We start from the raw sequence: 288358 nt of genomic DNA, 5'->3' as shown, positions 1-288358 counted from the left end.
ACATACCCCCACTGTGAAGGTGTTGCATGTCCTCATGCAACCAAAACTTTGTCATTGTTTTTCAATCCATGTGCTCAGATGCTTCTGCCAAAACATCCAACCTTCTTCTCTTTCTCCTTGATGCCAAAATGGTCCTCGGTTTCTTGACTAAACACCTGAATTTCAAATTGATCAGTGCCCTGCTCAGCTTCTTACACTTTTTGTTCAACTTTCTATTCTTCTTCTGCCATAGTCCTAAGTGAAGCATGGTATTGTCATGGACAATCTTGTCCACCTTGCTTTGTTCTTTCAATGCTTCGTTTTCTTGTTTAATATGCCGGTTCAGGACTTCTAGCTCAAACACCTCCTGTTTTAAAGATTAGACCTGTTCCTCAAGAGGTAATATAGTGCTTGGACCTGCAACTGATTGCTCCAAGGTCTCCAAATAATTGTATGCCTCCTGCTGGTCAGGGTCAGTTTCAGGTGTTCTTCTCGGCCTGAACTCGAATTCTTGAGGACTGTTTTCTCTTTCTTGCTGAAAGGGACTTTCCTCTCGTGGAGGACTTGGCTCAATAACTAGCTGAATTGGAGTCTTTTTAGGTGTGCCTTCTCCCAAATCAATGAAATGTGATTGTTTTTCTTTAGTCACACTCATTTTTTCTTTAAGTCTACCGCTTCTTCTCACTTGTACACTAGTGCTCTTTTGCTGACTACTCTGTTTTTCTTTTTGTTTCTTCTTTGAGAGGGGAGTAGCTTCGAGTTGTACTAGTCTATTAGCCAAGGTTTGATAGTCTTCTTCTACTGAAGGTTCAGGTGATGGATATGATTCTTGAACAATTGTTTTCCCTTTATCCTTTTTCTGTTTCTTAGTTTTATCTCCCTTTTCCTCTTCTTCTTGAGCAGTTTCCTCAGTTTCTTCTGTAGGAGGATCTTGGGCTGCAACACCTCTTTCTCTTCTCCTACTTCTTTTTGGGACTCTAGGGGAACTGCTAGAGGCTTCAGTTACCTCTTGGAAATGGTTTCTGGTTAGAAACTTTTCCCATGTATCCTTGTTACTCTTTAACTGCTCTTCTATGAGAATTTTAATGAACCCGTGATCATACAAGTGAGATTCAATATGGCCTACATGCTTTTGGACAGTGAAACTCATTTTCTTTAGGCTTGCTAACAGAAAATAGGGTAAATTGAGGGCATGGCCATCCATGAAATTCATCATAATTCTTGCATGGTACATATACATAGTGCCAAAGCGGCCCTCACATGTGATAAACTTTTGAACAAGTAACAACAATGCAGTCCATTCTTCCTTAATTACATCTACAGGAATCCCCTTAGTGAATATTGAAGTGTCCATACCTGGGTTCTTAAGCATGTCTTTCCATCCTTGGTCTTCCACCGTTCTGTTCTTAAACCATCTTTCTCCTTTTTGAGGTAGACTGGTTGCTGTGGCTATGGTGTTCTCTGTTACTGTGAACTTCAGGTCCCCCACTTCCACGGTATTTCCATTAAATGATCAAGAAAATGCCTTCGTTACCCCCTTATTATACCCTCTGAATTTCTGGATAAACTTTAGCCATTGTGCTTTCTTTAATGCTTCCTTTGTCTGTGGATACCCTTCTAAATACTTCGGCCCCTCAGGTTCAGCTCTAAGCAGCTTCCCCATCTTTGGCTTTTCAACTTCGGCTGAAGCTTTGACTGCATGTGAATGGTCAAGGAGGATGCTCACAGGAAAAACAGGTGGATTACGGCTGTAAGTGGAGTAGCCGTAACGTAATGCAAGGTGTATTGCAGAACAGTAATCGGGGTTTGAAACAGAGAACAGAGCTGTGGAGTTTGCAGCGTAAATGAGATTGGAAGTGGTGTGAGTACGAGAGAGTAGAAGACAAACACGAGAAATGAGTTTGATGCATGCAGAGATGGAGTGATAAGTGAATGGAATAACGGTCGAATCCTTTAGAGTCGGGTGGCTTACGCACACGTCTCAGCATTGGCTTCGGGAATGATGGTAAGGAGAGCCGTGGTACATTGGGTTACGTCACATAGGTACGGCCAGTAATGGAGGAGCAACCCCATCTTGAGTTTTGAATTAATGATGATGAGGGAACCGTTAGAAAGGTATGAGGTGGACGAGGCATGATCATGGAGAAGGAGTGGGATGATCTTGCCGAATCATTGCATTTAGTGGCTCTTTCCACGATTTAATAACTATGCGTAAAATGACATTAAATTGTTGTTTGGAAAAGATTTTGATCATACCTTCATAGATTTGCCATTTGTTGATTAAGGTTGCTGACCCCTTATTGCTTTCTTATCTTGCAGGTGCCTCCTATCCTTGCTTCCCTTGGTGATGTTGATACCTCTGATTTTGATTTTTGAAAACAGAGTACTGCTGCTGTAGAGACAGAGTGTGCTGGCTGCGGAAACTGGTGCGAGCTGCAGAAACTGGTGCTAGCTGCGGAAACAGTTCCCAGCTGCGGAAACTGAAACAACACCCTTCTGTCTGTACAAAAAGTAGTGTTATGCTCTTAACCTGCAAAGCAATACCCAAGCGAAGAAAAGATACCGAGAACACAGAATATGTGAAGAAAATATACCCAGAACACAGAATAGCAATGATTTTATTATTCAGAGAGAAATGTTCACAGGCCTCTTCGAGGGGGCAACCTCCAATAGAGCAGAGCTCAATTAAAAAACAAGACACAATGCTCCTAGCAGGGAGTCTCTATCCTTTATATATGACTCATACATGCAATACCACGAGCCAATATCGTGGGTTTTATTAATACCATCTATCTAATACTACCGCCTATTTACCATCTATCTAATACTTCCGCCCATTTGCAACTAACTGTGGTCCCGTCATTAATTGCGGGTTAACCACTTACAAATATTAATATGGGCTTTATTGACTCTTGACTATGACGTGATCCCAAGACATAAATAAGGGGGTTAGGGTGGGACCCTAACATGCCCTCCCCCTTAAGACTAGCCTTGTCCTCAAGGCTGAAGCTGCGGAAACTGCTGAAGAATAGTGGCTGGTTCCCAAGTTGCATCTTCCGGAGAGGTGTCTTTCCATTTGACAAGGACCTCCTTAATCATGCGGCCGTGCAGGTGCTTGTCTCGTGTGTCTAGAACCTGTTCAGGTTGAAGCCAGATTGACCCTTCTTCGTCCAATTCAGGTAGACTGGTTTGAACTCGGCAATTGTTCCCAATCACTTTCTTGAGGCACGATACATGGAAAACTGGGTGGATTTTTGCTGTAGGTGGCAAAGCCAACTTGTAAGCCACTTCTCCAATGCGCTGAAGTACTTGGTATGGTCCATTAAATTTTGGGGAGAGCTTTTGACAACCCTTGTCTTTGAGTGATGTTTGCTTATATGGTTGCAGCCTCAAAAAGACCTGATCCCCTTCTTGAAATTGGCACTCTGAGCGATGTTGGTCAGCCTGTTGCTTCATACGGTTCTGAGCTTGATGAAGATTCTCGCGCAGATGGGCAAGCATGGTTGCGCGGTGTTGTAGGAGTTGATCCACGGCTTGTACTTTGGAGCACCCCGTGAGATAAGAAGTAGGGGAAGGCGGAAGTTGTCCATAGACTGCTTCATAGGGAGTCATTTTGGTGGTGGCATGATAGTTGGTGTTATACCACCACTCCGCCAGAGGTAACCACTGTACCCAAAGGTGTTGCTTTTCTGAAGTGAAACACCTAAGGTAGGTTTCTAGACATTTGTTGACGGCTTCGGTTTGACCATCTGTTTGCGAATGATATGAAGTACTGAGTTTGAGTTGAGTGCCTTGTATTCTGAAGAGCTCCTGCCAAAAATTACTAGTGAAGATTGGGTCACGGTCGGATACAATAGAAGTGGGCATGCCATGCAATTTGAAGATCTGATCCATGAAAGTTTGAGCAACCAAGGTTGGTGTAAATGGGTGGGGTAGGGCACAGAAATGAGCATACTTCGATAGTCATTCAGCACCTAGGACAATGTCGCATCCCCCCATGTGTATGGCAAACATGTGGGTTTTCAACTGATAATCCCCCATTTGAAGTTTGAGATTTTCACAGCGGCCTTCACATTTCATTGTGCCCCCATCTGCAATTTGGACCTGGAAGTTAGAGACTGCCCGTACATAACAATGCGCTGCTTCGGCGATTTTTTGATGGATGAAATTATGGGTACTTCCACTATCAATCAAGACTATTACTGGGCGATGTTTAAGAAAACCCCTGATTTTGAGAGTTTGAGGTGAAGAGATTCCTGCCAACGCATTGAGCGAAATAACTGGGTCATCAGATACAATCTCCTTTTGGTTGTCTTCTTCGATCGCCTCCGGTTCCTCAAGAGGTGGATCTTCCTCGGTGGAGCTGTAGTCAGTGGCATCTATTTGAAAAAACTTGGGCTCCTTGCATTTATGCCCAAGGGAATATTTTTCATCACAGTAGTAACATAGTCCTTGCTTCCTTCTCTCGGCCATTTCCTGAGGTGACACCTTTTGGACCTTAAGTGTCTGAGTCATGGTATGAGCTTGTGGGGGACGACCTTTAGTGGGGAAATTGGGGCAGCTGTATTGGGCTGTTATGGCACGCTCCACCTTATAGGCTACCTGGCAAGCCTCCGTCCATGTGGGAGGGTGGTGGAGTAGAACTTGAGCTTTGATGGCTTCTTTAAGACCACTGATAAAACATTCCGTGTAGAACTCATCTGAGAGATGCTGAGTGCGGAAGACCAAGGCTTCAAAAGCGGTGATATATTCATCCACTGTACCCGTTTGTCGGAGCTTAGTGAGACGGCCCAAAAAGGAGTTTCCTTGTTCAAAGCGATCTCGAAGAGCTTTGGCAAATTGGGCCCAACTCGAAAAAGGTGCATTGCGACGTTGATGCCATTCCGCCCATTGCCATCGTTCATTGTCCAAGTACATGGTCCCCACTCCAATCTTAGTCCAATCATCTTGGAGACGATTCAATTTGAAATACTGTTCCATTTGTGCTAGCCATGCGGACGGGTTAGAACCGTCAAATTTCTGCATATCCAACTTGGGAGGTCGCTGACTGAGTGGGAGATCTCTGTTGGGTGGTGGATGGGTGTGCCAGACGTGAGGAGAGTGGCTAGACTCACCCTCATGGTGTACATGGTCATTATAGTGTTCCTCGAGAGCTGGCTCCTTGCCCTTATCGAGTGCTTGCCGTACCATGCTAGATAGTCCGTCAAGCGTATTTTTGAGCTCGTTCATATCTGTTTCAAGTTTGTCTAGTCTTTCATTGGCCATTGCTTGAGCTCTAGTTTCTACCATACACCAACTTGATGAAAAATTGGGACCGCAATTTTTTTTTTTTCGAAGAAATTGAATGGTACCACCGTGCTCAGCTCGTTGTCCTGATGCTGATGGGCTAGATCACAAATAAGCGCTTCGGAAGATCTCAAACTTTTTTTTTTTTGGAAAACTCCTAACGGAGTTTTACTCCTTCCTGATCAATATTGCAGTCGCCAAATCCTCAAAATGTCAATGCCGCCAAAAGTCCTGTGAAAATTATATCCAGGTACAGGAACCCTTCACAACTACTCCGATCTGGTGGATCTGAGATATCTGAATGGTGGAACAACTGCTGCTGCTGATCTGGAATATCCGATCTGGTGGATCTGAGAGATCTGAATGGTGGAACAACTGCTGCTGCTGATCTGGAATAGCTGATGTGTGATCCCCCGATAGAAAGGGAACTATGGTCTTGGGGAGTGTCAGGTGCTACAGATCGCAATATACATAAGGGTCTGACAGTAGTACTCGGCCCAATGTTTCAGGGCTCTAACTAAGGAGGATCGACCGTACCCTTAGCCGTACAACCCGACTACCCTATTGTACCGGCGAGTAATCTCTCTGAGTGCTGTTCTCGGTGTACTGTAGCCACAAGACGGCCGAAGGTTTATCTATGGCGAGGTTTCAAGGGAGCTAGGGGGCTTCCTATATACCTAGAGGGTACGTGGAAGACAGTCTGTGCGCGGTTCTGTCTAATGCGCTACTACTCGAAGGGGTGCCCACAGGGGTTACAAGGGAGTCCAACAGACGTGACCACCTCTTGTATTTCCTACGTGCATGCCTCCCCAAATCCGCAGGTTTATGTGCTTAACGACAGATCCCGTGGTTTAAAGACGCCGGAACACGTCTCTAGCCAAAAAAAAATTTGCTAAAATTTGGAGATCCCACCGAGCCCTGGAAAGTGCTCTGATACCACTTGTTATGCTCTTAACCTGCAAAGCAATACCCAAGCGAAGAAAAGATACCGAGAACACAGAATATGCGAAGAAAATATACCCAGAACACAGAATAGCAATGATTTTATTATTCAGAGAGAAATGTTCACAGGCCTCTTTGAGGGGGCAACCTCCAATAGAGCAGAGCTCAATTACAAAACAAGACACAATGCTCCTCGCAGGGAGTCTCTATCCTTTATATATGACTCATACATGCAATACCACGAGCCAATATCGTGGGTTTTATTAATACCATCTATCTAATACTACTGCCTATTTACCATCTATCTAATACTTCCGCCCATTTGCAACTAACTGTGGTCCCGTCATTAATTGCGGGTTAACCACTTACAAATATTAATATGGGCTTTATTGACTCTTGACTATGACGTGATCCCAAGACATAAATAAGGGGGTTAGGGTGGGACCCTAACAAGTAGTTAGAGAAGACTTAACTAAATGAAATAGTCCTGAGAGGGACTTCACTTATGAAAATGAAATGAGATGAATGAAATGGAATGAAAATGAAGTGGAATGGAGATGGAGATGGAAGTGAAGTGGATGAATTGAAATGGCGAATGAGATGGAAAGAGAGAGAGATTTTTTTTTTTGGAAAATATAAAGTGTCAGGTGCCCCTGATTTTCACCTTATATTTTCTGTATAAGACTGCCAATTCAAGATTGGTTTTCAGGCTTATACAAAAGATTTTTTTTTTTTTTTATTTTTTTTTAACTGTAAGAAACAAAGATTAGGCTGATGGAGGAGAAGGACTCTTCTCCACCAGCCTCATTGCAGAATTTTCTTGAAATACTTTGACAAAGTCCTCTTTTGAGAGTGGCTTATGATAAATTTTCAATCGGTGGCCATTCACAATGAGAGGAGTTTGAAGCTCATCAATAGTCTTGACTCGAACTGCTCCATTGCTAAAGACTTCATCAATCTCATATGGTCCAAGCCAATGAGTCTGAAATTTTCCTTTGAAGTCTTTAAACTTGGAATCAAACAGTAACGCCCAATCTCCCTTTTGAAACTTTTTCTCTTTGATATATCTATCATGCCATTTAGCTCTTTGGTGCTGAACTAGATCGGTCCTTAAAATTGCATCTTGTCTTATTTCATCTAGCTCATTCAGCTGCCCCATTCTGTGCTTTTGGGCTTCTGATAGATTCATCCCCAACTGAACTGCTATCTTGAAGGTCTTGACTTGAAACTCAATGGGGAGCAGGACTTCTTTCCCATAAACAAGTTCATAGGGAGAATGTCCTGTTGTGTTCCTCCATGTAGTTATATAGGCCCATAAGGCTTCAGGAAGCCTTTCTGCCCAATCTCTTCTGTGGAGATGAACAATTTTGGTGATGATGCTCTCAAGAACTTTGTTTGTAGATTCCACTTGACCATTTGCTTGAGGATGGTATGGAGTAGATGTTCTGTGCTTGATTTTGTATTCTTCCATCAGCTTCTCCATCAAGTTAGATGTAAATTGACTTCCCTGATCTGTCACAATTTCTCTTGGGACACCAAAACGAGTAAAAATATCCTCAAAAAGAAATTGAACAACTGAATTTTCAGTGGCAGAAGGCAATGCCTTTGCTTCTACCCATTTAGTAACATAATCAGTACAAACCAATATATACTTCTTTTGCTTAGATGGTGGATTAATGGGTCCAATGAAATCTAAAGCCCATTTTTCAAAGGGTTCGATGCATACCTGTGGCTGTAATGGCATTTCATTTGAAGGAGTTGGTCTCCCAACTCTTTGGCAGCTGTCACACCTTTTGACATATTGTTTTGCATCTTTGAAGAGAGAAGGCCAATAATATCCTAAAGAAAGGATTTTATAGGCCGTCCTCTTGTCAACAAAGTGTCCGCCGCACGGTTCATCATGACATGCCTTAAGGATGTCAGGCATTTCATCTTCCCGAACACATCTTCTGATCACACAATCTAGCCCTGTTTTAAACAATTCATTATAAGTCCATGAATAATGTGAACTCTCCTGAATAATTTTTCTTTTCTCATTAGGAAATAAGTGTGGAGGTAGCTTCCCTGTAACCAAATAGTTAGCAATATCTGCAAACCAAGGAGTTTTAGTAGTTACTGCAAACAAGTATTCATCTGGAAACTTATCCTCTACAGGAGAATCTTCGTTAGTGTTTTGGATTCTAGACAAGAAATCAGCTACTGTATTTTGTTTCCCTGGTCTATCTAACACAGTAATATTGAATTCTTGTAAAAGTAAAAGCCATCTTGTAACTCTTCCATTAGTAACAGGTTTGTTCATAAGATATCTAATTGTAGAATGATCAGTATGGAAAAAAGTTTCATAGCCAGTTATATAGTGTCTAAACTTGTTGATTGCATGAACAATGACTAAGAACTCTTTTTCAGTTACAGTATAATTTAACTCAGTAGGAGTCAAATTTTTACTGGTGTAGTAAATGGCATAAGGAACTAAATCCTTTTGACCCAACACAGCTCCTAGAGCTGTATCTGAAGCATCTGTAGAAATATGGAAAGGAAGTTTCCAATTTGGCCCCCTCAAAATGGGTGCTTCAGATATCCTTGTTTTCAAAGTTTCAAATGCAGATTGACAGTCAGGATCCCAATTGAATTCACAGTCTTTTGTAAGTAATTTGAAGAGCGGAGATGCTATCTTAGTGAAGTTTTCAATAAATCTTCTATAATATCTAGTAAATCCAAGAAAACGTCTAACATCTTTTTGACAATTTGGAATAGGTAACTTGGAGATGACTTCAACTTTTGATCTATCAACTTTAATTCCATCTCCTGAAATATGATGTCCTAAAACAATCCCTTCAGTAAACATCATAAAACATTTTTCATGACTTAATGAAAGATTTGTTTCTTTACATCTTATAAGGACTTTTTCCAAATTTTCTAATGCCTCTTCAAATGAATTACCATAAACTGTAAAATCATCCATATAGACCTCTACACAATCATGAATTAGATCAGAAAAGATTCGTAGTACTGCCCTTTGAAATGTTGCGGGTGCATTACATAATCCAAAAGGGAGTACTCGGTAAGCAAAAGTTCCCCATGGACAGGTAAATGTGGTCTTGTCCTGATCTTCAGGTGCTACCTGAATTTGATTGTAACCACTAAAACCATCCAAAAATGAGAAATACTTTTTGCCTGCTAAAGTATCTAATACTTGATCAATAAAGGGCAAAGGAAAGTGATCCTTCAAGGTTGCTTTGTTCAATTCCCTGTAATCAATGCAAACCCTCCATTTACCGTTCTTTTTAGGTACTATAACCAAAGGAGAAACCCATCAGCTATCTGAAATGGGGTAAATGAAGTTTACATTGAGTAACTTTTGGAGTTCTTATTTCACTATCTCCCTAAGGTTTGGATTCATCCTTCTTTGAGGTTGTCTGATTGGTCTACTATTTTCCTCAATGTAGATGTGATGAATGCAAGTCTTAGGGTCAATACCTTTCATATCAGTGTACTCCCATGCAAATGCAGTAGAATGTTTTTGCAAGATTTTGGTTAGTTCCTCCTGTTGTGATTTTTCCAAGTTTCTGTTGATATTCAATGTTTTTCCTGGAAAGATCTCAATGGCAGAACTACCAAATTCTTCCATAGAGAAAAGAGACATTTGTCTAGATGATAGACACTCAATGTCAGAATCCAACTGAAATTGTGTGTGGTCATATTCTGAAGATGGTTCAAAGTTTTCTAATGTGTTCAGAATTTGACTATCTTCACTAATCTCAGAAATGGTAAAGACAGGTTGTATAGTATCTTCATCATCAACCCACTCATTATCTCCTATTTATGTAATTGCTTTTGCTGGAGGATACAGATTGAACTTCTTTGTCGAATTACCATCAGAAATATACATATCCCCAGACCTACAACTTATGAAAGCATCAGTTGTGGCTAGCCAAGGTCTTCCTAAAATAAGAGGATGTCCTCCTAGATTACTCTTGGGAGTTAAAATCATGAAATCCACTGGATATTCCCAAGAGTCTAAGGAGACTGGAATGTCTTCTAATACACCATCTGGTTTAATAATGGATCGATCTGCAAGTTGCAACAAGGTGGGTGTAAAAAGAAGATTAGGAAGTTTTAGCTGTTCCATAGTCTGTCTACTCATAATGTTGATAGCAGCCCCTAAATCAATCGAAGTATTTGGTATTTCTACCCCATTGATATGTGTTTTCACAATTGGACTACCGGGATCTACATATTTCTGCATAGTAATTTTACCCATCATGATATCTGCAATTTTCCCTACCAGGTGGATCCTTCTGGTATCTCTTGGTTTGCTTCCTGGTCTTTTAAGACTCAACTCCTTTATTGTTTTTGCTAGAATAGGAATCTCTTTAATGTCTTGTAACAAGGGAATCTTGATACAGACATTCTTCAATTCATCTAGAAAATTATAGTCAGGCAACCAAATTTGTTTTTCCACTCCTTTGTCAATTTGTAATCTTTCAGGAAAAGGAGGTGTGGATAAAGATGTAGGTTGCTCAACTATGGGAGTTGTGGGGGTTGATTCTTTTTCTTTTTCTTTTTGAGTGCTTGGGTTTTGAAGAGATGCTTCAGAACCCTTATTGGCTTCAAGAGACTCTTCCTCAAAAATGCTTTGCTGTTGAGCATTTATAGAAGGTTTATCTAGAATTCTACCTGATCTGAGTTGTACTTCATTGAGAGGAACAATCATATAGGTAGGGAATGGTTGACCTTCCATCATGTAAGCATTTTGAGGGTTTTTATTATTGGGGTTTGGCAATGGCTGAGAAGGAAGTTGATTTGACTTCTGTTGGAATGGAAGCAAGAGTTGAGAATTTTGATTCTGTTGAGAAGGTTGTTGTTGTTGTGGAAATGGCAATGATAGTTGTGGACTTTGATTTGGAAGTTGTGGAGCTTGTTGGTTTTGAAAAGATGGAGGATATTGGTAGAATTGAGCAAATCTCCCATAAGGATTTTGCATACCTTGTATCCATGATTGAAAAGGATTTTGAGGTTGGGACCAAGGTTGTTGCCAAGGATTCCAGTTTGGTGGGGGTTGAAAATTCATAGAGTTGTTAAACCCTTGATTTTGTTGCCCTTGCCAAGGTCTCCTTACAACAAAACAGAGAGATTCGAGTGTATTTGGATCTTCTTGAAATACAGCTTTGAGCCCAGGAATTGAAGGACAGTCCTTGGTCTCATGGTTCTCTGAACAAATTACACATGTCTCTACAACTTTTGCATCCAAGGGACATTCCCTTAGAGCATGTTTCTTCCTACATTTTGGGAAAAAGATGGCCAAAGCCTCAGCTTTTGCTTTCTGTTTATTGTGAATCTTAAGGGTGTCTAATTGTTCACTAAGACTCCCTAAGATATCAGTTTTGAATTCATCAAACATATTGCCGATCTCAGCCCTACTTACTGATCCAGTTGCAGATTTATTCGCTCTGATGAGAGAAGGATCTCTAGGCCCTTTTTGAGTTTTTGATTTCCCCCTTGAGAGATGGACACATAGCTCTGCTATATCATTGAGTGAAAGTTGAGATATATCTCCTTTCCCCATCATGTTCAGAATATCTATCCATTCATCTCTAATGGCTTTTAATAGGAGGGCTTTCAAGGTCTCCTCATCTAAGTTACTCATTTTTGCTCTTTTCAGGTTGTATTGAAATCTTTCAAGTAAATCCTCCAAGTTTTCATCTTCTCTTTGCACCATTTTGAATACCTCATCCTTGTGATTGGTGGGCATACAATAGTCCAGGTACCTATCCAAAAATGTTTGTTTCATATCATTCCAAGACCTAATGGATTGAGTGAGTAATCCCATGAACCATTTCAAAGCTTGTCCTTTCAATGTTGAAGGAAACAATTTGAGTTTTTGAGAGTCATCCAGATAATCATAAGTTCGACATACGACTTCAAAATCAAATAGAAATGTTTCAGGGTCCTCATTCCTTAACCCATGGAAGTTTGGGAGGACAGATGGTGAGATGTTTTTCATGGTGGCTCAGGAGTCCTCATCGACTATAGGAAATCCAAATGAGTTATCTCCATTCCTATTTCCTCCAATGTTACCTCTACCTCCTCCATTGTTTCCTCCTCCTCCTCCTCTACCTCTACCTCTACCAGCTCCTTCCTCCGTCATAGTAGTTTCCCTAGAGACTTCAGAGTCTTCTGGTTCTTCTACAAAGGGTGAATGAGAAGGAATTTCTCCCTCTTCTTCAGATGATTCTACTTCTTCAATTACAATTTGTCCTTCTGTAGAAGGAAGGAAAGGATCTCTTTCTGATTCAAATTCAATAGAAGGTGTGGGAGAGTCAACTCTTGCCTCTTGAATTCCAGGAATCCTAGGGCTAGGAGTGTCAGTTGGAGATGAGGGAGGTGTCTCTTGTCTATTCCTTGAAGTAGATGGACTTGTAAAAATCGAACTCTTAGCTCTAGCTAAAAACCTTCCCCTAGAATCTCTTGCTCTATGCATGTCATTTTTTTATTTTTTCTTCAAGTCAGTCTAATAATTCTCTTTCTGATCTTCCAGGTCACTCTAGGTGCAAGAAGAGAGCATACTCAAGAAACTATTAAACCAATAACTTTCTCTTTTCTGATCCTCCAGATCACTCTAGGTGCAAGAGGAGAGCATACTTTGAGAGGTTATCAATTTCCCTTTCTTGAAATTTTCTTAATTTTTTTTTTAGAAATTGGCTACCTAATTTCACTTCCCCGGCAATGGCACCAAAATGTTTGGTCAATTTAGTGTTGTCTAAATTGCTACTTTTAATTTTCAACCCGGGGCTCGTAAGCTGATGAAGTGAGGTGTACTATATGTACTTAGATAACCTTTTCTAAGTCTTTTGTCGTTTTTATCTTTTTAGTTTGTTTTTGAATGTATTTTTTCTAATGTAATGTGATGGAGATGTAATGAAGTGAGTGAATGTGTGTGATTGTGATGATTTCTAAGTAATTTCTTGAAACTTAAAGAGTATTCTAAAAGAAATCTTGAACAATAACTGAAATAAAATCAAAGCTCAAAATCAATTAAAGGACTAATGGCATCGGCCCAGTATCTCTGCTGTTGATGAAAATGAAAATGAAGTCTATATTAACTCAATTAAAACAAGAACAACTACCTTACATTACTTTACAAAATCTAATCAATGTAAAATCTAAGTGAGACAAATCACACTATTTAACCTCTTCTTAATGATGTGAGAATAGTTATGAACAGGTCAGCAATGTGAGTCTTAAAGCAAAATGAACCAAGCTGCACTAAGTGATATTTTGGCTCCAATAGAGTTGGTTGATTATAGAAAAAGAACCATCAATGGATGAACAACTTGATAACTACTGAGCAGAAAGTAAAGTGCAAGTTAAAGAAATAAAACTAATGAGAATCAAACTGCAGAAAAGTAAAGATCAGCAGCCTAGACAAGATGATCACACATGCCACTAGTTGTAAAAAGAAAAGCAAGAAAACTATCCCGGGCTCGCCTAAGAAACCTGCATAACACACTGATCAGTCATGGACAAAAGTGCAGAAATGTAAATCAGCAGAATTCAAAGTTTATGTACAGCTATTATACATGCTTGAAAAGAAATAACATTGCAGCAAATAAAAAGACATATATACAGCTATTATACATGAAATCAGAAAACGAAATGCAGGGAATTAAACTACTGTACAGTGGCTGTAGTAAACAGGGGCCCTCTGCCCACTTCAGCCAATCCAAAGAACAGTTACCCGCTTAGAAACAGAACAGTCTTCTCATGTATTGATTTTCAAGTTTAAAAATACAGTGGGGAGCTCAAAACGATTACAAAAACAACTAACTATCCAGCGTTCAAAGACGCTTTATTTATACAGAGGAAATCAAACTACTTTAACGAAACTTCAGCTATTCAAGCAGCTGTGTCAAAACACGTAATCTGGCTGCGTCCTCGGATTTAGGCAACGGTCGTTGTGGGCATTCAATCCGCTGTTGGATTCATGTCTCCCACTGTCTTCGTGGCTGAAGAAGGTGCCACCTGTTCTTCACGTGCTCCAAAATAGAACACGCAGAGCCGTGTCACCGCCAATGACCTCTGTTTGACCGGATTTGCCTCTGTGTTGACTACAGGTTTTTATGACCAGTTTGGGTGAGCTGGAGGGACACACACCATGTCCTTGGTTCCAAGAACTTGCCCATGTGGCTCTTCTTCCCGGAGGACACCTGGAACATACCGTTTAAGAAAACAGCTGCGGAATCTAGGGTTGGCTGTGGAAACCCTGTGTGAGCTGCGGAAACCCTGTGTGAGCTGCGGAAACGCAGCACTTTGAACCAAAATTCTAAACCAACAACAGTCATTAGCATAATTAGAAAACCATGTAAAAAGTCCTAAAATACAATGATTTGAGCAATTTGATGGAGGGAATGAGTGACAAAAGAAGGAAATGAATAGGAAAAGGAGGCTGAGAGGATGTGTAAATAAGTGCAGGTCTGAGGCTCAACAGGTGCCACATTACAACCGCGCACCTATCACGATTGTAGTGAGAAAGCATCTGATGTACTTGGTGCATGATGGATGTTTGTGGCTGGAGGAGCCAATACCCATCACTGACATGTTGATCCATAGGATCACGCGACTGTCGTACACAGGAGAAAATCTAGCCATGGAGTTTGGTGGAAAGGCTGGCAAGCATGTGCTTATTGAGGCGATGAAGGAAAAATTCAAGCTCATAAAGAAGTCACACGACTACGCCATTTCAAGTATCTCTAGCCTCGCGGTCAAGGTGGCGACGTAAATCTTGGTAGGGAAGGTCATGTGAAAGTGTTGCAGATGAAGTGCCGGCACCAGTAATAGCTTTGGCAACCCAGTGTGTGGAGGAAGTTTAATTTAACTAGGCAAGCTATCTCTGTGGTGAGTTCCTCACAAACCGCTACAAGGCACAAGATCACAGTAAGACTTTCCACTATGCATGGCTATTGCTGTCCATAGCGCTGGTTGCATGGGAGCTACCTGAAGATAGCCAGTTTCCTCCTATCGCACCGGACCTACCGGAGGCAGTGAAGTTTGCTTCGTTGTGGGCGATGAAGGATCCTCATTGGATAAAGGACAGCAAGATCTTCTGGATCTTGATGGAGATGAGCGTCCATATGGCCATAAACCACAAGCTGCAACTGACACCTACAAATTTTGACAAGTTACAGGAGTATGTGGAATTCAAGGCTGACTTCCACCATGTCTCAATACAGGCACGGAAGGAACCTGAACAAAAGTGGCATGACCTGCCATACTTGGTCACAGATGATGCAATTGCAGCAGTCCTCGACCACTAGCTGGCAGAATGGCATAATTCCGAGCTAAGGATGGAATAGTTGGCCGCGAAGAGGAGAAAGGAGGTCAACGACAAGGCCAAGGTAGAGCATGCTGCCGTAAAGCAGACAGGTGGGCAAGCAGAGGAAGATGCGCGTGACTCTGACAGGAGTCAAAAGTTGCCTTCCCCAGAGAACGAGGAGGAAGATAATTAGACGGAGTAGGGAGGAGCGGACTCGAAGATGACTCCGTTTTGCATCAAGCACACAAGAGACCCAGAGAAATTAGGGTCGCGGAAGAAGTCCAAGGCTAGCGAGATGTCTCTGGACCCGATCACCCTAACATAGAGGTACCTAAATGACATAGGTGATACGGTGCGGGATGCCACTACGGAACTGCTACAACACTTCAAGTAGCAACAGAAACAACCATTGGGTGTTATACAAATGGGTCTGCGTGAGACGCAGATCCATGCATCATAGATACAAACTAGTGTGACGTCAACCAGTTTGGTGCCTAGCACCTCAGAAGTTGCAGGGATGTTGTGCGCAAGGGGACCCTAAGAAATAGTGTTGTCGGATGGAGAACTAACAACAAAGACTGAAGTTGATAGACTCACTATCAGTGCCCTCAAGAGAGTTAGACTCAACCTGGCCATACTTTCCAATGAGGTGCTTCACCTTTTGCAGGATGATGTGATCGCGGAACTTCAGGCCTGTGAATAGTGCGTGTTGCAGGTGATCAGCGAACAGAAGGTCAATAATTCCTATATAACTGTGCACAGAGACTCCGCCCTTGACCTTGTAAAAGACATTATAGACAAGAACCAACACATTGCCACAATCATGTTTGAGGCATGTAGGACTGTCCCGGAGCTGGGCATTCTAGAGGCCGAGCTGGTAGATGTGACAGTGCGGAAGCTCGCTACTGGAGTGCGCGCCAGATGAACTAAATTAGCAAAGGTTCAGCTGGAGCCTAACCTCAAAATTGCAGAGTTGTAGTTGAAGGCCCAACCTTCGACTCCACGAGAGATCAGAGAGTAGCGCGAGGCAACTATGAAAGATGTGATAGCAGAAGTAGAGAGCGTAGTGAAGGACTATACCACGCTCTTCAAGCAGTCTCTAGAGGTAGTCACCTGCGTGCAAGAAGATCCTACTGTAAAGTGGTTGGAAACAGAAGCGTGGGAGCTTCAACAGCGCTATGATGAAGTCAAAGTGATAGCGCACACTGTCCCCATCACGCAGAGGTTAGCTAAGCTGCAGCAGGCCAAGGCGTTGAAAGAGCAAGTAGATGCAGCTCAACACAAGGAATCCCTGCTAAAGGCTTGATTGAAGCCTTAGTTGGATGAGGCCTACTTGATCATGGCTACTATTGAAGGCAAGCTGGCTAGTCTGTAGGAGACTCAATAGAAGATTCAATCAGATAGCGCAGGGCTAGCGATAAAGCAGTTGGTCGAGGAGCACCGCCGAGGTAGTAGTTGTCCAAGTTGAGCTAGCAGGTCTTCACAATAAGATCTTTGTGCCATCTGAGTGACTCGAGGGCAAGTCACCATGTTTGCATTGGGGGCCTGTTGGGAACGGGTCCCCTGGGGGTCAATTTTGGGGTTAAAAACCCAAGTTTTGGGGCAGAAGGCCCGAAGTTTGTATAAAGAAATGTAAAGTCTCCGCATTTTTTTGTCGTAGAGCGCGAAGATATCAAGAGTCAAAAAGGGCTTTCCGCCCTTATTCTAGATAGATTGTGTTGGTTGTAGAAGATCTATTCATGGTTCGTGGACCATGGGATTGTATAAAAAGAAGTGTTAGAAGAGCCTTGTAGTAGTTGGAAGTAAGTTGGAGTCATTGAGGAATCTGTGAGATGCTAAGAGCGAGAGTCTTAGAGTAGGAAGAGGCTCTGCAGCTGAGTGCATAGAGGCCTAGGGTATAAGTCTGCAGTTGAGTGCGCGAAACCTTGCAGCTATGTGCGCAGGGCATATAGAGTCTATATTGGAAATCTGAATCATCAATAAAGAGAAGTATTATGAAATTACTGTGTATTTTTCCTCCATGGATTTCATGTGATTATGTTATGTTAAGTTCTGGGTTTATGTTATAAGGCTAATTTGATGCGCAAATGTATATGTTTCTATCTGTTATATGAACGCAAATAACGATATATGTTTACGCGAAGACAATCTTAATCACATGGTAAAATTGGCGAACACTTTAGATATTTCAGGGAATCATACAATAAAGGTGCGTAAGTACCTGAGCCACTGGTTAGGGTTGCATGAAGGATAGTTGGGTATCTTCGCAAAGGCCCTGAAAGACAGGAGATAAATTACATCGATAAGCCCTAACAACTTATCGATCTACGCAAAGTAAGGGCATAAGATATAAAGTCGACATCAAAACCATCTTAGGGTGCAAAAACTTGGTTCCTGCATCCCCCCATACTGCTTCGGGTGAGACTTCGGTCCGCACTCTGTGGATTGATGCCGAAAGGGCCAGTAGTATAGGGATTTTCTTGGCTAACTAATGCTGAATCTGGGTCAGGACCCATCAAGCCAACACATTTTAGACATTCTTTCACTATAATTTGAGAGATATGATATGGGGAATTTAGTGTTCTTTAATTCTCATGAAACATACTTCAAATAGGTCAGATTGACAATTTTGTTATAAACTTATTTATAATGCGTTTTAGATTGTGAATTTTGGAGGAGATAGATAAAAAATATCTAGGTAATTGGAGTAGTAATTTCATAACCAAATTTACAAAATTGGATATGTGGCATGTTTTTTAAGTTCATTCTTGAGAAGAAGCCAAAAGAAAGATGTTTTGGGAAAAGTAGCCCCGACGAAGGAAGAAGCGACAAGTAGACTGGGTGAAGGTAGAAAAAACTAACAAACTTGGTGAGGGAAGAAACATAAAGTAGAGATGTTGAAAGTAGAAGAAACTAAAAAATATTGTGAAGAAGCAAGTAAATTTAGTGAAATAGTTTGGGCTATGAATTTTTGTAGTTGTGGGGATTGGTATCTCTTGTAGGTTAGTGCTTACAAATCGTATAATAGAAGGGATTGGTGTCTAGTGTAGTTTGGTGTCTATAAAGTAGATGCGGGGATTGGCGTTCCCTATAGGTTTGTCGCTACAAATTAGTTGAGGCCAATAGTGTCTCCTGTAGGTTGATGTCTACAAAGAAACACATGGGATTGGTGTCTCTTATAGGTTAGTGGCTATAAAGCAACAAAGGGGATTGATGTCTCCTCTAAGTTGGTGCTTCCAAAATAACAAAGGGGATTGGTGTGTCTTGTAAGTTGGTGTGTGAAAATTGATGTAATAATTAGTTGGTGCATACAAGATCTTTCATATAAAGAATTTTTGTGATTTTCTCCTCTGAGAGTTTCCACATATATCTTATGTTACTTGTTCAATTTAGGAGATTGTTGTTTTATGATGTTCAAATGTTTAAAGAAGTAGAAAATTGTCATTATATTGATCCTCCACCCTCTTAATATAATTGTGAATCTAGTAGAAGATCCATCTAAAATTTATGTTGAGACTATGTTTGATTTGAGCTTACAAAGATGCAGGGATTGAAAATTTTAGAAAAATAATTTTAGCAAAAAATGAAGAAACCAAAATTTCGAAGGGAGAGTTAGCAAATAAGAATGCAACCATAAACACTAATTTATAATATTAGTTTCTAGCCTAAGAAATTATTTCTCATAAATATCTAAGTTTTCAAAATCACATTTTATTAAACCATACTAATTCTCAACCTAATTAATTTCAAATATAAGCTATTTAACTAAAATCACACTAATCACCTATAAAGCTTTTAAAAACAATCATATTAATAAAATGTAACTTTTATATATATTTAAACATATTTCTTCATATTTTAAATCTATAAGAAAAATCGATATTTTAAATCGAAAAAAATTAAAAAAAATATTTTTAAAAAATTCAATATTTACTCTTCCTTAAAAATATGTCCTCTCGCATTTAGTTTGTAAGATACGTAATAGAAATCATAGCTCTCTTTGTTTTGAATAGCCAAAATGTTGCTAATATTCGAAAAAATAGAGCACAATATTTTCTAGTTACAAAGATGCGTCCTCTCTTATTTATTTAGTAAGATAACTAAGAGAAATCTTAGCTCTTTTTGTTTTGAGTGTTGGGAATATTTGGAAAAAAATAACACAATATTTTATAGTCACAAAGATTTATTCTATTATCAATATTTATTTGTTTTAAATATTTTATTATCAATATTTATTAATTTTAAAGATTTGTGTTCGAGAAAGCATTTTTCTTTATTTTAAATAATTGAAATATTTTTATTTTACTATTTTAATAATTTAAAATGATACTCTTTAATTAAGAGGTGAAATTATGTTTTTCATTAAACTTTAAAGTTGCAATTTTAAAAAGATTAAGATTTTTATAATTCAAATATATTTTTAACGAGTATATAGATTCGACTTTTGGAAAATCCATAAAACTTTACTAATTAAACAATTTAAATTAGAATTCTAAAAAATATTGGTCTGAATTAAACGATTTAAATAAAATATTTCCTAAATTTTAGTTAAAATTATTAAAAAAATTCAAAAAAACTTTTTCATAAATGTTTTACAAGTTAAGTAAATTTGGTGCGGGCTTGACATCTTTATCTCGATTATTGATTCACAAAATATTCAACAATCAGACAAACATGGGCGAGTCCATGTCCATGTGATTGCCAATATCGAGATAAGCTCAGGGTATTGGGAGACACATTAGCTTGGCCATAAAGGTTAAGACCATTTTTTTAAAGGCGTTAGACAAGTCAACAAAAGTTACATGGGTAATTTATTGGTTTGAAACAAATTCCAAAAACGTTTGAAAAGGGAGTTGTTTTTAGTGCGACTTTTTAGACTTTTCGATTCCGGAATTCCACGGAAAAATTTGAGGTGAAATCTTGATTTGTGTTATTTAAACTAGTTTTTTAACTGCATATTTGGATTCAGCACCCTGAAAACCCCTAGGACACTTTGATTGTGCAGGGATTACCCATAAAGCTTGTGATTTCAATAAATTTCCACTGGATTTTAGAAAAATTTAACCGAAAAACCCACCAAAAAAACTTCCAAAAAATCGTGCTAAAGACAACTCTTTTGAAAAATCCACACCCTTCCATGTAATAACAGATTATATTTTTTAAAAGAGATGACTTAAAAGCGGCTTTAAAAAGCAAGCTGCTTGGACATTAACATTAAAGGGTTTATATGAAGGGGTTTATTAAAAGGCTGAAAAGTTGAAGGCTTATTAAAGGATTTTGAAAGAAATTTTTTTAAATTAAAGGTAAGAGTGTTATGAGAAAACTTTTTCGGCGTAAGAGTTTGTTGAGAGATATATTCGAAAGGGTTTTTAACTGAAAGGGTTTTTAATTAAAGGTTTAAAGGGGTTTTATCACAAAGGTTTATAAAGAAGTTTATAAAAGGTGTTTTTATTAGAAAGGCTCGTAAATAAGGTTTTAAGAAAAATGTTTTATTAGAAAGTTTAAGGGTTTTGAAAAAGTGAGTTGTTTCCTAAAATTTTTGTTTGGTAAATCATGATATTGTTTTGGGTTATGAAAAATCGCTTTATCACATAAAGTACATGAATTCAATGAAGATTGTATTTTATGAGGTGCATATTAAAATCTATATTTTTTTCGAGGTGATATAGAAAGAAGCATCATGTAATAAGGAGAGTAGATATAAGATAAAAGAAAAAAAATAGCCATCCATCACAAAGCGAGACTGAAGCAACACAAAATAATTTGAAATGAATAACTTGAATATTTTGAAGAGCCTATAGAGGTTTTCATCGCAACTGAGGATTCTACAAGACGAGCATATAAAGTAGATCAAGTCAAAGATGCATGAATCAGGATGGATCTAGTAACACTGACACAATTTACTAGAAAAAAAAAATTGATTTTTGGGTCGTCAAAATGCAAACTTTTCTTTGATATAAAGAGTTAATTGAGTAATGGTCTAATAACTCATATAATGAAGTATGTGATTCTTTAGTATTGAATTTTATACAACATGCATTGGATGATAAGTTTTTGTGCAAGGTAGCGAAAGCTACATCTTCCCAGGAAGCTTGGAAGATCCTGGAAGCAAAATTTGGTACAAAGGAAAGCAACATGCAACAAAAATTCGTGTCACAATATGTTGAAGCATCAATAGAGAATTCAACTATATATCTGAGAGTACATGGGAAAGACTCTGGCATGATAATAGAGCTTGGAAAATATCAATCAAAGGTGTATTGTTGTTGTGAAGACTGTGAAACTAAAACCCATTATGCATACATGCATATGGATGAAGAAGTTGCAACAAAGATTGCATAGACCTAGACAAAGTTAAGACAACACAATACCATTTCGAGTCTTTGCTTTACAAAACCCTTATGCTAAATTATGGTCATGCCAGCTGGATGTGTAACAATAATTAAGGGAGGAACAACAACTGCATTATATGAACAAGAACTGGACTAGATGAATAGGAATTGTACTAGGTGAACAAGAAACCTCCACCTGTCACAGGAACTGACCCTCCAATCGACCATTATTAATAACAATCTTACATAACTCTTAAACCATTGAAAAACAAAGGAATATATATAGTAATGTAAATTACCTTGTCATGCCCATGTTTAAGATAATAGCAAAAAATGTACAAGGTGATGGAAATAATCTTAGAAACTATGTAGGAACATAAGTAATTCGGGGAAAAAAAGGTGTGTGAAAATGTATCAAAAGTAAGGTTCAACAAAATCCTAGCTATGCAATGGTTTTGAATATCAACAATAAGATCATTATTGATTATATAAAGACAAGGACAAGAGTATAGGGGACTATGATCCCACAAGAGATGGGGAATTCTAGGGAGGTTAGACAATTTCATTTATATTTTATCAAATTCATTTTTGGGAAATTAAGGGAAAATATGGTTATGTGAGCCTCTTAGGTGAGGCCATGTGGTAATTGGAAAAAATGGATATTTAATCATACCTTTTTGGTTGTTAGGGCTTCATATGTTCATTCTTCACTTTCACTATGATGTACTTTCGTCTTAGAGAGAAGAAGAGTTTTATGGAAAAGGGCTAATTTTTTTACTATACGTTAATCCTATTATGATATATATATAAGAAATAGTATAGTGTTTGAATGTACTAGTGCTATTAGTGAATTTGTCCATAGGCCATGAGTCTCTAGTGATTCCATCCTTGATATTTCTCGGCCATTATAATTATAGCCCTAGAGGGAAATGAAATAGCTTAATGGGATGCATTATAGAGAAAGTGATTCATTTCCTTAGGTTGTGTAGGTTGAAGGGGGGAGAGAGCTAGAAGTTGAGATTTCCTTGGGACTAGTTAAGTATTTAGTAGTTGTGACTACTGTGTAAATTTTGTGAACTAAGAAATCTTGAGATATAACTATCCATGACTTATAGAGTTGGCATAGGCACTTATCCTTATGTTATGATAGCCTTAGCTTAGGGTTGGCCTATTGTAGAGAGTGATTGTACAATGGGTCCTATGGTTTGGTAGAGTGTTTGATGTTTGCAATTAGTTAGTTAATCTTTTATTTAAAGATAACCTCTTTATGTGCTTGTAATATTTTATATTTATACTATGTAAATTAATGTCTATTATACTTTCAATGTTGAGTATGCTTATAATAAATTGCATTGTATAAATTTACATTTCTTAGCATTTGCATGACTTTTGCGATAACTTGCATGGTTTCTTAATTTTCTTTCATAACAAAGAATCATATCACAACATAAATTGTAGTAATGTGCTTTAGGAAGGTACTTGGGGGTGCTACATGTAGGTTTGTGATGGTCATCTAGGATGTTATAAGAGTCTATACAAATTATTTTCATACAACGGGAGAAAAAAAATACAAAAATAAAGAATTGTGAACATTCACATCAACTAACATAATGGATAATTTACCCTAGAAACCCATGAATGGAAATCAACATTAAAGAGGTTGTTTTCTCAACTCTAAATAATATTATCAAATTATTAGAGTATGAACCAAAATAAACTAGAATATTGTTACTCCTATGCTAAGGAAACAAGAATATAATAAATGATAACACCCTTATTCTAGTCTTGATATAGATAAGTAGGAAAAGTTAAGAAAACTACAATGATTATTATTTTCATTGGATTATGACAAAACATTCAATAATGAATTCCTCTTATTTATAAGAAAAAATCACAATCCAAATTGTAGGTGATCTCTTAATGTAAAGCCCCCAAAAAAATATATCCTTCTTCTACTTTATAATCCAAACTCTATCAATAAATTCAAATCCATTCAACCTTATTCATTTATTATGTTTATAGATGGATTTCCTTCCCTCCAAGAAGGGTGTTTTCTCATATCCCAAATGTAATAATTTATAACTTCTAGCTCAGCACCCTATGCTCTAAATCATAATGAGGATTTCAACAATTGAACCTTGCAACAATTTGACTCTAGATCACTATTTTTTAGTTAATGAGTCCCTCTCACTTTATATGAGACTCCAAATATATGGAAATATTAGTGTTATTTTAATGGAAACAATGGTTTTAAAACACAATGCTAAAACATTTCTCCTATGAAAATTCCATTTATGTTCTTGAAAACTAGATCAATTCATCAACCAAAAAGTTGTGTTTGATGTCCAATTTGTTCACCATGCCAAATCAATTCAATTTCAAGGTTGTTTTCTTCAATGACATCACATTTTTATTCAGGGTCTATGCTCAAATTTACTACTTCCAAATTAATTTAAATGAAATATCAATACATAAAAAAATACAAATTCAATGCCAAATCTACTGGATCAATCCCATGTTCATTTGATCTACACCAAAAAATTCTCTAGTTGATGTCTAATGGATGATGGGGAAAATAATATGTTTAATCCTTTCTATTAGTGAAAGTCCGAGCTCCCTTTAATATCCCTCAATCTTATTTTATTTTTTTCCCATTGGAATCCAATTCTATTCCCCTTCAATATCTAGCCAGTGACCTCTTCATTTATTTTATTCCATATTGTGATGCCTTCTCTACATAATTACAACCACCTTGTGCCAAGTGATGGCCATTTCATTTATTAGTTGTATGAAAAGTAAAAGGTTGAGAGAGAGGTCACATGGAGCATGGGTTCATGTGGAGATGTGTCAATGCAACTTAATCATTACACAATGTGATACTATTAAAGGAAAAAAACTACAACAATTCAGTAGAAGTCACAACAACACAACTTAGAATAAATTGAAAGAAAATTGTACAACAACCAACAATCAAGGATTAAGTCCAAAAATAATTGAGGCTATATGTACGCATATTTATCACTAGTAGCAATAAAGTGGGAATAGAAGGAAATCCTATTAGTTTATTTCATCATATGTAACTCTCTTAACTATACAACTTTAAGGAACAATCTTCTGGAAGGAGGTTAATACAATATGACTCCACGGGGGCATATATGGGGTTCCATGTATATATAATGGGGTAATTTTATGTGTAATATGGGTATTCCTATGAAAAGACTCATGCGCAATGAGTGAAGAGGCATATATAGGTTATGCAATCATATCTATAGGAACCTATGGAAATATGTGATCTATGTGTATGAACATATTAGGGTATTGGGAGGATATATTCCTATTATTTAAAGAGTTGTCATACAACACATATATCTAATCTATTTTTGATTTGTGCTTTATGCTCACATATTATGTATTTCTGTTTATTATTCCAATTTAAAGTTTAAGACATGAAATCTAGTACATATAGTTGAGTGGATCACTTCCAAGCAAGGATAAATTGTACGATAGGGAGAATGGGTAGGAAAATTTTCCTCGCTTCCTTTAGTATAAGAAAATGGAAAAAAATCCCCCTAAAATGGGGAGGTATGGTTTGAAATGGATCATTATAAAATTTATTATCTATTTTGTTGCTTTCTAGGTAGAAAAGTTGGAGCTATTGGCTTGTAAGGCCCATTTTAAAGGTAGACACCACTTGGATGATTTGGGGTTTGAAAAAATTCAAAGCATATTTGAGGCCTTAAAGAACCATTTTTGGGGTCAAAATTTTGTTAAAAAGGTTGTGGCCACTTGATGTTGATCTACAAATTGAGATGTTGTGGCCACTTGATGTTGATCTACAAATTGAGATATTCCATATAACAAAGAAAGTGGACATTACATTGGATCACACTACTCACACATTGTGAATCTATTCATGTGTTGACTATCAAGAATATTATATGGGGTTAAAAAACTTAACCCTAATTTAGAGTTGTGGCATGTAGATTCCCTAACTCCAACAATGATTATCATGATATTCTAGAATATTGATCTCTAATGATAGAAAAGGGTTCCATTTGTATTGCATTTAGCATTCTTTCATAGTAGGGTGTAGCATTGAGAATATGATATAGAAGAAGAAAAAAGGAAGTGGAAGGTTCCATATGAATAAACATGCCATAGTGTCCTAGGAAATTTCATAACGAGTGCATTTTCTTTCATTTCCCTTTAACAACTTAGAAGAAAAGAGAAAGACATAGGTTTGAGTGTCTAGCTATTTTTTTCTTGGGTAAGGTTTTACCAAGGCACATCTTGTATTATTTTGTGTGGAGGGCATGCTATTTTCTTATCCTATTCCATTTCAATTTTATAATATTTTGATATTTTGTAAGTTAAGCTAGTAATAATAAATTTAAATCTAAAGTAAAGCACTATATAGTGAGATATTTAAAAAAATTGTAAGATATATTGTGATGGATTATTCTAGTGGAATATGCACAACAATTCTTAAATAGATAAGCCTTATTAAGCTCAAGAAACATGCTTATGGGAGGAAAAAACTTGGATATTAAGCCCTAAATGTAGTTTCTCAAGCTTGATCACCATTAGAAACACCTTCAAACCATAAAGTTAGCATTCTTTATGGGGTATTTGGAATTAGAGCTAGATATGGGCAGAATTAGGAGGTTATTTGCACCAATAATGGTTCATGGAACCTTAACCATGGTCGAGGAAAAAAAATCCCTCAATATATTATTGAATCTTCTTGGGATCAAGAGCTTTGAAAATTTGCTTGAACCAACACACAAGTTCTTTATAAGGTCTATTTATGTAGAAATTATGGTGTAGATTTGCAACCGCTCATGAATTTTTAATCCAAATCACAAGACACAAACCTACTTTACTACTTTGTGGAAAGTAATTCACAATCTAGAACAAAAATTTCATACATGCAATAAGAAATCACACACATGAAAATAGTATTTTTCCCGGGCAAAGAAAATTGCTAAAAATCCCAATGTCTACTTGCATTAATATGATGAATAGTGATGTATTACAATTTATTTTCTCAACTAAGCACAACCTACAAGTGCATAACCTCTCTCTCTGCTCACTGAGAAACTCTGACCCAGAATTAGTCAATTTTTTCCTCTGCTTGAGACCCTATTCCTTGCACAATTCCTTAAGAAATTAGCCCCCTATTATTTAGGAATTTCTCTAAAATGTATTGCACAATTCCCAAGGTTGATCATCAGGTTGCATGCAACACTTGTGCACTTTGGAATAGCCTACAAATAATGTTACACTGCTATGAAATCTCCACCTCAACTACATAACTCGAATTGTCTACATCCACTAGATATTTTGAATTGATTGATTAGTTAACTGGATGATCACTAAGTTTGACTGAAGTTCCACTACACAACTAACCATCCACTAGTTCCTCCAATAGTTGGAACTAGTTTAACTGAAAAATACTTGAGATAACTAACATTGATTTCTACAATTTAGCAATCACACATGCCTAACTAAAATCTAACTCCTACAACTTGAATTTATTGAGTAAACTATGTGACACAAGCCATACCACATAAGTTGACATTATCCAAGTTGTTTGTTGATGTGGAAATTCAAATTTTCTCAATTTAATCAAGGCAAAATCAAATTTAGAATTTCTTGCTTCATTTTTCAATACTCCCTCTCAACAAGAAAGGGATTATCAACCACCCCTATCCTGCACCTATGAAACTTGAAATTCCCTCTTGACAAGGCCTTTGTCAAAATGTCAACATATTTTTCCTCTGTCGGAATGTATTTAGCAACATTATCTACCTCTGCACACATTCTCGTAAATCATGATACCAGATATCTATATTCTTGGATCGATTATGAAAAATAGAATTCTGAGAGAGATTTATGCAACTCTGATTATCACAGTAGATCACATTTGGATCCATCATTTGACCAAATAGTCCAACAAGTATCTTTCTCATCTAGATCACCTCACATGTTTCTTGACTTGTAGCCATGTATTTTTCTTATACCAAGCTAAGTGCCACAAAACTTCGCTTCATAATGTACTAAGAAACTATTGTGAACCCAACACTAAAAATTCCACCTGATGTACTCTTTTGTTCTGATGGATTTCCCACCCAATCTGCATATGTTAATCCACATAGCTTCACTCCCTTTGTCCGTTTGTACCATAGTCCAAATTGGGTAGTGCCTCTGAGGTACCATAAAACATACTTGGCTTCCTTCCAAAATAATTTGGTTGGCCTAACCATAGCTTGGCTCAATTGGCTGATTACATAGCACATATCTGGTCGAGTGTTCACAAGGTACATCAATGAACACACTAGCTATCGATAAATGATAGTATCCACTTCTTCACATGAAGTGGCATCCTCCTTCCTCTGCTTGCTCTCTAGAGGTGTCTCCATGGTTTGCACCTATCCATGCGGAACCTTTGTAGTATCTCATTTGCATACTTGTCTTGAGAGACAAACAATTCCCCATTGCCTTTCCATACTTCCTATCCGAGAAAGTAGTGCATGAGACCCATGTCCTTCATTTTAAATTTTTTTGCAAGGTCCTCCTTGCAAAATCTGATCAACTTCTCATCACCAGTTAAAATCAAATCATAAACATATAAGACAATAATAAGTAATTTACCTTCTCTTAGAGTCCTATGCTATGCTAATCAAAGTTAGGCTTAGTCTTTTCATCATTCTATTCAATTTGTAAAAGTTTTGCTATGATCTCTTAGAGATTAAGTTATTAGTCTTTGTGAAGAATGTGATATTATATCATTGGTGTAATTATGTTAGAATTGTGTGAGTGATAATGTAAAGGCAACCATCGATTCCCTAAAATATTAGGTTAAGTGAGTCTAGGGTTAATGTGTCATCAAAATCATGAGTGAGATCATAGTGATTCCTAGTTTTCCATCATTAGGACAATTTAGTGGTGTCATTTTGGTCTGTTTTGATCTCAAATCAAGCTTCTTCTATGACATCACCCTTCAATACAATGGGTATGATATTTGTTCTACATCTTCCTTTGCTACGCTTTCATGATTCGAGCTTCAAATTAGAATGATTGTTCCTGAAGGTGAGTTTTAGTCATTTTGGGAGTTCAAAAATTTGTTTTGGCATCTAAGAAACATATGATATACTCTTTGTTCTACCGAAAGCATTATGTACATCAGTTGGAGTTTGTTGTGCTAATTCTGCAAAGGAGTTACTACGCTCAGGGATAGTCCCTGTACTTCTGCAAGTCAAGAGTTTGTTACCACCTCTAGGTTTCAAATTCTCATTTTCTTTAATTATTTATCTCATATGTTGTTTAATTCACCTTTACCTATCGAGGAAAGCACCTAGATGACCTCTCAAAATGTGGATTCTTAGCTCACTACGTTTTCCTTGTTGCGCCTGGAGAATTCCCTACGCTTTCACACAATCACTACATTTTGTGTTTTATCTATGTTAAACCCTCAAGTTTCACTTGAAAAATATATCCTAGAGCCTAATAATTCAATGTATTTTATTTGGAGTCTCAGAACCTTGTTTCTACTTCCCTAGAATATTAAGAAACCTATTAACCTAATTTCTTGCATTTCTCTGTTGCGCTTGGGTAAAAGGAACCAACTGCATTCCAAAATATCATTGTAAGATACCCTTTGCATTTATCTTGTCCGAGACCATATTTCTTGAAGATTTAGCTTTCTCTCATGAGTGTTTTCCACTTGAAATTTTGTCCAAGAGGATCACATGAATGATTGTGAACCATCACTACTTAGAGCCAAACATTTGCTAAAGAAGAATTTCCCCTGCACAGAAAACTTAAGAATGTTTATAGGCATCATATCATCTTAAAAAATAAGTTGAGGGCTACAAAGAAATAAATGTAGGAGGAATTGCAAAAAATACAAGAGAAAGAAAGAGGAAAGCTTGACCTATTGGCTGAGACAGCTAAAGTCTAAATCTTGATAGGTAAACAAAAAGTTTTGTTTTTTGTCCTTTTCTCGAGTACACCAGTTGAAAGATGATGGATAAGCAATTTGAAATGTTTATATTCTATATGGAGTCCTTTTGAGATCATAATCAATCATATCTCTTAGACTTATGAGGCTTTTTGCAAAGGAAGCAGTTTACACAGTAACACAATAAACTCGCTGCATTACTGTTAAAACATTAAAATTTGATAGAGGATCAGGATTTTTGTGCTATTTATTATTTATGGAAGCTCAAGGAGGTTTTTAATACTATCAACATCATCAAAAAATTATTTTCCTCATCCAGAGACCCCATCACTTATTCAAACATATGCAAGTGGAAATTCGTTACGCTGAGGCATTGCACTTCTATTGTAGATGATGTTTTTCAAGGATGTGAGTTTACAGTATGAAGATATGTTATGCAATAGGTATATGATGATTTTCAAGTCGTTTTTCACATGTGCAATAAATTTACAAGCCTAGGAGGTGATCAGAAGCATGCAAACCATGAATTCATTGCGCTTTGAAGTAGCACAACGAATGCACTGCGCTTCCACACAGTCAACGATTTGACCTTGAAATTTGGATCCAAGCCTCATGAAATTGATTCTCATGGTTATGAAAAGTTTCCTTAAGTTTCTTCAAATTAAACATTCAAGCGTTCATTATATAGTATGAAAAATAAGCTCAATAAATTTTGGTTGCAGGGAATTTGCTGCATTTTTTACCGTGATAGTAGTTAACTTCAAGATTAATTTATGACCAAATGGGGATGAATTTTAAAAACGTAAAAGAGGTGTTTTTCAAAAAAGAGATAAACAAAAAAATTTCCTTCAGTTTCTTCAAAAGTGTCATAGATTGGAAAAGTCGAATGAATCTTTATAGCCTATTTTTCAAATTCTGTTATTTCCTGTTTTAGCCATGATCCTTGGGTGCTGAATCTGAGGATATGGAGAATAATTTTTGAAAAAGGAGAGGTTTCTCTCAAGAAAAATTCATATACAAAAACGTCCTTCCATTTTGTAACAAATGTCATGATTCGAGTGATATGATATAACCATTCACCCATATTTTCCAGAAAATCGATCATTATTTCCTAGTAGATAGTTTCTAAATCTAATGTAACTGACTCTATGTTTGGGGAAATGGTTGTGGTCGAGCCCGTAAGTCCAAGGATGAGACAATTTAATATATTTTGTGAATTTTAGTGTGTAAAAGGTTAGATTGGTTAGGGTTTGATAGAGAAGATATTGTGAATTTTACATCTTCATTAAGTTTTAGTGAATGATAAAGGCTGAAGTCTACTTTTATAGGGATTCATGTGTCTATTTCTTATGGTGATGTTTTCTCCTGTGTATGTGAGTTTATCTCTTATTATAACCATGCTTAAATGTCATGTCTCAAATGTTTAGTTAAGAAAAAATTGTTTCAGAATTCACTATTAAGTGCTATGTTATGGCTCACTGAACATTTTAGTGTTTTTCTTCCATTGTAATATCTAAAATTCATCCTCAGTTATATGCTTTAGATGTTATCAATTCCACTATTCCTCTTCTTATTTCTCTACAACAAATTTTGACAAAGACACCATAAGGATTGCCTACCTTGCCCCTATCTAAGGATTCCTCATTTTCCCATCATATCACTGGAAATAATTAGCTCAATATGACTCCATGCCCAATGGATTTTCCCTCTTCCCTGCCATCAAACTGTTAAAACCTATTGCTCTTTCATTTCAATACCTAGCCTAAAAGCTAAGAAAACCAGTCACCTAAGTGACTGAAGATTCATATAGAGAGATCCCTCTCTGAAGTTGGAAGGGCTAGATTCCAGTTTTAAAGTGGTTTTTGGTTACCTTCAGGTTCCTCTCCTTAACCTATAGGAATTATAGGGTTCTAGCATAGTGGCGTCTTTTTCGGGGAAAAAAAGGTTCCATGTTCCTCGGGAAAGAATCCTAAATATCAGATATGACTTCTGATGGTGAAAATAAGCCAAACACATGAAGGTTGTACCATTCACTTGGAGATTCCAATCAATGTTACATTCAAATTCAAATATTCCACTGGAGGATGAACCTTAATTGACAAAGAAATGGAGGGAAATTTAAGAAAAACCAGGTATAAAAGCTTCAATTTTTTGCAATAAATCATATTATTTTTCATCATATGCCTCTTGCCCTTTCTTGAATATGTTAAAATAATTTTCCTTTACTTGTCATATTCTAATGATGACCATAAATTTGCACTTGATTCTCCCTCTTTTAAAATTGTAAAGACATCTCCTTTTCCTTGCCATTTTTATCTTGAAAAAAATCCTAATGATGACTATGATCAATTTTATGAGCCTCACGTGACCCAATTTATTGTCATACCTTCTATACCAAATCCTATATCTTCTATGTTTCAAGAGAGATATAAACCCCTCAAATTACCTCATGTTCTTCATGACTTTCCTCTAAAGAATTTCAAGTAGCTTCCTAAGTTTGATGGAGAGCTTGAGAACATCGCAACTGAAAATCACATCCATGCTTTTGAGTATTTTATAGATGTGTTGTAAATTGAACAAGATGATGTATGTATGAGAGATTTTTCTCAATCATTGCAAGGAGAAGTTAAGAAATGGTTTAAAAGTCTTCCAGCTGGAAGCATTGCCAATTTCCAACAGTTTGAGCACAAGTTCCTTACGATATGGAAAGCAAAGAAGAACCCTCTACAAATATTGGCTGAATATGACAACCTAAAGAGAGGTCTAGGCAAATTATTTTAGGAGTTCAACCATATTTAGTAAGGTATACAATTAATACCTGATGAGATAAAATCACCCCCCCCCCCCCCCCCCTTTGCTTCATTACCTTGATGGTTTCGATGTTGACCTTGCTTATTAGCTTAAAGAAAGGAATTTAGCCACATTGGAGGATGCAAAAAAATGTGTTTGGAGTTGAAAAAAATTTGCTAACCAAAAAGGCTAAGATGAAAGATGAAATAATGGGAGTGGTTAAGGAGGAGCCTCCTTCATCTTCATATTCTAAGTTGGATGTTGTGATAAAAACAATGGAAAAGTTGATGGAAATATTGACTTTGGAAAACAAAGTTGTTGTAAAAGAACAACAAGAACCGCCTAAAATAAGAAATACTGATTTATCAAGACCTCAAGTTTAAATAGGGAAAAGAGACCAAACAAATCAAGGAGATCAACAACAAATAAGATCTATTTTCTATGAAAATTTTGAACGAGATGAAGATTTAGATGGTGAAGTGTATGAACATGAGGCCAAACATGAACAAAAAACAATTGATCTAAATTTTGAGTGGAAGGTTAATAATATTATGCATGTTATTGAAACTTTTAATATTGATGATGTTACAGAAGAAGAAGAAGTTGCTGGCCCAAATTGTTTTGTTGTGGATTCATGTCACCATGAGCTAGAAGTTGATTATTTTATGTATTCACTTGAAGATGGCCATGGAACTGAATTGTAGATCAACTTGCAGAAGATTAAGTTGTTGCTCCAATTTTCATGTTTGATGACATTACATATGTGTTTGATGTGCCGAAGTATGATGAACATGATGATGATTTTGACCTTGGTTTTCTAGAGCTTCCCACTGTGTGTTCTCCATTATGAAATGGTGATTCTCAAAAGTCTCAAGAAAGAAGTCAACCTACACGTTTCAGTTGTGACAACAATAAAGAACATGAAAAAAGTACTGAATCAGGTGAAGAAAATACTCTACCCTTGTGTTTTTCTTCATTCCAATTGCTGAAAAAGAATTTTCATAGTGTTATAAATCGACAGTATTACAATTTTCATATTGAACATGAGGAAAATATTGAGTTTTCTGATGAAAATTCTCTTTCTTTAAGATTCGCTTCATTTAAATTATTGAAAGAAAATTTTGAGATCATTAATGAAGTTGAGGTGTGTGGGTTTAGGCAAAGGCATCTAGAGTCAATGGGGCAAATTAATAGTGAATTGCAGCAATCTCCTCTTGTTTTTCATGACCCAATAGCTGATTATATAAAGAATTTAAATAGTCAAAATTTGCAGCTATTGGTCAACTATTAGTCTGGAAATCAAGATGATGATCAGCCAATGTCAGAGTTAGACATGTATTTCTTGCGAGTAGTAGTTTCATTACAATAATTTAGTGTGAATTTTCAACTTCCTTGTGACACCTTTCAGCTGAATTTGAATGAAAATAGGAATACAGTTGAAAGGTTGATACAATATGATTGTCTTCTGAATTCATTTGAGGATCCTTTTGAAATGTCTTTGGAGTCAATAAGTAGCTCAATTTTTCAAGCTTTTCTCATGCTAAGTTTATTTCCAAGCTTTTCAATGATTTTCCCTTGAGAAAGTCATTAATTTTGTCTCTGATGAAACACATGCAAGGAGGTGGAATAATGAATGAAGTACTTGAATGGTTGCATTAGTTTTTGACTTCATCTGATCTAGTAATGGCTTTAATATTCTAGAGTAGGTAGGAGTGTGAATAAGCTTAGTACTTTGAGCATCTTTTTCAGCAGTGAATTTGCAACAATTGTAACTTGATTTTTAGTTTCAACTTCAATCGTGTTCAATAGTTTCAATTTGGATTTCAGTTTTCTCAGTTTTTTGATATAAGATGATTTCAGTGGAGAGAAGGTCAACCACATGTTGCATGTATGGTTTGGGATCAACCTAATGGATTAGGCTACTAGTCTACCATGTTTTTTAGCACCTCATAGGGAGGATTCCATCCCCATTGGAGCTAATGTTAGAGTCCTATGCTATAGTAATCAAAGTTAGGATTAATCTTTTCATCATTCTAGTCAATTTGTAAAAGTTTTACTATGATCTCTTAGAGATTAAGTTATTAGTATTATTGAAAAGTGTGAGATTCTATAATTGGTGTAATTATGTTAGAATTTTGTGAGTGATAATGTAAAGACAACCATATATTCCCTAAAATATTAGGTTAAGTGAGTCTAGGGTTAATGTGTCATCAAAATCATGAGTGAGGTCATAGTGAGTCCTAGTTTTCCATCATTGGGAAGAGTTAGTGGTGTCATTTCAGTCCATTTTGTTGCCAAATAAAGCTTGTGATATGACCTCTGTTATCAAACCAACTCACAAAAAGATAGAAAAGAAATATAAATGCCTTAGAATTCAGCCTCTTCGAGGGGGCAACCTCCTTTACATTACGCAAATGAATAATTCTTGGATGATACAAATGACAAGACCTCCTTTCTATATATAGGAGCCTAAGGGGTCATAATATAATCAGAGCCAACATAACAATAATAATGTAATGGCACAATAATAACAATAGTGGGCTTCTATGGCACACAATAATAAAAATATGGGGATTACATGGGCACAACAATATAATAAGGGGGTTGTACTAAAAACAATAAGGGGTTACACTAGTAGTATAGGGACCTAACATGCCCCTCTCCTTCAAAAAGTGTTATCCTCAATGCTTGAGTAGTTCTTGATGCTTCTATGTAAAATTATTGTCTTCCCATGAGGAATCTTCAATGGGTAAGTTCTTCCACTTGATGAGATACTCTAAAATTGAATGATTTCATAACTGTCATGTTCTTTTCTCTGCGAGTTCTCCAGGTTCCAATATGCTTTTTCCTTCCTCGTCAATTTCTGGCAATATTGTTTGAACTGGGATCTTCTGTAACTTTTGAATGAGTGGCCACACTTCTTGACCCTTCTTCAATTCATCCCTTACTTTGTTTATCCAATCTAGTTGGATAATATAAATAGCACAAAACAATGCTTCCACATCCTCATCCTTTCTTGACAGTGCATCCACAACAAAATTTTTGCTTCCCTTTTTTGTAGATGATTTCAAGGTCATGACCCAACATATTTGTGACCCATTTTTTCTGTTCTTTTGAAGATAATATTTGTTCTAAAAAGTATTTAAGACTATAATGATTGGTTTTTACCTTGAAGTGTCTTCCCATTAGATAAGGTCATCAGTTCTTAAGTGCATGTAGTATTTCCAACATTTCCTTCTCATAAATAGCTTGCTTGAGGGACATTTTTTTGTATGGATGTAGCCATAAAAGTACCCAATTGCCTACATCAAAAATTCTTTCACTGTGATGTTGATCTGCATGTTTTTTCATTCGATTTTGCACCAAAGTGGCATTAACCTTTAAAAGTTGGAGAACTTATTGTTGATGCTCGATGTGATCTTTCACTGCTTGAAACTTTTTCTTCTTGATATGTCCTTCTATTTTGAGAGTTTGAGGAATGGTAATTTCTGCTAATGCATTACAAGCTATGATCAAATTCATTTCTTGATACTCGATGTGATCTTTCACTTTTTGAACATTTTTCTTCTTGATATGTCCTTCTATCTTGAGAGTTTGAGGAGTGGTAATTCTTGCCAATGCTTTACAAGATATGGTCTGATTCATTTCTTCTTTCTCTGGGGTTAGTTATTGGTGTATATACTCTTATTTTGATGTTTCTTGATCCTTTTCTTCCTCCTCTTCACAATCAATGTAAAATAATTTCTTCTCAACACACTTATGACCTTTAATGTATTTGTTATCACAATTGTAACAAAGCCCTTTTGCTCTTTTTTCTTCCAATTGTTGTGGTGTCAACCTTGTAGGTTGTGGAAGGCTAGGAGAAAAAACACTTCCATCTTTATAGTTGTGAGGGGTAGACTTCCTTGTTTCCATAATTTTTCTTTCCACTTTTCTTTCCAACTTGAATGCCCTCTCCAATGAATCAGGTTCCCAAAGATGAACCTCATGTTGAATGTTATCCGTTAAAGTCCTTATGGAGAGATCAATCCTCTTCTTCTCTGGAACATCATTTTCCCTTGTGTTCAAATTTTGAAAGTCATCAATGGGTTCTTCCATTGAACACTTCTATTTTATATTTATTAATTGTCTAAAGAAGGTGTTGCTCTTTGTATCCAAGTAACAAGTGGTTTATGAAAACAAAGCCATTTATACCATAAAAATTGATCTGGTTCTAAATATAAAGATGCAACACATACCTTTTGTAATAGTTTCACCTCATGTAGATCAAAATTTTGCTCCATCTGTAGTATCCAATTCACGAGATCCTTGCCATCAAATTTCCTCATATCACCTTTTATTGATTTGAGGAGCTTGATCTTGAAACAACTGTAACTCTGTACTTTTAGATCTCCAAGCTTTGAAATTGCATCTTGTGGGAGCCCTCTAAGTCCTATTTATAACCCCACAAGTCTGATCAATATTAGATCATGCAAGGAAGAGTTATATCAAATCTCCCACGATGACCTGATTATAGAATAGTTTAGTAGAGAAAACTTGTATGAAGTGCCATGTGTCACTGTTTCAACCTTAGGTTTTGAAATTGATACCCAACAAACTACAGTCCGTTTTCTTTCTGTCACATTTTACAAAATTGGAATCCGATGCTTCGAGAGAGAGTTATGAGGATTTTCCCAAGGTCACCTGTTTGGAATGTAATTCGGGGCTTGCAAAAACTGTAAATGTCTTGGACTGTATATCCTAAAATATAGCAACACAAGCTTTGAAATGTGGGCACAAGCTTTACCACATTCTCAGATCAAATGGGTTTTAAATTCAGAGTCTGAAACTTTGTAGAAAAACAATTATAGCGAAAATTCCACGATGACCTGTTTGAGATGGAATTCTGGAGTTTACGAAAACCCTAACTTCCTCAGATCATATCTCAGAAAATATAGTGAGACGTGATCTGAAATTTAGACCCGAGGTTCAGCGAGATTTCATATCAAATGGGTTTTTTATTTTATCTTCTAAAGCGTCGCAAAAAAAAAGTTATAGTGAAAATTCCACAATGACCTTTTTGGAGTTGCAAAACCCTAGAATCCAAAACTATGATACCAAATGTTATGAAACTAGCTCACAAAAAGATAGAAAAGAAATATAAACGCCTTAGAATTCATCCTCTTCAAGGGTGAAACCTCCTTTACATTACATAAATGAACAATTCTAGGATGATACAAATGACAAGACCTCCTTTTTATATAGAGTCTAAGGGGTCATAATACAATCAGAGCCGACATAACAATAATAATTTAAGGGCACAATAATAACAATAGTGGGATTCTATGGGGAACAATAATAACAATATGGGGACTATATGGGCACAACAATATAATAAGGGGGTTGTACTAATAACAATAAGGGGTTACACTAGTAGTATAGGGACCTGACAACCTCAACCTTTAGTACAACGAGTATGAGATTTGTTGCGCATCTTCATTTGTTTTTCTTACATGATTCTAGCTTCAAATTGAAATGTTTGTTCCTGAAGACAAGTTTTAGTCATTTTGGGAGTTCAAAAATTTGTTTTGGTATCCAAGAAACTAGTTATCTAATCTTTGTTCTACCGAAATCATTTTGGACATTAGTTGGAGTTTGTGGTGCTAATTATGCAGGGGAGTTGTTGCGTTCAGGGAAAACGCTGCACTTTTGCATGTCAAGAGTTTATCACCACCTCCAGGTTTCAAATTCTCATTTTATTGAATGATTCATCTCATATGTTGTTTAATTCACATTTACCTATCAAGGAAAGCACCCAGGTGACCGCACAAACCTTAGATTCTTAGCTTGTTGTGTTTTCCTTGTTGCTCCTGGATAATTTTCCGTGCTTTCACACAATCACTATGTATTGTGTTTTACATGTGTTAAACACTCAAGTTTCCCTTGCAACCTATATCCTAGAGCCTAATAATTTAATATATTTGATCTGGATTCTAAAAACCTTGTTTCTGCTGCCCTAGAATATCAAGAAACATATTCCCCTAATTTGTTGTGTTTCCTTACTGCGCTAGGGTACAAGGCACCAACCGCGTTCCAAAATATCATTGTAAACTACCCTTTTAATTTCTCATGTTTGAGACCATATTGCCTGAATATTTTTATTTCTCTCGTAAGTGTTTTCAACTTGAAAATATGTCCAAGAAGATCACTTGAATGATTGTGAACCATCACTACTTAAAGTCAAGCATATAATGAAGAAGACTTTGCCCCTAGATGAACCTCGTAATAATTTTTATAGGAAACATCTCATATTAAAAAGGAAGTTGAGGGATACAAAGAAAGAAATGCATGAGGAATTTCAGAAAATATAAGAGAAAGAAAGAGGAAAGCTTAACCTATTGGATGAGGCAGCTAAAGTATGAATCTTGATAGGTAATGAAAACAATTTTGTTTTTTGTCCTTTTGCTCGAGTACACCAGTTGAAAGAAGATGGATAAGGAGTTTGAGATGGTTTATATTTTGTATGGAGTCATTTTGAGATCATAATAAATCATATCTCTTAAGATTATGAAACATTTTGCGAAGGAAGCAATTTAAACAGTTATGCAAGAAATTTTTTGCGTTATTGTCAAAACATTAAAATTTGATAGAGGATTAGGGTTTTTGTGATATTTCTTATGTATGGAGGCTCAAGGATGTTTTTAAGACATTCACTATCATTAGAAAAATATTTTCCTCAGCGACAGACCCCAACACTTAGTAAAACATATGTAGGTGGAAATTTGTTGTGCTTAGGCACTTTGCTTCTGTTGTAGGATGTTTCTTAAGGATGGGAATTTACAGTATGAAGAGATGTTATCCAATAGTTATCTGATGATTTTCAGGTCATTTTTCACATGCTTGATACATTCAGAAGCCTAGGAGGACATCAAAGGCATGCAAATCATGAATTCATTGTGCTTTGAAGTAGCACAGTGAATGCATTGCACTTCCACACAGTCAACAATTTGATCTTGAAATTCGAATCCAAGCCTTATTAAATTTATTATCATGGTTATGACAAGTTTCCTTAAGTGTCTTGTAGATTTGACATTCAAGAATTTATTATAAAGTATGAAAAGGAAGCTCATTGCGTTTTTCTATAAGGGATTTGTTGCGTTTCTTACTGTTTTAGTAGTTAACTTCAAGATTAAGTTTTGATAAAATGGATATGAATTTTGAAAACTTAAATTTTTTTTTTGTCAAAAACTATATAAATAAAAAAAACTCCTTCAGTTGCTTCAAGGTGTCATATATTGGAATATTCAAATGAATCTTTACAGCCTATTTTTTAGATTTTGTTATTTCATGTTTTAGCGATGATCCTTGGGTGCAGATTCTGAGTATCTAGAGAATAATTTTTGAAAACAGAGAGAAGTTTATCTCATGAACAAGTGAATATACAAAACCTCCTTTGGTTTGTAACAGATATCATTATTCGAGAGATATGATCTAATCTTTGACCCCTATTTTCCAAAAATTCGGTCTCTATTTCCTAGTAGGCAATTTCTAAATCTAATGTATCTAACTTTATATTTGGGGAAATGGTCGAGATCGACCCCTTAAGTCCAGGGATGAGACAGTTGTATATATTTCATTAATTTTAGTGTGAAAAAGGTTGGATTGATCAAGGTTTGATAGAGAAGGCACTGTGCATTGTATATTTTCATTAAGTTTCAGTAAATGATGAAGGTTAAAGTCTACTTTTACAGGGATTCATGTGTCAATTTATTATGGTGATGTTTTCTCTTGTGTATGTGAGTTTTTCTCTTGTTATAACCATGTTTAAAAGTCATGTCTTCAGTGTTTAGTTAAGCAAAATTTGTTTTAGAATTCACTATTAAATGTTATGTTATGGTTCACTGAATAATTTAGTGTTTTTCTTCCATTGTAATATCTAAAATTTATCCTTTACTAGATGCTTTAGATGTTATCAATTCAACTATTCCTCTACTCACCTCTGTACAATGAATTTTGATAAAGACACCATAAGGATTTCCTACCTTTCCCCTGTATAAGGATTCCTCATTTTCCCATCGTATCACTGAAAATCATTAGCTCAATATGACTCCATGCCAAATGAATTTTCCCTCTTCCCTACCATTAAGCCATTAAAATCTATTCCTGTATAATTTCAATACCTAGCCTAAAATATAAGACAATCACTCACATAAGTGACTGAAGATTCACATAGAGAGAGCCCTCTCTAAAGCTGGAAGGGCTAGATTCTAGATTTAAAATGGTTTGTGGTTACCTTTGGGTTCCTCTCCTAAAATTGGAGGAATTACAAAGTGATAATACTTTCTACCAAGATATGATAGAGGTTGGCATCCGCTTCACTTTTATTGAAGCCCAAACCAGTGAGATAGCTATTGATCTTGGTGTACCAGGCATGATGTGCTTGTTTGAGACCATACAATGCTCGCTTGAGTCTTCACATATGAAACTCTCGATCAAATGTCTTAAAAACTTCTGGTTGCTTGATGTAAACCTCCTCCTTAATAACTTTGTTGAAAATTTTGTTTTTACATCCATTTGGTGGATCTTCCACCCCATCTACGTAGCCAGAGCAATAATTGATTTAATGGATGAGTACCTTGTTGTAGGACAAAAGGTATCCTCATAGTTAATTCCCTCAACTTGAGAGTACCCCTCAGCAAAAAATATGTCCCTATACTTCTCTATTCTATCGTCTACTACCTGCTTCACCTTGAAGATCCATCTCGAACCCACAACGAATTTATCTGCTAGTCTTGGGACCACTTCCCAAACATTGCTCTTTGCAATGGATTCATATTCCTCCACCATTGCATCAACCCATACAGGTTTATTTATTTCTTCCTCGAAAGAGGATGGCTCAATCTCTACAAGCTCAGTCATTAAAGCCATCTAGCTAGTGTACCGATCATGTGACCTTCTCTACTTGCGTTGATTTGAAGGAGCACCCACATTCTCCCTCGCATCCTGCACAAGTCTCTCAGCTTCCCTCGTTCTTTTTCTTCCTTCTCTGGATGGTTCTTGAGAGGCTATCTCCACTCTCTACTCCCCATTTTTTTGTTGCTCCACAACTTCTTGAGGTTCCTCCTTTAGAGCTAAAATCTCCTCTTCTGGTGGGATTTGAAGTTCCCTCTCAAGAGAGCATCGCATCACTTTCCCCTCATCAAATTTTACATCCTTAACCACAACTATCACTCTGATGGATGGAAAGTATGCACGGTAATTGTTTGGAATTTATGTGTAACCCACAAATACCCCAAATTTTGTTGTAGACGCTAACTTCTTACTTGATTATTTGGAGACATGGCAGTGCATAGACCCTCCAAAAATTCTAAAATGCAACACATCTAAATTTCTCCCCAAGAAAGCCTCCTTCAGTTTAATCATGCCTAAAATATGTTGAGGACTCTAGTTTCTACAAATATTTTGTTATGTTGCATGCCTTAGCCCACAAATGCATAGGTAGGCCTTGGTCATGCAACATTACCCTCGTTGCTCTCGCATTGCTACGGTTCTTTCTCTTAGCCACCCCACTCTGTTGTGGGTTGTGGGGTACTATCAACTCTTATGGAATGCTTTCTTTTACACAAATTTTTAAATTAATTCGACACGTACTCACCTCCACTATCACTCCTGAAAGCCTTCACCTTCTTGTTAGTTTCTTTCTCAACCCGTGCCTTGAATTCTATGAACTTTGAGAACATCTCATCTTTCTTCTGCATGGAGAAGATCCAACACTTCTGTGAGAAATCATTAATAAAAGATAAAATATTTGTGTATGGCTGTGGAGGCTCTCGAGAAAGGTCCATAGACATTATAGTGGATCCTTTCTAGGACTGCATGTGCTTTGATGTCCCAATCATGGAATGTGTATATTTTGTAGTTCCCCAAAGTACAAACATTGCATACATCTTGTTGCTCAAGTGTTCCTTTGAGGAGGCTTGTTTTTCTCTGCCACATAATCTTTAAGGCACCATGATGCAAATGGCCAAGTCTTTTGTGCCAAATTTCACCGACATCACGTCTCTGCACCATCTCTTCCTTTGTGCTTAATGCAACACACTCTTCCACATCTAACTTATATAGGTTCTTGACATGAACCCTGATATGATTCATCTGTTCCATGGCTATATGTCTCAGGAATTCCTTTTCTTTGTTGAATATCACATCATAACCATGGTCTTCAAAAAATGCAACAAAGATGGGATTTTTCTTTAGGCTCGGAATGAACATGACATCCTTGAGCCTGAGGGGGGAGCCTGACTCCCTCTGAAAGGTGATTGTACCAACCTTTATCACATTATACCTTCCGCCATCCCCCATCCCCATGTGCATCTGCAAATATTTTTCTTCTACGCCACTAATTTTTTTTTTACACCGTGTCATGTGGAACGATGCACCTGAATCCAAGTACCACACGCTCCCCATCACTGTGCTGGCCATGGATGCAATAAGGGTAGATTCAACCTCGAACTATGAAGCCAAGGCTTCACCTGTTGCTCCCCCTGAGGTCTTCTTACTTGTCTTTTTGTGTGGACACTTCATGGCATAATACCTTAATTCATGACAATGGAAGCATTTTATTTTGGAAATTTTTTTGTTCTTTTCCCCTTGACTGAATTCTGGTTTGGATTGATATTTCTTTCCTTTTCCTTCCTTTGCCTTTCGAGCCATTGCAAATTTTTTTTCGTCGTCACCCTTAGATGAAGTCCCTTTTCTGGTATTCCGTCTTAGTTCCTCCTAAACCAAATTAGATCATAAGCGCTCCCAATTTAGTAGTTTCTCCCTCCCATTCACCAAATCTTGATATCTATGCCATCTCTTGGGAAGGCTCAAAAGACACTCAAAAGGGTTAGACATACCAAGTCTTTTTCAAGAACATGAAGATTGACCTCGTCAAGTTCATTACGACATTGTGTGAACTTTCTTGGACACTGCAGAATAATGTCATTCTTCTTTACTTTGATACTTCGAAGTTTATCTTTAAGTGTCAGCTTCCTATGGTCACTATTATTCTCAAACAATTTTGTCACTGCTTTCCACATAGCGAATGTAGTTTCTTTTCTGTCGATATTTGAGAAAACGTGATCCAATACTCGCTCCAAGATTATTCTCCTCGCCTTGGCTACATATTTCTTCCCCTAACCAAGGTTGTGAGCATCAAAACCCAATGATTTTGCAACATCTGTCTTGGTGTATTTTAGCAATCCATTTTCATCCAATACTGCCTCCATGTAATCCTTCCATGCAACAAAATCATAGGTTCCTCCCAAGGCATACTCTAGCTTTAGTTCAATAAAGTCCATCCTACAATGAGCTCTAAATTCAAGCTTCATGAGAAACAACTTCGAAATTTCTACATTAATGTGAATCCTATTTTGATATCATATAAAATTTACAATATATTTGCCACTGCTCTTGAAATTTTAATCAAAATCACAAAACACAAACCTACTCTATCACTATATAGTTTGCAAAAAACTTGCAAACATAAAATGAGATTTTTACCATTTTCCTATGTACGAGTGTGCGTCACGATCAAGCCCAAGCACGGCGTGCCCATCAGTTTTGAACGATTGTAATAGATACAATACTGGAAGAGTTAGGTTAAAAAGGCCAAAACGTAAAACAGTTACACTGCACACTATGCCACTAGCATTAGAATAGTGACTATACAGATAGAGCTAGGTTTTAAAAGTCAAAACGTAAAACGGTTATACTGCACACTTAAGAAAGACATGAAGTAATATGTCTGCCAGCCGCGCGCATCTTTATCCCGATTGCTAATAAGACGGATATGGGGGCTGTGTTCATATTTGTCTTATTGCTGAATATTCGGGAATTGGTAATCTAGATAAGTTCCGGAGTCATGAACATTATAACAATGGCATGGAGTAATAGAGTAATATCCATCCATATCCGTTCTATTGCCAGATATTCCAAGAATCAGCAATGGAAATAAGCTCATAGCCATGCGTATTACATAGCCATGGGTATTATAATGATGATTGGGAATAATGTAATGACATAAAATAATGGAATAATATAAATTTGATCTATTTTAGTTTTTCCCAATCATAACTTCTCGTTAATATTAAAATGTTATGGAATCACAATTTGGAGACGTAATCTGTACACTCTAATCTAATGCTAAATTTTCTTCCAATACATTGGAAAACCAAAACCTAATTAAAATATAACATGAAATATGTTTCGTTCATAGAATAGCTGTGTTGGAATATACCAGCGTTTAAGTGACGCTTAATTCTATTCAAATGATAAACAAACCATTTACAGGGCAATCCCGGACATGATTGCAGATGCAGAGTGATTACACGACCGACACGGTAGTCTGCAAGCCCCTAGCTTGCCAAGAAACAAACTCTTGCTACCCAAACCTACTACACTGCCAAAGTGTTTTCTGAACGAGATAGCTAGATTGCCGACGTATATTAATAACGGTGCGATTCTATGTTAAAAGCAACGTTACTGCCTATACGGAAGAAATTATAATAGAAAATGCCATTCAGCTTTAAGAAACATGTACAATATGAGTAGCTCTGGATTAAAAATCTATGCTGACCATTAAGAACTCTTGAAACAAAGTGAATGGCAATCATCATTAAAAGGCCAAGGGAATTATTCATAACACTGTTTGATCTGCGATTGAGAGATCAAACACTTATGAAATATTTAACCAGTAGAGGAGATATCAAACATTGATGAAATATTTAACTAGCATAGATTTATTTTTAAGCACTGATTTAATATGAGTTGTGAGGGATCTAATTTTTTCCTGTACAAATTTATTTTAGAGTGAAAAAAAAAATGTGTAATTTTTCATTGTTTAAATTGTATTCATAAATCATATATATTTTTAAGTATACTTAAATATCGATTCACAGTTTGACTTGCTTAGTTAAAACCTCAAAATTTTACACACACTAAAACAAAATAAAAACATAGTAGTTTAAATTATAATTTCAAAAACACAGGAAAATGCATTCGCTATATTTTAGATTATAATTTAAAAAACACGAGAAAATGTATTCATATGAGAAATGGAGGCTACATCTCCTTCATCAAGTAAAACTATGAATTCTTACTTAGATTTACACTTCACCTAGTGTTGGTGAGTAATTGTAAAACCGGTAACTAAATTATATTTAGGCCCCACTCCAAATTGCTCTATGATTTTCTCTCTTTTTTCAAACTTGCCACAACAACTTAGCAACATACTTGTTTGTTCAAAATGTATATTTTTAATATTTTAATACATGACAAGAAAAAACATTTAAAACCTAGGATGGGCATTTGTACTAAAACATAACTTGTACATGTTGCTAGTTATCTCTTTTCTCAAACTTGCGAGAACAACTTAGCAACATACATTTACATACTTGTTTGTTCAAAATGTATTAAAAAACATTTAAAACCTAGGATAGGGGTTTGTACTAAAACATAACTTGCAGATGTTGTAAGTTATAAATTTATAAATGTCTAGCCATAAGTTTTACCAACCCTGCATTAAATGCACATTTGTTCTTAATTATCTAATGTGTTGTGGAATGGGAACTATGTACTCCCACTTAGAATTTTATTTCGGCCTACAAACAAAATCCCCAACCTGCAATAAAAGTCTACTTGCTTGATTTATTTGTGTATCACAAGGATGGTTTCTCTCACTTTATTTAACGTGGTGGCTGAGATTAATTTTCCAACACTCACCCTTAATCAAAACTACCGAGATTCACTATACCTAATCACTCTCTTACATGTACAAAATTTCATGTGCCAATTGCTATGTGAAGATATGAACGAATTTATCTTGCGACCTATAGTGCTGCAACACAATTTCACCATTGGTAATCAATTCTCTAATAAAATGATATTTAGTGTTAATGTTCTTGCTTCTTTTGTGAAAAAAAGAATTATTTGATAGTGAAATTGCGGAATTGTTGTCACAGAAAATAATTGTTGTTCCCTCTTGTTCATGACATAAATCCCTCAACATTTTTCTCATCCAAACTGCTTGACACACTTCTACTATTGTGGCGACATATTCAACTTCTATAGTTAACAATGACACTATCGGATGCTTCTTGGAGGCCCATGAAATGGATCCCGAACACAAAATGAAAAACAAATCCTAAAGTGTTCTTTCTATCATCAACACTTCCTTCCCAATCACTGTTAGTGTAACCAGCCAACCTAAAATTATTTGTTGTGGTCTACAAAATACCATACTCCTTTTCGCCATTAACATACCTTAAAATCCTTTTAGCTACTTGCCAATTTGTATCCTTGGGTGTCTCTAAGAACCTTGACACCACACTCACTGCATATGTTATGTCAGGCCTAGATGATGGAAAATACATCAAGTTGCCAACCATAATTTTGTAGAGTGTCAGATTGACATAGTTGTTGCAATCTTCCTTTCTTAATTTCAACCCCATGACAGTTGGAGTTGGTGGAGACTTGTTGTTCTGCATATTAAACATCTCCAAAATGTCTATTACATACTTTGTTTGAGAAATAAAAATACCATTTTCTATTTTCTTCACTTTATACCCAAAAAATAGCTTAACAACCCCAAGTTTCAGATCTTAGACTTTTGCGTTTGGTATCTTGTTGTATTGTATTTTCCTGATATATCCCATCCATGTTGACTTGAAGATTGAAGTTTTGAACCTGCACCTAAGGTTCATGATCAGGATAAAAATGTGCGAGTGAAACTGATCTTCCGACGGATAATATTAAATTAAAAATATTGAAAATAAGATTATAAATTAAAAGTGTTGAAAATGAAGACATTAAATGTGCTTGAAATTAAATAAACTAATTATTTGATATTGTTTCATATTATTAAAAATATACACCCTAAAAAATTCTTGAAAATTAAAAATTAGTACATTAAATTAAATAAACTAATTATTTGACATTATTTGATATTATTGAAAAATTCTTGAACTTTAAAAATAACCTAATTATTTAACATTATATCATATCATATTAATCCATATTCATGTATCTTTATTAAAAAACTTTAAACTAATTTATTACATTTTGTAATAATAATTATAAACATTCTCTCTGTCGGCTGTTTTCTCAACATTCTCTTTGTAATCATAATAAATCATATCTCTTAAGCTTATGAGACATTTTGCAAAGGAAGCCATTTAAACAATAACACATGAATTTTTTTGTGTTAATGTCAAAACATTAAAATTTGATAGAGGATTAGGGTTTGTGTGATATTTCTTATGTATGGAGGCTCAAGGATGTTTTTAAGACATTCAATATCATCAGAAAAATATTTTCCTTAGCCAGAGATCCCAGCACTTAGTCAAACATATGTAGGTGGAAATTCGTTGTGCTTAGGCACTTTGCTTCTACTGTAGCTGATGTTTTTCAAGGATGAGACTTTACAGTATGAAGAGATGTTATCCAATAGTTATTTGATGATTTTCAGGTCATTTTTCACATGCTTGATACATTCAGAAGCCTAGGAGGACATCAAAGGCATGCAAATCATAAATTCATTGTGCTTTGAAGTAGCACAGTGAATGCATTGCACTTCCACACAGTCAACAATTTGATCTTGAAATTCGAATCCAAGCCTTATTAAATTTATTATCATGGTTATGACAAGTTTCCTTAAGTGTCTTGTAGATTCGAGATTCAAGAATTTATTATAAAGTATGAAAAGGAAGCTTGCTGTGTTTTTTCTATAGGGGATTTGTTGTGTTTCTTACTATTTTAGTAGTTAACTTCAAGATTTAGTTTTGATAAAATGGATATGAATTTTGAAAACTTAAAATTGTTTTTTTCTCAAAAACTATATAAATAAAAAAAACTCATATTGGAATATTCGAATGAATCTTTACAACCTATTTTTTAGATTTCGTTATTTCTTGTTTTAGTGATGATCATTGGGTGTAGATTCTAAGTATCTAGAGAATAATTTTTGAAAACGGAGAGAGTTTTATCTCACGAACAAGTGAATATGCAAAACCTCCTTCAGTTTTGTAACATATATCATTATTCGAGATACATGATCTAATCTTTGACCCCTATTTTCCAGAAATTTGGTCCCTATTTCCAAGCAGGTAGTTAATAAATATAATGTATCTAACTTTATCTTTGGGGAAATGGCTGAACCCGATCCCCTAAGTCCAGGGATGAGACAATTTTATATAGTTCATTAATTTTAGTGTGCAAAAGGTTGGATTGGTCAGGGTTTGATAGAGAAGACACTGTGCATTTTACATTTTCATTAAGTTTTAGTGAATGATGAAGGTTAAAGTCTACTTTTACAGGGATTCATGTGTCAATTTATTATGGTGACGTTTTCTCCTGTATATGTGAGTTTTTCTCTTGTTATAACAATGCTTAAAAGTCATGTCTTTAGTGTTTAGTTAAGAATTTTTTTTTTAGAATTCACTATTAAATGTTATGTTATGGCTCATTGAATAATTTAGTGTTTTTCTTCCATTGTAATATCTAAAATTATCCTTTTATAGATGCTTTAGATGTTATTAATTCAACTATTCCTCTACTCACCTCTCTACAACAAATTTTGATAAAGACACCATAAGGATTTCCTACCTTTCCCCTGTCTAAGGATTCCTCATTTTCCCATCATATTATTGAAAATCATTAGCTCAATATGACTCCATGCCAAATGAATTTTCCATCTTCCCTACCATTAAACCATTAAAACCTATTCCTCTATAATTTCAATACCTACCCTAAAAGCTAAGGCAACCACTCACATAAGTGACTGAAGATTCATACAGAGAGAGCCCTCTCTGAAGCTGGAAGGGTTAGATTCTAGGTTTAAAATGGTTTGTGGTTACCTTCAGGTTCGTCTCCTAAAATTGGAGGAATTATGAAGTGATAACACTTTCTACCAAGATATGATAGAGGTTGGCATCTGCTTCACTTTTGTTGAAGCCCAAACTGGTGAGATAGCTATTGATCTTGGTGTACAGGGCACGATGTGCTTGTTTGAGACCATACAATGCTCGCTTGAGTCTTCACACATGAGACTCTCAATCAAATGTATTAAGAACTCCTGGTTGCTCAATGTACACCTCCTTAATAACTTCGTTGATAAATTTTGTTTTTACATCCATCTGGTGGATCTTCCACCCCATCTTTGTAGCTAGAGCAATAATTGATCTAATGGATGAGTACCTTGTTGTAGGACAAAAGGTATCCTCATAGTCAATTCCCTCAACTTGAGAGTACCCCTTAGTGACAAATATGTCCTTATAATTCTCTATGCTCCTGTCTACTACCTGCTTCACCTTGAAGATCCATCTCGAACCCAAAACAAATTTATCTGCTAGTCTTGGGGCCACTTCCCAGACATTGCTCTTTACAATGGATTCATATTCCTCCACCATTGCATCAACCCATATAGGTTTCTTTATTTCTTCCTTGAAAGAGGATGGCTCAGTCTCTACAAGCTCAGTCATTAGAGCCATATAGCTAGTGTACCGATCATGTGACCTTCTCTACTTGCGCTGATTTGAAGGAGCACCCACATTCTCCCTTGCATCCTGCACAAGTGTCTTAGCTTCCCTGGTTCTTTTTCTTCCTTCTCTGGATGGTTCTTCTTAATAGGTTATCTCCACTCTCTACAACTCAATTTTTTGTTGCTTCACAACTTCCTGAGGTTCCTCCTTTGGAGCTAAAATCTCCTCTTCTAGTGGGATTTGAAGCTCCCTCTCAAGAGAGCACCGCATCAATTTCCCCTCATCAAAATTTACATTCTTAACCACAACTATCCCTCTGAGGGATGGAAAGTACACACGATAATTTTTGGGAGTTTATGTGTAACCCACAAATATCCCCAATTTTGTTGTCGAATCTAGCTTCTTACTTGATTATTTGGAGACATGGCAGTACATAGAGGCTCCAAAAATTTTGAAATGCAACACATCTGAATTTCTCCCCAAGAAAGCCTCCTCTGGTTTAATCATGCCTAAAATATGTTGAGGACTCTAGTTCTACAAATATGTTGTTATGTTGCATGCCTTGGCCCACAAATGCATAGGTATGCCTTGGTCATGCAACATCACTATCGTTGCTCCCGCAATGCTACGGTTCTTTCTCTTAGCCACCCCATTCTGTTGTGGGTTGTGGGGTGCTATCAACTCTCATGGAATGCTTTCTTTTACAATTTTTTTTTTAAATTCATTCGACACGTACTTAAATCCATTATCACTCCTAAAATCCTTCACCTTCTTGTCAGTTTCTTTCTCAACCAGTGCCTTGAATTCTATGAACTTCAAGAACATCTCATCTTTCTTCCACATGGAGAAGATCCAACACTTTTGTGAGAAATCATCAAAAAAATGAAAAAAAAAATTGTATGGTAGTGGAGGCTCTCGAGAGAAGTCCATAAACATCATAGTGGATCCTTTCTAGGACTCCATGTGCTTTGATGTCCCAATCATGGAATGTGTATTTTTTGTAGTTCCCCAAAGTACAGACATTGCATACATCCTGTTGCTCAAGTGCTCCTTTGGGGAGGCTTGTTTTTCTTTGCCACATAATCTTTAAGGCACCATGATGCAAATGGCCAAGTCTTTTGTGCCAAATTTCATCGACATCACGTCTCTGCACCGTCTCTTCCTTTGTGCTTAATTCAACACATTCTTCCACATCTAACTTACATAGGTCCTTGACATGAACCCTGATATGATTCATCTGTTCCTTGCCTATATGTCTCAAGAATTCCTTTTCTTTGTTGAAGATCACATCATAACCATGGTCTTCAAAAAATGCAACAAAGATGGGATTTTTCTTTAAGCCCGGAATAAACATGACATCCTTAAGCCTGAGGGGGGAGCCCGACTCCCTTTGAAAGGTGATTGTACCAACCTCTATCAAATTATACCTTCTGCCATCCCCCAACCCCATTTGCATCTGCAAATATTTTTCTTCTACGTCACTAAAAAAATATTTACACCCTGTCATGTGGAACGATGCACCTGAGTCCAAGTACCACATGCTCTCCATCGTTGTACTAGCCATGGATGCAATATCGGTAAATTCAACCTTGAACTGTGAAGCCAAGACTTCACCTGCTGCTCCCCCTGAGGTCTTCTTACTTTCCTTTTAGTGTGGACACTTCATGGCATAATGCTTGAATTCATGACAATGGAAGCATTTTATTTTGGAATTTTTTTTATTCTTTGCCCCTTGATTGAATTCTGGTTTGGATTGATATTTCTTCCCTTTTCCTTTCTTTTCCTTTCGATCCATTGTAATTTTTTCTTCATCCTCACGCTTAGATGAAGTCCCATTTCTGGTATTCCATCTTATTTCCTTCTAAACCAAATTAGATCATAAGCGCTCCAAATTTGGTAGTTTCTCCCTCCCATTCATCAAATCTTCATATCTATGCCATCTCTTGGGAAGGCTCCAAAGTGCTAAGCTTACCAAGTCTTTTTCAAGAACATTAACACTGACCTCGTCAAGTTCACTACGACATTGTGTGAAATTTCTTGGATACTGCGAAATAATGTCATTCTTCTTCATCTTGATACTTCAAAGTTATCCTTAAGTGATAGCTCCCTGTGGTCACTATTATTCTCAAACAATTTTTTCACTGCTTTCTACATAGCGAATGTAGTTTCTTTTCTATGGATATTTGAGAAAACGTGATCCCATACCCCCTCCAAGATTATTCTCCTCGCCTTGGCTACATATTTCTTCCCCTGACCAAGGTTGTGGGCATCAAAATCCAATGATTTTGCAACATCTATCTTGTTGTATTTTAGCAATCCATTTTCATCCAATATTGCCTCCATGTAATCCTCCCATGCAACAAAATTATAGGTTCCTTCCAAGGCATACTCTAGCCTTAGCCCATTAAAGTCCGTCTTCTCAAATTCTAAAGAAATTCTACTGCAATGAGCTCCAAATTCCAGCCTCCTGAGAAACAAGTTTTAAGTTTCTACACTATTGTGAATCCTACCTTGATACCATGTAGAAATTATGGTGTATATTTGCAACCGCTCATGAAATTTTAATCAAAATCACAAGACACAAACCTACTCTACTGGTCTATGGAAAGTAATTCACAATCTAGAACAAAAACTTCATGCATGCAATAAGAAATCACACACATGAAAATAATATTTTTCCACGGGAAAGCAAATCACTGAAAAACACAATTCTTTCTTGCATTAATCTGATGAATAGAGATGTATTACAATTTTTTTTCTCAATTGAGCACAACCTACAAGTGCATAACCTATCTCTCTGCTCACTGAGAAGCTTTGACCTAGATTTAGTCATTTTCTGCCTCTTCTTGTGCCCCTATTTCCTTTTGCAATTCCTTGAGAAATTAGGCCCCTATTATTTAGGAATTTATCCAAAATGGATTGGGAAACTCCCAAGATTGATCACCAGGTTGCATGCGACACTTGTACACTTCGAAATAGTCTACAAATGATCTTACACTACCTTGGAATCTCCACCTCAACTAGGTAACTCAAATTCTCTGCATGCACTAGCTATTTTGGGCTGATTGATCAGTTAAACGGATGATCACTAAGCTTGACTGAAGTCCCAGTGCACAACTGACCTTCCACTAGTTCCTCCAATAGTTGGGACTAGTTTAAGTGAAAGCAACTTTAGATAAATGAGTTTGATTGCTAAAAATTAGCATCACACATGCTTAACTGAACTCTAACTCCTCCAACTCAAATTTATTGAGCAAAGTAGGTGATACAAGCTATGCCACACAAGTTAACTGCATCCAAGTTATCTGTTGAGGTGGAAATTCAATTTTTTTCAATTTAATCAAGGCAAAATCAAATTGAGAATTTCTTGCTGCATTTTCATTAATTTACAAGCCTCTAAGTGGGAAATTAGAAGCATCAGAATTATTTTGTAGAGGAAATGAATCTTGAGGCATAAACATTATAAAGGGGGGAAACAAGGTTCATATACTGCAATTGAAAATTCTTAAGATTAAGCACCCTAAACAACACATACAATTTTTAAGAAATGCCTTCATTAGGAAGTGTCTAGCATGGATGTCGGATATGGTTGTCATTAAGATGTTCTATGTACCATGGATGGGTCTTGAGGCCTTGGCTAAGGTCATGGCGAGGGAAAGGTAGCTGCAGGTCGTTGACAATGGTTGAGAGAGAGAGATAACAACCTATGGCCCTAAACATAGTTTCTTAAGCTTAAGAACTATGAAAACCTCCTAGAACCACCGCCCAAACCCATATAGGACATCGTTATCCTATTATAGGGATATTTGTGCCATGGATATATCTTGAGAACTAGGAATGGTTCTTAAGATTAACTAATGACAAGGGAAAGAAACAAGGCCCTTAGGTCAATAAGAAAACTTCTTAGAAATAGGAACCATGAAAAATAAGATGAAGCCACACTTCTATATAGGGTCTTTAGCATTTGAGATGGATACAAATGTCATTGGTAGGAATTTCTACACCATGGAGGGATAATAGTTCCTTGACCATGATGAAAGAATGAAAACATGTTCCTCAGGCTCTTGTTAAAGCTTCTTTATCTCAAAAAGTTTGAACAACTCATTGAACCATCAGAAAATAACTTACAGTAAAGGGTGTTTGACCTTTATTTAGAACATAGGCACCTTGAGTAGGTTTCGTGCAATAGAAATGAGTGTTGAGTTATAAACATGGTTAAAACGGAATCAACACTAGATTATATCATGGTTGAACCTTCTCAAGCTTAAGCACCATGAGAAACACTTATAAATGATGACATGATCCCTCTTTATGGGGTCTTTAGCATCCAAGTTAGATATAGTTGCCATTATGACATCTTGGGCATCATGGATGGGTTTGAGGTTGTTTGACATAATTATGCAAGGAAAACAAAAACCCTTTGGTTGTAAAACTTACCTATCATGCTTAAGTTCCATGAATGACTCCTCAAACCATCACATATGACTACTATAAGATATCATCACCTCCAAGTGGGATATGAGCACGAAGACTAGGTTAATTTCTAACTAGGAATGGGTGTTGCGGTTTAACAAAATTAATATAAGAATAGAAAGGGACGTGTATTCTGAATGATGCTTCTTGGGTTAATTTCGATGAAAAACATCTACAACCAATAAAACATCCCCCTCTTTAGGGATTTTTTACTATGACCATGGGGTTACCAAGGGACATTATGTCATTTTGAATAAGTCCAATGAATTTTTGGATCTTGATAATGGTTAAGGAAGGACGTAAAGGGCCTTAATTATTTAACAAAACCTTTTAGGCTCAAAAATCCTAAAACGTGCGTCCAAACACCACATAGGGTATTATTATCATATCTCTAGATTCTAGGTGGGATATAACCACCATTAATTGGTTTTAGGGATCTATTATCAATCTAGGGGGATAGACCATGTCCAAAAATAAAAACAAGGGCCTTACATAGGAAATGAACATTCTAGGGCTAATGTCTACTAAACAAGGCCTCCAACCATGACATATGCCTTGCATATGCGATCTTTCACCTCGAATTGATATTTGAAGTTCTATTAGATGGATATACATGAGGGAAATAGGTCTTGGGGTCTTTATTATGACCAAGAAAAAAAAACAGTCCCTATACCCTTAAGGGAAGGTTGTGGTGCTAAACATTTTTCTATAAAACATGTTGGGATTACATAAGTTTATATCGTTATTATTTTATATAAAAATAATGTCTATGCATCAATAATGCATGCATGGTTTTATATATCACATTCTCATAAACAACACATGTATAGTTCTATAACATGTGTTTTCTTTTGAAGGTATGAATACTTTTATTTATAATAGACTTCTTGTTATTTTTGTTATCTTTTCTTTAAAGAAAAATGTTTTTAAATATGGTCCACTTATTCATTCATAGCTAATGAAATGTACAATTCTATAAATTGATATAGATTATCCTAATTTTTTTAGGAAAAATGTTGTTTTTTTAATTTTGTATTCAATTTTTCCATAGATAGATCATAATTTTATTCAATTGAGTCTAGCTTAAATAACTTTTGGATAGAAGCTAGGAAGAAAAGAATCCTAATTCTAAATTTTTATTCGTGCTTAACCTTTTATTACATTGTCCAAATCACCTTGGCAATCTACAACTTAATATGAGATCATAATTATCACAAATACATATCAAACCCTGCATCCTTAAAAGGCCATTAATTATGTTATGACCTTCAAACTTAGTATAAATATTTGTTAAAAATAGTAACATACAAGATTTATAAAATTATAATATTTTGAGCAATTTTGTAACTTAAATATGCTAAAAATTTCATATGAATGTATTCATTATATTTTGGAAAAAATATACAATAAAATTTTTAGATTCATTTATAATTTAAAATTTAAATTAAATATAAAGTAAATGAGAAATACATTATAACTAAACTCACCCCTATGATAATTAAACTTACTATAAATATAAATGGGACATGATAAAATGCATAAGGACAAAAGAAATTAAAAAATAAGGAGACATGTAAATGAGACATATTAGAAATGCCAACACGGACAAAGAAACTTATCAATGACGAGACATGAGTTTCAATTTCCATAAATTATTACACCAAAATATCATATTATAGTGTATTTACATGCTAGTATCGTATATTGACAAAAGCATTATGGGTGCCAGGTATCATATAAATTAAGTATCATCTACATAAATCACTTGTACCTTTTTCAATTTAAATTTTAAATTTTGGGGGTAATAATGGTTTTATAGTAGAATATAAAGAGACTTAAATTTCTCTTTTGGTATCGTGAGTTGTCCCAATAGTTTAAATAATCATGCGAACCTTAAAAGTGGTGAGCAACCTTTCCACTGTTGAAATTTTTATGTTTAAATTATGCATCTACTTTAGGCATAATGCCTATTTAAATTACGTATAAACTATTAATGGAATGTGTGCCCCGAGGAAATGTGACGAATTTTGGCAACGGTATGTGTATGTCTAATGTCCACAGGATAGAAAAGGGAAGAAACACTTAAATTATTTACAAATGCCAATCCATAGAAAGCAGCATAAGTGTTTGGTCCAATACGTTTATGATAAACACATTGAATGTTTGAATAATGAATGCCCAAATATCCGATGCGACATAAAATAGAGAGGCAAGTTGAGTGCGGCTTGTCAAACCTCCCTTAAATATCTGAAATGCCAATCCATAGAGGGCAGGATAAGTGTTTGGTCAAATCCATCTGCCATAAACACATTGAATGTTTGACTAATGAATGCCAAAATATACGGTGCGAGATAAAATAGAGAGGCAAGTTGAGTGGCGCTCAGTAAACCTCCCTTAAATATCTCACAGCAAATCCTCTTCGATTATCATGCGCACCCACAAACACAAATTTCGATATGGGTTCCCATTGTTGGCCAAATCTGCCACCCAAATGCTCAATAATTGTACCAACGTAGAAAAACAATACGTCGGCTGCATTAGGTTTTCCAGTGACAGCACTATCACGGCGTCCAAAACCTAACATTTTCCAAAATGCCTTTGACAGATCTCAGAGCCTCCTGTACGATCGGGCGATGTGTGGACTTGGATAAGCCACACCTGCATCAATACCACTATATATCTTTTTCTTTTTCGCGGGTTTCGCAACATGCTTCAGCTCTAACTAACACCATCAAACAAAACCTCATAGATCAGAGGGGAATCCATTAAAATAAAGATATTGTAATTAAAACAAGTGATATTCCCCAAAGAGGTTCAGAGTTAAACAAAGCAAACCTAACCCTAGAGGCTAGAAGCATTCTGATTTGGGCCTTGGTTGTGAAGCCACGTTCGCCGGTCCCTGGCTGCGCTTACAATTATGAGAGCACGATTTTCCAATTTGTTATTTTAATGTTGTTCATAAAGTTAAACTCAATTATTAAAAAACAAATTGGCGAATGGCAAGCCAAATATTGAGAGGCAATTTGCATATCCGACAGAATGCGACGGTAGGAGACGTCACATTATGTTTCCTGCTGCAGAGAGGAAGGACTGTTTGGTCACCAGTTCGAGACTAGGGCTCACCATTCGACCCATGGCACAATCAACAGCAACGCCAGCAGTACGCAAACATTTTACAGATGCACCGGACCGCCAGCAGTGGAATCCAGCAAGCGCCGAGAAATCCTCTCCGAAAAGGACGTGGTTTCAGACTGAAAAAATCGCTTTGCTTGTCTCCTCCATTTCTGGAAAGTTAGCCGGCGGATAAACCCTCGAGCGTCTGGTGGCCGAGAAATCGATTGTGAAACAATGGTAATTACGGTGAGGCAAGGAGCGCAGGCCGGCAGAGGGTGGATATCCGGATGCATGTGCACACAAAAGGAGAAAGCGCATTGAGTTTGCTGCTGCTCTCGCGGAACAATAAATACCGTTCTGGGGCATTGGTTAGTGTCAGTGACAAACTCACTCTCCGCCATTTGCTGCTCACGTATATGCCGCCGACACCACTGGCCCCGCCATTTTATCCGCTTTGAAAAAGCGATGGCATAATTTGATACCAAGAAAACGCGGAGTCTAAACAGCAAACAATTTCTCCGGCAAAACAATAGAAATGTCGACATTATTTTGAGAAAAAATCTAGCAGAACGTTTTGAAAATCTGAATTATAAGTTTAAAGCTTCAGCATATTTGGGGTATCTTAATATTGCTAAATTTATTTAGATTATCTAAAAAAAATTTAAACACTCCACACTCAGATTTATCGGAAACAAAATTCGCTGAATTCTAATAAAAAATTAACCATCCTGATAAAATTGTGGTCTCGTTAAATAACACTTACAAAAAAATAATATAAATTGCAACTAATTAATCATTCTGACAAAATTGTGGCCTCGTCACACAACACCTGAAAGAAAGCAATGCAAATTGCAACTAATTTAATCTAGATTCAGGGTCACTCGATAGACATAAAATCAAAGGAAAGAACTAGAAGCCAACATGTTCTATAAATTATGATCCTTGAGGTTGAGGTCAGTCTATTTATTGAGTTTGTTAGAAATGAAATGATATTTTAAGGTTTACTAGATTAAAAATAATATATGAAATTATTAGTTTCTTGTTTTTCACTTTTTGCAATTCAATATTTTTCCATGATAAGCTGGCCTAACTTTCCAACAATCCCCTCCCTAAATAGACAATGCCAAAAAACTAATGCTAACATGTTCTCATAACTTTCTATGATGTCTTTGAATGCATCACATTCCAAATTCAAATGTTTTTCGGATTCCATAGCCCCATATGTGCAAAATGTACACACCCGTTTTTCCCAAGCTTATTTCACACCAAAGTTGATGTGAGTTAGTCCTTAATTGAACAATAAAAACCTTTAACCTTTAAAAAATATTAACTTCAATAAATTCTTTTTATTATAAATCACACTTAAAATTGATTTCCGATATAATGTTTCTTCTTTCTACCAACTTTTTCCCCATACTTTTTACTAAACTTCTCTCTAACTAATTTTGAATAGCTGCCGGCTAGGATTAGAATTCTGCATTCGAAATTGGGATTCATACCCTCCGGCAAAAGTTATCATTATCACGCCCCTAGCCATATAGGTCCAGGAGGCCCTAAGTGTCTGCCGCTCGGCGTGGGACAGTTTATTTTGATAACTATATTCTATTCTATTGTCATAGATTGTATCGATGAGGTCATGAATGAAATCATCCGGCTCTACGTGGCTGATAGTGCTCCTCTAAATTATGTTTTATTTTCACGTTTGCAAAAAGGCGAGTTTACCTGGACAATTGCGTATACATTGGGGACAGCGACAATACTATGCGTATAACCACAGAGTTTCCTCTCTCCTTCGTTTCCGACTCATTATAAATATGCTTGTGATGCTCTGGTTTACGAACTGAAACACTAGCTTTATGTATGCTTGTGATAGCAACTGGTGCCACTTCTGGTAGACCAACTTTCCAGTTGAGTTTTGTCCCTAGGTTTGAATCTGGTTTGCAATGGAATCCACTGTGCCGGGACCGGATTACACCAGATGGGTTTTTATTATCATTGAAACGTTAGTTTTGGTAGTGTTTTTTATCATTGTTGGGGCGGTATCAGAGTTTTTCAAAGTTCATATCTGGGAGCCCCGTAGGATTAGAAGATTTATGGAAAGCCAAGGATTGAAGGGTCCTCAGCCTAGTTTTCTGGTTGGCAACCTTATGGATATTGCCAATCTTCGTGAAAAGGAGACTGCAAATGATATGGAATGCTTGAGCCACGACATTGTCGACAGGGTTCTACCGCATTATGTTAAGTATTCCAAAATATATGGTAAGTTAAGTCTATCGTAGCTAGTATGTTCATCTTCGTATGTTTTTTTTATAATTAATTTTTGGTAATTATTCGTGGATGAGTAAAATTAATGAAATTATAGATTTTGAAAATATTTTGGAATTTGATAAATAATATTAAATTAATTAAATAAGTTTTTTAAGTTTTATTCTAAAATATTCTTAAAATCCGAAAAATCTGAAGTCTAGTTAGAATATCCCTGCCTATACTTAAATTAAATTAAATTAAATTAATAGTGTATTAGTGCTGTAATTTTCTTCTTACAACGTTATAATAAGCTGCCTGGATCTTAGGTTAGTATCGTCAACGGGTAGTTCGTCAGAATTTCGAGCTAGGGTTTTAGGTTAGTATCGTCATAGGGTAGTTTGTCAGAATTTCTGCTCGGGAAGTTGATTTTGCTCTCTTTGTTCAATCGATGTTCTGTTTAATTTTAATCAATGTATCAAGCCTACAACCTTCATTTTCTTACTCACGTAAATTAGTTGTGAATTATCTATGTTATGAATCTTGTAAGATACATAAATAATTGAAATAACAAAACGAAACTATCTATTCAGATCGTCTGGTTATTCCTTGTATTCATCCACATGATATAAAATGTGCATGAAACGAAACGATTTAATCAGCTCATGTGGCTACTTATGGAATTCATTTGCATGATACAATGTGCAGGGAGGCGATTTGTACTATGGTGGGGTGTCGAGCCACGGTTGGCGGTATTCCAACCAGAACTGATAAAGGAAATATTATCGTCCAAGCATAGATACACCTATGGAAAGTCTCAGTTACAGCAAAATGGAAGCAAGGATTTCATTGGCAAAGGACTGTTAATGGCCAACGGAGAGGCATGGGCTCACCAGCGCCGCGTTGTTACCCCAGCTTTCCACGCCGACAAACTGAAGGTGATACAAAAGCCTTCTGACACATGTCATTATATTGTCATTAAAAAATTAATGCTGTTGAATTAATGCTCTATCCTTTTATTTTAAGTAGTAAATTTCTTATTACAGTCAGTTAATCTGTGAACAATGCAGGGGCATGTGGAATATATGGTGGATTGCGCTGGACAAGTGCTCAACCATTTTGAAGAACTTCTCAGCAGAAGTAACGGATCTTCAGAAATCGAAGTAACCGTACCTTTAAGCAGGCTTGCGGCCGATATCATCGCTCGCACAGAATTTGGTAGCAGTTATGAAAAGGGAGAACGAATTTTTGAAGAGCTTAACTTGTTGCAGAAGCTTTCATCACAGTCGGGAAAATATTTATGGCTTCCGGGCAACCGGTTTGTTTTTTAACCTTCTCTTATTACCATGAATTTCACTTTCGTCTCTTATTTTGTCCTCACACTAAATCGGCGCCCGTATCTTGATAGTTAGTCTTTGATGCTGCCATGGGTGGTATAGAAATCCTGACGACCTTTATAGCAGCTACTGATGGGCTCTATGCCACATACAGCATCACATAACAGTCTGGATATTAGTAACTAAATGTATATAGTTTGGGGGTATAATGGTTAAGTATGTAGGTTGGTAGATTAGAATATGTATGCTTTAGTAAATTAGAGTAGGTATGTTTTGTAGGGTAGAGTGGGTAGAGTAAGGATGAGTGGTTTTATACATCAAATTGGTGTCTGGCTTGTAGTATTATTATTGATTTAACATAAATCAATCACAAACTATTTTTAATTTTAAGAGGAAGAGCAAATTAATTAGGCTCTTATACACCAATTTGATTTCTCACTTGACTGTATCATTAAAATTCAACTAGCCTAGATCCATCTAACTCTGGATCTATTATAGGCCTAGAGAGATGAAATCCTTGGATGTGCAAAATATTCCTCAAATTCTACACTCCAACAAGAAAGTTTGCACCTTGAAGGATTTGATCCCTCTTTGCCCATACTAAACCCAGAGTTAAATAGATCTAGACTGATTTTAAAATTTTTTATTTTGACAGAAATTAGTAAGAATTTCAATTTTTTAAATAGACAGACAAACTTACACATCTTCTCCTTACTAAAACTATAAAATAAGTCTCTTAACCCAATTATTATTATTATTGATTTTACCATGATAAAATTCCCGTTTCGGATCAGCCCCTATAAAAATATCGAAGGAATGGGTTGCATTAAATGCAAGTAGAGAAGGTCAAAGAACTCGAGCCTTCCTGACGCCATCCACGCTTTTCTAGCTAAAATCCGCTCTTGCCAATCAATCAAATCATTCAGAGTTATCAATTAACATCATGCTATCAAACAATCCAATGCTATTGAAATTTTACTTTATTAATGTTGACAGTCCAGAGGTCATTGATCACTTCTCCTCACAACAGCCTTAGGAACTCAGCTCAATTCCAAGTTCCAACCTAAAAACATATCGAAATCCTTGGTCGGTGATGTTTCTCGTTTCACATCGCCCATTAGGGTTCCATGGGAGTGGCATCTGAAAAAAATTGTCTGTTTTTATGCATTTCAAGTTTATCATGTTTTGCGTCGAGTGGGTCAAATGTCGTCACTCGAGGTTTGGAGCCCTATCTAGCAGCACTGGCCTACGAAACAAAACTACAGATCTAATAGGACAATGACAGGCATATATAGATCGGAGGCAGTTGGAGATAGCTGAACTTGGAGTTTTAACACTTTTGGCGTTTGTTCAATGCAGGTTTCTTCCTACGAGATTTAACAGAGAGATAAAGGAGAGAAAGAAACAAGTAGAGAATGTGCTGCAGGAAATCATTCAAGCGAGGCGAGACTCGGTCGATCATGGTGGCAGCGTCTCGTACGGAAACGACCTGCTGGGGCTCATGCTCACCATAACGGAACAGACGACATCCTCGTCCTCGTCCATGAAGTTAACCAACCAACAATTAATGGACGAGTGCAAGACATTTTTCTTCACGGGCCACGAAACCACCGCCCTTCTCATGACATGGACGATGATGTTGCTAGCCTCCAGTCCCGAATGGCAACAAAAAGCCCGAGATGAAGCTCTGCAAGTTTGCCACGGAAATCCCCCAACCGCCGCTGATCTCCCAAAACTCAAAATTGTAAGATTAGCATCCCAGCTCAAATTCTTCCAAACCACATTATAATCAAATCCACCATAGATTTATATTCACTGTGCCTGGATCTTTTATGAGCAGAAACGGTTTCAAGACCCTTGTGCTACTAATTCCAATTTGGAATCAGAATTGGGATTGGCTTGATATTGTAACACTATAATGATTATGTTACTGTAATTTTTGCTGAGAAAATGTGTAGTAATCTAAATAAGTTTGGATTATTGATTGCACGCAGTTAGGAATGATACTGAACGAATCACTGAGACTGTACACGCCAGCGTCGCTGCTGCCAAGACAGGCGTTCGAGAACGTGAAGGTGGGCGACATGGAGTTGCCGAAAGGCATGTCCGTGTGGATTCCCGTACTCGCCATTCATCACAGCAAAGAATTATGGGGAGAAGATGCAAATGAGTTCAATCCACAGCGGTTTGCAGAGGGCGTACAGAAGGCGTGCAAGCATAAGATGGGATTTCTACCATTTTCCTCTGGACCCCGAGTCTGCGTGGGACAGAACTTTGCTATAATGGAAGCGAAGGTTGTGGTGGCCATGATCCTCTCCCGCTTCAAATTCTCCCTCTCCCCTAACTATCGGCATGCTCCCATTTGTGTCCTCACGCTCAAGCCCAAGCACGGCGTGCCGATCAATTTTGAACGATTGTAATGGATAAAATAATGGAAGAATTAGGTTAAAAAAGGTTAAAACGTAAAACAGTTACATTGTGTTGTAAGTACTACACAACTACATGTGGACTCTTAGTTAGAGCATGAGATTACATACAAGATTCCTTCTGCATGATTTACTTTTTGATTTGCACCTTCTCTGCCATTGGTTAGTTCTTTTGCATGATTTACTCCCTGATTTGCTCATTCTTTCACTCCGCAACTGGCTAGTTGTCTCCGGAACTTGGTGTAGAGTTTTCTCATTGATCACCCCTATGGTGCATTACCTTGGGATCTTCACCCGTAATGCTATATCATGAGCATTGTAACCTATTTTCTAATGAATTATTTTTTTGTTCTTTCGATTTTCTTTTAGTGTTTTTGCTCTGCAAAGCTGTGTGTTCAACCTTTACTAGCTAGATTCATCTGTGCAGATTTTCTAACACATCTATATGGTATTAGAGCTCACAGGTTGCTAGATAAAAGGCGCACCAATACTTTATTTTGCAGGTATTACAGCTTGGAGATCGAAAATCAATAGAAAAATGGAGTTTCCCAAAGCATCGATCCTAACACCGTACAACTATCACGAATGGAAAGACCAAATGGCTCGATACCTTCGTCAAAAAGGGTTAACAGGATTACCATGGCTGCAGAAGTGGAACCCACTTCAGCGATAGAGAAATCCAAGTACCTCAACTGTATGGATGAGGCCCACGGATCCATATGCATGTGCATCTCTCCAGAGTTGCAGTTTCATCTATCTGCCTGCAATACTTCCAATGAGATTTGGAAAAAGGTCGAAGAACTCTACGGGAAACAGGATGAGATGAAAGGACATCTGCTTGAAGTGGAGCTGCTGTCATTGGATCCATGGAACTATGACAGAATTCAAGACTTCTTCACCAAAAATAATGATCTATTGCTGCAACTCAAGTGTAAGGACCTGCTGTCCTAGGCACGACCACCCGAAGTGCGACTGTGGATGAGCGCGTTGTTGGAAGTGCGAAGCTGCGGTTCGACGAAGTTATGCGAGCTCTCTTGAAGTGCGACGGTATAATGCGACGATATGGAGGAGAGTTGGCATGTTTATATGCATGGAGCGTGGAACGAAATGTTATTGAGGTCGAACTATATCGCATAGGAGCCGATGGTGTGTTTAGGCAAATTTGCGATGGCATTGGGGCGTTGGGCAAGTCGGCTGGGCAGCCAGACTTAGCCCCACACTTGTGTATATATTACAAGTGCGATGGAGGCATTTGTCATCAAACAACTCGCTCATACATCTTCGCTCTAAGGAAGAAGTGCGCAGTTCTAGTGCGCAAAATCTAAGGAAAGGCGCAGGTTTAGTATGCGCCCATTCTTGGGCAAGCGTGCATGGTGAAGCGCGGTTGTGGGTGAAGGTGCGGGCAAGAGCGCCCGACAGTTGGGTGAGGGCGTGCACGGGTGTGTGGCACCCAACGAACAGTTGAGGCGTGCATGGATGTGGCGCCCAGTTTGTGCAAAGGTGCCCGACGGTGAAACGGAGGAGCGCCCGTTTTGTGCAACGACTTGGCACGGGTTCTTGGGTGGCTCGGGTGAGCGCCCGCCCGTCGTGCAAGTGTGCACGGTGAGACTTTGGTGAAAGTTGAACATTGTAAAATTGGCTAAGTATGAAACTTGGAGTTTCCAAGTATACTTGTAAAGCGTTGTAAACTGTTATAATATATTGTTCGGGCAGACTCATTGTTCAGGGAGTTGCCCCTCCCTTTATACTGTGCAATTGTGTTCTCTTTTATAATTGCTGTTGATAATGAATGTGTATGGGTGTTCATTGGTATAAAGGATAAACATAATTATACTTGGTTGCGAAACACAAACTAAGTAGGGAAAAGTGAATTAGGCGTAGTCCACGAACATAAGTATTGGTGAAAAGAAAGTGTTCGGTGGTGCCGCACCTCGCCAAGAGCGGTTGAAAGACTACCGCCAGGTTGGGGGCGTGACAGTTGGTATCAGAGCTGATATCCTGGTTGAAGCTGCTACACAACTTCACCGAAGTGAAGTTGGTATCAGAGCTCGGTTGGAGCTGGTGTTAGAGCAGGGTTGCTCGTGACGAAGTGCAGGTGTGGATACACTTGGAAGCTTGACAGGTGGTATTCAGGGTTGAAGAAGCTTGGAAGCTGGTGACAGTGAAGCAGGTACTTGCAGGTGAAAGAGGTTGGTGAAACACTTCCTGATAAGTGTTGCATCAAGGACTTGGGTTGCAGGCACCTTGGTGAAGTTGTTGGATGGTCGAAACTAGATTGCAAAAGAGAAGGAAGCTGTTAGCAATGGCAGTTGAATCTCAGGCTGGGTCTAGTCACGGTGTGAAGGATGCTACTTTAGCACTTATGGAAAAAGTGTTGGAAAGAATGGAGGACATGGAGAACTTCTGGACTAAGAAGATGGACTTGTTCAATAAAGAGCAAGAGGCCAATTCGAAGATGCGGGATGAGCTCGATGAACTCCGGACTCAACACGAGTACATTGATCTTATGTGTACACAACTTGAAGTAAAGGTCAAGGAGATTGAAGAGGAAAGGGACCGAGGTCTTGCAGAGATCATGGGCTTGCATAAATCTCTTGATGAAGCCAGAGATGAGATCACGGTGTTGAAGAAGGCCGTGAGGCATAACTCAGGTGGAGGAGTGCCTCATGTGAAAGTCAAGGAACCAGAATCTTACGATGGTACAAGGAGTGCAAAGACTCTTGGCAACTTTCTATGGGACATGGAGCAATACCTGGAACGCTTGGATCTATCTGATGATGAGACAAAGGTGAAAGTGGCTGCTCAGTTCTTGACAAAGGATGCTAAGATGTGGTGGCGAAGGAGGATGGATCTTATTGTCAATGGCAGTGCTGGTGACATTACTTCGTGGGATGACATGAAGAAAGCTTCGCAGACTCATTTCAGTCCTCAGGATGAAATGTGGGAAGCAAGGATGAAAATTAAGTTCATAAAGCAGATAGGGAACCTACAGACATATCAGCGGGAGTTTGCAAGTGTGGTTCTGGAACTTCCTGACATGGCAGAGAGGGACAAGGTGTTCAATTTCATTATTGGGTTGAAGCCTTGGGCACACAATGAAGTGAAGAGGCAAAGGATTAGAACACTTGAGGAAGCTTTTGCTACTATTGACAGGTTGGTGTAGCATTATGATGAGACTTTTGATGATAGGAAGAAGAAGTCCGATAAGCCGAAAGAAAAGAAGAAGGATGATGCTTCAAAATCGAATGATGATTCGAAGATGAAGAAAGTCTTGAAGTCGGATATGTGCTAGACCACAAACGGTGAAGAATTGCCCTTCTAAACCGAAAGTCGCTGCTATTGCACAATCTAATACGAAAGAAGCATCTGTGGGGACGATGCAAATTCTTGTAGCTGCTGCTGCTACGTAGGTGGTCTCTCAGAGGGATCCTGAGAGGAATAGTTTGGAGTATGTTCGGATGAAGGTTGGAGGTGCTTACTTACTCACTATGGTGGATAGTGGGGCCTCTCACAACTTCATGGGAGAAGATATTGCGAGAAGAATTGGGCTGAAATTTGTACCGGTGAAGGCACACATGAAGACACTGAATTCTCCCCCGGCTGAAGTTCTTGGTGTAGTTGAAAAAGTGGACACAACACTAGGTGAGTGGACAGGGAAGGTCAACTTCACTATAGTGCGGATTGATGACTATGAGGCTGTGCTGGGGATGGAATTCATGAAACAATTTGATGCTATGATTGTTCCACATTTGAAGAAGCTGTACATTTACGATGGAAGGGAAGATGTACCCATTGGTGTTCCAACCATTGGTGTGACCATACCTGATTGTAAGTTAGCAGTGATGCAAATGGAGGATGAGAAGTGAATGGAAGACATGAGTAAGCGGTTGTCTGCTGTTGAGGCAAAGCTTACCGAGCAGTCATTGGTCATCAGGACACTTTCAGATAGTATCTTGGATTTATCAAGAAGGCTAGAAGTGGTTGAGGATGATGATGATGATGAGGAGGCATATGTGAGGCCGAATGTCCGAGAGGAGGATCGGGTCACTTATCTATAGAGGATGGAGATAGAAGATCCTGACAGATGGATTGAGTTGATTAGTGAGGGTGAGCCTTCAGGCTCTACTCCCTCCACATCTTCTTAGATGACATAGAAGATGGGGCTCATTGTTAGCTGCTCATGGCAGTGAGTCCTTAAAACATGTTGAGCAGGTATGACAGATGGTGCAGGGATGGCTTGGTATCAAGCATCTTGACATGTTGCAGATGGATGGAGTTTCCATGGACCTGAGCATGGTGGAGAGATTCTTGGTGAGTCCGAGATGTGGCAGAATTCGAGATAGATTGGTGGAAGGAATAAGGAGGGACATTCTTATGATTTGAGCGTGACAATTGGACTGATTACCCAACTAGTTCAAGTCATGGGGGCTAGCAGTGTACCAAAGAGATGTTGACATCAGGCAGAGAAAAGGATGACAGTTCACAGGATGAGGACGACACATGGTGGAGATGAAGTTCTACATATGTTGCAGGGATGTTTGTAGTATGTGGAGGAGTTGACATCATGGACCAAGGATGAGACAGACATTGATGATGATCTTGGTGGGTGGCTACCAGGATAGTATGTTGTCGAGGAAGACAACGACTTCAGGTGGAGGAGGATGTAAGGACTTGCTGTCCTAGGCACGACCACCCGAAGTGTGACCATGGATGAGCGCGCGGTTGGAAGTGCGAAGATGCGGTCTGATGAAGTTATGCGAGCTCTCTTGAAGTGCGACAGTATAATGTGACGATATGGAGGAGAGTTGGCATGTTTATATGCATGGAGCATGGAACGAAATGTTATGGGGGTCGAACTATATCGCATAGGAGCCGACGGTGTGTTTAGGCAAATTTGCGATAGCGTTGGGGTGTTGGGAAAGTCGGCTGGGCAGCCAGACTTAGCCCCACACTTGTGTATATATTGCAAATGTGATGGAGGCATTTGTCATCAACCAACTCGCTCATACATCTTCGCTCTAAGGAAGAAGTGCGCAGTTCTAGGGCGCAGAAGCTAAGGAAGGGTGCAGGTTTAGTATGCGCCCATCCTTGGGCAAGCGTGCACGGCGAAGCGTGGTTGTGGGTGAAGGTGCAGGCAAGAGCGCTCGACGGTTGGGTGAGGGCGTGCACGGCTGTGTGGCGCCTGACGTACGATTGAGGCATGCACGGGTGTGGCGCCCGGTTTGTGCAAAGGTGCCCGACAGTGAAACGAAGGAGCGCCCGTTTTATGCAACGACTTGACACGGCTTCTTGGGTGGCTTGGGTGAGCGCTCGCCCGTCGTGCAAGTGTGCACGGTGACACTTTGGTGAAAGTTGAACATTGTAAAATTGGCTAAGTATGAAACTTGGTGTTTCCAGGTATACTTGTAAAGCTTTGTAAACTGTTATAATATATTGTTTGGGCAGACTCATTGTTCAGGGAGTTGCCCCTCCTTTTATACTGTGCAATTGTGTTATCTTTTATAATTTCTATTGATAATGAATGTGTATGGGTGTTCATTGGTATAAAGGATAAACATAATTATACTTGGTTGCGAAACACAAACTAAGTAGGGAAAAGTGAATTAGGCGTAGTCCATGAACATAAGTATTGGTGAAAAGAAAGTATTCGGTGGTGCCGCACCTCGCAAAGAGTGGTTGAAAGACTACTGCCAGGTTGGGGGCATGACATCAAGGGTTGTGGAATTGACAAATCCAAGGAGGAGAGTCGCTAAGTTCTCTCTATTATATCAAAGCTCAGACTGGAATACTTCGTCTTTGTATCTACATTTAATTCAGTAAGGCTCGCAACAGGTAAATCTTACACTATGCCTTCTCTCAAAGAGTTCATGGAGTCCTTTACTTTTGAGCAAGATAAACTCATTGGCATGGGGAAAATCAAACCTCCAAAAGTGCATGCACTTGCTGTGCATGATGACAGCCACAATAAAAATAACACATTTGATTCAAATCAGAAAAATCAGCAGCAAAAAGACAAGGGAAAAGTGCATTCCCATCCAAAGAATGAAGGGTACACCAAGCTCTTCAATGACTCCTCCGGCTCGAGAAATGAGAAAGGGAAGAAAGGAAACAGATGCACCTACTGTCAAAGAGGATTCCATCCAGAATACTCTTGGATGAAGAAACAAATTGACCAAATGGCATAAATCCTTTAGAAGCACAAGCTTGGGGACCACATCCCTCAGGGCACCAAGAAGAAAACTGAAGATTCGCCACACGGGAAAGGTAACAATTTTCATGCTTTAGTTGCAATTAATTCTTCCCTTGATGCATGGATTATAGATTTGGTGCACCACATCATATGGCTGCTGTAAAGGAAGTCTATTCCTCTTTGGATGCATGCAAAGGACCTCCCATCCTCATGGGAGATGACTCACCTATTGAGGTCATCGGAAAAGGTAGAGTGGAACTTTTACACATAAGCTTTGAAGATGTGCTTCATGTTCCAAAACTTTCAGTAAACCTGCTTTTAGTTTATCAGATCACTCATTCCGGCACCACAAAGAGAGTGGAATTCACTCCAAATGTAGTGAACATATATGACCTACATAACATCTCCAAAATTGCAACCAGTGAGGTAAACAATGGCACCAGACTGTATACATTTTCTGAATTTATTGAATTTGAATCCTCCTTATTGCTTACAAATGTTGATGATAATAGTAGGCTTTGGCATGAGAGGTTTGGTCACTTAAATTATAGGTATATGCAGCAGCTAAGCAAGCATGAGATGGTGGAAGGCTTGCCAAACATCAGTTTCTCCAAAGGAGTTTGTGAAGAGTGTGTCCTTGGCAAACATCCTAGAGAAAAGTTTGACACTGGCAAGACTCACAGAGTATCCTTTCCTCTAGATCTAATCCATAGTGATCTCATGGGACCTTTTCCTCATCCTTCCATCAACAAAGCAAGGTATGTGCTTACATTTATTGATGATTTCTCACGGTATACTTGGGTGTATCTTCTCAGGGACAAATTTGAAGTTTTTGCGCACTTTGAAGACTTCAAAGCACTAGTTGAGACAGAGTCATAGAGAAAGATCAAAACCCTCCGTATAGACAATGGGGGGGAATATGTTAACATAGCACTTCAAAACCTTTTCCTTTAGTTCGACATACAGTTGCAGTACACAGTTCCATACACTCCGCAGCAGAATGGAGTTGCTGAGAGAAAGAACCGATCTCTCAAAGACATGGCTTCCTGCATGTTGCATGCTAAGTCACTGCCTCATAAGCTATGGGCTGAAGCACTTAATTGTGCTAACTACATCTATAACAGATCTCCTCATAAGTCTGTCAAGGATTAGACCGCCTTTGAGGCTTGGAGTGGCACTAAACCAGAGGTCACCCACTTCTGTGTTTTTGGCTCTCGAGCATGGGCCAGGATCCCCTCTGAAAAGAGGAAAGCTCTTGATCCATAGAGCATTGAGTGCATCTTTGTTGGATACCCTGATGGTGTGAAGGGATACCGACTCTTGATTTCCTCTATGGACAAGCTCATCATTGAGCGAAGTGTCAAATTTGAGGAAAGTCTCTCGCATGCACCTCAATTGCCGCATGTAGACACCTTTTATATACCTCGTGTCCAAGATGTTGACTCAGTACACTCAGATGCAGATACAGAGCATGCAGATGCAGAGACAAAGTCTTCAGATACAAATCCAGTGCATGCATATGATGATCCACATCCAAGCCCATATCGGGCTTCCAGCAGTGAATCAAATTCCCCAATCATAAATCAGAGAACAAGGAGCTTACGTGAGATATATGCACAAGACCACCCAGCTGCTATAAATGGTCTTGTGGGGGATAATTCTGATCTGTAGAGGACTAGCTCAGAGTTTATTGAGTCTCCTCTTGCCCTCATTGCCAGTGAACCATCGCCATCCTGGCATTGTCATTTGGTTCAGTCTTCTGATCCATAGTCTTATGCTGAGGCTGCTGGGCATCCATCTTGGGAGTTCGCCATGGAGGAGGAGTATAACTCCCTCCTCAAGAACCAGACCTGGGATCTGGTCCCCCTTCCTTTAGGAAGGAAACTTGTCCGATGCAAATGGGTCTACAGGACCAAGAGTGCTGCAGATGGGCAAATCACCAGACGGAAAGCAAGGCTAGTAGCCAAAGGCTTCCAACAAGTGCATGGCATTGATTATGACGAGACCTTTGCTCCAGTAGCAAAGATGGATTCCATACGCCTTACACTTGCCATTGCGGCTGCCCAGGGATGGGAAGTACATCAGATGGATGTGAAGAATGCCTTTCTTCACGGAGACCTATCAGAGGAGATTTACATGGAGCAGCCACATGGTTTCATTCAGGATTCATCTTTGGTCTGCAGATTGAAGAAATCTCTCTATGGCCTTAAGCAGGCCTCGAGAGCTTGGTATGCAAATATGGATTCTTTTCTCTTATCACAAAACTTTGAAAGATGTAAGTTAGGTCCGAATGTTTACATGCTTCAGACACATGATTCTCTTCTTATCTTAGTTTTGTATGTGGATGATCTCCTGATCACCGGTAGCTCGATTTCAGCCATTGCTGCAGTCAAGACGGCCTTGCATGATAGGTTCTTGATGATGGACATGGGTCCATTACACTTCTTTCTTGGTCTTGAGATCAGCCAGGATGCCACAGGCATCAAACTCTCTAAGGCTAAGTATGCATGCGATCTCCTTGAGAGATTTCACATGACTGACTGCAAGCCAGCATCGACTCCTTTTCTATCTGGGGTCCGCCTTGAGGATGGAGGTTACACTCCATTAGTTGACAGCACTCTCTATCGACAGCTAGTGGGGAGCTTATTGTACCTCACCCACTCTAGACCAAATCTCTCATATGTAGTAGGGGTAGTTTCCATAAACATGTAGGAGCCGCATGAGCTACACTGGAATGCTACCAAGTGCATCCTCCGATATGTGCAGGGCACCATCACCTTCGGGATTCACAATGCAGCAGGCATTGCTTGAATCTTCTTGGCTTCACTGATTCTGATTGGGCGGCGACAATATTGATTGGAAGTCCACTTTCGGATATTCACTCAGTCTAGGGTCTGGCCCTATCTGTTGGTTGAGCAAGAAGCAGGCTGCTATTGATATCTATTCAGCTAAGGCCGATTATAGAAGAGTAGTCAACATCACCATTCAGGCTTTGTGGCTACAACACTTCCTCACTGAGTTGGGCGTCCAGTTCCACCAGCCCATTGTCATCTGGTGTGACAACCAGAGCAATCTCAAATTTTGCAGGGATCTAGTACAACGACAGCAGACGAAGCACATAGAGATCCATATGCACTACATTAGAGACTTAGTACATGATCGGGTCATTGATTTGTAGTTATGTCCTTCTGCAGAACAGACTGCAGACATCTTCACCAAGACATTCACTGAGCAGAAGTTTCACTCTCTACGCGATTGTCTTAAAGTGAAGGACACAGTTGCTTAGCAACTGTCTTTTCTTTCTTTTTTCTTTTGATTACATTCTATTTTGAGGGGGGGTTTTTCCCATGAGGTTTTCCCTCTTTCCTCAATTTTAGTACAAGTTGCACTGTATTTTGAGTGACCTTTGGCCTTAGTTGCCAGGGCCCATTTTCTATTTTTCTCCATAGTGGTGTTTAGGGGGGGTGTTGGAAGTACTACACACCTACATGTGGACTCTTAGTTAGAGCATGGGACTACATGAAAGATTCCTTCTGTATGATTTACTCCTTGATTTGCTCCTTTAACTCTGCAACTGGTTAGTTATTCTGCATGATTTACTCCCTGATTTTCTCAATCTTTCACTCCACAACTGGCTAGTTCTCTCTGGAACTTGTTGTAGGTGTTGAGTTTTCTTATTGATCACCACTATGGTGCATTACCTTGGGATCTTCACCCAGAAATGCTATATCAAGAGCATTGTAACCTATTTTCTAATGAATTATTCTTTTGTTCTTTTGATTTTCTTTTAGTGTTTTTGCTCTGCAAAGCTGTGTGTTCAACCTTTACTAGCTAGATTTATCTGTGCAAGTTTTCTAACACATTTACACATTGCTCACTATGCCACTGACATTAGAATAGTGACTATACAGATAGAGTTAGGTTTTAAAAAGTCAAAATGTAAATCGGTTACCCTGCACACTCAGCCATTGGCATTATAAGAATGACATGGAGTAATATGTCTACCATCAGTGGGCATCTGGCAATAGGACGGATATGGGCACTGCGTTTATGTACGTCAAATTGTCGAATTTTTGGGAGAATCCGCAATTGAGACAAGCTGAGAACCATGGACATCATACAAATGACATGGAGTAATATCTCCACGATAAGCTCAAGAACCAGGAGCATTATAACAATGACATAGAGCAATGGAGTAATGGCCGCCCATGTCAGTCCTATTACCAAATAGGCCATGGACATTATAACAATGACATGGAGTAATGGAATAATATCTCATTATGTTATTGCTATTATTGCTATTAGTATAAGTTTGATCTATTTTAGTTTTTTCCAATCATATCTTCTCGTTAATGTTAAAATTCTATTCTCGTTAACATTAAAATGCTATGGAATCAAGACGTAATCTGTACACTCTAATCTAATGCTAAATTTTTTTCCAATACATTGCAAAATCAAAACCTAATTAAATTATAACATGAAAGTTCATAGAATAGCTGTGTTGGAATATACCAGCGTCTAATTGACGCTTAATTCTATTCAAATGATAAAATCCCTGACATGATTGCAGATGCAGAGTGATTACACGACCTACACGGTAGTCTGCAAGCCCCTAGCTTGCCAAGAAACTCACTCTTGCTATCCAAAGCTACTACATTGCCCAATTGTATTCTGAACGAGATAGCTAGACTGCCGACGTATATTAATAACGGTGCGATTCTATGTTAAAAGCAACGTTACTGCCTATTACGAAGAAACTATAATTGAAAATGCCATTCAGCTTTAAGAAACCTGTACAATATGAGTAGCCCTGGATTGAAAATCTATGTTGACCATTAAGAACACTTGAAACAAAGTGTAGGGCAATCATCATTAAAAGGTCAAGGGAATTATTCATAACACTGTTTGTTGACATCTGTGAAAGAGAGATCAAACACTGATGAAATATTTAACCAGCAAAAGAGATCAAATAGATCAAATATGGATGAAATATTTAACTAGCATAGATTTATTTTTTAAGTACTGATTTAATATGAGGTGAGAAGGATCAAATTTCTTAGAGTGCAAACTTATTTTAGAGTGAAAAAAAAATGTGTAATTTTGCATTCTTTAAATTGTATTCTTGAATCATATATATTTTTAAATATAAATAAATATTGATTCACAATTTGACTTGCTTAGTTAAAAGCTCAAAATTTTACACACATTAGAACAAAATAAAAAAAGAGTAGTTTAAATTATAACTTAAAAAAAAACAAAAAAAATACATTGACATGAAAAATGGAGGCCACAGCCCCTTCACCAAGTAAAACTATGAGTTCTTACTTAGATTCACACTTCACCAAGTGTTAGTGATCTGTAAAATTGGTAGCTAAATTATTTTTAGGTTCCCACTACAAATTGCTCCATGATTGTCTCTTTTTTCAAATTTGCTAGAACAACTTAGCAACATACATCTATTATTTTTAGGTTCCCACTACAAATTGCTCCATGATTGTCTCTTTTTTCAAATTTGCTAGAACAACTTAGCAACATACATCTACATACTTGTTTGTTCAAAAAACATATTTTTAATATTTTAATACATGACAAGACAAAACATTTAAAACCTAGGATGGGAGTTTGTACTAAAACATAACTTGGAGATGTTGCAAGTTATAAATGTTTAGACGATAAGTTTTACCAACTCTGCATTAAATGCACATTTGTTTTTAATTATGTGATGTGTTGTGGAATGGGAAGTTTGTACTCCCACTTAGAATTTTATTTCGGCCTACAAACAAAGTCCCTAACCTGCAGTAAAAGTCTACTTATGAGAGATTTTTCGGCGAAAATCACATGGAATACCATTTGTCGACGCGTTTCGAACCAACTAGTGTGGTTCATTGTCAGGACAAGTTGAAGAAACAGATCCAACTTAGCATGGTAAATAGTCTCAGCAGAGTCTCCAACGACTAAATTGACTAACGACTAATTTTGACCTTAGGACCCAGGTCAAATCCTTATTTATTAATTTAATATTATTATTATAATTATTATTATTATTATATTTCTTATGGAAATAAGTTAAATTAGGAAAATAGTTGGTTTTAAAATGAGAATTTATTTATTTATTTAAATTAAAACTATCATATATATATATATATATATATATATATATATATATAAGGTTATTAAGGTAGGATTAATAATTTTAATGGTTGGTTTATTTGTGTACCACAAGGATGGTTGCTGTGAGTTTATTTAACGCGGTGGTTGAGATTAATTTTCCAACACTGCCCCTTAATGACAACTATCGAGATTCACTATGCCTAAACGCTTTCTTACATGGACAAAATTTCACGTGCCAATGGCTTTGTGAAGATATGAAAAAATTTATCTTGTGACCTGTAGTGCTACAACACAATTTCACCATTGTTAATCAATTCTCCAATAAAATGATATTTAGTGTCAATGTGCTTGCTTCTTTTGTGAAAAAAAGAATTCTTTGATAGTGAAATTACGGAACTATTGTTGCAAAAAATAGTTGTTGTTCTCTCTTGTTCATGGCATAAATCCCTCAACGTTCTTCTCATCCAAATGCTTGACACACTCGTGCTGCTGTGGTGACATGTTCAACTTCTGTTGTTGACAATGACACTATTGGGTGCTTCTTGGAGGCCCATGAAATGGCTCCTGAACACAAAATGAAAAACATATCCTAAAGTGCTCTTTCTATCATCAACACTTCCTTCTGAGTCATTGTCAGTGTAACCAACCAACCTATAATTATTTGTTGCGGTCTACAAAATACCATACTCCTTTGCCCCATTGACATACCTTAAAATCCTTTTAGTTGCTTGCCAATGTGTCTCCTTGGGTGTCTCCAAGAACCTTAACACCACACTCACCGCATACGTTATATTAGGCCTAGATGATGGCAAATACATCAATCTTCCAACCATATTTTTGTATAATGTCGGATTGACATTGTTGTTGCAATCTTCCTTGCTTAATTTCAACCCCATGGCAGCTGGAGTTGGCAGAGACTTGCTGTTATGCATATTAAACCTCTCCAAGATGTCTATTACATAATTTGTTTGAGAAATAAAAATACCATTTTCTATTTTCTTCACTTCTATACCCAAAAAATACCTTAATAACCCCAAGGCTCAGATTTTAGATTTCTGGGTTTGGTAGCTTGTTGTACTGTGTTTTCTGAATATATCCCATCCATGTTGACTTGAAGATGGATGTTTCGAACCTGCACCTAAGGTTCATTATTAGGATAAAAATGTGTGAGTGAAACTGATCTTCCAAGGGATAATATTAAATTAAAAATATTGAAAATAAGATTATAAATTAAAAATATTGAAAATAAGGACATTAAAAGTGCTTGAAATTAAATAAGCTAATTATTTGATATTGTCTCATATTATAAAAAATAGACACGATAAAAATTTCTTGAAAATTAAAAATTAGTACATTAAATTAAATAAACTAATTATTTGACATTATTTGTTATTATTAAAAAGTTCTTGAAATTTAAAAATACCCTAATTATTTAACATTATATCATATCATATTAATCCATATTCATGTATCTTTATAAAAAAACTTTAAATTAATTTATTACATTTTGTAATAATAATTATAAACATTTTCTGTGTCGGTTAAATTCTCAACATTCTCTTTGTCGGCTTTTTTACCCTAACACCATTTCTCTATTTATCCTCAGGTGGATAATTTTTCCTAACACATTTTTATCTTGATGATGAACCTTAGTTGCAGATTCGAAACATCGATCTTCAAGTCGACATGGAGTGATATATTTGGAAAATACACTACAACAAACACCAAGTCTGTCATTTCAAACTCACTTTTCATGGCTTCTTTGAAATCAACAATGAGGAGATCATCACTCCGTGTAAAAAATAAATCAGCTAACTAGAAAACAAAATAAGAAGTTTACGCCACTTTATTTGATGTAGAGAGTAAGCTGTAACAACCCTGGTGACCACTGATGAATGACACGCTTATTCGAAGTTGAATGTTGGGCAAGATATCCTAGGGGTCTTCATTTGGTTGTTTATGGCTAAAGAAATTGGTAAAGGAAATGGTTAAATATTTGGAAAGAAAAAATGGCATTTTTGGCACAATTGTTTATTAAAATAATGGAAATTAGGAGAAAAAGGAAGTGAAAGGTCACTTCTTGCATGCGAGGAGGAAAATGAAGGAAAATAGTGGAAAATGAAGAAAATAGAGGGCTCAGCCCTAAAAATGTTTTTAAGGATCGGTTGGTAACCTTTTGTTAGTTTAGCTTTGGATCTCTTTAATTACTCTCTCTCTCTCTCTCTCTCATACTCTTAGACATAGAGTTTTCTTGGAGCAATTTGACACTGGAGCAAGAAAGGAAAAGAAGGCAAGAGGAAGCAAAGATCAAGTAGGGGAAGGAAAGATCAAGTAGATATAATAGGCTTCATTGCAGGTATCGACTTGCATGTGTATTTTCCTTGCTAGATTTTGCATGCATGGGATTACATGTGTTTCTTTTCTACCATGGCATGGAGTTTGCGAGGTGTGACAATATTTCTAGTCTAGCCTTGCCATTTCCTGATAACTTTGATGAGATGGGTTCTCTCATTTGCTTTATATGGGATGGCTAGATTATATTCGTACTTGAGTGGGGTGGATTTTTGAATTGACAAACAAATGGTGTAGTGATCCCTAAAACAAACTTAGGATGCTTGAAGCCACTGGCCTAGTAACTCCTGAACTAGACTGTGCATTGCGGTAAAGCCAAATTGTGTTCCTCGATGGGCCTAGTGATTCCTAGATGGAATACATGGTAAATCCTAGAGAGTATGTCTTGGTGTAGGGCTTAGTGAACCCTTGATCAGACTATGGATGCATAGTAAAGCCTGAAAGACTAGGAGACACTCAAATTCCTCACAGTGTAGGCAGAAAACTCCTATGGCATCCATATCGATTGGTGTTTTTGTTGTGTTCTATGAGTCCCACATTCATGCTTGGAATATGGCATGGGGGTGATTGGCTAAAAGGAGACTGGGTTTAGCCAATCTATGTTTGGGTGGAACATGGTAGTCCCATCTCCTATTGGTTCATTGTATTCATTAATCAGAAATTCATTTCCTTGATTTTCATGCATAAATGTACTGGTGTATATATGGATTTTGATGGCTGATATATTTATTGTATTTCTCTTCCTATTATGTTGGTTAGATGTATATTTTGTGACAACAACTATGTATGGCTCTCAGCATGTTTTTACTTGTATTTGAATGGATATCGTATCTATTACTTAATAAGTGATAAGGAAGAAAATGACATGAGGACACAATGGTTCATGGAGATTCTCAGATAAGTATGAGATCCCTACACTTAATTATGTTGTTTACACCTCTTGGATACACGTTGAAAATATGTTTGATGAAATGCCTATCATGGCTAGTAAGGGTTTGGTTAAGGTCTTGATCAGCTACTTACTTTTTCATCATTGTTTCCCTGTACCTTACTTGATTTTGAGCTTTCATTCCATTTGGGTAGTGGTCTGGGCTCTCGGACTGAAAATGTGGCTTAAATCCTAAGGTCGCTCGCATAGAGCTGACAAGTTTGGTCCACAGTCACTGAAATAGAACTGACAATTTTAGTCCACAGTCCCTAGCATGGAGACCTATGTTATGAAACCAGCTCAAGAAAAGATAGATCAACGCCTTAGAATTCAGCCTCTTCGAGGGGGCAACCTCCTTTACATTACATAAATGAACAATTCTTGGATGATTCAAATGACAAAAACTCCTTTCTATATATAGGAGTCTAAGGAGTCACAATATAATCCAGCCGACCTAACAATAATAATATAAAGCCACAAAAATAACAATAGAGGGATTCTATGGGGCACAACAATAACAATATGGGGGTAATAGGGGCACAACAATATAAATAAGGGGTATAACTACAATAGTAATGGGGTAATCACTAGTATTATAGGGACCCAACATGCCCCTCTCCTTCAAAAAAGTGTTGTCCTCAACGCTTGAGTAGTTCTGGATACTTCTGCATAAAATTCTCATCCTCCCATGTGGAATCTTCAGCGGATAAGTTCTTCCACTTGATAAGATACTCTGAAATTGATCGATTTCGTAGCTGTCGAGTTCTTGTTTCTGTGACTGCTTCCGGTTCCAATATAATTTTTCCTTCCTCGTCAAGTTCTGGCAATATTGTTTGAACTGGGAGCTTGTCGCCTATAACCTTCTTTAAACATGAAACATGGAAAACTGGGTGCAATCGAGAAGCTGCAGGAAGCTCCAATTTGTATGCCATAGTACCAATCTTTTGCAACACCTTGTACGGACCATAATACTTTGGTGATAATTTATTATCCTTCTTAGCTTGCTTTAGGGACATTTGCTTATATGGTTGTAGCCGTAGGAATACCCAATCACCTACATCAAAACTTCTTTCACTGCGATGTTGATCTGCCTGTTGTTTCATTCTATTTTGTGCCAACACGAGGTTATCCTTTAAGAGTTGGAGGACTTGTTGTTGATGTTCGATGTGATGTTCCACTGCCTGAACCTTAGAATTTTCTCTTAAATATGATGTGATGGATGGTGGTTGATACCCATAAAGTGCCATAAATGGGGTCATTTTTGTTGCTGTATGGAAGGAAGTGTTATACCACCATTCAGCCAGAGGCAACCATTTGACCCATTGTGTCTGTTTATCAGATACAAAGCAACGAAGATATCCTTCCAAACATTTGTTTACTATCTCAGTTTGCCCATCAGATTGAGGATGATAAGATGAGCTATGAGCTAACTGAGTACCAAGACAAGAAAATAATTCTGTCCAAAAATTTCCAGTGAAAATGGGATCTCTGTCACTTACAATAATCTTTGGGTTTCCATGTAGCTTTTGAATTGTTTCCATAAATGCAGTAGAAACTGTACTGGCTTTAAATGGATGTGATAATGCACAAAAGTGTGCATACTTGGTAAGTCTGTCAACTACCACCATGATGACACTCTTTCCCTCAGACTTGGGTAAACCTGTGATAAAATCCATTGAAACCTCCTCCCAACGTTGGCTTGGAATGGATAAAGGTTGTAATAGACCCGGTGTCTTAATTGTTTCAACTTTATTTTGTTGGCAAACCAAACATTCCGCCACAAACTTTTGAATATCTGATTTAAGGCCATCCCAAAAAAATTCCTTCTTAACCCTGTGGTAAGTTTTTAAAAATCCTGAGTGCCCTCCTAAGGGAGAAGTGTGCAATTCCATAAGAATCTTTTGTTTTAGCTGGGAATTCTTACAGAGGTATAAGCGATCTTTGTACCATAACGAATCATTTTGCCAGCTAAATGTATCAGACGTACTGGAATCTTGTTGTAGCTTTCGAATAAGTGCCCACACTTCTTCGTCATTCTTCCATTCCTCCCTTGCTTCATTTATCCAATCTGGTTGGATAATAGAAATGGCGCACAACAATGCTTCCACATCCTCATCCTTTCTTGAGAGTGCATCTGCCACCACATTTTGCTTCCCTTTTTTGTAGATGATTTCAAAGTCATAACCCAACATCTTTGTGACCCACTTTTGTTGCTCTTCAGAGGATAATCTTTGTTCTAAAAAGTATTTAAGGCTATCATGATCCGTTTTTACCTTGAAGTGTCTTCCCATTAGGTAGGGTCGCCATTTCTTAAGTGCATGGAGTATTGCCAACATTTCCTTCTCATAAATAGCTTTGCTTAAAAACTTTCCCTTGATTGGACGACTTTCAAAAGCAATGGGTCTTTCATCTTGCATTAGAACAGCACCAATTCCATTTCCTGAAGCATCACATTCCACAATAAAGGTTTTTGTGAAGTCCGGTGTAGCTAAGACCGGTGCTTGGCACATTGCCTCTTTAAGATGTTCAAAGGCCTTTGTTGCTTCCGGAGTCCATGAAAATGCATCTTTCTTCAATAATGTTGTTAGAGGTGCTGCTATTCTCCCATAATTCTTAACAAACTTGCGATAATACCCTGTCAACCCAAGAAATCCTCGCAGATGCTTTATGGATGTGGGGATTTTCCATTCCTTAATGGCTTTAATTTTGCTAGGGTCTACCTTAACTCCTTCATGAGATACAATATGACCCAAATATTCCACCTCCTGGACTCCAAAGAAACATTTGGATCTTTTTGCATATAATTGTTTCTCCTCCAATAGTTGTAGCACCCTGTCAACATGTTCAACATGATCCTTCCAAGACTTGCTGTAGATTAGTATATCATCAAAAAATACTAACACAAATTTTCTAAGGAATGGTTTGAAAATTGAATTCATCAAACCTTGAAATGTTGAAGGTGCATTGGTAAGGCCAAAAGGCATGACCAAAAATTCATAATGACCCTCATGAGTTCTAAATGTTGTTTTCGGAATGTCTTCAATCTTCATTCTGATTTGATGATATCCCGAACGAAGATCCAACTTGGTGAAGTAAATTGATCCATGCAATTCATCCAGTAATTCATCAATGACAGGAATGGGGAACTTATCTTTAATAGTGAGCTTGTTGAGCTCCCTATAATCGGACACATGCGCCATGATCCATCCTTCTTGTGCACCAATACTACTGGAGCAGAGAAAGAACTTTGACTCGGTTGAATTATACCAGCCTCTAGCATTTCTGCAACCATACGTTCAATTTCACTTTTTGGGACATAGGGATATCTGTACGGCCTGATGTTTGGAGGAACACTTCCTGGAATCAGATGAATAGCATGATCATGATCACGCATAGGTGGGAGACCTTTGGGAGTCTCAAATACCTTGGAATGATTGTCCAGGACTTTTTGGAGATCTGGAGAAATAGATGATTCCAATGTGGAAACATCTAGCGAACATAATTGTGCAATTACACCTCTTTGCTCCTTTTTAGAAGCTTTGTCATACCATTAGAGCTGATTATCTTTCCTGGTTTCCCTGCAATACCCCTTAATTCAACTTCCTTTCCTTCCGTAGAAAATTTGATGAAAAGTTCTTGAAAATTAAAAGCTATTGTACCCAAGGATTGTAGCCATTGGACTCCTAGTACAACATCAGCACCTCCCATTGGAATGGAAAGCATTGGGCTAGTCAATACATATTCTCCCATGGATAGCTTGATATTATGGCACTTTCCAGAGCAATTTATTGTTCCTCCATTTGCAATCATCACTTGACACTCTGGTGCTGGATATAGGAAGCAATTCAATTCTTTTGCTACCCTACAATGAATAAAATTGTGGGTGCTTCCTGAATCAATCAACACTATTACCTTTTTCTTCTTGATTTGTCCTTCTATCTTGATGGTTTGAGGAGTGGTAATTCCCGCCAATGCATTACAAGATATGGTCGGATTTATTTGTTCTTCATCTAGGCTTTGTTCCTGGAGTATATCCTCTTCTTTTGACCTTTCTTGCTCCTTTTCTTCTTCCTCTTCACAATCTATGTAGAATAATTTCTTCTCAGCACACTTATGACCTTTAGTGTATTTGCTATCACAACTGTAACAAAGCCCTTTTGCTCTTTTTTCTTCCAATTGTTGTGGTGTCAACCTTATAGGTTGTGGAAGACTAGGGGCAACAACACTTCCGTCTTTATAGTTGTGAGTGGTATGCTTCCTGGTTGCCATAATTTTGCTTTCCATTTTTCTTGCTAACCTGAATGCCTTCTCTAATGAATCAGGTTCCCAAAGGCGAACATCATGTTGGATATTATCCTTTAAAGACCCTATGAACACATCAATCCTATGCTCCTCTGGAATATCTTTTACCCTTATGTTCAATTTTTGGAACTCCTCAATGTGCTCCATTACTGAACCCTTTTGTTTGAGACTTATCAATTGGCTAAAAAAAGTGTTGCTTTTTGTATCCTCATAATGTGCTATCAATTCTTCCGTAAAAATTTCCCAAGTGATAAATTGTTTACGAGAGCAAAGCCATTGATACCATACAAACTGATTTGGTTCCAAATATACAGTTTCCATACGTACCTTTTGTGTGTTTTGCACATTATTGAGATCGAAGAATTGCTCCATCTGTAATATCCATGTGGCAGGATCCTTGCCATCAAACTTCCTCATATCGATTTTTGGAATATGGTGAGTCTTCGATCCAACATTAGCATCTATGGAATCATGATTAACATTTCTTTTATTCTCATCATGAGTTTCCTTTAGTACCCTTTCATCCTTAGTGCCCATTTCTTGTAGCAACTTATTCATATTTATCTTCAATTCGTCCATGTCTGTCTTCAAATTTTCCATGTCTCTCTTCAAATCTGTGTTCGAATCATCCATCTTAGCTTCCATGCCCTTTATCTTAGATTCCACGCCATTTATCTTAGCTTCTGTTAGCTTTTGTGAGCGTGACATTTGTTGCACTTGTTCTTGTAATTTTGATATATCATGTAGCATTTCTTCCTCTTCTTCATGAGTCATGCTAGAGCTTTCAGGTTCCTTACTAGGTGTTTGCATTTTCTTTCCTCGGGGCATCAGTTACCGATAATAATGCTTTACTATGCCCTTTGAATTCCTTCAAACCAAGCTTATGCAAAAATTTAAAAAAAAAACTACACACCTTTTTTCACTTTGTAGAAGCCTGATATTGAATCTGATGTATCTCTGTAATTTCGGATCATTCAGTTCTGAAATTTTGACCTGTAGTAGCCTTCTGAGTCCTCTTTCCAATGCCACAAGTTTGACCCAAATTGGTTTCTCCAAGGAAGAGTTATGCGAAATCTCCCACAGTGACTTGCTTATAGACTAGTTCAGTAGAGCAAACTTGTACGACGTGCCACGAGTCATTATTTCAACCTATGGATCTAAAAAATGCATACAAGAAACTACAGTCCGTCCTCTTTCTGTACCTTCTTACAAAATTTCAATCTGATCCTCAGAGAGAAAGTTATGATGATTTTCCCCAGGTCACCTGTTTTGAATGTAATTCAGGAGTCTGCAAAAAGACCAACTTCCTCAGATCATATCTTTGAAAATATTGCGTGAAAAGCTCTGAAATGTAGACCCAAGGTTCAACGTGATTTCTTCTCAAATGGGTTTTTTTTGAGACTTCTGAAACTTCACAGAAAAAAGTTATAGCGAAAATGCCACGATGACCTGTTTGGAGCAGCGAAACCCTAGAATCCAAAGCTCTGATACCAAATGTTATGAAACCAACTCAAGAAAAGATAAAAAAGATAGATCAACGCCTTAGAATTCAGCCTCTTCGAGGGGGAAACCTCCTTTACATTACATAAATGAACAATTATTGGATGATTTAAATGACAAAACCTCCTTTCTATATATAGGAGTCTAAGGAGTCACAATATAATCCAGCCGACATAACAATAATAATATAAAGCCACAAAAATAACAATAGAGGGATTCTATGGGGAACATAAATAACAATATGGGGGTAATAGGGGCACAACAATATAAATAAGGGGTATAACTACAATAGTAATGGGCTAATCACTAGTATTATAGGGACCCAACAGCCTATGAGAGATACTTTAGGTCTGTGGTTTCTCCCTTTCCCATAACATGAGAGAGACTATGGCCTCAGAGGTCCAGAACAACAGTGGGACCTAAGGACATGTTTTCTGAGTGGTTGACTTGTCTCATGAGGGTTCTGATGATGATGTTGGATCATTGTGTATGATGTTCCATCGATTCCACTTCGTTAAGGTTACATAGGAGGTCAAATCTAATCATAGTATCCTCTCGTCTCATGTTTATCCTGGTTAGCATGGTTGCATGGGTGGATGTGGGAGGTGGGTCTTACATAGGCTCTCCATCACATTTATCAATGCCAATCTCCATCAAGTAAGAATATATTATTCTATACCATTCATGCGGTGCTTTCTTGATCCCATAAAGATCTTTCTTCAACCTATACACCTTCTCTTCTTGACCTTCTACCTCATAACCAAGTGGTTGTGCAACATATACTTCTTTTTTCAGCACTCCATTCAAGAATGATGAATTCACATTCATTTGATACACTTTCCATTTATGTTTCACAAAAGTTGTCAACACTGTCTCCATCCTTGCAACTGGTGAAAATTTCTCCGCATAATCTCTTCCATGCTATTCCTTGTATCCTTTGACAACTAACCTTGCTTTATTCCTTTTAATCTTCCCCTCAGCATTGCTTTTGGTCATATACACCCAATTCACTCCAATGACTTCTTTTCCTTATAGAAGGTTCATCAACTCTCATGTGTCATTATTTTCTATTGTTCCTATCTCTTCATCCATTTCCCCCACCCATTTTTCTTCTTCGATTGCATACTCAAAATAGGCTGGTTCATCTACATGAAAAATAATGAAAATAAGAAATTTAGAGCTGCACTACTATCAACTTCACTTTTCTTGTAAATTTCACTTAAATTTCTAAATTTTTGTCTTCTTATGATTGTGGAAGATGGACTTTACATGTCACTTGATGATTTATTTGAATTAGACGACGCTGCAGGTATTTGCAGTGTGCTTGGAGTAGTATTTTCTTGACTACACACCATTGTCCTATTATTTATTGATAGTGTTACTTGATGACCGCTTTACTGAGCTTGAATAGGTGTAGGAGGAATCACCATTGAGGAATTACTTGTTGTGGTAAATTTTTCTTTGTCTTCTTGTGGTATACATCTTTTCACATTGACTGTCTTCTCCAAACTTCCATCCCATGCTTCCTCTTCTTGTTGGAAATAATACTGAGAGGGGGGGTGAATCAGTATTATCAGATCAATAAAACCTTTTCAATTTCATACTCAGAAACATATACGTGACTTCAGTTAAGTGAACCCGCGTGTACACGCGACTGTGTCTAAAGCAACTAGCGTATATGCAGATATCTTATGATTCAGTTAATCTTATCTTCAGTAAATGCATCAGAACATTATTAAGCAATTTAGCAGTAAACAGGTGCAGTATAACAGAACAGAACATCACACAAGAGCCACACACATGAACACCATGATATAAGGTGGAAACCCAATGTGGGTGAAAACCACCTGCTGCAATTCGTCTCTTTCTTCTTTAATGAGAAACTTCTTTTACAATATACTGGTGCAGTCCTTTACCAGTATGCAGGCTACAACCTGCAGAGGGCTACAACCTGCAGAGGGCTACAACCCTCTCTCTCGTTTTCCAACTACTTTTGGAAGGGAGCTACAACCCCCTCAGCTCTTGTACTAGCTGATCCATTTACTAGTACGTAGGTGCTGACCCTACAACCTTCAGGGACCACGTTTCATCAATTTTTAGACTGGATCCAAGAGTACAAAGCAAACATTACCGCAATACAATCATCAACTTATACTTGCATCATAATTCATTAAACAACCTAATACCGAATCACTGAAACCCTGTCATCAAGAACACAGAACCCAAACCAGAATCTAGAACTCTGCAACAACCACCAGAATCAGCAACAACCTGAAATATCAACCCTTATCATGCATACGCTACTTCACTGTACCAAAACCGCGTGTATACGCGCTTTCTCCAAAGGCAACCCGCGTGCAGATCTAGAAATGATTACTTCTGCCTTTGCTGTCAGATCCGACCCTTACCAAGCGTCCCGAACAGATAACCAGCAATACCAGATCCTCTCACTGCGTCAGCCACTCACAATCCATATCTTTGCCTAGTGATCTTCTCCTTATATAGCCTTAGGCCTTGTTCAATACCAAGAGCCAAAACCATAGAAACACAATACCATCAGCCTCGAAACTAGGGATCAACACGTCCGTCGAGACATTATGGTCCAAAAACCATAGGCACAACTTCCAAGGTCTAACTACCACGGACCAAAGGTACTTTTCACATGTACGCGCTTTTACTGAAGCCAACCTGCGTGTACACGCGGATTCGCCTTGCTGAACCTGCGTATATCTCTTTCTTGTCCTGCTGTACTGAGATCTGTCCTCTGATCAAATTGCCATCACCTGTACCAACCTCTGAGCACCTGTACCAACCTCTGAGTGAGTTGCCATCAAGGACAACACTTGAAACATAATGCCAACAATCTCCCCCTTTGGACTTGATGGCAACCACCACACCAAGTCACTCTCCCCCTTTGACATCAAGGGCAAAGGGCGTACCAAGATATGCTCTTCTTTGGTATACCTTCTACTGTCCATACTGCTGTCCATACTCCCCGTGAGTACATGCTGAAGTTTCTGATTTGGCTCCCCCTTTGTATATGCCAAAGTGTACCAATCTATCCACGCTCCCCTTGAGCAGATGCAAGTTCTAAGACCAGCCATTCAGATCTGTATCATAAGCATCAGCCTGCAATATCATTCCTTTGATCAAACAACAAGATGTATCATCAACTTCTAACCATAGTGCCAACAATGAATTATTTGAAGAATATTCTCCCCCTGAGTGTGAGCCAACCATGTCTGAACCATTTCCTGAGTCTGTTCTGCTCCCCCTGAGCCTGAGCCAACCATGACTGAACCTGGGTCTGTTCTGCTGCCCTTTCTTCATATACGCGACTTTGCAGCCTGTAACTCGCGTATATACGCGACTTGTATTCATTATATCAGCGTATGCAGGATGGAATACTGAATTTCATCACTTTCAGATTCCCCTGTGTCTGTTATGTCAGCTGACTGAGTTATCCCACACCTTTCTGTCTCTGTCTTCTTCAATTCCTGCAACTGTGATGATGTATGGTCCCTTTGTCTTGAATTTTGAAATCTGCTTCTGCATTCCCTTGCTTTATGCCCATAGTTGTTGCATGTATAACACCTTATATTTTTCATGTTCCTTCTATCACAATCAATTGCTTTGTGTCCATATGCATTACAGGCAAAGCAATACCCTCTGAAATACCTGGGATGAGATGATCTTTCTTGAACCATTCTACTTCTGCATCTGGCTGCAACATGTCCAAGATTATGACATACATAACATTCAACTTTATTCAGCGGAGGAAATAATCGTCTATCACGTCCATAGTTAGGAGTAAAGGATCTTCCTTGAGGAATTTCTTTTCTTGGTTGTTCCTTGAGCATTTCAGATTTCTCATTAGAGTTTCTTGTCTCACCTTGTGAACTAGATTCACCTTCAACATATTCATGAAAACCAAGACCAGTCTTGATAGCAGGAGATCTTTGACTATTAAGAATATCATCCAAGACTTTAGAACTATCTTGAAATCGTAAACGCTTATCCTTTTCTTCTAGTTTACCTTTCAAGATATTTACCTCAACTTGATTTTGTTCTTCCTTTTTCAGATACTGCTTCCTTAGGTCTTCTTCAACTTTTCTCCCTTCTTCTACTTGTCGCTTTAGTTTGATCACTTCATGTTCTTGATCTTCAAGATCTTCTTTTAGAGAGAGGATCTTTGATTCAAGTCTCTGAATAGTTGTGCTCTGATCTTTTGCTATATCCTGCAATTTCTCCCTTACCCTGGTTTCTGTTTCCAATAGTTCTTTTAATTTGGCAGCTTCTTCAGTTTCTGCATTCTTCTCTTCATGTGCCATGAGACTTTTAATATCCTCGCTATCATTGGATGAAGCATTCTTCTTCTTGTGCGCCATGAGACTTCTAATATCTTCACTATCATTAAATGAACTTTTAATATGGGAATAATAGCTTCTACCATCTTCTTCATATATCCTTTCTTTGTTATGAGGACATCTAGCAGCATAGTGACCAACTCTACCACATAGAAAACATTTGAAAGGCAGCTTATCTTTGAACCGTCCAGTTCCCCGTTCAAGATTCTTGACAAAATTTACCTCATCTTCTTCCTCTGACACTTCGAATGCGGCCTCTGGTGGTACCTCTAGTCGCATTTCAAAAGCAGTTAAGATCCCGTGAAGCTGTGACATGGTAATTTTTCGCACATTCTCCTTTTCTTCTATGGCAGATACTTTAGAATCAAATTTAGTAGACAGAGATCTCAAAACCTTTTGAACTAAGACAACTTCCTCAAATTCTTCACCCAGATCCCTCATACAATTCACAATCTCATCCATACGCAGGAAATAATTAGCTATGCTTTCATTACTTCGCATCTTAAGAGTTTCATACCGGATTCTGAGAGTTTGAAGCTTCGCTATTTTTACCTGATCATCTCCTTCGTAGCTTGTAACGATTTTGTCCCATATTTCCTTAGCTGATTTGAGATGCATGATCTTCATAAATTCTGATTGAGTCAAAGTACTCAATAGGACATTAACTACTTTGGCATTGAGCTCATATTTCTTTTTCTCTGCTGGATCTGTAGGAGTTGCTGATGGGAATTTGTATCCTCCTTCTATGAGTCCCCAAACTTCTGCTCCAAGAGACTGTAGATATGCAGTGGTTCTTATCTTCCAGTGAGTAAAATTGTTCCCGTCAAAGACTGGTGGCCTGATGTGTGCCTCTCTTTCTGGATTAGCCATTTTGATGGATCTTTTCCTTCAAGCGATCAAGCTTCCTCTGAAGGACCTGCTCTGATACCAATTGTTGGAAATAATACTGAGAGGGGGGGTGAATCAGTATTATCAGATCAATAAAACCTTTTCAATTTCATACTCAGAAACATATACGCGACTTCAGTTAAGTGAACCCGCGTGTACACGCGACTATGTCTAAAGCAACTAGCGTATATGAAGATATCTTATGATTCAGTTAATCTTATCTTCAGTAAATGCATCAGAACATTATTAAGCAATTTAGCAGTAAACAGGTGCAGTATAACAGAACAGAACATCACACAAGAGCCACACACATGAACACCATGATATAAGGTGGAAACCCAATGTGGGTGAAAACCACCTGCTGCAATTCGTCTCTTTCTTCTTTAATGAGAAACTTCTTTTACAATATACTGGTGCAGTCCTTTACCAGTATGCAGGCTACAACCTGCAGAGGGCTACAACCCTCTCTCTCGTTTTCCAACTACTTTTGGAAGGGAGCTACAACCCCCTCAGCTCTTGTACTAGCTGATCCATTTACTAGTACGTAGGTGCTGACCCTACAACCTTCAGGGACCACGTTTCATCAATTTTCAGACTGGATCCAAGAGTACAAAGCAAACATTACCGCAATACAATCATCAACTTATACTTGCATCATAATTCATTAAACAACCTAATACCGAATCACTGAAACCCTGTCATCAAGAACACAGAACCCAAACCAGAATCTAGAACTCTGCAACAACCACCAGAATCAGCAACAACCTGAAATATCAACCCTTATCATGCATACGCTACTTCACTGTACCAAAACCGCGTGTATACGCGCTTTCTCCAAAGGCAACCCGCGTGCAGATCTAGAAATGATTACTTCTGCCTTTGCTGTCAGATCCGACCCTTACCAAGCGTCCCGAACAGATAACCAGCAATACCAGATCCTCTCACTGCGTCAGCCACTCACAATCCATATCTTTGCCTAGTGATCTTCTCCTTATATAGCCTTAGGCCTTGTTCAATACCAAGAGCCAAAACCATAGAAACACAATACCATCAGCCTCGAAACTAGGGATCAACACGTCCGTCGAGACATTATGGTCCAAAAACCATAGGCACAACTTCCAAGGTCTAACTACCACGGACCAAAGGTACTTTTCACATGTACGCGCTTTTACTGAAGCCAACCTGCGTGTACACGCGGATTCGCCTTGCTGAACCTGCGTATATCTCTTTCTTGTCCTGCTGTACTGAGATCTGTCCTCTGATCAAATTGCCATCACCTGTACCAACCTCTGAGCACCTGTACCAACCTCTGAGTGAGTTGCCATCAAGGACAACACTTGAAACATAATGCCAACACTTCTATGAACTACACATCTATGTTGATTATGACCTTCTTGGTTAATGGATTGTAGATGTTGTATGACTGGGATTCATTAGTATATCCAAAAAATATGCATTTATCCCCCTTTCCATCCAAATTCTTCCTTAATTCATCTAGGACATGTGCATAAGCCACACATCGAAACACTCTCATGTAAGTGACACTATACGTTTTTCCACTCCATGCCTATTGAAGAATCATATTCTTGAAACTTTTGGTTGGACACCTATTAATACCTATTAATGATATATGTTGCGCAAGAAACAACTTCATCCCAATAGTCATTTGAAAAATGCTTTACTTTCAACATACTCCTTTCAATTTCCATAATGGTCCTTTTTTTTTTAATACATGGCATCATTTTGCTTAGGTGTATACCTTGTTATAAATTGCTTGTGAATTCCATGCTCCTTGAAAAAAAGAAGGAAGTCATTTGAGATGTATTCTTTGCCATTTTTAGTCCTCAAAACTTTGATGTAATGTCCACCTTGCTTCTCAATAAGAGCTTTGTATTGGTGGAAGCGCTCAAAAACTTCACTTTTCTGTTTTAGGAAGTAGACCTGTATTCCATTTGTAGTCATCTATGAAAGTCAAGAAATAATGGATGCCACCAATTTATGTTGTCTTCATTGGTCCACATAAATCTAAATGGACAATCTCCAAAGGTGCCTTTGTCCTTTTTGACTTTCTTGCTAGAAATGTCTCTCTATGTTGTTTGCCCAAGATGCATCCTTTACATAGGATTTCCTTTTTTTCTATGAGTGGAAATCCCTTCACCATGCCTTTCTTATGCAGAAAATTCAAACCTCCAAAATTAAAATGACCAAATATAAAATGCCATAAACAATTTGCATCTTTGACCTCTACTTGAAATTTTATTTGTGTGACAACTGCAACTTTTCTTTCATCCACTTGTCAATTCATTGACAGATGTGCTTGCACACCTCCTTCCTTCAAATCCATTTTTATATTTAGGGGAAAAATTCTATTGCTTGCCATCTGAACTTTTCCAATCAACTATTTTCTTGGAGACTTATCCAAAATTGTGCACTCTCCATTCTTGAAAAATATATTGTAGCCCTTTTTCATGAGTTATCTAATGCTTATGAGGTTGTGATTTAAACCAGGGACAAAATAAACGTTTGGAATGTACTTATTCTCCCCCTTCTTTGTTAGAATGTTGACTCTCCCTTTATCCATAACAAATACTTTGTTTTTAGTCCCTAATGTCACTTCAAATTTCACACTTTCATCTAAATTGGAAAACATTTCTATGTTCACTATCATGTGATTGATGGACCCTAAATCTAGAAACCAGACATCCTTTTGTTTTTCTTGTGCTACATTACAAGCTAAAAACATGATATTTTGGTTCTAATTTTCCTTTGTGAAATTTTCACTTGGTTTTTTACTTATATCATGTTGCTTCTTTCTACATTCATTTTCATAATGACCATACTTCTGAAAATAATAACATTGAAGTTGAAATTTATCATACCTATGACCTTGTGCTTGATTTTATCTTTGGCCTTGACTTGGATTTTGATTGTTGCCCCTTCCACTTGAGCTTGAAGGGTTGCCTCTTCCACCTCTATGTGGGCTTCTACCTCTTCCTTTGGAATTTGATCTTCCTCTGCCTCTACCTAAACCAAATGAAACTTGTGTCTTGAAGACATGATCCAATTAGGAGTTTGTTTATATATTTAATCTATGTTCATGAGACATCAATGATGCATGAAGATCATCTATTGAAAATTGTGAGAGATCCTTTGTCTCTTCTATGGACTTAACAATTGCATCAAATCTCGCTGGCAGACTTCTCAAAATTTTCTCAACTATTCTCCTTTCCTCAATCGTCTCACCATGAGACCTGATTTAAGTAACCAATCTAATTACTCTTGGCTTGTTGGGGCTTGACCCAGGTTCGAAGTTAATTAAGAAAACAAATCCTTGTACTACTGGCCCTTTCGGCAACAGTAAGCGGAGCGCAGACTAAGGTCTCACCCAAAGCAGTATGGCGAGATGCTGGAACTAGGTTTCTGCACCCTTGAGATGTCTGAGGGGTTGATTTAGTCCAACTGTGAATACTTTCGCGTAGATTACTTCGCACACTTCCCTGGCCTACAAGGCCTTCGCAGCCTAGTTATATTTGTCTTCGCGCAACACTAACCAGGTGTTGTGGGGCTTTCACGCTGCTAGAGCAACGATCTATGCTATTTCCCCAAGTCACCCCACGGATCTTACCTATCTTCTTATAACAATTAGTTATCTTCGCATAAATAGATACCTTATATTATATTCACTTATTCAGCACATTCATATAAGTTTGCGCAAAAAATAAACAGTAAACTTGCAATTCATACCCAATATACTTCAATGCATAAAATAGGAAGAGATACACATAAATATTGTAAAACTTCTCTTTATTAATGCTTCAATTGGTTACAAACTCAACCTGCCCTGTGTACTCAGCTACAGGGGTCGGCGCACTTAGTTGTGGACTACTTGGCCTCTGGGCACTCAGCTGCAGAGCCTTCTCCTACTTTACGACCCAAAGACATGACTCTACACTTCGACTCAATGCTTCCTTCTTAGATCTTTCATTGATCAATTCTTTGATCTCTCTTTACACTTATAGCCTCGCTTTATTTATACAATTCCATGGCTCGCAGACCATGGGTAGATCTCTAGAACCGACATTACATTAGAAAAATGAGGGCGGTTAACCCTTTGAATCATTTAACATCTTCGCGCTTCGCGCCCAGAAATCATGGAGTCTTTACATCATACTTATTCAAAACTTGGGCTTTAAGCCCCAAAACTTGCCTTGGGAGGATCCCATGCCCAACAATTACCTATGTAAAAAATGAGTCTACATTCTCAGAATATTTCATACAAATGTCTTAAAATCTCTTCTTAGCATTTGTAGTTTTGTTGTCTTCACTTTTTCCATGCCTTGGTAAGCTATCTGGAGGGTATCCCATGCTTTCTTAGAATTTTGTGATACTACAATCCTTGGGAAACACTAGTAAGAATGGCTAATTAATTACTATAAAAAGGACTAAAATTTGCATATAAATGACCATTTTTCAGTGGGTGACCAATAGTAGCTAATTTACAATATCTTATAATGCGACCAACTTTTAGTCATTTTTAGCTTAGTCATTAATTTGTTGTTTCAATTTTACTATTTAGTAGTATATTTAGTCATAAATTTGGTTATTAATTTAGTCATTGATTTAGTCGTTAATTGTCACATTTAATGACCAAATATATTAATACATGATCACCTGAGAAAATCAATTAATGACCAAAGAAATATGACTAAATTTCAGTCGTGTTATTAGATACTGAAAATTAGCTAGTCATATATATGAAAAATTTAGTTGTCATTTCTAATCACAAATTTATCATTTGCAGTAGTCATTTATCATTTTTTTGGTAGTTTCATATTCATTATATAAACGACTGATTTAGTAGTTTATATTCATTTAATTTACTTTCATTAATACTCATTATAAGTGACTAATTTAGTCGTGTATTAATTTTATTTGTGTTTATCATTAATCAATATAAGCTACTAATTTAGCAATTTTAGAGTGATTTTATGTATTCATTATTAATCGACATAAATTAATTAGTTTGATTTTGTGACTAATTTAAACAAAATTGGCATACAATGTGCATGTTCATCTAATATGAAAACACAAAGTTACATATGTTAATTATAATACTAAATAATATCAAGTGCAACTATAAATAATTTCAACCACAAATTATATTATATAAAATGTCAAGTATTACAATATGAGTTTCCAACTTGATATTAATTAGTTGGACTACAATTTACACATGAAATATTGTTCATCACTTCAAAACATTACCACTGTGTTGCCATGGAATTGCAAGTGAATTGACCATCTCTGAATACTTAACCATCAGTCTCTATGTGTCTGTCTTATGTGAGATATTGGCTCTAAGAGTACCACTAGACCGATTTCCTTCTCTCCCTTTTTGCATTTGTCGCTCCAGTGTTATTGTTCTCATCGTTTTTCAATTCTTGCTTCTTACCATCAATATTGATCATTTCCTCTCCTAAAAACAAAAGAAGATACAATGTAGAGTATAAAACATGAAAGAAATGAATATTGGAATATAAACTAAACTATACTATAAAATATTTATATGACATATACCTCAACATCAGTAATGTGAATGTCATTTCCCCCCTAAAAGTAAGAAACTCGAACAAGTTTTCTTCACTTTGGTGATAGTAGCCACTATGTTGCCAGATGACCTGTAGAAACAAAACAAATAAAACATCTCGAAAGAAAAGAACACCTTAATAACTTAGTATTTAACCTCCAGATAATGCTTAAGCACAATCATGCCAACTTACATGTTAAAAAGCTTAGGATATGGATAATTTGTGAAAAAAAATAATATGAGATGTGATGTCTAATCCTTGTCGTTTTATTTGCAACAAAATTTCATTTTCTAAGGCATGAACTTGGTCAAATATATAGACAATTTGTGCTCAAATAACAATATGACAGTAAACTTTTCTAATAGTCATGAAATTTTCTTAACACAAAACAACAAAAAGGATTTCAATTAATATCGTGTATTATCAATCTCAAGTATTTTCAATTTCAGAGTTAAAAGACAAAACAAAATCAAAGGAAACATTCAAAATACAATCAAATAAAAAAGAGAGGATATCATGGAAGAACATTGCAATTATAAAAAATATGTTTACCTATCCATCAGTGTCTTGTCTACCATTCCTAAAACATTTTCTTGCCCAAAATAACCATGAGGTGAAATAATCACAACATTAAAAACCATAGTAATCCCTACTCGAAACATTTCCAAAGTCGATGGCTCAACTACCATAGCTCCCCTTGTATTGACAAACCATATGATGTACAAAGTCAACTACCATAAGCTATTTTTTCAAGCAAATCCTTCACAGTTGAATTTGGAGGTACTTCTTGCACAATAATTTATTTAACAAAAATAAGAAATCATTTATTCATGAAATTGATATTATGGTAGAAATTTAAAACACCATACATAAAAAATTGTGTAAAATATTAGCAAATGGATTTCAAAACAAGCAGATTAGGAAATGAATTCATATTGTGTTTCCAAGGCATTGTTCTCCTCTTTCTTAAATTCTTAATTCTTCCCATCAATACTGAATTCCACTTCTGAAAATGAAAGAAGATACAATTCAAAATATAATATATGAAAGACAATGAACACTCGAATATAATCTAAAGTAGACGACATATCTTTTATAATAGCGAATTGTCAAGAAAATTATAAAGTTAAACATAGTCAACAAATTAATAAAAATCTCAATTATATGTTCATACCCATATAGCCTTGCATTTTACAATGTCAAAAATTAGCCTTATAGATTATTTGGCTACTCAAAAATCGAAAACAATAAAATTACTATTATATTTATTAAAAATTTCCAACTTAGGGCTAAATTCCATTGAAATTATCCAAAAAGTGATTTCTCTACTTTATTACAAGCAATGCCACACTTAGCGTCTGACTTTTTCCATGATATGTATCTTGTTGTCCTCATATGTAGAGCATGGTGGTAGTTATGTAGGTTGTATTTGTACATAAATGAACAAAAGATGCCAAAAATGCTTGAAATTAACTAACTTGCAAGGTATTTTTCCTATCATTAAAAATTATAAGTGGTTTTATTTCTTATTATTTTCATTTATTTTTATAAACAAAGGCATAATCAACAATCAGGGGAATTGGAAACACCCCTATAGGTTGGAAAGAGAAATATTTGCTTTGGAAATATTTCTAGTAGTTTCTGAGGCATTTCTAAGGTGTTTTGGTTTACATTTCTAATGGTGAAATATTAGTGGAGGAGAGGGGGGGCAGAGTTTCCTACTACTTAGTTCTTGAACAATGCATTCCCTCCTATCTTAGAGGTTTTCTTATCTAAACTTGCTTGGAAGGAATGTTTTGGCTTGTTAGTAATATTTTCTTAAGTCTTATTTTTACTAAGGTTGCACATAACATACACACGCAAAATTATTGTAGAGTATGTGTCTACAAGAACATGTTTGAGAATTTATTGAAGTAAGTTGGAGGAAATTTACCATGACTCTCTTGATATTAGAGGTAAAGGAAAGAGCTCAATGATCACATATTGGTGCCTTAAGGGAGGTTGGTGGTGGTGCAGGCTACTAGCTTGTGCCAAGAGTTGTGGAGAGATGAGGTTCATAGTTTTAGTGATCTGCATTTGGGAATATATGAGGTATTTGTCAAAGAGAAAAGCATATACATGATGATAATATATACTCATCATCATCATAGATAGACACTCTCAAGGTCACAATAGAGGCAATAGTATAAGTGGAGGAGGAAGCCGAAGGCATCTCTTCCAAGCCACCATTGACATATAAGGAGGAAATACACATCAAGGATGTGCTTTTTCATGTTGAGAAGAATATCAATAACCATCTCTTAGCTTGGAGCTATTATTGTTTCTTTCATTAGAAAATAAGATCATTTTCACTATGTTTTTATATATAGTGCTACTTCTTTTTTGATTAACACTTCCACAGATGTAAGAAACATATCTCACCCCACAAATTTCTTCATATTCAACTCATATCATAGGGACACTAAGATTATCATTATTACTTGTAATCTATATTTTGTCACTTTTCTCCTTAGCACACATTCTACATGGGGAATTACAATTTTGATAACATTATATTCCGATGAAATTATCACAAACAGCTTGAAATTTCTTTGTACAGAAACCCTACCATTTACTATTTATGTGCAATTATGGATTTAACTCAAAGTTCAAATTCAAAAAATATTGCAAGTTTCAATAAAAGATGTAACTTTGAGAATAGAGGCTAACAATACATTTGCTCTTTATTGTTGAGATCAATTTATTCTTACTTGTTCATAGTGCCTGTTACACAGTAATTTGTCACTGCCTTCCTGTCAGTCACCCTGCTGTGCCAATCACTAAGCTTCATGCCTTCTGAACTGGCCCAAAAAAACCCATTTTCCTAAAGTTTTGTTCATCAGCGCGTCTATTTGAAAAATACCCGCGATGACTGGCGCTCCATAGTGTATCCCGCGCGCTGCCATCTCGGAAGGACATCACTTTTCCGCGCTGGTCGCCAGCGCGCCTTTCCCGTGTTCTTCCGCGCTGACATGACTGTCCTAGTTATGTGGACGCGGCGACATCGCGTCAGTTTCCTCATAATCCGCGCTGATCCAGTTTGGGCGAATTTGTTCAAACAACCAGCCTTCCAGATAACTCCAGGCTTGGTTGTTAGCTTTGTGAATGTCGACTCCCTTCTCTGGCATGTATGTTCGACCCTTTGCAACCACTTCCCTTGAAGATAAGCTCATCCTTCCACCCTTTTAGGAGGCTCCTTCTCCTACATATACTTCCACCATTACCATGAGCAGCTAGTTAGACATAGCTTGGATTGTATAGAGCTTATAGTGCTCAGATTGCTGCTATAGGTATTTGGTGTGCTAGGTGTGGAAGTGATTGATTACTTAGGGAAGGTTGTTTTGTGTTGCTTGTATGTGAGAGAGAGTTGTTTGTCTTGGGAGAATCATCCTCAAAGGTGAATGCTTGAGATACATGCTGACTGGCCCCTCCTGAGAAGGTTACCGACATCAGAACATTCGGTTGTACTCTTCTCTATTCTGATTAATAATAGATGACTGTTATTATTGTTCCATTCTCATTTGTACTTGCAATGGTTAAATGTGAATTACATCTTTTCTGACTGATGTATGGTTGCTTTTACTAGATTTCACGCTTGCGTTTGTTTCCTCTTCGTGTGTGCAGGTATCTATTCGCGGAGATCGCGGAGGATTGTGACCAGCCAAAGCGAAGGAGCGAAGGCAACATCTCTTCGTCAAACGACAGCGCTGGAATCCAAGTAGGTGCTCTTTACCTCTTGTTTAATTGTAATTAGGAACATGCATAGCAGCATTGTTTGATTGTTGCTAGACCCTTGCTGGGCTAGTAGGGATCGCCTCTATCCGTAGAGGGGATTTACCTCATCAACAATTTGGCGACTCCGCTGGGGATCAGCCTTTTTGTCTCTTGAGTCCACTTTTGTGTTTGACTTTGATTGATCTCTTTTCGAGTTTTTGGGATTGTCTCTTTGCTTATGAACTTTCTGGGTATTTCTGGGAAGCATTTTTATTGTTAAAAGGCTCTTGCCTTTGGTTTGGGGAGTTTTTATTTTTGGCCTTGCTTGTTTTTGCTCTCAGCGCGTTTTAATTCCGAACAGTTGCGCTGACATCGCAACCCTGTTCGTTGGTTTTATATCCATCGCGCCTGTACGTCTAACAGTCGCGCTGACCTCGTTTTCAGAGACAGCGCGCTTTATTCGTGTCCTTCCGCGCTGGAATCGCGGCCCCGCTTCTTTGTGGTTTTTGTCATTGCGTTTGTGTGCTTTCTTTCCGCGCTGACCTCGTTTTTCTGAGACAGCGCGCTTTATCCCTGTCATTCCGCGCTGACGTCGCAAAGTTGCTACAGGCCTCCCCCTGTCAGCGCCGAGTTGCTGAAGGCTACCCGTACTAATCCTGTAAAATTCATTTTTGACCAAATTGGCCTCTTGAACCTCTTGCTGTGACTTTCCCTTCTTCTCTCCACCTGTCTGATGACTTGTTTTTCATTGTCTGAACTCTGAACTGCTTGATTGCGGAGCTTGGTTCCATAGGGTTCCGTTTTTGCTCAGTTCTTAAGTTTGCAAATACCTTCCCTTTTTGCTTTCGCTGCTTGGTTCGTGTTTCCATCGTTACTTTTGCAATTGCTGGATTGTGCTGGGTCTCTAGTTGACTGGTTGTGACTCTCGTCCTTCGGGTGTTCGCTTTTCTCCATTGATTTCACACTCTAGCCCTAGGACATCTAGAGGCCGTGTGCGTGTCAAGCCTACCGTAGGGATCTTGTTTGCTTGTTCGACCAGCCGATTTCAGATTTGTTTATGCACTTGTTCAGTGATTGTTGGAGTGTTTGGATTGTGTTTCCGAGTGGTTTTTCGCTTCCTCCTTGCTTGCAATCCTCGCTTGTCTTGCAAGAGCTTAGATCACATAGCTCGTGCGGATTTTGTTTTCCTTTGATTTGGAAGCTTTGGTTGAGTGTTTCGGGAACTTTGTGTGCTTTCATTAAGTAGTTTACTTGGTGTTCCGGTTCCTCCAAATTCATTTAGATGCTTTGTGTCATTGAAAAGAAATCAAACTAGTAGCTTTGCTTTAAAAAATTGAAAAGGAAAAGAACATTTCGTTGATTTGCATCTTCAAAAAGAAAAAGTTTCCTTTCCTCGCTTTAGTTGCATTAAGTTGCTTGTTTGCTTGTACTTGTTTTGTTTGATTAAAAATTCCTTGCCCTCTCGTAGCTAGAATTCATCGAACAAAACGGAATTTTTTGGCATATAGATTGCATCTAGGTAATTGTGAGCGAACATACGATAGAGCTTGAAATCGAAACTTAATCTCAAGATCAACTGTAAAATGAACCAAATGAATCTAAAAACGCATTGGAACTAAGCGCAAATATCTAGAGGTCTAGGTTAGAGACGTGTTCCGACGTCTTTAAACATAGTCACTGTTGTTTCACATTAGGTTGGGTGATTCCTCCTTCTGTGACTCGATAGTGGTCTAACACGGACTGCGCTCCCACGTACCGTCGCGTATATAGGGAGACCCCACTAGGCTTTTATCCTTTATCCATAGGAAGCCGAGTCGGCCGCCCTACGATTCGCAATGCAGTGAACACAGCATTCACGAAGATCGACCACCCGTACCCTAAAAAGTATTCTGTGGTTTTGCGAAAAGTTTGGCACACCCTCTACCTAGAATTCCAGAGCAGTCACTTTTGATCCTTTTCGGACTCCCTAAACGAAAAGGTGCCTGTGAGCATCTTGTCACTTCGTGCTCATTAAACATTCGAAGGAGACTGGAGTCATCTTTTCGTCCTTTTCTCGACTCCTGAAACATGAAAAGGTCAAGTTTGGTTCTTATGTCTTAAAATTAATTTGGCCACGATAACATCACCTATTTTAGATCTTGTGTGCGATAGTTTTGAGTAGGGTTTTATCGTTAGTTTCCTTTAGGTTTTCTAAGGGGTCTGGTCATCCTGGCTGACCCATCAACTCCCGGCCTAAGTGATCAAGGTTCTCCATCCTCTGTTGCCCCAGAGGTACCAGTTGTAAGCGGTACTCTTCCCATTGTTCCGAGTATCCAGCCTATCAACGTACGTGCCCCAGGCGACGAAGATTACATAGAGGATTGGAATCCCATCTGGGAGCCCGATTATACCCCCCGTACCCCTCGTACCCCTCTCGGTATGTCATCTCCAATGTCTTCTTCCCACATGGATGAGACAGCTTCCAGTACCGGTGAGACACCCGTGGTCACAGACATCGAGACTCCGATCCCGGCTTCCTCTCCCCTCCCTCCACGATATCAATCAGTGAGGGATAGGTATGCCGCTAGAACAACTTCTACAACTATATGGGATCCTAGTCTTGTTGCCTCCACCGGGCCTTTTGTTTCGCAGCCCCTTAGTACACCCCTTACGACAGGGCTTAACACGCCCGTCACCTCAGTTCCCACTCAACCTACTGTCTGTGTAGCACGTTCGACTCCGGTCGTCAGTGCGGTACCGGTTTCCTCGTCTGAAAACCCTCAAACTGGTTCCTTTATTGGTGGAATTCCAGGATCAGGACCGTATGATGCTTTTGGGGAACCCATAACGGACCCGGATTACGAAGGTCCCTTCTTTTACTATGATGAAAACAGTGAGTTCCTTGAGAGCATCTCATGTCTTCCTCATCGCCCTTTCGAAGAAAACGAGGAACCCTTGAATGTCACGTACGATCACGCTACTCATATTTTCAAAGGGAACCGGGATCCTCCCAGGCAGCCCATAGGACCACCCAATCAAGGCCAGCCACTCTACGTGCAAACCCCCCAGGGGCAACCACTTTATGGCCCGCCTGACCCAGGACAATCTGGGGGCCCACAAGGTCAACCTTACCAGGAACAACCCATGGGCATTGGAGGTTCGCCATATCCATATCAAAATCAACCTACTGGACAACCAGAGCAACCTTCTTTTCAACAAGGCCAACTCGGTTTCCAGCAAGGGTACCCCTCTGGACAAACTGGCTCAGTTTACAATCCTCCAAATCAACCAGTGGTCCAGCAAGGGTATCCTCTTGGGCAGGGTGGACAACCCTATGTACAACAGGGCCAGCCTACCGCTCAGTCTGGTCAATTCCCTAGGCAGGGTGGACAACCCTATGTTCAACAGGGCCAACCTACCCCTCAAATCACGAATCCTTCTGGGCAAGGGGGGCAACCTGCTGTACAGCAAGGCCAACCCTCTGCTCAGCCCATACACCAAGGAGGGCAGCCTACCATACAGCAAGCCCAGCCCTCTTCTCAATCTGTTCACGGTTGGGGACAAACGGGCCAACCGTCTATACAGCCAAATCAACCCGTTGTCCACCCTTATCGTCAACCTGGACAAGCTGGCCAACCTCGGCGTCAACCAGCTATCCAGCCAATTCGACCATCCGTTCCGCAAAGACAACCCTTGGTGGCACATGGACAACCTGGTGCCCAGCAAGGCTACCCTGCTGGCCAACCAGGTCCATCTCGAATCCGACCAAGTCAACCTTCGGGACATATGGTTCAACCCCAGCCGGTTCAAGGACATTACTCTGGGCCTCAAACTCAAACAGGTTATCAACCCTCGTACCAAACGCAGCCTGCCTACCAGGCTCCGTATGGGACCCAGCAGTCATCTGGCTACCAGCAGCCCCAGGGGCAAAATCAATATGCTCCTTATCAAAATTATCAACAACCACAGGTCACCCCTTATCAAAATTATCAATATGGCCAACCTGTCGGGCAAGCTGCTAATACATGGGAAGCTGGGGGGCAGATACAGGGACAGCCGTCCACATATGGCCAAAATCCATACGGACAAAACTCCTACGGACAAACTCCCTATGCGCCAGGTCCTTTTGGACCAGGTCCATCGGGACCAAATTCCTACGCGCCGGGTCCTTTTGGGCCGGGCCCGTCCAGACAAAGTTCGTGGGGGCAACCCCAATCTGGGTGGAACCCTAATATCGCCTCGAATCCGCAGCCACAGATGTCCTTCAACCCGCAGCTACCATTTTTGGCAACGTTGGAACTACCTGATGTGTCCAAGTTAACAAATGACCCTATCTTGCATAATCCATATTGGCCACCGGTTCCAACCAAAATACCAGGTGACTGTCCAAAATTCGACAGGAAAGCCGGAGAGGATCCTCAGGCCCATGTAATGGCTTATCACCTTTGGTGCTCATCTAACTCATGGCTTGATGATTCTATCCGACTTCGCCTCTTCCAGAGGACTGTCACTGGTTCAGCTGCTAAATGGTACATCGAACTCAATCGCGGCATGTTTTCAGATTTTAACTCGTTGGCTATGGCCTTTTTAACTCATTTTCAGTTACCCATTCGGTACGAGACTGGGACCCATCTGCTCACGTCTCTAAAACAGGATACGGCGACGCACATCTCCGATCATATACATGAATGGAGAAGGCGCCGTCGCTTGATTAAATTTTGGATCCCTGATCAACTCCTGATCGACTGGTTTACCACGTCCTTTGTCCCTAAAATTGCCAAAGATATCGCAATGGGGGTGTGTGTAACTGAGGAGCAAGCAATCGCGTGAGCTCAATACCTGGACTTAGTGTATTCTCAGTCAGGTACTTTGTATGAGTATTTGCCAGATGCCCCGAGGCCCGGACAACCCAAAGCTCCACCAAAGCCTTATGTTGATGGAGTCATTGGTTCCGTAAATTCATCATCTAAGAAATCGGCCGCGAACCCTGGGAAGCAGAAACAAAATGCCTCTAACGAGAATGCTTCTTAGAGCCAATCTATTCCTGGGAATACCTCCGAGGTAAATGTCGTTTAGTCCACCGCGGCAGACAAATCCTCGAAAGGCAAAAAGAAAGGGAAGGCCAAAGATAAATCTGGACAGCCTAAGCAGAACCCTCCTAAACCTCCCTCCGAGGAAGGAGCCAAACGGAAGCCTAACTATCCTTGTCTCATTTGCGAGGAGGATCACTACACCAAGGATTGCCCCAGGCGGTCCGAGGTTAGTCGGCTTTTGAAAGGTGCTCCAGGGTCCCCTGCCGTGCTTAAAGAGCCTTTCCCGTCCCAGCAGACGCATCAGGTGGCAGATCCTTCTCAATCCTCTTCCTCGTTCGGTTCTCAGGTGTTCATGGCTGGAACCATCCCCATCCATGTTACAACTCGAGCGAAAGATTATCCATCTTCAGCCGGGAAGGAGCCGGAGGTTCCCTCCAGCGCTCCTCCGTCCAGTTCTAGTCCCCTTCACATCGAATGGCCCAGCACCGAGACGATCCCCCGACCCCCTCCCAAAGGTGTACTCAGGAAGTCATCTTATAACCCCAATGCTCGTGCTGCACAGCATTATAGCATTGTCGAGGACTTAGCTCAGGCTCCGTCTGCTATGTCCGCATTAGAAGTCCTCTAGAGCTGCCCCTCCCAGAGGAAGTCCCTGCTATCAGCGATTGGTGGCATAGACTCGGCAGATTCGGATTTAATCTCTTTTGATCTCGAGGGTTTCACGCAGAGATTGCCTCACCAGGTGGCCTTCCTTATACAGGTTCTCATCAATGGCAAAACGATTCATCGTACGGTCATTGATGAAGGTGCCTCAACCTGCATCATGTCGGTTGCTTGTTGGAAAGCTATTGGTTCTCCTGCTCTGAGCCAGTCTCCTACCACCCTAGAGGCTTTCGATGGAAGAGAATCTCGTCCATATGGTATCCTCCCACGATTGCCTATCTCTTTAGAAGGGAAAACGGTAGAAGTCGAGGTTGAAGTCGTTGACGCTAATCTCACTTACAACCTCCTCCTTGGACGAAGTTGGACATATGCCATGCAAGCCGTGGTTTCCTCTTTGTTCCGTGTCGTTCGTTTTCCCCATCAAGGGAAAATCGTCACGGTGGACCAGCTGTCCTTTTTTGCCTCCTCTTCTGAAGGGAATGTGCCATTCGTAGAGCATACCTCCGAATCGCTAGTGAGTGTGGGTGCTGGATTATTTAAAGATCCCTCCCTGATGGGAGTCTTTCCCCTCCCACCTCCAAATCTCGCCTCCGTTAACATGATCACAGTGCGTTCCGATCCATGGGTTCTCCCTCCCTTGAATCAGGAAAACTCTTGGGGCGAGATGATGCCGTTGAGCCCTGCCGAGCTCAACTACATCGAGATAGTCGCTGCATCGGCTCCACCTCCTGAACCTGCTTTTCCAAGCAGCATTCCCGATTCATATGACCGCTTCCCTTGGTTGGGAGAAGAGGCCACTTCGGATCCCCTGAAGGAATCATTCCCCTCCGACGAGGCTATCATCGAGACTATGTCTCCCGAGGAGCTCCCTTGGTCAGATTACCACCATCGCTCTTCGTTTCTCCCTCCTCATTCGGAAATGGCCACATGTCTCGAGCGGTTTGCTTCATGTGCCCCATCTATCCCTCTCCAAACGCCTGTTCAGTTGTATCAAGTGTCTTCGGAAGGAAACATGGGTAACATTACGCAAACTCTGGCTATCGACATCTCTGTCAAAACAGGGGTTGTCGAGAATATTTACATTGGAGTCACATGCACTCCTGAGGAAATTCAACTTTATACCGATTTATTTCGTGAATTCCGTGACGTTTTCGCATGGTCTTACGAGGAAATGCCCGGCATTGATCCCAGTATCGTGGAGCACGAAATCCCTACTTATCCTGGCGCCAAGCCTGTCTGTCAGCGTTTACGCCCAGTGCACCCTCGAAAGGCTGCAGCCTCCACGGCTTGCATGGCACGGAAAAGAGCTCAAAGACGACATTGTTGGACGGCACAGACAGCTGCCAATGCCGCGCTGGTCATGGCAGCCCTTCGTTATTTTTCGAGGTCAGCGCGGAAGAACACGGGTTTTCCGCGCTGACCCGAAGTTGGTCACGTTTTGTCCTAATTCGGCCAGCGTGGACCCGTCTGGGATATCCGCGCTGACCGAGAGCGCATCCATGCACCAAGAGTTCGCCCGATTGGGCAAATTCAACCGCTAAAATTCTACCAAATATAATCAAAATGCAGGGCGAGGAGAGGAGAACCTACCTGGAAGAAGCGGCTCGCGAAATGGTGTCCGTATGGGCTGGAAATCACTCCGTCAACTTTCTGGCTTCTCCACGTCCTTCACGTCCCAAAATGGTAAAATGGTAAAAATGATCTTTCACCCCCCCTATTTATAGTAAAAACTCATAAATATCCATATTTTTGGGTTTCTACCATCTTTTGCCATAAATTTAGCCCTAGATTTATCAAATGCATGTTTTAATATGTTTTTTTTACACATACCGAATGGATTTATGCGGGTAGTGCTCTTGTGCAGGTTCGAATAAAAGGTGAAAATCATCATGGTCCTAAAATCACTTGGTCCCAACAATGTCGTCTTTGAGCTCTTTTCCGACATAAAACAAGAAAATATGGCCGAGCCTCCTTTCAGCTCGTTAAAGGGAACGAGAGGCGGTCATTTTAAGCTCTTTTTCCGACCGTGTAACTTAAAAAGATTGCTGGGTGTTTGTCGTTTCGCACTCGTTATTGGCCCTAAAACGACGTGTTTTCGACCGCTTTTTTACTTTTTCGGGTCAAAAGCAATATTTACGAAAAGTACTCCTCGATCGTAATGGTCGGGCGGTTCTTTCGAGCATTGTTTTATACTTTTTCGGGCTCGAGAGACACAACTGTACGAAAAAGGACCCCCCTGGAGTCTTCTTTTCTGCTGTCTTTTCAGGCTCTCTAAACAAGAAAAGACGCCGAGTTTTTCCTTTGTCAGGCTCGTTAAACACTTGATGACATCGGATATTGTCGAAATGACACTCTTCGAGCATATGCTATCCCCGTCAAGCTTGTCATCCAAAAATAACCGGGGTACCTACCAGAAATGGTGGGGAAAATGGAACTGTAATCATAGTCGTGTCGGCAGTATGTCGCTCTTGAACATGGCACTCTTCTGCTTCGTGTCTGGGTGGGACCATCTCATCTTGTTTTTCACTGGCCTCCGTGGGTTTGGGTTATCTTATTCGACCTCTCGTCTGCCCATTGCCATCATTACTATACCCTCTGCTCATTTGATGTCAAATACTGCCAAACCCGCTACAGTGCCGCCGATATGTTCAAGAGAAGTCGACCTCTGCAATAATACAACCTCATCTGCTATCTCACACAAATCATTTTTTTCCTTTGTCTCGCGTCGATGATGTGGGAATCATTATGGCCCACCTTCGATCAAGGTCACTTCCTGTCGACTTCAGCTCATTATCCGGGAAGGTGACTTAGAAACTCCCTTCAGGTGCCTTAGAGCCTGCATGCCCTAATGGCAGGTTATTCGTGTTCAACGCGAGGTTTACATCATTGGCCTCCGATCGAATGATTCCGTGGGTGTTCGACACCAGCTCATTGATTCACATGCTGCGGATTGTACCTATAGTACCTTGAGGGCCATTGTCATTATTGGTGGTACCTCTCGCGTCTGTTAACAGTTTTCATCATTGACTGGTAATCAGACGATGTTCATGCATGTTCGACTTCAACCCATGTATTCACATGCTTGAACTTGTACTTTGTTCGGATCGGGACGGAGCGCAAGACCCTGGATCCCTGTCTGTTTATGGTCCAGGTTGCGATTTTGTGGATGATCATTACATGACTCATTGATGGATGGCTGCGCCCATACCTGAGTCTTCATGGATGGCTGCGACCATACCTTATCATTATTATGGTCTCTTTAGCTGGGTGGCTGCGTCCATTCCACAGACCTTTTCGCATGTCTTTTGGATGGCTGCGCCCATGCCTCGACTGCATGTACTTGATTATCAGAGATATTTCGGTCCTTCCTGGTGATGTTCCAGTTCGGCGTGTGTTGTAAAGCATTTCACCCCTCGCACTCTCTCGGTCTTCATGCTTTAGGGGGCATCTGTTACACAGTAATTTGTCACTGCCTTCCTGTCAGTCACCCTGCTGTGCCAATCACTAAGCTTCATGCCTTCTGAACTGGCCCAAAAAAACCCATTTTCCTAAAGTTTTGTTCATCAGCGCGTCTGTTTGAAAAATACCCGCGATGACTAGCGCTCCATAGTGTATCCCGCGCACTGCCAGCTCGGAAGGACATCACTTTTCCGCGCTGGTCGCCAGCGCGCCTTTCCCGTGTTCTTCCACGCTGACATGACTGTCCTAGTTATGTGGACGCGGCGACATCGCGTCAGTTTCCTCATAATCCGCGCTGATCCAGTTTGGGCGAATTTGTTCAAACAACCAGCCTTCCAGATAACTCCAGGCTTGGTTGTTAGCTTTGTGAATGTCGACTCCCTTCTCTGGCATGTCTGTTCGACCCTTTGCAACCACTTCCCTTGAATATAAGCTCATCCTTCCACCCTTTTAGGAGGCTCCTTCTCCTACATATACTTCCACCATTACCATGAGCAGCTAGTTAGACATAGCTTGGATTGTATAGAGCTTATAGTGCTCAGATTGCTGCTATAGGTATTTGGTGTGCTAGGTGTGGAAGTGATTGATTGCTTAGGGAAGGTTGTTTTGTGTTGCTTGTATGTGAGAGAGAGTTGTTTGTCTTGGGAGAATCATCCTCAAAGGTGAATGCTTGAGATACATGCTGACTGGCCCCTCCTGAGAAGGTTACCGACGTCAGAACATTCGGTTGTACTCTTCTCTATTCTGATTAATAATAGATGACTGCTATTATTGTTCCATTCTCATTTGTACTTGCAATGGTTAAATGTGAATTACATCTTTTCTGACTGATGTATGGTTGCTTTTACTAGATTTCACGCTTGCGTTTGTTTCCTCTTCGTGTGTGCAGGTATCTATTCGCGGAGATCGCGGAGGATTGTGACCAGCCAAAGCGAAGGAGCGAAGGCAACATCTCTTCGTCAAACGACAGCGCTGGAATCCAAGTAGGTGCTCTTTACCTCTTGTTTAATTGTAATTAGGAACATGCATAGCAGCATCGTTTGATTGTTGCTAGACCCTTGCTGGGCTAGTAGGGATCGCCTCTATCCATAGAGGGGATTTACCTCATCAACAGTGCCATCCCAGAAAGTGAGGCAACATCAAAATTTGAGTGAAGGGATCCTAACCAACAATTGAAACTTGAGATAGGCCCAATGCTTCATGCAAGTATTAATACAGCTACCAACTTCCAGTCTACAATCCTTCTCTCTACAGATTAAACAAAATACCTAACAAAATTGCTAAAAATAAACAAGGACAAAACACCCATCAAACTTGCTAAAAATAAACAAAAACAAAACACCCATCAAAATTGCTAATAAAACACCACTGAGGCAAACATGGTGCTACAAAAAACGATTAAAATGCACACAAGCTTTAGTGATTTTGTGCTTTACCATTTGTTCCAACATTCAATATAGTTGGGCTTAAAGAAAAACATAAATCAAATGCATTTGGAATTTTTAAATCACTAAAACCCCATCATCAATGTTTTAGCAATCTTATTTAGAGAAACTTCAATATAACTGCAAAGAGTTTAAGAAAAATATAGAGAAAAATGTGAAGAAACTTCAATGTGACTACAAAGAGTCCATGGAGAATTTACATAAAAAAAATTGGGAATTTATATTGAGATAGTGGACTAATATTGTTGAAGCTTGCTTCTAAATTCTGCTCAACAACCTACTAGGGAAAGAAATACATAGCGAAGGAGTTTAACCAAGCACTATATCCCTTACTGTATAGGGATCAATTTACACACGTATATCACTTAACTATATGTGATGTGTCTCTCTTAAATTTAAACACACAAGTTGATTTAGAGGGGTTACATGTAATAATTACATGGCATAGTGAACTATTAAGGAAATTTCCAAAAGAAACAAATTGTCAAAAATAATATTTAAACTTAGATGATTTGTGATCTATGATGACGAATCAATCATATTAACCATATATTGTAGTCAAGGAGCATTTTTCCAAGATCTTTTCTTCTCATTGTTTCCATTAATGGTGCTTTACCTGACACTTTTTGAGGTACTAAAAATCTCACTATTGAGAATTATAGCTGAGACATGAACTTCTACATAGGTTTAGTGTGAACATAAGAACTGGTTTGAGATCATTTTGAGCCTTGGTGGCACAATCAACATGGAACAGTTTGGAGTCCTAGTGGTGTGGGCCAGGGAGAAATGCTAGATGGTTCTTGCATTGTCCAACCAAGTGTCATGAAAAATTTCAATACCCCATTGTCTTGGATCTGATGAAAAGAGGAGGCGTCATGGGTAGCTCCTCTAGAATTTCTCTGAAATAGGAATGACCTGAGAGAAAATGTATCTCTAATTTTCTAAGCAAGGCATTGTTGATTGAAGTGTTTGAAGAATGTTGATAAAATTCTTCCCAAGTCCCTGTAGATGCAATAAAACCTCCCTCTTATCTCATTTAGATAGGATATTTAAACATAAAGTGCTCCTTAGTATCTACCTCAGGCAAAGAGAAAAGTCTACAAATCATTTCTGCTAGGGGAAGATGGTGATCTGTCTCAACCCTCAACTGATGTGAGCACATATAAAGCTATCGAGAGGAAAGGGAAGCCCAACAGATGGAACTAGAGATAGTATGGCCAAACAAGGGAGAGAATTGTGCCTTTTTTTGTTCAGTTCTTGTCCCATATTTTTGACAGATAAGTGATTAAAGATGTATAAAGGAGATAACTACACCTACTTATATTCACTTCTTGTTCCATATTCCCAACTCATTCCTACTCGAGCAAGACATTTATTCTGTCTCATGATTACCCTGATAATCGTGACTATGATACTGCATTAGTGCCACCATACCCAAGCCTTCTTGTGGCTATCTGTTATAAGTTATGATCTGGTTTCAGTTGATAGGGCTCCCATCTCATGGGTTGCTGAAACTAACTTTGCATTCATTGTCCAGTCCTTTTCTATAAGATCCATTAGAATTGGTAGGTTATCCACTTTGTCCTCCATGCCAACTTTACCTCTACTACCCACATCTCCCATTGGGCATCAATGCCCAAGCTAGTAGGTTTCATTTTCCAACTAGTGTTTGGATATAAATTTGCATGAAGTCTTCATGATCAATCCATGTTGAGGGTATCCTACATCTAGGTACATGTAACCCGATAAGTAGTCACTTGTAAAGTCCAATTTAAAGTTTAAACATTGTGATTCATAACTTGAAATGTAAACACATTGTATCATCTATATCAAACTACAATCAAGATAGCTATTATTTGTGTTTACATGGAATTTTTCATTTGATGCCAATGAACAGTAGGATCCCCTGGTATTTTCCTTCTGCAATTTTTAGAAAACATAGCTATTGGGCATAAAGAAAATGGCATAGAATGTGCACAAGACAAAAGAATGCCAAGAAGATCCACTTTGTCCTCCATGCCAACTTTACCTTTAATGCCCACATCTCCCATTGGGCCTCAATGACCAAGGTAATAGGTGGCATTTTCCAACCAATATCTGGATATGAATTTGCATGAAGTCCTCATGAACAATCCATGTTGCGGGTAGCCTGCACATAGGTACATGCAACCGTATCAATATCACTTGGAAAGTCCAGTTTAAAGTTTAAACATTGCGATTCATGACTTGGAATGTAAAAACATTGTCTCATCTATATCAAACATCAATCAAGATAGTTATTCTTTGTGTTTACATGGAACTTTTCATTTGATTCCAATGAACTGTAGGATCCCCTAGTCTTTGCCTTCTATGTGGATAATACAATACATATTTGTACAATCATATAGATAGTATTGTTCGTATCCATACATTTATATAGACAATCCATACATGTGTCCATATAATTTGTATGGGTATGTCAAACATCTATATAACAATCGTTTTTCTTAGCAATGTGTGTTTGGTATCTGTACATGTGTCTGTACAGTTCGTATGGTTAGGACATATCTTGTCAAAGTTTGATAATATTTGTAACTTAATATGACCTAAGGAATTAGTGACAACCAAAAATTGTAGCCAAACAAAAGATAGGAGGGCAAAATAAAATCCCCTTTAAAATGAAATGAATGATGAGTACAAGAGAAACATCAAATGAGATAAACATTGATGTACAAGAGTGTTGTCTTGAGAAGGAAAACCCTAGAAAGTGAAGAAGGGGAAGTAATAGAAACGTTCCCTGAACTAAGGTGCCACTACCACTAGAGGAAGTTAACATTCCTTCTCATCGTCCAACTAAATGGTATGGACATCAACATCACGTGTCTGGCGAATAATTTAAGCTAGAAAGATGCCCAAACTAATAGGGTTGTGGTGAGTAATCTTGGTTGACATCAAACTGCTCTTGATTATTGGTTGAAGTGGAGGTGGAAGAAGTAGAACCACTCCTCACATACAGTGTTGAAGAAATCCTACTAGATGGGGAGAAACCGATAATGTTTCTCTGAGTAGGAGTTCTGCAGTGGTGATGCTTCTAAGAAGATTCGTTTCTCATAGGTACCCTCAACATGGCATAGTCTGGAGCCTTGGTGGTATGGGCTAGGGAGCAATGATAGATGGTTCTTACATTGTCCAACCAAGTGTCATGAATAATTTCAATTCCCCATTGTTCTGGATCTGATGAAAAGAGGAGGCATTGTGGGTAGTTGCTCTAGAATTGCTCTGAAATAGGCACAATCTTAGAGAAAATGTATCTCTAATTTGCAAGGCAAGACATTGCTGATTGAAGTTCTTGAAGAATGTTGATGAAATTCTACCCAGGGTCTTGTAGATGAAATCAAACCTCCCTCTTATCTCATTTAGACAGGAGATTTAAACATAAAGTTCTCCTTAGTCCCTACCTCATGTAAAGAGCAAAGTCTACAAATCATTTCTACCAAGGGAAGATGGTGATCTATCTCAACTATCAACTGATGTGAGCACATCTAAAGCTGTCAAGAGGAAAGGGAAGCCAAACACCTGAAACTAGAGATAGTATGGCCAAACAAAGGAGATAACTATGCCTTCTGTTTTTTAGTTCTTGTCCCATATTTCTGACAAGTAAGTGATGAAAGATGTATAAAGGAGAGAACTACACCTGTTTATATTCACTTCTTGTTCCATATTCCGAACTCATTCCTGCACGAGCAAGACATTTATTTTGTCTCCTGATTACCCCGATAATCATGATTGTGATACTGCATTAGTGCCACCATACCCAAGCCTTCTTGTTGCTATCTATTATAAGTTATGATCTAGTTTCAGTTGATGGGGCTCCCATCTTATGGGTTACTGAAACTGACTTTGCATTCATTGTCCAATCCTTTTCTATAGATGTTTATATAGCACATATCTTGTCAGTACTCAGTAATTATCTGCTATTTTCATATCTTGATGAAGAAAATATTTTACATTCTTACTCTCTTAGGGGGACCACAAGCCTAATATTGCCTTTTCAAAGTGTATATCTAGCAGCCTAAACATCATGAGATCCATCCTCTTTGTAGATAATAATTTGATGCAATCAAACATGTCATAATTGAGGCACTTCTCTTCCATAAACAAGGATGTCGTTTGCTGAGAAAGGTTAACAGGTTCTTTGAGACTAAATTTGTAATCATCAGTGTCTTATTCGTTTTCCTCAAATTCCTAAGGGAGATTCAAAGGGGCTTTATAGGCACCATAAGTCAATAATCCAATAGAGGATCCTTTCATGGTTGTATCCTTTTGAGGTAAAATATCAGGGAGTCTGCCAGGATATTCTCAAGTTGTATATATTTGGATAGCAACTTCTTCATTTCATCAAACCTGTTTTGTTTTTTTTCATGATTCCCTTTTAAAGAAACAACTCCCTTTGGAGAGGATCATCTTCTAAAACCACCATATTTGGAGACAAATGATCTTTCCCAAAACATAGATATAGAGTATGTCTACAATTGTACAAAGTGCCAAGGTTGTCCATTCTATCAGGGATTTTATAGCTCCCTCTGAGGTATTACCTAAGTTGGATATTAAAAAATTCTCCTCTTCTTTAGTATGAGATATTAATATGTTGTATTGATAGTACCTCAATATTACAGCTACTCTGACTGCATGGAGATTCCAGGAGGCTTGATCTGAAATTTCTTTGGAATGATTTGCTCCAATTCTAATTAAACCAAGGTTACTAGCCTTTATTAGTACTATTCCAAACATCTCCAGTCATATGAAAGAGGACCTTTATTACTAGACTTGAATTAAGTCGTCATTCCACTAGACTTCTGCAACAATGGATAAATTTTGAACATAATGGGACTACTACTAGATAGAGCCCAATATTCTTATTGTTGAACAAGACTTCTACAGGGATTAATCCTTTGACTGCTGGAAGTTTGCTTCAACTGAAGCGTTTACTATAGAATATTTGATTTTATAAAAAATATTGTGGAATTGACTTCCATATCAATATAAGAGACTGCCCTTATATGTTCTATACCTCAGTTTTGAACAAACCCTTCCTTAATTAGCTGAGATAGAATGTACAATGAGATATGCCAACATACCCCCTGGAGTAAATACTAAATATAAGGCAGTTGAAAATTATATTTATGAACTGAACGAAATAACTAAGAGAGATATTGTCTTTATTATCAATTTTATCAATACTTTTGTCAATCATAATATGTCTTATCGTCATTAGGATTTCATTGGAGATGAGATTTCAGCATATATCTAAAAAATGCTACAGGATATTGACGTCATAGTATATACGTATTCAAGATGCCATATATCCAAAATACCACGAAAGGTTTAACAAGCATATGTAGTCCTATACCTATTAATATTTTTTAATTCATTAGCAACATCTTGAAAAATATAAATGGAGTCATACTATGATGTTGTGCCAATGTAAAGTTTCCTCACTGCTATATCAATTATGTAATCATCAGTCTCTTATTCATTTTCCTCAAATTCCTAAGGGAGCTTCAAAGGAGATTTATAAGCATCATAAGTCAATAATCCAAGAGAGGATCCTTTCATGGTCCTATCCTTTTGAGGTGAAATATCAGGGAGTATGCTAGGATCTTCTCAAGTTGTCTATATTTGGATAGAAACTTCTTCATTTCATCAGACCTGTTTTTTCTTTTTCTTTTCATGATGGCCTTTTAAAAAACAACAACTCCTTCTGGAGAGGATCATCTTTTGAACCCACTATATCTGGAGACAAATGATCTTGCCCAAGGCATAGATATCAAGTTTGTCTGCAGTTGTACAAAGTGCCAAGGTTGTCCATTCTGACAGGGCTTTTATAGCTCCCTCTAAGGTCTTACTTAATCTGGACATTCAACTTTTCTCCTCTTCTTTAGTATGAGATATTAATATGTTGTATTGGTAATATCTCAATGTTATAGGTACTCTGACTGCATGGAGATTCTAGGAGGCCTGATCTGAGATTTATTTGGAATGATTTGCTCCAATTCTGATTAAACCAAGGTGACTAGCCTTTATTAGTACTGTTCCAAACATCTCCAATCATATCAAAGAGGACCTTTATTAACAAACTTAAATTAAGTCGTCCTTTGACCAGACTTCTGCAACAATGGAGAAATTCTGAACATAATGGGATTGCTGCTAGATAGAGCCCGATCTTCTTATTGTTGAACAAGACTTCTGCATGGATATCCTTTAACAACTGAAAGTTTGCTTCAACTGAACCCTTTACTATAGAAGATTTGATTTTATAAAAAAGGTTGTGGAATTGATTGCCAGATCAATATGGCAGACTTCAATTATATCTACTATACCTCATTTTTGAACAAACCATTCCTTAATTAGCTGAGATAGAATGTACAATGAGATATACCAATAGACCTCCTGGAGTAAATACTATATATGATTCAGTTCACAATTATATTTGTGAACTAAACGAAATAACTAAGAGATATGTTTTCTTTATTATCAACACTGTTAATACTTTTATCAATCATAAGATGTCTTACAGTCATTAGGATTTCATTGTAGATGAAATTTCAACATATATCTAAAATATTCTACAGGATATTGACGTCATAGTATATATGTATTCAATATGCCATATATCCAAAATATCATGAAAGGTTTAATGAGCATATTTAGTCCTATACCTATTAATATTTTTTAATTCATTAGCAACATCTTGAAAAGTATAAATGGAGTCATACTATGATGTTGTGCCAATGTAAATTTTCCTCATTGCTATATCAATTTTGTAAAGCCATCCATATTTGAGTTGCATATGATGACTAATGAGAATGTTGTGAATTGAGAACATACCATAGATTTCCATACAAATGAGATTTTTTTTATGATATTTGTAGGTTATAGATATGATACATCTACACAGTAGTCTTAATGCAAGCTTGGATTTACTGCAAACAATTTTAGGCTAGAATAGTAGGCTATCATATTTCACTATTTTGAAAGAACCAAAAAATTCTCTTGTCCAAGACAATTTCAACAAGAGATAGCTTGATTCATCAAATGATCACCTGAATACTTTGCTTTTAATGTTAATGGTGTTAGGAAGGATCCACACGTACTCGTTTGTATTTGCTTATCCATCCTATCTCTTCAAGCTTTGTAAAGTGCAACAAATCTGTTGTAATTGTTGAAGTTCCCTGAGTAACTCCTCAGATTTTAGAACATGGTGTTTCATATTTCAAGATACTTTGAATTATCTTTATTTTTCATGAACCCCCTTTCCTTTGATACCAAAATCTCAGAGACGTGCATAGGTTGATGCTTTACCTTCAATAAGCATCTTCCAAATGGAAAACCCCAAACACTACTCTTTTTCAAACTCTCTTGATTGAAGCCACAAGGGCCGAGGAGACCTTACCTTTTGTAGCCTTCTATACTCCTCTTTAAGACAGACAAAGTCCTAATACAAGGCTGAAGACATGTTAATGAGCTCAAGAATAATATTATAGATATTTCTTTCGAAACTAAATTAATTAAAGGGGAAAGGACAAAAAATGATCCATTATTTCAATAACAGATATAAAATCCTTGGAAAATGTACTTCACGTGATTCCAAGCTGTCAAAACGTAGCTCAACACATAGCTACGAGAAGTGGACTTTGAAAGGCATTAAGTGATATGATTAGATTAATTGATTCATACATCATAATCTTCCCAAACACTCTATTTTAACCAACCTTTCATTTAAAGAGAGAAATGGGTACACCTAGAAAAAGGAACTTTCCTGGCGCTGTTGGTGTGTTGTGTTTTCACTGGCCTTGCCCTAGAATGATTGGGGGAAAATAGTCAAAAGTACCAATAAAATAAGTAATTGTTGTCTCGCTAAGATTCCCTCTCGTTCAGGTCCCTGACAATCTGTACTTTTTGTCAAGGCTAATAGCACAATTATAGTCTAGTTTACATTAAGAAAAATGCATGGTATGGTTAGAGTGCCAATAAACCTTTCCTTGAAATCAATAATGATGCATACTAGAGTTCATTCCATGAGTCTGGAACTCTAGGTAAGCACCAACAGTTGCAATCTTGATACTTTTCTGGAGTCGTTGCTGGTTTTGAGAAAGGTATTTCTTGCAATAAATAGAAGGATGAGCATTCTTGCAGTAATCTATGATTCTAGTGATGTTTAGTTAGGTTACAGGTGTCTTTATCTCCTTCATCACAGACTCTAGTACATCCATCATTAGCGGGTATTGTTTTATATAACTCTCGTTGAAAATTGGATAAGATTCTTTATGGCACTTCCCACCTGAATTCCATTGCCCTGCATTGCATTGTAGAAATTTAAGCAAAAAAATTATATTCATAGGTTTTTGATAGAGGCCACCATGACTTATATTACAAAAAGCTATGAAGATTACTAGATTTAATATCCACCCTAAAGTGTTCAGTGTGCCATTTGGGTTGTTACCTGAAATGAGAGGCTGAGTATCCCCAGAAGAAAACTTATGTTCTTCTTGAATTGATGTTTCTATCTAACCAACGACCCCACGTCCTGATAGCCTTCCTAAATGCTTCAAGCCCATCTAGCAGTGGATAGATATTGTTCCATTCTTGATAATAGTCCTTCCTGTTATAGGTTCAATACAACCATTATACAAAAATGAAGCTCAAATGGCCTAGCGAAAGTAATAATCAAATTAAACAAAACTATTCCACTAAGACCCTGGCTCTCTCTGGCTCTCACTACATATGTGTTATGGGAAAAAGATGAAGAGGACAAATACCCTCGAGAAGTTTTGCCATGGGTCCACCAATCCCCTGTATTGAAAATAGTGACATCCACTTTCTTGTACTTGGGAGAAAAGTTATCCATCACGTCCAACCTTAGGGTCTCTTTCATGCTACCATTACCAGAAGGAATTTTCCCTTATTGAACTAATAAAGGTGCCCTAAAAAATTACACACCGCAATTGTAGTCCTACAAAAAACACAGTAACTTCCCGATGTAAAAAATGAATAACACCCAACAAACCAAAAATAAGACCTGCAATTTTGAAGTATTCAGTAGACAAAATTCCATTGCCCTCCACTGCATTGTAGATATTTAAGCAAAAAAATCACATTCATAGGTTTTTGATAGAGGTCACCATGATCTAAATTACATTACACTACAGAGATTACTAGATTTAATAGCCACCCTAAAGTGTTTAGTGTGCCATTTGCGTTGTTACGTGAAATGAGAGGTTGAGTATCCCCGAAAGAAAACTTATGTTCTTATTGAAACAATGTTTCTATCTAACCAATGACCCCACATCCTGACAACCTTCCTAAATTCTTCAAGCCCATCCAAAAGTGGATAGACATTTTTCCCTTCTTGATAATAGGCCTTCTTGCTATAGCTTGAATACAACCATGATATAAAAATGAATCTCAAATGGCCTAGAGAAAGTAATGATCAAATTAAACAAAAATATGCCACTAAGACCCTAGATCCCACTCGCTCTCACTACATATGTTTGATGGCAAGAAGAAGAAGAGTAAAAATACCCTCGATAATTTTTTTCCATGGATCCACCAGGTCCTTGAATTGAAAATAATGATATTGTTATGAAACGAGCTCACAAAAAGATAGAAAAGAAAGATCAACGCCTTAAAAATCAACCGCTTCACTAGTATTATAGGGACCTAACATGCCCCTCTCCTTAAAAAAGTGTTGTCCTCAACACTTGAGTAGTTATGGATGCTTCTGTATAAAATTATCATCCTCCCATGTGGAATATTCAATGGGTAAGTTCTTCCACTTGATGAGATACTTTGAAATTGATCGATTTTGCAGCTGTTGAGTTCTTGTCTCTTTGACTGCTTCAGGTTCCAGTATGATTTTTCCTTCCTCATCAAGTTTTGGCAATACTGTTTTCACTGGGAGCTTGTCACCTATAACCTTCTTTAAGCACGAAACATGGAAAACTGGGTGCACTCAGAAAGCTCCAATTTGTATGCCATAGTACCTATCTTTTTCAAAACCTTGTATAGACCATAACACTTTAGTGATAATTTATTATCCTTCTTAGCTTGCTTGAGGGACATTTGTTTATATGGTTGTAGCCATAGGAATACCTAATCGCATACATCAAAACTTCTTTCGATGTGATGTTGATTTGCCTGCTATTTCATTCTATTATGCGCCAAGGTGAGGTTATCCTTTAAGAGTTGGAGAACTTTTTGCTGATGCTCGATGTGATCTTCCATTGCTTGAACCTTAGAATTTTCTCTTAAATATGTTGTGATGGATGGTGGATGATATCCATAAAGTGCCATAAATGGGGTCATTTTTGTTGCAGTATGGAAGGAAGTGTTATACCACCGTTCAACCACAAGTAACCATTTGACCCATTGTGTATGTTTATTAGATACAAAGCAACGAAGATATCCTTCCAAATATTTTTTTACTATCTCAGTTTGCCCATCAGATTGAGGATGATAAGATGAGCTATGAACTAACTGAGTAACAAGATAAGAAAATAATTCTATCCAAAAATTTCCAGTGCAAATGGGATCTCTGTCACTTACAATAATATTTGGGTTTCCATGTAGCTTTTGAATTGTTTCCATAAATGCATTAGAAACTGTAATTGCTTTAAATGGATGAGATAATGCACAAAAGTGTGCATACTTGGTAAGTCTGTCAACTACCACCATGATAACACTCTTTCCTTCAGACTTCGGTAAACCTGTCATAAAATCCATTGAAACCTCATCTCAACGTTAGTTTGGAATGGATAAATGTTGTAATAGACTTGGGGTCTTAATTGTTTCAACTTTATTTTGTTGGAAAACCAAACATTTCGCCACAAACTATTGAATATCCGATTTAAGACCATCCCAAAAAAAATCCTTCTTAACCTTGTTGTAAGTTTTTAGAAATCCTGAGTGCCCTCCTAAGGGAGAGGTGTGCAATTCCCTAAGAATATTTTGTTTGATTTGGGAATTCTTACATAGTTATAACTGATATTTGTAACATAACGAATCATTTTTCTAGCTAAATTTATCAGATGTACTGGGATCTTGTTGTAACTTTTGAAGGCATGCCCACACTTCTTCGTCATTCTTCCATTCATCCCTTGCTTCGTTTATCCAATTTGGTTTGATAACAGAAATGGCGCAAAGAAATTCTTCCACATCCTCCTCCTTTCTTGAGAGTGCATATGCCACAACATTTTGCTTCCCTTTTTTGTAGATGATTTCAAAGTCATAACCCAACATCTTTGTGACCCATTTCTGCTGCTCTTCTAAAGATAATCTTTGTTCTAAAAAGTATTTAAGACTATCATGATCTGTTTTTACCTTGAAGTGTCTTCCCATTAGGCAGGGTTGCCATTTCTTAAGTGCATGTAGTATTGCCAAAATTTCCTTCTCATAAATAGCTTTGTGTAAATAATTTCCTTTGATTGGACAACTTTCAAAAGTAATGGGTCTTTCATCTTGCATTAAAACAACACCAATTCCATTTCTTGAGGCATCACTTTCCACAATAAAGGTTTCTATGAAGTTCGGTGTAGCTAAGACCGGTGCTTGCCACATTGCCTCTTTAAGATGATCAAAAGCCTTTGTTGTTTCTGGAGTCCATGAAAATGCATCTTTATTCAATAATGTTGTTAGAGGTGCTGCTATTCCCCCATAATTCTTAACAAACTTGCGATAATACCCTATCAACCCAAGAAATCCTCGAAGATGTTTTATGGATGTGGGGATTTTCCATTCCTTAATCGTTTTAATTTTTCTAGGGTCTACCTTAACACCTTCATGAGATACAATATGACCCAGATATTCCACATCTTGTACTCCAAAGAAGCATTTGGAGATTTTTGCATATAATTGTTTCTCCTCTAATAGTTTGAGCACTCTATCAACATGTTGAACATGATCCTTCCAATACTTGTTGTAGATTAGTATATCATCAAAAAATACTAACACAAATTTTCTAAGGAATGGTTTGAAAACAGAATTCACCAAACCTTGAAATGTTGAAGGTGCATTGGTAAGGCCAAAAGGCATGACCAAAAATTCATAATGACCCTCATGGGTTATAAATGTTGTTTTTGGAATGTCTTCAATCTTCATTCTGATTTGATGATATCTTGAACAAAGATCTAACTTTGTGAAGTAAATTGATCCATGCAATTTATCCAATAATTTGTTAATGACATGAAGTGGGAATTTATCTTTAATAGTGAGCTTGTTGAGCTCCCTATAATCTGGACACATGCACCATGATCCATCCTTCTTGTGAACCAATACTATTGGAGTAGAGAAAGAACTTTGACTATGTTGAATTATACCAGCCTCTAGCATTTCTGCAACCATATGTTCAATTTCACTCTTTTGGGCATAGGGATATATGTAAGGCCTGATGTTTGGAGGAACACTTCCTGGAATCAAATGAATACCATGATCATGAACATGAATAGGTGGGAGGGCTTTGGGAGTCTCAAATACCTTGGAATGATTGTCCAAGACTTTTTGGAGATTTGGAGAAATAGATGATTTCGATGTGGGAACCTCTAGTGAACATAATTGTGTAATTTTGCCTCGTTTTTATTTATTTAGAAGCTTTGTCATTTTGTTAGAGCTGATTATCTTTCCCGGTTTCCCTGCGATACCCATTAATTCAACTTTCTTTCCTTTTGAAGAAAATTTCATGAAAAGTTCTTGAAAATTAAAAGCTATTGTACCAAAGGATTGTAGCCATTGGACGCCTAATACAACATCAGCACCACCCATTGGATTGGAAAGCATTGGGATATTCAATACATATTCTCCCATGGATAGCTTGATATTAGGGGACTTTCTTGAGCAATTTATGGTTCCTCCGCTTGCAACCATCACTTGACACTCTAGTGCTGGATATAGGAAGCAATGCAATTCCTTGTCTATCTTAGAATGAATAAAATTATGGGTACTTCCTGAATCAATCAACACTATTACATTTTTCTTCTTGATATGCCCTTCTATCTTGATAGTTTAAGGAATGGTAATTCAAGCCAATGCATTACAAGATATGTTCGGATTCATTTCTTCTTTCTCTAGGGTTTGTTCCTAGTGTATATCCTCTTCTTTTGATGTTTCTTGTTCCTTTTCTTCCTCCTCTTCACAATCTATGTAAAATAATTTATTCTCAACACACTTATGACCTTTAGTGTATTTGCTATCAAAACTGTAACAAAGCCCTTTTGCTCTTTTTTCTTCCAATTTTTGTGGTGTCAACCTTGTAGGTTGTGGATGGCTAGGGGAAAAAACACTTCCATATTTATGATTGTGAGTGGTAGGCTTCCTTGTTGCCATAATTTTGCTTTCCATTTTTCTTGCCAACCTGAATGCCTTCTCTAATGAATCAGGTTCCCAAAGGTGAACCTCATGTTGGATGTAATCCTTTAAAGTCCCTATGAACACATCAATCCTATGCTCCTATGGAATATCTTTTACCCTTATATTCATTTTCTAGAAGTCCTTAATGTGCTCCATCATTGAACCCTTTTGTTTGAGATTTATCAATTGGCGAAAAAAAGTGTTGCTTTTTGTATCCTCATAATGTGTTATCATCTCATCTGTAAAAATAGCCCAAGTGAAAATTTGTTTACAAGAGCAAAAGCCATCGATACCATACAAACTAATTTGGTTCCAAATATAAAGTTGCAATGCGTACCTTTTGTGTGTTTTGCACATATGGAGATCGAAAAATTGCTCCATCTGTAGTATCCATGATACGGGATCCTTGCCATCAAACTTCCTCATATCAATCTTTAGAACATGGTGGTTCTTTGATCCAACATTAGAGTCTATGAAATCATGATTAACATTTATTTTTTTCTCATCATGAGTTTCCTTTGCTACCCTTTTTCCATTAGTAATCATTTCTTGTAGGAACTTTGTCAAATCTATCTTCAAATCTTCCATCTTGGCTTCCATGCCTTTCTTTAAATCATCCACCTTAGCTTCAATGCCATCCATCTTAAATTCCATTCCATCCATATTAGCTTCCACGTAATTCATCTTATCTTCTACGCCTTTCTTTAAACCATCCATCTTAGCTTCCACGCCATACATCTTAGATTCTACATCTTTTTTTAAACCATCCATCTTAGCTTCTATTACTTTTTGCGCGAGTGAAATTTATTGCACTTGGTCTCGTAATTTGGATATATCATGTTTCATTTATTCCTCTTCTTCATGAGTCATCCTAAAGCTTTCAGGTTTCTTACTAGTTGTTTCCATTTTCTTTCTTCGGGGCATCAATTACTTTTTTCACTTTGTAGGAGCATTATATTGAATCTACTATATATCTGTAATTTTGGATCTATAAGGTCTGATATTTCTTCTTGCTGTAAAATTATGAGTACTCTTTATAATCCCAAAAGTCTAATCGAGATTGGATTCTCCAATGAAGAGAAATGACAAATCTCCCACGATGATTTGATTATAGACTGGTTTAGTAGAGCAAGCTTGTACAAAGTTTCACATGTCACTGTTTTGACCTTAGGATCTAAAATTGATACATAGAAAACTATAGTCCATCCTCTTTCTGTAATTTCTTACGAATTTTTAATCTGATGCTCAGAAAAACAATTATGACGATTTTCCCTAGGTAACCTATTTGAGATATAATTTGGTATCCTGTAAAAACCCTAAATTCCTTGGATGAGATGTTATGAAGCCAGCTCAAGAAAAAGATATAAAAGATAGATCAACGCCTTAGAATTCAGCCTCTTCGAGGGGGCAACCTCCTTTACATTACATAAATGAACAATTCTTGGATGATTCAAATGACAAAACCTCCTTTGTTTATATAGGATTCTAAAAAGTCACAATATAACCCAGCCGACTTAACAATAATAATATAAAGCCACAAAAATAAAAATAGAGGGATTCTATGGGGCACGGTAATAACAATATTTGGGATAATAGGGGCACAACAATATTAATAAGGGGTACAACTACAATAGTAATGGGGTAATCACTAGTATTATAGGGACCCAACATTCCCCTCTCCTTTAAAAAAGTGTTGTCCTCAACGCTTGAGAAGTTCTAGATGCTTCTGTATAAAATTATCATCCTCCCATGTGGAATCTTCAGCGGATAAGTTCTTCCACTTGATAAGATACTCCGAAATTGATCGATTTCGTAGCTGTCAAGTTCTTGTTTCTGTGACTGCTTCCGGTTCCAATATAATTTTTCCTTCCTCGTCAAGTTCTGGCAATATTGTTTGAATTGGGAGCTTGTCGCCTATAACCTTGTTTAAACATGAAACATGGAAAACTGGGTGCAATCGAGAAGCTGCAGGAAGCTCCAATTTGTATGCCATAGTACCAATCTTTTGCAACACCTTGTATGGACCATAATACTTTGGTGATAATTTATTATCCTTCTTAGATTGCTTGAGGGACATTTGCTTATATGGTTGTAGCCGTAGGAATACCCAGTCACCTACATCAAAACGTCTTTCGCTACAATGTTGATCTACCTATTGTTTCATTCTATTTTGTGCCAACACGAGGTTATCCTTTAAGAGTTGGAGGACTTGTTGTTGATGTTCAATGTGATGTTCCACTACTTGAACCTTAGAATTTTCTCTTAAATATGATGTGATGGATGGTGGTTGATACCCATAAAGTGCCATAAATGGGGTCATTTTTGTTGTTGTATGGAAGGAATGTTATACGACCATTCAGCCAGAGGCAACCATTTGACCCATTGTGTCTGTTTATCAGATACAAAGAAACGAAGATATCCTTCCAAACATTTGTTTACTATCTCAGTTTTCCCATCAAATTGAGGATGATAAGATGAGTTATGGGCTAACTGAGTACCAAGACAAGAAAATAATTCTGTCCAAAAATTTCTAGTGAAAATGGGATCTCTGTCACTTACAATAATCTTTGGGTTTCCATGTAGCTTTTGAATTGTTTCCATAAATGCAGTAGAAACTGTACTGGCTTTAAATGGATGTGATAATGCACAAAAGTGTGCATACTTGGTAAGTCTGTCAACTACCACCATGATGACACTCTTTCCCTCAGACTTGGGTAAACCTGTGATAAAATCCATTGAAACCTCCTCCCAATGTTGGCTTGGAATGGATAAAGGTTGTAATAGACCCGGTGTCTTAATTGTTTCAATTTTATTTTGTTGGAAAACCAAACATTCCGCCACAAACTTTTGAATATTTGCTTTAAGGCCATCCCAAAAAAATTCCTTCTTAACTTTGTGGTAAGTTTTTAAAAATACTGAGTGCCCTCCTAAAGGAGAAGTGTGCAATTCCATAAGAATCTTTTGTTTTAGCTGGGAATTCTTATAGAGGTATAAGCGATCTTTGTACCATAACGAATCATTTTGCCAGCTAAATGTATCAGACATATTGGAATCTTGTTGTAACTTTCGAATAAGTGCCCACACTTCTTCGTCATTCTTCCATTCCTCCCTTGCTTCATTTATCCATTTTGGTTGGATAATAGAAATGGCGCACAACAATGCTTCCACATCCTCATCCTTTCTTGAGAGTGCATCTACCACCACATTTTTCTTCCCTTTTTGTAGATGATTTCAAAGTCATAACCCAACAAGGATAATTTTAAGGGCGAATGTCCACCCTTTGGCGAAATTAAGGGGTTTTAAATTTTTAGTGGGCGAATATTTTGTATCATAGTACATTTTTACAAATCACCTCAAATAGCCCACCTTATTTTAAGGGAGAGGGTAAAAAATGTAAATTTAGCCCTTGAAATTAGGACTTACAACCTTCCATTCGCCCATTTTCAAGAATAGGTTTTATTTAAGTGAATCCATTCGCCCATTTTCAAGAATAGGTTTTATTTAAGTGAATCCTATGGGCCAAATACCATATTTATAAAAGAGGTATGGTAAATTAATAAAAATATAAATAAATGAGAGGTATGGTAAATAAATAAAACATTTTTTATATTTACTCCATAAGTCACCTTATATACATGTAAGGGTGTAAACAAATAAAAATATAAGTAAAGTGGAGGTATGGTAAATAAATAAAACGTCTTTTTATACTTACTCAAAAGGTATGGTAAATAAATAAAAATATAAATAAACTAGACGTATCGTAAATAAATAAAAACCTCTTTTTATATTTAGTCCATAACCCTCGTTCTATTTATGAAGGCTCAAGAAAGAGGTTTTATTTAAGTGAATCCTATGGGCCAAATACCATATTTGTAAAAGAGGTATGGTAAATTAATAAAAATATAAATAAACGAGAGGTATGGTAAACAAATAAAACATTTTTTTATATTTACTCCATAAGTCACCTTATATTTACTAACACTCAAAAAATGGGTTATATTTAGGTGAAACCTATGTCCAAAATACTATGGGACAAATACCATGGACTAGATTGTTATTAATACCTTGCAAAAAACCATTATTAACCCTAATATTAGAATTAATAAAAATAAAATGGCACATGGTATTGACCCATGGTATTCACCAAAATGGCACATGGTATTGACCCATGGTATTCACCAAAATGGCACATGGTATTGACCCACGGTATTCACCTGGAATGTAGCCTATTTAAATGGGGGAATTAAACCAGCATGTAGCCTATGCTAAGATTCACTAGGAATTTACAAAGTTTTATTATTTAGTGAAAGACTCGCCAAGATCTTACAAGATTTTATAATTGAGTAAAATATTCGCCATGCCTGGTGAGAGATTCGCCAAAAAATTATATATACATATTATATTATTGATAAAATCGCCTTCCATTTTTCCTATATACCATGGAGATTCGCCCATTTATTATATTTATAAATTTGGGGGGGTTCTTAAAATTTTCCCTATAACCCAACATCTTTGTGACCCACTTTTGTTGCTCTTCAGAGGATAATCTTTGTTCTAAAAAGTATTTAAGGCTATCATGATCCATTTTTACCTTAAAGTGTCTTCCCATTAGGTAGGGTCGCCATTTCTTAAGTGCATGGAGTATTGCCAACATTTCCTTCTCATAAATAGCTTTGTGTAAAAACTTTCCCTTGATTGGACGACTTTCAAAAGTAATGGGTCTTTCATCTTGCATTAAAACAGCACCAATTCCATTTCCTGAAGCATCACATTCCACAATAAAGGTTTTTGTGAAGTCCGGTGTAGCTAAGACTGGTGCTTGGCACATTGCCTCTTTAAGATGTTCGAATGCCTTTGTTGCTTCTCGAGTCCATGAAAATGCATCTTTCTTCAATAATGTTGTTAGAAGTGCTTCTATTCTCCCATAATTCTTAACAAACTTGCGATAATACCCTGTATACCCTGTCAACCCAAGAAATACTCGCAGACGCTTTATGGATGTGGGAATTTTCCATTCCTTAATGGCTTTAATTTTGCTAGGGTCTACCTTAACTCCTTCATGAGATACAATATGACCCAGATATTCCACCTCTTGTACTCCAAAGAAACATTTGGATTTTTTTGCATATAATTGTTTCTCCTCCAATAGTTGTAGCACCATGTCAACATGTTCAACATGATCCTTCCAAGACTTGCTGTAGATTAGTATATCATCAAAAAATACTAACACAAATTTTCTAAGGAATGATTTGAAAATTGAATTCATCAAACCTTGAAATGTTGAAGGTGCATTGGTAAGTCCAAAAGGTATGACCAAAAATTCATAATGACCCTCATGAGTTCTAAATGTTATTTTCGGAATGTCTTCAATCTTCGTTCTGATTTGATGATATCCTGAACGAAGATCCAACTTGGTGAAGTAAATTGATCCATGCAATTCATACAGTAATTTATCAATGACAGGAATGGGAAACTTATCTTTAATAGTGAGCTTGTTGAGCTCCCTATAATCCGGACACATGCGCCATGATCCATCCTGCTTGTGCACCAAAACGACTGGAGCAGAGAAAGAACTTTGACTTGGTTGAATTATACCAGCCTCTAGCATTTCTACAACCATACGTTCAATTTCACTCTTTTGGGCATAGGGATATCTGTACAGCCTGATGTTTGGAGGAACACTTCCTGGAATCAGATGAATAGCATGATCATGATCATGAATAGGTGGGAGACCTTTGGGAGTCTCAAATACCTTGGAATGATTGTCCAAGACCTTTTGGAGATTTGGAGAAAAAGATGATTCCACTGTGGACACATCTAGCGAACATAATTGTGCAATTACACCTCTTTGTTCCTTTTTTAGAAGCTTTGTCATACCGTTAGAGCTGATTATCTTTCCTGGTTTCCCTGCAATACCCCTTAATTCAACTTCCTTTCCTTCCACGGAAAATTTGATGAAAAGTTCTTGAAAATTAAAAGCTATTGCACCCAAGGATTGTAGCCATTGGAATCCTAGTACAACATCAGCACCTCCCATTGGAATGGAAAGCATTGGGCTAGTCAATACATATTCTCCCATGGATAGCTTGATATTATGGCACTTTCCCGAGCAATTTATTGTTCCTCCATTTGCAACCATCAGTTGACACTCTGGTGCTGGATATAAGAAGCAATTCAATTCTCTTGCTACCTTACAATGAATAAAATTTTGGGTACTTCCTGAATCAATCAACACTATTACCTTTTTCTTCTTGATTTGTCCTTCTATCTTGATGGTTTGAGGAGTGGTAATTCCCGCCAATGCATTACAAGATATGGTCAGATTCATTTCTTGTTTATCTAGGCTTTGTTCCTGGAGTATATCCTGTTCTTTTGACCTTTCTTGCTCCTTTTCTTCTTCCTCTTTACAATCTATGTAGAATAATTTCTTCTCAGCACACTTATGACCTTTAATGTATTTGCTATCACAACTGTAACAAATCCCTTTTGCCCTTTTTTCTTCCAATTGTTGTGGTGCCAACCTTATAGGTTGTGGAAGACTAGTGGCAACAACACTTCCATCTTTATAGTTGTGAGTGGTATGCTTCTTGGTTGCCATAATTTTTCTTTCCATTTTTCTTGCTAACCTGAATGCCTTCTCTAATGAATCAGGTTCCCAAAGGCAAACATCATATTGGATATTACCCTTTAAAGACCCTATGAACACATCAATCCTATGCTCTTCTGGAATATCTTTTACCCTTATGTTCAATTTTTGTAACTCCTCAATGTGCTCCATTATTGAACCCTTTTGTTTGAGACTTATCAATTGGCTAAAAAAAGTGTTGCTTTTTGTATCCTCATAATGTGCTATCAATTCTTCCGTAAAAATTGCCCAAGTGATAAATTGTTTACGAGAGCAAAGCCATTGATACCATACAAACTAATTTGGTTCCAAATATTAAGTTGCCATACGTACCTTTTGTGTGTTTTGCACATTATTGAGATCGAAAAATTGCTCCATCTGTAATATTCATGTTGCTGGATCCTTGCCATCAAACTTCCTCATATCGATTTTTGGAATATGGTGGGTCTTTGATCCAACATTAGAGTCTATGGAATCATGATTAACATTTCTTTTGTTCTCATCATGAGTTTCCTTTACTACCCTTTCACCATTATTGACCCTTTCTTGTAGCGACTTATTCATATTTATCTTCAATTCTTCCATGCCTGTCTTCAAATCTATCTTCAAATCATCCATCTTAGCTTCCACGTCATTCATCTTAGCTTCTACACCTTTCTTTAAACAATCCATCTTAGCTTCTATGCCTTTCTTTAAACCATCCATCTTAGATTCTGTTCCTTTTTGTGCAAGGGACAATTGTTGCACTTGGTCTTGTAATTTTGATATATCATGTTGCATTTCTTCCTATTCTTCATGAGTCATGCTAGAGCTTTTAGGTTCTTTACTAGGTGTTTGCATTTTATTTCCTTGGGGCATCAGTTACCAATAATAATTCTCTACTATGCCCTTTGAATTCCTTCAAAATAAATTTTCAAACCAAGCTTAAGCAAAAATTTAAGAAAATCTACACACCTTTTTTTCACTTTGTAGGAGCTCTATATTGCCTCTGATGTATCTCTGTACTTTCCAATCATCTAGATTTGAATTTGTGACCTCCAATAGTCCTCTGTGTCCTCTTTCTAATGCCATACGTCTGACCCAAATTGGATTCTCCAAGGAAGAGTTATGTGAAATCTCCCACAGTGACTTGATTATAGACTAGTTCACTAGTGCGAACTTGTACGACTTGCCACGAGTCACTGTTTCAACCTTTGGATATGAAAAATGCATACAAGAAACTATAGTCTGTCCTCTTTTTGTACCTTCTTACGAAATTTCAATCCAATCCCCAGAGAGAAAATTATGATGCTTTTCCCCAGGTCACCTGTTTGGAATGTAATTGAGGAGTCTGAAAAAAGACCAACTTCCTCAGATCATATCTCCGCAAATATAGTGCAAACAGCTCTGCAATTCGGATCTGAGGTTTAGCATGACTTCTTATCAAATGGGTTTTTTTTGTAACTTCTGAAACATCACAGAAAAAAGGTTATAGCGAAAATTCCATGATGACCTGTTTGGAGTAGCGAAATCCTAAAATCCAAAGCTCTGATACCAAATGTTATGAAACCAGCTTAAGAAAAAGATAGAAAAGATATATCAACGCCTTAGAATTCAACCTATTTGAGGGGGAAACCTCCTTTACATTACATAAATGAACAATTATTGGATGATTCAAATGACAAAACCTCCTTTCTATATATAGGAGTCTAAGGAGTCACAATATAACCCAGCCGACCTAACAATAATAATATAAAGCCACAAAAATAAAAATAGAGGGATTCTATGGGGCACAGTAATAAGAATATGGGGATAATAGGGGCACAAAAATATTAATAAGGGGTACAACTACAATAGTAATGGGGTAATCACTAGTATTATAGGGACCCAACATCATATCTCCTAAAATATAGTGAGACAAGATCTGAAATTTGGACCCGAGGTTCAGAGAGATTTTGTGTCAAATGGTTTTTTTTTCTCTTCTGAAACGTTGCAGAAACAAAGTTATAAAGAAAATTCCATGATGACTTGTTTGGAGAAATGAAACCATAGAATCGAAGCTCTGATACCAAATGTTATGAAACCAGCTCACAAAACGATAGAAAAGAAAGATCAATGCCTTAGAAATCAGCCTCTTTGATGGGGAAACCTCCTTTACATTACACAAATGAATAATTCTTGGATGATACAAATGAGAAAATCTCCTTTCTATATATAGGAGTCTAAGGGGTCACAATATAACCAAAGTAGACCTAACAATAATAATATAGTGGCACAAAAATAACAATAGTGGGCTTCTATGGGGCACAATAATAGCAATATGGGGACAATAGGGGAAAAAAATAACAATAAGGGATACAATGACAATAGTAATGGGGGAATCACTAGTATTATAGGGACCTAACAAATATCTGCTTTGTTGTACTTGGGAGAGAAGTTATCCATCACATCCAACACGAGGGTCTCTTTCATACTACCATTCCCAGAAGACATTTTCCCTTATTGAACTAAGAAAGGTTCCGTCACAAATTCCACACTGCAATTGTAGTCATGCAACAAACAAAATAACTTCCCAATGTAAAACACCAATAACAACCAACAAAACAAAAATAAGACCTGCAATTTTGAAGTTTTCAGTAGACAAATTTCCATCACCCTCCACTGCATTGTAGATATTTAAGAAAAAAATTACATTCATAGGTTTTTGATAGAGGTCACCATGACTTATATTACAAAAATCTACATAGATTACTAGATTTAATGGCCACCCTAAAGTGTTCAGTGTGCCATTTGGGTTGTTACCTGAAATGAGAGGTTGAGTATCCATGAAAGAAAACTTGTTTTCTTCTTGAATCAATGACGTTATCTAAACAACAACCCCATGTCCTGATAGCCTTCCTGAATGCTTCAAGCCCATCCAACAGTGGATAAACATTGTTCCTTTCTTGATAATAGTCCTTCTTGTTATAGGTTCAATACAACAATGATATAAAATTTACTCTCAAATGGCCTAGAGAGAACAATAATCAAATTTAAGAAAACTATGCCACTAAGACCCTATCTCTCACTAGCTCTCCTACATATGTTTTATGGAAAAAAGAAGAAGAGGAAAAATACCCTTGGGAATTTTTACCATGGCTCCACCAATGACCTGTATTGAAAACAATGACATTTGCTTTCTTGTACTTGGGAGAAACTGTTGGCATTATGATGCATATGTTGTACTTGATGGCAACACTCTCATAGAAGATCATCTCACTTATATACATTCAGATGAATCTACAGAAGAGATATCAGATGTGACATATTACAGGATAGCTCAAAGGAATCAAATGGCAAGCTCTTTGTAAGCAGAGGTTCAAATATTGTTGAAATTATGAAGGACGCAGGTACACCTTACAGAAAGTGCGTCCCCGCAGGTAATCCATGCAGAACCCGCGTCCAGAGACGCAGGCCAGCCGTTTAAGGGGTGCGTTCACCCAGTGCACACATATCAAGGCAGAGGAAAGCACGTGGGGGTTTCTTGTGTGGTATCTAGCCGACGGTTTTGCGTTTTTTATGGTGTCGGCTCGTGGTATTGTTCCATGTTTTGGGGAGAAGCTTGCCTATATAAAGCAAAGGAGTTCATTTGGATTATGTACCATCTTTGTTGAATATCTTTTGGTGAGATCTAGTCCAGATCTATGAAGGCGAATCTTCTAATGGACTATGATCGCTATGGCGCACGATCAGATCTGTAGATCTGACTGGTTGGGTTAGTCTTGAAGTCTTTATATCTTTCATATCTAAAGAGACGCACGTGCAGTAAGGGTTCAGGTGCGTCCGGGACGCAGGAGCGAACCGGTTCAGGTGCGCCGGACGCAGGCGCAGAAGGGTTCAGGTGCGCCGAGACGCAGGCAGTTCAAAAGACTCAGAGCGAGGGACGCAGGCTAGCGTTTGAGCAGAGTGCGTCCGGGACGCAGGCTAGCAGTTGAGCAGGGTGCGTCCAGGGACTCAGGTCAGCAGTTGAGCAGGGTGAGTCCAGGGACTCAGGCTAGCAGTTGAACAGGGTGAGTCCGGACTCAGGCTGGCAGTTGAGCAGGGTGCTTCCTTCTCTTAAAATCTTTGTTTATCATTGTTGCATCCTGGGTTTGGTCCTATTATTGTTGATCTAGTTACTACAGTTGATTGGGTGTTTCAGAAGGTTGTTTGAGCTTCAATGTTGTTGTTGGGTCCAGTATGAAAATTGGATGAAATGTGGCCTTTCAAGATTATGAGTTGTGCCTCAATGTATCCAGTATGAAAATTGATGAAACGTGGTACTTAGAGGGAGAAGATTGTAGGCCGGCGCCTACGTACTAGTATCTAAGCTAGTACAAGAGCTAAAAGAAATCTTTGGAGCATTGTAGCAGGTAGTAGCCTGCGTACTAGTAAATGGATCGGCTAGTACAAGAGCAAAGGGGGTTGTAGCTCCCGTACTGGTATAAGGCTGCACCAGTACAAATATTGTAAAAGAATTTTCTTATTAAGAAGAAGATTGAGATGACTTGCAGCAGGTGGTTTTCTCCCGCATTGGGTTTCCACCTTATATCATTGTGTTCATATGTGTGCCTTGTGTGTGATGATCTACTTTATGTTACTGCATCTGTTAACTGATAATATGGTTGATAATGTCCTAATGCACTCATTGAAGATCAATTAACTTAATCTTAAGAAGTTGTGGAAGTAGCATATATGAATCTGATTATGGAATTGAAAAAGTTTTATTAATGTGATAATACTGATTCACCCCCCCCTCTCAGTATTATTTCCAACAATTGGTATCAGAGCAGGTCCTTTGATAGAAGCTTGATCGCTTGAAGGAGATCCGTGGAACAATGGGAAAGAAGCTTAAGAAGAAAGCTAATAAGAAAAAGAAGTCATCTCAGAAGAACTATGACAGTGGAAGAATCGATTGGGGATTAGGCATAAGAAGCTCTTCAGATTCAGAATCAGATTCAGAGTCATTATCAGGTATGAATGTGTTATCCTCTGATGTTCCAGCTATATTTCCTTGTGAAAGAGATGAAAGTGATAGCGAAACTACTGAATTTGCTCTTATGGGTGAACAAGAAAGATATCAAATAGAGGCAGAATTTAAAAGGCTGACAGACAAAATTAGAGATCAACAAGATCTATTAAACAAAAAGGAATGTGATTTCAAAGAAGAAGCTACCAAACTAAGGGCACAACTAGAAGAAGGAAACAAGGTAAGAAAGCTACTCAAGGACAAGGAAGACCAATGTCAAAAATTGCAGCATGAAGTGACATCATTAAGAAAAGAAGTCAACGAAAGAAGCACAACCATCAAGAAACTCAAAGATAGATCCAGCTACTATGAAAATCTCGAAGCTACAATCCTCTCACTAAAAGGAGATCTTGAAGAATCAAAGAAGCAGAATACAGATCTACTCCAAGCTATTGCAAAACAAGAAAACGAAGTCACCAGCTTAAAATCTCAACTGGAATGTGCCTTCCGAGTTCGTCAAATGCAGCAGGATCTGTATGAAGAACAAGAAAAGGAAATTCTCAAACTAAGGGAACAAATGGAAGAAGGAAGGAAAGCTGAAGAAATTTTGAAAAAGAAATCCCTTGAAAAGGAAGAACAGCTTCAGGTTGAGGTAAATATATTCAAAGTTAAACTAGAAGAAAAGGATAAGCTTTTACGATTTCAAGATAGCTCTAAAGTATTGGATGATATTCTTAGTAGTCAAAGGTCCCCAGCTATAAAGACTGGTCTTGGTTTCCATGAATCTGTTGAAGGTGAATCTAGTTCACAAGGTGAGGCAAGAAACTCTAAAAGGAAATCTAAAGTGATCAACGAAGAAGTGAAAGATCAATCTCATCATCAACCAAGGAAAGAGATTCCTCAAAGAAAATCCTTTACTCCTCCTATGAATAATGTTGAATGTTATGTATGTCATAATCTTGGACATGTTGCAGCAAGATGTAGAAGAAGAAGAGTTCAAGACCATTATGCAGAAAGGTCATCTCAATCAAGGTACTTTTATGGATATTGCTTTTCTTGCAATATGTTTGGTCACAAAGCTACTGATTGTTACAGGAGGAATATGAAACATGTAAGATGTTATGCATGTAACAAGCTTGGACATATAGCCAAGGAATGCAGGAACAAAGTTTGGGCACCATATCAAAAGGAGAAAATGTCATCATCACGCTTGAAGATATGGAGGAAAAAGGAAGTACAGTCAGAAAAGGATGGCACAGTACAATGTACAGACATACCAGAATCAGAGGAAGCTGAAAGTACAGGACGCAGTGCAGTAACAGGAGACCTGCGTGCGGATGCAGGCCAGACCAAGTCCAGGTGCGTCCAGGACGCAGTTCAGTAACCGAAAATCTGCGTGGGGACGCAGAGCGACTGAGGATCAGGTGCGTCCCTGAAGCAAAAGGACGCGGCGAAATAGTTATTTTGGGTGCGTCCCTGAGTAAAAGTACGCGGCGCGATAGTGTTTTTGGGTGCGTCCCTGCAGCAACAGGACGCAGCACAGCAGAAGATGAAGTGCGTACCTGTCTCAAAGCATTTATTGGCTGATTCTTCTTGATATACATGATCAGATTTAACAGATGGCACTGGTTCAGGGGAGCATATGTCCTGAATGCATTGTTGGCATTATGGTCCTTGGTGACAATGCTTATGATTCATCTTGCTATGGTTATGAGTTGATCACATGATCAGATTTATGATGCTTGCATGGAGTCTTTATTTTCCTTGGCACATACATAGATGAGGTTGGCTGATTTCATGGATGATTATTCAAAGTCGCATTGTTGAAGACATGACGATGATGAGTCACTCATATGCAGCTGTTGACATGTGTATGATGCATGATTTCTTTCTTGGCACAAATGGATGAGGATTGTTGGCTAGATACAGGGATGATTATTCATACATATGTTGATTGATGTTGAAACTCTCATTTGATGACTCTTGATTCATGTAGATCTGGATGGTTGTGAGTTGATGTTGACAGATACTATGGAGCAGATTATACAGTGTTGTTGATGATGTTTGTCATTTGAAAGGTCATAGCAAAACTCATGTTGTAATGGTCTATTGTAGTCATCTCTTCAGGTCATGTAACGGCCTTTGTCCCCCCCACTATGCATGGGATGAAGATGTAATGTATTTGGTTTTCATATTTCTGATGTATTCCCACTTGGTTGGATGGATGATCCTTATTGTGATGGGTGATGGATGTATGTATTGAGTCTTTTGGTGATAGGAAGGTCATTTATGATATATAGAGTCATGTTCTTCTTGTAGAACATCTTTTTGCAGACCTTGCTTATAGTCAGGGGGAGTTTGAGCATGACAAGCACTATACAGCAGAGCAGACATCTCAGCTTGTTCTCAGAAAGACCATTATCAGATTGGAGCACCATGACATATACAAAGGGGGAGCTCATTCAGAGACTTCAGCAGATCTGGCTCATAGTCAAAGGGAGCATGTTCTTAGGGGGAGCATACCCCTTTGCCCTTGATGTCAAAGGGGGAGAGTGATTCGGTGTTGTTGCCATCAAGTCCAAAGGGGGAGATTGTTGGCATTATGATGCATATGTTGTACTTGATGGCAACACTCTCATAGAAGATCATCTCACTTATATACATTCAGATGAATCTACAGAAGAGATATCAGATGTGACATATTACAGGATAGCTCAAAGGAATCAAATGGCAAGCTCTTTGTAAGCAGAGGTTCAAATATTGTTGAAATTATGAAGGACGCAGGTACACCTTACAGAAAGTGCGTCCCCGCAGGTAATCCATGCAGAACCCGCGTCCAGAGACGCAGGCCAGCCGTTTAAGGGGTGCGTTCACCCAGTGCACACATATCAAGGCAGAGGAAAGCACGTGGGGGTTTCTTGTGTGGTATCTAGCCGACGGTTTTGCGTTTTTTATGGTGTCGGCTCGTGGTATTGTTCCATGTTTTGGGGAGAAGCTTGCCTATATAAAGCAAAGGAGTTCATTTGGATTATGTACCATCTTTGTTGAATATCTTTTGGTGAGATCTAGTCCAGATCTATGAAGGCGAATCTTCTAATGGACTATGATCGCTATGGCGCACGATCAGATCTGTAGATCTGACTGGTTGGGTTAGTCTTGAAGTCTTTATATTTTTCATATCTAAAGAGACGCACGTGCAGTAAGGGTTCAGGTGCGTCCGGGACGCAGGAGCGAACCGGTTCAGGTGCGCCAGACGCAGGCGCAGAAGGGTTCAGGTGCGCCGAGACGCAGGCAGTTCAAAAGACTCAGAGCGAGGGACGCAGGCTAGCGTTTGAGCAGAGTGCGTCCGGGACGCAGGCTAGCAGTTGAGCAGGGTGCGTCCAGGGACTCAGGTCAGCAGTTGAGCAGGGTGAGTCCAGGGACTCAGGCTAGCAGTTGAACAGGGTGAGTCCGGACTCAGGCTGGCAGTTGAGCAGGGTGCTTCCTTCTCTTAAAATCTTTGTTTATCATTGTTGCATCCTGGGTTTGGTCCTATTATTGTTGATCTAGTTACTACAGTTGATTGGGTGTTTCAGAAGGTTGTTTGAGCTTCAATGTTGTTGTTGGGTCCAGTATGAAAATTGGATGAAATGTGGCCTTTCAAGATTATGAGTTGTGCCTCAATGTATCCAGTATGAAAATTGATGAGACGTGGTACTTAGAGGGAGAAGATTGTAGGCCGGCGCCTACGTACTAGTATCTAAGCTAGTACAAGAGCTAAAAGAAATCTTTGGAGCATTGTAGCAGGTAGTAGCCTGCGTACTAGTAAATGGATCGGCTAGTACAAGAGCAAAGGGGGTTGTAGCTCCCGTACTGGTATAAGGCTGCACCAGTACAAATATTGTAAAAGAATTTTCTTATTAAGAAGAAGATTGAGATGACTTGCAGCAGGTGGTTTTCTCCCGCATTGGGTTTCCACCTTATATCATTGTGTTCATATGTGTGCCTTGTGTGTGATGATCTACTTTATGTTACTGCATCTGTTAACTGATAATATGGTTGATAATGTCCTAATGCACTCATTGAAGATCGATTAACTTAATCTTAAGAAGTTGTGGAAGTAGCATATATGAATCTGATTATGGAATTGAAAAAGTTTTATTAATGTGATAATACTGATTCACCCCCCCCTCTCAGTATTATTTCCAACAATTGGTATCAGAGCAGGTCCTTTGATAGAAGCTTGATCGCTTGAAGGAGATCCGTGGAACAATGGGAAAGAAGCTTAAGAAGAAAGCTAATAAGAAAAAGAAGTCATCTCAGAAGAACTATGACAGTGGAAGAATCGATTGGGGATTAGGCATAAGAAGCTCTTCAGATTCAGAATCAGATTCAGAGTCATTATCAGGTATGAATGTGTTATCCTCTGATGTTCCAGCTATATTTCCTTGTGAAAGAGATGAAAGTGATAGCGAAACTACTGAATTTGCTCTTATGGGTGAACAAGAAAGATATCAAATAGAGGCAGAATTTAAAAGGCTGACAGACAAAATTAGAGATCAACAAGATCTATTAAACAAAAAGGAATGTGATTTCAAAGAAGAAGCTACCAAACTAAGGGCACAACTAGAAGAAGGAAACAAGGTAAGAAAGCTACTCAAGGACAAGGAAGACCAATGTCAAAAATTGCAGCATGAAGTGACATCATTAAGAAAAGAAGTCAACGAAAGAAGCACAACCATCAAGAAACTCAAAGATAGATCCAGCTACTATGAAAATCTTGAAGCTACAATCCTCTCACTAAAAGGAGATCTTGAAGAATCAAAGAAGCAGAATACAGATCTACTCCAAGCTATTGCAAAACAAGAAAACGAAGTCACCAGCTTAAAATATCAACTAGAATGTGCCTTCCGAGTTCGTCAAATGCAGCAGGATCTGTATGAAGAACAAGAAAAGGAAATTCTCAAACTAAGGGAACAAATGGAAGAAGGAAGGAAAGCTGAAGAAATTTTGAAAAAGAAATCCCTTGAAAAGGAAGAACAGCTTCAGGTTGAGGTAAATATATTGAAAGGTAAACTAGAAGAAAAGGATAAGCTTTTACGATTTCAAGATAGCTCTAAAGTATTGGATGATATTCTTAGTAGTCAAAGGTCCCCAGCTATAAAGACTGGTCTTGGTTTCCATGAATCTGTTGAAGGTGAATCTAGTTCACAAGGTGAGGCAAGAAACTCTAAAAGGAAATCTAAAGTGATCAACGAAGAAGTGAAAGATCAATCTCATCATCAACCAAGGAAAGAGATTCCTCAAAGAAAATCCTTTACTCCTCCTATGAATAATGTTGAATGTTATGTATGTCATAATCTTGGACATGTTGCAGCAAGATGTAGAAGAAGAAGAGTTCAAGACCATTATGCAGAAAGGTCATCTCAATCAAGGTACTTTTATGGATATTGCTTTTCTTGCAATATGTTTGGTCACAAAGCTACTGATTGTTACAGGAGGAATATGAAACATGTAAGATGTTATGCATGTAACAAGCTTGGACATATAGCCAAGGAATGCAGGAACAAAGTTTGGGCACCATATCAAAAGGAGAAAATGTCATCATCACGCTTGAAGATATGGAGGAAAAAGGAAGTACAGTCAGAAAAGGATGGCACAGTACAATGTACAGACATACCAGAATCAGAGGAAGCTGAAAGTACAGGACGCAGTGCAGTAACAGGAGACCTGCGTGCGGACGCAGGCCAGACCAAGTCCAGGTGCGTCCAGGACGCAGTTCAGTAACCGAAAATCTGCGTGGGGACGCAGAGCGACTGAGGATCAGGTGCGTCCCTGAAGCAAAAGGACGTGGCGAAATAGTTATTTTGGGTGCGTCCCTGAGTAAAAGTACACGGCGCGATAGTGTTTTTGGGTGCGTCCCTGCAGCAACAGGACGCAGCACAGCAGAAGATGAAGTGCGTACCTGTCTCAAAGCATTTATTGGCTGATTCTTCTTGATATACATGATCAGATTTAACAGATGGCACTGGTTCAGGGGGAGCATATGTCCTGAATGCATTGTTGGCATTATGGTCCTTGGTGACAATGCTTATGATTCATCTTGCTATGGTTATGAGTTGATCACATGATCAGATTTATGATGCTTGCATGGAGTCTTTATTTTCCTTGGCACATACATAGATGAGGTTGGCTGATTTCATGGATGATTATTCAAAGTCGCATTGTTGAAGACATGACGATGATGAGTCACTCATATGCAGCTGTTGACATGTGTATGATGCATGATTTCTTTCTTGGCACAAATGGATGAGGATTGTTGGCTAGATACAGGGATGATTATTCATACATATGTTGATTGATGTTGAAACTCTCATTTGATGACTCTTGATTCATGTAGATCTGGATGGTTGTGAGTTGATGTTGACAGATACTATGGAGCAGATTATACAGTGTTGTTGATGATGTTTGTCATTTGAAAGGTCATAGCAAAACTCATGTTGTAATGGTCTATTGTAGTCATCTCTTCAGGTCATGTAACGGCCTTTGTCCCCCCCACTATGCATGGGATGAAGATGTAATGTATTTGGTTTTCATATTTCTGATGTATTCCCACTTGGTTGGATGGATGATCCTTATTGTGATGGGTGATGGATGTATGTATTGAGTCTTTTGGTGATAGGAAGGTCATTTATGATATATAGAGTCATGTTCTTCTTGTAGAACATCTTTTTGCAGACCTTGCTTATAGTCAGGGGGAGTTTGAGCATGAACAAGCACTATACAGCAGAGCAGACATCTCAGCTTGTTCTCAGAAAGACCATTATCAGATTGGAGCACCATGACATATACAAAGGGGGAGCTCATTCAGAGACTTCAGCAGATCTGGCTCATAGTCAAAGGGAGCATGTTCTTAGGGGGAGCATACCCCTTTGCCCTTGATGTCAAAGGGGGAGAGTGATTCGGTGTTGTTGCCATCAAGTCCAAAGGGGGAGATTGTTGGCATTATGATGCATATGTTGTACTTGATGGCAACACTCTCATAGAAGATCATCTCACTTATATACATTCAGATGAATCTACAGAAGAGATATCAGATGTGACATATTACAGGATAGCTCAAACGAATCAAATGGCAAGCTCTTTGTAAGCAGAGGTTCAAATATTGTTGAAATTATGAAGGACGCAGGTACACCTTACAGAAAGTGCGTCCCCGCAGGTAATCCATGCAGAACCCGCGTCCAGAGACGCAGGCCAGCCGTTTAAGGGGTGCGTTCACCCAGTGCACACATATCAAGGCAGAGGAAAGCACGTGGGGGTTTCTTGTGTGGTATCTAGCCGACGGTTTTGCGTTTTTTATGGTGTCGGCTCGTGGTATTGTTCCATGTTTTGGGGAGAAGCTTGCCTATATAAAGCAAAGGAGTTCATTTGGATTATGTACCATCTTTGTTGAATATCTTTTGGTGAGATCTAGTCCAGATCTATGAAGGCGAATCTTCTAATGGACTATGATCGCTATGGCGCACGATCAGATCTGTAGATCTGACTGGTTGGGTTAGTCTTGAAGTCTTTATATCTTTCATATCTAAAGAGACGCACGTGCAGTAAGGGTTCAGGTGCGTCCGGGACGCAGGAGCGAACCGGTTCAGGTGCGCCGGACGCAGGCGCAGAAGGGTTCAGGTGCGCCGAGACGCAGGCAGTTCAAAAGACTCAGAGCGAGGGACGCAGGCTAGCGTTTGAGCAGAGTGCGTCCGGGACGCAGGCTAGCAGTTGAGCAGGGTGCGTCCAGGAACTCAGGTCAGCAGTTGAGCAGGGTGAGTCCAGGGACTCAGGCTAGCAGTTGAACAGGGTGAGTCCGGACTCAGGCTGGCAGTTGAGCAGGGTGCTTCCTTCTCTTAAAATCTTTGTTTATCATTGTTGCATCCTGGGTTTGGTCCTATTATTGTTGATCTAGTTACTACAGTTGATTGGGTGTTTCAGAAGGTTGTTTGAGCTTCAATGTTGTTGTTGGGTCCAGTATGAAAATTGGATGAAATGTGGCCTTTCAAGATTATGAGTTGTGCCTCAATGTATCTAGTATGAAAATTGATGAAACGTGGTACTTAGAGGGAGAAGATTGTAGGCCGGCGCCTACGTACTAGTATCTAAGCTAGTACAAGAGCTAAAAGAAATCTTTGGAGCATTGTAGCAGGTAGTAGCCTGCGTACTAGTAAATGGATCGGCTAGTACAAGAGCAAAGGGGGTTGTAGCTCCCGTACTGGTATAAGGCTGCACCAGTACAAATATTGTAAAAGAATTTTCTTATTAAGAAGAAGATTGAGATGACTTGCAGCAGGTGGTTTTCTCCTGCATTGGGTTTCCACCTTATATCATTGTGTTCATATGTGTGCCTTGTGTGTGATGATCTACTTTATGTTACTGCATCTGTTAACTGATAATATGGTTGATAATGTCCTAATGCACTCATTGAAGATCGATTAACTTAATCTTAAGAAGTTGTGGAAGTAGCATATATGAATCTGATTATGGAATTGAAAAAGTTTTATTAATGTGATAATACTGATTCACCCCCCCCTCTCAGTATTATTTCCAACAATTGGTATCAGAGCAGGTCCTTTGATAGAAGCTTGATCGCTTGAAGGAGATCCGTGGAACAATGGGAAAGAAGCTTAAGAAGAAAGCTAATAAGAAAAAGAAGTCATCTCAGAAGAACTATGACAGTGGAAGAATCGATTGGGGATTAGGCATAAGAAGCTCTTCAGATTCAGAATCAGATTCAGAGTCATTATCAGGTATGAATGTGTTATCCTCTGATGTTCCAGCTATATTTCCTTGTGAAAGAGATGAAAGTGATAGCGAAACTACTGAATTTGCTCTTATGGGTGAACAAGAAAGATATCAAATAGAGGCAGAATTTAAAAGGCTGACAGACAAAATTAGAGATCAACAAGATCTATTAAACAAAAAGGAATGTGATTTCAAAGAAGAAGCTACCAAACTAAGGGCACAACTAGAAGAAGGAAACAAGGTAAGAAAGCTACTCAAGGACAAGGAAGACCAATGTCAAAAATTGCAGCATGAAGTGACATCATTAAGAAAAGAAGTCAACGAAAGAAGCACAACCATCAAGAAACTCAAAGATAGATCCAGCTACTATGAAAATCTTGAAGCTACAATCCTCTCACTAAAAGGAGATCTTGAAGAATCAAAGAAGCAGAATACAGATCTACTCCAAGCTATTGCAAAACAAGAAAACGAAGTCACCAGCTTAAAATCTCAACTGGAATGTGCCTTCCGAGTTCGTCAAATGCAGCAGGATCTGTATGAAGAACAAGAAAAGGAAATTCTCAAACTAAGGGAACAAATGGAAGAAGGAAGGAAAGCTGAAGAAATTTTGAAAAAGAAATCCCTTGAAAAGGAAGAACAGCTTCAGGTTGAGGTAAATATATTGAAAGGTAAACTAGAAGAAAAGGATAAGCTTTTACGATTTCAAGATAGCTCTAAAGTATTGGATGATATTCTTAGTAGTCAAAGGTCCCCAGCTATAAAGACTGGTCTTGGTTTCCATGAATCTGTTGAAGGTGAATCTAGTTCACAAGGTGAGGCAAGAAACTCTAAAAGGAAATCTAAAGTGATCAACGAAGAAGTGAAAGATCAATCTCATCATCAACCAAGGAAAGAGATTCCTCAAAGAAAATCCTTTACTCCTCCTATGAATAATGTTGAATGTTATGTATGTCATAATCTTGGACATGTTGCAGCAAGATGTAGAAGAAGAAGAGTTCAAGACCATTATGCAGAAAGGTCATCTCAATCAAGGTACTTTTATGGATATTGCTTGTCTTGCAATATGTTTGGTCACAAAGCTACTGATTGTTACAGGAGGAATATGAAACATGTAAGATGTTATGCATGTAACAAGCTTGGACATATAGCCAAGGAATGCAGGAACAAAGTTTGGGCACCATATCAAAAGGAGAAAATGTCATCATCACGCTTGAAGATATGGAGGAAAAAGGAAGTACAGTCAGAAAAGGATGGCACAGTACAATGTACAGACATACCAGAATCAGAGGAAGCTGAAAGTACAGGACGCAGTGCAGTAACAGGAGACCTGCGTGCGGACGCAGGCCAGACCAAGTCCAGGTGCGTCCAGGACGCAGTTCAGTAACCGAAAATCTGTGTGGGGACGCAGAGCGACTGAGGATCAGGTGCGTCCCTGAAGCAAAAGGACGCGGCGAAATAGTTATTTTGGGTGCGTCCCTGAGTAAAAGTACGCGGCGCGATAGTGTTTTTGGGTGCGTCCCTGCAGCAACAGGACGCAGCACAGCAGAAGATGAAGTGCGTACCTGTCTCAAAGCATTTATTGGCTGATTCTTCTTGATATACATGATCAGATTTAACAGATGGCACTGGTTCAGGGGGAGCATATGTCCTGAATGCATTGTTGGCATTATGGTCCTTGGTGACAATGCTTATGATTCATCTTGCTATGGTTATGAGTTGATCACATGATCAGATTTATGATGCTTGCATGGAGTCTTTATTTTCCTTGGCACATACATAGATGAGGTTGGCTGATTTCATGGATGATTATTCAAAGTCGCATTGTTGAAGACATGACGATGATGAGTCACTCATATGCAGCTGTTGACATGTGTATGATGCATGATTTCTTTCTTGGCACAAATGGATGAGGATTGTTGGCTAGATACAGGGATGATTATTCATACATATGTTGATTGATGTTGAAACTCTCATTTGATGACTCTTGATTCATGTAGATCTGGATGGTTGTGAGTTGATGTTGACAGATACTATGGAGCAGATTATACAGTGTTGTTGATGATGTTTGTCATTTGAAAGGTCATAGCAAAACTCATGTTGTAATGGTCTATTGTAGTCATCTCTTCAGGTCATGTAACGGCCTTTGTCCCCCCCACTATGCATGGGATGAAGATGTAATGTATTTGGTTTTCATATTTCTGATGTATTCCCACTTGGTTGGATGGATGATCCTTATTGTGATGGGTGATGGATGTATGTATTGAGTCTTTTGGTGATAGGAAGGTCATTTATGATATATAGAGTCATGTTCTTCTTGTAGAACATCTTTTTGCAGACCTTGCTTATAGTCAGGGGAGTTTGAGCATGACAAGCACTATACAGCAGAGCAGACATCTCAGCTTGTTCTCAGAAAGACCATTATCAGATTGGAGCACCATGACATATACAAAGGGGGAGCTCATTCAGAGACTTCAGCAGATCTGGCTCATAGTCAAAGGGAGCATGTTCTTAGGGGGAGCATACCCCTTTGCCCTTGATGTCAAAGGGGGAGAGTGATTCGGTGTTGTTGCCATCAAGTCCAAAGGGGGAGATTGTTGGCATTATGATGCATATGTTGTACTTGATGGCAACACTCTCATAGAAGATCATCTCACTTATATACATTCAGATGAATCTACAGAAGAGATATCAGATGTGACATATTACAGGATAGCTCAAAGGAATCAAATGGCAAGCTCTTTGTAAGCAGAGGTTCAAATATTGTTGAAATTATGAAGGACGCAGGTACACCTTACAGAAAGTGCGTCCCCGCAGGTAATCCATGCAGAACCCGCGTCCAGAGACGCAGGCCAGCCGTTTAAGGGGTGCGTTCACCCAGTGCACACATATCAAGGCAGAGGAAAGCACGTGGGGGTTTCTTGTGTGGTATCTAGCCGACGGTTTTGCGTTTTTTATGGTGTCGGCTCGTGGTATTGTTCCATGTTTTGGGGAGAAGCTTGCCTATATAAAGCAAAGGAGTTCATTTGGATTATGTACCATCTTTGTTGAATATCTTTTGGTGAGATCTAGTCCAGATCTATGAAGGCGAATCTTCTAATGGACTATGATCGCTATGGCGCACGATCAGATCTGTAGATCTGACTGGTTGGGTTAGTCTTGAAGTCTTTATATCTTTCATATCTAAAGAGACGCACGTGCAGTAAGGGTTCAGGTGCGTCCGGGACGCAGGAGCGAACCGGTTCAGGTGCGCCGGACGCAGGCGCAGAAGGGTTCAGGTGCGCCGAGACGCAGGCAGTTCAAAAGACTCAGAGCGAGGGACGCAGGCTAGCGTTTGAGCAGAGTGCGTCCGGGACGCAGGCTAGCAGTTGAGCAGGGTGCGTCCAGGGACTCAGGTCAGCAGTTGAGCAGGGTGAGTCCAGGGACTCAGGCTAGCAGTTGAACAGGGTGAGTCCGGACTCAGGCTGGCAGTTGAGCAGGGTGCTTCCTTCTCTTAAAATCTTTGTTTATCATTGTTGCATCCTGGGTTTGGTCCTATTATTGTTGATCTAGTTACTACAGTTGATTGGGTGTTTCAGAAGGTTGTTTGAGCTTCAATGTTGTTGTTGGGTCCAGTATGAAAATTGGATGAAATGTGGCCTTTCAAGATTATGAGTTGTGCCTCAATGTATCCAGTATGAAAATTGATGAGACGTGGTACTTAGAGGGAGAAGATTGTAGGCCGGCGCCTACGTACTAGTATCTAAGCTAGTACAAGAGCTAAAAGAAATCTTTGGAGCATTGTAGCAGGTAGTAGCCTGCGTACTAGTAAATGGATTGGCTAGTACAAGAGCAAAGGGGGTTGTAGCTCCCGTACTGGTATAAGGCTGCACCAGTACAAATATTGTAAAAGAATTTTCTTATTAAGAAGAAGATTGAGATGACTTGCAGCAGGTGGTTTTCTCCCGCATTGGGTTTCCACCTTATATCATTGTGTTCATATGTGTGCCTTGTGTGTGATGATCTACTTTATGTTACTGCATCTGTTAACTGATAATATGGTTGATAATGTCCTAATGCACTCATTGAAGATCGATTAACTTAATCTTAAGAAGTTGTGGAAGTAGCATATATGAATCTGATTATGGAATTGAAAAAGTTTTATTAATGTGATAATACTGATTCACCCCCCCCTCTCAGTATTATTTCCAACAGAAACATTATCCATCACATCTAAATTGAGGGTCTCTTTCATGCTACCATTCTCAGAAGGAATTTTCCCTTCTTGAACTAATCATTCAACAATTCGTTCAACAATTGGAAGCAATCATTGGCCAAGGTGATTATAGAATCCCCTAGAGCCCTGCAATATCCAAGAGGGATAGATGTTTCCCACATTGTAATTTTAACGGGGGACAAAGGCCAATTTCCCCCGAGGTTCAAGAAAATGCTTTAATGAAACTCAAATGGTTAGTCTTGCAAGAAAAAATCATCAATATTTTTAATAGTTACAAACTCAAAGATATGGTATAAATGAAACCTGCAATTTCAGGACCTTTAAATCCAATTAATGATTCAAAGCAATAATAATTCAGTGTCATGTATGCTTCTTTAGTAAATATGATAACTGATAAATGAAGATTCAATGACTGTTGGCATGAGAAGGGAAGAAGAAGAGACCATGTCTGTGTCAACAGAAGCAACAACAAAAGAAAGAGACTTTGATGCAAGATTGGGAGAGTTAGCAGACATGCTTCTCAAAGTGATACAATTGACCAAATTAAGTCAATGGAACCAAAGATTACAACTTGCACTAACAATTGTAAAGGGAGTACATAATGAACCTCCCAGTAAAGGGAAAAATAAATGATAAGTTAAGACTTAGCTATAATTCTAAATCAAACAAGTAGTCATAAAACATAACTAGAAAAAGGATGGAGCAGACTAGATACCAAATCCACCCCCCCGCCCCCCAAAAAAAGGAAAAGGGGATCTCATTACTCTCTTCATTTGTACCCAAACATAATATTTGGGTCAAAGTTCATACATCTACCAAACATTTCTTATTATAACATGTCACAAATGCTAAACAACTAAGTATAGATCTTACTAGTATCGGTATGAAGATCGTTGAGAGAGAGTTCTCATTTCTTCCAAGGACCTGAAGCTCATGAATGTGTTTTAAAAGAATAGAAAATGTGAAAGCCTTCCTAAGCATTGAAAAACTTACTTAAATAAGGTTTAGTTTCATATTTTATAAATCCTTCATATTTAATCAAACTAAATGACCAATCCATTAGGAAATTAAATATCCATATTAGAAAATTATTTTCTATTAAGAAATGGCTCTGCCAAAACCTCAAAATTTTTACAGTTTGTTAAGGGCCAACAATTTTTGTCAAAGTGTTATTTGTTGAAAATAATCTCCACAAATTAACAAGAACTCATATTCAAGAACCTCAATTTTGGTAAACCAAATATAGATAGAAAAATATAGTTAATGTATCTGTTTGACATAAGAGAATGCCTTACCTAACTAAACTTAGAATTAAGTTAGAATTAGAAATGTGTTATAATAAAACAAAACTAACTCATGTAAAATACTAATAATAACATGCACACAAGTTGAGGATAGATTTTTGGCTGGAAATAGAACAACAAACACTCCTACATAACTTAATGCACCATATTGTTGAATCTACATGAGAAGAAGTGCACTTTCATTGTATACTTTGAGTTGTTTTAACAAAAGCACCTAGATATGTTCACAGGTGTGCCTAGTATTGCCACATGTGCATTGTAGAAGACTATCCAAGATACATTCTAACAATCCCTCTTACTGATGAAAGTGTTTTTTAGAAATCCAAGCCTCTCTCTGAACATCTTGAACTTCTTCATTGCTAGGGACTTTGTAAATATATCTACAACTTGTTGATATCTCTAAATATACTCTAGAGTAGCTATCCCTTTTTGAACCCTATCCTTGAGAAAATGCTACTTAGTGTCAATGTGCTTGGAGCAGTCATGGATTTGGATCTCAATGATTTTTATACAAATTTGGTTGCTACAATAGACCACAGTAGTCTCCAGTTGACTAGAATTTTCAAACCTCCAATGCTATATGAGTGTGAAGTATTAATTCTACATGGTGAGGCCAAGATTGAAGAATACTACACTCTGCAACTAAAGATGAGACAAAATTGTCTAAATACAATAAACAACCACAAATCATCAATGTGAGGAAGAGATTTATTTATTTTTAGATTTTCCAAAAGGTGCAATAAAGCTCGACAAAGTGGAAGTCATTACGATTTATAGAGGAGAAATTTCTTTACTTGTTATACAAAGATGAAAAATATGTTTGGGAGACCCAAAACCATGAATGGGGCTACTCTATCTTGTAAATTGAGTTCACCTTATGGAAAGTTTCCACTGGTATGCATTCATTTCTCAATTAGAGATGAAATAAAATTGGTTGCAAAATCCTAGATATAACTATCATAGTTAACCCTCCAGTGGAAGAACAAGAATTGTAAACTAAAGCCACACACACACACACACACACATATATATATATATATATCAAAATTTGAAAATTTATGCATTTTTTGGTCAACTTTTTTTTTCCATTTTTTTATCGGTTCTAATCTGATTCTAGTTTTTCACCTCGATAAGTTCAATCACTGGACCCATTCAGATAGCACTGAGATGAGATGAAAATCAAAGTATGCTACTATTTTCTTCATACCTAGTCATAAATATATAACCTACAAGGAATTATACCTCATAAAATGTCATCCTATCAGACCTGGTAAGTGATGAATCACTCATTCACCCCATAAAATAATAGTAATATTGTTGATTCATTACTCTTTGAAGCATATCTTCTAATTTTGCTAAACATGAGCTTTAAAACCCAAGTTTTGCGAACTTTGATCCCTAGAAGAACCTATAAATGAATTTATCATCCACTTTAAGGAGTTATACTCCTTTTGGGTATAGTCGAGGCCTATGTCATTTTTTGTAAATATTAATTATAATCTTTCTTCATATGACAAAAAACTAATTCTATATGTGTCGAACGGTATTAGAAATGTGTCTGCAAGTGTGCTCAATTCCTTGTTAAGAAAATCCGTTTTGATTATTCTCGTATTCGTTTAATTTCAATTACTCCACCTTTATTTTTTGTATTGGATAAACAAGTGTTGTTCCAATGTTTCCTTTCCCAAGATTTTCCTCTACAAATAAAAACTGTAATAACAACTGCAATTTCCTGGAGGTTTCCAATGAGTCCCCTCCCGAATGCCCCTAATCGATTTCTTGTGGGCATAGTTTATTTTACTAGATTGGTGTGCCATTTATATCCAAGTGGCATATATTTCCTAATTTTATTATTATGCCAAGAGAAGAAAGCGACTCTACAAAATTCATCAGGGATCCCCTAATGTGTATCAGATCTATGTAATGGTGCATTGAATATGGACACTAGTACAAATTCATTTACACCCATGTTTGATATGCACCACCTAGATGATGAAAGGGATTAATTGAACAAGGAAACTGGCATTGGTCCATTTAAACCCAAATTTGATATGAACCATCTAAATTAATCATGGGGAAAATTGACAATGGACACTATTACATGGCCATTTAAACCTCAGTTGAATATGAGGCATCAAGATGATGCATTGAGTTTCACATTCATTTCAATTAGTCCATATTTGTTTCTTGGATTGGAAAAACAAATTTTGTTCCAATTTCTCAAGATCAGTGCTCTTGTGAATTACAATGTCTCTTCCCCAAATGCCCTAGATCAATTTCAATTATTTTCTTGTGGGAAAATTTATTTTATTGAATTAATACATCATATCAATATTCGAATGTTGTGTTTTTGTCCAAATTTATTATTATATCAAGAGAATTGAGGTGCTCACTCCCTCAATGCATTGGTTTTGTGTGTGATCTATATAATGGTGCATTGGGTGCACTGAATATGGACACTAGCAAGGACCTATTTAAATTAGAGTTTGAAATGAACCATATAGATGGTGATGTATTGGATGAATTGAATGTGCACACGAACAAAGACCCCTGACCCACTAAAACTAAGGTTTCATATGCACTAAATATACCATGTCTTGGGTGAAGTGAATATACATGCTTGCCCAAGGCCACCTAAAGCCTGGTTTTATATGGGCTAATTCAACTATCCATTAAGTGAATTGAATATGGACACTAACACATACCAACTTTAATGAGGATTTTCTATTCACCATATGATTTATGCATTGGATGTACTAGATATGGAAAAGAAAGCCACATTTAATAAATAATTTATTTGTATTCATGAAAATCAGAAAAAATGAGGGATGGGCGCACCTATGTCTTTTTGGAGTAAAAAAATGAGGCGGGGATGAGTTTGTTTCTGAACATCATGTATCCCACTGGATATACCACTCCCACCATCATAATCACAATTCCATCAAATATTGCATAGACCCCGTTGCTTGTAAGTCCAAAAATTTATATAGTTGTGGTTCCATTAAAACCCAAAATCAATAGATTCAAAACTCTACGAAGAATTATTTATGGTGCTATGTTATAGAGGGTGAAAATGTAAATCAGTAAGTTTGTAGAGCATACAGAAATAGAAAATCACTTACAAGCATGTTGGGCTTCTGCGGATCATCTCATTAATGATCTATCTAACTGTGGGAATGGTGAAATGAGTCATTGTCCTCCAGGTTTCTCATGTAGCAAGGAGCGATAAAAATTGTCGATGGATGCAGGGCATGTAGGGTTGCAGAGAACTTGTAGGTCAATGCGATGCCACCCACCTAAAATAACAAATAAAATGAAATACAAATACATTTTTAATAATAATAATAAAATAAATACAAATACATTTTTAATAATAACAATAAAATAAATACAAATGTATTTTTAATAATAGCAATTGCAATAATAATTAATAATAGTGGGTATATGAGGAAAAAAACAATAATATAAGATAATAATGTTTATAAACTTTTTTTTTCTCGTTAAAACTATTCTATTTTATATATATACAGAAAACAGTTACATCATTTCAAGACAGAAAGAACCAAGTTGCCTGTAATGGCAGCTTGGAACAGCTGAGACTGCATTGTCCGAGGACTTAACCAGGCCAAAAATAAACCAGCCCTCGTAGGGGCGCCAGCAGAACAACAGATTAATCCCGTGCAGGGGAAACAGACACTTCCCAACCATGGAAAAAGATTCCAGAACCCAAGACCCAAACATGGAGCAGATTGCCAACCGAACATAAACATGAAAACCAAAACATAATCAAAACAGCGAGAGAGGCCGAAAGTCCTAACAGATGTGCCGTAGAGACCTGGAACGAAGGCGCCGCTATTCTTCCGGTTCCTCCTCAACCACCCGGCACCACTCGTATTCCTCCACCTCCGCTGTAGTTGGAGCGGTTTCCATGATGACATATTCTCTTTTGCTGATCATCGCCTCCTGAGCCAGAGGGCATTTTGAGACATTCTCTGGATCTGCAGTGGGTGTCTTCATGACTTTCTCTGAGCCGTCAGCTGGCTGCTTCCCCCGACTGTCTTGAGTGTCACTGCCATCCGGGGCTTCTTCAATGAAGAGAACCGACACATAGGCGCTGATCCGGGGGTAGTTCAAAGAACTGTTGAAATTGAAAATGGCATAGCTGAAGGTGGGCGAGGAAGCACAATCAGGAGCGCTTGAATCCAGGAATTGGCTTGACAGAAGGGGGTTGGCTTCACGGGCACGATGGCAATGGCAATGGCAGCAATGGGGAGAAGTATCATCTACAGGAGGGCGTGAATACCCTCCACGCGAGGTGCCTCGACGGCTGAGCATTCGCTGTCGAGGCCTAACCATGATGGAAGGGGCCGAATGGATAATGCGCAGAGTGAAATTGAAAATCAAACCAGTCCCTGGGAGACCACAAACAGACGACGAGTTGGCCCAGACATAAAGACAGCCGCTTGGAGCTGCTCGTAGCTCCAGAAGTTGCATAAACATACCCTGAGGTTGAACCATGAACATACCATAAACCGGCGCAGTGAAGCCTAACCCACCATTGCATTTAACATATCTTCCTTCACCTCGAAGCCCATCCGCCATTACTGCAACCTCCATGCGAGTCGAAGAGCCGGACTCTAGCTTGCGTACAAGGGTGGACAGAGCATTTAAGCTCCTCTGGTAAATATCAAACAGACCACTCCCGCATGGCTGAAAACAGGCCTGCGCCCATGTGTGTTCCTTGCGATTGCGCATGGCTGGCATGTGGCCGCATTTAAACACGCGTCCCATCCGTTCTATCACCCGCATCCGGGGAAAAGGTAGTGGGCTTGGCCCGGTTTAGACTAACTACTCGCACGACGAGCTACGACCTTGATCGGGATCGAACACAAGACCGGTCTGTCATGACAAGGCCCAATTTACCACTACGCCGCCTCCACGACCTTAATAATGTTTATAAACTTATTATATATACACTATCTAATTTAAAATTTAAATTTCAAGAAAAATATTTAAAACAAAAAAAATATGCAAAGTATTAAATTAAGGATTCAATAAAAATAAACAAGATATTAAATTGGATATAAACCATTTAATATGTAAAGCTTAAGTTTCAACAAATATAATTAGTGGTTCTATGCAACGATATTTACATGTGAGTAGTCTTTAAGTGCAATTTTTTGGAAATTTTCTAGTTTATTTTCCGATCTAATTTGTCTAAAATCTGAAAGGGATTTATTGAAATCACAAATTTGACAGGTGAACTCTTTACAGTCGAAGTGCCCCAAGGGCTTTTGAGGGTGTTGAATCCATATATGTAGTCAAAAAACCAATCTAAACAACACGAATCAAGATTTGGCCACAAAATGCTTTTGTAGACTCCAGTGAGAAATCTGTCGAAAACTCAAAAAGTCTGCACTTAAAGAATACTCCATTTATATGTGTCAAAGAGTAAAAAATTCTTCAATCTCTAGTTGTTTATGTTGCCACAACGTCTTACGTATTGAGACAAATTAAACGACTCAACATTAAAATCATGTCAAGATTTTTTTTTTTTTGTTTCAACATAGACACAGAAAGGTATGATAACATGGCCCCTTCTAAAGGTTTGACAATAATTAATTTTTTGAACTAAGCTTCCACCTATCACAATGAGGCCTATTGCCCAGATTTACCATTATGAGAGGTTATGACCAATTGAGAAATTTCTTTTTGGGCCTTTATCTTTACTAATATTTGTACAACATTACCACATTTTGCACACTAGGAATAACTCTCAAAGCCTTTACCAATGGACATTAAAATGGAATTAGACTAGGAATATTGACACCATTACTATTATTTGCACAATAAGAATTTGTATGAAGAAAGGAGAAAAATGTGTTTACTTCTAAAATGAAACATCTCATGCTCAAGGGCCATGGATTTGGCAGTGAACAACCACATAGATCTTCTCTAACTAATTTTAGGGATCTATGGGATGTCAATTCCATTAGGAATTTTTTCACACCATAATTAAATAATGAATGTCCATAATTAAAAGGGCTTCAAACCACTTAAGTCATAAATAATGAGTGGCCATAAATAAAAGGGCTTCAAATCACACATTAATTATATTCTCTAAGGGATATTATTTGGTGTGTAGGAGGGATTTGTTGACCATTCAAAGGTTTTTCACACAACAATTGGGTCTTAGAGCCTCATCATTGGATCTTAATGAATTTAGAAGGCCTTTAAATCACATATGATGCTTACAAGTGTAGACTTGGTCAAAATAGGAACATAAGTGGCTTAGGCCTTATTTGAATCTTTGATTATTAAACTTTGATAAGTAGTTCTCAAAGAAGCACACATGACCTCTATAGGGCATCTTAGGCCTCTATGCAGGATATTTAGTGTCATTAGTATCTTTTAAATAGAAAGAATGGGTCTTAGGCTTGTACCATGCATCAATCATGCATTTGGTGCCACGTGGGGTATTTTACTTTTCAACAAATCCAAGGCACCTCTGTTGCATTGGGATCTAATGATCTTGTTTAAAAACCCTAGCAAACACCTTTGAAACCATCTACTAGCACTAGTTGGACTTTAACTTGAGATTTCCCAAAATCTCAAAGGAACGAATTATGAGGGTTGCTTGGCCAATCCACTCATAGCCTAAGCCTATTTGGCGATGAAGGGAAACCAACTATAAGATATCAAACAACTTCCCTCACACACACGCATGGAGGCTCTACACCTGTAAAGGTTTGCATATGTGTTGTTTATGTTAATAATTATTAATTTTGTCACTTATTATCTAGTCATATATTTTAGTCCGGGACTAAATTAGTCATTTTAGTTAGTCACTTTTAGTTTGGTCACTTGTTACCTAGCCATATATTTTATCCCTAAACTAAATTAGTCTTTTATGTTAGTCATTTTTAGTTCGGTTACTTAAAATTTCTCAAATTTAGCAGTAATTCACTTGCAATAATTGCGATGACTAATGTTTTTAGTCACATTTCATCATTTTCTACTAGTGACAATACTTTCATGAACTACTTGAAAAATTTAGAAGAAGGATTTTGAATCATTCTTCCTATTGTACCTCAGAAAATGCTTTTCTTCATGTGACAAAGCATTGTATGTTTTTGTGCTTTCTGGTTCTTGGAACACATTCTCCACCAAATCCCCAATATCTTGAGAATAAAACAAAACCTTCATTGTTATAGCCCATCAACCATAATTGTTTCCATTAAATTGAAGTATTTTAGGATTAGTCAAGCTTGTGATTTATGTTTCCATTTTAACTGTTAAAAAAAACTTTCTCCATGTAGTTAAATATGTTCCAAAAATCTACCTTCAAAATAAGCTTTTAACTCCTGGTAAAAAATTTCATTTAAAATAATAATTTTTTACACCTTCTCTGATACCACATGAAAGATGAGGTAGAGGGGTCTCTTTATGACAAAAATCATGGAGGTTAATTCATAGTTTGATTTGCGTAACTAAGACAGGATTAAACATTCAAAATTTTATGCACAACAGAACATATTAAAAACACCGTGTTTGCGGGGAAAAAAAAACCAGCCACGAAATTTTAAGAAAGATATCACAACATACTATACTTTAGATTATAATTTAAAAAACACAAAGAAAATACATTCACATGAAAAATGGTAGTTGCAACTCATTCGCCAAGTAAAACTATGAGTTCTTAGTGAGATTTACATTTCACGAGGTGTTGCGGAGTAATTCACTATAAAACCCTGTAACTAAATTGTTTTTACGCACCCACCACAAATTGTTTTTACGCACCCACCACAAATTTCTCCACGACTTTTATATTTTTTCAAACTTGCCCCCGCAACTTAGAAATAGACATCTACATACTTGTTTAAGACATATATTTTTAATATTTTAATACATGAAAAGAAAAAACCTTTAAAACCCTGGATGGGAATTTGTACTAAAACATAATTTTATGAACTTCCAGATGTTTTGGAGTACATATATCAGTTGCAGAATAAATATTTGGAACATACGTTTTACCAAACTTGCATTAGATTCACATTCGTTCTTAATTATATGATGTGTTGCAGAATGGAAAGTTTGTACTCCCACTCATAATTTCATTTAATCGATGTCTTTCAGCCTAGAAACAAAATACACAATCTGTAGAAAAGTCTACTAGCTTGATTTACTTGTGTACCACAAGGATGGTTGTTGTTAGTTTATTTAACATTGTGGTTGGGATTATTTTTCCAACACTTTTAACATTTTTTTCAATATATAGATATATATATGAATTTGATATTCATATAAGTACATTAACATAGATATTCAAATAATTTATTTAAATAAAGTGTTAAAATATTTTTGAAAAGTATAAGGGTTAAACATCTTACTCACATAATTTTTTTACTTCTAATTACTTTACATGAAATTATATTACGTCATATGGATGAATAATTAAACATGCATAGCATATTATTTTGTTTATTTTTTATTTTTTATTTTTATTATGGCCGACATTGCTTTTCTATTTAGAGAATATTTTTTTTAATCTTAAGAGGACATGTGTTAACTCCAACTTGAGTATATACATACTTACACATGGCCTTCACACTAGGTTGTAGAGTGAGTCTCTAAGCTCAATAACGATGCTGACAATCGTGAAAAAAGATAATATTTAGTGTAAATAGTTGACCCTGGTATAAGATAGTTAATGTTTAAAAATTAAATTTGATTTATTTAATTTGAATTAAAATAGGAAAATTACTTACCTTATTCAAGAAAAGAAATTTAGAAATCATCATTATCATTGATTTAGCAAAAGTGAGATTATAACAATCAACTTGCGTTTGACATAATATGTAATGTTTAATTTTAAAATAGTTGCCACAATTACATTAATAAATTCATTGATATATGTTGATAGGTGTCATTTCACACTTATAATGATGTCAATTCACATATGAAAGGTGAAAAATGACATCGATTTGGCATACATCAACAACTTTATTAAAATGGTGGTACTACTTGACGATCAACGTAAGTAGGGTGGATTAATAAACCTTGGTTGACTATGGTTGACATTGTCTAACGGTGGTAAAAAATGGTTGACAAGGGTTGACCATTGTTCACAATGGTTTCCTAGGGTTATCGATACTTGATAATGGTTGAATGTGATTGAAAGGGTTGAAAATAGTTGACCATGGTTAACCATTAGTATAAAAAGTCATATTACATTAATGTTGAGCTTTATTACAATAATGTTTGTCTACCATGGTTGACCATGGTTGATGTTACATTAATTGTTCAAGAGGGTTGATGACATTCACAATGTTTTACAAGATAGTAATATACAATGTTGTTTGGTATTTAATAAACCACTTTAACAATGCAATTATTTATTCATTTATTAACAAGATTTTAAATCGTCAACCATTAATGTAACAATGTATTTGTGTTACATTAATGTTACATTGTTGAACAAGGTTGACCATTGCTAAACTTGTTTGACCATGTTTGAACATGGTTGACTATGGTTAAATATGGCCAAAGTATGGTTGAACATGGACATGGTAGTCCATTTTGTCAATGTTAACCATTGTTGTCCATGGTTGACTATGGTTGATTGTGGTTGAGCATGGATAAACATGTTCAACCATGTTTGAGCTTGTTTGAACATGATTGAAAAATGATGATTATGATTTATCTTAGTGACCATGTTTGAGCATGGTAAAGCTTTCCTGACAATGTTTGACCATGGTTGAGATTTTTCAACATTTGTTGAGTATGACTAGACATGGTAGACCACAGTTGTTAGCTTTTACCTATAGATGACTATTGTCAAACATGATTCCCATTCTGAGCATGGTTAGCCATATTGACCATGTTGATAATGGTTGACCACAATTCATTATGATTAACCATGTTGACCATGGTTGAACTTGTTTGAGATTAGTCAACCAAGGGAATATCATTAATGACTTAGTTAAAACATGGTTGTCAATGGTTTTTTTATTGCATTGTGACATATTCTTTTTCCAAATGCGATGATGTATGATGTTCATCAAATTCTATCATCATTTTTTATACATCACATTGTGACGATGTTTATCGTTCATCACATTGTGATGTTGTTTATTGTTTCATCACATTGTGATGATGTTTATTGTTTATTGCATTGAAACATCATTTTTTGTTTTGCACATTGTGATGTTATTTATTGTTTGTCATATTACAATGATGTTTATTGTTCATTCGATTGTAATAACATTTATTGTTCAACACATTCTGATGACAATTTCCATTCACCACATTGTGACATACTTTATTGTTCAACACATGGCAATGATATATATTGTTTGTCATGTTGTGATGATGTTTGTTTTTCATCACTTTGCAACACTTTTTATTATCCATCAAATTGTGACATTTTTTTTATCGTTTGTCTCATTGTGATAACATTTATTCTTCATCATGTTGCAAAGATGTTTTTCATCACATTGAAACATTCATTGTTGTTTGTCATATTGGAAACAATATTATTACTAAAGTTATAGATGATTATGGTTAACTATTATGCCCATGTTGAACATGGCTATAAATGTTGACCATTGTTGACCATAGTTTTCCATCACTAACTATCTTGACCATGGTTTGGCCATGTTTGACCTTGGTTGAAGAAGGTTGGTCATATTGACCATATTAACCATGGTTGACCTTATTGTCTAAAATTGACTATGGTCTATGACATATGACCATGGATGACCTTATTTAATGTTAGTCAGCCAATGGAATATCATCGTTGACTTAGTTGAATATGGTTGACCATAGTTGTCAATGGTTTTGTATGTTGCATTGTAATATCATTTCTTTGTCCAATTATGATGTCATATGATGTTGATCAAATTGTGGTTTCATTTGTTGTGCATTGAATTGCAATGACATTTATTGTTCGTCACATTGTGATGTTGTTTAATGTTTGTCACTATGATGTTTATTGCTTGTCACATTGAGACATTATTTGTTGTTTGGCATGTTGTGATTTTGTTATTTTTTAGCCATATTCCAACGAAGTTTATTGTTTGTCATATTGCAGTGACATTTACTTTTATCACATTGTGATAAATTTAATTGTTTGTCACACTATGATATTATTAATTATTTTTCACATTGCAATGATGATTATTGTTCGTTATGTTGTGATGATGTTTGTCGTTAATCACATTATGACAATTTTTTGTTGCTCTTCACATTGTGAAGACATATGTTGTTTGTCATATTGTGACAACATTTGTTGTTTGTCACATTGCAATTAGTATTAAATTTATAGTGTGAACAATATCAAGTTATAGTAATTTTAAACTTATATTACAAAATTATAATAGAATTATCATAAAAATTAAATATTGAAACACATAAATATTGAAATTTTATTAAATATTAAATTTAATATATAAAGTAATTAATTTTTAAGTTATTAGGTATAATGACTATTTTAATGTCAAATTCCATGTTGATTATAGTTGACCATCTTAACCATGCTAACCATGTTTGACCAATTAACCACAATTAACCATTTTGACCATGTAGACCATTGTTTACTATGGTTTGGGCATGTTTGACCATGGTTGAACATGGTTGGACATCCTGACCATGTTGGCCATGGTTGACCATGGTTAACCATCGTCAACCATGTAGACCATTTTTGGCCACAGTTTGGCTGCGTTTGACCTTGGTTTAACATTGTTGGGAATCTATATAATGTTGACCATGGTTGACCTTGTTGTGTATGATTGACTATGCTCGACCAAATATGATGGTTTGACATGGTTGACAATGTTTGACTATAGCCAACCAAGGGAAGATCATGGTTAAAACATAGTTATACATTATTGGCCATGGTTGTCTATGGTTTTGTTTGTTGCATCGCAACATCATTTTTTTTCAAACTGCGTTGACATTTAATGTTCATCAAATTGTGACATCATTTGTTATGCATCACATTATGACAAAGTTTACTATTCATCACATTGTGAATTTTTTTTATTGTTTGCCACATTTTATTTTATTTTTTCAATTTTTCTAAGTTCTCTAAAGATAACATTAGGCTTGACCTATGGCTTGATCAAATATGACCCAAGGGCATCAAAGTTGTCAAAATCACCTGGGGATCACATTCGGCCTAGGCCACACCAACCCTTAACATGGATATATTTTTTCTTGTCAAGTTCCGAATCGGTGACCTTCACATCACAAAACAATTAAATAATACACCCCATCACTGTCTATTCTATGCCCCATGGACATTGTTGGTCACATTTTAACATATTTTTTCATCAAAATTTGTTGTATGGCACATTGTGATGTTGGTTTTTGTTTATCATATTGTGATGGAATTTATTGTTCATCACATTGTGATGAATTTATTGTTGTGATGATAGACGATGTTTATTGTTCATCACATTGCAATGTTGTTTATTTCATCACATTGTGACATTGTTTATTGTCATGTTGCGATGATGTTTGTTGTTCATCACATTGTGATGTTATTTATTATTTATCATATTGCAATGATGTTTATTGTTAGTCACATTATATTGATGGTTATTGTTCATCAAATCATAATTTTTTTTTTTTGTTTTTCATTTCACTGTGATGAAATTTACTATTTTCCATATGGTAATTACGTTTGATGTTCATCAAATTATGTTATCCATGCTGGCTATGGTCAACAATATTAACCATGCCAACCATGATTCAACCAGAAAAACTATAAACAACCATGTTGATCATGGTTAATCATGGTTTGGACACTTTTGACCCTGTTTGAACACAGTTGGACATCTTAATTATGCTAACCACATATATCCATCTTGTTGTCTACGATAAACTATGCTCAACCACATATGACCATGGTTGACCATGTTTAACCTTGTTTAAGGGAGAGAAAATCATAGTTGACTAGCTAAACATGATTGACCATGGCACTCAATGATTTGTTTTTTGCATTGTAACATCATTTTTTTGTCAACTTGTTATGATGTTTGATGTTCAACACACTATGTTGTTGTTTGTTGTATGTATTTTTCTAACAAACATTATTTTCTTCATGTTATGATGTTTGTTGTTCATCACCTTGAAATGATGTTGATTTTTTTTCACATTGTGATAGTGTTTGGTGTTTGTCACATTGTGACATTGTTTGTTGCTAATCACATTGTAATGACAGATTTTCTTCATCAGATCATCACAATGCATCACCCAATGCAATGAGTGCTACGTGAACTATTAAAAATCATGAGAAATTAGTCAGTTATGACTACTTCTCATGGAAATGGTCATACATGTATGACTTATTTAATGCAGTTGAATCCCAAAATGATATCTAATATAATGCACTGCGTAAACCCCCTATTACATATTTTGTTATTCATTGAATTGTGACAATGTTTATTGTTCATCACATTGTGACATTATTTGTTGTTTAAGACGTTGTGATGATGTCCAAATTGGGAAAGATATAAAATGTAATACTAAAGTTATATTACTAGGTTTTAATACAATTATAAAAGTTGTATTAAAAATTAAAATTTGAAACAACTAAAATAACTATAACATTAAAATTATATTAAGCATTAAATATTAAATTTAATATATAAATTTATTTAAGTTGGAGTTATTAAGGTTGATGATTTTAATTATTTCTATACTCATGTTGACTATGGGTATGATGTCAATAGTTGACTATGGTTGAACACGATGTTGTTGTTGACTATAATTGACTATGCCTGACTAATGTACATATAATTTCCAAAACATGATGCCTAATTGAATATAGTTGACTATGGTTAACTATGTTTGGAAACTGTGCATATAATGTCTAAAACATGATGCTCGTGTTGACTTTTGTTGACAATACTTGATTAAAGTACATATAAATTCCAAAACATGATGTCCATGTTGACTATAGTTGACTATGGTTTACATTTGTTGACTATGGTTAACTTGTTGACCTTTGTGCACTATGATTGACATGTTCTAACCATGGTTGAATTTTGTTGACCATGGTTAATTATGATTAACTCTGATTGATTAATGTACAAATAATTTCAAAACATTTATACCCATTTGGACTGTAGTTGACTACAATTGAATTTTGTTGACTATGGTTATCTTTTGTTGACTAATGTACATAGAATTCCCAAAATATGTTACCCATGTTGACTTTTGTTAATTATGTTTGACTTTTGTTCACTATTTTTATTTATCTACATATAATTTCTAGAGCATCATGCCCATGTTGACTATAGTTGAGTTTTGTTGATCTTGGTTGACTAAAGATGACTTTTGTTAACTATGGTTGAATTTTCGTGACTATGATTGAATAATGTATATATAATGTCTAAAACATGATGCCCATGTTGATTATAGCTGACTATGATTTTTTTTTTGTTTACTTTGGTTGAGTTATGCACTTTTAATTTCCAAAACATGATGCCCATGTTAGTTGTAGTTGACTATGGTTAATTTGTGTTGCTTATGGTTGGCATTTGTTGATTATGGGTGATTTTTTTTGACTATGACTAACTTTTATTAACTATGTTATATAGAGTTCCAAAAGTATCATGTCCATTTTAACTATAACCGAGTATGATTTATTTTTATTAACAATAATCTATTAATGTGCATGCATATATATTATGACATACATAAATATAAAAATAGAAATAAGTATATATATTCCATTAAAACTAAAATATATATTCAAAGAAATATATATATATATATATATATATATATATATATATATATATATATATATATAGATATATATATATATATATATATCGAAAATTTAAATTTATACATGTATTCATATACTTAGATGGGTTGTTGTGCACACAATAGGATTGGGGGTAGGTTGTTGTTGTCCCACCTAGCCATGCTACTAGTGTACATGGAAACACCACCCCATAACTAGTCAAAAGAAGTTCTCGACATGAGTTGCTTTTCCATTTTATGATTAAGTGCCATGCTCATTAGACACTACCACCATAGCCTTCACTCCTGTCTAATCTACCTTGACTGCACTATAATCTCCCAACCTATTCACATGAGTCTCTCCCATGTGAAGGATCACTCTCTACAATTAATAAGCATGACAATTAGTGTCTCAGTGAAGGAACTTCAAAGTTACTACGTTGCTAGTCATTGAGGACAACAAATTTATGGGCATAACATGACAACAAAAATTTTACAAAACACCCTCGTTGTTTTCCTATTTCAATTCTTTATCTAATATGAGAGTTGGATATGAAAAGTGTATTTGATAATAATTCAATCCCATGATCCCCACTTGTAGACTTTCCTTACCTCTAACTTTTGAAGAAGTTTTAGAGAAAATAATTTCCATATTGCGAGAGAGCTTTACTCCATGAAGTTAACATCTTTCCCTCTAAATATTTCTGGGATCTCTATTTCTCTCAAGAAAGAGGTTCTCTGCATGAATATTTATGGTAAATCCTTACTCTAGATAAAGCTACCCATTACCATGGAATATCTTTGCACCTTTTAGGTGGTTTCTTTATTTGACAAGGTCATCCTTCTCCCTCCCTAGTTTTTTATTGAGTTCTATAGTAAAGGCACTCTTTCTTAGTCTGAAAATACTCCTAGAAATAGGATTTTATCATTCTTGTTGACACAAATCCCGATGTATCATTGAGCTACTCACTTTGCATCATGGATCCCAATACATTGTGGTGCTCCCCTAAGCTAGCACCTTCCTTTGCTAACCATCGCCCCATCCCTCCAACTTTTTGTTGACCTCCTTCACATGTCTGGGTCACATATGTGGCTCAGTCTCACTTATATGTGAATTTCAATTGTGCACCTCTATTCACTTCCTATCACACATCCTCTTGTTTTTTTTCCTTTTCTTGATACTTATGCATCCACCATGCCATGCCAACAAGCCTGGGTCCATGGGTGATCAACCTATTGTTAGGAATGTGCTAGCTGAGGAAATTCATGTACTTATCATAGATTTGAGGAAATAAGCACTATATTTTAAGAGGTTACCCCAAGCCCCATTCAACAGGAAATCACTCATGTTGAGTGGGAAGGTACATCGTAGAGACACCACATCTTGAATACTAAGGTGTTGGCTGAACTGACTAAATGAGTGTGAGATACTGAACATAGACATGGGAACTTCAATTAGTACATGCACACAGTGGACCTATATTGGCATATGCAATTCCTCATAATCAGGGTTCTCTTGGATCAATATGAGCAAAGAGAGGACTTTCTTTCTCCATGAAGCATTTACATTGGAACATGATGGACATGGATAAATGACTAAAGAACATTGAGAAGAACTTTAGCATCCCTCCACCTATTGGATGCACACCAGGTGATAACAAGGAACCAACCTAAGTTGCAACCATTGATTTGAACCCCTCTTCTTAGTCTCTTGTTCTGTCTCTAGTTTCTAAATTTCCTATTTAGTTAGTTTTATTTCATGGTCACAAAGGACCTTACTTTAGCTTGTGTATGATAAAATTTTAACTTCTAGGTAGCTTCATGTATTGTGCCTCTCTGAGGATATTTATTTAAATTAAATAATTGTTTGGTGTGGAGCCTGATTATCTTCATGATTGTTTAAAGTTTTTTTGTTTAAGCCACATTAGATCCTTGTTTCTAATGGGCCAACAACGCCACCCTTTTAATTGTTGTTAGGGCCTTATAAAATATTTTAATTTCGTACTCAATCTGCGTGTTCAATAGGCAAATGATCTAACGGTAGAAGTTATGTTAATTTAGGGTTTTTGCCTTAAAAAGAAACCCTCAATTTATATGAGGGAATTGTATTGCAACTTTGTATTATTATTCTGAGTGAGAAAGAGAGAGGAGGCTATGTGAGAGTGAAGAGGAAACTACATTGGATATGTTATAGGTTGTATCTCATAATTTTGCTCGATATTATTAAATGAAGGACTGGCTGCTTATACATGGGCGTAGCCCAAATTGTGTGAACCACGTATATTTGTGTCTCTCTTGTTTTATGTGTTTCTACAATACTTTTTGTATTTCATTGCTTCGTTAATTAATTTATAACAATAACATGTTAAAAATAAACCTAAAATTCGTTAAAACTGGCACAATCAGATAAATCAAATGGATTGTAAATGTTGATAGGCATCAATCAATGATAAGTATCAAAACAATTATCACACAATACATCTCACATTGCCTAAATTTAGAAAAAATTATAAAAGTTAACTAAACTATAATTTTATTTTAAATTATTATTGTTATTAATTATAAAAAGAATTAATTTATTCGTTAAACATACATACATTTTAAAAAGCATGTAACAATATTCTTAACAATAGATATCAACCCCCACTTTACATGGAATCTTTAACTTGTAAATAACTTTTGGTACAATACCATATGCCAATACCATGGGTTATTAATACCACATGTCCAATATGGCACGTCTTGATATGAAATTTTCTTTAATTAATTAATTTGAGATAAATTAATTAAAATAGTATAACTATCTTGGAGATAAATCTCAACACTTGATATCTAAATACTACTATGAATATTCCAACATATTCCATGAAGGTTAAATATTACCATCCACATAATAATTATTGATAATTAAATTTAAATTCTAAAAGGTCTAATCTAAAATAAACATGCCTATGGGTGTAATTAAAATCTAACAAATTAAAATAAAAAATAACACATTCAAAACTACTACATTAAAATTAACAATTACATACATACATACATGAAAATATTTTTTATTTTTTTAAGTTTGATAATGTATTACGTCACAAAATCATCTAAACTAGGTACATTGGTATTCTAGTCATCATTAAAATGTTTTCCAGTTGGTGGTCTCAACTTTCCCAGTGAGAAACCAAATATTTTTTACCTACCTATACAGTAATTATTCTAAAATTGTAATAGTATTAACAACTTTATCATAGTGAGAGCATCTATTGTAAAATTATAGTATAAACAAGCATTTCAGAAGTTAAGAGTATGATGAGGTGTGAATCCTGGTGGAGTAGAGATATAAAAAATACAAATAATGTGGCACTCAATATGGTCCAACCTAGCATCCTTTCATTCAAGACACACCCATTGGTTTCATTGGAGCCTTGTAACATCTTTAAGGATTGCAAATATATTGTATCTTTCAACCTTCCTTTGGGTTAAAACCTTTCCCAATGGGGTTTTCATTTGGAGTATGGTGAAATTACATTAAAATAATATTTTTTCCTTCCCTAGTATGACTAGGGTCAGGAGCTCATTATCCAACTTTGTCCTTGATCTCTAAGTCTAAGAAGGCCTACCTTTCTCTAGCTACCATGGTCTCCAATTAATAAATTTCATCATGGGTATTCAAGTGACAACCAAATGAAAAGTAGCAGTAGCCTCTTGGGATTGATATTAAGCTCAATTTTTACCCTAGGGTCCATGTCCTCCCCCAATGCTAACTTTTTTGTTGCATGGTGTTAGACATGTTTTTCCTCCTAATAACAACACAAAGCTGGACATGTATACAACATAGTCAAGACCTTCAACAAAATTAGGATGGTGTAGAGACAACAAAATTCAACAAAATTAGGTCATGAGAGACAAGACACAACACCATAATAGGAATAACCAGCAACACAAAATAAGACAAGATTGGGAAATGCATAGACTAGAAATTGGAAAAGAAATACCACCCCAATGATGAGACTAAATCCCATTATTATAATTTTTCTCTGGATAAAGACTATTCTATTAAAAAAGATAAAAATATTTACAGAGAGGATTAAACCTCTGAGGGGGCTGTAGCCTGCCCATCACCAAAGAGACTTATGCATATAGAAAACTTCAGTCCTTTTACATAATTGAGAGTTTTTGAAGCAAGAATTGAAGTAAGCTTGAGAGACAAAAAACTAGACTATCCTATAGTTGATCTATGCTTCAGAGGTAGCTGATCACTTACAGAAATACTATCTTTTAAAGCTGCTATTACAAAAAGATCCAAAACCAGGCTTCTGACCTGAAGACTGTAACAATTCATGCTGATATCAAAAAGAAGCCTGAGACATGCACAGATAGGAAAAAAAAGAACCATGGAAGCATAACTTGAGTACCAAATATCAAAAGAGGGACTGCTGTCATGGCATTTTAAGCCAGAAGTCTTTAGTCCTGCGAAGGAGAGCCTGTCGTGTCCACATTTGCCTGGTTGGGGGAGCCAATCCAGGTAACCATTTCATTACCTTCAGCTCCCATCATACTGCCATCTGGGGGAATAACGAGATTCAAAACGCTTCCAAAAACGCACACTGGTTCACAAGAAAGAATTTGCTCTTATGGAGAAGCTGGCTGGGGTTGAGGGGCTTCCTGAAGTCCATCCTCATTCTGCTTGAAATTGTCATTGAGGACTACTCCAGCCATCTCACCCTGAAATTCGCTCGTATTCTGAGACTGAGACTGAGCCCTGGAGATGTCATCCGAGCTCGTAAGCTCATCTTCCTCCTCTGAGAAAATTACAGTGATAGTGGCAGAGATTAAAGGCTTATTGAGCCTACTCCTGAACCTGAACCGGGTAGTTTGAAAGGAACTATTCAGAGAGGGCCGAGAATGATCAGAAGGCGGAGAGGATGGAGAGGCAGAGGCTAAAGGAGTGATGCTCTGAGGGGCAGAGCCACCACGACGCCGAGAAACGCCATGAGTATCAGAATTGCTTCCACGATGGGGGACGCCGCGACGTCGAGCCATAGCAGGGTGCGCAGGGAGCTTAGGTGAATAGGATGACCGGAACTGGAGGGAAGGCGACCAGACACAGGTAGAATAAACCAAGTTAAGAAACTAGAGGGGCTTCCATACACCTTGAACAGAGCATGGGTGCGGAAAGCATAGCTAGCAGAGGAGGACAGGATTGCGAATGTCAGCTGCAAACACCAGAGAGCACGCCATGGTTAAATCGCTTGGCTGAGGATCTTGAACCGGATGAACATTAAATGCTATAACTAGAGCCTTAATTCCACATTCTTCTCCTTTCATATCATCTGATGACGAAGTGTGTGGACTGCCGGATCCGTCCAAGTGTTTGGACAGCTGCCGCGGTTGCATGCAATTTGATTAATAGGCAGTAATTGCACCCGCATCCGGGGGTGTAGCCTCCTTCTGATACATGTCATTTTTTACAATGGTATGAAAGTCTGAGAGTTGGTTCTCTGAGGCTATGCTGGAGTGAGGGCCATCGAATAAATCCATTTCGGTGTCCACTCCTAGATTAGCAAGAAAGTCCGCCAAATTTTTCCCTTCCCGTCTGATGTGTTTGAAGGAAATTGCTTGGTGATGAGAAAGCCATTGGATTAGAAGCTCAATTCATGGAGCCATTCTCCAGCTGCTGCTGAATTTATGAATGGGGGATCCTTGCATAAGCTTTGAGGCCATATCTATGATAATTTGTGAGTCCCCTTCAACAATCAGAGGAAAAAAACCTCTGTCTTGAGCAAGATTAAGCCCTCTCCATAATCCTTCCAATTCCGCTGCATTATTGGTGTTCCAGCCTTTTGAGCCAAAAAATGTTAGTAGGGGAGTGCCCTGATGGTTTCTGAAGGCTCCGCCAAATCCTGCTTTCCCAGGATTACCCCTCGAAGCTCCGTCAAAGTTAAGTTGAAACATGTTTATTGGCGGCGGAGTCCAACTTGTTGGAGGATTGTGATACCTGGTGGAATTGTCATTAGAAGAGAGCGGATGATCTAAGTGAATCTTCCAGTTGTCCCAGATAGTTTGTTCCTGCGGGATTGATGGGAAATCTTCTTGGGACCAGGCTTTGATAGACAGGGTTTCTTTAATATTTTGGTGTAATCCGGTCCATATCTGCTCAATAGACAGTGATTGATTTTTGAAGATTCTTCTATTTCTCTCTTTCCAGATATTCCACATTAGTAAACCAGGGATAAGCTGCCACAGTGTATTTAAGAGTTTTCTTTGATATGGCTCTTGGCTCCAAGTGCGAAGAGTGCCTTTAATGTCCCCATGCACTCTGCCTTCTTTTTGACACCGGAATGTAACCTTTTCCCACAATTTCCTTCCTAGCTGACAGGTTTGCATTAGATGTAATGCTGATTCCTCTGCCTGTTTGCAGTTAGGACACATGGAGGGCCCAGAGAAATTCCTTTTTCTGAGGTTGTCCCATGTGAGAATCTTGTTATGAGACAAAAGCCACAGAAAAGTAGACACCTTCGGCCAGTTAGATGAATTCCAGATCTTATCCCATAAATTATCTTTGATTATCCTGTCCTTGATAATTACTTTGTATGCTTCCCTGGTGGTGAAAATTCCTTTCTCCTCGTATCCCCATCTGAGAATATCCATTCCTGCCGAGGAGAGGATTTTTCATTTTTGAAGTTTTAAGGAAAGAGAGAGTTGAATTTGCTCCATTCTGTGCGGTATAATTTGACTGGCTGTTTTCCATTTTTTGTATTCTTGTGTGGAGGATGAGTCCCAAAATTGAATCACCTTGTCGAACTGATTTATATCTTGATCTGGAAAGTTGGAAAGAGTGTCTCTGAGTTTTGGAAGCTGTTGCCATGAGTCTTCCCAAAACCATGCTGTGTTGCCATTCTTCACATCCTAGAAGCTATGCTTTTGTATTAGATTTCAGTGTTGAATGGCTGAGTTCCAGATGACTGAACCTCTACTTACTTCTGACATTCTGATTCTATCCTCTATGGGGGTATTGTTTGCATATTTCGCTGTCCATAGGGAGGCCCAAGGAGTGCTGGGATTTGAGAGCCACCTCCACCAAATTTTGGCGCCCATTACCATATTACTGTGCTTTGGGTCTCTTAGCCCAATACCTCCAACTTTCTTTGGAAGACAGACATTCTCCCACTTGACTAGAGCCCACTTTCGATTGGGACCTGAATTACCCCATAAGAAGTTGCATTGAAGTTGCTTTATTTCTTTAAGAACCCACTTAGGAGTAGCTAGAATAGAGAAAAGGTAAACAGGCATGGAATGAAGAACAACTTTAATGAGCACCAGCCTGCTGGCCATGTTAAGAACTCTGTGGGTCCATAGGAACAGTCTTTCTTCAAGCTTTTCTAAAAGGTCTCTCCATGAGGAATGGTTGAGAGCAGAGGCAATTAAAGGAGCTCCCAGATACTTAGAAGGAAGAGATGCGATGGTAAAGCCTAGAATGCGGGCAATGGCTCTTTGGGTGGGAGGAGGGGTATTAAAGAAGAAAATCTGAGACTTGATTTTGTTAATGAGGGCTCCGGAAGCATCAGAGAAATTTGAAAGGATGGATTTGAAGGTACGAGCTTCTTGAATAGAAGGATGACCAAAAAGCATATTGTCATCCATGAATTGCTGATGAGAATAGGAGGGAGCATGGTGAAAAGAAAGACCTTTGGGGCTTTGAGAGAGGAGAGCTGATTTGATGCTGCGTCCTACTCCTTCAGCTAAGATGACAAACAGAAAAGGCGATAGCGGGTCTCCCTATCTGATACCCCTAGAGGGATGGAACGTGGGTGACGGGATGTGTTGTTGGGAAAAGTATCCAATACGGAATGACCCTATCCCACTCTAAGGGTGATAGTACCTCAGCAACAATCGAAGTAAAGCTATCTAAGATTTCTTCTTTATGAAAGTAAAACAGGGGAGAAAGAGATCCACTAACCGATGTCTTCCGCTAACGATTGATCCAATCTTCTCTCCTTGCTGCTTGCTCCCAGCTCCTTGCTCTTTCACTGGCCCAGCTACACCAAGATCCTGAAAAATGGCAAGAGAGGGAAACTACAAGAAGCATACATTCATAATTGATTCAAGGATTAGAATAAATCAAATATACAAGTATAACAATACACCATTGAGACACATGCATATAGAAGAACCTCAAATGCTTTATTAATGGAAGAAGTAAAGTTCAGGAAGTGATACAACCATAAAAGGCCCAATCCAGCATCACCTCCCAGCAGAAAGAAATCTCCTCTTCACGTCCTTCAAAGCAAATCACCCAATAGTTCTATACTCAAACCAACAGCACTTCCTTACATTCACAAGATTCCAGCCTCCCTAGACCTCATGAGAGAGCTCTATATATAGGAGTTTTGGAGAAAGGATGAGTCAGCTTGAGGCTGGCATGAAGCTGGCTAGTGTCCTCTCCCACTTCAGTTATTCTTCAGTTCTTGAGTCCACTTGGAGGTTCTTGCTTCCACTTGGAGATCTAAACCCTCTTACTCATCACCAGTTGAATTCTCTGATCCAAGTGTCATTTTGGAAGCTTCCTGGGCATTGACACCTTGAGGAATGACTGTGCCACTTGGCCAAACTCACCCAGCGCAGGTAGCCTTCTTTGCAGTTGACATTCAGCGCAGGTACACAGTGGAGCACTTGACATTCAGCGCAGATGCTCAGTGGAGCAGTTGACATGATCCAGAATTAGCTTTTTTTTTAGTGTTTTCAGGTGGAGAACTGATATTCAGTGCTGTGGTTTGCTGACCTTGTTCCTCTAGGGGTAGGAACAACATGTTTAGGGACTTTGGATCCCTCAGATTATGGACATTTCATGCTTCATGCTGTAAGGCACAAAAATGTCTATAATAGTTGCCCCCTAAAGTATGAGGTCGTTTATCGGGTGAAATGCTTTATCAGGAGGATCCGAAGTTCATTCAATCGCTGAGAGGTGACCTGTAATAAAATACAATACAATACATTATTTTTCATTCTGCTTTCATGATCTAGCTGAGGCGGGCATTCCCATGCTCAGCTTTATAAATTCATTTTGGTACATAGAACAGACGATCGTCTGATGGTAGACTGATAATTCTCTGCTGAAATTATCATCCTTTGAGTAGGATGATCATCTGCTGTAATGATGTACATGTCAAATGTCTTTATATTTCCTGAATATATATCGCAGCCAGGATGGATGAAACTAGATCCAGGGTCTTCAAACTCGTTCGATCTTCACTCTAAGTACAAGTCGATCCATGTGAGAATTGCGCTGAAGTCGAACATGGAAAGACATCGCTTGATTACCGGCCAATGATGTAAACTATTAACAAGCGCGAGAGGAATCACCAATAATGATAATGACCCTCAAGGTACTGCAGTACAATTCACGTGGTGTGAATAAAGGACTTGGCGTCGAACACCACGCAAAATCTTCTGGTCGAAGGTCATTGATGTATACCTGTCGCCGGAAGTGAGAAACTTGCCATTGAGGCATGCAAGCTTCAAAGTACTGAGGGGGGTGTTCCTAGATCAACTTCTTGGATAATGAGCTGAAGTCGACAAGAAGCGATCCGTCAAAGGAGGGCCTTAATGAATCCCACATCAGTGACACGGAACGGAGCTAATGATTTTAGTGGAGGTGAAAACAATCTGTGAAATATGATTCAGGGTGGCGATCATGGATGGATGAAGGATAATGTATGGCAGTGGATGGGACACGGTTGACTCTTTCTGAACAACATCTCTTGAGCATATAACGACACTGATGCGATGGATCGCTAGCATTACCCCAAATGTGGATGGTTTGGCGAGACCATGGTGATGAGACCGGTGGATGAAACAACCCAACCCGATGTGATACGGAGGAAAAGTGTCATGTTCAAGAGCGACTTGCTACCATTAAAGCTTTTAGGTTCTCCCAATTTTTCCCCAGTCATTTCTGACCAGTACCTCTTTATTTTTGTCAAGCTTGAGGAGGATAACATATGCTTGTTCTATAACCTGCCCTTCGGGCAAGCCCATCGCTATGTTTTAACGAGCCTAGCGATAGGGAAACTCGTTCTCGTCTAAAGACAAGTTTGTCGCTATTTGATCATTTTAACGAGTCTAACGACAAGGAAAACTCGATCCTTTTCATTTTTAGAGAGTCTGAAAAGGTACAAAAAGTTAACTCCAAAATTCCTTTTTCGTCATCTAATCCCTTAAGTCCGAAAAAGTATAAAACAATACAGAAGGGATGAGTTTTCGATAATTTTAATGAGCCGAATAAAACAAGCGCTCGACCTTTTTGTGCAATAATCCCTCAGGTCCAAAAAGATTAAAATCTAGAGGAGGGATAGTTCTTCCGGTCATTTTAACGAGCAGGAAGGCCAAAACTCGGCAAACTTTTCATATTTTACGAGTCAGATGAAAAGAGCTCAAAGAAGACTCGTCTTTTGAGGAACGAGTGATAAACAGGGATAGCAGCAGATTCCAGGTACAGGTTGGAATTTTCCAATCACGGCAGTGTCACAAGGATGGCTAGGTGAAATCACTCTTCGCAGCTGTTCCTCAAAATGGGTAAACAATCATATGCAGGTGAACGATCGGCCAAATGAAAAGTGGAGGTGGCAGGTGCAAACACGACCAAGGGCTTTTATGGCTGATAAATTTACGATCACAGAGGTTATTTACCGGAATAGGTTCATTTTTTAATGAGCTTGAATGCACCAAACATTGCTCAATGCTTATGTTTTATTTTTTACCGAGCATGAATTCCGCATAAAACTGCTCAATGCTTATGTTTTATTTTTTAACGAGCATGAATTCCGCATAAAACTGCTCGGATCTTGCATTTATTTTTTAACGAGCATGAACTTTATGCTAAAACTGCTCGATGATAAGTTTGCATGCCCCCAGCATAATAACGCAAATCGAGGTGCACGCCCCCCAAGCTTCATTGCATTCAACTCAGTGGTTGGAATGAAGGTTTACCTCGGGGATTTGTTTCATTTTTTAATGAGGTTGACACAAGATAGGAACTATCCTCGACTCTTCATTTTTTAACGAGGTTGACATGAGATAGGAACTATCCTCAAAGTTTTAGATCCATTAGAAATAGAAGGTTTCATATTCCACTGTGGCCATTTCCGCTGGATTACTCGGAGGCGGTGGGGCAAAAGTACCCATTAAAGTGGGGTCTTTTAGGAAAATAACTCCGATATTTTGGAGAGAATGATTGCTTCCATGGATCATTGGAATGCTTCCTGTCATAAATGGTGGTACAACTTCTGCCGAAGTTGTCGTCGAACTGCTTGGTTGATCTTTTTCCTTGCCGTTCGACAACTACGGGTTCCCGCAATCTTTGTTCTTTGTCGAAATCAAAGCATCATTATGTTGCTTGGAGGTCGACAACATTAGCACCTGGCACGGGGAAGTACTTCCATTATTAACCAGATTTTGACCTGGATTTGGAAACGGATCAGTTAACACAGCTGGATTTTTAGGACTCTTAAAGAATATTTTTAACTCAGCCTTGTACGGACAATTTCCTGGCCGATGATCCTCGTCATCACATATTAAGCATGGATATTTCCTATTTCCAGGAGGGTTCGAAGAATTTTTCCTAGGAGATGATTCACCCTGTTTCTTCTTCTTCCCTTTGTTTTGTTTCTTCTTGCTTCCTGGTTGATTGGTTTATTTGCCTTTATCTGCTGATACGGCATTTACTTCCGAAGCAAGAATTTCTTCTTTTGCATTTTGATCCGAATTCTTACGGGCTTTCTTAGACGAAGCCTTTATCGATTTCGCGTTTGCCGTGCCAATAACGCCATCACCGGCATGAGAGTCACTATTGGATTTAGGAGGGGGAGGAATTGAAAATTTCGGTCTAGGGGCGTCAGGTATTTTGTCGTAGAGCGTGCCGGACTGAGTATAAACTAAGTCCAAATACTGTGCACGAGCAATAACTTGCTCCTCTGTTACGACTCCTCCCTTGGCCACATCTTCCGTTATAGCAGGAAGTAACGACTTTATAAACCATTCAGCTAACAGCTGATCGGGAACATATGTTTTCACCATCCTACGACGATGACGCCACTCATGTATATGATCAGATATATGGGTGGCAGTTGTCTGCTTGAAGTTGGTTAATATTTCTGTTCCCGTTTCATACCTTATCGGTAACTGAAAATGGGTTAAGAAAGTCGTGGCTAGGGAGCTAAAATTGTCGAACGAGGCCCTAGGTAATTCAATATACCATTTAGCCGTTGGACCTGTCAATGTCCTCTGAAAGAGGCGAAGCCTTATCGAATCGTCGTTTCGGGTGTTCGACGAACACCACAGATGAAAAGTCATCACGTGATTCGATGGGTCTTCACCTGGATTTCCATTGAATTTAGGAATGTCAGATGGAAGTTTATGAGGAATCGCTGGCCACCAAGGGGCATAAGCAATCGGATCGTTGGTTAACCGGTGTAAATCGGGTAACTCTAAAGTCGCCACGAATGGTAACTGTTGATTCAGGTTAGGCGAAGCGTAACCAGGGTACGATGGAATCGCTTGAGCAGTGGGCCTTTGCATACCAGCATAATGTAATTGATGTTGGTATGACTGATACGGTTGGTGGACTTGACCACTGTAAAGTGGTTGGTTTTGGCCGTTTTGGATATACGGTTGTCCACTGTTCGCAAAGATCTGCTGCTCAGAACCTTGATATACTTGCTGGAATTGCGGTTGTTGGTATTGCACGAGCCATGGTTGTGAAGCCATGTTCTGTTGCGCTATGCTAACCGTTGGACCAAGGTGTGGGGTAATTGTACCCGTTTGGACCTGTGTCTCCCCACCAGCTGGCGATTGTGGTTGTGACCCATGATCAAGTGGCTGTTGCATTACAACCTGAGAAATCTGAGGTTGACATGCAACAGGTATCGCTTGAACTTGTGACACTGTTACAATAGCCGGTGTGGTTGGGATGTTCATCATAGGTACACACTGTTGCATAGAATATACAACTCTTGGCTGTTGAGGTAGCATAGGTACCCAACTACTTTATGCAATTCCAGTATAACCTGAATACTGTTGAGAACTGCCATATGGATATCCTCCCGGAGGAGGTAATGAAAGGGCATACTGCCCCCCATACGGTAGCAATCCGGTACTCAGAGGGATTATTAGTCCTTGAGGACTGGATGGCCCAAATTGACCTCCATGAGGATCAATCTGTCGAGTCTCAACGTAGGAGTTGCCGGATATTGCTCCGGATGAACAAACTGGAACATACCATACTGTCGAAATAGTCCCTTGGTGGACTCCTTCTAGCTGTTGTGAGCTAGTCGGGACAGTTGGTATGCCGGCAAACATTGTCGGAGTGACGGCAGGGGCTTCTGCTGTCGCTGTGTCATTTGACACAGTCCTAGATGATGACGGTTGTTCAGACATTTTAAGTCTATTCAATAGATTGCCTAGCGATTCTACAGGAACTTCCACTTGTGGTGGATTAACCTCTGATGAAGGAAATAGAGTGACCCCGACTCCAAAATGAGTTGGAGTACTTGCTTGCGGATCCTCTGCAATTTCCTCTATCGCAATCAAACCGGGTGGAAGAGGAAGACCGTCAGGTCCGTAAAATATTTCTTGTGCCGAAGAAGTGGTTGTTTCGACAACGACAGTTGTTTGAGGAACAAAACTCTCTGGACCGGTTACAGATGGAACTGGTTCAGTTATACAAGTATTTGCCCCCAGACTAGGATCAGTATTACTGTCTTTCTGTGGCTGTTGAACTTCTTCTATAGAGGCAGGGTTTCCAAAAATGTTTGGAGTAACCGGAACCTCAGATGCAGTTGGAACACTCGTTCTAACTTTTATAGGATATTTTGAACCGGTTAAACGAGTTCGCTTTGTCCGTACTGTTTTCGATTCCGGAGACAAAGATGGTTGACTCGTAAGCCTCCGCGAACGACGGGGTTTCAATTGACTTTCTTCCACAATTGCGGATTACTCGATCAACCAAAATATTAAAAGGGGAAATTTTTGTTTCCGAATTGAATGAATTTTATTAGACGCTTTTAGACACAACTTGCTTTTTCACTTTTTAAGAGTCGAGAAAAAGCTAAAGATGATTCTAGTCTCCTTCGATGTTTTAACGAGCCCGAAGTGACAAATTCTCGGATGGAATTTTTCAGTTACAGAGTTTGAAAAAGGCCAAAAGAAACTACTCTGGAGTTCTAGGCAGAGGGTGTGACAAACTTTTCGCAAAACCACAGAATACGTTTTACGGTATGAGTGGTCGATCTTCGTGAATGCTGTGTTCACTGCATTGCGATCAGTAGGGCGGCCGACACGGTTTCCTATGGATAAAGGCTTTGTTCCTATAGGGGTCTCCCAATATATACGCGACGGTACGTGGGAGCACAAGTCCGTATTGATACTTATCGCTTCACCGTGGAGGAATCACCCAACCACTCAACGCTAAGATATCACGTTTAACGACGCCGGAACACGTCTCTAGCTTAGACCTCTATGTGTTTGCGTTATGTTTCAATGCGTTGTTATGTAAATTCAATTTATTTTAAGGTTGATCTTGTTTAGCAGTTTGCCTTTATGGATCACCACGAGATGTATGATAACACTCCTAAATGCAGTCTAAGATGATAAGCAAGCTTTTCAATCTTTCAACTTTGAAAATCTTAACTACTGAGGGAAAAGAAAGACATCATCTTTTCACACAGATCATAGAGCACACACTAATGCACTTTTTCCTAAATCAACATGCAAACTGTCAAAATGCACATGCACAATGCAGGTATTTCTTTTCTCTTTCTTAATGTTGATGTAATACAAAAAGAAAGCTGTTGTATAACTTTGAATTCAATTTCAAGTGAAAGCAAACAAGCTTGTCCAAAATCAAAAGACACCTTAAGGTTTACTTGTTTCGACACTAGAAATATATAAATTCAAACCATATGACGAAAGCAAAAGCTCAATCAGCTATGAACAGCAAACAAACTAACTCTTAAGATCAAAACGACACTTTATCACAGGTCTAGATCTAAGAGGCCACAGCAAGACTAGTTCACTTTCGTTATGGGAAACTGCAAATGATATAAGAAATACACAAAGAACAAACACAGTTTCTTTATACAACCGAGGTGGAATAGTGGCAAGGAAAGTTGGTTTCAGATAGGTACATTGACTGATAACAGGCTGCAAAAACAAGGATGAAAACAGGGCAATAAACAACAGGGAACCCCAGTAGCATAAGGCAAAACTGGTTCAGCGCAGGTGGTACACTGTCAGTTTGACATTCAGCGCAGGTAGCCCCTTCGGGATTTGCGCTGAAATGCAAACTGCCTTCACAGTGCCTGCACTGAAGAGATAAACTTTCGTTTTTCTCAGTTTCCGGGTCACAGATTGCTCAAAAATTCACAGTTTTTGGCCAAATCAGAGGCTATCAATCAAGTACACACTAAAGGATGAAAAGGAGGATGAAAAGCTATCACTAAGAGCTGTTCAGAGTCCTTGTGGATCAGCTCTTCAAATCATAAACATGCCCAGAAACTGAGCTAGAGTAGCTGCCCTCTACTTTGCATTTGAAAGCTCCAAATGCAGTTCGATTCGGTACTCCCTGTGTTTATGAAATGAATAGCAAAAACACAAACAACCAAAAAGATACGATCCCTAGCGGAGTCGCCAATTTGTTGTTGGGAAAAGTATCCAATACGGAATGACCCTATCCCACTCTAAGGGTGATAGTACCTCAGCAACAATCGAAGTAAAGCTATCTAAGATTTCTTCTTTATGAAAGTAAAACAGGGGAGAAAGAGATCCACTAACCGATGTCTTCCGCTAATGATTGATCCAATCTTCTCTCCTTGCTGCTTGCTCCCAGCTCCTTGCTCTTTCACTGGCCCAGCTACACCAAGATCCTGCAAAATGGCAAGAGAGGGAAACTACAAGAAGCATACATTCATAATTGATTCAAGGATTAGAATAAATCAAATATACAAGTATAACAATACACCATTGAGACACATGCATATAGAAGAACCTCAAATGCTTTATTAATGGAAGAAGTAAAGTTCAGGAAGTGATACAACCATAAAAGGCCCAATCCAGCATCACCTCCCAGCAGAAAGAAATCTCCTCTTCACCTCCTTCAAAGAAAATCACCCAATAGTTCTATACTCAAACCAACAGCACTTCCTTACATTCACAAGATTCCAGCCTCCCTAGACCTCATGAGAGAGCTCTATATATAGGAGTTTTGGAGAAAGGATGAGTCAGCTTGAGGCTGGCATGAAGCTGACTAGTGTCCTCTCCCACTTCAGTTATTCTTCAGTTCTTGAGTCCACTTGGAGGTTCTTGCTTCCACTTGGAGATCTAGACCATCTTACTCATCACCAGTCGAATTCTCTGATCCAAGTGTCATTTTGGAAGCTTCCTGGGCATTGACACCTTGAGGAATGACTGTGCCACTTGGCCAAACTCGCCCAGCGTAGGTAGCCTTCTTTGCAGTTGACATTCAGTGCAGGTACACAATGGAGCACTTGACATTCAACGCAGATGCTCAGTGGAGCAGTTGACATGATCCAGAATTAGCTTGTTTTTGAGTGTTTTCAGGTGGAGAACTGATATTCAGTGCTGTGGTTTGCTGACCTTGTTCCTCTAGGGGTAGGAACAACATGTTTAGGGACTTTGGATCCCTCAGATTATGGACATTTCATGCTTCATGCTGTAAGGCACAAAAATGTCTATAATAGGATGCCATTGATGAGAATAGAGAAGAATGAGGAGGATAAAAGATTAATGACCCATCTAACCCAGGAAGGGGCAAAACCAAAGGCATTTAGGATTTTTTGTATGTATATCCAGCTTAGACTATCAAAAGCTTTAGATAAATCAATTTTGAGCAACATACCTGGTTTTTTTGAATGCTTTAGGGAGTGGATTATTTCATGAGTTAAAATAATTCCATCCGTGATCTGCCGGCCTTCTACATATCCAGATTGTTCTGGAGAGATGATAAGGGGGAGCAAAGGTTTCAATCTGGAAGCTATAACCTTGGAGACAATTTTGTATATGATGTTACATAGAGCAATCGGTCTATATTTATCTGGAGTATTGGATTCCTCTGCTTTGGGGATTAATGCAATGAATGTTGCATTCAGACCTGGGTACATCCATCTCAAAGTGCGTGATTCTTCAACAACTTGCCAGACTTCCAATTTGATTAAATCCCAGAAATTGTGAAAAAAGTTGGAGGTGAATCCATCCGGCCCTGGTGCTTTCCCTGCTTTCAGCTGATGCACAACAATCTCAACCTCCTGAAGGCTTGTGGGCTTGAGGAGGAGAAGATTATGATCTTCAGTGATTAATTTGGGAATGTGTCTGATGACTTTATCAATGGCCTCTGTTCGATCTATGTTAGGTTCTTGATGCACCTGTTTGAAATATTTGAGGAACTCCTTTTCAATGTCTTCATGGGTTTCAATTCTGCTTCCTTGATCATTTTTTATGTGGGAAATATGATTGTTCATTCTTCTTTGCACCGTAGTTTTTTGAAAGAATTTCGTATTCTTTCCACCATCCTTCAGCCACTTAACTCTTGATTTTTTCCTCCAAAGAGTTTCCTCCTGTAAAGCCCTTTCAAGGATTTGATTTTCTATGTATTTCTCCTTCTTGGCTAGCTCTTTAGAGCGCCCTTCTGTGATGATCCTTTGCTGAATGATTTTCATTTCTTGATTGAGGGTTTCCTGAGCTTTAAAGATGTTGCCAAAAGTGGAGTGGTTCCAGCGTTTAATTTCCCCTTTGAGATATTTCAGCTTCTGTTGGAATATAGACATTTTGGTGCCATCCAAAGGATTGAACTTTAGCCAAGATGCTCTGACGAATTCATTAAATTCAGGATGAGATAACCAAAAAGCCTCAAACCGGAAGGGGCGCCTAATACTGTTGCCGGGTCGATTCCAATGGAGGGCTATTGGCCAATGATCAGAGCCTGAAACAGGAAGGATAGAGGCGATGAATTCTCCTCCTAAGTGAGTTGCATTGTCTGATATCAGAAATCTATCGAGACGAGAGGCTATTTGGTTTGGTTCTGCCCTCTTGTTGTTCCATGTGAATAGGCCGTTATTTGAAGGGAGATCAATCAGCCAGTTGTTATGAATGAAGTCTTTTAATATGGATCCATCTCTATTGATTCTGCATCTACCTCCCTTTTTTCCTCCATTGTGATATCATATTAAAGTCACCTCCAGATATCCATAACGTGTGCATCCTCTCTGAGTTCAACTGCGTTAAGGTGTCTAGAATTTCAACTTTGTGCAGGGTTTCCTGAGGGAAATATACATTTGTCATATCGCCGTAGATATTGGTGCCAATTATGTGAAATATAGCTTGAATGAAATTTCTATTTGCATGTATGTTGTCCAGTTGAATCACTCGCGCATCCCAGAGAACTGCGAGTCCTCCTGACGCACCTTGAGCATCAACAGTTGTTACTAACCCTCCCGGCCAGGCCTTTGCTGCTATTTTTTCCAAGACTGTCGAGTTACATTTTGTTTCTTGCAGAAAGAGAATGGTTGGTTTTTCCTGCATGAGCATGTTTTTTAGTAGTCTTCCTTTTCTTGGGCTGTTGAGCCCCCTAATATTCCATGAGATCAACTTCATTGAGAAGGTTTGGGGTTGGCATTGAAGTACTTGGTTAACTTGGCATATCGGCCTGATTCTACCAACACTTCTCCTATCTTGATGGTTCTTTCCAGAGTGGTTTTCCTTCCCCTCTTTTTACTGTCTTTGGTGATGAATTTCCCATCCCATTGGCTGCCAATCTGAACTCCTAGCGAGTATTTTTTTTGGGCTCTATTGAGGACTTCCACTAGATTATCCACTTGTCTATCAGGTATTTTGTCGAAGTTTCCCATTTTACAGGCTTGTTCTAGGCCTAGAATATCCAGCTCGCCAATATCTATAGATTCCGTGTCCTCCTCCATGATCTGAGGTTCTTGAAAGTTTCCATCACTTTCCTTCTCGGCTTCTACATTGGGATTTGTATCATCTATTTCCATTCCAAGGAAGCTCTAGGTTTTGGAAGCAGTTTTAAGGAGATTATCCGATTTTTCTACTGCCTTTTCCCCTGTCTTCGATTGAGATCCTTTAATCTTTTCCTGACTGGTTTCTCTTTCATTTGAGGGTGTGTTATCTGGAGCTTGCATGTCATCATTGGCTAAGGCTACAAAGCTATTGCTTGTCGAGGGTTTTGATGGGTCAATCGGAGTGATCTTGGTAGTGGCTGTTGTTTTTTTATTTCCCCTTCTGCAATTCAGCACTTTAGTAAAACCATTTGGCATTGGATTTTCTGAATCCATTTGAGAGGAGGGCTTACTATTCAGCGGACAATCTCTATAGAGGTGTCCTAAATCATGACATTTCCTACACCTAAAGGGTACATTCTCATAATCAATCAACTGTATCCATTCAACATCTTCATGAAAGAGACTTACCGTGTCTGGCAGAGCTTGTTTGAGGTCCATGTAAACACAGATCCGGGCATATGAGGTGTATCTGCATGACTTCGTTTCCTCTGCTACCTTGATGAACTCGCCTAGAGCATTACCAATCGCCTTGAGGGACTCCTCTTCCCAGTACTCCCACGGTAGCGAATACAGCCTTATCCACACAGGTGCATAGCTTAAGTCTTCCTTATCTGGATTGAAACGTTCAATCCATCCTTTGAGAAAAAGTCCCGCAGAGTTAAAGAAGTAAGGACCTCCATCCAAAACTCTGTTTCTGTCTTCCAGGCAGTTGAAGACTGTAGTAAAAAACCCCTTTGGCCCTAGGTGCAGAGTTATGTGTCCTTTTGGATTCCATTTGGCATTAATCCAGCTTCTTAACGCTTTCTCATTTGGCCATATTCCAATAAATTTGCCAATCAGAGCGTGATCCCTCATAAACTGTATTCTGGCATTGATTCGATGGCTAGGTAGCTCCACTTTTGGCCTGTGCGTGGCGACTAGCTTGCATGTGGAAGAGCTGACTTTAGGCTTGTATTTCTGTGCGTGTTCAGTATTTACCTGCTGGCTGCTTTCAGCGTTTCTGTCATTGTGCTTGTTTTCGCTGTCTAAGTCCTCGATTCGGCTCTTCTGGTTGTCGTTTTTTGGGGGAGGCGCACCTCCCTCCCCCTGAGGGGGGTTCATGATTTCCTTCAATAAAAAACCATGGATATGAACCTAAGATTCGTCCGTGTTCTGCAGAAGGCGATCGCTGTCAGGAGGGCCTGCCGTAGCAGGTATTGCTGAAACCCTAAATCGAGTTTTAGAGCGCCCCAACCCTAGCTCCTCGTCGATTCCAAATCCCATTATTATAATTACTTTGAAGACACAAATTCAATTCCAACACGAGAATCCAACTCCATAATTCAACACCAGAAACCAAGGCCCCTAAGCCAATATCTGAAACCACACAAAATACTAGTAGCAAGATGATAGTTACATGAGTGATTGAGAGTTATCCAAAATGTTATGAACTAACAACGTCAAGGGTGAAAAACAAACGAGGATTCCTGTTGGGTCTCCAAAATTTTATTCATTTCAACCTATTTTCCTTCACTTATTCCGCAAATCCATAACCATTCACTAAGACCATCTTCATAATTAAATATGGGTTTAGAAACATTGTTTTCCAATATATTTCTTTTGGTATTTTGAGTGAATTTATGGTTGAATATTAGAAAAATTACATGTATTCACTTATATATAAAAGTTGAATGATTTTTGTGATGTGTGTAGGCATATTTAAAGATTCTAAGGCAATGATATTTGGCCTCCAAAACTCAAATTCCAATTTCCTTTTTAAACTCTTGAAGATTTGAGATCATTGATCAAACAAGTTTCATGGAGAAATATCATGGAAGTTTTCATGTGTCTTATATCAAATCTAGGATAGATTTGTGAGAGGATAAGAAGAGATGCTAAATACTAGATGTCAAAACATGGTTGTAACCACATGAGATATATGTGGATCTAAGAGAAATTTTTGGATCTACATTTATGAATTATTTATCTTAGTTTTTGTATAAATGTAGTGTCTTCTCCTCTGAAAAGGTGTGAAAATGTTTGGAGATATGCTCATGGTTCAATGTAGAGTTTTCTATGTTAAGGATTGACACTATGTTTATGATTTATGTGATGGATACTCTTGTAATTCACATGGATATGGTTGTGGCTTCATGATGAAATCTGGTGTTTAATCAATAGTTTTCTCAAGTTTCCACCTCTCATGCACTTCACAATGGCCACTTGATGAGTATGAGTGTATTTTAATGTTTCATTTTTGCAAGATATATTATTTTCTTTATATGCAATGTTTATTTCAAGTCTTTTGATTAGATGCTTTATTTCTCATTCTATTTATGTTCTATTGTAGATCAAGCATTATTGCTTTCATTTCATACTTTACTACTTTTAAATTTAGAAGCATGAATGATTCTAATTTGATAATGCACACATTAGCAATGGCAATTGATCTCTCACTACTTTCAAAATAGGTTGCCTTTAAATTTCATAGTTTAAGAATTCAATGCTTTCTTAGTATAGGATTTGTTGCTTTCTAGATTAAATTTACTTTCAAGTCATTAGAATAGATTTACTTTCCTATTGAAAAGATAAATTTACTTTCATCTCGTGAGAATAGAATTATTTTCATGTCAATACAGTAAGTTTATTTTCATGTCAATTGTCATTTCAATTCCATAGTTTAAAATAATTCTTTCCAAGTTTCAAATTTGGGAATTTTGAAAAATAAAGTGTGTATATAATCATCTTAGACATTTTTCATGAATAGGTTTTATCTCAGTCTTGCAAATTATTTCAATAAAGTAGAATTTCCTTTTGGAATTGAAAATTGATTCCTAGCATATATTGTGCAAGTGTACTTCACTAGTATACTGTGTTGGATTTCCATTTAATGCAAGAAATTTAACTGGAAATTAAATTACCCAACAATAGCACCCAAGACCCTATGCTCATCCACCATAAAGTTTCTAGTTCTCCTAGAAGACTTTCTTTTCCCCAAACCTTATATTAGTAACATCCAAGTGTTTCTCAAACATCCCACACTCAATGTCACTTTGTTAACATGATTCTACATAAGCATTCCTGAGAAATACAACAAACTATGCCCCTAAATTGGATGAAGCCAATCACTTCTAGGCACCCCCAAATTATTACATGTAATAGTCCATGTCCCTTTTCTTAGAACACCAATAGTTTTCCTGATAGTGCTCTAATTTTGTTGGTCTCGTCTCCCTCCTTTCCTTCTCTCATTTCTGCATGCCATGGCCAGTGAGGTATCTATTATTCACATGTTTAAGCATGCATGGGGATGGTCATGCCATCCCCATCATTAATGTGTTAATCCTCAAGCTGGCGAGAACAACCCTCAAATACACCATTCACCTTAAGTATCACCCCCATCTGGGAGGCCTATTCTCCAATGGCAACCCTCTCCACTAAGGTAGATTTATTATCCTCCAAGATTTGAATTAGATTATTATGCTAGTCAGGTTGGTTTTCTAGGGGCCATCCAACTGTAAAACATACTCCCTTATGAATACTACCCAAATGAACCAAGAAATATATAGCTCTATTGCCAATTCTCTCAGTATGAGACATGATAACATAGTTAAGGGATAATAGCATATGTCTAATTCAAGAAACTAGATTGACTAGTTTCTATTTTTGAGAGTGTTTTTTTACAAAAGCCCCAATTACTAGCTTGTAAGAAATCCTGATAACCAATTGAGAGTCTCCGTCTATTTGAAGCTTAGAAAATCCTACTCAAACTGCCAGCTTGAGACCTCTTTCTAAAGCTAGGAACTCCACTTTACTGTTACTTGTTATACCATAGTCTACTACATATAGTCCTAATACATTATGATCCCTATCCCATATAAGACCTCCATAACTGGTTAGTGCAAGATTTCCTTTAGAATCTCCATCAAATTTGAGCTTCACAAAGCCCTGAAGAGGAGGAAAGCTAGAAGTAGCAGAGGATATCAGAGGACGGGGAGGTTTCCATGAAGAAGGGGATATAATTAAGGGAGAAAGGTCATGTTCATTTAGAATACCAGCTTCTTGAGGCTGAGTTTCTACTCATCTTGATGGAAAGCCTCTACTAGGATAGTTTCTTTGATATTTTATTGGATAATATGCCAATCTTTATCCTTAGTCTCTTGCTTATTTTTAATATTTTTATATCCCTTTCCTTCCATAAAACCCACATAACAAACCCAACAACTAAAATCCATGCTCTATTTACTACGACACTTAAGAACACATTGGTTCACCATTATTCTAAAGTGTGTATCAAATTATGTGGAAATCGATCATAGTGGCCAAATAGTTCAATAATCTTTCTCCACACTAATTTAGAGAAGTAACAGTTACTTGAGAGGTGTTCCATGATTTCTTCTTGTTGTCTACACATAATGGAGAAAAAAAACCCTTAGAATTTGTTGAGGGCCCTGAAATCGGGTCAACAACAAGGGGGATACCCACCCGGTCGGGAACCTGGTTGGCGGCTCCGTGCCCGTTTGGTGTAGCGGGTCCGACTGGGGATAATGGGACCAGCTTCCCGTTCTAAGGGGGTGTGTGTGTGTAGAGTTTAGTGATGTGTGTGTGTAGGATATGATAATGAAAATATAGAATTATTTCTAAGCTAATCTAGTTCTGAACTATGAGAGTGAATTTTATACTACTTTAATCTATAAAGACTAACACATCTAATCTACGCTAACCCGGGATAGAACTTTTTCCATTATGTGATCTAGAAAGGTTTCACACAATAACTGGTAATGAAGATTATTCAGCTATTATGAGAATATAAATTAATTAAGATGAACCATCCTGCATAAAAAGTTAAGAAGAACGATTGTGAACAGCATATCGCATAATCAGTTATTCATGTATTAAGCACAAATCAATGACTCCACCGTACAAAAGTGCCAAATGGTAGTCCACTCATTCATACGTTAACATATAAACAACATCAGCTGTATATTACTCTAAGAATGCAAGCAGAAACTCGTCAAGAGATAAAAGTACCATTTATGACTGACTTTATACTCACAGACCTGAAGCAATAATGATCTATTTCTACTTACTTCTAATGCCTACTAAGAGTACAAAAGTGCAACATCAGTAGCAGGTATTAAAATGCAAACATAAATAAATCTTGATCCGTCCATTCATCAAAAACCCCTCCGAGGGTGCAAAAGTGCATGTTCTGAGGACAAGTTTTTTGACAAATTTCCGGACCCTTCTCCAATGCAACGAGAAGGGTTAAATACTACTAACCGGCTAATTTTAATTACACAAATTGAGGAAACAGCTTCAAATGACCGCCCTTTTACTAAAAGCGAATTTATTTCTAAAAATTAAATCTAATTTCTAACCATTTCTGTATCTGTTCTTCAGTGCTGTAAGCAATGCGCTGTTCGCCCTAAAAGAGTCGGCTGGTTGTTCTTTCCTTTTGTTCGAGCTTGAAAATTGGAAATAACAAGAGCTGGCACCTCTTTCTAACAGGCTAGAAGATATTTTCGAAAACCTTTCTCTGGCTGGGTGTATTCATTGTGCGCACACTTAGCACAACCCAGTTTCTTCTCGAACTGATTTTGCTGTTGCTATTTCGGTTTCCGGTCGTGCAAGTGACTCAATGAGTTAGAAGTCGCGCTGTATGGACAATCCCCTGTTTCGAGAATTGTTTCCTTTCTTTGTTCCAGGCTTTTCTGGAGCGTCTTCCTTCTCTTGCGCTTCTTTCTCTGCTTTACCAAGTCTGAGCTTCAGGATCTTTTGTAAACACGCTGCTTTTGTGCGCCTTTGACTCTGAGTCTTGGATAGTCTATTTTCATCAGTGCCTGTAGGGCGATATTTTGGAATCCGCGGTTCTGCTGCATGCGGCATCCAATTGCGGAGGCATTTTCTCTCTGTTGTCTTATTGGTGCTCTTCCCTTAGATGTTTCCTGCATATAAATTTATATCAGTAGCATGTATTGCAGTTTACGCAAAGAAGAAGGGAAATGGTGAAAAGATTGACATGAAAGCATTAAATTCTAATGAATGCATAATTCTGACATTCATCATGACTTGACTCTTCGATAAATGCGATGCAATCATCTCTGGATACTTAAGCATGCGGTCATTAATTTCCTGTAAGGTGCAGGCCTAATTTTGGGCTCACAGATCATGCTGAGGAATGCCTGCGATGAATGATTTCTGCGATTTGCATCGCAGTCTTGAAAATTGCAATGTAAATAGGTGGCGTTGCAGCCATTGACAGTCTCATTCGTCGCAAACCATAGGTGGCAGATCGCAGCTTTGCATGGTCGCAAATCGCATATCGCAATATCGCACGATCGCAAGGTTTTCGCTTTGTCACTTCGTGCTGCTCATGCGATATTGCGACATGCGACGTCGCATATAGGCCATCGGCCTTTCTTTAGGTTCTCCTCTTTTCAAGCTCTTTTAATGCTCGCGATGCGATGGGTTCTCGCATCGCTCGTTTTCAGTGTGTTTGTGCGCTTTGGGCAAGCACTCTTTTTTCCATTGCGACGCGATATAGCTCTTAGGGGGTTGATACAAAAGATTTTTTTTTAAACAAAAATATTTTTTGGATTTTTGGCTAAGGGTCCCCCTTTGCTTGATGTTATTACTAATATCAAACAAAGAGGGGGGTTGTTGGTGACCACAACAATGGCGATTCACTGTGAAGAACCAATTATCTCTGCATTTCTATTGACCGTTCACTTCCGAAACAACAATTTTTTTTTATATGTCTAAATTGTGTTATGGACAGATAGAGTAGATTACCCCTCACCTTGTCGACGATATTTTGTCTCAACCTTTTTTCATCTCAATTTCTTGCTTCCTCCGGTTTCTTCTTGCACTTGCATCAGACATTACTTGGTCTTGATAAAAGATAAAATAAGGTCTTCTCTGCGTACTGGCTTAAAAGTATGCTCATTTGTCGTAGGTAGAGCCTCTGCTGCCCGCAAACATCCATAGCCTCGACAGGGTTACCATATTATCCAGCAATGATCCTTTTTCCTGCTTTGAGGTTACTCGCAACATTCCAGAGAAAAATCCTTTTTAACACACTTTTCCTTTTTTAATTCTCTAAAGAACAATGTCTTGGTTTGGTGGCCAAATTATGACACAGTCATTCACCTGATTTACACTTGTGCTGAACAAGTCGGCTCGTGATGAGACCTCTTGTCTTTGGATTGCAACAATCTTAAGTCGTTGCCCTATTTTGATAGACAGTATTGGCAAAGTCAGCAAGTTATAATATCTGTGATCATGATAAGCCGGCTCGTGATGAGACCTCTTATTCTTTGAGATATAGTGTTTTGCTTGGATTGTTTCTCTGGATGCTGTAGTTTCCTTTTTGCAGGGAGGAAGTCATTGTTTTTCCTTAAGAAAGCTCTGGACGACAATAATAGAGTTTTTGAAAACAACAGCTTTGCAGAGAATGCTTATTTTATTATTGATGATACCCTTCATGGTGCTGATACAAAACAACTCTTTTACCAGAGGTTGCTTTTGTCAAAGTTTTTTAGAGGTTGAAACGAGTATCGTAATCAAAGTGAAGTTAACTCTATTTGTCAATAATAAAATTCAAATTTTTCAAAAATTTTGCTATTTGTACAAGCGAAATCAAAATCTGATAGAGAATTGGCGTGCTCTTTCATGAATCCTTTTTAAATGATCATCTACAACAAGTTTTATTCAAAATAGAAAAGCAAAAAAAAAATAAAAACTAAAAACTAAATCTATCCTACAAAAATTAGAAGATTTCTCTTCTATGGAAAATATAATTTAAGAATCAGTCCATTGACAGGTAAAGAATCTCTCCTTCCCGCCAGATCCTGCAATACGAATGTAGATGGGCCTACGACTTCCACAATCTGAAAAGGGCCAAGCCAATTCTGAAATTTCGTATGTTTGCCCTTTTCTTCATGAGCCTTATCTCATTTCAAAACTAAATCACCCATCTGAAAGTTTTTTCTGGTTATGATGCTTGAGTCAAAAGAAGATTTTATTAGCGCTTGGTGATGAGCATGGGTTTTCCTAGCTTGTTCTCTTTGTTCTTCTAGTTTGATTATTTCCATTTGTCTTAATTGTAATGAGGAAGTAGGTACTTCATCGATGTATTGCACTAAAGACAAAGAGGGAATGACTAAGTGAGTCGGAAGAACCACTTCCCTCCCATAAACTAAATTAAAGGGAGAATTGCCGATTGAAGCTTTCTTTGTGATTCTATCAGCCCATAAAGCATTTACCAGTGCTTTGTGCCAATTCCTTTGGTTTTGGTCAACTGTTCTTTTGATAATTCTGATTAGGTTCTTGTTTGTTGATTCAGCCAATCCATTACCTTACGGATAGTAGTTGGCAGAATATTTCAGTTTGAACCCTCTTTTAAGCGCAAACTCAGTCATAGCATTTCCAGAAAAATATGAAGCGTTATCAAACATTAAGGCCATTGGCAATCCAAACCTAGTTATGATACATTGGTCTATGAACTCAATAATGTTTTCAGAATGAACTGTCTTGAGAGGAACTGCTTCTACCCATTTGGTAAAATAATCAGTTGCCGTAAGGATATACTTATGCTGCTTAGAAGAGTGAGGAACGATCTCACCTATTATGTCCAAGCCCCATTGACTGAATGGTTGGTCGATGTTGACTGGTTGTAGCGGCATGGATGGTTTCCTTTGTTTTCCTACAGCAGTCTGGCAGACTTGGCATTTCCTTACGTGATTGTATGAGTCTTTGAACAGCGTGGGCCAATAATATCCTGCACGCAAGATTTTGTGTGCAGTCGCATCTCCGGCATAGTGTCCACCCGCTGGTCCATCGTGAAGTTCCTGCAAAACCTTTTCGGCTTTAGTTTTCTCAAGACACCTAAGGAGTACAAAATCGTAATTCTTCTTAAACAGGACATCATTTATGAGCTGGTATTGTTTAGCTTTTAATCTCAGAGCTCTTTTCTTGGTATGATCCAGATGTGATGGAGCATACCCGTTCTTAAGAAAATAAATAGTGTCAGCATATAATGATTCTGCATCGTTTAGGCTTACCTCATATGCTTGTACCTCTTCAGATGAGTTCTCTGGGATTTGCGATGCTCCGGCTAACATCTTGCAGAAGCCTTAACCTCTTAAGATGTTTGCTGGTTTGATCTCAAGATCATATTCTTGTAAAGCAGTAATCCAATTAGCTCTCTTCTCGCCCACGTCTTTCTGCACCAAAAGGTTCCTTACCGCTGGAAACGGCACTACGACTTTGGTGTGGGCTTTAAGCAAGAAAGGTTTGAAATATTTGATTGCTTTGAAAACAGCATATGCTTGTTTCTCTACGTCTGAGTAATTAATTTCAGCACCCTGTAAGTTCGAGCTAAAGAATGCAATTGGAGCTTCCGCTTTCTCTTGATTTGCTTGGGTCAAAATCACGGCATAGGATTTCTCTGAGGCAAAAGTGTATAAGATGAAAGATTCTAAAAAATTTGGGGTGGCCAAAGATGGAGCATTGATGATAGCTTGTTTGATTAAGTTAAATGCTTCGTGCTCATCTAGACCCCATTTGAAAGTTGAATTCTTTTTTATCATATTTTGTAAGGGAGAAATAATACGTGAAAAATCCGGGACAAATCTTTTGACAAAATTGATCTGTCCAAGGAAGGATTGCATGGCTTTCTTGTTATGAGGTATGGATATTTCGGAAATTTCCTTGATTCTGTCGGGTTCTATGTGAATACCGGATTTCGACACTATGAATCCGAGCAATTTCCCTTCGCTTAACGCAAAGAAAGATTTCTTTGGGTTGAGCGAAATCCCATACCTCAAGCATCTTTGAAAGATTTGCTTCAAATCTTTGAGGTGGTTGTTTCGATTTTTGGAGTACACTGTTATATCATCCAGGTAAATCACTACTGATTTATTGACTAACCCTCTAAATGCGATGTCCATGGCTCTCTGAAAGGTAGCTCCGGCATTGATCAGACCAAATGGCATCTTCCGATATGCATAAGTGCCCCATTTGGTTCGGAACGTAGTCTTTAACTGATCATCGGGATGCACCAGTACTTGATTGTATCCTGAGAATCCATCCAGGAATGACATTAATTCTGAGCCTGCTACTGCCTGTAGAATTTGCTCCATAGGTGGGAGGGGAAAGTTATCTTTCTGAAAGGTTTTGTTGAGATTTCAGAAATCAATAAAGATTCTAATGTCTCCGTTTTTCTTCCTGACGGGCACCATATTGGATACCCATTTAGAATGCCTGACGGGGAAGATTATTCTGGCTCTCAACAACTTACTAAGCTCAGTTTTTATCTGATTTTCTAGGTTAGGGTGTATTTTTCTAAGCTTCTGCTGGACAGGTTTTTCATTGTCAATCATAGGGATAACATGTTGAATGATAGAAGTGTTGTAAGTCTTCAGCTCATCGTAATTCCAGGCAAAAACGTTTTTGTATTGTCTCAGAAGACGGATATATGCTGATTTTTCTTCAGGGGCTAGGCCGTGGCCTAGGTTAACGTTCTGTGGCTTCTGATCGGTCCCTAGGTTTACTAATTCATAGTTCAGGGTAGAACTGTAAAGTTTAGCATTGGTGGACCTTTTAAACCGACTTTTCAAATCATATAGATCTTCTAGCTTGACCACTGATTTCGGTATAGCATTGTCAGAGCTATTTTGTTGTATTTGATGATCATGATGGTCTTCGTCGATTATCTGATTTGAGTAGGATCCTTCAGAAGTAAGGAAATTTACGATGTCAGGATTGTCGTTGAACACTCTCCAATTGGTGATATTGTCAGGGATGGATGGTTTAAAGATCAATTCTATTGAAAACCTATCAGGACTAAAATCTTCAGAAGGGATAAGTCTAGAGGCTACGTTAGCTAACAGGTCTGCGCTCGCGTTTTGAATTCTTGGAATGGACGAGATGTTGAATGCTACGAAATGTGTAGTGAGATCTTGAACTAATGATTGATAATGCCTTTAAATGACTTGACAGGCAATGTATGGTGTTACGTACCTGTTTTACAACGGTCTCCGAATCTCCAAAGACTTGAAGATACTTAACGTTCAATCCGATTGCTTTGTATAGGCCTTGAACCAAGGCTTTGTACTCCGCTGTGTTGTTCATGCAATCAAACTCAAGTCTGCATGTGAGCATAATCTTGTTCCCATCTGGGTTAATCAGAACGCATCCTGCTCCTGCTCCCTCATTTGATTTAGATCCGTCAAAATATAATTTCCAAAATAAAGATGTATTTACAGAATTATCTAAAAAACTAAAACATTTTGAGTCATCAGTTTGTGAGACATTTTCAACTTGGGATACAACTGAATTCTCTAAGTATGGTGAAATATGAGCATTGAAATTACCTAGGAAAGAATCTATTGCGTAATTGCCTACAATGCTGCTATTGTACGTTATGGCCTCATTTTCTCCTTCCAGTTCTGTCACTATGTATTTTTGGTGCAACTCTCGTTCAACCTTTATCTGATTTGGTTTACCATTGTATGGTAACCACATGTGCGACCAATCGGTTGAAAAATATCCGTGGAGTTTTTCCGACCAATCCCTGCTAAGAATCAAACCATAGAACTCAAGGATATCAGCTACTAGAATGTCGATAACCTGACACACTTTCGGGTTAGACGACAATCTTATGGTCACCTGATTGAGTTCACCAATCACTTCGACTTGGGATCGATCAAGTTGAACTATGCGTACTACGGATTTTTGAGGTTGCACATTCAATTTAGCACATATTGACCTGGGTAAAATATTCGTTGAAGCACCAGAATCAACCAAGCAATTGTGCACGTTTTTGTTGAAGATTTCATATGTGAGAAGAAAAGGAGGAGTATGAGATCTTGATCTTCCTCCAATCAAAGCGATGTCATTGGGATCAATTTTATTGATCGTGTTTGTTGGAGGCCTTCCCAGATTGTGGGAAGCTACCGCTGTAGGTAAAGATGTAGTAGGCACAGCATGTAATTCTTTCATCATTATTTTCTGCTGGTGTTTCAATTTACTCAATTCATACAGAGTGATATTAGCCCTAGTCTTCTTCATGTCATCAATGATGTTATACTCCATTTCATCTGACACTATTAGTGTTCTTGATGGAGGCGTCTGATCAGATTGGACTGGGCTAATCTGGGTCGCTTTAGCAGTTCTCTTTTTTGTTGCGACCTTTTCTTTTGTTGCAGGGCTTGCGCCCTTTTGTTTTGGGGTAGTTATGGGAGGATCAAGTTGATTTTTGCTTCTCGTGCTAACAGGAAATACTTCTTGATCCTCTTCTTGTGGGAGGATGAAGTCCCACATTCCTTGTAGTTCTACGACCTCTTCCTCGTCGGTCTGCCCTTCAGTGGTATTCTCTTCTTCTTCATCTTCTTCAGATTCAACGTTTGAGACAACACTAGGTGGTCTTTCCTCCATGGGAGGATTTCTTTTAAAAGTCATAAAGGGATTTTTCGAAGAAGTCTCTGCTACTTGTTTTTTAATATCAATCATCTCATTTGACATGGTTTTCAACACTTTTTGTAATCCTTCCAAATCGAAAGGATCTTTCGTTTGCTTCTTCTTGGTGTCTTCTTTGAAAGAGATCTTCTTAGATTTGCGTTCTTCTATAGCAGATCTCTTTTCTAGGGCTACCACGCGTTTTTCCACTGCTAACGCTTCTGTCAAGTTGTCGACTAAGGTGGTCTTGTTTGCCCTATCTACGAAGATAGCCAAGTTTGGAGGTAAAGCCGTGATGTACCATTCACATCTTACTTCCTCGCTGGGTTGTGAGGTAGCGGGGATTTTGTTGAGGATCTTATTGAACCGTAAGTTAAAATCTTTAATGGGTTCTCTAGCCTCAGCCTTAAGATTAGATAGGTCACTGATCAATGTCGCCATGGATCTGTCATCACCAAACTTGGTGAGGAACTGACTTTGAAAAATGTCCCAGCTAGTGATGGATCCGGAAGGTAACAAAAAGTACCATGACCCGGCTGTTCCTTGCATTGTATAAGGGAACAGCCGGACAACAACGTCTTCGTTAGTGACTCCGTTGAGATTAACAGAAAGCATGAAATTATTGATATGTTCCTCGGCTAGCATGCCTGCTTCCGGATTGAATTTAGGCAGCCATTTCTCAGGATGGGCCGGTATAGGGCTCAGGGGTGGAGGCATTAAAACCGCCCCAGGATTGTTCCATGGAGACTGGGCCATCGTTGAGCTGCTAGTTAATGGAAGTGTAGAAGATGAATTCTGATGCTGAGAAGATGAAGATATTAAGATCTTTGATGTTTGAAGAGGAAGGTTTGTAGAAGATGGGTGAGTGAGTTGGAGTGAAAGAGTGGGTGGTTGACTTCGCGGTGAGGGAGTTGATATGGACGAAGTGGATGAAGGAGTCTGACTGTCAGACTCTGGTGGTGTTTTCCTTGCTCTTTTCCTGGTAGGGAGAGGGAGTTCACTTGGTTGTATGCCAAATTTTTCACTCTTTGATCTGGTAAGGAGATGAGCAGGGTTATACTGCGAAGTCACGCTGCTTTTAGATTTATCAGACTTCTGGTTAAAAATAGAAAATCCCTGGAGTTTATGAATCAAAGTCCGAATTTCAGGGGGTTCAATGATAGATTGGTCTGATATATTCGAATATGTAGCAGTGGTAGATACTCGAGCGACTTCAAATTCCGGGTTTAACCGTGTTGGAGAAGTCGAGGGAGTTGATGAGGGTGTATTACTCTCAGAATGGTATTTAGATATTTCTTTAGGTGCCATTCATAGTTCGTGCCCTCCTTCTAGCGCCAAATATGTTGAGGGCCCTGAAATCGGGTCAACAACAAGGGGGATACCGACCCGGTCGGGAACCTGGTTGGCGGCTCCGTGCCCGTTTGGTGTAGCGGGTCCGACTGGGGATAACGGGACCAGCTTCCCGTTCTAAGGGGGTGTGTGTGTGTAGGATATGATAATGAAAATATAGAATTATTTCTAAGATAATCTAGTTCTGAACTATGAGAGTGAATTTTATACTACTTTAATCTATAAAGAATAACACATCTAATCTACGCTAACCCGGGATAGAACTTTTTCCATTATGCGATCTAGAAAGGTTTCACACAATAACTGGTAATGAAGATTATTCAGCTATTATGAGAATATAAATTAATTAAGATGAACCATCCTGCATAAAAAGTTAAGCAGAACGATTGTGAACAGCATATCGCATAATTAGTTATTCATGTATTAAGCACAAATCAATGACTCCACCGTACAAAAGTGCCAAATGGTAGTCCACTCATTCATACTTTAACATATAAACAACATCAGCTGTATATTACTTTAAGAATGCAAGTAGAAACTCGTCAAGAGATAAAAGTACCATTTATGGCTGACTTTATACTCACAGACCTGAAGCAATAATGATCTATTTCTACTTACTTCTAATGCCTACTAAGAGTACAAAAGTGAAACATCAGTAGCAGGTATTAAAATGCAAACATAAATAAATCTTGATCCGTCCATTCATCAAAAACCCCCTCCGAGGGTGCAAAAGTGCATGTTCTGAGGACAAGTCTTTTGACAAATTTCCAGACCCTTCTCCAATGCAACGAGAAGGGTTAAATACTACTAACCGGCTAATTTTAATTACACAAATTGAGGGAACAGCTTCAAATGACCGCCCTTTTACTAAAAGCGAATTTATTTCTAAAAATTAAATCTAATTTCTAACAGTTTCTGTATCTGTTCTTCAGTGCTGTAAGCAATGCGCTGTTCGCCCTGAAAGAGTCGGCTGGTTGTTCTTTCCTTTTTTTCGAGCTTGAAAATTGGAAATAACAAGAGCTGGCACCTCTTTCTGACAGGCTAGAAGATATTTTCGAAAACCTTTCTCTGGCTGGGTGTATTCACTGTGCGCACACTTAGCACAACCCAGTTTCTTCTCGAACTGATTTTGCTGTTGCTATTTCAGTTTCTGGTCGTGCGAATGACTCAATGAGTTAGAAGTCGCGCTGTATGGACAATCCCCTGTTTCGAGAATTGTTTCCGTTCTTTATTCCAGGCTTTTCTGGAGCGTCTTCCTTCTCTTGCACTTCTTTCTCTGCTTTACCAAGTCTGAGCTTCAGGATCTTTTGTAAACACGCTGCTTTTGTGCGCCTTTGACTCTGAGTCTTGGACAGTCTATTTTCATCAGTGCCTGTTGGGCAATATTCTGGAATCTGCGGTTCTGCTGCATGCGACATCCAATTGCGGAGGCATTTTCTCTTTGTTGTCTTATTGGCGCTCTTCCCTTAGATGTTTCCTGCATATAAGTTTATATCAGTAGCATGTCTTGCAGTTTACGGAAAGAAAAAGGGAAATGACGAAAAGATTGACATGAAAGCATTAAATTCTAATGAATGCGTAATTCTGACATTCATCATGACTTGACTCTTCGATAAATGCGATGCAATCATTTCTGGATACTTAAGCATGCGGTCATTAATTTCCCGTAAGGTGCGGGCCTAATTTTGGGCTCACAGATCATGCTGAGGAATGCCTGCGATGAATGATTTCTGCGATTTGCATCGCAGTCTTGAAAATTGCAATGTAAATAAGTGGCGTTGCAGCCATTGACAGTCTCATTCGACGCAAACCATAGGTCGCAGATCGCAGCTTTGCATGGTCGCAAATCGCATATCGCACGATCGCAAGGTTTTCGCTTTGTCACTTCGTGCTACTCATGCGATATTGCGACGTGCGACGTCGCATATCGGCCGTCGCCCTTTCTTTAGGTTCTCCTCTTTTCAAGCGCTTTTAATGCTCGCGATGCGATGGGTTCTCGCGTCGCTCGTTTTCAGTGTGTTTGTGCGCTTTGGGCAAGCGCTCTTTTTTCCATTGCGACGCGATATAGCTCTTCGGGGGTTGATACAAAAGATTTTTTTTTAAACAAAAATATTTTTTGGATTTTTGGCTAAGGGTCCCCCTTTGCTTGATGTTATTACTAATATCAAACAAAGAGGGGGGTTGTTGGTGACCACAACAGAATTGCACTACCTTGGGCCATAATCGATTGATCCAAATTTTTCTCCAATAAACATATTAAATTTTAGTTTTTTAAACAAATACATAAACAACATATATGTTGAATTTGAATAATATTCAACATGCTTTAAATACATTAGAGTTAAAATTAAATAAAAAAAGCATAAAATTAAAAATTAATATCCAAAATGCAGTAAAATTAAAAACCAACATAGTAAAATAAACAAATTAAAATTAACACATATATCTAAGCAAAATCATAAAATTTCAATTTGAAAACTGAAAAAAATATTCAATTAATGAAAATTTATATAATTAAAACTTTCCATTTTATGAATGGGTATGAAAAATAACACATTTATTCATATATGGATTTGAGTGTGTATTTTGTCACACGGCTTTCAACATTTTGATTTGATTATCAAAAATTATTAAATGGACCGTAAGGATTTAACCTTTATGAAATATTTTAAACTATTTTTAATAATGATTGTAGATAAAAAAAATTAAGATTTATGTACAAAATATTTATGGTTTGTTTTCCATTTAATTATAAATATTAATCAAAAAATGTTATATGAACAAACTTCATATGAAATGAGTTCGTTTGAACATGTGGTATTGATATGTCATGCCATTGTAACACAACATATTTAGAGATTAAAAACCTCTATAATAATATAGGAATGGATCTTTATGATTAAAAAACTTATTATATGTTTTCTTTTCCTTTAACATATGAATATTAACTCGTATCATTATTTCATAGTTAATAATAATAAAAATAAAAATAAAATAAAATTACAATTTAATTAATTTTTAAATTTATTAAAAATATATCCTATAATAAATATATTAAGATTTATCACAAATTAATCAATATATATATACACACAAACACATATATTTATTAAATGCATTCAAACTAATATATTAAAATTTAAAATTAAAATGCATTAGAAGCTAACATTAAAATAAATTAACGCATATATCCAATTAAAACTCATGCATATAACCAAAGGAACGCATAATTAGCGGTATAAATCTCCTTTAGCCACAGTATAATATTGCTCGTTCTAGCGCAATGTTTTTGAAAAGATAGTGTTTCAGAAGGCACAAATGGATAAGAAAGCCTCAGAATCCATAAAGAATTAATTAAAAAAAACTATTAATTAATGGTAAAAGACTATAAAGGAATAATGAAATTACTAATTTTCCCATGAAAAAATGTAGTTATACATTCTTGTAATGTTATTAAAAGTAAATGAAAAATGTGAAATTATTCAGAAAAACCATTTAGATGAGCTATACAAATATAAAATTTCTCTATGAAACTATTAAGATATTTAAGCAAGAAAAGTTCTATCGGAAGGAAGAACATTTTTTGACCAACCCTAACATGATCATTACCAAAAAACCAAAAAAGCCTGGGTATATCAAATACAAGGTTTATGGAATGGTGCACTTACATTTGATTCACCTCTATTCCTGACAAAGATTGTGTTATATTTGATTCGCTTTAATTTTGTGACGATATAACAGGAAGCGGAATTCCCAGCATTTATTTTTAGAATAAGATAGCATGTCGCTGTAAAGTTTTACAACGGAGGAAGAACCAATCCTACACATATTATATGCCAGATAAATAAAAATTAGATGAAGAAACATTTCAATACCAATTGGAAATAAAACTACTTTAAGACCATGTTCATAGTATCCCTTTGTCATATTTGTGATCGCTTCCAAATCCGCAATGGTTGTCATTCGCCTTTTGCTGTATCACCTTCAAGAATTTTTTCCTGATTCGTTATATGTGGAAATTTCACCATTGACCTATCAAGACATTACAATAAGGATACCAGTGATAAAAATAACTGCATTCCATTTCTAAGTCACTATGAATGAACCGATTATAGAAGAAAAGGTGATCTATCAAGCACAGATTAATAGAGGCTTTTGGACAACTTCAACAAGATCAAAGAGTCTATGATTGCAGCAACAATTAGAATAGGTTTATTTTTATATTTAAAATAATTAAAATTTGCTTTTTATTGAGCAGAAAGGTTTATTTTACAGTCCAGTGTAACAAGATTAGTAAGTCATTAAAAGCTAAATTTTATTCACGTCAGACCAAATAAAATTTTTAAAAAATCTAAAAATTAAAAAATTAAATAAATATACAAAACATTTAAATAACCTTTTTTTATAAAAAATAATTTTACAAATGAAAAAATTATATCCCTAACAACTCAAGTTAGAACAGTGTTTAAGATATATCTATACTAATCTTATAATTAAAAAAATTAAAAAAAGAGATAACAACCTCATCCTCATCCCTTTACTGAGTAAGCAATTTTGGAGGTCCTATCATCATCCCTGCCTCACCATCACCATCTTCCTCATTAAAAAAAATTATCACCGTCTTCGTCATTAAAAAAAATTATTGTGTTGCTTTGGAGTGCCTACAAATCTAGAAGAATCCTCTTGTTTTGCCAGATTGTAAGGAGGTATGGTAAACCAAATTTATGTTTAAATTGTAGCTCCTCTTCCTTTTAGCGGCAGAGCGTATGGATCCTGAAGTGGCTTATTTCTTCTCCTTTTAATCAGAGGACAACGGGAGACAGGTTCACAGGCTCTCTTACACTTCATTATGAGAAACATTTAACCCTCTTTCTATTTATGAATTTCACATGTCTTCTCTTTTTAATCAGAGGACAAAGGGAGACAGGTTCACAGGCTCTCTTACGCTTCATCTTCAGCAACATTTAACCCTCTTTCTAGGCATGAATTTCACATGTCAATCCCATGAATAAAATGGGAGGAAGAAAAATATATTCCATCATAACCTAAACTACAAAGAAAAAGAGTCAAGTGCGAGAATATGATAACAAACCTGGTAAATATTGTTACAATTATTCTGATAATACCTATGGTAATAATACCTTTCATATGTTAGTAATCCTGATTGTAATATTTATCCTACAATAAAATCTTATTTTCCTTTTATCACGTAAATACCATGCACTAGTGTATGTTTGTGGTGAGCTTAAGCTTATTGCAAATTCCCGGAATATTTTGGGATTGATGGACATGGGGCAGTCAAAAAATTGACTCCTATCATGTCCATTGGATCCTGGAATATCCCATGGACATGGGCGCAGTCAAAAAAATTGACTGCGCCCATGTCTGTGGGATCCCGGAATATTTTGAAAATCTGCAAGATGGCATGGCAGTATATTTGTGCGCAATTTTTCTTGTGAATAAATTCGTGTATAGGTCTAGAAATTAACAAGTAGTATAATAGCAGAGTTAGTTCAGTTTCTGTGGATTCTCGTGTAGTCGTGAGGGTCGTGAAGAACACATTATGCACACAGAGAGAGGGGAAGATGGGCTAGTGCTGTAGCCACGTAGAGGGCTTGGGAGCACTCGAGTCACGTTTACAATAAAAAAAAACACGCACACAAGGGAGAGACCATATCCATTTTTCTTTGACTGTAACACAGAGGAAATCCAGAGCAGCACCATAGCACAAAGAGAAAGCCCAAGTCATGCATTTTTTTTTAGGTGGCTCGCATGCAGAGACGATTTTATGCAGCAGTGTCTAGGTAAGAGTGAAACCAAATTTTAAAGAGATGAAACTCTAGGCGGAATCTATTTTGTGAAGAGGCAACACAGAGTGTGTAATGAAGGGAAACCGTGGACGTTGGTTTCAGGCAAAGATTAAGGGAAAAACTTGTTGCCTATTTGAGAAGCACATGACTGCATAAAATATAAAAAGCCAAGTTGCAACAAAACAATGGATAAAACTAAGACATACAATTAATTTTTAAACTTTTCGCTGGTTTTTTTTACGGTGAAGTGAATAACACAACAAAACAATGGATAAAACTAAGACATACAATTAATTTTTAAACTTTTCGCTGGTTTTTTTTACGGTGAAGTGAATAACACTGGGAGAAATTGTGTCAAAGGAAAAGTGAATAACACTCGGAGAAATTGTGTAAAAGGGAAATTTTGAAAAAAAAAACCTTAAAACCCTATTAATTTTACTCTGGAGGTTTAATTTTAAATTAATATTAATTTTATTTGGAGATTTAATTTTAAATTAACAGTCTTCTGGCTTTTTTTTAGAATATCTATATATATATATATATGTATATTTTCAGGTTACTTAGATAATAAATAGTGTGATGCATTAATTGTATAGTTGAGTAAAGTCATTTTCATCATTGGATTAATTAGATTAGTTTTTTTAGTTTACTAAGAAATTTCTGGTTTTAGTAGTAAATTTGTGGAATTTTAGCAAGTGTTAGTGAACCTATTTTTAGTTTATTCAACTTGGATCGAAGTATAAAAAAATTCAAATTAATGGCTAAATTTACCCCACAACATTTTCACTTGATTAACTTTACTTAGAATAGCTTACTAGTTCAGTGTTATGAAATTTCTGGTTTTAGTGATAATTTTTTGTTGAATTTTAGCACATATTAATAAAGCTATTCTCACTTGATTCTACTTGGATTTAAGTCTAAAAAATATAAAAAATCACCCACAACATTTGCAATTTATTAGATTAGGTTAGGAAATTAGCAAATTAACTTGACAAGATATAGTTCTTAAATGGTTCATGAGTTTAGGGACTAAATCAATAAGATCATGGGATGATGATATCCAAATGATATTTCTAGAAAAATATAAAGATTATTGTATATATAATGATCTTAAAGAGAATATCTTCATAATGACTCAAAAAGAAAATGAAAGCCTGGAGGATATGAAAGAGAGATTTATGTCTAATTTTAAGAGGGAAAATTGCATAATTTATGATTCAACATGAGGAAATTTTTCCTACTTAGGACAATTGAAGATGAATGGATTGATCTCCTGAATCTAATGGGTAAAGGGGATGTATTCTAATTATCATTTGAGGAAATTTGTGAAATATGTATGCACATATCAAGAGGAAGGGAAATAGCAAGTAAATTAGCTTTACAATTTGTAATTCAAGGTGAACTTGGTAATATGCTAGATAACTTTAAAACATACATTCTTAGCCATCCAAGTGAACAAATAGATACGTTATGGATACAAAATAAGTGAAAGGAGAATGTTGAAACTTGTGTTATTGTGCAAAGTCATTCTACTAAATATTTCCCATCATTACAACGGTTGAAGGAAGTATACCTGGAGGACAGTGGAGAAAAGCAAACACTGGAGCAACATTTTTAAATAGCTCTATGAAAACCATGTCAGCCTAGCCAACTTAGTATTATGTGAGATCCTAATTTGCATATTCAAGGTTTTTCACAACGATCTAAAGGTAATTGGAACACACCATTTCTTTGGAAACCTTTGTTGTCTAAACCTGAAAATCAATCTTGGCAATAAGGTTGGAAAGGAACTTATGGATAAATATACAATATCCACAATATTGTCCACACCAAACCTAATTTTATCCATGCCATCCACCTTCATTTCAAGCCCAACCTCAACCACATCCATCTCAAATACCTACTCCCACTCAACTCCTTACACAATAATTCCCGAACCTAAACAATAATGTAACTCAACTCACCTACATTTTTGAGGTACAAAACTTCCAAACAACTTCTCTTTGTCTAAACGATATTCATCTTAGATCGGGAAGAATATTGTAGAAAAGTGATTCTCTTGTTGTCATTAAAGAACAACATTCAGAATAAGAATATCGAGAGGAGTAGACTAAAGAATCATGGACTACATTTGATGGAGAAAAGCCATTTGATCCTAAGATTGAAGAATTTAAACTATCCTTATCATCAGATTATTTATGTGTTTAACAGACTAATAAGAAAAAATTAAAAGATCTGAATGTCATGGTAGAAGAGGATATAAATAATGATCCTGATGAGCAAGTGAACCAATGGCATCACATCTATATTGAACATTGGTTCTAGACAATCATTAATTTGGGGCACCACACTCCTCTTCAACAATTCTTGATATCATCTGAATCAAAGCAATTGATCTCTGATATTTTGATACATATCAGAGCATATATTTCAAACCTTCATATGAGTTTGTTTTCCATCCTAGTAAATACATGGATCCATTGGAAGTATTCCTATAATTGATTTTTTTTTCAAGTAAAGTAGGATAGAAAAAAAAGAAATAGAAAAAGGAAAAAGAATAAAAGAAAAGGAGAGGAAAAAATAAAATCTCGTGTGAAAACCTCCTTTGAGGTGGTTGAGATTGGATAATTAATAGAAAAACTCTATGAATTGGTGAATGGGTTGGAAAAAAGAGAGATAAAAGAGGAAAAGAAAATTGGAAATAATATCCTAGGTGAAAACATCCTCTAGGGTGCCAAGGCAGACCTGCTAGTTGAAAACCTCATTAAGGCAGCTAGTAGGCCATGGGAAAAAGGAGAGAAAAAAAAAAGAAAACAAACAAATGGAAAAAGAAAAGGAATTTATTTTCTCCAGTTATACCTCTTTGTTTTTATGCAAGTACTCTCCCACCTACACAAGCAAGAACAACAGGTTAGCACCATAAGAGGAAGTTGATTAGAAAGGTAAGCTTATTGTCAAGGGTAGTCAAACTTGAGTTTTGTGTCTCCTATGTGAAGATATTGCAATAGGGCCAATACCATGTCAATATATCTCTTTTCATCCCCATATTGCACCCCCACACCATTTCCCACTCATCCCCATTCATTTTCAATACATTTGGAACCTTTCCCTGAAATGATACAGGAAACTCATCAAATGTCACAAAATATTACCTATCTTAGTAAGAAGCTATAGATCACACTTTTTCTTCAAATTTTCAAGGGAAGGAAGGCACCCATAGATTAAAAAAAATGCTTGTCAAAAAATTGGTCCCACCACTTTGCATTAACACTACAAGTTTACTATGGTCTTATTTACATGACTGTTCTAGGAAAAAGTTACAAACACAACTTGTTTTCACCTATTTAGCTAGGGTAATGTTTCATTAGGCTTATAATTTAACACCTCATTAATCCCCTAAGTCGAAACCAAGATATGAGTAATTTCAAAAATGTCCTTAAAAAACCATAGCAAATCCCATACAAAAAAGAAAAAAAAAGAAAAGAAAAAAAAACATATGTAAATTTTTTTCACTTTTTGAGGAAAAAGAAGCCACCACCATGTCTACAATTATGATCTCATCAATCCAATCAAGCGTAATTAGAATCCCACCACTTAAAAAAAATTGACATTTTTGTATGGGTAGTTTCTTGCCTCCTTACCACCACCACAACTTAACCTTCCCATTTTCCATTTTCCACCATGTCCACCTTTAAAACATTCTTACCTAATGCCCATAAAGTATCCACATTAGTCATAATTCAAAGAAATGGTGATTTTATGGAGCCCTTGTGACTCCTGCAGGGAACTTTATTTCCTATAGTAGCATTCAAGGGCTGTCAAGGGCCCAACAAAGGAACCATTTTCCATTAAAATTTGAAGGAAAAATTCTAAGAGGGTCTTGGAAGCATCATCTTGATCATGAAATGATCCCAAAATGAGAAGAAGAAGAAGGATGGGAGGAAAGAAAATAAGAGGCTTTATGTGCAGCCAAAAGTTGGAAGAAAATCTCCATAAAGTTAGAAACAAAAGCAACAGACTTCAAATAGTGTGTGCAAACATTATTTGTCTCCAAAGTACCATCAAGTAGCTCCACATTGATGAAGGTATAAAATAATTCTAGAAGAAGTCAGGAACATTAACCTGCAGTCTAGGAACTCACATTTAGGGCCTTCAACCATCTTCTCTTCATCCATCTCACTCATTCTCACATGTTTTCTAAGCCCCCTCCATCACTTCCAAATTCCTTCTATATTTTTTAACCACTATCCTGAAATGCTACGGGAAATTTCTTATATTGCTACAAAAAACTGCAAAGCATAGAAAAAGGATGCAAAACTAAAGTTTTCCATCTATAGGCAAGGGAGGAGGTCTATAAAATCCCCTAACACCTCCACATTCTATCAACCTTAAATTTTCCCATCAGTGTTCCGCTAAACACCCATAGCAATCCACCTTTTCACCTATTTTTCACATATCAGCAGCAAATAATTCCTTTCCACCACCACAAGAATACTCCTCTTGAATGATTATAATTTTTGAAGGCCACAGCTAGAGGAAATCATAAGCCTAAAGAGCTTATGTATATGGTACAAGAAAACATATAATCTTGTAGTAGCTTGCAGAAGACCTACAGGCCCAAACTTTTAGCACCAAACCAAGGAGCTTTGAAGACCACCATGTTGTAGGAACTTACAATACAAGGCTAAAAAGCTACAAGGTCTCTTGTAGATTTCTACAAGATCCTCAATCAACAACACTAAATCAACTTCAACAATACTATTTTTACAATCAAAACTAGAGAAGGTAGCAACAAAAATAAAAAATCTAAATCACCTCCAAGGGCAACGAGAGAAATACTGAAACCTCCATAAATCATCACCAACAACTTCAAAACCCCCAAGGGTAGCATCAAAATTCATATTAGTAGCTTCAACATCACATACAAAAACACATCAATAGTAAGGATCAGGTATACAATCCTCTAAACCTTCCCTACAAACTTATTTTAGCTTGAAAAAATGTTGCAGGTGTGTGAAGAGAAAAGTTTTATAGGCCAAACTTAGTTAGATTAGTGTCAACCATCTTTAGCAATCAACTCTAGTCATTTCCAACATCACCCAGATGTGCGAAAGGAAAAAGAGAAAAAGGGGATGATAACCCGAGGAGGTGGGCTAATGTGCCTACTCATTATGAAAAGTGGTGTTTGACATCGTAGGTGGGGGCCAGCTCACATAGAGTACTGAGCCCATCACCTCAATGTCTAACCACTTAAGTAAAGCCCCCTGAATCTAATCTTTCATGAAAGAACTATTTTAAGAACCAAGGAGGCCCACCAGTACTATAAGGGGTTAACTCATCCAAAACATTTAGTACATAAGCTACTACAGAAAGCTATAGAGTTTTGGAGACCAGTGCTACACGAAGATCAAAAACTGCTATAGGAAGAACATAAAGTGTTGCAAGAATCTCACCTCTAACCAAAATTTCTATCAAAACATGAAAAATAAAGGAAAATCATCATGAAAAGTGTGAGTACAAATTATCTTCACTGATATTTGTCATAGAAACTTAAGGAACCACTTCAATTATTAGAAAAAGTATTGTAATTCCTGTAGTTTTAAGTTTCAATAAGGAAAATAGTGAATCCACTAAGAATTTACTTTAGACATATGGTGTTTTGAAAGAATAAGGTGTATTGAGAAAAAAATAAGTTCATTTTGATTGTTTCCTTCTCCTTAGCCTTGTAGAACAAACTATCCAATTTTCTTTTATTTCAACAACTTCCACTTAATAAGAAACCCTAGAATCGTGTAGAAACATAATAAAAATACTTTGTTCCACTTTGATTAGAAATATATTAATCCGTGGGAGAATGATTTAGAAGAAGAAGAAACTGAGATTGAAAGGTAGGAATCAAAGAGAGAATGAGAAGAAAAAACAGAAAAATGCATAAATACAGGCTTAACCAAAGACAAAGAAAGAAATTGAAGATCATAAATACTTCCATCTAGTAGTGGAAGCTACATCCACATCATTATGGGATGCTAGAAATGTCATCGGAGGCATAGATGAAGAACTAGATGGAAAGGAAGATGAGTAGCTTGCTAAGAAGATGAGCGATAGTTTCAATAGGGGGTATGATAGGCCTTTAAATTAGATATAAATTTAGGCCCATCTAACTATTCCTATGCACATTAAACTTGTGCTCTTGATAATGTATTTCTTAGCTTTAATATGTTCTTATGAAGGTATAAATTATTTACTTATTATGTGCCTAATATTATTTATTTTGCAAAATATTGTGATAATATTTGGTAGATTCTGAAGATTTGCAGGATGACAAAATTTAGGGACTTTCTCCTTACTATAAGATAGACCAGGATTGGATAAGTAATAAATAAGGTATTATGAAATTATTAAACAAATATAATGATCAATTGATTGAGAAAAGCTAGGGATATGTTCCCTTCTACAGGAGAAGCGAGAACTCAACATCAAATGAAGATTCCTGCTGCTAGGGATTAGATCGACTTTTTGAGCTATTATGGAGGGTAAAGAAACCCTCTTTTCAAGATGATTTCTTCCCCCATTGACTTGTATAGGTACTAATTCAAAATATCCTTTAGGGGAGAGAAATGTTTGGTGTTTTTGTGAAGAAGACTTTTTATTTAGTAGTTTTACTTTAATTTCCAACAGAGATGTACTTGAATTGATTCTAATCATGAAGTTTCGTTCATTTTCAAGTTGTAATGTTTTTTTTTATTCATATGACTTTGACTATCCTTGGGCTTGGCCATCCCAGGAGCCCCAATGCCTCGCTATGTATTTTATTTCTCTTCTTTACAACATTTCTTTGCTTAGTTACATTTATCATTTCCACACTTAGGGTTCATGCTTCATTAATTTGTTGTAACTTATATTGATTAAATGATTAAAATGAGTTTTTTTCAGGTTATTTATATAATAAATAATGTGATGAATCACTAAAATATCTTAGTAAAGTTATTTTCAACATTGCATTATGTAGATTGGATTACTAGTCCATTGTTTTGAAATTTCTGGTTTTATTACTAGATTTATGCTAAATTTTAGCATGTGTTAATGTTGAGTTTATTCCACTTGGATTGAAGTCTAAAAAATTTCAACTAAATAAATAAAATTCTCAACAAAATTTTCACTTGATTAGCTTAGGCATTTGGTTACTTAGATTAGCTTGCTAGTTCATTGTTCTGAAATGTATGGTTTTAGTAGTAAATTTATGCTAAATTTTAGCACATGCTAATGAAGCTATTTTGAGTTGATTCCACTTTTATTTATGTTTAAAGTAATTCAAATTAATAAAAAAATTACCTCACAACATTTTCACTTGATTATCTTAAGCATTTGGTAGGTTAACATGATAGATAGATTTGCTAGAAGTTTCATGTAGCAAAACAATGTTTCCTGTAGCAATCTATTTTCGAACATCTCCCTTGCCAAGATCAACTGAAAATTCATGGTAGAAGTAGATTTATGTCTAAGAAAAGTATATGAATTCTTTGATACCAATTTAGTTGAGCTTATGTATTTCTTGCTTCTTAAATGTTGATTTTTGCAACTAGTCTAGATTTATTTTTCTACAATTTACTTTAAGCGAAGTGTGATTTCTTTCGTGTAAGAGTAATCTAGGACTTTCCTTTTATGAAAATTAAAAAATCTTTCCTTTACTCTAATTTCTTTCCAACAAGATAGATAATATGTGCTCTATTTTAATTTATTTATGTGTTCTTTACATTTTTGCAAGTAGAATAGATTTCCTTTTTGTCATTTACTTTCCAAAAAAATTAGAATAATTTTATTGATTGCTATTTACCTTCTACAACTTAGGATTGGTATCTTACCTAGATCTTTTCTCATTTGAAATTGTTTCATTTCCTTATTTCACCTCCATCAAAGGGAGTCATAATAGGAAGAAGAAGGCGTTTATTGCACATACAATGCCATCCCCTCTTAAATTTGTACAAACCTCTAGTTGATAATTAATGTTGATACCCTTAGGAGTTTCAACATTATTGTTGCAGTATCGAAGTCCATCAAAGATGTATACTAGAAATAAATCATCCTAAAAAGTATACTAAATTCATTTCATCTATTTCTTTTGTTACTAATGACAACGAACCTTCTTGTTTTCAAGAAGCAGTAGATGATATCAATAGTGCCAAAAATATGACATCGATGAAAGAAGAATGGATTCCTTGGAGAGAAACATAAATTGGTATCTAGTGTAACTTTATAAATGTTGTTGGATGTAAATGGTTTTCAAAGTAAAAAGATGTGTTGATGGTAATATTGAAAGGTATAAGGCTAGACTGATTGTAAATGATTATTGTCATATGGAAGGTATAGATTTCCATAAAATATTTTTGTGATATTTTGAAACTACACCTATTCAGATTGTGTTGGCACCAGTTTATTTGATTCATATGGAGTTAGAGAAATTAGATGTTAAAACAACATTCTTGCACGAATATTTGGGTGAGGAGATTTATATGGAAGAGGCAGACTCATTTTTGCACCATTGCAATAAAATATTAGTTTGAAAGCTCAAAAATTGTTGTATGGCCTGAATCACTCGCATACATAGTGGTACAAGAAGTTTGATTCCTTCATGGTGATTCAAAATTATACTAGAAGTGAGTATGATCATTGTATGTACTTTAAACGTTTGAATGTCATTCATTATCTTCACACTTTATTTTGATGATATGTTCATTTCAAGTACGATCATAGGAAAATATTAGCATTTTAAAGGTTCTTATGGCTAGGGAATTCGATATGAGGGATGTAGGAGCTGCAAAAAAAATCTTGGGCATTGAAATACACAAAGACAAGAAAAATGGTAAGATATGGTTTTTCACAACAAAAGTAAGTAGAGAAACTACTTGACAAGTTCGAGATGAACAACATGAAAGTAGATAATATCCCTTTCACTTTCCATATTAATATTTCTTTAGGTTTATGTCCTAATAATGAAGAAGAAAATGATTTTATGTCTTATGTATCGTATGTTAATGAAATAGGAAGTACTATGTATGTGATGCTTTCTACTAGACTAGATATTTCACATGCAATGGGTGTTGTTAGCATTTTTATGACAAATCTGGGGAAAGAGTATTAGGATGCAATGAAATGGGTGCTTTGGTATCTTAGAGGAACCAATGATTATTGTATCACCTTTCATTATTGCAAACATTATGTGTGCAAAACTGTTGATTTGAATTTTACATATGATTTAAATAATAAAAGCTCTACTTCAATATATGTCTACACCCTTGAAGAGAGATCAATCAGTTTGATGTCAAATCTTAAAAAAATAGTTTCTTATTCTACCATAGAGGAAAAATACATTGCTACCTTACAAGCTTGTGCAAAGGAAATTTGGTTAAAGGGTCTTTTACATGAACTTGTAAGAATGTAGAAAATCATAACTATATTCTGTGATAGTGAAAGTTCTCTAAAGTTGGATATAAATCCAACTTATCATAAAAATATTAAACATATTGATATAAAGTACTATTTTGTAAGACAAATTATCGATGGCGGTGGTGTAGGTCTTAGAAAGGTCCACACTTGAGAAAACCATGCAAAAATATTTACAAAGCTAGTGTTGATAGAGAAGTTGCAGTGGTGTCTATTAGCATTATGGTTAATGTGTTCTCCTTGATGACAACTTGATTGATAAATATGTACTTTATTTCAACATTGTGATAATATGATCTCATGAAGTTTGGTACAGATGCTAGAAATGTTATAAATGGAGAAATGATAGTTCAAAGATAAATGGATGATAAAGGTGAAGGTTGAGAAAGTATACGTGTATACTATGAAGAAGGATTGCATACATATTCAGGTCTTGTGAGAAAAAGTCACATACAAAATCTGAACCATGGAAATATGGATACCAAGGGTCATTACCATGGTATTGTCCCATAGTAATTGGAGTGGCAATGGTTATTTGATCCCGTCAAAGAATACTAATGACATTACCAAGGGATTTACCTAAGGTATTGGCTAATGCTAAAACTATATAAGGAGATGGAGATCAAGGTGTTGGGTGTGCAAGCAAATGATATATTTATGCCTGATTTGATTTGAAACAAATGTGCACCAGGAAACATGGAGATGATTTAGATCTGATAAATATGAAAGTGTGGTGAAGACTAATGAAAATACTTGCTTGATATATTTATGCTTGTAATGTTAAATATGTAGCTATCATGTCGGTTTGATCTAAATATATTGGTGTGCATTAAGATATGGATTTAACAGATGTTATGAATTGTAGCGAAGGTCTAATTCAGTAATTTCAAGATCTATATAGTTGTCTGCTTCTGATTTTTTTTGTACATAATAGGACTTGGTTTAGTAAAGTCGCATATAAATTCTGCCAAAATTTACACAATATATTGAAATATATTCATGAGTGTCATGCATGGTGGCAACGTACATACGTTGAGTTGTTTTATGGAAGCATGTATATATACTAGGGTCTTGTAGTGTGGTTGTATGATGACATTTGATGAGTTCTGCTTTGTTTGCTATTATCTATCAATGATGTCTCTATCTTGATAATCTGTTCTTGACAGTATTGATTGGGTTGAATTTGGAATGGAATATTGATTGGTAACAATGCTATAGTCTAGTGATATGTGATTGGTTCAGTGAATGTTTTAGCACTTGATTCAGTGATTGGTTCAGTATTGCAACACTTCATGATTCAATTTTTTGTAGTCTAAGATATGTATGCATGTGTTATAATGAAGAAATGTATATATACATGTGTCTTATTTAGGAGAGTAGAGTACACATTCTTATATTTATTTGGTCCAGATGGGTTCTATATTTAGTGGCTTGATGCTTCAAAAAATTATTTGATTTATAGTACTTTAGTGACTCAGATTCAATATTTTAGTTTGTCATGTTAGTTTGGGTTTATTGCTGGTATGGGTCCAATTTGAAAATGGAAGGTGACCTACTTGTTTTTTGATGATTTTTTGACAGGTGGGTCTAGTTTGAAACATTTTGAAAAGTGGTCCACAAGGAGTTGAGGGTTGCATCCTTTAGTAAAGAGGTTGAATATCCCTTCTAGTAGTAGCTCCCTTCCAGTAGGATTTGGAGAATGAGTGGAGGTTGTCGACTCCTACAGGGGGGTGCATGCGTACTAGTAAGAGTCTGTAAAAGTACAATATTGTAAGAAGATTTTATTTATACTAATAAGGAAGAAGACAAAGATGATGACAATGGTTGTTTTCTCCCACATTAGGTTACCACCTAAAATCCTAGTGTTCTCGTGTGTTGTTGTGTTTCTCATGTGTGATGATTTATTCTCCTCTTTATTGCATACTATCTATCTGATGAAATTAATGATGTACTAGTTAAATATAAAGATTTGATGGAACTTATGAAGAATTAGTTAACTGGATATACAATTTTTTACTTCTTTCAAGTAACGTACACGCACAAGTTTCTTTAAGAATAGTATCATATAGAATTCAGTATATGACATTTTAAATTTATAGTGAATTTAAAATATTGATTCAACACCAAACCCGCCACGCCCCCCACCCCCCCCCCCCCCCCCCCCACACACACAAGTATTTTTCCTAACAATTGGTATCAAAGAAGGCCCCTAAGAAGAAGCTTGATCGCTTAAAGGGAGATCCATCAAGATGAGTATTCAAGAAGGATAATTTTCCATTAAGCCACATATTTTTAATGCAACTAACTTTGTACTTTGGAAAGTCAAAATTAGAGCTTACTTGTAGGAACTTGGAGCTGATGTATGGGCTATTTTGAAGGTGGATATCAATTCCCAACATCCATTCCCATAGATGATGCAGGGAAGAAATAATATGAGACCAATGCAAAGGCAGTCAATGCTATCTTTGGAAGCTTGGCTAAATCTAAATTTATGAAGGTCCTGCAGTTGAATACTGCAAAGGCTATATGGGAAAATATTGTCCAAATCTATGAATGTGACACTAAGGTAAAAAACACTAAACTTTAAAAGTTTAGAATTCAATATGAGACTATTAGAATGCATGATGATGAAATTATGATAGGATTTTTCCTTGGGGTAGATGAGATCGTTAACTCAATGAAAAATATTGGTGATGACATAAAGGACTACTCTTTTGTTAAGAAAATTTTAAGATCTCTAACCTCGAAGTTTGATTCCAAAGTCTCTTCCATTGAAGAAATACAAGATTTGAAGAATATTACTATTGAATAGCTCCATGGGATTTTAATAGCTTATGAGATGAGAAAGGGGGGTCCATATTATATTAGAGAAGCATCATTCAAAGCCACAAACAAGGGAAAAGAAAAATGAGAGCCTAAGGAAATGGGTTATGTTTCTGACGAAGGAGAGGCAAAATTTTGTGAAGAAACTCCAAATAGGAACTGGTAAGTTCAAAGTTAAGTTTCCTTTTAAATGTTTTTCCTATGGATGAGTAGGTCACTATGCCGCTCAATGTCCTTATATAAAGAAAATCGTGAGAAAGGGAAGAATGTTCCAAAGAGGAACATTAAAAGAAATTTTGATAGCAAGAAAAGTTTTTATACTCATGAAGATATCGAATATTCTTCCCATAAATTATACATTACTTATGGAATTTGAAGAACAATGTGTATATGATTCTGATCATGACCTTATGGATTCTCTAGAAGAAATTGATAGACACATAGTTATAAATAAAAATCAAGAAAAGGAAATTTTTATGTATCGTTGTCTAGGTAAATCCTCTCTGTGGACATAGATGATCCCTCTAGCCCAATGAGTGGGTCTAGCAACTGAAGTGAAAATCTACTAGACACTTTCGTAAGTTTCAATTGAAAAGAGAGAGATGAAGAAGATGGCCTACCTTGTTCTGATGCTATCTCGATCTCCTTTGTTGAACACCTTGAAACGCTTGTGCCATGGGCTTGTTACTGCTGCTCTCAACATTTATACACCTACACAAGGGAACAAGACATAACAAGGCATGCAAATACAAATAGAATATCCAAAAGTAACCTACTTAATTGATCAAGGAATGTTAAGCTAAATGATAAATGATCATACATATTTAGGGAAAATGAACTAGCAATTATATATTAATAGAAAATAAGGGGAAGCATACAACCAAGCCTTGATATTGATAGGCTCTCCTTGAATGAATATCCAAGTGTAAGATAAGCTCTCCAAGCCAAATGGGTAACATATAGGCACAATCTTAGCAGAAGGGTGCAAATAGGCATAGACTAACCATCCTCCAATCATTTGGGAATGGGAGAGGATGCATATATAGGCTGAGAAAGGGAGTTAGAATCTCTCGAAAGATAGGAGTAGGAGCTCATGTTAAGGAGGTAGATCATAGGGATAAGACCACGAGGCCAAGTTGGGAGAATTCGACCTCATATATGCCAAACAACCTCCATCTCGCTGCTCTGGAGGCTTCTAGATCACGAAGCTTCTCATCCTCTTTGGGAAAATTACCTTTTTGGGATCATCGTAGGTATATGATAAAACATAGTGATGCCATCGTGGGTTTGGTATAGTGCAATAGGATACCATCGCGGTTTTAGCCTTATAAGAGCGATGATTCTCAAATTAGGATTTAAGAGCTATTTCCTTCAGGGGAAGCTTATGGGATTTTCCAATCAATGTCTTAGGGAGGATGTAAGCCGCATATCTAGATGAATACAATGAATGATGGTCATGTTTTGGGCACTTCAGGGTATGTCACAGGGAATTGTAGGAGGTGTGACAAAATATTGTTTAACAGATGCCTCCTAAAGCATGAAGGCAGAATGTGGAGTGATGGCTGAGATGTTTTACGAGCTTTTGCAAGCATGAGGAAAAAAATGTCAGGAGACATGCAAATCAAGGGCGCATATACATATACATATATGATATCAAAACATGAATCCACAGTATGGACGTAGCCATCCATATAGAAAGGACTATATGAAAGGATCCATGGCATGGTCACAACCATCCAATATAGAAGGATCATCTGTAAATCTATGATCCAAGGTATGGACGCAATCATTCGATATAGAAGGATCATGATCATAAATATAAATTCCCATGGTATGGTCACAACCATCCACATAGAAGAAACATGTGTACAATTGTGAACAATACATAACTCCATGCAACTTGAGTTATATCAGACAAAAGTCAAGGCCTTACGCTCCATCCCAACCTGATCAAAGTATGAATTATAATATGCGAATGAACATGTCGCAGTCGAACATGCTATAAAACCATCTTATTACTGACCATTGATGTGGACCATTGACAAGCACAAGAGGAACCACCCATAATGACAATGGCTCTCAAGGTACGATAATACAATACATGAATGAGGTAACGAAGATGAAGTCAAACACTTGTGAAATCACCCGATTGAAGGCTGATAGTGAAAACCTATTGTCATATGTGAAGAACTTGCCACTAAGGCATGCAAGATCTAAGGTACTGAAAGGGAGTTTCTAAGTCATCTTCCTGGATAATGAGCTGAAGTCGATAGGAGGTGACCCATCGAAGGAGAGTCATAATGAGTGTCCCATCATGATTCAGATTTAAACAAGAACAAAACAAATTATAGATATAACCATACATATAGAGATGCAACAGATATAATACTTCATTTCATTACTGTAAAATACTGAAATATACTTACAAATAGAAATGGAAATAAACTAGCTAGGGCGATGGTAGCTTATCTCTGAGAAGGGATGCGGAAGCTACATGCCTCTGAACTATGTTATAATGAGGCTCAAGGGCCTTTTTATTATTGAACAATAAGAGCAAACCATAAACAACCAAAACCCTAACCCAAGGAGATGTAACACCAAGAGTTTATGGGCCCCGTTGGGGTGAGTTGGACAACCAACTTCCCGGGTTCGCGACTTCGTCATATTATCTCCATTTGACGCACATGATAACCTATTGGAAAGATCTCTCAGAGGACTACAATGGAAAAGATGATTTTATACAGAATTTCGTTTAGGGCCTCAAAACAGATCCGGAAGTTTAGGACCTGAAAAACTGCTAAAAATAGTAAATTGTGCTACAATTAAGGAAACTGAAAAACTGAAAGAAACAATGGTGGGGGTCCAAGTGGAATTGGCAGGTGGCCACCAATATCCACCTGGATCATTCCTCCTCCCTTAGAAAGCAATGGTCCCCATTATGTTGAGTTCCTCCATGAGATGAGGAAACTTCTGCTGAACTTGGTCCCTAGTGAGCCACTTGCCCTGGTGAAGGAGTTGGTCTACTTTGACAAATCGATACAGTTGGATCTGCTGCTGGCGAGTGTGCTTGATATATGTGTCCATGATTTGATCAGTTGAAACTTGTTCCATGCAATCTGGATTTAACTCTGTTGGTGTGAGCTGTTCTACAATGTTAGATGTGTCTAGTAATGGTGGAAAGTATGGTCGAAGGCAATCCACATTGAACACTAGGTGCAGGCCAAGGAATGGGGGAATGTTGAGCTCAAATGAATTATCTCTCATAGCCTTGGTAATGGTGTAAGGACCATATCGGAGTGGTCTGAGTTTCTGACAGGCTCCAGTAAGGCATTCCTATTGTAAATGCAACCAAACTTTGCCGCCCACCTGAAACTTGTATGGCCCCCGATGTTGATCATGTCGCTGCTTGTACTTGGAATTTGATTTCTCTAGAATGTCGTGGACCTACTGGTGGATATGTTGGATGTGCTCAATGAAGTTGTTTGCCTTATCTATTTTAGACTGGACATGAGTCGAATCTTCCTGAGTACCTGCAAATGGCATGGCCACATCAATGGGACATAGTGATTGGAATCCCAAGACCACTTGAAAAGGGTTGTGGCCAATTGAACTGTGGAGAGACCGATTATAGTTTTGTTGAACATAAGGGGGGCTCTCATCCCATGTGTGTGGATGCTTTGAGTTGTACATGCGCAAAATGTGTACGATCATCTTGTTGACAACCTCTGTCTGGCCATCAGTTTGGGGATGGAAGGCTATGGACTTAGTGAGTTTGGTGTCCAGCCTCGACCAAAGACTGGACCAAAATGTACTAAGGAGCTTGCTGTCCTGATCTGAGATGATAGACTGTGGGATCCCAAAGTGTACCCACATTTGTTGAAAGAAGAGTTTAGTAGTGGCTTCTGCTGTGATATTCTTCTCACAAGCCACCATAATGGCCATCTTAGAGAACCTGTCGACAACCACAAAAACACAGTTGTTTCCATGCTTAGTAGAGGGAAGGCTCGACATGTAATCCATGGAGATGGATTCCCAAGGGTGACTAAGGGTTAGCAACGGGGTATAGAGGCCATGCTTCTTGATGGTTGGTTTGGCAATGGCATAGGCAGTGTAGGATCTGATGTACTTCCCGACATCCTATCGAAGATTTGGTCAATAGAAATACTTCTGCAATACTGCCACCATTTTCGCAACCCTGAAATGCCCAGCAACCTGATTGTAGTGTGCTTCCAAAATCATCTTGGCACGCTCACTTGAAGGAACACAAAGGTGACCTAGGTGGCATAACAGGGCATCTTGGAGGTGAAAATATGGAACATGTTGACCCTCCAAGTGTGTCTGGTATGTGTGGTCGAATTCTGGGTCGATTTGTAGAGAAGTGGCCAATCCGAAGTCTCATACCCACAAGAGCTAAGCACAATGGTTAACGCTATGATAGGTGGTTGACTGAGGCAATCTGCAACATTATTGGTGCTGCCCTTCTTATACTTGATATTCAAATGAAACTGTTGTAGGTAAGTCGACCACTTCTGATGGCGATCATTCTGCGATTTCCCTTGGGTCTGTATGAAATGAAAGGGTCGGTGGTCTGTGTTGATGACCATTTCCTTCCCCAAAATGTAATGCTTCCATTGTTCGCAGGCCTACACAATGGAATACATCTCTTTGTCATAAGTGGGATACTTCTAGACTCTGTCTGAAAGTGTCTCACTGTGATAAGCCACTGGATGCCCATGTTGAGTAAGGATTGCCCCAATAACATATTCAGAGGCATCTATCTCGATCTCAAATTGTTGTTGTAAGTTTGGTAATGCAAGCACTGGTTTCAAGCAGAGGCTACGTTTTAGCCTTGTGAATTCCTTCTATTGAGATTCAGAGCAAAATAATTTTTCTTTCATTCCTCCCTTGGTGACTTGACTCAAGGGCCAAGTGATATGAGAAGATCCCAACATGAACTTGTGGTAGAAGTTGGCAAGACCCAGAAAGCTACGGAGCTCTCTCAGAGTGGCTAGAGATGGCCAATCTTGAATGACTTGGATCTTGGCTGGATCCACATGCACCCCCTGTTCATCAATAATGTATCCTAGATAATAAACCTGGGTCATGCCAAAAGTGAATTTCTCCAAATTGGCACATAAATTGTGTTTCCGCAATGTTTGGTGAACCTGTTGGATGTGGTGGAGGTGCTCTTCCCAACTCTAGCTAAATATCAGGATGTAATCCAAGTATACCACTAGAAATGAGTTGGTGAATGGCCACAAGATGTTATCCATTAGCCTCATGAAGGTTGCAGGAGCATTTGTCAACCTGAAAGGCATAAACAACCATTCGAAAAGGCCCTCCTTGGCTTCGAAGGTAGTATTCCACACATCGGAGGGTTCAATTGGTACTTGGTGATATCCTGACTTCAAATCGATCTTGCTAAAATATTTCCCCCCTTCAGTTGGTCCAGGAGGTCATCAATCCATGGGATCAGGTACCTATTCTGGACAGTGATCTTGTTTAGTGCTCAATAGTAAATACAAAGTCTCTAAGTCCCATCCTTCTTCTGTACCAACGCGATCGGGCTCCCATAGGGTGATGAACTTGGATGGATGTGATCTTTCTACAACAGCTCCTGAATTTGCCTCTTGATTTCATCGTTCTCCGGAACAGAGCGCTGATAGATTGGTCCATTGGGCAGCGGCACACTTGGGGTCATGTCAATGGAGTGCTTGACCTGATAGTGTAGAGGAACCCCTGCGAAGGAGGTGAAGATGTCCTCATACTCCTCCACAACCTTGTCCATCTGTAGTTGTCGTGCAAAGGAGCCCTGTCTGGAGGTCGTGGCCACCGTCTTCTTCTTTCCTTGAGGGCGTATCATCAGGAAAAAAAATTCCCTGGTTTTGGAAATGAGCTTACTGCATTGTTTCACAGTAACCAAAGAGATGGCAGTAGGCGATGCTACCTCCAGTATCCTGTGCAACTTATTTCCCAAAGTGACAATAACAGCACGAGGCCTTGATTCATACAGAGCATGTTTCTACCACAAGTATGGTTAGCCTAATAATACAACACAAACATCAAGGGGAGCAACGTCACACAATACCTCATCCATGAAGTGCTTGATGTTGTATGGAAGGTGACATTGGTGGCTCAAGGAAGATCTCATCCTTGGTGTAGCCACTCTATGGTGTACAGTTGTGGATGTGCTATGGTTGGTAAGCCCAGCCGCTTCATGACCTCTACCGAAATGAGGTTCTTTCGGCTCCTGCTGTCAATAATAAACTGTAGCGGGGAGCCCTTTACCCACATCTGGGAGTGGAAGAGGTGCTCCTCCTCCTCTAGATCTTCAGGTTCCTCCTTCTAGATCTTTGTGGTGGTAACAGTGGCATTGGGCTCTGCATCGATAATCTACTTCCCTTTGTCATTCCCCTTGTCAGTTTCTGACTCAGAGTCGGAACATGTATCTAATTCTAAAACCTTTAGCTCAGCCATGAATGATTGCTTGGCCAGACACTCAATTGTGTTGTGAGTGGAGCTCCTATGGAACTCACACCACTTTCCCATTTCCTTTTTGGGCTTCGCGGCACTGTTATTTTCTTATGGATTTGGCGAGTTGTCTTGGGCCACCCTACCTTGGCTTTGTCCTTTGTTCTGCAGTTTGGGGGCACCTTTCCCTTGCTTCAGATTCACATATCCAAAGTCTCACTACTTCTGTTTAAACTTTTTCTTGATCTTGTCAGCATATTGGTATGCTGCGCCGAGCGAGGAGATGTTCAGGAATTCTATTTCGTCCTGGATGTACCTATGCAGGCAGCCATAGTATTTGAGTACCAAATGATGCTCTGAATCCTTGATACCTAACTTTCTGTGAAGGGTATGGAAAATGTTGGTGAACTCCGAAATGTCTTGGTCCCTTCCCTGCTACAGTGTGGTCCACTTTATGTATTGATCCTCATAGCCTCCGATAGGGTAGTACTGCTCCTTGTTTGTAGCCCAGAATGAATTCCAAGTGGGTGTAACTGAAAACAGTGAGGCCGAACTTTCATCCTTCTTCTCATAGTAGGTTCCCCACCAATCCTTGACGTGGGGGATGGCTTGGAGAAGAGTGAAAGTAATCTTTTCCCGACCTGAAAAATCATGAACAAAAAAATACCCTTCTAGCATATATAACCATTTATCTATGGCATTTGCATCTATCTGAACCTCAAATATGGGAATGTCCAAGTTAACTTGTACCTTAAAGGGTGTGGCGCTTCCAGAGTAGCTGTTAGAAGTAGATGTGTCGACCCTGGGTAGCCGCTAAAGGATATGGGAAAAGTTTTCCATCCTCGCATTCCTTTGTCGCTCGAGGGCCTCTTTGAGAAACATTTTGGTAGCATCTCCTGCCCCTTCATCTTTATTTTCATCTGCCATGGGAAGCCATCAAGATTTGAGAGGCTGGTCTTGCAAAGGTTTGACCAGTTCAAGCCCTAACTCCTTATATCCTGACCTCATTGGGGACATGAAAATAAAGAAAGAGAAAGAGCAGACCCCTCTGATACCATTGATCCAAATTTAAATAGGAACACAACAAATTACAAATATAACCATACATACAGAGATGCATCATAAATAATGCTTCATTTCATTACTGTAAAATACTAAAATATGCTTACAAACAGAAATGGAAATAAACTAGCTAGGGCGATGGTAGCTTATCTCTGAGAAGAGATGTGGAAGATACAAGACTCTGAACTGCATTACAATGAGGCTCAAGGGCCTTTTTATTATTTAAAAATAAGAGCAAACCCTAAACAACCAAAACCCTAACCCGAGGGGATGTAACACCAAGAGTTTATGGGCCCCATTGGGTGAGTTGGACAACCAACTTCTCGGGGTCGCAACTTGGTCATATTATCTCCGTTTGACGCACATGATAACCTGTTGTAAATATCTCCCCAAGCACTATGACGGTAAATATGATTTTATCCAGAACGTTGTTTAGGGCCTCAAAACGGCTCCAGAAGTTTAGGACCTGAAAAACTGCTAAAACTAGTAAACTGTGCTACAATTAAGGAAACTAAAAAACTGAAGGAAACAATGGTGGGGGTTCAAGTGGAATTGGCGGGTGGCAACCAATATCCACCTAGATCACATCATCAACATGAAACAAGGAATAAAGTGGAATGAAAATGAGTAGGATCGAAGACTGTATCAAAGAGTTAGACAATGTATAGGTAATAGACTACAAATAAGACTTCTCTTAAACATATCGATGACACAACTTTGGAGTGTGGCAACATTTGACTCAACATAGGACCAAGGGTCATAATGATGAAGTGGAATAATCAAATGAGAGGTCAAATGGATTAACCAAACCTAGAAGGACAAGTGATTAAGTGAGGATGTCCCAAACCCGACATGAGAAACAAAAGCGTGTCATGTTCAAGAGCGACATGTTGCTTATACAAAGGATGTTTCATTTTCATTTTTCCCCTGCATGTCACAAAGGTTGTTTCATTTTCATTTTTCTTCATTAGTTGCATCGGTAGCAATAGTTTCTTGGTTGCCCCCTTGCTTATTTTTCTTCTTCTTCTTCATCCTCTTCTTCTTCTTCTTAGCTTCCTGATTACTAGAATACAGACTTTCACAAGGCGAAGAGGAAAAATGGGGTGAAGAAATAGGCAAAGAAGGTGAGGGGTCAAATTTAGGATCAAGATGAGGTTGATGTTGTTTTGGTGGAGTAGAACTTGGTTGAAAAGAAGTTTTGACACTCGGAATCATCAAGGTTTAAAATAACCAACCTGGCAGACCAATGGTCCATCCAAGAAGGGACAATGTTGCCATATTAGGAGCACTAGTATTTCCAAAAGAAGGAAAAGGACTAGGATTTCTATCAATGGCGTTTCCTTGACTGGTAAATTAGGAAATGCTGCCATAAATATCAACCTAAGATCTACTAAGGATTATTTCCACAGGAAGGATGTTGTTCGGTGTCAATTAATTTTAGATTTTGAAACAAAAGCTTTGCCTTTTCATGTTTTAAGAGTCGAGAAAAGGATGAAAAGGTGTGTTGAAAAATGGCAACAAGAAATTGCTAAAAATAGAAGTGATAAAAATAGTAGTTTGGGCATCAGTGCTGGATTGGGCAACAGGGAATGAAAATGGAAGTGCTAAAAATACAAGTTCTATTTTTAGCAGTTCAAGTTGGATTCCTATTTATAGCAGTCCCTGGTCTACCTATAGGAAGTAAATTCGAATTTGGTCTTACCAGCAATTTGGAATATTGATTAATTAACTCTCCATGAGTTAATTAGTTAAGGAAAATCAAACTTGAAGTCTTTGTGAGGACATGCAACATATTATCCTTTAATAGATAGATTTAACCATCAGTTAAAGGATGAGGATGAGTTGTAATTAGTTGGCTCAATTAACTGAGTCAAGTCCAGTTAGATTAATTTAACAAGTTGTTAAATTAATGAGATTCAGTTTGTTAATGCTTGCATGCATGTAACAATTGGTATTTTCAGATAACTGCATATTATAGCTTAAATAACTCATGCATGTCAGTTCAGACAGAGACCCAGTTGAGATTAGAGAAGGGACAGTGTACTATCAATTGGATGAATATTTTTCCTATAAGGGAAGCTCAACCATGATGCGGATTTATCTCCTTCAGGTTTTTGCAGTTAGATCAGAGGTTAGTGAGTGTGTGAAGAGGCCAATTCACACACGTGGTAGCACTGGACCCCAAGGAAACTGCACAAGGAAATAGGAGGGTTTGAGGGAGGAGGAGAAGCTTTGTGAGAAGTCTTTGACTGTCTATGAGTAGCAGAGGGATTGTACTGAGAGATGGATAGCTTCCGAGCTAAGGATTTGTGTAATCCGGACTATATTTCCACTTGTATGATAATATAGAGATGGGGTTTTAGGCAAGTGCTTTCCCTGAGTAAATTTTTCTGTGTCATGTGTGATTAATTCCTTCTTATCAGTTATATGTGTTCTTCTTGATGTTTCTCATGGTTGATTAAGCTTCCGCTAAATTGTTTGTAGAAGTAGATCAAGTGTTTTTCTTAGTACATTGCATTACCAGGTGATCTACAGGTGGGAAATTTTTACATGGTACTAGAGCTAGCTAATTTGTAGAAAAAGTTCTACATGGTATCAGAGCTAGCTGATTTGTAGAAAAATTCTACAAAATTCTACAAGGTGACTCTAGTCGCTTTCGTTGGTTTAGTGAGCTGCAAGGACAAGTTCTCGATGATATTTTAAAATTTTAAGGAGTAAAAAAGGATCGAAATGACTACTCAGGTAACTCTATTAAAAAAGGAGTACCAAGTAACCATGAACTGCAATATACACACCAGCAAATAAATTTACCAAGGACTTGACATACATGGAGGAAATCTCCTCGAATGATGTGTTTGGTGTATCATGTTTACTTGGCGACAGACTCAACTTCCAATGGATAAAGGTTTGAAACCTATGAGGGTCTCCCTTTATATACTCGATGGTATGGGGAGCACAAGTCCGTGCTAGCACTGCTTAATGCAAGAGAAAATGACAACTATTAACCTTTATAGACGTCGGAACATGTCTCTAGCTTAGACCACTAAGTATGAACATTAATGTTTCAAATTATCCTTAGATTAATTGATAGATTTTAAAGTTAATCTTGAAATTATGTTTCCATTTGAAGGCCTTAATGATGTCACTTGAACACCTAAGATGCAACTATATGAGAAAATGAAAACTTTCCATTTCAATGAAAGCTAGACTAATCAAGGGAAGAAATTTCAACCAATAATTCATTAAACAAAATGCATCATGCAAAATTCCTTCCACTAACTTTCACAATGCAAAATGTGAAAAAGAAATCTAATATTTCATTTCACTAAATTCAATGCCAAGATGTGATCCTATAAGAAACGAAAATCACTTTCCTTTCACTTTTGTCTTCCAAATGCGAATGCCAAAAGTAAAAATGGTTTTGACTTCTAACTATCCTAAATGCAACTTTTCGAAAGCAAAATGGTTTTAATTTACAACGATGCACTTAGATGAATTGTGATTTTATTTCCATTTTGAATCATTTGATGCACCTAATATAGTTGTTAGCTTTCAACCACTAACAAATGTGATTTATTTTCAATGATGAATCCCAAAAAATAACTTGTCAATGCAACTAATCTAATGCATTTTCACGAAAAGTAAATTTCGAAATACAAGATAAAACAAATGTAAAATGATGTTTTCAATGATTTCCATAGAAAACGACACTCAATCAATCAAAAAAACAAGCATCTCAATGACACCAAGAAGCAACAAGTGATGACCAATTGACTAGAAACCCTAGAACTAAATCAGATTTCAATTCAAAGCCAACGAGACAAGTTTTTAAAATTAATCAAGATAATCAATCAAAATCACCATAGACACTAGAAATCCACTGATAGAGGACACAAAGAATGAAAACAAGAAGAAAAATACTATTTTCTCTTTTACTCTGGGGTCATCACACCTGTCATAGGAAAAAGAGCGATAATCGCGATTGTACTTAACAAATCCGCGATGTCATCACGACTATTAGGGAAAAACCCACAATGGGCGAGAAAAAAAAGAAAAAACAAGAAGTGTTCAAGACCAGACAAAAATCAATGTCCTTAAGCAATCACCAGTAAGTGAAAATAGTTACAGAAAATCAAGCAAGCTAGAAAATTGACAGTTGGTCAAACTCATCACAAATTCAAGCTGAAGGATTTAATGGAAAAGGTTATAACATCCCCAGTGGAGTCACCATTTTGTTGCCTAGGTAAATCCTCTCTGCGGATAAGACTATCTCACTAGTCCAATGAGTGGTCTAGAAACCGAAGTGACAATCTACTAGACACTTTCCTAAGTTAAAATTGAAAAGAGAGAGACGAAGAAGATGGCCTGCCTCGTTTTGATGCTATCTTGATCTCCTTTGTTAAAGACCTTCAATCGCTTGTGCCATGGGCTCGTTCCTGCTACTCTCATCATTTATACAGTTTCACAAGAGATCAAGACACAACAAGGTATGCAAATGCAAATATCATATCCAAAAGCAACCTACTTAACTGATCAAGGAATGTTAAGCTAAATGATACATGAGCATACACATTCAAGGAAAATGAACTAGCAGTTGTATATTAATAAAAAATAAGGGGAAGCATACAACCAAGCCGTGATTTTGATAGGCTCTTCTTGAATTAATATCCAAGTCCAATCTAAGCTCTCCAAGCACTGATTCTCCAAGCCAAATGAGTAACATATAGGCGCAATCTTAGCATAAGGGTGGAAGTAGGCATAGACCAGAAAACCTCCAACCATTTGGGAATGGAAAGGATGAATATATAGGCTGGGAAAGAGAGATAGAATCTTTCTAAAGATAGGAGTAGGCCCTAATCTGAAGGAGGTAGCTCATAGGGATAAGACCAAGAGGCCAAGTCGGGAGAATTCGACCTCATCTATGCCAAACAACCTCCAACTCACTGCTCTGGAATCTTCTAGATCACAAAGCTTCTCATCCTCTTTGGGAAAATTTCATTTTTGGGATCATTGCGGGTATATGAGAAAACAGAGCGATGCCATGGTGGGTTTGTTCTAGTGCAACAAGTGACCATCACAATTTTTAGCATTATAAGAAAGATGATTCTCAAATTAGGGTCTAAGAGTTATTTCCTTAAGGGGAAGCTCAAGGCATTCTCCAATCAATGTCTTAGGGAGGACCTGGCTTGCATATTTGGATGAGTACACTATAGGATGGTCCTGTTTCGGGAACTTTGGGGTATGTCACAGGGAAGTGTAGGAGGTGTGACAAAATACTGTTTAACAGATGCCCCCTAAAGCATGAAGGTAGAATGAGGAGTGATGGCTGAGATGCTTTATGAGCTTTTGCAAGGATGAGGAAAAACAATGTTAGGAGACCACCAAATCAAGGACACATATACATATACATATCTGATATCAAAACGTGAATCCACGTTATAGACACATACACCCTGATAGAAAGGACTATATGAAAGGATCCATGGCATGGGCATAGCCATCTAATATAGAAGGATCATCTGTAAATCTAAGATCCAAGGCGTGGACGCAACCGCTGATATAGAAGGATCATCATCATAAATATAAAGTCCCATGGTATGGTCATAACCATTTGCATAGAAGAAACATGTGTACAATCATGAACAATACATAACTCCACGCAGCCTGAGTTATGTCAGACAAAACTTAGGGTCTTTCCCTCCATCCCAACTTGATCAAAGTATGAATTCTAGAATGTGAATGAACATGTCGCAGTCAAACATGCTAGAAAACCATCTAATTACCGGCATGTGGACCATTAATAGGCACGAGGAACCACCCATAATGACAATGGATTTCAAGGTATGACAGTGCAATCCTTGAATGTGATAACAAAGATGAAGTCAAACACTTGTGGAATCACCCGATTGAAGGCTAATAGTGAAAACCTATTGTCAGATGTGAATAGCTTTCCATTAAGGAATGCAATCTCTAAGGTACTAAAAGGGAGTTTCTAATTCATCTTCCTACATAATGAGCTAAAGTCGATAGCAAGTGACCCATTGAAGGAGATTCATAATGAGTCTCCCATCATAAACATGACAAGGAATAAAGTGGAATAAAAATGAGTAGGATCCAAGGCTGTAGCAAAGAGTCAGACAATGTATAGGTAATAGACTACAGATGGGATTTCTGTTGAATATATCAGCGACACAACTCAGAGTGTGGCAGCGTTTGACTCAACATAGGACCAAGGGTCATAATGATGAAGTGGAATAACAAAATGAGAGGCAAAATGGCTTACCCAAATCTGAAAGGACAAGTGAATAAGTAAGGATGTCCCAAACCTGACACGAGAAATAGAAGAATGTCATGGTCAAGAGAAACATGATGCCTATACAAAGGATGTTTCATTTTCATTTTTCCCCGCTATTTCTATCGAGTACCACTTTATTTTTACACAAGCTTGAGGAGGATACCATATGCTTGTTGTCTAAGTTCACCCTTCAGATGAATCCATCCTAGTAAGTCTTACGAGTCCTAGGAAGGAGAAACTCGGGCTCGTCATGGTGACATGTATTTTGTTGTTTAATTTTTACAAGTTTGACGGAAGAGAAAGTCAATGTCTTTTTCATATTTAGAGATTTTGAAAAAGAGAGAAAAAGAAAACTCCATCAAGTCCCTTTTTGTAATTTGTCTCTTGAACACGAAAAGTTAGAAAACAATATTCGAGAACCTATTGACCATGTTGACCAAGTTGTACCTCCTTCATACAATAGTCTATCTCAGTCTGGAAAAGGGTTAAACTTATATTGAGTAGGCGTCATTTCATTTACATTTACGAGTTCGAAACAAGTACTTGACAATATTTTCATAGTTTTGGAGTTTGAAAACAGCAGAAAGGGGACTCCACCTGGAGGAATGAGTGGTATAAAAGGATAGGAACTAGTTCCAATAACAATGGAACTGCTCAAAACATGTAAGGGTCAAGAGGTTGGCTACGAAGACCACTCTCAGGCATAGGTAAAACAACCAATTGAAAGCATATGATCAAACAGAGTGATGGTGACGATTGACTGAACAAACCAAGGCTCATATGGAAAAAATCGGTTGATAAAAATAACAATCATGAGATGTAAAGTGGGAATGGTTTCATTTTTACATAAGCTTGAAACATCTAAAACTATGCTTGAGTATACTTGAAGATGGTTTCATTTTTACAGAAGCTTGAAACAAAGATAAATTATGCTTGAGATAAGTTTTCATGCCCTCAGCATAATGACTCAATTCAAGGTACATGCCCCCAAGCTTCATTTCATTCACCTAAGTGGATGGAAGGAAGTTTCATTTACGAGATCAAGTGAAAGACTTGAATGGGATTTTACAAGATGTAATCAAAGACTCGAATTGGAAGGAGATGTCCTTTGTTTCCCTTATTTCATTTTTTAAGGAGCTTGGCACAAGACAAGGAACTCTACTCCAAATCCCCTATCACAACCCAAAAGAGGCCATGGCTTCCAAGAGGTTCTCATCAGATGGGAGAACAACTTTGGAGGGGATACATGTCCAGGGATCCAAATGAAAATCGAGGCTCCAATGCCCCCAGTACATGGTGTAATACATCACCTACTAGATCATCAGTAGAAGTGGGCATAGAACAGGTGGCCACATAATTAACCCATGGCAGGAGTGATGCCACTTGCACATAAGAAACATTCAAGGATGTTGGTTGGTTTAGAGATGATTTAGGACCAATGAAAGTAAGTTGATCAATGATCACAATGCTTATTTCATGTGGGAAACACACTTTTTTAAAGAGGGAGGAAATGAGAGCTCCCATGACATAAACATATTCACGGCCAAGGAGTATATTAAAATCCAATGGGCCTTGGACAACCATCACATCTATATAGACAATATTTCCTCCCAAAGTGGTAGGTAACTTAGGAAGGATACCTAATGATTGATTAGTTCCTTTGTTAAAAGCTAATAGATTCTGGGTGAGAGGGATAATCTGAGGAGAACCTAAAGATTGCCAAGAAGTTGAGGATATAATGCAAATAGATGTGGCCTCGTCTATGACTGTCCTAGGTACGGCCACATGGTAAACCTATATTGTAATTTGGAAAGGCACATAAGATGGAAGGAGATATACTGCCAGTCGAATCCAATCAAAAGAAGTGACTAAAATAATCAAAGGGGGTGTCTTAGGAACATGTAAGCTACCCTCTTTCTTGATGGGAACAAGAGAACTCCTCTCATGCACCGCGAGAACAGGAGGATTTCCCTCTAGTTCATTCAGAACTAAAGAAGCCAAAAGAAGTTGAGTGGTATCACGGGGGCTTCACTAGGGGAGAAATATCATACCACGTGGATTCATATTGGGGGATATATATTGAGGAAAAAATGACATAATATATTGGGGGTATATAGCGGGTAAAGGGTTTTTATATTGGAAAATATAAAAAATGGAACTTAAAGTTAATGAAAAATATAAAGAGGTATAAAAAATGTTAATGAAAAAATGGATACCTACAATATCTAGTGAAAGTATGGGGGTTTTTAAATTGAGAATTTGTATTGGTTTCATATTGGTAGGGGGTTAAATAATGTGATTTTTAGAGGGATTTTCCAATATGTAGTCAAATTAAGGGTATTGTTTAATATGCCATGAACACATGTGATATGTCAGAGGTTCACTAAGTGAAGCCCATGTGAGCAATATGGGGTCCACTTTGTACCGAAAAGGTATGGCTAACTGAAGGTGGAGTCAGGTCTACTGTTTTCTCAACCAATGGTTAGTCGAGAACGGACTCATGAGACTCACTTTCAGAGAGAGTGGGGTTGACCAAAGATGACTTTTGATCAATCACTAGATCAACTAGTGAAGGATCAGGGGAAAGATTTTGATACCTAGTCGGAAGACGATGTTGTGAAGTAATAAGGTTTTCCAACTCTTTAGAAGCTTCATCCATAAGGGGACAAAGGTGAATGGGATGATCACCTTCACACAACTTATAGGGAAATTTGACTTTTCCCTTTTTCCCATGAGCTTTACTACTACTAGTTGAATGTTTATCATCAGCATGATTGTCAAAGGCTAATGACAAAGGTCGATGTGAACTTGTACACCACGCTTCTAAGACCATGGGAATACTAGGAAAATTCCAAAGAAGGTGGTCACCCTTACATAACATGCAAGGGAATTTTACTTTCTAGGGTTGGTTGGAAGATTTTTATTCATTAGTTGCATCGATGGCAATAGTTTCTTGGTTTCCCCCTTGCTTATTTTGCTTCTTCTTCTTCTTCTTCTTAGCTTCCTCATTATTAGAATCCAGACTTTCACTAGGAAAAGAGGAAGAATGGAGTGAAGAAATTGGCGAAGAAGGTGAGGGGTCAACTTTAGGATCAACATGAGGTTGAAGTTGTTTAGGTGGAGGAGAACTTGGTTGAAAAGCAGTTTGGACACTCGGAATCACTGAGGTCGAAAATAACCAATTTGGCAGACCAATGGTCAATCCAGGAAGAGATAACGTTTCCATATAAGGAGCACTAATATTTCCAAAAGAAGGAAAAGGACAAGATTTATGTTAGAGGGGTTTCCTTGACTAGTAAACTCAGGAAATGTTGCCATTAATACCAACCTAAGATCTATTAAGGATTGAATGGAAAGTGTTATATAATTCCCAGTGGTGTCGCCATTTTTTGGTCTAAGTAAATTCTCTATGCAGACAGAGATGATCCCTCTAGCCCAATGAGTAGGTCTAGAAACCAAAATGGCAATATAATAGACACTTTCCTAAGTTGCAATTGAAAAAAGAGAGACAAAGAAGATGGCCTACCTCGTTCTGATGCTATCTCAATCTCCTTTGTTAGAAACCTTGAATCGCTTGTGCCAAGGGCTCATTCCTACAGTTCTTAGCATTTATACACCTACACAAGAGATCAAGAAACAACAAGGCATGCAAATACAAATAGCATATCCAAAAGAAACCTACTTAACTGATCAAGGAATGTTAAGCTAAATGACAAATGAGCATACACATTTAGGGAAAATGAACTAGCAGTTGTATATTAATAGAAAATAAGGGGAAGCATACAACCAAGCCTTAATGTTGATAGGCTGTCCTTGAATGAATATCCAAGTCTAAGCTATGCTCTCCAAGCCAAATGGGTAAAATATAGGCACAATCTTAGCATAAGGGTGAAAATAGGCGTAGACCAACCAACCTCCAACCATTTGGGAATGGGAGAGGATGAATATATAGGCTGGGAAAGAAAGATAGAATCACTTGAAGGATAGGAGTAGGACCTCATATCAAGGAGGTAGCTCATAGGGATAAGACCAAGAGGCCAAGTTGGGAGAATTCGACCTCATCTACACCAAACAACTTCCAACTTGACGGTCTGGAAGCTTCTAGATCCCGAAGCTTCTCATCCTCTTTGGGAAAATTACCTTTTTGGGATCATCACAGGTAAATTAGCAAACAGAGTGATACAATCATGGTTTTGGTATAGTGCAATAGGTGACCATCATGGTTTTTAAACTTATAAGAGTGATGATTGTCAAATTAGGTTTTAAGAGTTATTTCCTTTAGGGGAAGCTCAAGGGATTTTCTAATCAATGTCTTAGGGAGGATTTGGGTTGCATATATAGATGATTACACTGTATGATGGTCATGTTTCAGGCACTGTTGGGTATGCCATAGGGAAGTGGAGGAGGTGTGACAAAATATTGTTTAACAGATGCCTGTTAAAGCATGAAGGTAGAACGTGGAGTGATGGCTGATATGCTTTACGAGCTTTTGCAAGGACGAGGAAAAACAATGTCAGGATACCTGCAAATCAAGGGCATATATACATATACATATATGATATCAAAACATGAATCCACGGTATGGACGTAGCCATTTGGATAGGAAGGACTATATGAAAGGATCCATGGCATGGGTGAAACCATCCAATATAAAAGGATCATCTGTAAATATAAGATCAAAGGCATGGAAATAGCCATTCGATATAGAAGGATCATCATCATAAATATGAAGTCCCACGGTATGGTGACAACCATCCGCCTAGAAGAAACATTTGTACAATACTGACTAATACATAACTCCATTCAGCTTGAGTTATATCGGAAAAAACTCAAGGTCTTGTGCTGCATCCCAACCCGATCAAAGTACGAGTTCTAGCATGCGAATGAATGTGTCACAATCAAACATGCTAGAAAACCATTTGATTACCAGCCATTAATGTGGGGCGTTAACAGGCACGAGAGGAACCACCCATAATGATAATGGATCTCAAGGTACGACAATACAATACATGAATGTGATAACAAATATGAATTCAAACACTTGTGGAATCACCCGATCGAAGGCTGATAGTGAAAACTTGTCATTAGACGTGAAGAACTTGCCATTAAGGCATGCAAACTCTAAGGTACTGAAAGGGAGTTTCTAGGTCATCTTCCCACGTAATGAGCTGAAGTCGAAAGGAAGTGACCGGTCGAAGGAGAGTCATAATGAGTCTCCCATAATCAACATGAAACAAGGAATAAAGTGGAACGAAAATGAGTAGGATCCAAGACTGTAGCAAAGAATGAGACAATGTATAGATAATAGATTGCAGATAGGACTTCTCCAGAACATATCAGTGACACAACTCTAGAGTGTGGCAACATTTGACTCAGCATAGGACCAAGGGTCATAATGATAAAGTAAAATAATCAAATCAGAGGCAAAATGGATTACCCAAACCCAAAAGGACAAGTGACTAAGTGAGGATGTCCCAACCCTAACACGAGAAATGGAAGAGTGTCATGTTCAAGAGCGACATGTTGCCTATACAAATGATGTTTCATTTTCAATTTTCTCTCGCATGTTACAAAGGATATTTCATTTTCAATTTTTTCTTCATTAGTTTCATTGGTAGCAATAGCTTCTTGTTTTCCCCGTTGCTTATTCTGCATCTTATTCTTCATCCTCATCTTCTTCTTCTTAGCTTCCTAATTACTAGAATCCTGCCTTACACTAGGCAAAGAGGAAGAACGGGGTGAAGAAATAGGCGAAGAATGTGAGGGGTCAAATGTAGGATCAACATGAGGTTGATGTTGTTCAGGTGGAGTATAACTTGGTTGAAAAGAAGTTTTGACACTCGGAATCACTGAGGTTGAAAATAACCAAACTAGTAGACCAATGGTCAATCTAGGAAGGCACAACGTTGCCATATAAGGAGCACTAGTATTTCCAAAAGAAGGAAAAGGACTAGGATTTCCATCAGACGGGTTTCCTTGACTAGTAAACTTAGCAAATGCTGCCATCAATATCAACATTAGATATACTAAGGATTATTTCCATAGGAAGGATGTTGTTCCGCGGTCAATTAATTTTAGAATTTGAAAAAAAAAATTCCTTTTCATGTTTTAAGAGTTGAGAAAAGGATGAAAAGGTGGCTCTATTTGCTTTCGTTGGTTTAGCGAGCTTGAAAGGACAAGTGCTCGATGATCTTTTCAAATTTGAAGGAGTCAAAAAAGATCAAAATTACTACACAAGTAACTCTCGGCAAAAGGAGTACCAAGTAACCATGAACTGGAATATATATCCCGGCAAATAAATTTACCAATCACTTGACGTACGTGTAGGAAATTTCCCCGAATGCTATGTTCGTTGTATCACGTTTATAGGGTGGCAGACTCGCCTTCCTATGGATAAATGTTTTCAACCTATGAGGGTATCTGTTTATATACGCGACAGTATGGGGAGCACAATTCCGTGCTAGCGTTGTCTAATGCAAGAGCAAATGAGAACTGCTAAGTTTTAGAGATGTCAGAACAGTCTCTAGCCTAGAACACTAAGTATGAACGTTAACGTTTGAAAAGATCCTTAGATTATTTGATAGATTTTAAAGTTAATATTGAAATTATGTTTCAATTCCAAGGCCTTAATGATGTTGCTTGAACTCCTAAGATGCAACTATATGAGAAAATGAAAACTTTCGTTTCAATGCAAGCTAGAAAACTCACGGTTGGTCAAAATCAAACAAGCTAGGAAACTCACGGTTGGTCAAACTCATCACAAATTCAAGGTTAAGGATGTAATGGAAAAGTTTATAGCATCCCCAGTGGAGTCGCCATCTTTTTGTCTAGGTAAATCCTCTCTGTGGACATAGATGATTCCTCTAGCCCAATGAGTTGGTCTAGAAATGAAAGTGACAATCTACTAGACACTTTCCTAAGTTGCAATTGAAAAGAGAGAGACGAAGAAGATGATATACCTCATTCTGATGCTATCTTGATCTCCTTTGTTGAAGACCTTGAATCTCTTGTGCCACAGCTCATTCCTGCTGCTCTCAACGCTTATATACCTACACAAGAGATCAAGACACAACAAGGCATGCAAATACAAATAGAATATCCAAAACCAACCTACTTAACTCATCAAGGAATGTTAAGCTAAATGATACATGAGCATACACATTTAGGGAAAATGAACCAATAGTTGTATATTAATAGAAAATAAGGGGAATCATATAACCAAGCCTTGATGTTGATAGCATCTCCTTGAATGAATATCCAAGTCGAAGCTAATCTCTCCAAGCACTCATTCTCCAATCCAAATGAGTAACATATAAACACAATCTTAGCATAAGGGTGCAAATAGGCATAGACCAACTAGCCTCCAACCATTTGGGAATGGGAGAGGATGGATATATAGGCTAGGAAAGGGAGTTAAAATCTCTCCAAATATAGGAGTAGGCCCTCATCTCAAGGAGTTAGCTCATAGGGATAAGAACAAGAGGCCAAGTTGGGAGAATTCAACCTCGTCTATGCCAAATAGCCTCCATCTCACTGCTCTAGAAGCTTCTGATCATGAAGCTTCTCATCCTCTTTGGGAAAATTGCCTTTTTGGGATCATTATAGGTATATGAGAAAATAGAGAGGTGCCATCGTGGGTCTGGTATAGTGCAACAAGCGACCATCGTGGTTTTTAGCCTTATAAGCACGATGATTCTCAAATTAGGGTTTAAGAGCTATTTCCTTTAGGGGAAGCTCAAGGCATTTTCCAATCAATGTCTTTGGGAGGATCTGAGCTGCATATCTGGATGAGTACACTGTATGCTTGTCATGTTTTTGGCACTTCGGGGTATGTCACATGGAAGTGTGGGAGGTGTGACAAAATACTATGGAACAGATGCCCCCTAAAGCATGAAGGCAGAACGGGGAGTGATGACTGAGATGATTTACGATATTTTGTAAGGTCGAGGACAAATAATGTCAGGAGACCTACAAATCAAGGATGCATATACATATACATATGTGATATCAAAACATGAATCCATGGTATGGACACAGCCATCAAGATAGAAAGGACTATATGAAAGGATCCATGGCATGGCCACATCCATCCAATATAGAAGGATCATTTGTAAGTCTAAGATCCTGTTAGAGCCTAGATCAACCCCAGGCTGAAGGGAGGCAATCTTAGGATAACCACAAACCAAGCTTAACCTAGTAGCTAGCCCTACTAGGTCGGGAGAGGGCTCTCTCCTTGTTAATCTCAGTTGAGATGACTGAACTTAATATGGATTTTAGGCTAGGTATAGTAGCTCTAGGGTTTTTGGTTGATTTTGAAGGTTTTTTTGCTAGATCAAATGGAGAAGGCAACTTTGGGTCTGGGAAATCAAGTCAAAATTGCAGGGTGTTCTGTGGAGCGAGGAAGGTAGGTGTTTTGGCACTTGGAATTAATTGAGATGGTAGGTCTAAGAGTGGTGAGGAGATGAGGAGGGCATGAAAGGATCACGAGTCCTCTTCAGACAGCTAAAAACATCAAAAAACTAAATGTATTCCCAAGGCAGAGCACTGTTACCAATGTATTCCACCTATCTATCTTGATTTCATTTAGTTAAGAAGAATGAAATATATTTTGGCACATATAACACATGAGAAAAATTAATGAAAGAAGGAGAAACAATGCAAAACACATTACCACAAGAATCCCACAAAAATAGTTGCAAATCCTGGTTTATTTCCTTGCCAAACTGCTGCAGAGATGTACAATGTAGCTCAAAGCATCCACAAGAGTCCAACCTTTACCAATGAGGAAGAAAATACATAATATAGACATGAAAACCACCTATTCTAGCCATTATGGGTCAAATCCAAGAGATCAGGGGTTGTTTCAACCATATCTAAACTAGGAACAAGAATATAGGCAGTGGAACAGCGTGCCTCTAAGCCCATGGAAACTAATTCATTGACCCCCAAACCACTTCAAAATGATGAATCTACCCTCTAAGGTCATTTTACACTTAAATTTACATAGAATAACATAATTTACAATCATAAGTTCATCCAAGATGAAATAAAAAGTCAACTTGTAGGAAAACTAGGTGAAATTTGGATTTTTGAGCAAACTAGTTCTATGCATAGTGCCACCTGTCCTGTGCATAATGCCCCTTCTCAACTAATTTTGGAGGCCTTCTCCTTAGCCAAATTGAGCCCAAGATAGCTCATTCAAAAGGTCTTCCTGTATAATTTTTGGAACATCTTGAATTTTTGCATTTGGAGGTCATTTGCCCCCTCAAAAGGGGAATATCCCAAGTCTTCTTCCTGTGTGTCCCAAAAGAGGTAGAGAGGGCATTTTTTGATGGTTTTTTGACCTTTAGGTGACCAAGATTTACTCCAAAAATGCTGAAAATTTCAGGGATTGATGTTCTCATCATGATGAATCTGAATATGCAAACCATTCCTCCAAAAATTCTCCCAGTCAAAAGCGTAACGCCAGTGGCACTACACACCTAATGCAATTTTCTGTGTTGGAAAATTTCAAAATTTCAAAATGACAAAATTTCACCAAAACTTTCCCAGATTTGGCACAAGGCTCCCTCATTATTTTCTTTGATGAGCTAGTGAGGCCTCAGCCAATATTTTTAGCTTGTCTTGCTCCATTTTTCTCCTCAAGGCCTTCCTCAACCTTGCCTTAAGTTTCCTCATCCTTATATTGCATATTTTGTTCTGGGTCATACAGTGATAGGCCATATGACGAAGCATCTTCTTTTCTCTATTGGCCTTCTCAAACAGCTTTTCAAGGTGTATGTTGACCCTTTCAAGCCAAGTTTCCTGGCCATTCTCAATCTCTTGCTCAATGAAGGTCATCTTGACCTTTGCCTTCTTTGCCTTTTTCCAGTTTTCCTTGATCATTTGCAACTCCATGAGGACTTGTTTTTTGGTAAATTGTTTGTTTTCTTGCTTTATATAATTCACGATCCACTTTTCTTTCTCTAAATTAACTGACAAGGCTTGTATATCAACCTCTTTCTCCTTGATGATCATGTCTTTAGTTATCTTTGTACCTTGAGTTTCTAAATCAATGACATCAACTCCTTATGTCTCCTCATGATCAACAAGATCAAAATCTCTCTCTTGCCCATCACTAGGATCCTTCTCATGTATTTTTCCCTTGCCTTTACCTTTTCTCTTGTTGTGCTGCCCACCCTGTACCTGTTTATTTAAAGATGAAGGCAAAGCCCCTCCCACTGCTTGTGGAGATAGCATTTTTCTAGCTCTAGATGAAGGTGAGACCCCTTCCACACCTTGTGGAGATAATACTTGCCTAGAAAATACAAAAGTTTCCTAGTGCCTCTCTCATATGTCACAAACACTGGAACTTCCACAGTTTCAGTCTCTTGGGCCTTTTGCTATCCTGAAGGTCCACTTTCTTATTGAGGCACTGATGAAAATACTTGAGGGCTTCTGAACACTTCATGAGAAATGAAGGTCTCCCATGGTATGTTAAGTAGGTTCAGCTGATGTAGGACAATGATTTTAATCACAGAGAAGTGATAGATGCTGTCTAGTTGTTGGGGGTATGATTTCTTCTTTACAATGAATGCCATCTTCTCTATGTTTTTGAATATGAAGTAGGGGATATTCATCATTCTCACCCTAGTGAAATGCATCAACAATCTAATGTGGTAGGCATACAGTCTAGAGAACCTACCTTCACAAGTAAAGTACTTGATGATGATCTTCATCAATGGAGCAAACCTATCCTCCATGAATTTAAAGGGGAATACTTTTCTGATTTTGTTATGATATTTAGCCTTAATGTAAGGCTCATAGTACTCCTTGTCAATGTACTGAACCTTGTTCCACTTTTCACCCACATTTGGAATACCGTAGCCTCTGAAATGACAACTGGTGACAAAGTGAATGTGACTCCAACAAGGTTTACCTCATTGTTGTCCTCCAAATCTGTCACAAAAAACCTTGCTAATTCATGATGTGATTTAACCCTTTCCACCATTTCACAAAAACTGAAACATGACTGATGTCTGAAACAAGAAAGGGCAAATGGGTAGGCTTGCATCTCCCTCAAACTGGTGGGTTCCTCTATGATATGTTTTCCTCCCTTATCAGGCCTTCTACCCTGAGTGTCTCTCTCCCTGGAACTGTCACTATGTGTCTCTTCCTCCATTTCATACTCACTATCCCTCTCCATTATTGTACTATTGTTTGTCTTTATGGTAACTGAAGAGTGGTAGGTTGGTGAATGAGGGTATGATGAGTATGAAGAGATTTAAATAAGAAAACAGGTGAGGGTAAACTAGAATGGGAAAGGGATGTAGGGAGTGAGTGGGGTTAATGAATAGTGTAGGGTTTAGAAGTATTGTAGGGTTTGGGATATATGAGTATAGGGTTTGGGATGTAAGGGTATAGGGTTTGGGATGTAGGGAAAAGATTTAGGGAGGGAATTATGTATGGGAGGATGAGTTTTATGGGACAGCAGTAATGGGACAACGATTAGGACTGTATTTTTACAATATGGGATAGTTTAGTGACAATTAGTGTTTGATGTTTTGGAGGGAGAACACAACTCAAAACCAATGCAACAATTCTTGTCTGCAAGAAAAGGTGATGTTACTTACTTGCAAATGGAGAAATTTGGGGTTTTGATGCGATTTGATGAATTTTGCAACAATTTGAAGCTGTGCCAATTCAAAAAAAACAAAGGAGAATAAGCCCAGGTGCGTAGCGTAGCTCCTGTGCGTAGCACCCGTTCAAAAAAAAAATGGAGAAAAAACCCAGGTGCGTAGCGCCGCTCCTGTGTGTAGCGCCAAGCTTTGGTGCATAGCGCTGCTCCTGTGCATAGCGTCGGGCAGTTTCCTCCAAAAACATAACAGTTTCTTCCCTTTGCTCAATGATCCCTTAAAATCGTGATTTTGCTCATGAAATTCAAATTTAACAATGAATTAACTTGAGAAAGAAATGACCTTTATATGGTTTGGGCACTTTTGATTTTTCACTCTCGAAAACCCACTTTATAATGTCTTTTGGCTTTTTAAAATGCTCTGTTTTTTGGATGCTTGACTTTTTGCTTAAAATAGGTGAACTGATGCTTGATAATATTTTGCTTTTGCAGTGGCATGTACTTGGAGATATCAGCAGGTGACCAAGAGCAGCATGTGATCATTAATTACATATGAGAAATGATAAAACTACATGAAATTACAAATAAAAAACAATGCTCTGTTTTCACCTCAAACTAGTTTTGAGGTGAAAAACTTATTAAATTTACAAATTATGAAATTAAAAGTTTCTTGATGATTATTGACATCCTCATGTGTCTACTGACCCTTATTGGTCAATGGTTACTAAAAATTTGGCATGGTGAAACCCTAATACCTAATGAAACTGAAACCCTAAGACCTAAGACCTATTTGATGAAATAGACTGAAATGAACCTCGACCTGAACCATTTACTGAATCACACATGGAAAGTGGTCAGTAGATATGTGTTATGAGGGAAGAAACTGAAATGTGCCTACCATCAGTTGATCCATGACCTAATGGAATGCAACTAATTGAGAATGGGACTCCTAATATGAATGCAAAAGAGTGGAATTTGATCACTGATGGTAGTGTGAAGACAATGACACTAACATTGGCTCCAATGGGGATGGTAGCTCCTTGGAGATACCAAGAACAATAGATTTCTGGCATAAGTAGACTAGTGCCTCATCCATTGGGCAAGATGTTCAATATACTTCAAAAACTGAAACTGACACTGTTGAGGTATAAAAGGTGTCCTTTTAACTCCTATTTATCCTACATTAATTATCAATCCAGGAACGATTTTGTATTTCAAGAGTGTACTTAGCCTGAGGTGGCAATTTAATCCAAGAGTAATGTTTTCCAATTTGAAGTACAGTGCTTCAATTACAAGAGGAAAAGGATGCTTGAAATAAAACCTATTTGCAATTAAAAGAAACTCAATTCTTTGAAACTAAATCATTCACTCATGAAACTAACAGCAACTATCAGTCAAGCATGCAGTAGTAATAACTCTTTCCTTTGTCAACTGAGGAAAATGAAGTCAAACATAAACAAGATCCACAATCTGAGAACTCTAACAATAGTAGCCAATGTTCTTTACAGTTGTTGATCTTACATTCCACACTAAAGTGACTAATGAGAAACAACAAGGAATCAAATCAACAATGCTGCTAATAGAAAATGGAATAAATGCATTAACTGTAATGATGCTGAAAGGTAAAACCAAATACTTGTAGAAAAGAAATGAACAGTAATGTTATCTAATAGAAATGAACAACAATGTCATTCAACAAAAATGAACAGCAACCTTAATTAGTAGAAACAAACATCAATCTACAATGAACAACAAATTCAGTTTACTGGAATGAACAACGAATCTTTATAATTGAAATGAACGATATAACAATATAGTTTCTCAAGATAATAATCTTATTATGATGAAAAGGAACAACAATGCGATTCAGTTACAGTAAGACAATTCATAAACTCCGAAAATGAAGAATAATAAAGTAATGCGATTTAAATGAATGAAAACCAAACCAAACCATCACATGACTGTGATTGAAAGTAATGGTACAGATAGCAAGTGGATCCACCAGGGCCGAGCCCTTAGCCACTAGTGAAGCACCACTGAACTACTTCAGTATAAATGAATGGAACAGCAACCGACTTATGTATTAATCATATGAAAATGTTATAGACAATTGTACTCTGTTTTAATCAATGAGAGTCGATAATCAAAGTAGAAATACAATAGTGAATTCTGAATAATGATCATTGATCATCCCTCTTTACAAGCGTTATCCCTTTTATAATGGACAGACGGATAAAATAAGTAATAACAGATAGACTATAAAACAACGATCCCTCGGGATCAAGAGATCCTGAGGAATACGCTCCATCTTATAACTCCAGTCAATACCTTTGTCTTCTTGTGATGATGCTGCGATTTTCCATCCTTAACCTTAACTGTGTGCTCTGATCTTGATCTGCTTGTCTGGATATGACTTCCTGGTAAAGGAACAACAATTACTCTATTTTGTCTTTTCCTTCAGAATGGTAGTTTTCCATTTCTTCTATTTCCTGCATGGAAAAAGATAATAATTAACTAATTCACAATAATCAATAACTCCCTAGTTTTTTCTATAATTCTTTGATATATTACCATCTTAGAATATAAAGGAGTTATGATTAAAGAAAAATATTGATCCGGACTTAAACAGGAACGCAACAAATTATATAGATAACCATAAACACAGATATGCATCGGAAATAATACTTCATTTCATTAATGTAAAATACTGAAATATGCTTACAAACAGTAATGGAAATAAACCAGCTAGGGTGATGGTAGCTTATCTCTAAGAAGAGATGTGGTGGCTACATGCCTCTGAACTGTGTTACAATGAGGCTTGAAGGCCTATTTATTGTTGAGAAACAATGGAAAACCTTTAACATTCCAAAACCTAACCCTAGAAGATGAAACACCAAACTGTGGGCCCCGTTTGGGTAAATTGGTACATCAACTTCCCGGGGTTGTAACTTTGGCATACGATCTTCGTTTGACGCGTACAATAGCTCGTTAGAAAGATATATCCGAGCACTACCACTTTGGGAAGGGAAAAATTGGTCTGTGGACCCATGTTGCCCCAAGATTTCCCAAAAAACGTTGTTTAGGGCCTCAAAACGGCTCCGGAAGTTTAGGACCCGAAAAATTGCTAAAAATAGTAACTTGTGCTACAATTAAGGAAACTGAAAATGCTGAGAGAAACAATGGTGGGGGTCAAGGTGGACTTGGTAGGTGGCCACCAATATCCACCTGTATCATTCCTCCCTCCTTAGGAAGCAATGGTCCCCATTGCGTTGAGTTCCTCCATGAGATGAGGAAACTTTTCCTGAACTTGGTCCCTGGTGAGCCACTTGCCCTCGTGAAGGAGTTGGCCTGCTTTGACAAATCGATACAGTTGGATATTCTGTTGGCGAGTGTTCTTGATCTGTGTGTCCATGATCCGATCAGTTACAGCTTGTTCCATGTAATCTGGATTTAATTCTGTGGGTGTGAGCTGTTCTGCAATGTCAGATGTGTCTAGCAATGGTGGAAAGTATGGCCAAAGGCAGTCCATATTGAACACTAGGTGCAGGCCAAGGAATGGGGGAATGCTGAGCTCAAATGCATTGTCTCCCACAGCCTTAATAATGGTGTAAGGACCATATCAGAGTGGTCTCAGTTTCCGATAGGCTCCAGTAAGGTTTTCCTTTTGCAAATGCGACCAGACTTTGTTGCCCACCTGAAACTTGTGTGGCACCCGATGTTGATCATGTCGCTGCTTGTACTTGGCATTTGATTTCTCTAGAATGTCATGGACCTGCTGGCGAATATGTTGGATGTGCTCAATGAAGCTGGTTGCCTTATCTGTTTCGGACTAGACATAAGCCGAATCTATGTGAGTAGCTGCAAGTGGCATGGCCACGTCAATGGGGCATAGTGGCTGGAATCCCAAGCCCACTTGAAAAGGGTTGTGGCCAGTTGAACTGTGAAGAGCTCGGTTGTAGTTGTGCTGAACATATGGGAGGCTCTCGTCCCATGTGCGTGGATGCTTTGAGTTGTACATGCGCAGAATGTGCACAATCATCCTGTTGACAACCTTTGTTTGGCCATCAGTTTGAGGATGGAAGTCTGTGGACTTAGTGAGTTTGGTGTCCAGCATTGACCAGAGATTGAACCAAAATGTACTGAGGAACCAACTGTCCCGATCTGAGATGATAGATTGTGGGATCCCAAAGTGCACCCACACTCATTCAAAGAAGAGTTTAGTAGTGGCTTCTATTGTGATATTCTTCTTGCAGGTTGCCATAATAGCCATCTTTGAGAACCAGTCGACGACCACAAAAACACAGTAATTTCCATGCTTAGTGGAAGGAAGGCCTGACATGTAATCCATGGAGATGGATTCCCAAGGTCGACTAGGGGTAGGCAGTGGGGTATAGAGGCCTTGCTTCTTGATGGTTGGTTTGGCAATGGAACAGGTAGTACATGATCTAATGTACTTCCCAACATCTTGTCGAAGATTCGGCCAATAGAAATACTTTTGCAGTACTGCCACCGTTTTCTTGACCCCGAAATGCCTAGCAGCCCGACTGTAGTGTGCTTCCCAAATCATCTTGGCACGCTTGCCTGAAGGAACACAAAGGTGACCCAGGTGGCATAACAGGGCATCCTGGAGGTGAAAATCTGGAACATGCCGACCCTCCAAGAGTGTCTGGTATGTGTGGCTGAATTCTGGGTCACTTTTGTAGAGAAATAGCCAATCAGAAGTCTCGTGCCCACAAGAGTTGAGCACGGTGGTTAACGCCATGATCGATGGTCGACTGAGGCAATCTGCAACATTATTGGTGTTGCCCTTCTTATACTTGATATTCAAATGGAACTATTGTAGGTATGTAGACCACTTCTGATGGCAATCATTCTGCAATTTCCCTTAGGCCTGTATGAACTGCAGGGGTCGGTGGTCTGTGTGGATGACCATTTCCTTCCCCAAAATGTAATGCTTCCATTGTCGGCAGGCCTGCACAATGGAATACATCTCTTTATCATAAGTGGGATACTTGTGGACTGTGTCTGAAAGTGTTTCACTATGATATGCCACTGGATGCCTGTGTTGAGTAAGGACTGCCCCAATAGCATAGTCAGAGGCATCTGTCTCGACCTCAAATGGTTGTTGTAAATCTGGTAACGCGAGCACTATTGCCATGCAGAGGCGATCTTTCAACTCTATGAATGCCTTCTGCTGAGATTCAAACCAAAAGAATTTTGCTTTTGCTCCTCCCTTGGTGACTTGACTCAAGGGCCAAGTGATATGAGAAAACCTCAACACGAACCTGCGGTAGAAGTTGGCAAGACCTAGAAAGCTATGGAGCTTTGTTAAAGTGGTTGGAGATGGCCAATCTCAAATGACTTGGATCTTGGTTGGATCCACATGCACCCCCTGTTCATCAATAATGTATCCCAGATACTGAACTTGGGTCATGCCAAAAGTGCATTTCTCCAAATTGGCACATAGCTTGTGTTGCTGCAGTGTTTGGAGAACTTGTCGGATATGGTGGAGGTGCTCTTCCCAACTCTGGCTGAAGATCAGAATTTCATCCAAGTATACCATTACAAATGAGTTGGTGAATGGCCGCAAGATGTCATACATTAGCCTCATGAAGGTTGCAGGAGCATTCGTCAATCCGAAAGGCATAACCAACCATTTGAAAAGGCCCTCCTTGGCTTTGAAGGCAGTTTTCCACACATCAAAGGGTTCGATTGGTACCTGGTGATATCCTGACTTCAGATCAATCTTGCTGAAATATTTCACCCCCTTTAGTTGGTCCAGGAGGTCATCAATCCACGGGATTGGGTACCTATTACAAACAGTGATCTTTTTCAGTACCCGATAGTCAATAGAGAGTCTCCAAGTCCCATCCTTCTTCTGTACTAATTCAATCGGGCTCCCACAAGGCGATGAACTCGGACAGATGTGACCTTTCTGCAGGAGCTCCTGAATCTACCTCTTGATTTCATTGTTCTCCAGAATGGAGCGCCGATAAATTGGTCCATTGGGTAGCGGTGCACTTGGGGTCAGATCGATGGAGTGCTTGACCTGACAGTGTAGAGGAACCCCTGCGGGGGAGGTGAAGATGTCCTTGTACTCCTCCATGACCTTGTCCATCTGTAGTTGTCATGCAGAGGGGCCCTGTCGCGAGGTCGCGACCACCATCTTCTTCTTTCCTTGAGGGCGTATCATCAGGAAAACAAATTTCCCGGTTTTGGAAATGAGCTTACTCCATTGTTTTGCAGTAATCAAATAGATGGCGATAGGAGGTGCTACCTCTGCTATCCTATACAACTTATTTCCCAATGTAACAATAACAGCATGGGGCCTTGATTCATACACAACATGTCGCTTCCACAAGTATGGTTGTCCTAATAATATATCACAAACTTCAAGGGCTGCAATGTCACACAATACCTCATTTGTGAAGGGCTTGATGTTGTATGGAACGCGACACTGCTGGCTCATGCGTAGATCCCGTCCTTGGTGAAGCCACCCGATGGTGTATGGTTGTGGATGTGCTATGGTCGGTAAGCCCAACCGCTTCACGACCTCTGCTGAAATGAGGTTCTTTTGGCTCCCACTATCGACAATGAACTGTAGTGGGGAGCCCTTTACCCACATCTAGGAGTGGAAGAGACGCTCCTCTTCCTCTAGATCTTCGGGTTCATTTTTCTGGATCTTAGCGGTAGCAACAGTGGCATTGGGATCCGCATCAATGATCTGCTTCCCTTTATCATTCCCCTTGTCGGGTTCTGACTCAGAGTCAGAACATGCATCTGATTCTAAAACCTTTAGCTCAGCCACCAGTGACTGCTTGGCCTGACACTAACTTGTGTTGTGAGTGGAGCTCTTATGGAACTCACACCATTTTCCCGTGTCTTTTTTCGGCTTCGCGGCGCTGTTCTTTGCTTGGAGCTTTGGCGGGTTGTCTTGGGCTTCCCTGCCTTGACTTTGTCCTTTGTTTTGTGGTTTAGGGGCACCTTTCCCTTGCCTTGGATTCGTAGATCCAAAGTCTCGCTTCTTTTGTTTAAACGTCTGCTCGACCTTGACGACATATCGGTATGCTGTGCCGAGCGAGGAGATGTTCAGGAATTGTAGTTCTTCCTGGATGTACTTGTGCAGGCAGCCACGGTATTTGAGTATCAAATGCTGCTCCAAATCCTTGATACCCAACTTTGTGTGAAGGGTATGGAAAAGATTGGTGAACTTCGGCACGTCTTGGTCCCTTCCCTGCCGCAGCGTGGTCCACTTTATGTATTCATCCTCATAGCTTCCGACAGGGTAGTACTGCTCCTTGATGGCATCCCAAAATGAATTCCAAGTGGGTGCGGCTGAAAATAGTGAGCCGATACTTTCATCTTTTTGCTCGCAGTAGGTTTCCCGCCAGTCCTTGATGTGGGCGGCTGCTTTGAGAAGAGAAAAAACAATCTTTTCCTGACTCGAAAATTCATGAACAGAAAAATAACCCTCTAGCAAATGTAACCTTTTATCTACGGCATCTACGTCTATCTGACCCTCGAATATGGGGATTTCAAAATTAACTTGTACGTTAAAGGGCGTGGTGTTTCCAAAGTAGCTGCTGGAAGCCGATGCGTCGCTTCTAGGTAGTCGTTGAAGGATCTGGGCAAAGTTGTCCATCATCGCGTTCCATTGTCGCTCGAGGGCTTCTTCGAGCAATATTTTGATAGGATCTCCTACCCCCTCGTCTTTCTTCTCATCCGCCATGGGAGGCCGTTGAGATTTGCGAGGTTGGCCTTGTAAAGGCTCGACTAGTTCAAGCCCTAACTCCTTATATCCCGACCTCGTTGGGGACATGAAAAGAAAAACAGAGAAAAAGTAGACCACTCTGATACCACTGATCTGGACTTAAACAGGAACGCAACAAATTACAGAGATAACCATAAACACAGATATGCAACAGAAATAATACTTCATTTCATTAATGTAAAATACTGAAATATGCTTACAAACGGTAATGGAAATAAACCAGCTAGGGTGATGGTAGCTTATCTCTAAGAAGAGATGTTGTGGCTACATGCCTCTGAACTGTGTTACAATGAGGCTCGAAGGCCTATTTATTGTTGAGAAACAATAGAAAAACCTTAACATTCCAAAACCTAACCCTAGAAGATGAAACGCCAAACTGTGGGCCCCGTTTGGGTAAATTGGTACATCAACTTCCCGAGGTCGTAACTTTGGCATACGATCTCCGTTTGACACATACAATAGCACGTCAGAAAGATCTATCCAAGCACTACCACTTTCGGAAGGGAAACATTGGTCCATGGACCAATGTTTCCCCCATATTTCCCAAAAAATGTTGTTTAGGGCCTCAAAATGGCTCCGAAAGTTTAGGACCCGAAAAACTTCTAAAAATGGTAAGTTGTGCTACAATTAAGGAAACTGAAAATGCTGAGAGAAACAATGGTGGGGGTCCAGGTGGACTTGGCAGGTGGCCACCAATATCCACCTGGATCAAAGATAAGGAAATAAATGACAAATTCATACCTTTTCCATACCTCAACACACCCCCCTACTTACCCTTTTTCATGGTCTCATGAAAATCATATAATTTGCATGCAAAGCAATCAAAGTATAGCCTGGATAGGGATTGTCACGAAGTGGTCTAAAACCATGATTTGTAGCTAAAACTTCAAAGATGGGCCATGTCTACCCTTCAGGCAATTCATATATGGCCTTATATCCTTCTGCAGGATACCAGATAATAGGGTTTCGAAACCTACAACCAAGCCAATACAGGCCTTCCCTCAAGATGAGGTTACTATAGGTAACCAGGCGATCTACAGCTAACTTAAAGTTTTTGTAGTTGAATGGCTCTCTGTCTTGTATATTCCGATTGGAAGTCTTCCATCTAAATTTAGCTGCAGCCAAGGAATTGTCTTTGATAGAGAGGAAATATTCTACCCCTTGCTAGACAATTTCTTTGTGGATGGGTCCTAGGGTTTGGATTACCCCCTCCTTTTTCATTAGGCTTTTATGTTTAGCCACCAATTACAATGGGTTTTTTGGTTCACCCCTAACCCAAAGGTCTAACCCATTTTCTTGTCTCTGAAAAGTGTTATGGGCCTTGAGCCACTTTAACTGGTTAAGAACAAATGAAATAAATGCTTGAAACTGTACATCACCTACAAAAGGATTGGGATTCTTCTCCATTTCCTTCTCCAATATGAAATTATGTAAATAAAACTCACAGAATAATCATTGGACTTTTACTCCATGGTGTTTATAGCAACTTATAAAATCATCAACAATTTTTAATTGTATAGATTTCTGTGCCTTAACAGCCTTAATTTTTAACTGTAAATATCTTTCTAGTAGAAATAAAGCATAGTTTTTGGTAGGTGACCTACATGCTAGAACATCTGTATATAAAAAATAGAGAGTATCCATTTGACTCTTGACTGTTTTCAGGCTATTCTTTACCTCTTCAACTTTTTCTTCTGCCCTCCGATATTTATCGAAGGCTTCATTCTCTGATGCATTGATGTCCCTTAATTACTGCTGTAATTCTTGGTATTTCTTCTAAGGAACAGTCTCTTCCTCAAGCTTCTCTATAGTCCACTGAGCTTGTGCCAGATCCTCTTGGAGTTTTGTTATACTAGGGTGGTTGTTTATCAAAACATCTTTAGGTTGAAGATTTATCTGGGTACTCTTATCGCAATTCCAAGTGCCCATAGTCTATGTCTCTTTATCACAGAATGTCTGGGTGGCTTTATTGCTGGAGGATAGTGCCTCTGTTTGAACATCTTTATCGCATACATATGAATTTTCTGTTTGGGCAGCTGTGTTTGTAACAGTTGCATGCTATTCCTTACCATCTTGAATGCGTATGGGCTCGGTTTGAGTCTCCATGGCCTTTGTATCATGGGGTTTAGTTTGTATGGTTGCATCCACTATTTTCGAGGCTCTTCTTGAGATTTTCCCCCTTTTCAGTGCCCTTATCTTTCGTCTAAGTTGTTTTACTAAATTTTGCAGTTTTTGTTGTTCCTTTCACAACCTCTTAATTTTACTTTTCTTCTTCTTCTCAGGAGGAACAACTATTTGCCTAACTCTCTCTATTCTTTTTGGGCTCGGCTGTTCAGTTGGATTTTACTCTTCAAGGGTTGTGCCTTTGCCCTGGATGATTTCCATATCCTCTATTTGGAGCAGCTCTTCAATGTTTACGTTCTCCGTACTAGGTTCCTCTAAAGGGGTAACCCTAGTTTGGTCTGCCACTTCCTGAGTGGCTTCTGTTCCTACTTCTTCCTCATTATTTATTTCTTCTGATGAATTCTTGGTGTAGGCAGAGTGTTCCTGTGATTGCTTTGACTCAATATTTAGGTTGAGCAGACTTTGGGGCTGAATATACTCACTCATATTGGCCAAAATTTGGGCCAATTCATCCTCCTGCAATGAGTTTTGTGGTGGACTTGTGCTAGGGTTTAAAGGAAGTTCAGTTCCCTCCCTCTCTTCTTCACTAGTGTGTTCAGTTGCTTCCTCCAATTTTGACTCTTGGTTATTTCCTCCTTCGGGTTGTGAAGGTTGCTCATTTTCAGAACTGGGTATTTCTAAGGGTTGGTTGTTGCTACCCTAGAGGTTCTCAAACATTCCCCTGCCCATTCTTAATTTGGACGAGTGTCTGCGTTTTGGAGGCCTGCTTGCTGTGTTGGCAGTTCTTTTTCTTTTTGGGGCTAGTAACGCTAGTCCCCCGTCTATGGAAAACACCAATTCTTCCCATCTGGTCTATTGTTGAGCAAGGATATAACTTACTATTAATCAAATTAAGAAATGGTGGCTCACTATAGTGCCTATATGATGGGATTTCTTTATGCCCTTAGCAGCATCATGCAACAAAAAGTTTAGATATGCAGGAAAATTCACAGATTTCTATTTTAATACTGATAATAATTTGAGGTGCCGTGGTCTTACCACATCCTTTCTCCAGTCGCAAGTAATGTAGCTCTGCACTACTCTAGCTAGTTCTGTCCATGGTTCCCCCAGAGATGAAGGCTGGACTCCTTTTCCTTTAACGATCAGGTTCTGTCCCTTGCCCCAAAAGGTGGCCATGGCATCTTGAAGTATAATTTTCTTATGTGTCCATATGGGACCAACTGCTAGTAGTCCAGATACTTCTATAATTACTATATCTGTCACTATTATTCACCTTCCTCTTACTATGGAATGATCGTCCTGCAAATTCTGCAGAAATTCGATAGCCACAGTTTCATGGGGCTGCTGTAACTGTGTAAAATAGACAATCCATCCTGCTCTTACCAAAATTTCTCGTGCAGCGTCGGAAACTGTTAGTACCTGTGGCTTGCTACGTACTGATCGACCTGCCATTTCATCTAAGTTTTGCACATTGTTAATTTTACACAGTAATACATAGAAATAACAATGAAACAATAAATTGTGCATATTGGATAATATCCCCTTTTTTTAACATCAATACCATTAAAATTTTCTATTAAGGGATCTGATGCAGTCTAGTACCTCCAAATAGGAAACTGACACGTATGTAGGAGTAGTTTGGAAGTCACCCGCGCCCCCCTAAAGTATGACAGGTTGTCCTCAACCAATTTAAATGGAGGAGAAACATACTGGACGGTAATCGTATAGTATAAAAAGGAAATTTGTGCATATTTATGGCAAGATCACAAAAAGTATCGGGTTGCTGAAATCAAGGCTTATGATGAAAATCGTGAATAGATATGGAGATGCTATGGAGTGATGCGAAAAGGGGAAGAGGACAACTGACATAGGTGAAATGCTTATGCAGTCATTATTCCACTTAAACCGTTATGATTGACTTTTTTAAATGATATTCATGCATAAAAGGTTCAAAAGGAATTTGGGAACATAACCTCTTTTGAAATAAATATAAAGAAATAAGAAAATAGTTTATAATTACTATTGGTGTTGAAAAATATGACTCCAATACCATCAACAGAGCTCTGTTGCCCACAGGTGTTTATAACCTTGACAAAGTTGCTTTTTCACCCTTGGAACCATAATCCTTTATGTATGCCTAGGAAAGTGCTTTGTGATGTCAGAATGGAGGCCATTGTGCTGGCTTGGTAACTAGTTGAATCACAATGCCACTCCCCAGGAAGGAGTGAAAGGTTAGGTGAAATGCTTATGCAGTCATTATTCCACTTAAACCATTATGATTGACTTTTTTAAACAATATTCATGCATAAAAGGTTCAAAAAGGAATTTGGGAACATAAACTCTTTTGAAATAAATATAAAGAAATAAGAAAAGAGTTTATAATTACTATTGGTGTTGAAAAATATGACTCCAATACCATCAACAGAGCTCTGTTGCCCATAGGTGTTTATAACCTTGACAAAGTTGCTTTTTCACCCTTGGAACCATAATCCTTTATGTATGCCTAGGAAAGTGCTTTGTGATGTCAGAATGGAGGCCATTGTGCTGGCTTGGTAACTAGTTGAATCACAATGCCACTCCCCAGGGAGGAGTGAAAGGTTGGCAGGTAGGCTCGTGATGAAACCTCATGTTTCAAGGAAATTTTATTTTTCTGATGTGCCCATTGGATCATATCCCTAGTGTGGTGGCCATAGTGGGAATTCCACTTCACTGCTTCCTTATGATCATGGTAGGCTAGCTCTTGATGAGACCCCCTATCCTCCATCTGACAGATCATAGAATTGTTAGTAATCATATAGATATATTTTTTCTTTTTTTTTTTCTTTCATATAGCACTTCCTATTTATATATAGAGGATGGCTCAACACTCCTTAAGAGTAGGGATGGTGGAAGAAGTCTGAACATCTCAATAGAAGAAAATATTCCCTTATTCTTATTCAGTAATAATAATCAAAGAGAATTGTGAGAAGTAGAGAAGAACCAACATGATAAAAATAATCAATCAGATTAAGTTTTAGTGAAAATAAAGACAACAAAGTGATATAGATAGTTGTGTCCTTTCCTTTTTCTTATCAATACAAAGCAATCTCTTTAAAGAAAACAATTTTTCTTTAATTTTCTTATTTCAGTAACCTCTAATTTTTGTTTCCTTGCATAAATTTTACCTTTGCCTTGAAAAGATCATGAAAAAATTATTCATAAAAACTCTCAAAAAAATATGTTGTTCTTTAAGAGAAACAACGAAAAAATGCACTCAAAAAGTGTTGTTCCTTAGATGGAACAACTGTTGTTCCTTAAGAAGAACATCAAAAAGAACATCTACATGCAAAAACCACGGTTCCTTTAAGAGGAATGGCAAAAAAAAGAAAAAGAAAAAATTACACGCGAAACTGTTGTTCCTTAAGAGGAACAACAACTGTTCCTTAAGTGGAATAGCAAGTAAAGCAAGCACAAAATAAAGTGCTGATCCTTAGGTAGAACAGCCAAAAAAACACTCCAAATCAAAATTGTTGTTCCTTAGAAGGAATGGCAAAAAGTGAAAAAATAACGAAACTGTTGCTCCTTTAAAAGGAACAGTAGTTGTTCCTTAAGAGGAATAGCGCAAATGTAAACAGGTTTGTTGTTTCTACTGTTCCTTAAGAGGAACAATAGCTATTCCTTTAATGGAATAGCTAAAAAATGCACGCGGGTTTGCTGTTCCTTAAGAGGAACAATTGTTGTTCCTTAAGAGGAACAACAGTTGTTCCTTTAACGAAACAGCTAAAATATGAATCACGCAGAGTTGTTGTTCCTTAAGAGGGATGGCTGCTGTTCCTTAAGAGGAACAACAGTTGTTCCTTTAGAGGAACAGTAGCTGTTCCTTTAGAGGAACAACAACTATTCCTTTAGAGGAACAGAAAAAAAAAAAAAAAGACACGCTAAATGTTGTTCCTTAAGAGGAACAATTGTTGTTCCTTAAGAGAAACAACAACTGTTCCTTAAGAGGAACAACAAAAATAGAAACACGCGAAAATGTTGTTCCTTAAGAGGGACGACTATTGTTCCTTAAGAGGAACAGTAGCTGTTCCTTAAGAAGAACAACGAAAATACAGTTAGGTGGAAGTGTTGTTCCTTAAGAGGAACAATTGTTGTTCCTTAGGAGAAATAATAGTTGTTCCTTAAGAGGAACAACAAAATATAAACACGCAGAAGTGTTGTTCCTTAAGAGGAATGACTGTTGTTCCTTAGGAGGAACAACAGCTGTTCCTTAGGAGGAACAACAGCTGTTCCTTAGGAGGAACAACAGTTGTTCCTTGAGAGGAACAGTAGTTGTTACTTAAGAGGAACAACAGAAATATAAACAAGCAGAAGTGTTCTTCCTTAAGAGGAACGGCTGCTGTTCCTTAGGAGGAACAACAGTTGTTCCTTAAGAGGAACAACAAAAATATAAACATGTAGAAGTGTTGTTCCTTAAGAGGAACGACTTTTGTTCCTTAGGAGGAATAGCAGTTGTTCCTTAAGAGGAACAGAAAAAATGCAAACGCCAAATGAGACATAAAAAAAAAAGTTGTTCCTTATGAGGAATGATTATTGTTCCTTAAGAGGAACAACAACTGCTCCTTAAGAAGAACAACACGAAAATAATAAAGAAATCATCTACTGCTCCTTAAATGGAACGGCTATTGTTCCTTAAGAGGAACAGTCGTTGTTCCTTAAGAGGAACAGTCGTTGTTCCTTAAATGGAATAGCAGTAAAAATCTGTACAAAAAAACAGTTTATACAAGTGAAATTTAAAAAGAAAAGTTTATATACAAAATTTAGAAACAAAGCAATTGTTCAGTGAATTAATGCTGATGAGGGGTTATCTTCCTCCGCAAGAATTTGCATAGTGGAATCTTGCTGTAATTGCTGGTAAAAGGATTCCCGAGTAAGCGGTTTGTGATAAAGTCGCAATCGATGACTGTTTTCTTTGAAAGAATGTCAAGATCCATCAATGGTAGTCAATGTAATGGTGCCATTTTTATGCACTTTCTGTATCTCATAAGGTCCAAGCCATCGTGTCTGGAGTTTTCTGAGAAAATCCTAAAACCTGGAATCGTATAGGAGTGCCCAATCTCCTTCATGGAAGATCTTCTTTTTAATAAGGGCATCATGCCATTTTGCTCTCTGCTGTTGAATTAATGTAGTGTGTTGAAGAGCTGAGAGCATTATTTCATCTAACTCATTTATTTACTGTAATCTATTGATTTGGACCTCATTTAAATTCAAACCCACCTCCTGCGCTGTTCTTAATGTTTGAATTTTGAATTCGATTGGAAAGATAGGTTCTTTTCAAAATACTAATTGATAGGGTGAATATTCGGTGGTGTTTCTACACGTTGTTCGGTATGCCCACAAGGCTTTCAGCAATCTTGAAGCCCAGTCACATTTGTGTGATGCAACTGTTTTTGTCAGTATTGCCTCAATTACCTTATTAGTGCTTTCTACTTGGCCGTTTGTCTATGGGTGGTATGCGGTTGTAATTTTGTGCCGAATGTGGTAATTTTTTAATGTTGCAGCAATTTTATTACGTACAAATTGCGGTCCCCCCATCTGTAATTATCTCCATCAGGAGGCCATATCGCACAAATAATTGAAAAAGAAAATGCATTGCAGAATCCTCTGTAGCTCTTGGCAGTGCCTCTGCTGCAACCACTACTAATGGATAGACACACTTGTTGTCAGATATTGGGTAAATGAAGTTTACATCTAGAATTTTTTGTAATTCAGCTTTCACAATATCTTTAAGATGAGGGTTTAATCTCTGTCGGGGTTGACGAATAGGTCTAGCATCCTTTTCTGTATAATTGTGGTGCGTACACAACTGGGGATCAATTCCTTTCATGTTGGGATAATCCCATGCAAAAGCTTCCTTATATTTGCTCAGAAGTTGGACCAACTTTTCTTCTTGTTTAGTAGTCAGGATTTTGTTAATGTTCAAAGTTTTTCCCAGCTCAATTTCTATAGTTTTGCTGTTGTAAACAGAGGTGGTCGGTATTGATTAATCATGAGTATCTTTCAAGGGATCTTCTTCTACATCATTATCAAATGCTGCCTCAATCATGTGACATTGTAAATGGGATCTAGTTTCTGGTTGGTAAATGAAGCTGTTAATGATGTCGTCCTCTACTTGGTCTTTAATTTCGAGGGCATCTTCTATGGTTAATGGTGATCTAATGTTTTCTGTTAGGTATGATACAGGTTGGTTTTTTGTTTTAATTATTGTGAGGCTTGGCTTGGCTGGAGGGTATAAGGCTAAATTCTTGACATTACTCCCTCTTGCTATAGTCATGCTGCCTTGTCGACAGCCAATGTAAGCGTCAGCAGTTTCCAGCCAAGGTCTACCTAAAATTAAAGGATGTCTATCTAGTCAGTTTTTGGGATTAATAATCAGAAAGTCTGCAGGGTATTCCTAGGAGTCTACAGATACCATTACATCATGTAGTGTACCTTCTGGTTTGACTACCGATCGGTCAGCTAACTCCAATAAGGTTGTGGTTGGGTCTAATGATGTAATGCCAAGCTTTTGACAAGTGATGGTTGTTAAATTATTGATTGCAGCTCCTAAGTCAACTAAGGCATTTGGGAAGGAGCATCCATTGATTTTCACTGTAACTATAGGATTCCCTAGGTCCTCATATTTTATAGGTGCTTCTCTTCCTAATAGTTAGTCAGATAGGGTGCTGACTACTTAGATAGTTGGGTTAGTTGTTATTCTCCTCTTTGGCTTTTTTATACATAATTCTTTGATGGTTTTTACGTAAATTGGGATATCTTGGATAGCTTGGAGGAGTGGAATTTTTATACACAAATTTTTTAGTTCTCCCAGAAGATCAAAATCAGGATGTTTTATTGGGTGAGGTATGATTAGTCGTTCTGGGAATGGAGGAGAAGAGGTGGTTGCTTGTTCTTGAGTTTGTTCTCTAACTACGTTCTCTTCTTGTAGTGTTTTTTCTAAAGGTAACAAATTTTCAACTTGAGCATTTTTGTCGCCCTCTGTTTCTATTATGCGCCTAGATCTTAATTGAATGTCGTTGCACTCCCTTAACTTGGTTTCTAGTTCTGGTCCTTCAATTATTTGAACAGATTGAACCGGTCTATTTTTGGGGTTCAGGTTGGGTTGGGCTGGGAGTTGCGGTCTTAAGTTGGTTTGAGGATTTTGTTGCAATGTATAAGGTGTTGGCAGTGTAGGTTGAGGGAGAGGAATTCTTCCAGCTGGCTGATTCATCAGTCTTTGCCAGTTCGACTGCCAGGTTTGACTCTGTAAGGTGGAGGGTGACCATTGTGTTGGATATGCATTGTTTTGCCAAAATGGTGGATGGTAAGGAAAGTTTGGCCAATTGGTTTGATTTGGCCGTGATGATATGGGAAATGGTTGTTATGACTAGCTAGGGAAAGGAGGTTGATTTTTCCATATTCCATTATATTGTTGAGCATTATGTTGAGGAGGCTGAAAAGAAGAGGATGGATCAACGGGCATACCTGTTTGTTGTGGCTACCACTGGCGGCGTTGATTGAGTAGGTAAATCGATTCTGTTTCTTCTTTCGCTTCCTTGTAAACTGCTTTCAATCTCGGGAGTGAGGGGCAGCTTTCTGTGGAGTGATCTTTCATGCAGATGGCATAGACTTGGACTGTATCTAGCGGGCACTCTTTGTGGCTATGTTTCTTTCTGCATCTGGGGTAGAATATTGCCAAATATTGCTCTACTTCTGCTTGTTCTTGTTTAGCTTGCATGATGTTGAACTACGTTGTCAAAGTCCCTAGAATATAAGTTTTGAAATATTCTAGTAGATTGCCAATTTATGTGCGGGTTATACCTCTACCAGGGACCTTACTATCCCTTGTGATCATGTCACGTTTTGCTGGCTTTAATCTTGTGCTGCCTCTCGAACTCCTGATACATAAATCAATGATGTTAGCAAAATTTTCTTGATATGTGTCACCTTCGCCCATAATGTTTAATGTTTCAACCCATTGTTCTTTCATCCCTTTAATTAATGTAGTTTTTAACACATTATCAGGCAAGGGTAAAGATGCATAAGGAGATCTCTGAAGATTGTATTGAAAGCGTTATACATATTCCTCTAGTGTTTCATTAGGTCTTGCTGTCATTTGAAATATTTCATCCTTTAATTCTGTAGACCTACAATAATCCTGATATTTCTTTAGAAAAGCACCTTTCATTTGATCCCAGTCATTTATAACACCTCCACCTAGCCCCATAAACCATCGTAAAGCTGCTCCTTTTAATGTGGAGGGAAATAGTTTTAGATTTTGGGGATCGGTGGTATAGTCATACCCCCAGCATAATACATCGAATTCAAACAGAAATGCATCTTGATCTTTTGATGTTAGGCCATGAAATTTAGGAATATGCTGGAGAGGAATGGCCTTCATAGGTGCATTAACTACAGTGTCCATAATGGGATATTGTAGTGTAGAGGTTTGAGGTGTTTGCTGGTTCCGATCCATTTGATCAAATATGTGCCAATATCCTTCTGGGATCTCTAGGGAGTCATTCCTAGGCTGACTAGAAGGAGTAGGAATGACCTTGACAGCACTTCCTTGGTTTGGGATAATGAGTGGTCCTTGCTGAACTATTATCTGGGGGGATCTTCGTTCTTCAGGTTCTTTTGCATGGTTCTGGATGATGTTGACAACACTCCCCTTATCTGGGCTACTGAGTGTTTGAACTATTTCGAGAGGGGATTTTGGATCTTCTATTTCCCTTGCTTCTCCTCCTCCTTCGTGGAGATTACTAGAGTTCCCTTCTTGTAAAGAAATTGGGGGAGAATTTTCAATTTCTTCAAAATCTTGCTTAGTCTCTTTGATTTTGCTATGCACATTAGCAAAGGCTACAAATGGTGAACCTGTGGCCCGAAGGGAGCCAGTAGGTTGTCTAGAAGTAACTTTTCTAGGGCTCACTGATGGCTGAGATTTGGCTTTCTTAATGATATCGTCTATGAAGGTTGATCTACCAGGGGTCACTGGTCCCTTAGCTTTATCAGGTTTGGGTAGCGGTTTTGGATTATTTTCAAGTATTTTCTTCGTAGTCATACACAAAACTCAAATGTTTATTTCTACCCAAAAAAATGAACGAATCTACTGGAAAGCAGGCGGGGGAGCAGGGCTGTTACATGCTCCGTATGTAGGTTCTTACCTTCCATTTTTAATACCCAATTCTCTCCTAGTAGACACTCAACAGATGCACACTACTCTCTGAAAGAAGAAATGGCTACACTCTCCGCGAAAACGGCACCAAAATGTTGAGGTATGAAAGATTTCTTTTTAACTCCTATTTATATTACATTAATTATCAATCCAGGAACGATTTTCTATTTCAAGAATGTACTCAGTTTGAGGTGGCAATTTAAGCCAAGAGTAATGTTTTCCAAATCGTAGTACAGTGCTTCAATTACAAGAGTAAATGGATGCTTGAAATAAAATCTATTTGCAATTAAAAGAAACTCAATGCTCTGAAACTAAATCATTCACTCATGAAACTAACAGCAACTATCAGTCAAGGATGCAGTAGCAATAACTCTTTCCTTTGTCAACTGATGAAAATGAAGTCAAACATAAACAAGATCCACAATCTGAGAACTCTGACAATAGTAGCCAATGTTCTTTATAGTTGTTGATCTTACATTCCACACTAAAGCGACTAATGAGAAATGACAAGGAATCAAATCAACAATGCTGCTAATAGAAAATGGAATAAATGCATTAACTGTAATGATGCTGAAAGGAAAAACCAAATACTTGCAGAAAAGAAATGAACAACAATGTTATCTAGTAGAAATGAACAGCAATGTCATTCAACAGAAATGAACAACAATCTTATTTAATAGAAACAAACAACAATCTACAATAAACAACAAAGTCAGTTTACTAGAATGAACAACGAAGCTTTATAATTGAAATGAATGGCATAACAATATAGTTTCTCAAGATAATAATCTTATTATGATGAAAAGGAACGACAACGTGATTCAGTTACAGTAAGACAATTCATAAACTCTCAAAACGAAGAATAGTAAAGTAATGTGATTTAAATGAATGAAAACCAAACCAAACCATCACACGACTACGATTGAAAGTAATGGTACAGATAGCAAGTGGATCCACCAGGGTCGGGCCCTTAGCTGCTAGTGAAGCACCACTGAACTACATCAGTATAAATGAATGGAACAGCAACTGACTTATGTATTAATCATATGAAAATGTTACAGGCAATCGTACTCTATTTTAATCAACGAGAGTCGATAATCAAAGTAGAAATACAACAGTGAATTTTGAATAACGATCATTGATCATCCCCCTTTACAAGCGATGTCCCTTTTATAATGGATAGGTGGATAAAACAAGGAATAACATATAGACCGTAAAATAGGGATCCCTCAGGATCAAGAGATCCTAAAGGATACGCTCTGTCTTCTAACTCCAGTCAATCGCTTTGTCTTCTTGTGTTGATGCTGCGATTTTCCATCCTTATCCTTAACCGTGCACTCCGATCTTGATCTGCTTGTCTGGATACAGCTTCCTAGTAAAGGAAGAACAGTTACTCTGTTTTGACTTTTCCTCTAGAATGGTAGTTTTTCATTTCTTCTATTTCCTGCATGGAAAAAGAAAATAATTAACTAATTCACAATAATAAAAAACAACCTAGTTTTTTCTATAATTCTTTGATATATTACCATCTTAGAATATAAAGGAGTTATGATTAAAGAAAAAGATAAGGAAATTAATGGCAAATTCATACCTTTTCCATAACTCAATAGACACTATGAAAATGGACTGAAGACTCGAGCTAACTCAAGACTCAAAAACTAACTCAAGTCTCAAAGACTGATACAAATCACTCAACTTTATAGCCTTCACCTCGGGCCCCAAGCTGAAATGAATTGTAACTTTTGAACACTTGCAATGAAAGGAAAACGGTATATACAATGATCTCTTCATGATTTCAGAAATCACATTAGAAGAAGTAGGCTTCAGAAGCCTACCACTGATTGGTCCTCCTGAAAAATCTTGTCCATTCATCTCTTTGAGCAAGAATGCATTTTGTCCTCTGTATGCAGCAATCTTATCAGGTCCCTTCCATAAGTTTTCAAACTTACCATGATTGCCTTTATCTTCATTCCTAGCATCCCACCCTAACACTACATCCTCAAGCTCGATCATAGATCTTTTTGATCTTCTCCTGCAATCTGAAATTATTTTGGAAGACTTCCTCCCTTGTCTCCTGTAAATGGATCATCTCATTGATTCTTCACTGAAAATCATCTTCCTCACTACCAGCTTCCTGTAAAAGTTTCACAACTAGGACTACTAGAGATGTCAGAAATACTATGTCAATGCCATATACTATTTCAAATGGAGACATACCTATAGACTTCTTTTGGATCACTCTGTCCACCCACAAAGCATTAACTATCTCTTTATGCCAGCCTTTCTTATTTGTTTCCAGCAGCTTCTTAATGATGTTCACCAATGACTTATTGGAGGATTCAGCCAAACAATTACCTGGCAGATAATATGTTGTGGAGTGACCCAAGGTAATCTTATACTTGCTGCAAAAGTCGATCATCCTCTTGGATTTGAATGTAGTTGCGTTATCTGTGATGATTTTACTAGGACAACGAAAATGAGATAAAATGTTTGATTCCAAAAATTGAATGATTACCATGTCTGTTTCCTGTCTGGTCGGAATTGCTTCAATCCACTTGGTAAAATAATCGGTTGCTGTTAGGATCCACTTGTGTTGAGCCGATGATGTTGGATGGGTATCCCCAATAAAATCAAGTCCCCACTACTGAAATGGTGCATTGACTTCAACCAGTTTTAGAAGAAGAGGCAACAACTTTATTTTCCCCTGAAAGACCTGACATTCATGACAACTCATGACTATTTTATAGACATCTGAAAATAAGGTTGGCCAGTAATAACCTGCTCTCAAGATTTTGTTTGCTGTTTTCTTCCAGAACAAGTGTCCACCACAATCACCCTTATGAAAGTAACTCATAACCTTCTAGGCTTCATCTTCAATTAAAAAGTTCAACAAAACACCGCCTGGATCCTTCTAATAAAGGGCATTCTTTAAAATGCAGAATTTAGCAGCTTTAAGTTTAAGAGTTATACCTTTGTTTTTTGACATTTCCGGAGGTGGTGAGAGGTGTTGAAGTACATACACAATATCTGAATACCACGGTGACTGAAGGAACATTTCAGACACTTGAATCAAGGAGCTTTCTTCTTCATCTTTGGACATGGTTGCAATAAGATTTATATCTAACGCATGCAAATTTGATTCTGCCATCAACCTTGCCAGGTCTTTTCCTTTGATCAGCTTTGTAGGCTTGATCTCCAGATCATATTCTAACATCGTTGCAATCCCTTTTCCCTGCCTTCCTTCTGGATCGGTTTGTACCAGCACATCCTTAACTGTTGTGTTAGGAATGTATGCTATGATGTGAGAGTGCAAAATATACACTCAGAAATCCTTCAAAGCTTTGACAAGAGCAAGAGCTTGCTTCTCAATTATGTTGTACCTCAAAGCTGCATCTCTAATGGTTCTACTGAAAAATGCAATGGGATTTTCTAGTTGATCTCTCTTTTGCATTAAAATTGTTGCCATGGTATACTCAGATGCAAAGGAGAATAAAATGAAATCTTGTGTATAATCGGGACTAATCAAAACTGGGGCTGTAGATAAAGCATACTTTACCAAATTAAATGATTTCATAGCATCCTCCATCCATTTCACCACGCTGTCCTTTTTTAACATATTAGTAATTTCTCTCAAATGTTCAACTAAATTGGGTAGAAATCTTCGTAGGAAATTCATCTTATTGTTAAATGTCTTGTATCTCCTTCTTATTTCGAGGAAACTCTATGTGTTGAATTGCTTCTACCCTTCAAGGATCAATGCAGATGCCTTCCTTTGAAATAATATGGCCAAGCAATTTCCCCTCATCCATAGCAAAAAGGCTTTTCTTCGAATTGAGTGATATCCCAAATTTCCTACAACACTGAAACACAATCCTCAAATGGTGAAGATGCTCATCATTTGAATTTGAAAACATTGTTAAGTCATCTAAATACACAACCAAAAATACATCCTTTTCATTGGAAAAAGTGATGTCCATTGCATGCTAAAATGTGGCTCCAACATTTTTCAAACCAAATGGCATTTTAGCATAATGAAATGTTCCCCAAGGGGTGGTGAATGCAGCCTTATCTCTGTCATCTTCATGCACTAAAATTTCATTATACCTGGAATATCCATCGAGCATTGACATGCGCGATGCTCCAACCACTCTCTGGAGGATATCATCCATCTTCAGCAGCGAGTAATTTTCCTTTAATGACACTTTATTCAAATTCCGGAAATCAATACACAATTTGATCTCTCTAGTCTTCTTTCTCACAGGAACAATATTAGAAATCCAATCAGAAAATATGATTGAGACAATTATACCAACCTTGTATAATCTGTTTACCTCTTTTTCAATGGATGGAAGCAACTTGGGATTGATTCTTCTCAGCCTCTGTCGAAACGACTTCTGATTTGGCTTGATGCGAATAGTGCGTTGAATTATATCTTAGTTATACACCTTTAGATCTGAATAATCCCAAGCAAAGACATCAGAAAATTCAAATAACAATCTAACATATTTAGACTTTACCTCAGGAGACAATTTCTTCGACAATTTCACAAACTTGGGCTTCTTGGCTGTTTCAAGATTCACATCCTCGACACCTTTGTCTGTAGGTACCAAGCTTGGCTTCCTAGCCACATCATCTTGATAAAAAATTTATTCTAAAGGTATGAGACCTTTGGGAACGATATTTTCCTTCAGCTGCAATATTTCCATCTGATTCACCTCAATTTCATATTCATCATCATCATAATCACAATCTATGGAAGCATCCCTGTAGTTTCCTTCGTTCTGCAAGAAATTATTGATCACCTTATCATCCCAAAACACCTGCCAATACCTTAGATTTTCGGGAATAGCTGGGTGGTGCTTGACACGGATCTCAAATTTGTTGTTGGAATTCATCGGGATTTTCAAATTACTTGCAGTAGTAGCAAGTGAATCTACAATTACATTTTGTGTACGAGGTACGCATGTCAAGGTATAATCTGAAAACATTCTTAATATATCTAAAACTGCATTTCGGTATGCCCTCATCCGTGGATGTTGTTATGCTCCTATATCAATAGGTGTCATATATCATGATTGACTTGATGAGCTATGAATATGTTCATACCTTTCCTTGTTGCAAAGGTTTTCCATATTTTCAAAAAATCAAAAAATTCAAAAAATGTAAAGAGGGTATACCCTAAAACAAAAATCAAAGGGTGAAAAGAATAAGATGGTCAAAAAAGTGAAAGAAAATGAACCCCACCAAAATAAAGACCAAAGAAAGTGTGAAAGTCTAAATGCCACTACTATTTACTTTTATGTATAATAAAGATTGTGTGCAACTTGTAACCTATGCCACAATCCATGGTAACCAAACAATTTAATCTTGGTTATTCCATGTTTTCAATTTTATGTTTTAGAGATAGAGAATAAAATCTGACCAAACAGTTTAATCTTGGCAGTTAAGTAGATAGGTAGAGTGAATAAAAGGAGCTCAACAGTTTAACCTAAGCCCTTGGATGTAATAAGGCTAGATTTAGATAGATTTCTCCATGTAAAAGAAAAGAAAAAGTTTGATAAGGGTTTGCCAGTTTAAGTGCACCCAAATAAAGAAGAAAAAATGGTAGGTTAAAGTAGGTAGGGTAGCTAGATGATGTTCCAGAATTACATGTGATGAATAACGACTCTAAATGTGTTAATTTTTACTTTCATCACAAATGCAAGGTAGACATTACGCTGGAAGCATTTCAAGCAAGGCAAGGTGAAATAATTAACTCCCCTTCTCATCTTTCCCTTAATTTTCACTAATTCCTCTAAGTACTAAGGCATTTGCTAAAATTAGAGGGGCTCAGAGCATTTCTATGACTTCTGGAGGGACCAGACCCTCGGCCCAATAATTTAAAAGCCTAAGCACTTAAAACCATCCATAAGTCATTCATTTACTTTCATAAGTCTTTTCCTAAGTGAAATCCTATTTTACTTAGGAAAATTACACAATACCCCATAAAAACCCTTTCTTCATTCAAGCCTAAGTTAAATACACAATTCTAACATTTTTACTTGGCGCTTTTCATTACATTACCATATTAATTTATAACTTATTTTATATAAATCCCTTATAAAATTACCCATGCCCATATTGTATTATTACACAAAATCCCGAAATTTACATATCCCACCCCGATGGTTAAATATAACCATAAATCAAATAATAAAATGGGATTAATTAACTAATCCATAGTTAATTAAGAGCCCAACTCCACCACCATTTAATGAGAATTAATTATGTCATTTGGAAAAATTAATAACTCTAATAACCAATCGCATCACTCCCGGTACGATTAAATCCTTTAATTTATATCAGGCCCGCCCTCCTCTAACCTTCCACCACTTCGCCTCCCCGTCGATCGTCTGATCAGGTCCTCCAGATCTGACGATCTTAATGAATATCGCACACCCCTTTGCGACCACACGTTAGCATGCGATCACTAAGTGGTTTTCTCCCCGTACCTCTACCACGCATCACACATCCTGTGGAATCACTCACTCTCGGCTACTTACCGCCCATCCCCAAAAGCGGTGCGATACGAAACCACTTACCACTTTCTCGCATACGACAAAAACATCACTGCATTCCCTACTGAAATCATCTGCTCGAAAACCAAAAACCCTCGCCAACCCTCGACCTTGTAAATAAAATAGACAAATGTTGTTTTCATTGTTTTGTACCGTAAACTTGTGCTTCCATGCAAAGAACGTCGAGATCAACTGCCCAAGGTTTCAACCGCCAACTTGCTCAAAAAAAACTTACAGCTGATGCAGCTCGGAACCTGTTAGCCACTACTAGCACCTGTTATTTCACTATTTATCCCCCAAACACAGGTATTTATCCAAATTCCCAATATCGACAGAAAAGCCCAAATTCATTGCAATTCAGTCTTTGTTTTCATTATATAAATTCCCAGACCCTCTGTTTGCCCATTTTTATAGATAAATGTTGTTTCCATATGAATCCACAAGAACCAGACAATGGAAACCCCTGTGGCCCTAAGTGTTGAACCCTTAAATGCTCCCCACAAAGATTTAGACTATCTGCCTTTGGCAGATAAGGACTTCCAGATAAAAGACCTCAACACTAACAAAAATCACTTGAAAGTATTTTGCCAAAGCAGAGATAACTACCAGGACTGTGGGAATCCAACCTTCCTATGTATTTTATACCCTCAATTCATATTTTCCTAGAAATAATTCATCATTGTCATGCCAATTACGACCCTAATCACTGAGCAGTCATGTCCCAGAGCAAAAACAATCGTTTTTCCAATAATTGTTGAGTCAATTAATGAAATGCTACAGTTTCATCCTAGTCAAGCCCTGACTCCCCTTTCCATGGGATATTTACTTGAGAGATGAGTTAAATTATCCTAATAGGAACTCACTCGCCTCTGTCAAATTTTCATGTCACCAAAGCATCAGCCTGATGGCCCACCTCCTTACATGCAAAATTTCTTCACAGACATGGGACAACTCATAATTGACATGATATCACCAATAATGGGTTTCAATTCTAGTGAATTTTTCAATGAGTTAACCCTAGTATTGTTGTCAATTTTTACTCCTGGACAGCCCCCTGCTATCAAATATGACTTTGCCTCCTACATTGCTGACAAGATTCATGACCAGTTCATGAGACTGGAAAATGAAAGTGCTTTCAAGTACTCCACCTTTATATACCATCTTATGCTCTTTCATTAGTCAGACAATTTCCCATTCCCCGTCTTGAAACTTGACACCAAAGGAAATCCAAGCTCTGTAATCTTTTGGTCTACAGTCTTCCATGATTCCTTTGAAACCCCTTAGTCCTATAATGAATTCATTGACCTATTTGTTCACCCAGCAACCACCTTGTTGATAGGGGTTTCCCCTCCTAGGATCAGTGGTGATATTAAAAAGACCCTTCAACTTTCTAAGCAGTACAAATTGGGAGACTAGTATCTATACCAGAACTTCACAGAATTCAGAATATATGGCTATGAGCTTGCGCCCTTCAAGTTACCAAAGTATGTTCCAATGCGGCTGTTTGCATTGGAATACTATAGGCAGATGTGTAATGTAGATTTGATCCATTTTACTAAAGCCAAAAAGAAAGCACAGCTAAGGATCAAACATCAAATAGGCCCTTTTGTCTACAACAATAGAGAAGCAGGAGAAGCAGCAGAAAGAATTCTAGAAGACTACCTTAGATTACAAAAGAGTTTTGGTTGGGCCCCATATGACCCTTAGGGCTTTATTTGTGATAGAAAAATGAAGAATAGGTTGTCCCTCTATATGCATCATAGGATCCCTGAAATTGAACAATTTTCCAATATGGATGAATGGAGAGAGGGGACCTTAGTAGCTGCTAATAGTGAACAGGTTAATATTGAAAATGTAATGAGAGATCTTGAAAAGACTCTTGACTTAGATTCTTTTGGGCAGGTACATGGTAGTTCCCAGAGATCAGTATCAAGAATAAGTGCCTCAGCAGCTGGGACCTCAGAAAGGCACTCACAGCATACTAATACACTAGCCACAGAGACCTCCAAGGGCAAAGAAATAGAGACCAATACACAGGCCACTGAGCAATCTACAATGTCAAAATAGCCTAAAACTTCCAAGGAACAGGCCCAAATGCAAACTCCCCCAACTCAAGGCAATGTGGGAGAACCTCCAATTTTTCAGACTCCTATGAATGAGGAAAGGAATAAAAAAAGAGACAGGGAATTAGCTACCCCTGCCAGTGGACCCTCAGTGCAGCCTGGTGCAAAAAGAAAAAGGTTAAATCCTCTTTGAGATGAATAATTTCTTGAAGAGAATACTGATAGTCAAAGGAAAGAAGGAAAAGATAGTTATCAAACATTCCCAGTAGGTGGAACATCTACCAGCTCACAGAGACAGGAGATAGAAAGACAACAAAGAGTACAGGTATCATCTTTCAGACCACTAGGAAAGGACACTTCAAATATCAAGAAGACATTTATGGAAATAAAAGCCAGAAATGATCCATTGAGGATTTAGGTTTATAATCAATATTTGAAAATGGCTCCCACTAATCAAAACAGATTGATGTCAGCCTATGACATCAAGGAAGGTAAGATGATAATGAGTTATTTCAAACCTAAAGTGCAATAGCCTCAATCAGCAGCAGACTATCTTAGAACCAATTTCGAGGTCATGGAAAAGGATATTCATCCTTTGGATCAAATTGAATTGCACAAACAAACAGGAGAGATGATTTATTCCACCTTAACTGGTAAGGCTATGATGGCCCAAAGGTTGGAAAATTCTTTGAATAACACAACTGCACAACTACAACTGGAGAAACCCTCTTCACAGGCTAAAGACAACAGGATCAAAACATTAGAAGAATTGATCATTGGGTTGTGTCATGATCCCAAAGACGTGAAGGATGCAGATCCTTAACAAAAAATAAGGATGAAGACATTGCTGCCTTGAGAAAGCAATTGAAATTGCCACCTTCAAGACACCCACAAACAGTTGAGGTGATACAACAAAGAATTGAAGAAGAGCTGATGGACTTACTCCTGAAACTTAATGAGCAGCTAAAGGAAACTGAACAAGAATTGGAGAAATCATTGAAGGATAAGCAGGGAGATTCGACCTCTCAGCCTCCTAATGTGATTCCAGTAGTTTCCACTGCAGTCCCATCAACACTTGGAACAACTCTAGCACCTAATGTTCTAGCAGTCACAGTAGAAGCAGTAACAGCAACAACAACAGATACAACACAAGCAGGAATTACAGGTCTTAGCCCAAATGAATTAGTAAAATTAATGGAGGAATTGAAGGTTCAAGTTACAGAGCTACAAAAGGTAAAAGAACAATATGCTACCTTGGAGCAAAGGTATGATCTCTCAAAGATAAATGTTGCAGAAAGGACAAGGGAAATTAAAGGATTAGAACAGAGACTGAAATCATTAGAAAAGGATCTCATTGTCGATAAACATTTGACAAAAATTAGGAAAATTCTTTGGGCCAACATCACTTAGTCAATAAATGATGTTTGGCCATCAATCCAAATAATTTTTGAGCAAATTGATTTAGTAAAGGCAGCTCAAGAAGAGGTTGAAAAGACAAAAGCAGAGTTAGGAAATATGCCTAAGGAAGCCACCAGGCTCATATAGTTTTTGAATACCAAGAATAAGTACCAACTTGAAGAACTGGGCATTCAAGACAGAACAGGAACAATTCTAGAAGTCAAAAGGGTTTTAACTAAAAGGACTCTGATGCAAAATTTAGAAAGAAGGTGCCATGACATGCAGGAAGAAATTAATGCTTTCATGAAGAGATTTGATATTTTGCAAAGTAAAGGGTTGCCTAGTCCTTTAGTTACTAATGACAAACTGATGAGGCATGTAGACTATGTGGAGAAATTAAATCAATATGCAAGAAACCAGGAAAGTTCATCAACAAGTGCATCAGCATCAAAAGCGTTGCCTACAGGCAAAGTTCTCTATGATAGTCTAGAGAACTTATTCTATGTCGAACATGAAATAAAGCACTTGTTTCCAATTCATCCTACCTTTTTCAAGTACACTGAAACTGATGAGACCCTGAGAAAACTTCAAAGAACGAGAATACCAGAATCACATTGGTGGAAAGAAATGTTAGAAATTTTGTAAATTATCCTTGGTAAAATGTAAATTTTGGTTATTTACTACAGTAAGTAATGGTAAAAAGGATAAACAGAGCTCAAACTGGTCGAAGAGTGTCAGAGCAAGTAAAGAGTATCAGTGAAAATAGGGCAGCTAGCACAGAATTACCAAGAAGACAGCAACAAGCCAAATCATAGGGCCTGCCTCCATCACACTCACAAGAATAGGAACATCACAACATCCTTTTGCCTTTTCCTCTATCTACGAGACCATCTGTCTCTATTTTTCTTGTAACTTATTCATAGTCATTCTAAAATATATCTCACTTTGTTATGAGATATTTGTTGTAAATTTTTTGTATAAATACTCCCTCAATTAGAGTATTGAAAGTGAATTCTTAGACATTGCTATAATACTGATTACTTTGGAATAAAGTGCTATTGGACAAATTTTGTATGGCTAGCTGGATGAAGAATTAATGCAAAGGACTTTTCACAGGATTCATGAGTCAGACACCAGATCAGTAAGTATTCTATATCTCATGTTTTAAAGTTTTCTTGTTTATTATATCAATCGTGTTTCATATCTAAATGATAAACGAAAAAGAATAATTTAGAAAGTGCTTGAGTGCAATCTGTTTTCAATCGTTGTTATTCTTAATGTTTTCCTCTAAACTAGCATAAACAATGAATTCTTAATTGTTCATGTTTCCTAGTTTACTCACTTTGATTATTTAGTAAAGAATTCTTAATTGCTCTTTATTGGTAATCATTCAAGTTCCACCTCTTAAAATATGGTGAAATATTCTTAATTGCCCTTCATCCCTTTTAAGCCCATTACATCTTTTTTAAAGTCTCTATTGCTCCCTATTTAACTACCTTGCCCTGTGAAACCATCCCTTGTTAAGAAACCAAATCCAGTTAAGCCATCTTCATTGACTCCATTAGCCTAATGGCCTAAACTACTCAATCCTACCCCTCTGCTATTGAATTCCACCTCCAAACACAATCAAAACCCCTAAACTTTCATAACTAGCCTAATATCTTTTAAAACAAAGCTAGAAATTAAAGAGAGAACCCTCTCTGGGTACAGATTGGCTAGATTCTGTACCTAAAAGTTGGTTTGTGGTTACCTCAGACCCCTTTCCTCTTCCCAACAACTTCAAGGAAAATCTGAGTGATAACATAGTGGCGACTCAACTAGGGAGCGAATAGTTTGCTACTATTGTTTACTTTATAAACTACAGACGGAGCCTAAAGTTAGCCAGGTAGCCTTTGAACTGCTCTTGCTTTGAAATTGCACTGTAAATGAATGCTGCTTCAGTCTATCTCCAGTCTAGTTTATGGATTGAACATCTGATTTCAAACACTCGATCAATTCCTCTTGTCAAATAAGTCTTTAAGAAAGTTCAAATCCCATGTCTAGAACCTCTTAAAGAAACTGTTGAAGTTGTGTTGTTAATCCCATTTAGAAAAAACCAAAAATACAACTAGAAACCTAGCTTCAGAAGGGACTCATTATACCATAGCTAATCCTGATCCAAATCCACCACTTGTGTTTGAAAATCCTAATCTGATACCCAGAATTCTTAGGAGACAGAAAAGCCAAGAAAGTTCTGCTAGTTCTCATCCCATCTACAGATCAAGATCCTATCCTGTAAAGTGGATCTACCTTAAGGATGAACCCTTCGATGAGAAATTTGAGACCTCTTTATTTGTAACATTTTCTGACTCTGAGTTGGTCCTCTTGGTTCAAGACCTAGTATTTATTCAAGATTTACAACTTGAAGTTGTTACTTCACATCTTGATAGACATTTGCAGAAATCCATACAATCTGATCTTACCTCTGAAGGAACACCCAACCTTTATGTGATCACTACTACCTCTCCAATTTCACCACCATTTCCTTAGACATGTCAACCTCAAACCACCCCTTCTACCCCTCCATCCACCACTCCAACACCCATCATTATCCCAACCCCAGTTGTTGTTTCATCACTACCTACTGCAATGGCAAACATATATACTCCCTTAGTATTACCATCCAATCTAGGGGCTATGCCCCAAGACTATCAAAGTAAAATCACTCCATTAGATGATTCTGGTACCTACACTGCACAACAACATACCAAAAAAATGACTGATTACTTTGAGATATATGAAATAGATGTAGACGATGTAAGAATGAGAATATTTGTTCAAAGTCTGATTAGAGAAGTTAGAACCTAGTTTAGAGCCCTTCCTGCAAACAGTATCAATGACCTAGAAGCTCTTTATAGACAATTCTTGAACAGATGGGAAAAGAAGAAATATCCTCTCCAAATCTTATCAAAATATGAAAACCTGAAGAGAGGAACACAAGAAACTATGCAAGATTACTGCACTAGATTCAATAATGTTTACAATGCTATCCCTCAAAACCTCAGACCTCCTCCAGATTTAGCATTAATCAAATTCCCTGATGGATTTGATTATGACATGGCATACCAGCTTAAGGAAAGAGCTCCTTGAACTTTAGAAGATATGAAAAGTATAGATGTCAGTGTTGAAGCCAACCTGATATCTAAACGAGCCAAGGCAAAAAGCAAAAGGAGGATACCATTGAAAGAAGAACCCTTAGCCTTTGAGCAGAAACTGGATGCTATTATTAAAGGGATGGATAGGCTAGGAAATAGAGTAGAAACAATTGAAAGGAAATCCCCTTGGGATGGTCAGCCGACCAATACTGGAAGAAATCAAATTTTCAGGAAAAATCAAAACCAAAACACTGGAAACACTAGTCCTGACCAAAACATTAGGCCCCCATTCCAAGAAAATTATGCTGAAGCCTCAAATTCTGATGAACCAACAGAAGATACTCAAATAAACTTGATGGGACTCAATAATGAACAACAAGTTTTCTTGACCCAAGAGTATCAAGAAGCTCACATTCTCAAACAATTCCAAACTCAGTCAGGTGAATCATTTGACTTTAGGGAGGGATATGATACAGCCATCTATGAAGTCTACAAGCAATATAATCTAAGGAGCAAAAGAATTGATGTCCCTGAAACCAAAAAACAAAAAGCTACAAAACAACCCATCAAAGGTAAGACCAATACTACACCTGTACATATTCTTTCTAGATCAAATCCTAATCCTGCTAATCCAATTATTGAAGATGTATCTGATAATCAATCTAATAACATACAACTCTCCACTTCTCTTCCTCCCAAAGGAAATGTGGAAGAACCTCCAGAAGTTGATTTGGAAACAACTTCAGCTCATAACCCCACTCCTGAGAAGGAGAAAAACACAGAAAATATAGAAGATAAAGAGAATCCAACTGTCCGAAATACAAGAACTCAGATTGAAAAACCTTTTAATCTGGAGACTGAAGTAGGAAAATTAAAAATAGCTGTTCCATTGTCTGAGTTAGCTAAACATGATGTATACCGAAGCCAAATCAATAGATCACTCAAAATCACTAGAAATGAAGACTCATTAAATGTTTTTGATGACCAACCTAAATTAATCTTTGGCCCTGAAGTAAATGGAAAACCCTTAGATGGAGGAATTCCTCCTTTCTATGTAAGTTTAAACATACATGATAAAATACTTCATAATGCCATGTTTGATTCTGGGGCATCTCACAACCTAATGCCCAAGTCTGTAATGGAAAATTTAGACCTAAACATCACCAGGCCATACAAAGACCTCTTTTCTTTTGATTCGAGTCAGGTGAGATGTTTAGGATTAATAAAATACTTGTGTGTTTCACTGGTTCAATACCCTACAAAGACAATCTTAATGGACATAGTAGTAGCAGATATTCCACCAAAGTATGGCATGTTATTGTCCAAATCTTAGGGTGCAAAGCTTCAGGGATCTCTTCAATTAGACATGCCATATGCTACTATTTCAGTTTTCGGCCAACCTAAGAAACTATATAGAGAAACTTTAATGAAATATGTAGTAAGTGGTCAGGAGAAACCCCAAAATTTCCCCATCTACTCAGTACACTCTGATATGGATTCTTTCATTCTTTACAATGCTGAAATTGACCCCTCCAATGAATTAGAAGTTTTAGCAGTAGAACCAAAAGAAATTATAAAAAAGAAATCTAGTGTTCAAATCCAGGAAATCTCTGAGAACAATGAAACATTAGATACCCAAGAAAGACCAAAAGAAAGTAAAAACCAGATCTCACTATTAAACAAATTCCTAATACTCCTGATACCAATTACGAACATGAAATTCTTTGGCACTTAGAATTTGATGGTTCAGTCAACAAATTAGGAGCAGGAGCAGGAGTTTGCGTGTATAATCTTGAGAATGACTGTGCTGAAGGCCATGCCTACAAATTAGACTTTAAGTGCACCAATAATATGGCAGAGTATGAAGCTCTCTTGCTAGGTCTTAAACTTGTCAAAATATTAGGGGAAATTAGATTACTTGTCATAAGAGATTTTTATTTAATCATTCAACAGATCAAATGGAAGTATCTAACAAACGATCCTAGATTGAGATACTACAGAGGAACAGTTATAGAGATTCTCAATACTTTTCTGGAAACTCAGCTTGCTAAAATCCAAAGAAAACACAATTTGCAAGCACATAGTCTGGCAATGTTTGCCAGCACCTGCAAATTACCATTTGAACCTAATCATCAGTTCGCAGCTGAAATTGGAAACAGACCAGCCATACCTGACAATTTAAAGAACTGGAAAGTGTTTGATAGTGATGAGCAGATTAATAATTTCTTAACTTTAGATGAAGAATGTTCTAACAGTCACATAGATGTAGATACAGTTATTGAATTTGATCAAATAAATGAGGTAGAAATAGACTTTTTCGAAGAAAGTACAGTTCAAATGCTTCATCCAACAAATTTCACCAACAAATAAATGCAAGACCTTAAACAAATGGATATTGATGAGATTATTGAAGGAGAATCTGAAGTCATTAATTTAAAAGACAATCATTTACCTAAAGGATTAACTCCTCTAGAAGACCTCTTTGATTTTAATGACATTCCAAAGAAACCGAAGATGGAACCACTAAAAGTAGATATTGAAGAATATAACTTGGAGACTAAAGAAAATCCAAAAATGATAAAGTTATCTAAATCTTTGCCCCCTGACCAAAAGCTAAAATATGTTGAACTAATGAGAGAATTCCAGGATGTCTTTGCCTGGAGCTATGAGGACTTGAAATCATATGACACCTCTATAATTCAGCATACAATACCTTTGAAAGAAAATCAAAAACCATTCAAAAAAAACTCAGAAGAATTAACCCTATACTGCTACCATTGATTGAAAAAGAAATCAAACATATGTATGAAGCAAGGATAATTGCTCCTATTAGGTTTTCAGAGTGGGTGTCTAATCTAGTACCTACTAGGAAGAAAACTGGGGAAATTAGATTATGTGTTGATTTAAGAAATGTAAATAAGGTTTCTTTGAAGGATAATTACCCTTTACCTAAGATGGATCATATTTTACAAAGGGTGGTAGGTGCTTCTAGGATTTCACTTTTAGATGGGTTCTTAGGGTATAACCAGATTCTAGTTCATCCTGACGACCAAGAAAAAACTGCTTTTACAACACCATGGGGCATATTCATGTACATCAAAATGCCATTTTGACTTAAAAATGCGGGAGAAACCTTCCAAAGAGCAATGGACATAGCATTTGCAAAAGAAATTCATGATTTTCTTGTTATATATCTGGATGACTTAACTGTTTTTCCTAAATCAGATTAGCAGCATTTGGACCATCTCAGACAAGTATTCCTAAAATGTAGAAAATATGGTATCTCTTTGAATCCAAATAAGTCCTTGTTTGGTCTAAAGGAAGGTAAACTCTTGGGCCATATCATTTCCAAAGATGGTATTAGAATTGATCCTGCTAGAATAGAAGCTATTCTGCAGATACCTCACCCAAGAAATATCAAAGAACTTCAAGCTTTCTTAGGAAAGATAAATTTTTTGACAAGATTAATATCTAACTTAGCTAAACTAATTAGATTTCTTAATGATATGTTAAAAAAGGATTCAAGTATTAAATGGACAGTAGAAGCCAAACAAGCATTTGAAGAAATTAAAATGGCTTTAACTAGAACACCGGTCCTTACCAGTCCACAATTTGATAGAGACTTCATAATATTTTCATTTGCATCAGAGCACACTATAGGAGTTGTTTTATTACAAAAGGATGATCAAGGGTGTGAGAAACCCATAGCCTTTTTTAGTAAAGCACTTATGGATGCATCATTAAAATACAAAATCATGGAGAAACAAGCTTTTGCACTTGTAAAAGCCATTAAAGACTTCAGAGTCTATATATTGTACTCCCATGTGATAGCCTATGTACCAAATGCTATTGTCAAAGACATCTTAACCCAGGTTGGAATTGAGGGAAAAAGAAGTAAATGGATTGCTACCATATTAGAGTATGATATTGAAATAAAACCTACAAAGCTAATAAAAGGACAGGGATTGGCCAAGCTCATGACATAAACAAATTGTCAAGCCCTGGACATTAACGAAGTAGATAACGAACATGAGATGGCGACTCCATAAATCAGCCAGGCCTTCTTAGATTCACCTTGGTATGCTGATGTAATTTATGTACTATTAAACCTGCAGGCTCCTCCAGGGTTATCCAGAACAAAGAAAAGGTTTTTAAAGATGAAAGCTTCAAAGTTTTGTATTTTAAACAATGCTCTTTTTTGGAAAAATCATGAAGGAATTCTATTGAATTGCTTATTAAAAGAAGAAGCTGACAAGGCTCTCCAAGAATTTCATGCAGGAGACTGTGGCGAACACCTTTACTGGAAATCAACTGCAGACAAGATCCTAAGGGCTGGATTTTATTGGCCAACCTTGTTCACTGATGTAAAGAAATTTGTCATTGCTTTCCATAAATGTCAAATTTTTGAAGGCAAGAGAAAATTGTTACCTTTACCCCTGAGACCAATTTATGCTGAAAAACCCTTCCAACAATGCGGCCTCAACTTCATTGGAGAAATCCATCCTCCCTCTTCTGGCCAACACAAATGGATTCTCACTGCCACAGACTATTTCACCAAATAGATAGAAGCAATTCCTTCCAGACAAGCTAATGACACAGTGATCATAGGATTCTTAGAAACCAACATATTGTCTAGATTTGGTTGTCCTGATATAATCATAACTAATAATGTTGCTGCCTTCAAATCCAAGAAGATGATAAGTTTCTGTAACAAGTATCATATCACCTTAGGCCATTCCATAGCCTATAACCCTCAAGGTAATGGACTGACTGAACCTTCCAATAAGAGCCTCATTAATATTATTAAAAAATTATTGGAGGAGAACAAGAAAAATTGGCACAAGAAACTAACAAATGCACTATGAGCAGACAGACTCACCACCAAAAAATCTATTGGAACTAGTCCTTATTAGTTATTCTATGGCATGGAGGCTATATTCCCTTCATCGTTAGGAGTTCCTGTAATGAAATTACTTCAAGAAGCTCAGGTGGAACCTAATGATATTCAAAGGAGGATAAACGAGACCATCAATGTGCAGCAGACCAGAGAGGAAGTGTATCAAAGATCCCAAGTGTTGCAGGAAAATCTTAAGAAGATATTTGATAAAAGAACCAAGGTAGATGATTTCTACCTTGGAGACAAAGTATTAAGATGGGATTCCAGGAGAGAGGATAAGGGAAAACATGGGAAGTTTGACTTCCTATGGAAAGGACCTTATATTATCTATGCCTTACAAGGAAACAATACATATTATCTGAAAAACTTGGATGGCACAGAAACAGAAGAAGGGCCAGTTAATGGTTAGATGTTGAAACATTACTTTGATCCTACTTATTAATGTATTTTGATTTTTAACATATACATACTATATCCTTTGTATTGTCAGAGTTTTGATTGGATAGTAACTTGTTGGAGTTGAAGCCCGAAGAGAAGGCCCTAAGCTTCAAAAGTGTCACTGTCATACATACAATAAAGTAACAAGCAAAAGAAGATTCCATAGTTTAGTCAAAATAATTCGGAGACCATCTGACCTGCTATTCTTGACTTTCCGCTAGGAAAAGCCATCCCCAAGTGGAGCTAGTGTTATGCTCCTATATCAATATGTGTCATATATCATGATTGACTTGATGAGCTATGAATATGTTCATACATTTCCTTGTTGCAAAGATTTTCCATATTTTCAAAAAATTAAAAAATTTAAAAAATGTAAAGAGGGTATACCCTAAAAGAAAAATCAAAGGGTGAAAAGAATAAGATGGTCAAAAAGGTGAAAGAAAATGAACCCAACCAAAATAAAGACCAAGGAAAGTGTGCAAGTCTAAATGCCACTACTATTTACTTTTATGTATAATAAAGATTGTGTGCAACTTGTAACCTATGCCACAATCCATGGGAACCAAACAATTTAATCTTGGTTATTCCATGTTTTCAACTTTATGTTTTAGAGATAGAGAATAAAATCTGACCAAACAGTTTAATCTTGGCAGATAAGTAGATAGGTAGAGTGAATAAAAGGAGCTCAACAGTTTAACCTGAGCCCTTGGATGTAATAAGGCTAGATTTAGATAGATTTATCCATGTAAAAGAAAATAAAAAGTTTGATAAGGGTTTGCCAGTTTAAGTGCACCTAAATAAAGAAGAAAAAATGATAGGTTAAAGTAGGTAGGGTAGGTAGATGATGTTGCAGAATTACATGTGATGAATAATGACTCTAAATGTGTTAATTTTTACTTTCATCACAAATGCAAGACAAACATTATGTTGGAAGCATTTCAAACAAGGCAAGGTCAAATAATTAACTCCCCTTATCATCTTTCCCTAAATTTTCACTAATTCCCCCTAAGTACTAAGGAATTTGCTAAAATTAGAGGGGCTCAGAGCATTTCTCTCACTTCTGGAGGGGCCGGACCCTCGGCCCAATAATTTAAAAACCTAAGCACTTAAAACCATCCATAAGTCATTCATTTACTTTCATAAGTCTTTTCCTAAGTGAAATCCTATTTTACTTAGGAAAATTACACAATACCCCATAAAAACCATTTTTTAATTCAAGCCTAAGTTATATACACAATTATAACGTTTTTACTTCGCGCTTTTCATTAAATTACCATATTAATTTATAACTTATTTTATATAAATCCCTTATAAAATTACCCACACCCGTATTTTATTATTATACAAAATCCCAAAAATTACATATCCCGACCCAATGGTTAAATATAACCGTAAATCAAATAATAAAATGGGATTAATTAACTAATCCGTAGTTAATTAAGAGCCCAACTCCGCCACCATTTAATGAGGATTAATTATGTCATTTGGAAAAATTAATAACTCTAATAACCAATCGCATCACCCCCGATATGATTAAATCCTTTAATTTATATCGGGCCTGCCCTCCTCTAACCTTCCACCACTTCACCTCCCCATCGACCGTCCGATCAGGTCCTCTAGATCTGATGGCCTTAATGAATATCGCGCACCCCTTTGTGACCACACGTTAGCGTGCGATCACTAAGCGGTTTTCTCCCCGTACCTCCGCCACACATCACACATCCTGTGGAATCGCTCGCTCCCGGCTAGTTACCGCCCATCCCCAAAAGCGGTGCAATACAAAACCACTTACCACTTTCCCGCATACGACAAAAACGTCACTTCATTCCTTGCTGACGTCATCCGCCCGAAAACCAAAAACCCCCGCCAACCCTTGACTTTGTAAATAAAATAGAAAAATGTCATTTTCATTGTTTTGTACCATAAAACTGTGCTTCCATGCAAAGAATGTCGAGGTCAACTGCCCAAGGTTTCAACCGCCAACTTGCTCAAAAAAACTTGTAGCCGACGCAACCCAGAACCTATTAGCCACTACCAGCACCTGTTATTTCACTATTCATCCCCCGAACAAAAGTATTTATCCAAATTCCCAATAAAACTCAGCAAGTTTTCATTTTCCACTGCAATTCGACAGTAAAGTCCAAATTCATTGCAATTCAGTCTTTGTTTTCATGATATAAATTCCCAGACCCTTTGTTTGCCCACTTTTATAGAGAAACACTATTTCCATCTGAATCCACAAGAACCAGACATGGAAACCCCTATGGCCCTAAATGTTGCACCCTTAAATGCTCCCCACAAAGATTTAGACTATCTGCCTTTGGCAGATAAGGACTTCTAGATAAAAGACCTAATCATTGACAAAAATCACTTGAAAGTATTTTGCCAAAGTAGAGATAACTACCTAAATGGTTTTGATATCATATGACTGTGGGAATCCAACCTTCCTATGTATTTTCTACCCTCAATTCATATTTTCCTAGAAATAATTCATCATTGTCATGCCAATTACGACCCTAATCGCTGAGCAGACATGTCCCCGAGCAAAACAGTCATTTTTCCAATAATTGCTGAGTCAATTAATGAAATGTTACAGTTTCATCCCAATCAAGCCCTAACTCCCCTTTCCATGGGAGATTTACTTGAGAAATGAGTTAAATTATCCCAAGAGGAACTCACTCGCCTTTGTAAAATTTTCATGTCACCAAAGCATCAGCCTGATGGCCCACCTCCTTACATGCAAACTTTCTTCACAGACATGGGACAACTCATAATTGACATGATATCATCAATAATGGGTTTCAATTCTAGTGAATTTGTCGATGAGTTAACCCTAGTACTATTGTCAATTTTTACTCCTGGATAGCCCCCTACTATCAAATATGACTTTGCCTCCTACATTGCTAACAAGATTCATGACCAGTTCATGAGACTGGAAAATGAAAGAGTTTTCAAGTACTCCACCTTTATATACCATCTTATGCTCTTTCATCAGTCAGACAATTTCCCATTCCCTGTCTTGAAACTTGACACCAAAGGAAATCCAAGGTCTGTAATCTCTTGGTCTACAGTCTTCCATGATTCCTTTGAAACCCCTTACTCCTATAATGAATTCATTGACCTATTTGTTCACCCAGCAACCACCTTGTTGATATGGGTTTTCCCTCCTAGGATCAGTGGTGATATTAAAAAGACCCTTCAACCTTCTAAGCAGTACAAATTGGGAGACTGGTATCTATACCAGAACTTCACAGAATTCAGAATATATGGCTGTGAGCGTGCCCCCTTCAAGTTACCAAAGTATGTTCCAATGCGACTGTTTGCATTGGAATACTATAGGTAGATGTGTAATGAAGATTTGATCCATTTTACTAAAGCCAAAAAGAAAGCATAGCTAAGGATCAAACATCAAATAGGCCCTTTTGTCTGCAACAATAGAGAAGTAGGAGAAGCAACAGAAAGAATTCTAGAAGACTACCTTATATTACAAAAGAGTTTTGGTTGGGCCCCATATGACCCTCAGGATTTATCTGTGATAAAAGAATGAAGAATAGGTTGTCCCCCTATATGCATCATAGGATCCCTGAAATTGAACAGTTTTCCAATATGGATGAATGGAGAGAGGGGACCTTAGTAGCTGCTGACAATGAACAGGTTAATATTGAAAATGTAATGAGAGATCTTGAAAAGACTCTTGACTTAGATTCTTTTGGGAAGGTACATGGTAGTTCTCAGAGATTAGTATTAGGAATAAGTGCCTCAGCAGCTGGGACCTCAGAAAGGAACTCACAGCATACTAATATACTAGCCACAAAGACCTCCAAGGGCAAAGAAATAGAGACTAGTACACAAGCCACTGAGAAATCTACAATGTCAAAACAGCTTGAAACTTCCAAGGAACAAGCCCAAATGCAAAATCCCCCAACTGAGGGCAATGTGGGAGAACCTCCAATTTTGTAGACTCCTATGAATGAGGAAAGGAATAAGAAAAGAGATAGCGAATTAACTACCCTTGACAGTGGACCCTCAGTGCAGCTTAGTGCAAAAAGACAAAGGTTAAATCCTCTTTCAAAGGAATAATTTCTTGAAGAGACTACTGATAGTCAAAGGAAAGAAGGAAAAGATAGTCATCAAACATTCCCAGTAGGTGGAACAGCTACTAGCTTACAGAGACAGGAGCTAGAAGGACAACAAAGTGCAGAGGTATCATCTTTCAGACCACCAGGAAAGGACACTTCAGATATAAAGAAGACATTTATGGAAATAAAAGCCAGAAATGATCCATTGAGGATTCAGGTTTATAATCAATATTTGAAAATGGCTCCCACTAATCAAAACATATTGATGTCAGCCTATAACATCAAGGCAGGTAAGATGATAATGAATTATTTCAAACCTAAAGTGCAATAGCGTCAATCAGCAGCAGACTATCCTAGAACCAATTTTGAGGCCATGGAAAAGGATATTCATCCTTTGGATCAAATTTAATTGCACAAACAAACTGGAGAGATGATTTATTCCACCTTGACTGGTAAGGCTATGATGGCCCAAAGGCTGGAAAATTCTTTGAATAACACAACTACCCAACTACAGCTGGAGAAAGCCTCTTCACAGGCTAAAGACAACAAGATCAAAACATTAGAATAATTGATCATTGGGTTGGGTCATGATCCCAAAGATGTGAAGGTTGCAAAAGCCTTAATAAAAAAGAAGGATGAAGACATTGCTGCTTTGAGGTGATACAACCAAGAACTGAAGAAGAGTTGTTGGACTTAGTCCTGAAACTTAATGAGCAACTAAAGGAAACTGAACAAGAATTGGAGAAATCATTGAAGGATAAGCAGGGAGAGTCGACCTCTCAGCCTCCTAATGTGATTCCAGTAGTTTCCACTGCAGTCCCTTCCACCCTTGGAACAGCTCTAGCACCTAATGTTCTAGCAGTCACAACAGAGGTAGTAACAACAACAATAATAGATACAACACGAGTAGGAATTACAGTTCTTAGCCCAGATGAATTAGTAAAATCAATGGAGGAATTGAAGCTCCAAGTTACAGAGCTGCAAAAGGTAAAAGAACAATATGCTACCTTGGAGCAAAGGTATGATCTCTCAAAGATAAATGTTGCAGAAAGGACAAGGGAAATTAAAGGATTAGAACAGAGAGTGAAATCATTAGAAAAGGATCTCACATTTGATAAAACTTTGACAGAAATTAGGAAAATTCTTTGGGCCAACATCACTCAGTCAATAAATGATGTTTGGCCATCAATCCAAATAATTTTTTAGCAAATTGATTTAGTAAAGGCAGCTCGAGAAGAGGTTCAAAAGACAAGAGCAGAGTTAGGAAATATGCCTGAGGAAGCCACCAGGCTCATACAGTTTTTGAATACCAAGAATAAGTACCAGCTTGAAGAACTGGGCATTCAAGACAGAATAGGAACAATTCTAGAAGTCAAAAGGGTTTTAACTAAAAGGAATCTGATGCAAAATTTAGAAAGAAGGTGTCATGACATGCAGGAAGAAATTAATGCTTTCATGAAGAGATTTGATATTTTGCAGAGTAAAGGGTTGCCTAGTCCTTTAGTTATTAATGACAAACTGATGAGGCATGTAGACTATATCGAGAAATTAAATCAATATGCAAGCAACAAGGCAAGTTCATCAACAAGTGCATCAGCATCAAAAGCGTTGCCTATAGGCAGAGTTCTCTATGATAGTCTAGAGAACTTATTCTATGTTGAGCATGAAATAAAGCACTTGTTTCTAATTCAACCTACCTTTTTCAAGTACACTGAAACTGATGAGACCCTACGAAAACTTCAAAGAACCAGAATACCAGAATCACAATGGTGGGAAGAAATGTTAGATATTTTGTAAATTATCCTTGGTAAGATGTAAATTTTGGTTATTTAATATAGTAAGTAATGTTAAAAAGGATAAACAGAGATCAAACAGGTCGAAGAGTATTAGAGCAAGTAAAGAGTATCAGTGAAAATAGGGCAACCAGCACAGAATTACCAAGAAGACAACAACAAGCCAAATCATAGTGCCTGCCTCCAGCACACTCACAAGAATATGAATAGCACAACATCCTTTTGCCTTTCTACTATCTACGAGACCATCTGTCTCTATTTTTCTTGTAACTTATTCATAGTCATCCTAGAATATTTGTTATGAGATATTTGTTGTAAATTTTTTGTATAAATACTCCCTCAATTGGAGTATTGAAGGTGAATTCTTAGACATTGCTATAATATTGATTACTTTGGAATAAAATGCTATTGGACAAATTTTGTCTGGCTAGCTGGATGAAGAATTAATGCAAAGGACTGTTCACAGGATTCATGAGTCAGACACCGGATCAATAAGTATTCTATATCTCATGTTTTAAGGTTTTCTTGTTTATTATATCAACTGTGTTTCATATCTGAATGATAAACGAAAAAGAATAATTCAGAAAGTGCTTGAGTGCAATATGTTTTCAATCGTTGTTATTCTTAATGTTTTCCTCTAAACTAGCATAAACAGTGAATTCTTAATTTCTCTTGTTTCCTAGTTTACTCACTTTGATTATTTAGTAAAGAATTCTTAATTTCTCTTTATTGGTAATCATTCAAGTTCCCCCTCTTAAAATATGGTGAAGGATTCTTAATTTCCCTTCATCCCTTTTAAGCCCATTACATCTTTTTTAAAGTCTCTATTGCTCCCTGTTTAACTACCTTGCCCTGTGAAACCATCCCTTGTTAAGAAACCAAATCTAGTTAAGCCATCTTCTTTGACTCCATTAGCCCAATGGCCTAAACTACTCAGTCCTACCCTTCTGTTATTGAATTCCACCACCAAACACAATCAAAACCCCTAAACTTTCATAACTAGCCTAATATCTTTCAAAACAAAGCTAAAACTTAAAGAGAGAGCCCTCTCTGGGTATAGATTGGCTAGACTTTGTACCTAAAAGTTGGTTTGTGGTTACCTCGGACCCCTTTCCTCTTCCCAACAACTTCAAGGAAAATCTGAGTGATAACAGATGTTTCGCTTGATATTCACCCTTAACTTGCTTGATTATTAGCTCTGAATCTCCATAGACTGATATCCTTTTTACATTCAGCTTCTTGAGAATTTTCAAAGCTGCAATCAACGCTTCATATTCTGCTTCATTGTTAGAACAGTCAAAGGCCAATTTATATGAACAAATTCTAACATTACTAGGGACTTTATTTGGCTGGAAAACAGGGCTGCGAATCCAAATATCTATGTCGGCACCATCCTTACCCACGACTCCGTCCAAATCCATGCTCCATAGGCCTACTTCTTCCTCTAAGTGTTGAAATTTTGTTTCATCCTCTTTCTTACCTTGACTGATCTCTTCAATTTGATGTTGTTCATTACCTTTATACTATTGTTAGAATGTGGATTGCTCAGAGGTACTCGCAATCTTTTCCCTTTCTTAATCAAGGAATGCTCTGAAATTTTCTGAAATCCCTAGCACATCTTCTACTTCAACTAACTGACTATCAATATCATTCAAACCACTATCGGAATATAATACAAATGACTCTAAATCTGTATGTACAACATTGATTGGATGATTAAGTGGTTTCTCCTTGATTGTGATCATGTACTTTATTTTCTTCTCCCTATATAATTTTCTCAATTGACCAAACACGGGAATGGTAGCATAGGAGAAATCTAGTTGTAAACTCCCTTTAAGATTTTCACCCCACGATTTGGATAAAAGCATACCAAACTGTGGTGAAATTTCTGCAACAACCACATCCATGAGAACATTCTTTGCCGGAATTTGGTCTAAAGACACCACCAAGTCTTTGATAAGACCAATACAAAGGACTCTACCTGAATCAAAAGAATACAGGTCATGATACTTTCAAGTAATGTCAAGGCCCAGTTTCTCCATAATGGCTTCTGGCATTAGATTATGGGAGGCTCCGGAATCAAACATGGCATTATGGAGGACATACTCGTGCAGTCTAAGGCTTATATAGAATGGAGGAACTTCACTATCCTCAGACTAACCTTCTAAAGTAGGACCAAAGAAGAGCTCAGGGCGATCATCTTCTACATTTACCATATCAGATAAAGGATCTATGTTCAAAATTTTGGACACTTGGTGTTTATAACTGCTATTCTTCATCAATTCAGTCAAAGGAATTGAAACCTTTAATTTAGAAATTTCATTCTCTAAACTAAAAGCTGAAACTTTTTCTACCTCTTTGACTAGAGGGTCCTTCTTTTCGAGCTTTTCCTTTGCTGCACTTTGCTGATTGGTCTTCTCATTTGTAGATGATACTTTGCTGGAAGTTGGATCAGCAGGCTCCTTCCATTTCTTCTAAATATTCTTGGAGTCATTCTTATGTTGTGCTTCCTTTCTCTTTTGAACTAGGTTGATTGGTACGTCTCTGCTTCTCAATGAATATTGTTTCTGTTGTGCTGTCAATGCATTCATATACCCATGCTGATAATCATCCGACTCATCCTCCAAAACTACTTCATTTGCCAATATATGATCTTCATCCTTTTGCACATCAGGGATCTCTGAATATTCTTCATCTTCCGTGAGATAGATAGGTAAACCATCAGTAGTAAAGAAATGGTTCACCTCAACCACTGGATCATCATCATCTTAACTCTCCATTCCATGTACATAGTTTTGCTACAAAGGAGTTTTGACTTGCTGCTATGATGATTGATCTTGTGCCTTCTACTCCCTTCATTTAATCCTGAAATGAGGTTGCTACTGTCCTCTAAAGTTTGGATTTCTGATTATATTTTTAGGCTTGTCTGCAATTGTTAACGGATCAAACATCTTCTCAAGCTTCCGGAGTATATGATTTGCCTTAACATCCGAGGAAGATGCTTCTTCCTTTATAGTCACCTTCTTTTTAGTTTTCATCCTTGCTCTTTTGGCCAGTAGATTTGCCTCTACACTCACTGTGTTCTTCTCCATATCCTCAAGTGTAGTAGGATCTCTTTCTCTTAACTAATATGCCATATCAGCATTGAAGCCATCAGGAAATTTGATCAATGCTAACCCCACTGGTGGCTTAATGTCAACTGGAATAGTATTATAAACTGTATTGAACCTTGCGCAGTAATCTTTGACACTTTCACCTACATTCCTTTTAATGTTTTCATACTTAGATAGAATTTGGAAAGGATTTTTCTTTACCTCCCATCGGTCCAAGAATTTTCTATGAAGAACTCGAAAAGTATTGATAGATCCCACTGGTAATGCTCTGAACCACTTTCGGACCTCGCCTCCAAAACTCTGCACAAATAACATCATGGACACATTTTCGGCATCTATCTCATGAAGATCAAAGAAGTCCTTCATCCTATCAACATGTTGTTGCACTGTGACACTTTGAGTGGCATCGAACAGAGGTATTTTACTTTGGTAATTCGCAAGCATATCATCCAAATTGTAAGGCGGAATGAGAGGTGCATATTTAGCCGCCATGACTCGAGGCAGATTTGAAATTGGTCTTGGAGAAAGAGGAGGATTTATGACAACAAGAGATGTTGATGTAGCAGAAGTAATGGGAATTTGAGGGATAATGATAAGCTAATGAGGGAGAGAAGGTATAAATGAAGATGTCTAATGATTCACTGGAATATGGGGAATTGATGATGAAGCAAAAGATGTTGAAGCTAAATCAGAGAGCTCAGGAATTCGATCAACGGTGATGGATGACTGAGGAGAGTTTTGAAGATTTCGACTACTTATCAAATTGGCTCGTTGGATTTCAAGCTCTCTAGTGAATTCTAGGTCTATGACTATGTCCAACAATTCACTATCAGATGTGGTTCTAAATAGGGAGAGACCAAAGTATTCGTCAAAAGGAATATCTTCAAGGAACAACCACTCTACCGAGCATGAATGAGATTTGAAAATCGGTCTAGGACTTGATACACTTTCTTGTCTAAGTATCTGGGGTATAAGATTAGGATTTTCAAATACGAGAGGAGGATCAAGATCAGGATTGGACTTGGTGTATCTTCTTGAAGCCAGTGTGTTCAAAGTTATCAAAAGTTTGATATTGCTTTACAACTTTCCACTTTTCATCCTACTGAATTCTAAACTTTGTCATCCAAAAGTTTAGAACTTCTCAATTGTACT

At 37.8% G+C, this 288358-nt stretch overlaps 1 protein-coding gene across 1 annotated transcript; it reads left to right on the top strand.

Moving 5' to 3' along the window:
- Positions 1-59633: 59633 nt before the first annotated feature.
- On the top strand, positions 59634-63691 carry LOC149186641 (cytokinin hydroxylase-like). The gene is made up of 5 exons (XM_089409409.1): positions 59634-59953; positions 60647-60872; positions 61005-61252; positions 62631-63015; positions 63266-63691. The coding sequence occupies exons 1-5, from the start codon at positions 59634-59636 to the stop codon at positions 63689-63691; spliced, it is 1605 nt and encodes a 534-aa protein (XP_089265535.1).
- The last annotated feature ends 224667 nt before the right edge of the window (positions 63692-288358 follow it).

This window comes from Pinus tabuliformis, chromosome 3_1, assembly GCF_031772625.1.
Source record: "Pinus tabuliformis cultivar Carrire ecotype Pingquan chromosome 3_1, CPIR1, whole genome shotgun sequence".
Classification (NCBI taxonomy): Eukaryota; Viridiplantae; Streptophyta; class Pinopsida; order Pinales; family Pinaceae; genus Pinus; species Pinus tabuliformis.
Note: the sequence above shows the minus strand (reverse complement) of the source record. Positions and strands in the feature narration are given on the sequence as shown.

Bases quoted from the DNA above. Each gene is read 5' to 3' on its own strand.
- LOC149186641 (XM_089409409.1), top strand. From the start codon at position 59,634: ATGGAATCCACTGTGCCGGGACCGGATTACACCAGATGGGTTTTTATT. The intron at 60,873-61,004 runs GTGATACAAAAG...TGAACAATGCAG, and splicing joins TCCACGCCGACAAACTGAAG to GGGCATGTGGAATATATGGT. The intron at 63,016-63,265 runs GTAAGATTAGCA...GATTGCACGCAG, and splicing joins ATCTCCCAAAACTCAAAATT to TTAGGAATGATACTGAACGA.